Raw genomic sequence first — 288,358 nt, forward strand, 5'->3', positions numbered from 1 at the left:
CATCATAAACTTTTGTATTAATTTTCACTTGCTAAAATCTTACATTCAAATATTTTTTATGTTGATTCCAAAGTCTTGGGCTCCCTCTTAGCTCTGGTCCTGCTCTTCACAAATATCTGTCTGGATGACTTATGGCCTTCAAGGATCTGGCCTTTCTCCCTCCTCCAGAGGATGTCCCTGTATGTACCAAAGAGCTTCCTATCACAGTTCTTCCTACAAACTGCTTCTTAAAACAAAACTCGGAGGTCTTTTCATTTGCCAAGTGAATATGCCCATGTGATGCAGCCTCTGTTTCTGTGTTGAGGTTAGATAAGACATCATCCCTCATTCATTGCCAGGCTGACCTCCAGAAGCACTGGTGTGAGCCCACCCCTGTCTCCCAGCAGTGCTCGAACCTGGGAATCCAGAGAATTCCTCAGCCAGCTGAAAGACTTCTTCGTGTGTCCTTCCACAGGGCACCGGGCCATATGGTAGGTACAAATTAAACACAGTAGCAACCTGGATATCTAATTATTCCCTGAGGCAAATATGTAAATCGAGCATGCTGATAACCCTGGGTTATATACTTAAACACTTGATTTTAGGATATCTTCATGGAGAAAAAGGCATCTTTTTAAAAATTTTTATTGGTGCATAACTGCTTTACAATGCTGTGTTCGTTTCTGCTCTGCAGAAAGTGAGTCAACTGTCCGTGTGCATGTGCAGCCCTTCTTATCTGGACTGCTTTCCCACGCAGGTCACACGGAGCACTGAGGACAATTCCCTCTGCTGTACAGTCTGTTCTCGGTAGTTCTCTGTTTTATACATAGTTTCAGTAGCGCACATAAGTCAGTCCTAATGTAACCCTTAGGAAGGTGACTCTGGGATAAATAAAGCTGTGTGGTATAAAGACATAACAAGGATTTTGGAGCTAAAAAATCAAGCTTTTGTATCTTGGATCAATCAAGTAGCAGATTTAGAAAATTTCTCAACTTCTCTGAATCTCAATTTAGTAAGGACAATGATCTTCCTCTTTGCAGTAGAGGAATATTTATATATACACTCGTGGCACATAACAGAGCTTAAGAAATAACAGGTAAGAGGTACCTAAGTTTCTGACCTAGAAAGAAAATATTGTGGATTGAAGCATCAGAGCTTATAAACAGTGTAACCCTTTAGATAGAAATTCTTAAAACTTTATTACACAATGCACGTTCCCTCTTACCTAGGACAGACTGAGCTGACTTTATCTCAGAGTGCCAAGGCCAGTAATTGGCACAGCTGCTCCTCCTGAGCCTGATGAAAAGCAGAAGTGCCCCAGGACCTACTGACTCATGAAGGCCAGTGTGTCCTTGTGTCCATCGCGTAAAACGCCAGTGTGCCTGTCTGTCTTTTAGCTCCGTGTTTTTTTCCCTTGCTGTCACAAGTCTGCCGTCACTTCTCCATGCTACCCTGCTTGCCTCCTTTTATTCATGAGCCCTGATCTATGGTAGGTTGATAAACCAGATGGCTAGCTTAAGAAAGATTGTGGGCACATAAAAAGCATGACTAGGCTGTGGGCAAACACCCAGGGATTCCTGTATGTAATGTACGCATTTTGTGGCATCTATTTTACAATGAGTTTGCTTCTTGGCTAAGTCCTCGACAAAGTTGTGAAATATCTGGATTTTGGAAGAGTGAGGTGAAATTATAATACTTCACATTCTTTGAATAAAGGGAAGGGCTTAAATAGTTTCTTATCGAAGAGGTTTGCTTCATGACAGGTAGGACTCTGTTTTGTGTGACTTGATGTCTTTCACAACACCCAGCGTATTCAGTAGGCATCATTTGTTGTTGCTCAGTCGCTCAGTTGTGTCCGACTCTTTTCGACCCTATAGACTGCAGCATGCCAGGCTTCCCTGTCCATCACCAACTCCCGGAGCTTGCTCAAACTCATGTCTATTAAATCAGTGATGCCATCCGACTATCTCAACCTCTGTCATCCCCTTCTCCTCCTGCCTTCAAGCTTTCCCAGCATTAGGGTCTTTCCTTATGAGTCAGCTGTTCATATCACGTGACCAAAGTATTGGAGTTTCAGCTTCAGCATCAGTCCTTCCAATGAACACCCAGGATTGATTTCCTTTAGGATGGACTGGTTGGATCTCCTTGCAGTCCAAGGGGCTCTCAAGAGTCTTCTTCAACACCACAGTTCAAAAGCATCAATTCATCAGTGCTCAGCTTTCTTTACAGTCCAACTCTCATATCCATACATGACTATTGGAAAAACCATAGCTTTCACCAGATGGACCTTTGTTGACAAAGTAACGTCCCTGCTTTTTAATATGCTGTCTAGGTTGGTCATAGCTTTTCTCCCAAGGAGCAAGCACCTTTTAATTTCATGGCTGCAGTCACCATCTACAGTGATTTTGGAGCCCAAGAAAATAGTCTGTCACTGCATCATAGTCACTAAATAAAAATCTGCTGAATTTAACTAGATTTCATATAATACACCTGGCTAGAAAAAAGTAAATGTCCCCAAATCATATTAATAGTGGGTTAAAAAGAAAACCATAAGTGTTTGAAGGGGACTGACTTCTCCTTTGGAAAAATTTTTAAGAGAATTTTCTTTGAAAAATGTTTTAAGGGAAACTCTGCTTATGAAATGACATTTAAGGATGCAGAGATGCCATATTTTAACCAAGGGGCTCAGTTTGCCACTGACTGTGTTACTGATGTGGAAATGCCCCAGGCCCAGAAAATTTTGAGAGCAACAAGTTGATCAAATATCTCGGCCTTAAATTACCTCCTACTTATATAGGTGAAGTGAAAGTTTTTTAGTCGTGTCTGACTCTTTGCACCCCCGTGAGTAAAAGTGAAATGAGCTGTTGAGTTAGCTTGGAACTCAGGTGAAATTCTGTGACTAAATTTACACTAAATATACTAAATTCTATCACTAAATGTACTCTTACTCCTAGAAAAGAAACTTAGCTATGAGTCATCCCAAATGTAACTACCTAAATGTCTATCTGTTGTGAAATGACTAAATCATACTATGTTTGTGCTATGGATTGCTATTTAGTTATGAATGTTACCTATGACATGATTGATTTTTAAAATAAAATATTGAAGAGTTGCAATAGACAATATTTGCTGTGTTTGCATTCATGTCAAGATAACAGATAGGATTATGGAAACTCTTTGCATGCTCTGACGCTGATAGCTCAGTTGGTAAAGAATCCACCTGCAATGCAGGAGACCCCTGTTCAATTCCTGGGTTGGGAAGATTCCCTGGAGAAGGGATAGGCTACCCCTTCCAGTAATCTTGGGCTTCCCTTGTGGCTCAGGTGGTAAAGAATCCACCTGCAATGTGAGAGACCTGGGTTCTATCCCTGGGTTGGGAAGATCCCCTGGAGAAGGGAAAGGCTACCCACTCCAGTATTCTGGCCTGGAAAATTCCATGGATGATATGGTCCATGGGGTCACAAAGAGTTGGACACGACTGAGCAACTTTCAGTTTTTTTTTCTTTTCCAGAAGTTATTCAAAACACATCAGTTCAGTTCAGTTGCTCAGTCATGTCTGACTCTTTGCGGCCCCATGAGTCACAGCACGCCAGGCCTCCCTGTCCATCACCAACTCCCGGAGTTTAACTCAAATTCATGCCTATTGAGTCGGTGATGCCATCCAGCCATCTCGTCCTCTGTTGTCCCCTTCTCCTCCTGCCCCCAACCCCTCCCAGCATCAGGGTCTTTTCCAATGAGTCAACTCTTCGCATGAGGTGGCCAAAGTACTGGAGTTTCAGTTTCAGCATCAGTCCTTCCAGTGAATACCCAGGACTGATCTCCTTTAGGATGGACTGGTTGGATCTCCTATTCAAGACACATAGTAGGTACTAAAGCATCACTTGTTTAATATAAGCTTTCTGGTCAACCTCCTCCCTCCCTATATTAAAGAGCAATTTAGAGATGACCATGTAGCCATTATAAAAGACTGCCTACACATTTTAACTGCATTTTGTCTTTGATACCTACTTGGGGGAAAAAAGAAGGAAAAATGTCCTTTAATTTTTCCAGCTTATGGGTCATGAGCAACCTGATTCAATTGGAATTATTCTCTACTCATTGCCATTCATTATTTTTCCTTTTTTTTTTTTTTTTTTTTATGGTGCCATGGCTCTGTTGTTGTTTTTCCTCTCCAGGCAGAGGAGCTGTACTGAAATATGTTTATTAGTTGTCACACATATATCTTGCAGGTTGCTTATTCCTGTTTCCACTTCCATCCTGATTAAATTCAACAAGGACTTTGGCCTTGGGTGAAAAGAGAAGCAGATTTAGAAGTGCTCCTTGAATTTATGAGACTGAAGACATGATATGTTGGTACCAGAGACTGGACATTGCTGGACATTGGAGAGTGGGGCTGATGAAGGAAGAAGAACTTTGCCTCTGATGTTGGCAATCACATGGAATTCACAGGCAGGACTGGCCGGGCTTCTTTTAAAGAGGCTGTGTGATGTTCCTTGGGGGTCAGAAGGTTCCACTCATGTGGCATCTGCTCTTGGAGCACTGGGATGGAAAAGGAAGTGAATCTACATGGCCTGCCATCTGTCAGTGTGGTCACCAGACTAAACACTGAACCGTTTACCTCATTCATACTGAGCATGGTGAATAGGTTTCCTTTCATTGGAATACAGTTACTTACAATGAGTGTTAGTTCCTGCTGTGCAGCGAAGTGAATCAGCTACATGTAGACATGAACCCCTTCCTATTCCCCGACCCCGACTCTTCTAGGTCATCACAGTGCGCTGCGCTGGGCTCCCTGTGCTACACGGCAGCCCCCCACTGGCTGTCTGCATCACACGGGGTCGCGCACATACATCAATGCTACTGTCTCAGTCTGTCCCACACTTCCCTTCCTCCCACCCTGCGTCCCCAAGTCTCTGCTCTACATCTGCACCTCTGTTCCTGCCCTGCAGACAGGCTCATCAATGCCTTTTTCCTGGGTTCCACATACACGCTGTATGTGTGTGGCAGGCACTAATACACAATGTCGTTTTCTGTTTCTGACGTACCTCACTCTGTGTGACAGACCCTGGGTTCATCCACGTCACTCCAAATGACCCAGTTTCATTCCTTTCATGGCTGAGTAATATTCCACTGTATATATGTACCACATTTTCTTTATCCATTCATTTGTCAGTGGGCATCTAGGTTGCTTTCATGTCCTAGCTCTTGTAAATAGTGCTGCAATGAACACTGGGGACATGTATCTTTTCAAATTAGAGTTTTCCCAGGCTATATGCCCAAGAGTCGGTTTGCTGGGTCATATGGTAGTTCTATTTATAGTTTTTTAAGGACTATAGTTCTCTACTGTTCTCCATAGTGGGTGCATCAATTTACATTCCCATCAACAGTGCAAGGGGGTTTGTTTTGGAGATAAGGAAACAGATGCTCAGGGAAGCTAAATAACATGGCGAAGACCACCAGCTATGAGCAAAGAAGCAGGGTGAGATCTGGAAACCACAGCTGTGATTTCAAAGCATGGGTTATTTCTCTGTAGCTACTAAGAAACCTAAAGAAGAGAAATGTGTTAAGTAATGAAATAAAGTTTGGATAAAAGGGCAGTGGTCCAGCTAACAAAGTTGTACCATCAGTGGGGGGTGGGGGCAGATCTCACAGCCAATCAGCAAGGTTATGAGATTTTCTTCAGTGCGTCTCAGAAACCACAGCCAGGATGGAGAAATGACCCTTTTGCTCAAGAGCTGGGGTCTGCATCATGGGTGCGGCTGAAGTTTACAAGGTGACAAATCCGGCACAGACATGAAGACCATGATGTCCAGGCTGTGTGCAGAGCTGACCCCAGAAGGGAGGGGGACAGACGGGGCCATGGGGAAGGGTCTGAAGTCGGAGGAATGGTGACTTGGTGGAGATGGGGAGACAGGGAAAAGAATATCAGAGATACTCAAGGGAAAGAGTAGATGATGTCATTAAAGAAGCCAGTTTCAGGGTTGGATACAGTACAGACAGAACCCAGTACATATCTTATTGTCCGACAAGTTGCTGCCCTCCAGCTGCTTGGGAGGTTATCTGTACTTGAGCTAGCCCACCAGGGTTATCTGTACTTAAACAGGAGCTTCTTCCCAGACATTATACTTAAAAGATAAAGGATGCTTCACTGATTGAATGGCAGCCTCTACAAACAGATGCTAGCAACTATGAAAGCTAGATTTCTGGGGGGGACATCCCTCAGTACTTCCCTCAAATCTTACTACACAAGCGAAGTCTAATCTGTCCTTGCTCTGCCTGAAGCTCATCCTTAGACTGGGTTTTGTCAAAGGGGTTATAGTCCCCAGTTTGGGATTTTCTTGCCACAGCCATTGGTTTCCGAGCATCCTCTCCTGCTTTTCTCTCCAACTTCACTCAGCACTACTGCCCTGGTTTCTTCTTCATTCCTAGAACATTCCTTTCATGCTGAAAGACTTTGCATTTACCAAGAGGTTTCCTCCATCTGGAAACCTCTTCCATCAACTTTTAACTTTTCAGGAGGAAGCTCCTTCTCATGCATGGCTCAGGTCTGCCTAAACATCACCGCTTTAAGAAACCATGTCCAACCACAGACCTCAAACACATCGTCCACCCACCCAGCTACAGTGCTTAGCCAGTAGGTAATTACTGTGTCCCTTACCTTCTGAAAGAGATGGGCATACCAGACCACCTGACCTGCCTCTTGAGAAACTTGTATGCAGGTGAGGAGCAACAGTTAGAACTGGACATGGAACAACAGACAGGTTCCAAATAAGAAAAGGAGTACGTCAAGGCTGTATATTGTCACCCTGCTTATTTAACTTATATGCAGAGTACATCATGAGAAATGCTGGGCTGGAGGAAACACAAGCTGCAATCAAGATTGCCAGGAGAAATATCAATAACCTCAGATACGCAGATGACACCACCCTTATGGCAGAAAGTGAAGAGGAACTAAAGAGCCTCTTGATGAGGATGAAAGAGGAGAGTGAAAAAGTTGGCTTAAAGCCCAAAATTCAGAAAACTAAGATCATGGTATCCAGTCCCATCACTTCATGGGAAATAGATGGGCAACAGCGGAAACTGGCTGACTTTATTTTTCTGGGCTCCAAAATCACTGCAGATGGTGATTGCAGCCATGAAATTAAAAGACACTTACTCCTTGGAAGGAAAGTTATGACCAACCTAGACAGCATATTAAAAAGCAGAGACATTACTTTGCCAACAAAGGTCCGTCTAGTCAAGGGTACGGTTTTTCCAGTGGTCATGTATGGACGTGAGAGTTGAACTATAAAGAAAGCTGAGCACCAAAGAATTGATGCTTCTGAACTGTGGTGTTGGGAAGACTCTTGAGAGTCCCTTGGACTGCAAGGAAATCCAACCAGTCCATCCTAAAGGAGATCAGTCCTGGGTGTTCATTGGAAGGACTGATGTTGAAGTTGAAACTCCAATACTTTGGCCACCGGATGCGAAGGCCTGACTCATTGGAAAAGATCCTGATGCTGGGAGGGATTGGGGGCAGGAGGAGAAGGGGACAACAGAGGATGAGATGGTTAGATGGCATCACTGACTCAATGGACATGGGTTTGGGTGGACTCTGGGAGTTGGTGATGGACAGGGAGGCCTGGCATGCTGCGGTTCATGGGGTCACAAAGAGTCGAACATGACTGAGTGACTGAACTGAACTGAAGGTGCAGATGACAAAGGAATTCTTACTTTTAATTTTTGTGTTTTTTCCAGATTTCATTCATCCTGACATCAATGGGAAAAAATCATCTTTCAGTTTACAACTGCAGGAATTGCTTTCCATGGGTAATTTCATATTTCTAAATGTCACTGCATTTTAATTTTTGTAAACCTGTACATTTGCTGTCTTGGAGTTCTCCCCTGTGGCCTCAATTGAGCCCACATTACTAATGGTAGGTGATGTACTTTTACATTTACAGCCTTAAGTTGTTACAGTTGATTTGAGTGAGGGAAACAGAGAGGAAGAGTCTTAAATGACCATTGGCATCTACAATAGACCTGGTGTGAGCAGTCTATACCCACATGTAATGAGTAAACCCCTCAGATAAACACGAGCATAATTTTACTCATTTCTCTTTAAGGAAAATCAGTTTGGCTCCTGAAAGCTCAAGTCTCTTTGGCAGTTGAAACACCTACTCTTGCCACTCAAGGTGAACTCTATCACTGCCATTTTTAAATGCAGCAATTCAAGAGTTAAACTTGGTCATACCAAGCCTTTTCTCCAGCCCCTTTCTCCCTTGGAATGATTTATGAGAGTGGGTGGGGTTCATTGCCTTGCCTGGTGGAAGAGGCAGCTAAAGTCAGCCTCCGTGGCTGACTTCCTCTAGACCCAACTCAGGTCTCTAGGTCCACGAGCTCTGCCCCAGAATGCCCCAGTCCACCTTGGACAGAGGCAGGAGGCAGACAGGAAAGTAGCAGACAGCTCTCGGTGGCTTTTTCCTACCCCACACATGGGAGCTCTTGACTCCTCTCTCTCAGCGCATCCCCTGAACACTTCAGCAGGTGCCTTGTTGGACATTATTGGAGTACGAGAAATAAAATATAGTGAACGAGGCTACAGAGCAGTATCTCCAGCACCCACCAGCATCCAGATCATATCTACTTTCTCTCTGACTCTCCTCTTCACACCAGCTGGGTGAACTTTTTTCTCATTTTATTAAAATATACTTTACATGTAGTGCAGTTTAATTAGTTTTGACAAATGCATACACCTGTGTGACCTGTACACTTAACATGAGAATACCCAATCACCCAGAAATTTTTCTTATGCCCCTTCGCAGTCAACCCCCACCCCCAAAAAAACGCTCTGGTGATTTCTATCATCAAAGATTACTTTGGTGTGTTTTAGAATTCCATGTAAGTGAAATCATGTAGTACATACTCTTTGGGGTCTGGTTTCATTCACTCAGCATTGTGTTGTTTTGTGGATTCATAGTTTGTTCCATTTTGTTGTATTTTATGAATATTGTGCCCTTTGTTGGACCAGCTAGAATGGGAAGAGGAAGAAGAAAATTGTAAACACCAATCAGGCCCACCTGAGTTGTGATATAAATACAATAATTTGAGCACTGCTTTTCTTACTGTGGTATAAATGTCTGTGCATATATTAACCAATTATTTTCCCCTTCTCTCATTACTTTAATGTCTATCAACAGACATTCAATAGTTGGTTACCCTTTTATCTCAGTATTTAGCTTACAGTATATCAAAGTAAGAGCATGATGCAGCTTGAAAAGGCATAACATCACCTGGAGATGGATTAAGTGACCAGCGAGAATTTGTATCCTTTTGGGGGATAATAACATGGGTGGGCCTCATCCAATCAGTTGAAGGCCTGAGTGGAACAAAAAGACTGGCCTCTTTTGTTGAGGAACTTTTGAAAAGAGGAAATTCTCCAGAAGATTGCCTTAGGACTGGGATGGTACCATCGGCTCCCCTGGGTCTCAAGCCTGCTGACAAGCCTGCTTGAAGATTTTAGACTTTCCAGTATCCATAATCATGTGAACCAATTCCTTATAATAAATCTTTATGTATATATAAACATATACATGTATATATAAACCTATATAGGTTTATATAGGATTATATAAACCTATATAGGTTTATATAGGATTGATGTTGAAGCTGAAGTTCCAATACTTTGGCCACCTCCTGCGAAGAGTTGACTCACTGGAAAAGACCCTGATGCAGGGAGGGATTGGGGGCAGGAGGAGAAGGGGATGACAGAGGATGAGATGGTTGGATGGCATCACCAACTCGATGGACTTGGACACGAGTTTGAGCAGGCTCCAGGAGTTGATGATGGACAGGAAAACCTGGCTTGCTGCAGTCCTTGGAGTCACAAAGAGTTGGATCCAACTGAGCAACTGAACTGAACTAATAAAATTCAATGATGTTACTTTCCTTATTGTACCATGAATTATACCATATAATTTAATGCAAAAGAAAGCATGCTAACATTCCCCAAATAGGTGGTAAAGCATGAAGACTGTAAAATGGCTCTCATTTCTTGTCTCATTCACTCATTCACTTGTTCACTCAGCGAATATTCAATACAGGCCAGGTGCCATTCTATGAGAGCAGACCTGAAATGCACCAAGGGCTCGTCAGGGTCTGGAACTCTGGCTCAGTTCAGTTCAGTTCAGTCACTCAGTCGTGTCTGACTCTTTGCAACCCCATGGATCACAGCACACCAGGCCTGTCTGTCCGTCATCAACTCCTGGAGTTTACTCAAACTCATGTCCATCGAGTCATTGATGCCATCTAGCCATCTCATCCTCTGTCGTCCCCTTCTCCTCCTGCCCCCAATCCCTCCCAGCATCAGGGTATTTTCCAATGAGTCAACTCTTCACATGAGGTGGCCAAAGTACTGGAGTTTCAGCTTCAGCACCAGTCTTTCCAATGAACACCCAGGACTGATCTCCTTCAGGATGGACTGGTTGGATATCCTTGCAGTCCAAGGGACTCTCAAGAGTCTTCCCAACACCACAGTTCAGAAGCACCAATTTTTCAGTGCTCAGCTTTCTTCACAGTCCAACTCTCACATCTATACATGACCACTGGAAAAACCATAGCCTTGACCAGATAGACCTTTGTTGGCAAAGTAATGTCTCTGCTTTTTAATATGCTATCTAGGTTGGTCATAACTTTCCTTCCAAGGAGTGTCTTTTAATTTCATGGCTGCAATCATCATCTGCAGTGATTTTGGAGCCCAAAAAAATAAAGTCTAACACTGTTTCCACTGTCTCCCCATCTATTTCCCATGAGGTGATGGGAACAGATGCCATGATCTTAGTTTTATGAATGTTGAGCCTTAAGCCAACTTTTTCACTCTCCTCTTTCACTTTCACCAAGAGGCTTTTTAGTTCCTCTTCACTTTCTGCCATAAGGGTGGTGTCATCTACATATCCGAGGTTATTGGTATTTCTCCTGGCAATCTTAGATAATTCCAGCTTGTGCTTCTTCCAACCTGGCATTTCTCATGATGTACTCTGCATATATGTTTAAAAAAAAAAAAAAAAAAGCAGGGTGACAATATACAGCCTTGACGTACTCCTTTTCCTATTTGGAACCAGTCTGTTGTCCCATGTCCAGTTCTAACTGTTGCTTCCTGACCTGCATACAGGTTTCTCAAGAGGCAGGTCAGGTGGTCTGGTATGCCCATCTCCTTCAGAATTTTCCAGTTTATTGTGATCCACACAGTCAAAGGTTTTAGCGTAGTCAATAAAGCAGAAATAGATGCTTTTCTGGAACTCTCTTACTTTTTTGATGATCCAGCGGATATTGGCAATTTGATCTCTGGTTCCTCTGCCTTTTCTAAAACCAGCTTGAACATTTGGAAGTTCTCGGTTCACGTATTGCTGAAGCCTAGCTTGGAGAATTTTAAGCATTACTTTACTAGCATGTGAGATGAGTGCAATTGTGTGGTAGTTTGAGCATTCTTTGGTGCTCAAATCCTTTCTTAGGGATTGGAATGAAAACTGACCTTTTCCAGTCCTGTGGCCATTGCTGAGTTTTCCAAATTTGCTGGCATATTGAGTGCAACACTTTCACAGCATCATCTTTCAGGATTTGATATAGCTCAACTGGAATTCCATCACATCCACTAACTTTGTTTGTAGTGATGCTTTCTAAGGTCCACTTGACTTCACATTCCAGGATGTCTGGCTCTAGGTGAGTGATCACACCATTGTGATTATCTGGGTCATGAAGATCTTTTTTGCACAGTTCTTCTGTGTATTCTTGCAACCTCTTCTTAATATCTTCTGCTTCTGTTAGGTCCATATCATTTTTGCCCTTTATTGAGCCCATTTTTGCATGAAATGTTCCCTTGGTATCTCTAATTTTCGAACTCTGGCTAGCGAGGGAAAATTGCCAAGAGGAGGTTTCGGTTCAACACAGAGAACTTTCTGACAATTAAAGCTGCCTGTAAATGAACAGCCTCTCCTTTCCAAGGTAATGGGGGTCTAGCTACCAGAGAAATTAACAACTTACTTAACCAGGATGCTTCAAAATGTATTGACACATCAATCCATGATGTTTACATTTTCACCAGATTTACTTTTAAATTTTATCTTCTACGATTGTCTTGTATGCCATTTGTAAGATTCTATATGCTGTCCATATTCTGAGGTGATTAAGAGATATAACAGGATTATGATAGTCTCTGAATAATACCACAGGAGAAAAGAACTAGTGTTTATTGCATACTCCATACACTCAGACAATTTGCATTGATTATTTCATAATCATCCCAAAACTCTAAATTTTTTATCCCCTTTGAGATTCAGCAAGCTATAGTGACTTGCCCAAACCTCTTAGTTCCCAAACAGAAGAGGCTGAAATCTATCTGCCTCCAAGAGTCCTTGTTTTTTCTTTTATGTTATATCACATTAAGGTTCAGCATTAGTATCTGGAAAATTAATAAGATTATCAATTATATGCAATTGCATCATTTTCAAGTACATTCTTAATGAATGCATATTTTGTATCCTAGAACACGTATCTTATTTGATGTGTTAAATTAGTTCCATGACATCAGTTATCAATGTTTTGCCTCAAACAGAAAAAGAGACACAGATGTACAGAACAGAATTTTGGACTCTGTGGGAGAAGGCAAGGGTGGGATGTTTTGAGAGAACAGCATCGAAACATGTATATTATCTAGGATGAAACAGATCACCAGCTCAGGCTGGATGCATGAGACAAGTGCTCGGGCCTGGTGCACTGGGAAGACCCAGAGGAATCGGGTGGAGAGGGAGGTGGGAGGGGGGATCGGGATGGGGAATACATGTAAATCCATGGCTGATTCATGTCAATGTATGACAAAAACCACTACAAAAAAAAGTAGAGTGCCCTATCTCTCACCATCATGTATGATGTTGCTATAGGATTTTTTTCAGCTGTCATTTATCATGATCATGTTCTCCTCTATTCCTAATGTTCAGAGAGGTTTACATTTTTTTTTATCATGAATGAGTACTGGATTTTTAAAATGCTTTTTTGATGTCATCTGATATGATCCTATGCCTTTTCTTTTGTCCATTCATATGACTGATACATATAAATCACACATTGATTTCAAATGTTAAAAAAAAAATGTTTTGCCTCTTCTGATCACTCTAGTCCCTTACCTTCCCACTTAATCCTCACAATAACCCTGTAAATACAGTTATTATTCACATTTAGCCTCATTTTACAGATGAGAACAATGAAAGTCAGAGAAGCTGAGAAATATATCCAGAGCCAATGTGTCAAGTCTAGAATTCAAATTCTATTATATTCCGATGTTGAAGGGCATTCTCCATGCTCTGAGTCCCCTGGGGTTAATTTCTGCCGTGGGCAGGGGCTGAGGGGTGAATTCTGTTTATTGTATTTTCCAAGATGACTCATTCTTCCAACTACATGTCCCAATGCTATTTCTTCCTCCTTCTCCCTCCAGAGGCTTCTGTAAACAGCTTCTTATTTATTTTTATGCCAATTTCTACTTTCAGCCTCATTTAAACATTTGGAAGACTCACCTCAACAAGGCACTGGTTGAGCAAATAAAAAGAAATCTTTTAGTATACTTAAATTGTGATGAATGACACAAAATTCCATTCAGTGCAGTTTAGGTCTTCTAAGACATTTCTTTTATTTTGCCCAAGCATGCGCTCATAACTAGATGATTTTGCTTCTAGCTATGATAAAAAATCCACAGAGGGTTTCATTTTGCCTTTAAACTATAGCTGGTCATTGCTATTTGAGATGTTTAAGGCAATCAAGTATATAAATAGCCTCATCTACAATTAAGGGAAAGATGGTTGTATCTTTGTAATATGAATCTTGGGACAGACACGGCCTCATCTGCTATTTGCACCAGTTACCAACAATAACTGAGTCCAAGCAGAAAAATAAAATGGAAGAGAATTGCTTTCCAGCTCATTACAGGAAAAGGAAAGCTACATTAGTACCTATGATTCATATAAAAACAGATGCATACACAAACACAGTGGGAGAGAAGGAAGCTAATATTTATTAAAAGTTTAATATATACCAAGAGCTTCACATATCTTGCAAAGCCCCTATGAAATATCATTTCCTATTCTTAATTTCATATTATAAAGGAGAGAATTGATCCCCAAAAACAAACTCAGCTTGATAAATACCTTCACCCCAAAAGTCCAGGCTTTTCTCACTATAATACGTTGACTCTGTGTACAATCTGATGCAAATTTCTCTTAGAAACTTGGAACTTATTATATAAGATGTCATTTACCTTCCTGTGCTTCAGAATGAAAATAAAGTCATGAATTGGAGTCATCACAGCCTCTGCTCTAGTGTTTATTAGCCAGTTTTCAAACATTCTCATGCTTTAGCCTTGACAAATTTGTTCAGAAACCCTGAAGTTTATGATGAAAGTGAGTAGACAAAACTGCCCTCCCATGTGAAACAGTAGAGGACTTCCAGCTATCTGGAGATGGTGTCTGTCATCTCGCCGATTTGGGGAGCAATGCCTTGCCTTCCCTCCTCCCTTGGGATAGAAGTTGTCTAGGGCTGATGTTTTTGACAAAGATGTTTATCATTCAAGGTCCCATTCCCTCCCTGGACCAAGGTGAGCTACACCAAAGCCAGATTCTCCCCGCTCCTACTCAAGACTCAGATTTTGTACAGAAAGATTCAAAGAGGGAAAACAATTGAAACAATAGAGCCAACCCAAAGATGCCCCCATAGACACTGCCTATCACTTCTCCAACTCTGCTCAGGGTTTGTCCTGCTTATGACTTATTTTATTCTTTCCTTTAGCTCTGTGGACATCCCATATCTTTCCAATATATTTCCCCTTTATTAGCTACAGTCAGTTTCTGCTGCCAGCCACCTAAGTCCCTGAACTGATAAGCCATCCAAGCCCTGAACTATGATGTAGGCCGCAGTCACGTTCTCCTGTCACGGCCAACATGGAGCTCTCGGCTCCCTCTCTCCCGGATGCCCGACGCCGTCCACCTGTGTCTGCAGGCTGTGCTTTTCCCTTACCGATTTGCCATCATCAGCTGAGCCCACTGAAAAAATGGTCATGACTCACAGTAGCTCAGATTGTATCCCCTACTGAAAGAGCTGTTCATTCAGTAGGAAACCCAAGAAGCTAGACTATGTTGTGGACAAGGAAGAGTGAGATCCTAAAAGTGGGATCACACATACACTAAGGAAAAGAAGGGAAAAAACCTGCAGTAGACTGTTCTATAAACATCGGTTCTAGCACAATCTATAACAATTACTGTCTGTCATGTGAACAATGTCATCCCGGACAATCTGCCTCAGAATATTTCCCTAGTTTATGAAATCTCACACCCAGGGAATCTATGTAGATTGTTAATTACCACACTCAGATGTGCCATGCGTGTGTATGCTCAGTTGTGTCCGACTCTTGGCGACCCCATGGACTGTAGCCCACCAGGTTCCTCTGTCTGTGGCATTTCCCAGGCAAGAATATTGAAGTGGGCTGCTATTTCCTCCTCCAGGGGATCTTCCTGATTCAGGGATCAAACCTGAATCTCCTGCATCTCCTGTATTGACAGGCATATTCTTTACCACTGATCCACCTGGAAATCCACACTCAGATGTACTGGGGTTTAATTCAAAATTTTTAAAAGAAAAATCTACTAATATTAAAAATGTATACATCATCTACCCTTTCACTACTAGGAGCAGGTGTTATTGCAGACTACTCAGAGAATAAATTTTTGGGATCTGAGTCCATCTGCTTTATCTCCTGCTGCTGGTTGTCATCTTAGCCCGCAGATAGTGAAATTATAGCAAACCACTGCAACCCTCACCACCTTGCAGATGTTTCATTATTCAATTAATATCTGTCCCTTTAATGTGCAGGTGAATAAAGGACCGGAGACAGCTGTATTCCCTCAGGGGCTTCCAATTAAAAAGGATTAAGAGCATATCTATACCCTAATTGTCCCCGATTTCTCTGCATAATCATGTTTTATTCCATCTAAATATGTCAGCTACAGAACTATCCTATAAATAGTCATGTTTTCAGAAAGACTCAAATCAGGTAAGAAAATATGCATTTGCAGAGTCAGATAAAAATAGTTTAGGATCAGGACACTAAATGATAGAGATTCTCACTTTCGTACCTGTGAACACACACCCCCTCATCTCTGCTCCCCTCGTCCCTCTCCTTTGAGCACAGGTCACTCACTTCCTCCATGAAAGCTTCAGGGGCCCACCGACCTCCTGCTATATCCCCACTCCAGGGGTCCATTCATCCTCTGAAATTTCAGGAGTCTCTCAAGGCACTTAGCATAATTGGCCATACACATTCTGACCTCTAGGGGGAGCCCAAGGCTCCTCTCCTCGCATTCGGACTCTGGTAAAGTACAATTCAGTTGAGTTGCTCAAACGTGTCTGACTCTTTGCGACCCCATGGACAGCAGCCTGCCATGTCTCCCTGTCCATTGCCAACTCCCAGAGTTTACTCAGACTCATGCCCATTGAGTCGGTGATGCCATCCAACCATCTCATCCTCTGTCATCCCCTTCTCCTTCTGCCTTCAATCTTTCCCAGCATCAGGATCTTTCCCAATGAGTCAGCTCTTCGCATCAGGTGGCCAAAGTATTGAACTTTCAGCTTCAGCATCAGTTCTTCCAATGAATGTTCAGGGCTGATCTCCTTGCAGTCCAAGGGACTCTCAATAGTCTTCTCCAACACCACAGTTCAAAAGCATCAATTCTTCGCTGCTCAACTTTCTTTATAGTCCCAACTCTCACAACCATACATGACTACTGGAAAAACCATAGCTTTGACTAGACAGACCTTTGCCAGCAAAGTAATGTCTCTGCTTTTTAATATGCTGTCTAGGTTGGTCATAGCTTTTCTTCCAAGGAGCAAGCGTCTTTTAATTTCATGGCTGCCGTCACCATCTGCAGTGATTTTGGAACCCCAAAAAATAAAGTCCAAGGATGTAATAAGGCACTGAAGCACAGTTGGGCCACAGACCTGATTAGGGCACAGAGAGTGATGCTTTGCTGGAGGAATAGAAATGAGGTGAGTGGGCTGCTTTGAGAAGGATGTCCTTCCCACATGTGTGGTGGGAGCCAGTGAGCGTTTGGAGCCATCCTGACCTACCTCTCGTCTGTGCCCACATTTATAAGGTGCAGGGAGTTCTTGAAGCTGGGTATATTCATTCCGGACACTCAGGGGAAGTCCTGTTTTCTTGCCTTTCCCAACTTAGAAGTTGCCTGCCTTTGTGAACTCACGACCCATTCCTCCATATTCACAGTCAGCAGCATAGCACCATCAAATCTCTCTCACTCTGATACTCCTGACTCCCTCTCAGGAGGACACCTGTGATTGCATTTAGGGCTCACCTGAGCAATCCAAGACAGCCTTCCCATCATAGGGTCCTTAACTCAACCACAACTACAAAGCCCCATGTGCAGTGTAAGCTTACCTAGTCACAGGTTTCAGGGATTCAGACATAGATATTTTGGAAGGCCATTATTCTACCTACCACACTGCCTCCCCCACCCCCTTGCTGTCACACACACACACACACACACACACACACACACACACATGTGGCTATGTAGCCACATCAGACATTTGCAAAGGGCCCCAGTGCTGAGACGGGAGGTTTTTTTTTTTTTTTTTAGAGTATTTAGCACTGCTCCCACTACAGAGGCACTGAGAGAGCAAATGAAAGCCAGCACCCCCCACGCCTTCAGGGAGCAGTAGGAAGAGCATCTCTGCCTTATTTTCAGGGCAGCAGTCCTCAGGCAGCAGCAGCCTCCTCCTGGTCTCTTATACTAGGGTTACGGCTGCAAAGCTCACTGCCAGTTGAAAATGTTTAAATCAAATCATCATACGTGATAGAAGTTTGCGTGGACTCATTTGTAAAGAAAAAAATGATTCTCAACTATTCTTTGGTGCCAATATGAACTTTTATACAAAGGATTGCTTCAAGTTGAGTGCACTCACATTATTTTATTAAGGCCGGCATCCTGCACCCCACTCAGAAAGCTACTGCCCCCACCTTGACTCGTTAGGATACCAGTCCCAAAGATGAAGAAGCACTGGGACTCCTCTCCAGATTTCTTGTTTAAAATAAAGGGGTTGAGGCGAACAGAGGAGACACAAAGAACAGAGGAGAGAAGAGTCCAGGAAAAAAGAGAAATATGATAAGAGTAAAATTTTCCGATAGGGTTCCCTAGGAGACAAATGGGCAAAATTTGCACCATGTTTACCTGGGGAATGAAATGCATTGAAAGTCAGAGGGAGGGGGAAAGGAGAGTGGAATAGAAAATATGCCAAGTAGAAAGTGGACCTTTACTTATAAAGTCCATTCTGCCCACTGGCATGGACTGTCTCCTGATGCTGCATGGAAACTGGGACCAAGAACCAGAGATGAAGGAGGGAAGGAGAACAATTTATCTGCCGGCTCATTCCTGTCTCCTGCCTCTTGTTGGTCAAAGTTTACCCACGTTGTGCGACCTGGCCCCTCTGGGCAGCAAATCTCATGTCATGAGTCCCTCCTCTTAGTTCTGAAGCAACAGACCCAGAATAGGGCAGTACCCAGCGAATCTGGGTAGCCTTTCCCTTCTCCAGGGGATCTTCCCGACCCAGGGATCAAACCCAGGTCTCCAGCTGAGCCACAAGGGCACCCCATCAGCCCCAAGAGAACACCATCTGAAAAGAAACAGTTCTCAGGCTGAGCCATGAAGGAGAGACTATAATAACAATGACCATTATTTTGCTATCACATGAATGTGCCAGGCACTGTACTAGACTCTCTCTATAAGCTATTCCATTTACCCAACCGCTTTTTCCAGGTGAGATAAGTATTGTTACCTTATTACACAGCAAGGAAAGTGACACAGAGTTAGTGAAAGGTCATTCAAAGTAGCCAAAAGAGCCTAATCAGGTAGGAAAGTAGAGAGTTCATTAAGGAGAAAAGGAAAAGATACTTTTAAGAGAACGGTAACTCCCAGACTCTGGAGGGCCTTCAGACCAAGACTGTGGAGTCAGGCTGTTATTTGGTAGCTCCGGGGCCAGCAGGGGAGGGCTATCTGCTGAGGACTGACCTACGTGCACGTTTTCAGAAGATAATCCTTCTGTGGCCAGGACTTCCCCGGTGGTCCAGTGGCTCACAGTCTGCGCCCCCAGTGCAAGGGGACCCAGGTTCCACCCCTCATCAGGGAACTAGATCCCACATGCCACAACTAAGACTCAGCACAGCCACATAAATAATAATAATAAAAGAACACAATCCTTCTGTGGTAATAAGAAGGGTGGTCGGTGCTCAGTCGTTTCAGTCATGTCCAACTCTTCGGGACCCTCTAGACTGTAGCCTTCCAAGTTCCCCTGTCCATGGGATTCTCCAGGCAAGAATACTGGAGTGGGTTGCCCTGCCCTCCTCCAGGGCATCTTCCTGACCCAGGGATCAAATCTGGGTCTCCTACATTGCAGGCGGAGGCTTTACCCACTGAGCCACCAGGGAAGCCCCAATAAGAAGGGAGGCAGAGACAACAAAGAGACTGTGAGACTTCTACAGGCCATGTGGAAGAAACCAGGGTGCTGGCAGGTTTAATTCCTTGATCGTGGGTGACAAGACGGCAGAAAGAGTGAACCACAGCCCTGAGCTTCTTCTGGGAGCAAACAGACAGGTCAGGGCCGCTGAGGAGGACTTCACTCCTCAGTCACTCATCTGAGCTGACGGTGCACACACAGCACCCCGCAAAGCTCCTACCCCGAGACCTTACTCAACCAAATGCTGCAGACAAAGGCGAAACTCTCCATCAGCTGTGAGGAAGGGGCCCATTCCCAGAGGCGGATGGTGCGTGAGGCATCAAGAGGAGCCCCACCTTGCTATCCGCCTTCCTTTCAAGTCACAGAGTGATGCCACTTGGCACTTGAATTTTCAAGGAGCACTTAGAGCTTTCCAGGTGCTCTTGCTAATTACCGCAGAAGCACAGGGCGCTGGGAGAAGCAGCAAGAGTGAGGATGCCAAAGTCAGTGCAGGTGGGCGCAGCAGCAAGTGGTTGAATGAAGATAAAATGCACGTGACCTGCACTCAACCCTGTCGGCCTCACCTGCCCCCATGCAAGCAGGTGAGCTGCGGGTTCTCCTTCATTTCATCTTAGGAAATGGTGACCAGCCTGGGATGGGAGGAAATTTAAATTTATGATAAATGAAGCATGCAACTCTATATGCAGATACTTACAGGAACAGCAGGCGTCTGAGCGTTGTGTCATTGTGTGCTAAGTCCCTTCAGTCATGTGCAACTCTCTGTGATCCCATGGACTGCAGCCCTTCAGGCTCCTCCATCCACGGGATTCTCCAGGCAAGAATACTGGAGTGGGGTGCCCTGCCCTCCCCCAGGGGATCTTCCCGACCCAGGGATCGAACCAGCATCTCTTACATCTCCTGCATTGGCAGGCGGGTTCTTTAGCACTAGTATCACATGGGAAGACCTTTGCGTCATTGTAGGGACCTAAATTTTCCCGGAGACCCGGACAAGGTTATCACATGTGCTTTCTCCTTATTTGTCTGTAAGGAATGGTGTCAGGCGATGTCTAAGGCATTTGTCTTTCAGTGCAACGGGTGACTGGATGGGGGTGCTGGTAGCCTCCTTGGGACCTCAGAGGGACATGAAAAGAGATGATCCAGGCAGTGAGGGAACTGGGTCAAGCCCTGAGACATCCTTGGAGCCCCTGAATCCTGCTTATCTACCCTCGAGCTTTCCAGTTAAGTGTGGGAAACATGTTCTCCTTTCTTTGAGCTGATCAACTTTCATTTGCAACTGACGAATTCTGGACACTAAACATTCCAGATCTGGGACTTCCTTGGTGGTCCAGTGGCTACAACTCTGCGCTCCCAATACAGGGGGGCCTGGGTTCTATTCCTGGTCAGGGAACTAGATCCCACATGCTGCAGCTAAGAGTTCACATGCTGAAACTAAAGGTCTCACGGGACGCAACTAAGACCCAGTGCAGCCAAAAAAATAAAATGCTTCCAAAAACCCAAATCCCAAGAATATAAGTAACTGAAGCTCTCTGTGAGAACAGCCTGAAAGCCAATATTCATTTGATTAAGAATACCTATCATTTTGTGGTTTTAAAATTAGACACAGAAAAAGTGAGAGAACAAAGCCTTCATTCTACTTGTGGTACAGTTTTCTGTGACTTCACATCCCAGTTCTGGCTACTAAGGCATTGAGCTGTCCCATCTTTGTGGCTCAAAGTCAGTGATTAAATCTGACTCCTATCAGCATCTCTAGGCCATTCCTCTAGCCTTCAGGGAAATGCTGTAGAAAATAACAGTTTTGTTGACATGAAAGAGCAGAGTGTACGGAACATCGAGTTAACTAGGCAAGAACATTGCCTCATGTCCTGCTGGAAACAGCGACCAAGTCACATTCATCTTTCCTAGACGAAGTATCTGACCAGGCTGCAGATAAAGGTATAATGATTTTTTGAGGTTTATACAGCACTTTATGGGCTTCCCAGGTGGCTCAGTGGTAGAGAATCTGCCTGCCAATGCAGAAGATGCAGGAGACACAGGTTCGATCCCTGGGTCAGAGAGATCCCCTGGAGGAGGAAATGGCAACCCACTCCAGTATTCTTGTCTGGGAGAATCCCACGGACAGAGGAGCCTGGTGGTCTACAGTGCACAGGGTCGCAAAGAGTCAGACACGACTGAGCATGCATGCATGCTTATAGTTCATAAATGCTTTCTCATCTACTTTGTCATTCCACATCCCTAGCGGTAGGCTGGGACAGAGTGGCATCCTGCCTTGTTACAGATGAGGAAACTATGGCTTCAAAAAGTCGAGAGACCAAGCAGCTCTCCTTCCAAAACAGGACTCGTACCTTTAAAGCACAACTGGTGAATCTCACTTCTGCATGTTTGGCCTCAAAAAGAGAACAGTGAAGCTTTGCCTCTACTCAGATATCTCCCAAATCAATTTATAAAGGCCTGGGTAGGCTTCTCCTTTTTCCGATGGGATCAACTAAATATATAGATGACAAGGGCAGGAGGAGAAGGGAGCAACAGAGGATGAGATGGTCGGATGACACCATCGACTCAACGGATGTGAGTCTGAGCAAACCCTGGGAGACAGTGAAGGACAGGGAAGCCTGGAGTGCTGCATTTCAGGGGATCGCAAAGAGCTGGACACGACTCAGCGACTGAACAACAACAACGACAGATGACAAGGGAATCAGGTTAGGCTGTGAGTCCATAGCAGGAAAGCCCTCTGTCCCCAACACCCACCACCCCAGAAACTGAAGCAAGAGAGCCTCTGATTCCATGATTAGAGATTAGCTTCCATAAAACCTGGGCAACTGGGTACCCCCAAGCAGTAATTCACCGTGACCACGACAGATCCGCACCCCCTCCTCCCCCACCATGGACACCGACCTCCCTGCAGCCTCCAGCCTCACTCCTCACTTTCCTCCTCCCACGTGCTCCCAGTTAAAACCCTCCTACTAGCCAGTTTGGGTGAGCGAGGAAGAGAATAAAAACTACAGGGCCCCAGGGAGTTGGAATGTCTGTGCTTTGGGGAGGGTTGGGGAAAAGGAGGAACGGCCTGCATAGAGCAGGGGCCGCCTTCTCGCCATCATCTTATTTATTGCTGACCCAGCTTCTTGACGGAGGGCATCCCCCCACACTTGCATCTACCCAAAGCCCGCAGACGTAAAGTCAGTTACCCAAAGCCACACAACCGAGATCAAAAGCAGGTCTAACTGCAGAGCTCACGTCCGATCTGCTAGACCACATTGCCCCCCCCACACACACAGCTCCCTCACCTCACACTAGGAGCTGGGGAACACGGGTCAAGAGAATTCCCAAATATAAATGCCCCTTTTTCAGATTTGCCTCCTCCAGCTGGAAACTCTGTGGTCAATTCATATCCATTTCCAATCATTCTAAAGCCAGAATCTCTAAGTTATAATAGCTCAAGAAATGCACTCCAGTCAGTCCTTTCTGCTTGGTTGGGAGAACTGCTATGTCTAACCCAATTCAAAGGAAGGCAGAGGGTAGATTTTGTTACACCAGAAAAGTGAAAGTGAAAGTCAATCAGTCGTATCCGACTCTTTGTCACCCATGAACTATATAATCCATGGGATTCTCCAGGCCAGAATACTGGAGTGGGTAGCCTTTCCCTTCTCCAGGGGATCTTCCCAACCCAGGGGTCGAACCCAGGTCTTCCACAATGCAGGAGGATTCTTTATGAACTGAGCTATGTGGGAAGCTCAAGCAACATGAAAAGGGTTATCTCTGGAAGAAGTTACTGTGTTTAAGCAACATCTTAGAGTTTTGCAGATGCCTCATCAGCTATACTTGCCTTTTGAATGGAAGCCCCTGAGTTCAGTCCCTCCCTCCAAAGCCTCAGGCTTTCAAGTGGAGTCATAAATGTTACGTGTGTAATGTCCATCAGATGGAGGTCAGCCCGTGGGCCGCAGAGCCTCCCAGGTAAGATGCCAACAAAAGACACCACTTGCTTTCCAGGCATGTCTGCCAAGGCTGGGCTGAGGAGGAGAGGTTGACACTTCAAATTAATGAAGACCATTGTGATAACCAATGTTCTGGAGTCACCTGTAATGATGTGCCAAGTTCAAGGACAGCACCATCAGATAATTGGTGTCTCTGAGTGGGGCAGGAAGGTAGAGAGGCACACCCAGAGGTTGAAGAGCTGAAAAAATGGCATTCCAGCCTCATCCTCAGGGTGATTCCTGCAAAGGGAAACAGGCTGTGACCCGAGAGGCAGGCGGTAGTGAGGGCAGAAGGGGCAGAGTTTTCCTGCAGGGCACGCAGACTGGTTGCACAGAGACCAGTGAACACTGATCTGTAGCTCATAATCTTGTTTATGTTGATTTTATTTAATTTACATTGTAAAATAGTTCCAGTAGAATAGAATAGAACATCATACTGAACATCTGGGACCAACCACTGGGTCAGTCAAATCTTAACAGTCTTCCATACTTGCTCCCCATCTTTTTTAAGACCCAAGCCATGAGGTTGAGGCTCCCTCCCACTCTCTCCCTCTCTTCTCTCCTTCCCCAGAAATAACCAGTATTCTGAACGTTGATGGTCATTCCCACACATGCTCCCAACTATTATTACATGTAAATATAGCATTGTTTTTATTTCAAATTTTACGTGTGGCATTGTCTTTGCTGTTTCCCTAAACTTTAGGTTTCTGAGCTGTGTCCACTCTTCACTCCTGTATTCTACTGGATAATAGACCAATATGTATTTGTTCACTCTTGTTTCTGGACAGCTAGATTGCTTTATGATCTTTTTTCTAGTGTTGCAATCTCTCTCTTTAGTCGCTAAGCCATGTTTGACTCTTGCAAACCCCATGGACCGTAGGCTGCCAGGCTCCTCGGTCAATGGGATTCTCCAGGCAAAATACTGGAGTGGGTTGCCATTTCCTTCTCCATTCTTATACATTTATCTCTCTGTGTATCCAATGTGTGAAGTTTCTAGGGAATATTCCTAGAAGCAGGGCTGATATTCATATCTTCAGCAAGAAATATACACCCACTGGGGACAGGAAGCCTCCATTCTGATTGGAGAAGGTGGTGGCTTGCCCTCTGGGATGTTAAGTATGTAGAGTATCATCCCTGCCTAGAAGTGGAATGACTTGGTTGAAGAGCATGAGACCTTAACTTTGCTAAATCATTTCAAATATCTCTCTGAAGTTACTAATGACACAGTCTTATCAGTCATGACTGATAACCCCCATTTGTCCAGATCCTTGTCCACACTTGGTATTATCAGCCTTTATTTTTTGTTCAACTGATGGCATGAAGTATTATCTCACTGTGCAAATAATTTGTGTATCCCTCATTCCTAGCGAGGTTGAAGATCCTTTCATGTTAACCAGACATTTAGCTTTCATCTTTAGTGAATCACCAATTTGAAATTTTGTCCATTTTTTAGTTTGAGTTTTTCCCTCATATTGATTTGATAATTTTTTATCAGATACACATTAATATATTGTTATATAAGATGTGTATTATGACTATATATCAATACAACATACTGTATAAATATCTTTTCCTGTCTTATTGTGTGTTTTTCAGCCTTTCATACCTGGTGCTTTGATTCACTCCCACTCCCCTTCACCCTGGGCTTCTTGCTTTCTGAAGGGGTATCAGCAAAATAGCCACCACGGGAGACCCTCAAGTGTGACCTGTGACCCCTGAAACACAGTCCTGCAGCAGCCTCCTCTCAGACTGTTTAGAATTACTAATATATTGAGCTTACCTTTCACCTTGATGATAAAATTTTATGAAGGCAAGAACCTGGGCCTAGGACAGTGTTTTTCACAGAAATTAATGCCCTTACTACTGATGACTCATAAGTGAGCAGGAAGAAGCTGATCTCCTAAAAAGCATAGTTAAAAGTTGGCAAGCATAACAATTATTGTGGTGAGAGCTGCCATCACTTATTAAACACAGACATACAAATTGAAATAATCTACCCTTCCCCACAACCCCACAAAGCAGGTGATCTTTTTACCCAATTTTTTGAGAGGAGAAAAAATTTTTAAAGCTTGCCCTGTTAGAGCATAAATGGGAGAATTGGCACTGAAACCCTGGAAGTTGGGCCTCAAGGGTCTGCTCTTGTTCTTTCATTTTATTGATTCACTTTCTTTTTTTGTCCATTCCTGCCCAAATAAAATCTTGGCATAACTGGCAACGGTTTCCAAAACCAAGAGAAAAGCAAAGACAGATACTGTGATCACTGCTAGTCTGATACCCATCTCATCTCACCCCAGGTTTGCCTCTTCGTGGTTGCCTCCAAAAGCCCTTTCTCTGACAGGGCAGCAAGCCTGGGGAAGCTGTCGGCTCTAAGCATCATGGGCCAGGTGCTCCATTCGCCCTTGGGATTCAGAGAGAAAAGAATGGTGAATGTTCCTGATAGAGAAGGTAGATGGCAGACAGACTGAAATATGTTGCACTGCTTTTATATGAAGTTACCTGCCTTTCACTGGTTTAAGCGTTAGGGTTGTGTTAAGTTATAACATGATACATTCAGTTGGCGGGCTTCCCAGGTGACTCACTGGGTACAGAATCCACCTGCAACGCAGGAGACCCAGGCAGAGGTGAGTTCAGTCCCCAGGGCGGGAAGATCCCCTGGAGGAGGGCAGGCAACCCACTCCAGTATCCTTGCCTGGAGAATCTCATGGACGGAGGAGCCTGGTGGGCTACAGTCCACAGGGTCGCAAAGAGTCGGACATGACTGAAGTGACTGAGCACGCACTCATGCACCTTCATTGGTTAGCTCTCAAGGGCAAGTATTGTGCCTCTTTTCATGTTCTCTCTTTACAGGTGTTTCACAGATGAGTAAATGCACACTGATTCATCTGAAGTATTCACACACCTTCATCTCCTTCAGAGCAGGTTCTATTCCTGTTTTGTGTGGGGACATCTGGTCAACACGGATTCTCCAATCTTATTTGCCAGCAAAAGTCCATCTAGTCAAAGCCATGGTTTTTCCAGTGGTCATGTATGAATGTGAGAGTAGGACTATAAAGAAAGCTGAGCACTGAAGAATTGATGCTTTTGAACTGTGGTGTTGGAGAAGACTCTTGAGAGTCCCTTGGGCTGCAAGGAGATCCAACCAGTCCATCCTGAAGGAAATCAGTCCTGGGTATTCATTGGAAGGACTGATGCTGAAACTGAAACTCCAGTACTTTGGCCACCTCATGCGAAGAGTTGATTCATTGGAAATGACCCTGATGCTGGGAGGGATTGAGGGCAGGAGGAGAAGGGGATGACAGAGGATGAGATGGCTGGATGGCATCACCGACTCGATGGACAGGAGTTTGAATAAACTCCGGGAGTTGGTGATGAACAGGGAGGCCTGGGGTCGCAAAGAGTCGGATACAACTGAGCAACTGAATGGAACTGATAGGCATAAGAGTATATAGGAACAAGTAAAAAAAAAATAGTAATGCCTTCCTTTCCGCTGCCTGTTTGAAGTTGTATTTTTTATTGTAATAATTGTGTTGCTGCCCTATTTCAAGTGGGAGAGTCCTATACAGAGTTTGCAATCAGATTATAAAGAAATACAGAGAGCCTGCCATGCTGCTGCCCGCGGGGTCACAGAGAGTCAGATGAGACTTAGCCACTGAAAATCAACAAAACGGGGCGCGTTTCAGGATGAAGGATTCTAAGTAAATGTAAATTACTGCATGTGTTCACAGAGGAAAATTGTAATAACTGATTGTTATCTCCATCTTTAATGTGAGACAGCTGCTTGGTGTGATGGTTAATTTTATGTATCAGTCTCACTGGCCTACACAGTGTCCAGATATAGCTGGTAAAACATTATTTCGGGGTGCAGCTGTGTGTTTCTAGAAGAGATTTGAATAGGTGAACTGAGTAAGCAGATGGTCCTCCCCAGTGTGCGCGGGCATCATCCAATCCTCAGGGGGCCTGAATAGAACAAAAAGACAAAGGAAGTGCGTGTTCACCCTCTCTGCTTGAGCTGGACATCCATCCTCTCCTGCCCTTGGACATCAGTGCTGCTGGTCCTCTGTCTTTGAACTTGAACTGAATTTTGTCACCAGCTTTCCTGGGTCTCCAGGTTAAAAACTGTGTATCAAACAACTTCTCACCTTCCATAATTGTGTGGGAAATATACTCACATAATATTATATATGTGCTTTCTCCGTTCACTCAGTCACATCCGATGCTTTGCAACCCCATGGACTGTAGCCCGCCAGGATCCTCTGTCCATGAGGTTCTCCAGGCAAGAATACTAGATGGGTTGCCATTCACCTCTCCAGGGGATCTTCCCATCTTGTGTTTCCTGCATTGGCAGGCGGATTCTTTACCTTTCAGCCACCTGGGAAGCCCCCGTTTTATATATATATGTATACATTCTTGACCATGTGAGCAACCAGAGAAGCCCATATGATATATATATAATATATATTATTTATATAATATTTATATTTATTTTTATATTTATTTTATTTTTTATATTTTTTATTTTTTATATTTTTATTTTTTATATTTTTTATTTTATTATTTCTTTTTAAATAAAAATATTTTATTTATTTATTTATTTTTATTTATAAAAATAAAAAATATTTTTATAATAATTATATATAATATATATTATATAATGTAATATATAATATAAATATAATAAATAAATGAATAAAATAAATATAATAAAATAATGAATATAAATAAATATTAAATGTAATATTTATTAAATATAATAAAATAAAAAATATAATATATATATTTATCTGTGTACATGATATATTTACATATAACATTTATATGTGTGTAATATATTGATATACAACATAATATATAGAATATATAGAATTATTTATAAATATATATAAAATTCCTATTCGTTCCATTTCTCTGGAGAACCCCAACTAATACAATTGGGATAGTAGATCAGATGCCAGATCGTGGCGCCACGAAGATTAGGACAGTGAGATTCCTCAGACGGCATTTGAAAGCCCTATCAGATGACATAACTCCACACGGTCCTTCGTGCCTGGGGCAGCTGAAACCTGGGCAGGGGAGGAGACTGGCTGCAGGTCACACAGGCAGCGGACAGTTCAGCTGAGACCCGCTTGGCGGGCAGGATAGAACTGACTAGAACAGGGAAGCCTGTCTCCCTCCTGACCCCCACGCCCAGGACATTCCGCGTCCTTAGAATCCATGGAGTCCAGGACCTTCTCTGTGGTCCAGGGGCCAAGACTCTGAGACGCTCCCAAAGCAGGGGCCTGGGTTTGATCCCTGGTGCCCCAACTGGAGCCCACACGCCCCAGCTGAAGATCCCGTGTGCTGCAGCTAAGACCTGGCACAACCAAATGAGTAAGCAAGTACTTAAAAAACAACTGTGGAGTCCAGGACACAGGGCCAAGTCCGCGAAGTTCTCACTAACAAGCAGTGGATGAGGCACCTCACAGACAAACAGCACTCCCTTGGAACTCCGATCACCTCACACGTAACTAATCGCTTTTCCTCACACCAAGGTAATTTAGAGGACGGAAGACCTCTGTATTCACAACACACCTCTCCCACCCCCTACCACCACACACATCTGCCCCCTTGTTTCTCAGGCTCCAAAGTTCTTTTTATTTTAGTTTTCAATCATGTTCTTCTGGGCTTCCCTGGTGGCTCAGCCGGTAAAGAATCCGCCTACAATACGGGAGACCTGGGTTCGATCCCTGGGCTGGGAAGATCCCCTGGAGAAGGGAAAGGCTCCCCACTCCACTGTTCTGGCCTGGAGAATTCCATGGACAGTCCATGGGGTTGCAAAGAGTCAGACACGACTGAGCGACTTTTACTCACGTTCTTCTAGTTGATCAAATTAATTTGATTGATAAAGCTCCCAATTGAAACCGTAAGTGGATATGTCTCTTGAATAACTCAGGTGTAGATATGGATAAAGACAGAAGCCTGAGTGGGGAAAAAAAACTGAAAAATATTTTTTCTAAAATGATTAATTAGTGATTAGTTTAAAAAAAAAAAAAAAAAAAGACTAATTTTCCTGTGAATTGCCTAACAAAGGAACTTCTGAAAAGCTAGTCTCCAGGCAGAAAAATGAGTTTTACCCATCAAATGTCAAAATCTCAGGCTTCCGAGATTTGGCAGGGGATTTTTCTAAATAGCTCCACCGTTGCCCTCTCTGGGGCCAGGACAGTGAGAAAAAGAAGCGCCGAACCTCAGCTCCGTGGCCGGTCCACTGTTCATACACAAAAACGAAAATGCATTTCCATCCTTAGAGTCAGCAAAGGGGGCGGTCCAGCTCCGCCCGCGGCCTTCCCTCGGGTCTGTCTCTAGGCGATTGTACCCGCTCAGCAAGAGGGGAGCGTTCGGAGAATGTGACGCACGGGCACATCCTGCTATCACGTCTGATACTGACTGACATAATGGAGGTGAGGGATTAAAAAAGGGGGAGAGATGGTTGGAAGAAGGGCTGGAGGAAAGGAGAGAGAGAGAAGGAGAATAGAAGGATAACTTTTGGTCAGAACACTCTTCTTGAGTTTGTCGTGGACCGTCAAAATATACATGGTGAAACAGCGACCTCTTCTGGTCAATAAAGGAAAATTCAAGAACTTTTCTCCCCAAAAAGGTCTAACTTCAAAGATGGATGAATTACTACACTGAAAAAGAACTGCAGTCAAAGTCTAATAAATCTGTTGTTGCGCTCTAAAATAAGCTCCATAAACTAGCAAGCTGAGTTCACATCAGTGCCCGGAGGGTGATGGGGTGCAACAAATCCAATAAGAAAGCAGGCTTAGATATGATCTTGTTCACAATCTAACCCTCTTCATAGTGATCTTCCCCCTGTTAAATTACAGAAGGCCAGATCAAATTGATCGTCTTACAGTAACGCAACTTTTCCAAAATAGAATTCAGGAGTGAAGACTACACTTACTGTTCCAAGTGGCCGAACATCTGAGGTCGCCAGGAGGTCACGATTTAAGAGCTATGTTTATATAAATAGGAAACTTGAGGCCAAGGTTTAACAGTCTGTTTCCCCAGCTATAATATGGGCAGAGTAACCTATTTAGGGTTTTTCTGAGGACTTCATGAAAGAGTTTGTGAAGCATTAGGCAGGTAGGAAAAGCTTGGTGAGCTGAGGGGCCCCTCCTGTGTGGGTGGCTATCACTGAGTACAATACAGCTATAATTAATTAAATTGTACAGTCGACATTTGTGTATTAGCTCCTCTGCTTTTACATTTAATCTTTTTTTAAAAAGAAAGTGAAGATAAACGTCTCTTTTACGTTTCTTCTTTTGTGGTAGAGTATGGGCCTCTGGTCCCATCACTTCATGGCAAGTAGATGGGGAAACAATGGAAACAGTGAGAGACTTTATTTTCTTGGGCTCCAAAATCACTGCAGATGCTGACTGCAGCCATGAAATTAAAAGACACCTGCTCCTTGGAAGAAAAGCTATGACCAACCTAGACAGCATATTCAAAAGCAGAGACATGACTTTGCCAACAAAGGTCCATCTAGTCAAGGCTATGGTTTTCCAGTAGTCATGTATGGATGTGAGAGTTGAACCATAAAGAAGGCTGCATGCTGAAGAATTGATGCTTTTGAGCTGTGATATTGGAGAAGACTCTTGAGAGTCCCTTGGACTGCCAAGAGATCAAACCAGTCAATTTTAAAGGAAATCAGTCCTGAACATTCATTCATTGGAAGGACTGATGCTGAAGCTCCAACACTTTGGCCACCTAATGCGAAGAACTGTCTCATTGGAAAAGACCCTGATGTTGGGAAAGATTGGAGACAGGACGAGAAGGGGACGACAGAGGACAAGATGGTTGGATGGCATCATTGACTCGATGGACAGGAACTTGAGCAAACTCCAGGAGATGGTGAGGGACAGGGAAGACTTGCATGCTGCAGTCCATGGGCTCGCAAAGAGTCAGACACAACTTTACTGAACAACAATGGCACTACTATGTTTAACTTTTTGAGAAACTGACTATTTTTCACAGCATCTGCACCATTTTACATTCTTATGTGAGAGTTGGATTACAAAGAAAACTGAGCGCCGAAGAATTGATGCTTTTGAACTGTGGTGTTGGAGAAGACTCTTGAGAGTCCCTTGATTGCAAGGAGATCCAACCAGTCCATCCTAAAGGAGGTAAGTCCTGAGTGGTCATTGAAAGGACTGATGTTGAAGCTGAAACTCCAATACTTTGGCCACCTGATCCAAAGAGCTGACTCATTTGAAAAGACCCTGATGCTGGGAAAGATTGAAGGTGGAAGGAGAAGGGGACGACAGAGGATGAGATGGTTGGATGGCATCACTGACTCGATGGACATGAGTTTGAGTAAACTGCGGGAGTTGGTGATGGACAGGGAGGCCTGGTGTGCTGCAGTCCATGGGGTCGCAAAGAGTCGGACACGACTGAGCGACTGACCTGAACCGAACTGATCCACAACATACAACTGTTTCACTCTGCCCACCCTCTTGCCTGTCATTTTCTGTCTGTAAGTATCACCACCCGAGAATAACTAAAGATGCTAAGCATCTTTTCATGTGCTGGTTGGCCATTCATGTGAGTTTTTTGGAGAAATGTCTCTTCAAGTCCTTTGTCTATTTTTTAAGTGAGATTTGTCTTTTGTTGTGGAGTTGTAGGTGTTTTTATATTCTGGATATGAAACAGTTAATGATTTGCAAATATTTTCTCTCATTCTCTAGTTTGTCTTTTCACTCTCTTAATTTGCAAAAACAACTACTTTGTTGTAAATCAAGCAAAGACTCCGAGTAGAACTGATGAGCTGGCAAGGCCAGCACAGGAGTTTTGGACTGGAGGGGCTGGCCTGGGCCGATTTTGCTTGGAAGCAGAGCCCCACGTATAAAACGAGAAAGCTGATATAGGACGTGGTAACTAAGACACTAAATTGATTTTTTTTTTTTTCAAAGTTCAAGCAACTTCCCCAGCAGTCCAGTGGTTAAGACTTGACCTTCCAGTACAGGAGATGCAGGTTCAGTATCTGGTTGGGAAACTAAGATCCCATGCCCCTCACAGCCAAAAAACCAAAACATAAGAGAGAAGTGTTATTGTAACCAATTCAGTAAAGACTTCCCAAAACATATGTGTTTTACAAAAACCGAAGTTCACGAGAAGCGCTCAGTAATGGAGTGGATGACAGAGCCATGAGGGTTGTCCAGCCTGATCAGCCCAATAGAAGGTGATGCCATCTACTAAGAGGATACACGGTGGAGGAAGACAAAGTGAGGGTGGAAATAATGAATCAATTCGGGGAACAGTTTGAGGGACTCGCAGGTCTATAGCTCTAAACGTTTTCAGACGTTCAGGCTCAATGAGTGGCACCCAGCATCACCGGGGGGCTTGTGTGTGACCCCCAGAAACTGTTCTAACTCACCATCACCCCCTGACTCTCGTCTCCAAGGCTCTGGTCCCCGGAAGGCCTGAGTCACGGTCTCCTACCCATGAACAATGCACCCCAGCTAAACCCACACTTGACTCAGTCACCACGTGTGTGGGCCTGGGAAATCCACACCACCATTCACAGCCTCAGCTCCTCATCCGTAAAATGAGAGTGGGCTAGAAGAGACGGCCTGCGAGCCTCGGTCAGTTCACTGAGCTGTTTCCAGAGTAACACAGGGCACTTCACTAATCCGTCGCCAGGCGGCGCCAGATGCCACTGAGTCTAGGCTTATACGGCTCCCTGCACAACAGGTAAATAAATGCAGAACCGAGCTGCTGGGGACAAGAAATGTATGCTGTGCTTAGTCATTCAGTCGTGTCCGACTCTCTGTGACCCCACGGACTGCAGCCCACCAGGCTCCTCTATCCGTGGGATTTCCCAGGCAAGAATACTGGAGTGGGTGGCCATGCCCGCCTCCAGGGGATCTTCCCAACCCAGGAGTCAAACCAGGGTCTCCTGCATTGCAGGCAGATTCTTTACCAGCTGAGCTACCAGACTTTATTTGGAAAGTCAACAGAGTGAGAAGGTGGTGGACTAGCGTCCCAAAGAACCATCTTCTCCAAGTAAGAATTCACACTCTTTTATACTAACAGGGGAGGGTGTTAAGTCCTGTCTCCCCTCAGCCTCCGGAGGAGATGTGTTAATTTTTATTTTCCGCAGCCATGAGGAGGTGGGCCTGGTCAGGTTATTTCCTGTGAGATAAACAAAGGTATTTTAGCTTAGCACTTATTACATGGGAGGCACAGTTTCCAGAGATGGGCCATTAGGTATAATTTAAGTTTATAGGCAACATCCTTGTCATCATTAACCTGTAGCCAAAGCAGTAGAATACAAAGGTTATACTTCCCTGGTGGTGCAGTGGATAAGAATCCGCCTGCCAATACTGGGAACACAGGTTCGATCCCTGGTCCAGGAAGATTCCACATGCCTCAGAGCAGCTAAGCCCATGCATCACAACTACTCAGCCTGAGTTCTAGAGCCCATGAGTGGCGACTACTGAAGCCCATGCACCTACAGCCCGTGCGCCACAGTGAGAGAAACCACCACAATGAGAATCTGCACACCGCAACTAGAGAGAGCCCCCTCACAATAAAGAAGGCTCAGTGCAGCGAAAAATAAATAAAATTACTTTTAAAAGAAAGAAATTCAATACAGTTTCAATTTTTTTTAAGGGGGGAACAGATCCCATGTGGACTCAGGTTTGTCCTTCCCTATTATACAGAGAGGTGCCCTCACGCGGGGCTACGACGGAAGCGCCCTCTTCCAGCCGGAAGGCACACAGGATGCTGTGGTGGAGATAAAAAGAGAATCGGGGACTTCCCTGGTGGTCTAGTGGTTAAGATTTTGCACTCCCAGTGGAAGGGGCCTGGGTTCAATCCCTGGTCAGGGAACTAGATCCCACATGGTGCAATTAAAGCATTGCAGGTGAATTCTTTATCAGCTGAGCCACAAGGGAAGCCCAAGAATACTGGAGTGGGTAGCTTATCCCTTCTCCAGGGGATCTTCCCGACCCAGGAATTGAACTGGGGTCACTTGCATTACAGGCGAATTCTTTACCAACTGAGCCACCAGGGAAGCCTCAACTAAGACCTGGCACAGCCAAATAAATAAATATTTTAAAAAGAGAGAACTGGAATGTGGTCCTCCCACACCCTCCTTACTCAGGCAAATCCTTAGCTCTGGGGAAAAAAAAAAAGTTCAATAAACAGCACCAGCAGCCAACTTTCTATTACCTTTACCAGTTTATTACGGTGGAAATCGTCGTCCTGCTCTTCACTGCCAGAGTTTGTCAGGTGTGTGCTCAGTCGTGTCCGACTCCTCGTGACCCCGTGGGCTGTAACCCGCCAGGCCCCTCTGTCCATGGGAGTCTCCGGGCAAGAAGACGAGTGGGTCACCCTTTCCCTCTCCAGGGGATCTTTCCGATCCAGGGATTGGACTCGTCTCTGTGTCTGTTGCATGGCAGGTGGACTTACACTAGCACCACCTGGGAAGCCCTTGAATCAGTTAGATGTGTGCACTTTCAAAGTAAATTAGATCCAGTAATTTTCAGTCCAATTGTTTAACAGGCAAGGAGAAAGGTTAGCTTTCCTGTCTGTAGTTGATACAGAAATCCAGTTCACAGCCCTACTGATACATTAGAATCACTCTGCATTTGTGCTAAGTCACTTCGACTTAGCATCCGGCTCTTAGAAACCCTATGTACTATAGCCCACCAGGCTCCTCTGTCCATAGGATTGCCCAGGTAAGAATACTGGAGTGGGTTGCCATTTCCTCCTCCAGGGGATCTTCCCGACCCAGGGATGGAGCCCGTGTCTCTTAGGTCTCCTGCACCGGCAAGGCAGGCTCTTTACCGCTAGTGTCACCTGGAAAGCCCAAGGATGCTTTTAAATATATTGATGCCCTAATCCCAACCCAGAGCAACAGCAACCCCTTCTAAAGACACAGCTCTCCCTTCAGCTGAAAGATGAACTTGGGATACATTCCAGCTCTCTCCATCACCTCTCACTCCCCCACCCACACGTTACTCCTTCAAACTCTGTCTAGTTGCTGAATCAAGTTTAGCTCCTCCCTTTGCTAATCCTACTGAAGAAAAATTTGAGGCCATTCTGCAGGTCTCCAGCAGGGGGCAGTGGTGTATATATAGGACATCCAAAGCTGCTTGGGCTAAAAAGCTTTTAACAAGTGGGTTAATACAGACCCTGTCCTGTAATCATCCTTATTAACAAGGTAAACCCATAGAGAAAATGCCATTGGAGGCTTTTAGAGGCTAAAACATTCTGTTTGTTCTTTTTCAAAAAGCAAGAACAGTGGCTTTGATCGCTGTAATTCTATCATTGTTATTACAGCCAGTCAATGAATTTTCTGGCTGGAAATCCATGGATTTGCCAATCTGTCCTTCTTTGTGGGGTTCTAATCCTGGTCATTAACACCTAAAAGAACAGCTGCTACAGTGCAAGTCACAATTCCTTTGAGCTTTCTTTTTCACTTCTTATAAAGCGGTAAAGATATCTGCCCAAACCATCTCACAGGATTTTTTGCAAAGGTCAGGCAGAATAGCAAGTAACAAGATGCTCTGAAACATATAAAAGGAATGCAAATGCCAGATGAAATGACTTTAGAGGTGAGGGTCACCTCACAATATTTTATTTACGATTAGCCAAGACAGAAACAACTCAAACATACAAAATTATTTAATCAGAGACTCATTTTTTCAGCAAGTATTCGAGGGCACTAGTGGTGTGACCATCCAAAAGAGATTTTTATAACCACGAAAAAGTACATGATGTGTATGCTTTTATTGAAGTGTAGTTGATGTACAATGTTAATTTCTGCTGTAAGGCATAATGACTCAGTTATACATACAGACGTATACTTTCTTTTTCACATTCTTTCCCACTATGGCTTATCACAGAATATTGAATGTAGTTCTCTGGTTCTCTGTGTATACAGTAGGATCTTGTTTACACATTCTGTATATACCAGTCTGCATCTGCTAGCCGCAGACTCCCGACTCATCCTTGCCCCGAGTCCTCTTCCCCTTGGCAAACCAAGTCTGTTGTCTGCGTCTCTGATTCTGCTTCTGTTGCACGCATGCTTAGTAGCTTCTTTGTGACCCCATGGACTGTAGCCCTCCAGGCTCCTGTGTCCATGGCAAGAATCTCCCAGGCAAATTTCCTGGGAAAGAAAAGTCCCCTAGAATACTAGAGTGGATCGCCATTTGTTTCATACATAGGTTCACTACTCATAGTTTAGATGCCATGTGTAAGTTATACTTTATGGTCTTTCTCTGATTTACTTCACTTCAGTTCAATTCAGTCCTCCAACTCTTTGCAACCCCATGGAGTACAGCATGCCAGGCTTCCCTGTCCATCGCCAGCTCCTGGAGTTTACTCAAACTCATGTCCATCAAGTCAGTGATGCCATCCAACCATCTCATCCTGTCTTCAATCTTTCCCAGCATCAGGGTCTTTTCCAATGAGCCAGCTCTTCGCATCAGGTGGCCAAAGGATTGGAGTTTCAGCTTCAGCATCAGTCCTTCCAATGAATATTCAGGACTGATTTCCTTTAGGTTGACTGGTTTGATCTCCTTGCAGTCCAAGGGACTCTCAAGAGTCTTCTCCAACACCACAGTACAAAAGCATCAATTCTTCAGCACTCAGATTTCTTTGTAGTCCAACTCTCACATCCATACATGACCACTGGAAAAACCATAGCCTTGACTAGATGGACCTTTGTCAGCAAAGTAATGTCTCTCCTTTTTTATATGCTATATAGGTTGGTCATAGTGTTTCTTCCAAGGAGAAAGCATCTTTTAATTTCATGCCTGCAGTTACCATCTGCAATGATTTTGGAGCCCAACAAATAAAGTCTCTCACTTTCCTTTTTTTCCCCCATCTATTTGCCATGAAGTGATGGGACCAGAAGCCATGATCTTAGTTTTCTGAATGTTGAGTTTTAAGACAACTTGTTCACTCTCCTCCTTCACTTTCATCAAGAAGCTCTTTAGTTCCTCTTCACTTTCTGCCATAAGGGTAGTGTCATCTGCATATCTGAGATTGTTGATATTTCTCCCAGCAGTCTTGATTCCAGCTTGTGCTTCATCCAGCTCAGCATTTCTCATGATGTACTCTGCATATAAGTTAAATAAGCAGGGTGACAAAATACAGCCTTGACGTACTCCTTTCCCTATTTGGAACCAGTCTGTTGTTCCATGTCCAGTTCTAACTGTTGCTTCTTGACCTGCATACAGATTTCTCAGAAGGCAGGTCAGTTGGTAGGGTATTCCCATCTCTTTAAGAATTTGCCACAGTTTGTGGTGATCCACACGGTCAAAGGCTTTGGCATAGTCAATAAAGCAGATTTTTTTTTGGAACTCTCTTGCTTTTTTGATGATCCAACGGATGTTGGCAATTTGATCTCTGGTGCCTCTGCCTTTTCTTAATCCAGCTTAACATCTGGAAGTTCATGTTTCACTTACTGTTGAAGCCTGACTTGGAGAATTTTGAGGATTACTTTGCTAGCGTGTGAGATGAATGCAATTGTGTGGTAGTTTGAGCATTCTTTGGGATTGCCTTTCTTTGGGGTTGGAAAGAAAACTGACCTTTTCCAGTCCTGTGGTCACTGTTGAGTTTTGCAAATTTGCTGGCATATTGAGTGCAGCACTTTAATAGCATCATCATTTTGGATTTGAAATAGCTCAACTGGAATTTCATTACCTCCATTAGCTTTGTTCATGGTGGTACTTCCTAAGGCCCACTTGACTTCGCATTCCAGGATGTCTGGCTCTAGGTGAGAGATCACACCATCGTGGTTATCTGGGTCATGAAGATCTTTTTTGTATAGTTCTTCTGTGTATTCTTGCCACTTCTTCTAAATATCTTTTGCTTCTGTTAGGTCCATACCATTTTTGTCCTTTATTTAGCCCATCTTTGCATGAAATGTTCCCTTGGTATCTCTACTTTTCTTGAAGTGATCTCTAGTCTTTCCCATTCTATTGTTTTTCTCTATTTCTTTGCATTGATTACTGAGGAAGGCTTTCTTATCCTTCCTTGCTGTTCTCTGGAACATTCAAATGGGTTTATCTTTCCTTTTCTCCTTTGCCTTTAGCTTTTCTTCTATTCTCAGCTATTTGTAAGGCCTCCTTAGACAACTGTTTTGCCTTTTTGCATTTCTTTTTCTTGCATTTCTTGAATTTCATTTCTTACTTCACTTAGTATAATAATCTCTAATTGCATCCATGTTGCTGCAAATGGCATTATTTCATTCTTTTTCATGACTGAGTAATATTCCATTGTATCTGTGTACCATATATGTGCGCCATTCATCTGTCCATGGACATACAGGCTGTTTCCATGTCTTAGCTATTGCTAATAGTGCCACATGAACATAGGGGTGCATGTATCTTTCAGAATTACAGTTTTGTCTGGATATATGCCCAGGCGTGGGATTGATGGATCATAGGGTAATTTTATTTTCAGATTTTAGAAGAACCTCCATATTGTTTTCTACCTTGGCTGCTCCAACTTACATTCCCACCAACAGTGTAGGAGAGTTTCCTTAAAAAGTATATTAGAAGATGTACCCCAAAGTTCATTGCAGCACAATAGCCAAGACATGGAAACACCCTAAACATCAATTAACAGAGGAATGGATAAAGAAGATGGGGTGTGTGTGTGTGTGTTTCATATACTTATATAAGGGAATTATGTATGGTTAACTAATATTCCATTATATTACTCAGCCATAAAAAAGGATAAAATATTGTCATTTTGAGCAGCCTGGATGGCCCTAGAGATTATCATACAAAGTGAAGTAAGTCAGGCAGAGAAAGACAAATATTATATGATATCATTTATATGTGGAATCTAAAAATAATGTAAGTGAATCTTTACAAAACAGAAAAAGAGTCACAGACTTAGAAAACAAACTATGGTCACCAAAGAGGAAAGGCAGTGGGATAAATTAGGAGTATGGGATTAACAGATACAAATTACTCTCTGTATAAAATGGATAAACAACAGGATTGACTGTATAGCACAATGAATTATATTCAATATCTTGTAACAACCTATAGTGGAAAATAATCTTTTTAAAATGTAAATATATGTACACACACACATATATTTAACCAAATTACTTCACTGTGTACCTGAAACTAACACAATATTTTAAATCAACTCTACTTCAGTTTTAAAAACTCAATAAACATTTGCCAGATAAATGAATTACATCTGTGAGGCAGGCAGTGAACTCTAGTCCCATGAGTCACTCTGTACTCTTGATGGTGGGTGTCGTCCATTCACTCAGGCAGCCTAAGACCCATCAACTGATGGATGGACAAGTTTGGGGTTATTCACACCATGAGATCCAGCAACAAATGTACAGAATGTATGACTAGGACACACAGATGAATTTCACCAACTCCAGATGAGTCAAGGAAGTCAGCCAGCAAAGAAGGCACACTCTCTGCTCCCATTTTTGTTATGTTCAAAAGCAAGCAGAACTGATTGACAATGACAATCTTAGTCTGTGAGAGCTTCTATAACAAAAGATCAGAGACCAGGAGGTTTAAGCAATAAAAACTTATTTCTCACAGTTCTGGAGGCTGAGCCCAAGATCAAGGTGCCAGCAGACTTGATGTCTAGTGAGGGCTCCCTTCTGTTTGCAGATGGCTATTTCCCTACATTGGCTTATGGACTCTTTACCACTGATCCACCAGGGAAGCCCCTGCACATCTGCAGTGAAGTCCTGTGTCCATTCTTTTGGCCAGACCCCAGGAGATGGCGAAGGACAGGGAATCCTGGCAAGCTGCAATCCATGGGATCACAGAGAGTCAGACATGACTTAAGTGACTTAGCATGCACACACATCTTCTTGCTAGGTTCTCAAGTGGTGGAAATGATCTAGTTCATGCCTTGTGGTGCTAATAAGGGCACTAATTGCATTCGTGAGGGCCCCACCCCTATGACCTAATCACCTCCCAAAGACCCCACCTCCTAAGACCATCCCTTTGGGAACTGGGGTTTCGACATATGATTGGGCAGAGGGGGAGACACAAACATTCAGTCCCCGCAATGATGGAAGTCATAATATTGGTGACCTGAGGAAGGAGGTGGGTTTGACTGAAAGAGATAAAGGGACCTTTATGAGGTGTAGGAAATGTTCTATATCTTGCTCTGAGTAGTGGTGAAAGAAAGTGAAAGTCACTCAGTCATGTCTGACTCTTTGCGACCCCCATGGACTCTAGCCCACCAGGCTCCTCTGTCCATGGAATTCTCCAGGCAAGAATACTGGAGTGGGTTGCCATTCCCTTCTGCACATGATCGTCCCAACCCAGGGGTCGAACCCAGGTCTCTGAGCAGTGATAATGCAGCATAAATATAAGAAAATCAATGGCCAAAGGATTCACTTATGTAGTGCAATTGACTGTATATCTGCTATAGCTCAATTTTAAAATTCACTTTTAAGAACATCCCTCTCCCTCTCAGAAACTCCCTCTAAGTGTATGTCTCTTATCTAGTTCTCAGATAATTAGTAAAGCAAAACTGTTCGTCACTCCAGAACCTAACAAAAATTTGGCCTTTTCTAGCCTGATACACCAGCTTTCTTTCCACCTCCCTAAGGGAACTTTATTTTTGTAATGTCAAGATTTCTTACATATAATATCCATCCAAGTAGAGCAGGGACATTTCCTAGAGGAAAGGCATTACCGTTTACTTACTTATGAAAACAAGATTCAAGGCAGAGGGTGCCAGGCACACACAAAATTCCACTCCCAGAAAAGTGTCAGTAGTTCAGTTGTGTCTGACTCTTTACTACTCTATGGACTGTAGCCTGCCTGGTTCCTCTGTCCATTGAATTCTCCAAGTAAGAATACTGGAGTGGGATGCCATTCCCTTCGCCAGAGGATCTTCCCAACCCAGGGATTGAACCCAGTTCTCCTGCATTGCAGGCGATTCTTTACCATCTCTGAGCCACTCGGGAAGATACTGCTGGAGGGTGTAAGTCTTCAGAAGACAGCTCTCCATAAACAAAACCACATCACCTTTTTCAGGTTATGAAGAATAATGAGCAGAAGAAAAGTCAACTGCAATTTTTAAAACTCAAATATCAATTAAAAAGTAATAATTTTAAGAACCATCAACTGATTGAAGATTTGGGGGGAAAAAAATGGGGAAGCAAAGTATCAATAAAACTATGGTAGAATTCCTAAATGTGTTTCTTATAAAAATTGAGTCAAGGACATGATTTTAACTGAGGGAAATTACATATGCCCTGGATAAGATTTAGTGAGAAAAAGAAGGAAAAACATTAGTGTGGAATTCTATGTGTATTTGTGTTTTAGATTTCTTCATATGTGCAGAGTTATCTGAGTAATATAAAAGTCAAGCAGAAAAGGGATTTTAATAAGTTTTTTCCTATCCTAGATAAGGCAGATTGTGCAATGGGTTTTCATTCCCTTTTAATCTTAAAATCAGGGTGTATCAGACTCAGCCACACAAATATGTATTACCGAGTAATATGGTAAGTGGCATAGGACTTTTTTGTTGTTTCGTCTCTAAGTTATTTCCTTCTCCAGGGGATCTTCCCATAGGTTACATCCACTAATTGCTATTTTGATCAAAGCTACTGTGTTTGTTTCAAAAATCAAGTACATAAATTAAATGCACTTTCAAGGTAGCTTTTCCATTTAAGTTCTATATAAAAACTTTCCTGTCCTAATCATTTGTATCACTAGTTGGTCTAAGTTTACTTTCACATATTAAACGGGATGATGAACAACTTTGCAAGTGAATACAAATCCCTAATAAAAACATTTTCCAGATGCTTCTCTACAAAGATCATTTTTCACTTGAAGGTTTCTAAGCATACTTGGTACAAGGTCATCACCTCATTGATAAATTGATATGTACATGATGCCGACTGAGGTCCTGGCTAAGGAGTAGGAGGAAGTAGAAAGTGACCATTAACGGAGTCACAGGATAAAGCAGGCATTGTTAACCCACAACACATTAGAGTGTCTCACCCAGGATGATGCAGGTGGTAGACGAAAATATCAGGGTTCAGCACACAGGCATCTGTGCCAAAATCCATCACTTTCCATCCTTCCAGCTTCCCTGGTGCTCAGTGGAGAGGGGAGAGTGAGAAAGCATGGAGTGCCCTCTAAAATAATCCCAATTTCTCAGGCAACTGCTTTCGATTTTTTTCACAGCAGCTTCCCAAGACAATTTTCAAAATTCACGTAACCTATTTGACATCTAAATGTTTTCCATTATTAAATCATTTCAAAGGATGTCATTTCCAGCTATGCAGACTGCTTCAGCAATGGTCCCTAACGAGTCTCACTTCCCTGGATCGAAGCTTTTGGGCAGATCCTTCCTGACCTGCCTCTGGATTTGGTGACATGACTTGTTTTAGCCAATGGGATAGAAGCAAACGAGTCAGGAAGGGGCTTGCAAGTGGGGCTTGGCCCCATGTACTTTGGAACCCTGAGGCCACCACCATATGTTATAGACTGAATGTCTACGTCCCACCCTCACCCCACCCCCCTGAAACTCATATGCTGAAGCCCTAACACTCAAAGTCATGGTATTAGGAGGTGGGGCCTTTGAAAAGTGATCAGGTTTAGATTAGTTCATGGGGTGGGACGCTTTGAGAGAATCAGTGCCTATTAAGGGCACTAGTAGACAAGAAACGGAGCTTGCTTCGCACATGCTTGGAGGAAAGGCCGTATTCATCGCTCTGTTGCATCTGACTCATCTTTCTCTCTCTCATGGTGAGAAACTCCCTGAGACTTGAAATCCACCAGTTATTGTCCCTTCCCCTGTTCTAAAAAACACACACACACACATACACACAAACACACACAACTTTCTTTTTCCACAGTGGCTTTTAAAAAGACATCATGATTTGGTGCTAGTGAAAAAAAACTTCATCCAGCCACCCATACCCACCATGATTTCCTATTCATCCCCCAAACTTCAGTAATCCTGTTCCTGGAGTTGTAACCACTTTTCCATCTGCTAGATTTCATTAATGAGTTGTTGGATTCTTGTCCACTTGAGCCAGAGCTTGATCCTGTGACATCTCTGTTTCAACTATTAAGTCTTATTTAAACCTAAGAAAAGGTCTATAAGCCCTTATTTCTTTTGTCATTTCATCCATTAGGGTGTGCTGGGAAGAATGGATTGCCCAAGCATGTCTGTGATATAAAATTGATTTTATCACCATATAAAAGCTCAACTTTCATTTAAATCTGGAGGCAAAACAAGAAGCAGCATGTATGGGGTGAAGCATATTTACAATTCCTGGGGTTTTGAAAGGGACAGTGCTTTGATGTTCAACTCACGTTATCATAAATACCCCAAATCCTATAGACTAATGACCAAATATTCCAGTAAAACTGCATGTGGGCTGGAGGAAGGAGGATGGAACAGAGAGAAGGTCCAGCTCACCAGGCATATCCAGCCCCAGAATCTAAATACATGCTCAGGTGAAAAAGCCAGTTTCCCATGACAAAGCCATAGGCATTTCTGTGACAAAGCCAAGACACCACATAGGAATTAGAATCTTGACCAGAAGATTCACCAGAAGCCAAAGAGGTGTACAGTGTCCTACGATTCAGAAACGTGCATCAAAACTTTTCAAATGCATATAAATGCACACAAAGCTATTTCTATGACTGCACTCTATGGACATAACTGGACTCTTCCACAAAGAACATGCAACATGAATGTCCATGGTACTTTTACAGTGATAAAAACTAGAATTCTTACTGTCCTTCAGCAGGGAATTGGGTATATAAATTATAGTAAATGACAGTCCATCCATTAAGATGAATTACTATGTAGTTATGACTCAGAGTGATACAGATCTATTTATGATGTGATAGGAAAATGGCCACAAATTGTACCATAAGAGCTAAAAATCTGATTAATAAAACAGTATGAATTAATAAAATAGTATGAACCCATTCGTATGTGTGTCTGCATACATGCGTATATTTAAGAAACCAGTCAGAAGTTCACGAGCCAAAATGCTAACATCGTAATTGAAAGTAAGAGTGTAAGAATTAACCAATGTCTAAAGCTCAAGGCAAGGATACCAGACAGCGAGCAGAGAGCGGAACACAACACTGGATGTTCTGTTTAAGAAGACGACACTGAAATTAGCAATGAAGGTGCTCTTAGGAACAGCCCAGGAAACCCCAAATGGCTCTCAGAAAAAGAGATTAAGTCCTGAAGCTAAAGAGGATGCAGCAACTCTGTTAGGATCCCACTGGATTAAAAAACCCAACTTTGGTCTGGTCTGAGTGTAGAGCACATTGAAACTACATGAAAAGTCAGGGTTATGTTCTACAGTGGTTCCTGATTTTAAAATAGGAAGAATCCTGGATTTAGGTTTTTAAACACGTGCCATGCCTCCCCCGTGCTGTGCTTACTTGCTCAGTCGTGTCTGACTCTTTGCGATCCCATGGGCTGTAGTCTGCCAGGCTCCTCTGTCCATGGGCATTCTCCAGGCAAGAATGCTGGAGAGGGTTCCCATGTTCTCCTCCAGGGGATCTTCCCAACCCAGGGATCAAACCCAGGTCTCCCACATTGCAGGTGGGCTCTTTACCACCTGAGCAACCAGGGAAGCCCAACCTGAGAGTAACTGGCTAAAGAGATGAATGCTATGTGAGCACGTGGAGACTTGAGATGCTGAGGAACGGCAATGTTTTTTGTTGTTGTCAAAGCTTCAGACTCCACAAACAAATATCATATGATATCCCTCATATGTGGAATCTAATTAAAAAAAATAACACAAATGAACTTATTTACAAAGCAGACTCACAGATTTCAAAAATAAATGTATGGTTACTTAAGGGGAAATGTGACGGGGGGATAAATTAGAAGCTTGGGATTAACATAAACAAGCTAAGTGTTAGTCACTCAGTCGGGCCCGACTCTTCGCAACCCCATGGACTGCAGCCCATCAGGCTCCCCTGTCCATGAGATTTTCCTGGCAAGGATACTTGAGTGGGTTGCCATGCCCGTCTCCAGGGGAATCTTCCAGACCCAGGGATCAAACCTGGGTCTCTGCATTGCAGGCAGATTCTTTACCGACTGAGCTACCAGGGAAGCCCATAATCATAGATAATCAACAAGGACCTAATGGAGCACTGGGAACTCCACTCAGTATTCTGTAATAACCTGTAAGGGAAAAGAATGTTAAAACAATGAACATGTGGATGCCTGAGTCAAGTTGTTGTATGCTGGAAACTAACACAACATTGTACACCAACTGTACACCAACAGAATTTTTTTAAGTCTCAAGCTCTTATTTCCAATATTCTGGGAGGTGGGTCATAGAGGATCCTGCTGAGATTTATGTCAGAGAGTGTTTTGTCTATGTTCTCCTCTAGGAGTTTTATAGTTTCTGGTCTTACATTTACATCTTTAATCCATTCTGAGTTTATTTTTGTGTATGGTATTAGAAAGTGTTCTAGTTTCATTCTTTTACAAGTGGTTGACCAGTTTTCCCAGCACCACTTGTTAAAGACCAGAATATTGGAAATAAAAGCAAAAATAAACAAATGGAACCTAATGAAACTTAAAAGCTTTTGCACAACAAAGGAAACTGTAAGCAAGGTGAAAAGACAGCCCTCAGACTGGGAGAAAATAATAGCAAATGAAGCAACAGACAAAGGATTAATCTCAAAAATATACAAGCAACTCCTGCAGCTCAATTCCAGAAAAATAAATGACCCAATCAAAAAATGGGCCAAAGAACTAAACAGATATTTCTCCAAAGAAGACATACAGAGGGCTAACAAACACACGAAATAAAGCTCAACATCACTCATTATCAGAGAAATGCAAATCAAAACCACAATGAGGTACCATTACACGCCAGTCAGGATGGCTGCTATCCAAAAGTCTACAAGCAATAATTGCTGGAGAGGGTGTGGAGAAAAGGGAACGCTCTTACACTGTTGGTGGGAATGCAAACTAGTACAGCCGCTATGGAGAACAGTGTGGAGATTTCTTAAAAAACTGGAAATAGAACTGCCATATGACCCAGCAATCCCACTCCTGGGCATACACACTGAGGAAACCAGATCTGAAAGAGACACGTGCACCCCAATGTTCATCACAGCACTGTTTATAATAGCCAGGACATGGGAGCAACCTAGATGCTCATCAGCAGACGAATGGATAAGGAAGCTGTGGTACATATACACCATGGAATATTACTCAGTCATTAAAAAGAATTCATTTGAATCGGTTCTAATAAGATGGATGAAACTGGAGCCCATTATACAGAGTGAAGTAAGCCAGAAAGATAAGACCAATACAGTATACTAACGCATATATATGGAATTTAGAAAGATGGTAACGATACCCCTATATGCAAAACAGAAAAAGAGACACAGATGTACAGAACAGACTTTTGGACTCTGTGGGAGAAGGCGAGAGTGGGATGTTTTGAGAGAACAGCATCAAAACATGTATATTATCAAGGGTGAAACAGATCACCAGCCCAGGCTGGATGCATGAGACAAGTGCTCGGGCCTGGTGCACTGGGAAGACCCAGAGGGATCGGGTGGAGAGGGAGGTGGGAGGGGGGATCAGGATGGGGAATACATGTAAATCCATGGCTGATTCATGTCAATGTATGGCAAAAACCACTACAATATTGTAAAGTAATTAGCCTCCAACTAATAAAAAAATAAATGGGAAAAAAAAGAAAAAAAAAATCTCAAGCTCTATCAACAGCAAAAGATAAATGCCATTATCATCTCACGGGTATACGGAATCTAAAAAACAAACAAACAATAAGCCAAGCTCATAGATACAGAGAACAGACTGGTGGTTGCCTGAGGTTGGGTGGAAGATGGGCAAAACAGATAAAGGACATCGAAAAGTACAACTTCCAGTTGCAAAATAAGTCACGGGGATGCAATGTACAACATGGTAACCACAGTTGATGATATTATATTCCTATCTGGAAGTAGCTAGGAGAGTGGATCTTGAAGGTTCCCATCAGAAGAAAAAAAATTTTATAACTATAGATGGTGATGATGTTAACTAGGCTTACTGTAGTGATCACTTTGCAATATACATATTATGTTCTGTACCTAAAATTAACATAAAGTTATATGTCAATTACACCTCAATTAAAAACACACTAAAAAACTTAAAGGACCACCAAGTCAGCGTTCCCTTGTTGGTCTTGATAATTATTTAGAAAAACAAAAAGGCATCCTCAGGTATTTTCACCCACAAACTCTACAGTACATATCCATCCTTCCATCCAAAAAAAGCACAGGACTGTCCACTTTTCAATATTTTTTATTGTTTGACAGGCATTTACAACGTTCCATTCATAGACCTAAAAACATAAAAATAGACCTTCTTTCAGCTTATAAAAGAAATATATAAGAACTTTTGACATAGACACGTCATGACCTTATGTACAAGAGACAATGGCACCCTCTCCAAGCACCAGACTTTCCAGCATTTTCAGACAAACCCGTTGCACTGGGACTGGTCAGTGGGACTATTAGAAGCCTCCGCTTCAGTTTTCCACCCAGACACAATCGAATTAGAGATGATATGGAACAATGCAGTGATACAAAGGGTATAGAAACCATTCTAAAGCTCTTTAAGAAAATCAGAAGATATAGCAAAAATTTAATAGAATAAAACTCTCAAAAGATCAAGCTCAAAGCCCTGGAAACCCGAAAGGGAAGGGATACAGGGTGGGGAAGCAGGAAAAGCAAGCAGGGGCACAAGAGCGTGATGTTCTGAACTCTCTATTGTCTGGAAATATAAATTCATAACTGATTTTTATAAAATATAACTCCTAAAACTACTATAAAATTCAGGTCTTTAAAGTACCTACTGATGTGTCAAACACCAAATAGATATTTTCCCCAAAAAGAAAGTCTTCATATTATTTAAATCTTTTTTAGGAAGTGGACATTGTGAAATGGGGGGGAAAAAAAAGCTATAAACCTTTTAAAAAAAAATTGAAAGTGCTTTAAATTGTTTTTGTTCATCCTGTTTGGAAATCTGTTTAGTAGAACATTAGTTGTTTTCTCTTTTTTAGCATGTTTACCCTGTTTGTTGGCATGAAGAAAGTGTTAAATACAAGACATGTTTTTGAAAAGATTGTTTTGTTAAGAGGTTTGGTTATGGACTATCAGGGAAGGGGTTGGTCATCTACGGATGGAGATGTAACTATGGTGGGAAAACCAATGATCACCATGGCAACCCCGTGAGAAGGAGTCTCCCCTCCCCCGCCATGTGCAACAGACACACACACTGCCCATTCCGGTGTCACGTTTAATCCAACCAAGCTCCCATCTCAAATAGAGATTCAAACATTAAAAAGAAAAAGAAAAACTGCTTCTTGGGAAAAAAGCTTCTCCTAAGCATCTTGTTGGCCTTTCATATATAAATATAAAATCACCACACCTCACTCTCTCTGTAAAAGGTAAAATCCTCATTCTTTAAACTCAGAGTTACACTAACACTGTAAAAGTCTCATCTGTTTGTGCCCCCCTGCATCTCAGATAAAATACAAAAAATAGTGTTTTTTTAAAGTGATAAATTTGGATCTCTTTTCAAGGAGTTTGGCATCTTTATAATTCTATGCAAAACTAGAACTTCCGAACACCGACATTGAGTAAGACCAGCCATAGACTAAAACAGAAGAGGAAAAATGGAAAAATAAAAAAAGGCTCATCAAAACATAAATCTTCACCCTCTCCTCACACATTCTTAAAATACACAGAAATTCTCGGACATTTAGGAGGGAAAGGAGAAAGAACACTGCCAGCTTTACAGTTGCTTTGATTTCCCAACTAGCAAGTGGCTCCTGGATTAATTTCAGATAGAGTCCTTATTAATTTTTCATGTGCTATCCCTTAAGCTAATCTGTTGTACATAGTTCAACTCCTGGGGTAATTTGCCTTCCAGTGCTGTAGAATTTTTCTTTTTTTTTTTTCTTTAATTCTTTTAGGCCCTGATTAATTGAGAATAAATAAAAGCCCTTAGTAACAACATACAGAGGCTCAAGCTGATTTGGGATTCTTGAACAATTCTTTCCGATGTGGTTAAAAAGGATCAAGTTGGGTGGCTACATGGCTTCAGAACAAAGTCAGCTGCCAAAACTGTTTGTGTGCAAGAGTGCGACTTACGGGGAGCTTTTTCCCCCCTCGCGGGTCCCGTGGGGGGCGTGGAGGGGGCGGTGGAGTGGGGTGGGGGGCGGCAGACGTATCTACACCGACTCGCTACGGATGGGGGGGACATGACGCAGTCAGATCTCAGTGTTCAGCTTGCGGGAGGGGGCGAAGTCTTCGCGCCTAACCCAGATGACCTCCTCGCTCGTACTCTCCGGGCCGCCGTTGATGCCCGACAGGGCGGCCTGCTTCTTGAGCTGCGCCATGCGGGATGCGTGACTGTCCAGGGGCTTCCGGCCGCGCTCCCGCTGGGTGATGGAGGCGGCCTGAAGCCGCTCCTGCAGGTCTCTGTCCGCCGCGGCGCCCTTGGCCGACTCACAGAACTCGTCATCGTCACTGAGGATGTCTGTCTCCTTGATGTCATCCTGCTCTTCATACTGAGCAAGATCAAACTGTTCCTCCACCCAGCGGTCAGTGTCCCCGCCACCGGGGGGCTGCTGGGGGTCCTTCTCCGGGCTGCTGGCGGAGATGGCATCGGAATCAATGGTAAACCTGTTTCGGGCCAGTCGCCGCCTCCTCCTCCCAAGAGACTTGCTTGGGGCGGACACTGCACACACACACAAAAATATAACAATAAAACCCCCACATGCTTTACGTGTGATGAAAATCCAGAAAGCAAACACAAGCTAAAGGAAAGGAAAAGACTATGAGATATGCATTTAGGGCCTAGGTATCATTTGGGGCTTAGAGTCCAGTCTGTCTCCCGGGCGCAGGGACGGGGGCTTTACCTGGCACAGACGTCTGGGCTTAAGAGGATATTCTAGTCACTGATGGAAGGCCAAGGAGGTGGGGGGTGGTGATAGGGACGTGGGTGGGTTGTAGGTTATGGGGAAAAGGGGATTTGACTCCTTCTGAAATAATCCATTTCTCTACCTGTGTACCTGGGAGGCAGGTAATACAGATTCCTGCTGTTGTCAAGTCCACCACTGCCGCTGGGATTAATTAGCGCTCTCCTTCCTGACCATGGCCTGTGGCACAGTGCTCTGAGGATCCCCCAGGGGCTGTCCTAGAGTCATTTAGCTGGAATAGGCCTTTAGTAAGGATGGACATGCTTTCAGAGTTTCACTGTCTTTAGAGGAAATCACCATGATGTACCAAGGAGGGAAAAATACTGGTCCAAGTTATATTGCTTTCTGAATGTAACATTTCTTGAGGATCTTCAGGTACCTTAAGGGTGCACCGTTGTTTTCTTAGAGGCTCAAGAAAAGACTGGGTCTCAGAGATGTCATGTCCTCTTTCTGACAAAGCCTCAGGTGAAACGGAGGCTAAAGCAACTTTGAGCCTTAGTCCCTTCCTGACTCTGTTCTATGTAACCCCAATTTCTCTTCCACAGAGCAATTAAACTACTAGTGCCTGAGTGGAATGAGAAAGGAATAGTACAACACTCAAGCAGCTGATGAGCAAAGTGCAAAATAAACTGACTAACAGTTAAGAAAAACAAATCTCTGTTTTCTGTGTTTTCACCTCACTGCTCTCTAGGAAGTCAGTATTACTAAAAACAAATAAAATATGCCACCCAGTCAAGCAATCACACAGACACACACAGACACACACACGCACTAAAGACACATGGAAACACTGCCACTTCTCCAGTGAAATGTACCACGTGCTGTCCCATGGGGGGCGGGGGGGGGGGGGGAGCCTAGACACCAATAAGGAGCTGCTTTCTTGAAATCTGTACCCGGAAATTCATTAAACTGCTTCAGGGCTGCAAGAAGTATTCCTACTTCCTGCCAAATATAGCCTTGACTTCAAATATAGCAGGTGCAAGGTCGGTAAGCCAGACAACAGTCTAAATTAGCTCCCATTCTGACCATCCTCTATCTCAGATCCCTGTGTTTCCATCATCATCCTTCTCATTCAAGTCGGGGAATGAAAATCACTCCCGGAAAAATACAAAACAGAAAGAATAAAAAAATAGTACTCCTCCATTGGAAAGAAGCAAAAATTATTGTTCAATATTACCTCAATATCATCACAGTAGAACCTGACTCTCCAATCACTATATTAGAACTACCTTAATTCCAAACTGGAATACTGGAAATGTTTGTCAAGGATGTGCTGGCTGAAGTATTTAGGGGTAAGGAGTGCTAATATCTGTATTCTGAACACGTGTCAAAAGCAAGATGAGTTGATGGATGATGGATGGATATGTGGTAATGAAAATATATAAAAATGTTAATTACAGACAGTAGGTAGGAATGTGTATAATTCTTTCATTTGTTCTATATGTCTAAGAATTTCCATAAGAAAATGTTGAAACAACAAAAAAATGTGTAGTTCGATCACTGGCAGACATTTGGTGAAGGGAGGCAGAATATTGGCCTTTACTGTTCTATTCAAACAAGAGCAAAAGGAAAAATAAACTAGCCAGGTGTCGTGAATCACGACAATGAGTAATGAAGCCTAAGAATCTGTCCTTTACTAAAAGAATACATAATAACCTAGCCAGCCTTATGGGGTTCCAAGAGACGATCTTTAACTTGAGTGCTGCCATTACTCACTATTAAGACTGATTAGCTAATACAGTGCTGACCCACTCAAACAGCATTTTTAAATCATCTAATGTGAATGATGAGAGTGAGGAACTTCAAAAGCAAAGTGATAAAGACTTTCTTCAGCCAAAAATGAGCCATTAGGCTCTGACATCAAGGCTTTCTCTCTTGATATTCAAGATAATAGGGTAGGTTGTAGCAACTTTGTCTTCTTTCCAAAGGGATCTCAGTGGGAAAACTTCTGAGTGTCCTACAGACTACAAATGCTTAGTTTCAAAGTGAATGGAGCTCTAACTTTAGGTTCATCAATTAACAACTAAAACCTGGCCAATGACAAGTGGGTTTTCCTGAGGTTGGGACACACAGTCCCAATCCTGATTAAATACATCTGGAAAGTAAAAGAAACAAATGAGGTAATTCCAAGGTGAAATTCTCTACTATAAGCGCTAAAGAGATGAGCAGAGCCATTTAATACATGAGGACTCCAGGAGAAATCATGGATGGGGAAGTATGGATACTGGCAAGCCCAGAAGAGTGCTAGGTGTTCACTGTACCAGGTTCCCAATAAATACTTAGCAACTGATTGAAGAAGAGATGTAACTAGTCCCTTTAACATTAGCTGAACTTAAGGTACTTAAGAGTGTAATATACCCTGTCAAGCTAGGCAGGTTCTGTCTATGAAAACCTTCAACCAATCACAGTGCTGTACCTGCCTCTTCAACACAATTGAGAACAAGCAGAAAATTCACCAGAACATAAGGCGTTTTGGCGAATGCAAAGGAAGCCTCTTTTATTAGAATGTTCCCTGCAAAATTTTGGATTGCTTCTTAAGAAAGAAGTGATAAAAGTGTTAAATCTTGATGTCTTTAATACCCAAGTGTTATGAAAATATCTTTCTTCCTAGATAGACTTTAATGCCATTTACAGGTGGGAGTATTGATCTTTACTGCTTCAAGGTGATAGAATAAGTCCTAAAAGAGTATTTACTCTGGGACCATTAAAATTCCAGATTCTTCTTTTCTAATAGCAGCTCAAGGCTTCCCCAAATCAACACAGAAGCTAAAATTAACATTGCAGGCACAGGTGAGGGTAACATCTGATGGGTCATCTGGTCTACCAAACATGGCCTCCCTACTGAGAACAGGCCTGGCTGTGTTTCTGGAGGATAAAGCCACCACCATGTTCTCAGAATGGTGGGCTGTGACCTTGCTGAGACATCACACACTGCTTTTTTTTTTTTTTTTTTTTTTTTTTTTTGCTGGACAAAGCTGGCTGTCATGCAAAGCAGCAGCTCTCATTCGGCAAGCAGGCTAAGACAGCCCCTCCAAGTAGGAGAAGGCGTTCACTTCCTGGCTTGGCAAATGAGAGGGGGAGCTCACCAGCCAGGAGGAGGGCAGCCAAGGGAGAGCTTGAGGGAGGGCGAGAGGCTTAAATCAACGGGGGGAGGCAAAGGCGGGGAACCTCACACCAGGAAAGAATGTACTCCAACATTAGCCGCCACAAGGCCACATCTAAGTCTTGCTCAACGAGGACATCAGTTCTACAGTGGAGTGGGGGTGACGGGGATTTTGAACGTCTGAATCCCCACAGTACCTGCCCTGCTCATGGCCGGCCGGGCCCCTTTCAGCGCACACAACCGCTTTCCTCCGAAAGGGACATACTGCTGGGACGAGGGAAGGCTCTCGGTCTTCAGGAGCTGTCTTCTGTGCTTATCTCGCAGGATGGAATGCACAGCCTTCAGGAAATCCTTTCGGCTCTCTGGGGAGCTGTGAAAAGAAGATTTACATGTGTTGGGGAAACAGCACTTAACACATGGTGAACTTCTGATGCTATCAGGTACAGGCAAACAAATATCCCTGAGGACCAAAGTTAAAGATGGGAGGTCACCACTCCAATTTCACTGCCGAGGAGCATTTTCATCGCTGGAGATAAAAAACACGTATTCCTTTCCCTTTATGCTTTGTGACTCATCTCCTGCAGCCAATCTGGGACAGAGCACCCCATTACTGAATAGATTGATGGAGAGATGGATTTTACAGACAGAGTTGCCAGATTCTGCTCTCAGTACTTAAGGCTGAGCCACAGACAAAGGAACCAAGAGATTCTTACAGTTCTGCAGCGCCCCTGAAATAATGCCCCAACACCCTGAGCTTCCTTTAATTTGACCTCCTTGTTAACACATTACTGAACGGGGAATTTCTGCGGAACCTAACATCTGTGGCCAGTGATTTACTAGGTTGGCCAAAAAGTTCATTCAGGTTTTTCATTGTCTCTTACAGAAAACTTGAATAAACATTTTGGCCAACTCAATATTATGTAAGTGAAAATTGAAACGACTCCGGTCAATAACATTTGGGCAACAAAAAAGACATATTAATACATCTCTGGTCAGTAATGTTTTAAATATATCAGTGCCTCCCATGGCACATGTCAACATTAAAATATTAAAGCTACATTGTTAAGAACTGAAAAATCTTCCCAAGTCCCAATTCCCAAAGTACATCCTAGGTCAGTTATTTTTCTTGCTAAGATCTCAATATTTCTACCCAGGTAAGTTTTACCTGGTATTCCCTATTAACCTATTGTTAATGAATATGGCATCTCTGGGGCAGGCTTATGGATTTAACAACAACAACAACAAAACCACACGTATATTAGCCTAAATAGATAATGTGGTAAAGGTAGTGCCACATGTGGTAAGGGTGGTGCTAAACCACACATAGATTATTTGAAAAAAATTTCTTTTCTAGTTCCAACAGGTTCCCAGGATTTGGATTTATTGTTCCCTGTCATCCAACACAGACAGGTGAAGCAGAAATACAGAATACAGGCTTTGAAGTCAAACCCACTGAGTTTGAACTCAGAGTTCATTTGATATAAGGTTTTAGTAAAGTAGCCTCTATGAGCCTTGGCACCTCATTTGTAAAAATGGAATAAATACCTCCGGCTGATTAACTGAAATAATGCATGAAAGGCGCTTAGCCTAGCTGATGTTTGGTAAATGCGTCTTCTTACTACACCAGCAGTCACACTGTAAAATATTATTAGCAACCATATAATATTCATTCTGTTGAAAGTATGGGCTGCACTTGAGAAAAGTGCAATTCTCAAATTCTCAAGAGCCCAAAGAGAAGGAGGTGAAGGAGGAGCAGAGGGGAATGGGGAGGGGAGGGTAAGAATAAGAAGAAATAAGTAGAAGCCCACATCGTAAGTTCAGCTTCCACTCCAGATCTGCAGGTGAACCTGAGTCACCTGCGTTAGCCTCCCCAGGCTGAACTTTCTCTGCATGATGATGAATCCCTGCAACAGGGCACCATGCCCACCTCCTCCGCACTGACTCTCCCATCTGTTGCATCTCAGGGATGTTACAGTACAAACAGTGCACCCAAACCCCAAAACCAAGCATTGTAAGACAACCACGTCCTTCTAACCACCAAATGTACACTGGGGAAAAACGCCCTCGTTCGAATGTTAGGTATGTATGAAAATTCCAATTTCCTTTTAGAAAGATACTAAATTGACCAGGTTACTGTCTGCATTCTAATAAAATTAATTGATCCGATGACTCTTACTCAATTAAGTGTTAAGTACTTTCTCAAATGTATAGGAAAAAGAATATAGCTTCTAAGGACGCATGGGCTAGTCCAGAGAATGCAGAGGGGTTGGGGGTGCCACGCACAGTCACACCCGACCCTGGGCAGCACAGCCCGCGCTGCGCGGCCCCAGCCTCACCTGCAGCACAGGTGGAAGACCCTCTCCGGCCTCCCTTCAGACTCCGACTTGACATGGACGATTTCACACACAGCGTTTGCTTCCGCATCTAGGTAAATCAAAACAAGGATGAATGAGAGTATGTTTCGAAGAAATTTATTTGCATTTTTATAAAAGCATCTTGCATGCTTTGGTGTCAAGATTAAATAGTGCAGAGCCGCCTAAGACCAAAGCAACTTCATTTCTGTCCCATGATCTCAAGAGGCTAAGTGATTGAGAGCTTAATGGATACAAAAGAAAAAAACGCTTGGAAAATTTCCAGTTGCTAAAATCTCCCTCTGGATGGTCTAAAAGGACAATCGGTCAATCATACTGATGAAAGAACTGACCCTTTTAGCTTCACCGCCCATTTAGCTGAACTATTTTAATTAAGTAATTCGTTGTTTTGGCAACAGTTGGACGAGGTGGAGCCCAAGATTCCAATGTAGGCCAGTGATAAAGAGAGGCAGGCCCTTTCCACCAGCAGGACAGCTTCCCCCTGTGACCAGGCCTGGTGCCCTGGACAAGAACCTTCTGGGAATAAATGGGGCTCTTCTTTCTCAGTCCACCATAGAGCCCAATCTGAGTGAAGCAAAGATGGTATCCGAGAAGGTAAGAATAAACTATATTTAGAAGTAATTTCTAAGTCTCTCAGTGCCTGAAGATCATGTTATTTTACCATGTTATTCATTATTAGTGTTTATAAAGGAGACAGTTGATGGCAGGCACGCTGAACTCTGCACATTGTGAAGTCTCACGCTTACCCAGTGGCTCCACACCCTGGTCACAGCAAACCCTCATCACACAAACCCAACCAGGACCCACACAAAGTAAGTTTCACAAGTTCTCCCAAATGCAGACAAAAATCTAGAAATTTCCATCTTCTGATTCTCAAATTCATTGGCATATACTTCATAAGGAGACGTGCTGGCTAGTCTTTACAACTCCATGAAAATAAGCTTCCGTCTTGATGATTTTAAACTTGATTTGAATGAAAACATATTGAGGGTGAGAATGGAATGTCACATTCACAAAGATGGCTTTGTTTTCCAAACTTAAGTTCTTCACGTATTCCGTCCTCAAGGAAGGCAAAATTCCTGCCTGAGAAGCCTTTACAGTGTGCTGTAAACACGGGCTTTTCCGGATATAAACCAGGCACAAGGAAACACAGGAACTAGATAACTCACAACCTAAGACTGTAAAGTAAGACAATGCAGTATTTAAGAGCCCAAACTTCAAAATACTATTAGACCTGTTTGTAGACCTAAGATTTTTAGGTTCCTGAAAATTCATCTGTAAATCAATTTTACTAATCAATCAGAGTCAAACAACAACAGGGTAAATCTCTGGGCCAGAAGGTTTGCCAGACAAATATCTGAAGGCAAATAGTCACCCCCAATGCATTTACCAGCCGTGGTTTTTGCATTTTGAAGGAAGTGATTTCTAGTTTAACTTGGGTGAGTAACTGAAGGTTTACCAAATACTGCAGAAGGTTTGTCCTCATGACACTGGATTAGGAAAAGAGTTGGTTCTACAATGACTAGAACCAATTTTATGGCTGATGGAGAGGACAAGTGCAAATGGGGAGAAGATGAGTAATGCCAATCAGACACAGAGAATTGTGCGCTCATGTTAGACGTCAGTGTGAAATGAAAATATCTCCTGTCATGTTAATAAACTAGAAATGTCACAGCCATCAGTGATTTCTGGCCTCCAAAGGTGAATGAGGGCTCCCAAAACTGCATTCCAGAGGATGCTGCCAGCCCCTACAGTGACTGCTGAGGAGATGGGGGAATGCAAGAAGCAATGTGAACAGGAAAACCGGACTGGCCCCAGATGGCTGAGGTGCATATGAAAGGAGTGAATTCAGTGAGCCCAGCGGCTTGCATCTAACCATACATAGAATGCTGAATTCCTTAATACCTGATCTTTGATGTTCAGACTGCCTACTCCCTTTGTGGCAAACTTGTATATAGCCTGACATCCCCTCTTGCCTCCTTGGAACAGGTTTCTCAGAGTTACTGAGATGCCGTCTCCTGGGCTCGGAGTCCTAAACTTTCCCACCAAATAAAATAACTCTCTACTTTCAGGTTGTGACTGTATTTTTTAGTTGACACTAGAAACACAAACAGAAGTACAGATGACTGTGCACCTCCAGAGGCCCCCTTTCTCAGCCTCTCTTTTCTACCAGAAGGCTGCACCTGCTGTCCAGGTAGGGTAGGGCTTAGCGTGTTCCAAGAGTTTCCACTTGACCCCAAAGCTGCTCCTCCCAGGGTGTGCCTGGGAGAACCATCGCTAATTGCTCCTTCCTATCAGACTTTATTTTTTGGGGCTCCAAAATCACTGCAGATGGTGACTGCAGCCATGAAATTAAAAGACGCTTACTCCTTGGAAGGAAAGTTATGACCAACCTAGGTAGCATATTAAAAAGCAGAGACATAACTTTGCCAGCAAAGGTCCATCTGGTCAAGGCTATGGTTTTTCCAGTGGTCATGTATAGATGTGAGAGTTGGACTGTGAAGAAAGCTGAGCACCGAAAAATTGATGCTTCTGACTGTGGTGTTGGAGAAGACTCTTGAGAGTCCCTTGGACTGCAAGGAGATGCAACCAGTCCATCCTGAAGGAGATCAGTCCTGGGTGTTCATTGGAAGGACTGATGCTGAAGCTGAAACTCCAGTACTTTGGCCACCTCATGCGAAGAGTTGACTCATTGGAAAAGACCCTGATGCTGGGAGGGATTGGGGGCAGGAGGAGAAGGGGACGACAGAGGATGAGATGGTTGGATGGCATCACTGACTCGATGGGCATGAGTTTGAGTAAATTCCGGGAGTTGATGATGGACAGGGAGGCCTGGCGTGCTGTGATTCATGGGGTCACAAAGAGTCGGACACGTGTGAGTGACTGGACTGGACTGAACTGAACTGAATACAGCCTCAAATGAAGCCCTGGATGGGCCCCAAGTCACAGAAACACTGCTATTCTAAGTCGATACCATGCTGACATTCGTTTCTCTTCTCATGCACTAGAGCACCATCTAATCAAGGACTAAGTTGGCCAAAAAGTTCAAGACTGTCCGTAGCATCTTACTGAAAAACCTGAACAAACTATTTGGCCAACCCAATACATTCATCACTACCTGACAACTGGCTTCACGGATATTTGGGTAACAGAAGAAGAAGTGACATTTCATGCTTATACAAAGATAAAGATTTGTAATGCTTCAGGAAAAAAAAAAGTATTCAATGGCTTTTTTGTGCTTTGGAGGCCTTTTGCGGTCTCTCAGTTAAAAGTCCAGTAAGTTATTTACATGGGCTTTGTCTGCTCATGGTCTCAAAGATTCTTTCCAGAAGTACAAGACTCACTGCCCCTTAGATGTGTCACTGTAAAGTTATTAATATATATAACAGAATGAATAGAATTCCTTGGAACAGTAGTAAAGGCATGACGTCCACCCACTTAGATCGTTTAACAAATCGTTGGGCAAATAAGAGGCAATGAAAAGTTTGCGGGAAGGGAGACATAAGCAGAGAAGAAAAAAGACGGTGGAGTGGTTGGAGCCAAGAGTGTGGATTCAGAGAGACAGCTCATACACAGAAAGATGTACCCAACTCGTTTCAGAGTTTACCTGCACTTGCCAAAGCGCGAACCTGCAGAGCTTCGGTAGGAATCATGTGTCGAAATCGGAAGGGGTCCCAGTCCTCATAAATTGAAAGCCTATGCGATCCTACCTGTAGGGAGAGAAGGAACCAGGTGCATGAGATCTACGTCTCAGTCTGGACCAGACCCTCAACTTTCTAAACCAGTGACACTACAGACACAGAACAGCCCTGCGGTTGCCAAGGGGCAGAGGGGGTGAGGGACCAGGAGTCTAGGATTAGCAGAGGCAAACTATTACACACAAGATGGGTAAACAACAAGGTCCCAGTGTATAGTCCAGGGAGCTGTAGTCAACAGCCTGTGATAAACCATCATGCAATAGAATAAGAAAAAGGAATGTCTGTCTACACGCATATAACTGAGTCACTTTGCGGTACAGCAGACACTGGCACAATACTGTAAATCAACTGAACTCAATTTCTTTTAATTTAAAAAATTAAATTGTTTTAATTTTCAAAATAAAAACAGCAACACTGGAATCCTGGGCTGCCCCCTACCAACCCCATGAGCCCTTCTGTTCGCCCAGTAGCAAGCCAGAGGCCAGGTGACAGATCTGCTGAGGGTGCGCAAATGAGCTTGCTAACCAAATTCAGGCAACAGAGAGACAAAAGTAAAAGGAGAGAAGGGACCCCAAAACAAGAACAGAGGGGGGACAGGAAGAGCAGGGAGGGGATAAAACTAGTGGTGCAAAGTTCTGGCCATGGTAGGTTCAATAGTTATTTATTGGCTGGCCAAAAAGTTCACTCAGGTTTCCCCATGTTATGGAAAAACCCCAACGAACTTTCTGGCTAACCCAGTAATTTTATGCTGTAAATGTGAGCCGCCTACAGGATGGGCAATTTCCTCAAATGCTCAGTGAACACCTCAAAAAAGAAAAAAAAATTCATAAAACATTCATGCCTGACAAAGGTTCAGAATTATAATTACACAGAGCCAGCGGAGAAGCAGAGAGAGAGGGGAGATACTCTGAAACTGTGGGGTGAAAGAAAAAGTCTTACAAGTTTCTTCTTCTGTTTGGCGCCATCTTTATAGACAAGGACCACGGCAGTTTTGAAGACTGGAAGAACATAAAACGAAGACGGTTATGGCACGTCAGGCGCTGGGTTTTCCCCTTCACTTCAATAAGTTGTGGTAACGAACACTACGGTTATGAAGAGGATAGAGCTCCTTCCACCCTCCACTCCCTCAGCACATCTGAGAGACACAGAAGCCTGCTCAGACAAAAATTTCCAGGTCCCAGATAAGTACAGGAAGCCTGAACAGATGGAAATAAACCCTCCTGCCCCACTGGAAACTTTGGGGTAAATATATCTTTCAACTACGCGCTCTCTTCAAGGTTCAAACTTCAGTTTATACACATGTAACAAAAACGTACTAGTCTAGCAGCTGGAGGAACACTGCAAACATCAATAATAATCATCATAATACTTAAGGTAATTTCTATTTCGGTAAATCAAGCTGATTACACAGTGCTCACAATTCAGAAAATATAATTCATCTTTTTGACCTGAATAAATAAACACTGGTTTACTGAGAAGAATGCAATTCTACTTCTTCCAAACAGGATGAATCATCAGCCATTTCAGGACTTCTCTAGGAGTCCAGTGGTGGAGACTTTGCCTTCCAATGCTAAGTGCAGCTTCGACCCCTGGTAGGGGAGCTAAGATTCCACATGCCTCTATGGCCAAAAAACCACAACGCAAAACAGGAACAGCACTGTAACAAATTTACAGTGTCCTCCTACGGAGGACAGAAGGTAGGTCAGACTGAGAGCCTAGCATTGAAATATACACATTACCATATGTAAAACAGCTAATGGGAAGCTGCTACATGACACAGGGGGCTCAACCTCCGGCTCTGTGACAACCCAGAGGGGTGGCATGGGGTGGGAGGGGACCCATGTACACCTGCGGCTGATTCATGTTGACGTATGGCAGAAATCAACAAAACATTGTAAAGCAACTATCCTCCTTTAAAAATAAACTTTTAAAAACGGTTTTAAAAGTGGTCCACATTAAAAAAAAAAAATTCTTAAAAAAAATAAGCTGTTTTTAGAAGCTAGGAGTGTGCTGTTTTATTCTTATATTCTTTGGGGGCGAGGTGGAGGGGAGGCGGTAGAATGGTGCTATGCATAATCTTCCATAGAATACCTTAAGCAATGCCAAGCATATTTAACACTCAGTGATTCTAACTCCTCCTGGAAGAAGAACCGATGCCCAGACAACAGGGGTGACCCCAGTCCATCGCTGGCTCTCTGTCTCCCTTCACACAGTGACCCCGAGTCACACTAGGGACCCCGTCAGTCACACGGAGGGGGACCCCTGGGTACCAGACGCAGAGAATTCTCAGGGACAGGCCCCCAGGCTGTCTACAGACCAACCCACTGTGTCTGGTTCCCTCTTCATCCTACCCAGGTAGGACGAGTCAGGCTCCCTATGTTTAAGACTGCTCTCATCTCCACTGTGGGAAAAGAGGTGATGGGGAGAAAGGGACCCAGCCATTGAGTCTGTGCTAAGCACCTGACTTCATAAAAACCCCAGAGGCTAGACCGTGAGGTTCCCACTGACCCCAGGAGGCCACAGCAGCTGACGGAGGATGTGCCCTACTGCCTGAGGAGGCCCTCAGCCCTGACCATGAAACCTGCAGAAATCGCAGTGGCCAGGACAGCAGGTCCCTTTAAAAGTGAGGGAGATCCCCTCCAGGAGAGGGTGAGGGTGCCAGTGACCTTCACCTCCAAAGACCCACTACCTCCTTGGGACCAGAGCTCAGTGAAACTGTTGCCATCCCACTGGCCTGCCTCGGTTTACTGGACCATCTAGGATCATGGTGGGAGGACCAGAGTGGACCTCAGCCCGACCTGTGAACACCTCTGCCATGATCCCTCCCTGATCCATGGGGTGACTCTCACTCAACCAACTCCAAGTGTTGCCCATCCCTTCGGACACGGCCTTGACCTTCAAAACTCCTGGCTGCCCTGGCCAGCCTAAAATACTCGCTCCATTTCCCAAAGGATGAGCATCTAACGCCCTTCTAGGGTGAAGCCTGAACAGACGATGTCTGTGCCTCTTTTAAAGGTGATGACCATCAACCCTGAGCACAGACTAGCCTTCCTGGGAGGAAAACATCAAGGTGCTATGTTGGCAGCCGGTCAACTTCAGTTTCAGAAGAAAAGCGGCACCATTTCCTGAGATCAGAGGTTCCAACGGAAACAAGACAACCATGCTTTAACCCCAAAGCTGCCTGCTCAGAGCTGACTACTTCCCTCCAAGCAACTCTTCCTTGTTTCAAAATGCATTTCTAAGGCTCTGCTAGTTCTGCCTTGCTACTTAAAAATCACACCGAAACTGCCAACATGTCACCTTTTAAGGACTGGGAATCGTAAGAAAATAGCTCATTATGATGACAATAGTCTGTTCATGCCTGCTCAGTCACTTCAGTCACGTCTGACTCATTGTGACCATATGGACTGTAGCCCGCCAGGCTCCTCTGTCCATGGGATTCTCCAGGCAAGAACACTGGAGTGGGTTGCCATGCCCTCCTCCAGAGACACACACACACACACACACACACACACACACACACACTGCCCCTGACCTGGGCTTGCGTCACAAAAGCCCCAAACCTTAAAACTGCCATTTTCCTGGGCCTTTTCTATCACAGATTGGCAAGCTAGGGCCCACCCGCGTCTGCTCAACCCGCCAATATGATGCCCATTTGTTTACATGCTGTCTATGGCGCATCTGGCTACATACAGCCTCTGGGTTTGCGAAGCCTAAAATATTTACTCTGTGGCCTTTCACAGAGTAAGCTGCCAACCTCCTGGTTTCTCCCACTCATATGATTTTCTTATTCTAAATCTGTCTATTTGTAACTGCAGGGAATCTGTAAAATATAGGAGATAGGTATGAAAAATTCTAATGCTAACCTCTGGTATGGTTCATCTGTGCCCAGAAGCAGAAACAGGGAGAGAGATGGTTTGGGTCATTTCCTTCAGAATCCTACATCCCATAAATGACCTACGAAGAAGTATCAGAAAGCTCCCAGATCTCTCCGCGCAGTGGATAAGAATCTGCCTGCCAATGCGGGGGACACAGGTTCAATCTCCAGTCCAGGAAGATTCCACATGTCAAGGAGCTCCTAAGCCCATGTGCCACAAGGATTGAGCCTCTGCTCCAGAGCCTGTGCTCTGCAACAAGAGAAGCCACCGCAATGAGAAGCCCATGCACTGCAACCAGAGAGTAGCCCCTGCTCTCCACAACTAGAGAAAAAGCCTGCATGGCAACAAAGACCCAGCGCAGTCAAAAATCAATAATTTTAAAAAAGAAAGAAATTGCAACATTAGAAACAGAACTATTATGGATGGGAAATGAAACAAATAGTATCCCTCCCCCTGCCAAAAATATCCACTCCTATCAAAAACCACTAGCATGTAAAACTACCCCACTAACTCCTTTGAATATCACACTTGGTAACATGTTTTTCCTTTACACTTACATGCTTATTACTTTTAATTAGATGGCATCAACAGCTACAATAATGGCTCTTTGGAATTTTTAGGGATATCACTAAGGGATATCAATGAAGGCTGAGGGATCTAATTAGGAAACCCTATGAACCTTTGTATTAAACGCTCTAATTTTAATACCACTGGGATGTTCCACTTGGGTATGAACTGTTCACATCATACAAGAGAAGGAGAGTTCAGTTTAAAAAGCAGTAAACAGAGAGAAGAAGACGGCAGAGGAGCTGGTGGATGTGAAGCTCATCTCTCCCTACGGATACATCAGGGACACACCTTCAGACACAGGAGCGCATGCAGAGCACCAGCTGAGAAGACAGGAAGACCTGACCAGAAGAGAATACACAGAACCACACAAAACTCGGCAGGATGAAGGAACTAGGGGGGAAAGCAGGAGTGTTAGAAGGACTGAACCTGCCCTCAACAGGTGGAGGAACTGAACCAGGGGTCTGATCCCCACATCAGAGCAACTGTCTGAGTCAGAGGAGGAGCATTTAAGGCTGAGAGTGAAACAGCTGATCTGTGGCGGCCTGAACAGAATGAGAATCAGACAGTCCTTGCATAGCCATTCATACCCCAGACAGGGACACAGGTCCCCTGGAAGGCACAGCGGCTGGGAGCTGGAGTTTAGGGATTGTGGAGCAATCCCAGGGCGAGACTGCTGTTGACTGCAGAGAGACAGACTGAGGGGATGTGAGGGAGGAGATTGTGGTGGGAAATGCCTGTGGAGGAAAGCCAGGCAGCCATGGAAGCAAGGCGGTGCTGGTGAGTCACACGTAGAGGGTGGAGCCATCACCATAGCCTCTTTCCTCCCACAGGCCAGCAGCTGAATAGAAAGGCTGGCCCATCAAACGCCTGAGGCACTGAACTACAGAGTAGGACCCCACCCAGGGGGGCCCCTTTAAGTGCTTGACACGTGGAACAACAGAGAAGGACCCCACACAAGGGAGCCCTCTAAGTGCCTGGACTGGTGGAGCTACGGAGATAGATGGCAAAGAGGCCTTCTGATCACCAGTTACAAGAGGCTTGGGAAAAGACTGACAGCGCCGTAACTCCTGTGGCAGAGGCCATCCGTGTCCCTGCACACTCGGCCGCCAGAGGCCCCGCAAGCCAAGCAGCCGCACCACCTTCACACTCAGCTCTCACGGGGGCAGGGCTGCCACAGGCAAGAAAAGTCTTGCGTCTATGCGCGCAGGGTCGCTTCCATCGTGTCCGACTCTTTGCACCCCTGTAGACTGTGGCCTGCCAGGCTTCTCTGTCAGGGGGTTCTCCTGGCAAGAATACTGGAGCATATTGGCCAATACAGGTTGCCACACCCTTCTAGAGCACTGTCTGTCCTGCTGCCCTAGCCGCCAACCCCCCTGAGTACCCGGTGCTGCCAGGACCCCTGCGACCCAGGCAGTTGCACCACCTCCACCCCTGGCCCTCATGGGACAAACCCAAGTCCTCCAGGGCAGCCTCAGGAGCAATCCCCAGTGGAGGATCCACATGCAGAGATGGAAATAAAACCACAATTGAAGCCCAGGGGCAGTGTGGCTAAGGAAGAAGACCCAAACCTTCCCACCAGCTTTACAAGCTGTAGATTAACTCCACAGGACCAACGAGGCAGACTCTGTGTCTGTGGAATATACAAAGGGTCATCGAGAGCTCCCACAAAAGAAAACACACTAGTGCTGCTGCCTGTGGGCACTGGAGGCTAGAACACACAGGAGGAGGACCAGGTTAGAGTCTGAGCTGCCCAGACTCTAGAGAGGTCCAGAGATCAGCAGGTCCAGGTCCAGAGATCAGCACTGTGTTGGAGGGCGTCCTGGGGAGGTGAGGGGGACTGTGACTCCCAGCGAGGGAAAGCACTCTGCCAGCAGTGACAAAAAACATTTATTATTCTTCTGTTTTGACTTGTTCTATTGATTCTTTAGGATGTTTTTTTTTTCTTTTATTCCCCCTCTGTTGTAGCTGTCGATTTTATTGGCACTATGAATCTAACTAAGGTTTGAGCTTTTTTTTTTTTTCTGTCACATTTTTTATTGTTTTTATAAACCTCTGCCTCTACTTTGGGCTTTTGCAGTTCTGTGGAGTTTTCTTTTTTCTCTTTTTTTTAATTCTTAATTTTTTAAACCAATTATTTTTTCTACATTTATTCCCTTGTTTGCTTTTCCTACTGTGCTTTTCACTTTGCAGTTAATCTTTAATATATAGTCAGTTCAGTTCAGTTACTCAGTCATGTCCGACTCTGCGATTCCATGAACTGCAGCACGCCAGGTCTCCCTGTCCATCACCAACTCCCAGAGTTTACTCAAACCCATGACCATCGAGTCAGAGATGCCATCCAACTATATCATCCTCTGTTGTCCCCTTCTCCTCCTGCCCTCAATCTTTCCCAGCATCAGGATCTTTTCCAATGAGTCAGCTCTTCGCGTCAGGTGGCCACAGGACTAGAGTTTCAGCTTCAACATCAGTCCTTCCAATGAACGCCCAGGACTGATCTCCTTTAGGATGGACTGGATGGATCTCCTTGCAGTCCAAGGGACTCTCAAGAGCCTTCTCCAACACCACAGTTCAAAAGCAACAATTCTTTGGTGCTCGGCTTTCTTTATAGTCCAACTCTCACATCCATACATGACCACTGGAAAAACCATAGCCTTGACTAGACGGACCTTTGTTGACAAAGTAATGTCTCTGCTTTTTAATATGCTGTCTAGGTTGGTCATAACTTTCCTTCCAAGGAGTAAGTGTCTTTTAATTTCATGGCTACAATCACCATCTCTAGTGATTTTGGAGCCCAGAAAAATAAAGTCTGACACTATTTTCCCATCTATTTGCTGTGAAGTGATGGAACCGGATGCCATGATCTATGCTGTCTAGGTTGCTGTCTAGGTTGCTCATAACCTTCCATTAATCTTCTTTATCTACTTCTATTTAACTTTGCATATCTATTCTTTCTTTTCCTTCTTTCCTTTCCTCTTGACATATTTGTGAGCTTTATTTTCATTGCTTTATTCCCCAATTGGCACCATGCTTCAGGTTTTTTTTTCCAGTTTGTGCTTTGGTTAGTTTTGTTCTTAACTGGTACTTATAATTTTTGGTATCCTTTGTTCTCCAGGTCAATATATTGCACTTTACTTTTGTTGGACTGTTTTGACTTTGCTCATGGGTGTATATGTATATCTGTATATTCATTATTTTAATTATTATTTGCCTGATTTTGTAACTACCATTTGTTTGGGGTTCATCTTTGGTTTCTCATTTTTGGGTATCTGTTTTATCTCACTTAATGCCATAAGAAACCACTTGTGGAATCTTCATTCCTGACCAGAAATCAAGCCCTGAGCTTTTGGAGTGGAAGCACTGACTCCAAGACCCTAGATTACAAGAAAACTAATTGTAGGGAGCATCAAACAGTGAGAACTCACACAAAACATCACCCAACCACCAGCAGCACCCTGTGCAGGATGCCTCATCTAAACAATAAACAAAACAAAAATACAAACCCAATCATTAGCAGACAGGATCACCACCTCACTCAGCCTTGCCCATCAGAGGAAAAGCAAACAAACAAAAAACGCAGCACAAATCTCACCATACAGGAAGCTTACATAAACCACTGGACCAACCTTAGGAGGGCATAAGTCAAAAGGAAGAAAGAATTCAACCTTGAAGCCTGGGAAAAGGAGACCTCAAACACACGTTCAAAAAAAAAAAATCAAAAAGGCAGATAAATACTACACAATGAAGGAACAAACTAGAAACACAGAAGTCCAAATAAATAGAGGAAATAGGCAAGCTACCTGAAAAAGAATCCAGAAAAATGATAGTAAAGATGATCAAAAACCTTGAAGACAAAATGGAGAAAATGAAAGAATCAATTAACAAAGACCTAGAAGAATTAAAGAATAAACATACAGAGACAAACAAAACAAGTACTGAAATTAAAAATAAAAGGAATCTGTAGCAGAATATCTGAAGCAGAAGAACAAATCAGTGAGCTGGAAGATAAAATGGTGGAAATAACTTCTGAAAAGCAGAATAAAGTAAAAAGAATGAAAAGAACTGAGGATGGTCCAGAGACCTCTGGGACAATGTCAAACGCACTAACATCCAAATGCAGAAGAATACACCTTCTTCTCAAGTGCACATGGAACATTCTCAATGATAGACTGCATCTTGGGTCACAAATCAAACTTCAGTAATTTTAAGAAAATTGAATTCGTATGAAGCATCATTTCTGACCACGATGCTATGAAACCAGATATCAGTTACAAGAAAAAAAACTGTAAAAAACATAAACACATGAAGATTAAACAACATGTTTCTAAATAACCAACAGATTACTGAAGAAATCAAAAGGAAAATCAAAAAATTTCTGGAAACAAATAATGAAAACATGACAACTCAAAACCTATGCAATGCAGCAAAAGCAATCCTAAGAGAGAAGTTAATAGCAATACAATCCTACATCAAGAAATAAGAAAAACATCGAATAGACAATCTAACTTTACACCTAAAACAACTGGAAAAAGAAGACCAAAAAATCTCCAAAATTAGTAAAAAGAAAGAAATCATAATGATCTGAGCAGGAATAAATGAAAAAGAAATGAAAGAAACAATAGTAAAGATTAATAAAACTAAAAGCTGGTTCTTTGAGAAGATAAACAAAAACTGACAAACCTTTAGCCAGACTCATCCAGAAAAAGAGAGAGAAGAGTCAAATCAACAAAATTAGAAATGAAAAAGGAGAGGTTACAACAGACAATGTAGAAATACAAAGGATTATAAGAGACTATTATGAACAACTATATGGCAATAAAATGGATATCCTGGAAGAAATGGACAGATTCTTAGAAAAACAAAAGCCCAGGACCAGATGGCCTCACAGGAGAATTCTATTAAAGATTTATAGAAGAGCTAATACCTATTCTTCTAAAACTCTTTCAAAAAATTGCAGAGAAAGGGATACTTCCAAACTCATCTTATGAAACTACCATCACCCTGATACCAAAACCAGACAAAGACAACACAAAAAAAGAAAACTACAGGCCAATATCACTGATGAACATAGTGAAAAAACCCTCAACAAAATGTTAGCAAACAGAATTCAGCAACACATCAAAAAGCTCATACACCATGATCAAGCTGGGTTTATTCCAGGGATGCAAGGATTCTTCAATATACGCAAATCAGTGTGATACAACATATTAACAAATTGAAAGATAAAAACCATATGATAATTTCAATAGATGCAGAAAAAGCCTTTGACAAAATTCAGCACCCTTTTATGATTAAAACTCTGCAAAAATTGGGCATAGAAGGAACCTACCTCAACATAGTAAAGGCCATCTATGATTAACCTACAGCAAACATTATTCTCAATGGTGAAAAACTGAAAGCATTTGCCCTAAGATCAGGAACAAGACAAGGGTGTCCACTTTCACCACTATTATTCAACATAGTTCTGGAAGTCCTAGCTACAGCAATCAGAGAAGAAAAATAAATAAAAGGAATGCAGATTGGAAAAGAAGAAGTAGCACTCACTGTTTGCAGATGACATGATACTGTACACAGAAAGCCCTAAAGATAGTATCAGAAAATTACTAGAGCTAATTAGTGAATTCAGCAAAGCTGCAGGATACAAAATCCATACACAGAAATCACTTGCATTTCTATATACTGACAATGAAAAATCAGAGAAACTAAGGAATCCCATTCACCATTGCAACAAGAAGAATTAAATATCTAGGAATAAACTTACCTAAGGAGACAAAAGAACTGTACACAGAAAATTATAAGACTCTGATGAAAGAAATCAAAAACGACATAAACAGATGGAGAGATATTCCAAGTTCCTGGGTAGGAAGAATCAATATTGTGAAAATGATATTACCAAATGTAATCTACAGATTCAATGCAATCCCTATCAAATTACCAGTGACATTTTTCACAGATTGAGAACAAAAAATTTCACAATTCATATGGGAACACAAAAGACCCAGAATGGCCAAAGGAATCTTGAGAAAGAAGAAAGAAGCTGGAAGAATCAACCTTCCTGACTTCAGATTATACTACAAAGCTACAGTCATCAAGACAGTATGGTACTGGCACAAAAACAGAAATATAGACCAATGGAACAAGATAAAAAGCCCAGAAATAAACCCATGCACTCATGGGTACCTTATTTTTGACAAAGGAGGCAAGAATATACAATGGAGTAAAGACAGCCTCTTCAGTAAATGGTGCTGGGAACACTGGACAGCTACATGTCAAAGAATGAAATTAGAATACTTCCTAACACCATACACAAAGATAAACTCAAAATGGATTAAAGACCTAAATGGAAGACGGAAACTATAACACTCTTAGAGGAAAACACAGGCAGAACATTCGATGACATAAATCAAAGCAAGATCCTCTATGACCCCCCCCTCCTAGAGTAAGGGAAATAAAAACAAAAGTAAACAACTGGGACCTAATTAAATTTAAAAGCTTTTGCACAGCAAAGGAAACTACAAGCAAGGTGAAAAGACAGCCCTCAGAATGGGAGAAAATAATAGCAAATGAAACAACTGAAAAAGGCTTAATTTCCAAAATATATAAGCAGCTCATACAACTTAATGTTAGAAAAACAAACAACCCAATCAAAAAGTGGGGAAAAGACCTAAACAGACATTTCTTCAACGAAGACATACAGATGGCTAACAAACACATGAAAAGATGCTCAACATCGCTCACTATTGGAGAAATGCAAATCAAAACTACAATGAGAAATAACCTCACACCAGTGAGAATGGCCATCATCAAAAAGTCTACAAACATTAAATGCTGGAGAGGGTGTGGAGAAAAGGGAACACTCTTACACTTTGGTGGGAATGTAAACTGATACAGTCACTATGGAAGACAGTATGGAGATTCCTTAAAAAACCAGGAATAAAACCACCATACGACCCAGCAATCCCACTCCTAGGCATATACCCTGAGGAAACCAAAATTGAAAAAGTCACATGTATCCCACTGTTCATTGCAGCACTTTTTACAACAGCTAGAACATGGAAGCAATCTAGATGCCCATCAACAGATGAATGGATAAAGAAGTTGTGGTACATATACACCATGGATTATTACTCAGCCATAAAAAGGAACACACTTGAGTCAGTTCTGATGAGGTGGATGAACCTAGAACCTATTATGCAGAGCGAAGTGAGTCAGAAAGAGAAAGAGAAACACTGCATTCTAAAACATATGTACGAATCTAGAAGAATGGTACTGAAGAACTTATTTTCAGGGCAGCAGTGGAGAAACAGACATAGAGAATAGACTTATGGACGTGGGGAGAGGGGAGGAGAGGGTGAGATGTGTGGAAAGAGTACCATGGAAACTCACATTACCGTATGTAAAATAGAAAGCCAACTGGAATTTGCCATATGACTCAGGAAACTTAAACAGGGGCTCTGTATCAACCTAGAGGGGTGGGATGGGGGGGAGATGGGAGGGAGTTTCAGAAGGACGGGGACATATGTATACCTATGGCTGATTCATGTTGAGGTTTGACAGAAAACAACGAAATTCTGTAAAACAATTATCTTTTAATTAAAAAATAAATAAATATTAAAAAACAAAATTAAAAAAAAATAGTAAACCGCAAAACTTTCCCTCTTCCATCCAAAGAAAGATAAGAGAAGGAAGGTGAATGGAAATATTCATATTAGATTTCATTTATACTGTTACTCGCCTATGAATCTTCTAGGCAGAGGCTAGGAAATGACACAGCCTAAAACAAAAGCAAGAATGCTGGTCACTGATCATGGTTGATCATTTTATACTCAGGAACAACACACATGCTATACAAGTATTACACACAACAATGAGTCATATTTCCTGAATTACGCACAGTGGGCTAGCTAACTCACAGTTTTTCTCTTTCAAAAAAGCATTTTCCAGTAAAATAACATAAGATTTCTAATTGTGGCAACTACATCCATCAGAACTAGTTTGTTGAAAAAATAATCTTTGACTCAGGGAACTCAAACCGGGACTCTGTGACAACCTAGAGAGGAGGAATGTGGGAGGGAGGTTCAGGAGGGAGGGGACGTTTGTATACCGATGGCTGATTCATATTGATGGATGCAATGGACATGAACTTGGGCAAACTTTGGGATGGTGACGGACAGGGAGGCCTGGCGTGCTGCAGTCCATAGGGGCGCAAAGAGTTGGACACGACTGGGCAACAGTCACGAACAGCAACTTGGCAGAAACCAACACAACATCATAAAGCAATCATCCTTCAATTCAAAATAAATAAATAAGAAAATAACCCTTCATAAACATCTTAAAATTTGCTAGTATTACCAGTGTGATTGACAAGCACCTTGTAACTGATCAAGGCACCCAGTGGCTCCAAAATAGATGAGCTGAGAATTATGCCCTGAACTCTAGCATCACCAACAAAAACACAGAGTCAGGGAGAGAACAAAAGATCTCGGACTGGGGGGCTCAGATACAGAGACAATTTTGATGTGTTGATTTTTCCTTGGTTAATTATTAACTCATCACTTGCAAATGATATTCAGAGCAGCAGCTTAAAAAACATCTTTTCCTGCCTATGTGTCTACACCTGGGTGAGACCTAAACAGCCATTCCCTCCCTCTCAGTAGTAGGGGGGCCACGTTGGTCATACTTAGCTGGAAGGTATAATTTAGTATCAGTGACATGTTAGTGGCTACAGCAAGAAGACAACGCAGATAACTCCTGTAACTATACTTTAATAAACTATGTCTTGGAAAAGAAATGTTAACTTATTTAAAAAAATAAGCCAGCCTCCCTCTGCCCCTCCAAACCCTTTGGTGACACATACCAAACGCTGCCAATTCAGGTTCCTTTTTCCACTTGCCCAGTGAGGCGGGCGGGTTTGGCCAGATGACGGTGGTATGCAACAGCAGGTCTCCCATGCTCAGATCTGCAACCTGAAATCCAGGGCAAAGTTTACTGGGTAATGTCATAAACACTCAAGACATGCATGACATTTCAAAATTCGACAGGCTGGTGTCAATTTGACTTCATGAAAAAATGCCTCTAAATAATGTCTTCCATCTGGTCATCTTTTTCCCCTTTATCCTGTGTTTGCATACCAGAATTCCAAGAATATGGTGGCCAAAAGATACAAATAGGGTTTCTGAAATTCTTATGCAGTAAAGCTATCAAAGGGCTTCCCTAGTGGCTCAACGATGAAGAATCCGCCGGCAATGCAGGAGGTTCGGGTTGGATCCCTGGAGAACAATGTGGCAACCCACTCCAGTATTCTTGCCTGGGAAATCCCATGGACAGAGAGGCCTGGCAGATACAGTCCATGGGGTCGCAAGAGTCGAATATGACTTAGCAGCTCAACAACAAAAGACCTGTCAAAACTGATGAATGAAATCACAGAGGCTTGGTGTTCAAATAGATAGTCACCCAAGCGGAACCAACGGTCACCCAGGACAAAGATCCAGGAAACCACAGACACTGCCCCCTGTGAATTTAAGTCCCTTTGGAGCAAGGGTCTTCTGGGAAGCAGTGCAATCTTTTCATGTCTTCTTCTTCTGACTCATCTTAACAAAGATTTCATTTCACTTTAGAGGAGGAAAAAGAAGCCAACCGAGGTGCTGGGAGATTGTTCTTTAAGCTTGTACAGTGCGAGCTCTGGGGTCCTTAGAAACCGCAAGGTCTACGCTTGCAGCCTCAAAGGTCAAATGCTAAGCCCTCTCAGATGGACAAGGTCCTCTTGTCCTTACAGAGACATGATAATCTTCAGATTCCACCAGTGCCCAACAACTGTCATGTGTGTCTTTTTCACTGGAGCTGCTGACCACTTCCACGTCTATCAAAATCACATCCTCCCACCCACTGAGCAACCTAATCACAGGTGTGAGGATCATCTGGTCCCTCCATGTGGCTCCCTGAGCAAACATGTCAGAGGATGCAGCTTTGCAACAACCAGAGTCCAAGGTCCATCCCACTGGGCAACCCCATCGATTGTGAGGAGGGTCTTCTTCCAATATGCCCCCCCTGGAGCCCTCGCCCACCAGCCTCTCACTTTTATTCTGTGTCCATAGAAAGCAAGCCTGATCCTTCTCCCTCAAAGCAGCAATGTGAATATTTGAAAACTTGATGTTGCATTTCTCAAGGACAGATGGCTCTGGTTTACTTTGCTGCTTTTGATCTGAGTTTCTAGATATGCCAGCCACCAAGCAGCCCTCCATAGAGCATGTTGCCATTTAATCACCACTCTAGGCTGCAGGGCTGGAAATGGGGCGCCGGCAGTACACAGCACAGTTGGTACTATTGCCGCTATAATGATCAAGATCATTACCATAATAATAATTACTCTAATTACTATTGAGCTCTATTATTAGTCACATGGTCAGCCGTTAAAAACATTAAGCAATTATATTCCTTTGTTCATATTAAGTAACTAGTCAACCACACCCCCAGGGCAGTATCTAGGAAGGGAACAGTACTGCGTGCTCTAAGTATTGCCTAGACTTATCACTGATCTTGGCCCAGTACACACTATTTCCCCAGGACCGTTCTCCCTAGGGTTTTACATTTGTGGATTCAAGACCACTCCATCCTTTCCAGTTTGAAGACCATTCTTTTCAATGGAGGGAAAAAAAAGACATCAAGTGGATTTGAGTGGTTTTCTTTGGGTCATCAGCTGTCTTTGGTTACGATACTTCTAGCCCCTGGTGATGGTCTTCTTCTTTCTTATTCTTCCTATAGGGCTAAGACAAAATCTTCTGTTGCTCTCTTTGGCATCTTCTCCAAGCTTTCCTTTTTGTGATCTTCAGACACCCTACTACTGATATAGGACTTTCCTACCCTGTAATACTGGTATGTGGTCAAAGGTCCCTCCTTCCATCTTGTGCACATTTTTACCCTAAAAAATTTCTGCTCACAAGAGACTGTTTTGCAGAGCACTACATCTCTTTGTTCCTTGCTGGAAAGATTTCTTACTGGTTGACAAAATTTTATTTTGGAGGTTGGGCAGTTCCACCAAAGCCATATGCCCTTTTATAGTCTGACTTGTGAATCATGTCAGCTTTTTTCCTAAAGTCTTTGCAATCTGCTATCCATATTACCTTCTAGTCTTTGGCATAATAGTCCTTTGCTCTCAAGATCATTAAAATTCAGAAATCAATTTGGAATATAATGAAATGCACTGAAATTGTTCACTTCCATGACTCAATAAAATTCACTTTTGTCAAAATGAAATAAACTAAAATACAGGATAGAAGCCTTATAATTCTGAAGTATTATTCACAGTCGTCAAATGAAGCCAAGAGAAGTACTTGACAATAGGAATTAAGCAAGTCTTTGTTCAATCACACAGTATAATATTACACAATCATTTCAATGATCCTTTTGAATCATGTAAAGTAATGTGAAAATTAAATAATTCTTTGTTCAACATAAAAAAACTCAAGGTACAAAATAACTTCCAAAATATTCACGAATACATATGGAATTACATTCAGTATTCAAGTATATAATAAACGTATTTTTAAAAAAATAAACCCAAACATCAAGAGGTAAGTTTTGTGTTCTGAGATTGTAGGTAATTTTAATTCTTGCCTTTTTCTGTAGCTTGTTCTTTTCTTTAATGAACATAGTGCATTTTTCTTACTATAAAATTTTACAAGAAAATGAGAACAAAATCCAGAGAGGCACGTCTGTCTTCTACATTCTGATAGATTAAAGTGTCTGCCTGATAGACAGAGAACATTCACATACTCTTCCTGCAATAACATGGTAAATAAAATTGTGTTTCAGCAGAAAACTGAGCAGCCTGTTCAGCGCACCCTCTCGGGCTATCAGAGCCCAGCCCCGCATCCACGTGTCTCTGAGCCCCTCTGTCAGTCTCGGTGAGGTGCAGGTAACAGATACATGTGCACATTCTCTCCAGCCTGGTAGTGACTTATAACTGATTCCTCCTGCTGTGGAGAAACCCATTTGTCTGCATTTACAAACCATCTCACCGTTTCTTCGCTTCATACACACACCTGCTATTTTGACTGTCAGGCTCCCTCACATCATGTGAGTAAAATACATTTCTTCATATTTGTTCGCTTTACATCTCTATGAGATGTCATTTTACCTTTTTCTGAAAATTATCTTCTTACAGTCCAAAACTTCTTTTGTTTCACCAAGGACATAAATGGGAACCTGTTAGACAATAACCCTTTATCCCTTCAAAGCGAAGTCTGTTTTCTTTTCTAGACTAAACAACCAGGTCTTATCCCCACCACCCCTCTGCCTTTCCCTCCTTTCAATCACAGCAAGAGTTTCTCTTCATAGTTCCCTCCTGGCTTGTCTCCATCTTTGATGCAGAAAGCGAAATGAGGACAACATTCCAATCAAATCAGGAGGTATAGCGGCATTGGTGAATATCATTCCATATCATATCCATCTGATTCATCTCAGTATTATCAGAATCGTATTCACATAAGCGCTCCTCAATGACTCAGACACAACTTAGAGTTAATTTTACAGTTTTCTCAAGCATATCTGTTCCTGTGACTCTTTATTCTAAGTAGGGTTTCAGGCAGACTTAAAAAACAAAGATTCAGAGTAATTTGAAACTTTCACTCATTCAATAAATACTCACTGAGCTCCTATTACATGTCAACTATTATTCTAGTCTCTGGAGATACAGCCATGATCTTTAACAGTGTTTAGAGAAACAGTCCAAGTTATGGTCATGGAAATTCACTCTCACATTTAAGAGAGAACAAAACCAGAGGTCTAGAGGGTGAAGAGAAAGAATCAGGATAGGTTTTCTATACTAAGAAATAATTCAGCTGAGAAAGAAGATTCACAGTGTAGCCTTGGGTAAAAGAAGTTCTACCAACGTGGGAACGTACACTGGTACAGCCACTATGAAAATAGTTTGTAGGTTCCTTAAAGAACTAAAAATAGAACTGCCATATGGTCCAGCAAGTCCACTCCAGGCACACACCTGGAGAAAACTCTAATTTGAAAGGATACATGCACACCAATATTCATAGCAGCACTGTTTACAAAACTCAAGACATGGAAGCAACCTAAGTGTCTACTGACAGATGAATGGATAAGAAGATGTGTGTGTATATATATACATATACATATATAGAGACACACATATATACACTCATATAATATATATAATATTCCAGTGTGATATTACTTAGCCATAATAAAGAATGAAATAATGCCATTTCCAGCAAAATGGATGGACCTGAGAGTATCATACTAATTGAAGTAAATCAGAGAAAGACAAAAATATCATATGATATCACTTACATGTAGTATCTAAAGTATGATACAAATAAACTTATCTATGAAAGAAAAAGAGACTCAGAGACATAGAAAACAAACTTACAGTTATCAAAGGGAAAGGGGGAAGGATAAAGTAGGAGTCCGAAACTAGCAGATACAAGCTACTATATATGAAATAGATGAATGACAAGACCTTACTGTATAGCACAGGGCAATATATTCAATATCTTGTAACAATCTATAATGGAAGAGAATCTGTAAAAGATTATTTTATATATATTTATATTTATTATATATATATATTTATATATATATATACTGAATTACTTTACTGTACATGAGAAACACAATACTATAAATAAACTATGCTTCAATTAAAAAAAAATGCCACCAACAAAAATACTATCATTGTTACTATTTTACTTACAAATAACACCTTAAAAAGAAACAAACCAACCCAGCTCTACAGACAAGCATGCTGGGCAGAAGAGGGGTCCTTACCTCTTTTTTCTCGCCAGTCTGTTCAGCGATCAGCTGGTCAAACACAGCCCCAAATTCCTCATGGATTTTCTGCATTTCATTGATATGACTTGCAACCTTGTTCATAGTCTTGATGGCCACTGGAGGAAAACAGGTGGTGAAATAAACGAAAAGACTAGTTAAAGGCTCTGGAGAGGCGTGAACAAGGGGCAGGTCTCAGGCGCTCATGGCTCACCATCCAGGTGGTAGTGTTCCTCGCTCTCCGCGTCCGTCAGAGCAAAAAGCTCCTTCAGCAGAAGCGGATACTTCAGGATCCTCTGGATGGGCTTGATGAGGTAAGACTCCAGGGTGGACGAGTGCTGCTGCTTTGGGTTCTGGGCGTCCAGGAACGCCTTGAAAGCTGCATCTGTCTTGGCTGGAAGAGTTTAAATAGAGACTGTCTGGGCGGAACATCCAAATGACTCCCTTCTCACAATTTCACTAATTCCAAGGTGCCTTTTCACAGGATTGAGAGTACAGTGAATGGTCAGAGAAGGCCTGCCCATCAGATTTATTTGCTTATTTAGGGGGAGTGAGCAGAGGTCCATTGAGTTAGCAGTGGTCACCAACCTTTTTTGGCACCAGGGACTGATTTTGAGGAAGACAACTTTTCCCTAGATTGGGGAGGAGGGGATGGTTTGGGGATGATTCAAGTATTTACATTTACTGTGCACTTTGTTTCTATTATTATTACATCAGTTCCACCTCAGATAACCAGGCATTAGATCCCAGAGGTTGATGACTCCTGAGTCGAGTGATAACAGAGTCTGTAAGTCCTATGCACAGAGATTTTCAAGGGTTGCTGTTGAATGTCTTCTTAATCTGATATTTCGACATCAAAAGCCTGATAGACCCGGGAGAGACTGCCTGTCCTAGTGCTAGTCAGTCCCTTCAGGTAGCCTAGGAACCACCTGGAAGCATGCCTTTCACACACAAGCCAACCAATCCAGAGCCCCTGCCTCCATCTCTCTTCTATGAGGCTTTTACAACTCTAGGCCAATATTCTCCCTGCGCTAAGCATCCCAGAGCCAGGCTCCAGAGAACTCAGGACAGCCCTCCCACCCCAGAGCCTGCCGAGATTATTCAAATTAGCCAATCCTAAGCCTGTTTGCCCTGCTTCACTCATTCCTTCCTGCAGACGCCACAACAGAGCATCTTGCCTATGTCTTCCCCTCACTCATTCTGCCTCCTGGTGGACCCTGGTGCTTCCTCTCATGGCTCTGCACTATGTGACCCTCTCCCCTCCTTTTGGGAACCATGAAGAACACACAATCTTTCTTTTAAATAAAAAAAATTATTTATTTGACTGTGCTGGGATTTTTAGTTGTAGCATGAGGACTCAGCTGTGGCATGTAGGATCTAGATCGCTGACCAGGGATTGAACCTGGTTCCCTGCATTGGAAGCGCAGTGTCGTAGCCACTGGACCACTAGGGAAGTCCCACAAACTTCTGATGGTAATTGTCTCCTGATCTGTTGGCCTAGCCACATCTGAATAATACAAAAGCCTGCATCTTCAAACACTGCTTACCCCAGTTTTTCTAATTTTTCAAGCATTTCATTGATGATGGAACCTCTTTTGAGAAGAGGAAGGAAAAAAAGCAGCAGCAGCAGTACCTTGCAGCTGGGTAAGTGGAGCAGAGCTGGTCTCCTGCAGGGAACGCCTTTTAAGACCTGTTCTGTGTTAATGCAGTGCTACCAGCTATCAGGATTTATCTCAGAGGGAAACATACAACTGACCTCAGGTAACACCGGCAGCAGTATCCTCACGGGTTGGGCTTTTATCTGTGTCCCAGGTAGGCTGAAAAATCAGCCCTGGGGAGTTGCGGGCACCCAGACAATCAGAACGGTATCTGCCAGTGGACAGTCTGGAAGACACAACGTGTCTTTCCAAAGAAATGGTGGAAAGAGAGGCTGAACTGAGGGCAAAAATGGGTAGAAGAATGGACAATATATTAAAATGACTAACTGCAGGCATATACTTTTTTAAGCTTCTGATAAAATATATTGCCATCTCCAAAAATTAGGAATGTGAGCTAAGAACAAAAGATAGGGCTTCCCTGGCGGGCCAATGGTTAAGAATCCACCCTGCAATGCAAGGTACATGGGTTCAGCCCCTGGTAAGGAAGATCCCACATGCAGAGGGGCAGCTAACCCCATGGGCCACAACTTCCGAGCCCACGCACTGCAACTACTGAAGCCCTCTCACCTACAGCCTGAGCTCTGCAACTAACGAAGCCACTGCAATGAGCGGTCTGCCCACTACAGTGAGAGAAAGTGCTCACACACCAAGGAAGGCCCAGCACAGCCGAAGGAAAAACAAGAACAGATGAGACTGCAAAAGGACATCGTGGAATCAGAGAATGAGTCTTCTCACTCTCTACATTCAATTAAGAAAAACAGCAGTCATGGGGAAAGGCCTTGTAAAGACCACCATCTTCTCAGCCATTTTAAGGCCCATCAAGCGGAATCAGATTCCATGGATCCAGCCACCAAATCCATGACGAGAAAGGAGACTGGGAATGAAGTGGTTGCAAAGCAGCCCAGGCGGGTACTTCCTATTCTCTTTATCGTATCTGCACATTGGGCCATCAGAAAAATGTGGGTCATACCCTAACGGTTTAAGGGATGATTCTGAAAGACTCTAATATTTTCCAGGTGCAAAACATAATGATTTTGAATTTTTGAAAATCTACAGGGGCAGAACTTAATCAAGTGAGTAAAAATAACACAAATTGCTTTAAGGACTGTGATGAGCATATAATTTTACCAGAGAGCAAAGTGCTCTGAAACTGTTAACACTCTCATAACACAGCATTCAGTTAGAGTTTAAAAAGAAATGCATACACAGAACCATATGACCAGTGCAGCCTATCTAAAACCACACAGCAGGGCAACTTCCTTGCCATACAGTTGGACAAGGAAATTCCCAGGTTCCCTTTAAGCTTTTATGCTGAAGTAGGACTCTTTTGCCTGGACTGAAACTATCATTAAGTATGTCATTAAGTATGTCATTATCTGGGGCAGGATCTTTTGCTATACAGAGACCTGTGTTGTATTCATCTTTATTATAATAAGATATTTAAATTTAAATATATATATAATATTTAAATTAAATCAAGCTAGCTCTCTTTGGCAGCAAACACAAATGTTAAGTACATTACTTACATATTCAGCAGGTGTTTACATGGCAGCCACATGATAAGGTGTAAAAGAGCAGGCTGATTTCCAGAGACCCTTTGAAATTGAACTTTCTGTAGATCCTACTGTTTACCAAGGGCATATTTCTCTAGTCCCTTAACCTATCAAAGTCACATGCAGAACTACGGAAGAGAAACAGCTTTTTAGTGACTCTCAGAACACCCGCCACCTTCTTAGAACACAGGAACAGGAGCTTGCCAATACAAAACTTCTACTCTTCTCTGTGCAAAATGGAATTACAGCTGGACTTTTGTAAATAATTGAAAAAACTTTAGTAGTTTTGGTGGTGACTATTATCACACACAAGAGAACAAAAATAGGTGAGGGAAAGATGAAATGACACAAAAAGGTGTATGAACTGTGGTAGCTTATTATGAAATTAATGAAAATACAAATAAAGTAGGGAATTTCTAAGTCCCCTATGTTTTTGCATAATTGCAAAATGACTTATCAATTCTGGCCCCAAAGAACTGAGTCAAAACTTTCATGATAAGAAAACTGACAACACTATTAACTCAAGATATTAATGCATTTAATTTCTTAGTATAGTCAGCATTCCATATCTAAGGATTCTATATCCATAGGTTCTGCATCGTGGATTCAACCAATGATGAAGAGGAAATAGTTGGGAGAAAAATTCCAGAAAGTTCCAAAAAGCAAAACTTCAATTCGCTGCATACTGACAACTATTCACATGGCACTTATAATGTACAGGGCATTCCTGGTGACTCAGATGGTAAAGAACCCTCCTGCAATGCTGGGAACCTGGGTTCGATCCCTAGGTTGGGAAGACCCCCTGGAGGAGGGCATGGCAACCCACTCCAGTATTCTTGCCTGGAGAATCACTAGGGACAGACGAGGCTGGCAGGTTACAGTCCGTGGGGTTGCAGAGAGTCGGACACAGCTGAGCGACTCAGCACAGCAGACTGTACTATATTAGGGCTTCCCAGGTGGCACTAGTGGAGAAGAACCCACCTGCCAATGTGGGTGGAGAGGGAAATGGCAACCCACTCCAGTACTCTTGCCTGGAGAATCCCGTGGACAGAGGAGCCTGGTGGGCTATAGTCCATGGGGTCGCATAGAGTCGGATATGGCTGAAGTGACTCAGCCTGCATGCATGCGCTGGAGAAGGAAATGGCAACCCACTCCAGTGTTCTTGCCTGGAGAATCCCGTGGACAGAGGAGCCTGGTGGGCTGCCGTCTGTGGGGTTGCACAGAGTCGGACACGACTGAAGTGACTTAGTATCAGCAGCAGCCAGTGCAGGAGATATAAGTTCGATCCTTGGGTTGGGAAGATCCCTTGGAGGAGGACGTGGCAACCACTCCAGTATTCTTGCCTAGAGAATCCCATGGACAGAGGAGCCTGGCAGGCTATGGTCCATAGGTTCTCAAAGAGTCGGACATGACTGAAGTGACTTGGCATGCATGCATATACTGTATTAGGTATTTCAAGTAACCTAGCGATGTTTGGTGGTACTAGTGATAAACAGACTTGGGTTCGATCCCTGGGTTGGGAAGATCCCCTACAGAAGAAAATGGCTACCCACTCCAGTCTTCTTGCCTGAAAACATCCCTGGACAGAGGAGCCTGGCGGGCTATGGTTCAGGGGTTTACAGAAGAGTTGGACCTGACTGAACAACTGAGCACACACACATATGGGAAAATATGCATAGGTTACGTGCACACAGTATGCATTTTATATAGGAGACTTGAGCATCCCGGACATTTGGTGTCTGTGGGGGATCCTAAAACCAATACCCCACAGACACGGAGAGACAAGTGTACCCTCACTTGTAGCTTGCTGAAATATCTATCTGGCACAACAGTGACTCTTAGATTTCCATCCAGAAGCCCCCGCCCACGGTCAGCCACACAAATGTGAATTGACAATTAACACGCCCACCTGCTGCCCAGGCCTCCTGGGCTTACCTTTCACCAGGACCTTGGGGACCTTCGTGTGGCTGGCGCAGAAGGCACTGTAGAGCTTGAAGCGGTCAGCGTAATACAGAAAGGATCCCCCCAGAGAGAACAGCACTTTCTGGATACAATCAGAAACAGTGCAGTTAGCTTGCAGTCCTCCTCACCCAGAAACATCAGCAGGATGGAGCCGGGAGCTCACACCTGCCAGAGTCTCCCCACAAACCGGCACCATTCCCACCTATCTCTGCCTGTCTTTGCTCACTGATGGCCTATTGGAAAGCCTATGGACTCACCTTTTTGTGTAATAGATGCTGTATTTGGCTCTCTCAGTAATTACAGCCAGTGTCACTGGTTTTGCTGGCTTATGTCTTTCAATGACCTAGCTGGGATGTCTGACTATTAATGAGAAAGTAGATATGGTATTTTGGAAAAAACAGAAATCTCCTAAATTCCCTCATTAGATTCTGTTGGGATGTAGAAGTGACAAACCAAATAAAGGCAAGAAATGCATAAATCCCCCAAAATAGAAAACACCTTTCGGTGACCACTAATTCCACCCTCTCCAGCACCATACTCTTCTCTAGCAGGAGTTGATATGAACGGAAGGAACAGACTCACCTATGGGAATCAGGTAACCTCTCCCAGCCCACAGCCTCTGCCCAAACCGGATCAAACCTAGGGGGAGGCCTTCTCTGTTAGAGCTTCCCTGACAGCTCAGCTGGTAAAGAATCTGCCTGCAATGCAGGAGACCCTGGTTCAATTCCTGAGTCAGGAAGATCCACTGGAGAAGGGATAGGCTACCCACTCCAGTGTTGGGCTTCCCTTGTGGCTCAGCTGGAAAAGAATATGCCTGCAATGCAGGAGACCTGGGTTCAATCCCTGGGTCCAGAAGATCCCCTGGAGAAGGGAAAGGCTACCCACTCTGGCCTGGAGAATTCCATGGACTATATAGTCCATGGGGTCGCAAAGAGTAGGACACAAGTGAGTGACTTTCACTTTCTTCCCTATTAGAATTTAATATAGCTCAGCTGGATACTTTTTATCCTACACATTTTCTATAAATATATGAAACAGGCCTCAGAAAAATATCTTCTATAGGTTTCACACTGATCTAGTCTAGTTTAGAAAGAAGTATGGCTTATTTAGGTTTAGAATTTAAAAGTTGGATTCCAAGTCAAAAAAAAAATAATAATAATAATAATAATAAGGCTGTGGATTCAAGTGATAAATTGGGTTCCACAAAATGCAATTTATTTTAATTAACAATGCAGAGAATTCTGATAGTCTAATTAAAAGAAAACAAAGGTTTATTATGAACCATACATAATTGGTAATTAGAGGCCTAAACTCATTTCCTACATGTTCTACTTTTCCTCCTTTACTTTTTCAGCTACACGCCTCCCCAAATCTCATCCCCCTGACCCTATATAGACAGTCATCCTTTGAACCAAATCCAATAATTAAACGAGCAAAGTTGTGTAAGAAAAAGCTCTAAATGTAACCCCTCACTTCAGCCACATCAAGTTATCCATTTGTTTAACTTAATATAAATTCACTAGGCATTTACCATATAGGAAACACAGATAGAACATCAACATGCTCATTTCTTCTTCCAGCCTTAAGAAATAATCTCAGAGCACAAACATGGCGGGTAGACACACAAAGACTGCATTTACCCCGTGTTTCTATTCAGGACTTCACAGAGCCTCTCACTGGCTGACAGACACTGCAAATTCCCAAGAGGAAATTTTATCAAAACTTATTTGATCTCAGAACCGATTTTTTTTTGCTAATCCTGTTGCAGGGCTAGTGTTCTATGCAACACAATTTGCACCTTTTTAACAAGCTTTTTAATTTTTGGCAAATATATAATCAGGATTTAAACAAAACAGCAATCACAGAAACCAAGAGCAGCAGGCTTAGGAAACCAGCAACTGAGAAACCAACCCAGAAGTGCCCGAGAGCAGCCCCAGGGCCAGGAGTGTTCAGGGGGCATCAGCTGTCACGTCTCACAGATGGGATGGAGACGGTCAGGTTATGCGGGAAAACAGTGAAATGAAGGTCAGAGAAGAAGGTTCCACTTAAATGGTATTTACAGCAGTGACTGCTCTAGAGTGAACTTGCTCAAAGGATCATGCACTAATCCCTCCCTAGAATAATACCTCTGCTTGTAACACCATCATGTTTGTATCACAGTTCTGATAACTAAACACTCCTAAAGTGATCAACAGAATCTAAACACAAAGAACTGTTGCCATAGTAAAAGCATGCTAAATGAAGATCATGAATGTTCGGTATTTTAGATTAAAACCAAGCATTTTCAGGTCCGTATGCATTTTTGTTATGTTCCACAGTAAGCAACTTTTTTGATTAACTGACAAACTACTAGCCCTTATCATGGTGTTCTAATAGTGTCCTATTAATAATTAATTTACCAATGAGCCAAACTGTATTTGAAATGGACAGTATGCCCAATCACCCTGAGGAGAGGAAAACTGAGCTAACCCAAGCAATTCCGAAAAAAAATAAAAAACTATATTCGGTAGTTAAAGGGGTATTATACCTGTCATTTATTCAAATGGTTCAGGAGAAAAAATTATACGTTTTGTACACATAGACACACACAACATACACATACACACACACATATTAGGGAGCCAGAGAGAGGATAAAGCAAATGTGGTCAAATGCTAACATTTGGAAAATATGGGAGAAGGATAGCTTAGAATTCTTTGTGCTATTCTTGTAACCTTTCTGTAAGTCTGAAATTACATCCAAACAAAAATAGAGAACTATATATAAATAAAGGCCCATAAGCTTATGTGTATGAAAGTATGTGTGCATTCTAAATGACTCCTGCTGCAGAGAAAGACTGTAGAGAGATGACACACAGAAAAATACATCAAAGGATAGTCTTCATCTCACCCTACAAACCTACCAGGGGTACTAACACGACAGCCAGATTCCCGCACCGTTAGAAGACAGTCACACAGTGCAAGGGCCACACCTGTAGGGACAACTGAACCCAAGTTCAACACAAGTGCAAAAGTTACCCCATGGAAAGAGATCGAAAGATAGTCATCTCAAAAACCAGTGCTGGAAAAACTAAATATTCATATACAAAAAATTGACTTTGAGTCACCCATCACACCAGGTAAGAGATTAATATGTAAGCCCCCAAGTCACAAAACTTCTAGGAGAAAACCTTTATGGCCCTGCTTTAGGTAAAGATTTCATAGGTAAGACGCCAAAAGAATGACCCAGAAAAGAGAAAATTTGAAAAATTGGATTTCATTAAAAAGCAAAAATTTCTGGGGACATCCCTGGAGATCGAGTGGTTAAGAATCCAGGCTTCCACTGCAGGGGGTGCAGATTTGATCCCTAATCAGGGAACTAAGAGACTGCATGCCATGCGGCGTAGCCAAAAAAAAAAACCTTTTTTTAAATAAAATCTCTCTGGGGAGGAATAAATTAAGAGCTTGAGATGAACATATATATACTACTATACATAAAATAATAGCCAACAAGGACCTACTACATAGCACAGGGAACTATACTCAATATTTGGTAATAACCTATAAGGGAAAAGAATCTGATAACGATTATATGTCTATATGTAAACTAAATCTGGAGAAGGAAATGACAACCCACTGCAGTATTCTTGCCTGGAGAATTCCATCGACAGAGGAGTCTGGCAGGTTGCAGTCCATGGGGTCACAAAGAGTTGGACACGACTGAGCGATTTTCACTTATAAACTAAACCACTTTGTCATATACCCAAAACTAACATACTGTAAATCAACTATACTCAATTTAAAAAAAGAAATCAACTTGAAAAAAAAATTCTGCTCTTTGAGATACTGTATGACAAAAGAAAATATTTACAAATCATATATATGGTAATAGACTTCTACACAAAATTTTCAAAGAACTCTCAAGACCCAATAATAAGATAACAATCCAATATAATAAATGGGCAAATGATCTGAACAGACATTTCACCAATGAGGCTATAATGAAAGCTAATTAGCACATAGAAAGATACTCATCATCATATCATTAGAGAAATTAAAATAAAGCCATAATGAAGTGCCACCACATGTTTGCTAAACTGGCTAAGTTTAAAAAGAGTGACCTAACCCTGCTGAAACAAAGAGGAGGAACAGCAGATGGAACTGCACACTGGCACAATCATTCTGGAAAACAGTTCAGCAGTTTCTTAAAAAGTTAAACATACACTTTCCACATGATCCAACCCTGCCATTCCAAAGTATTTATCCACGGGAAATAAAAGCATATATTCATGGCTCAGTTGGTAAAGAATCCGCCTGCAATGTGCCAAGTCCTGGGTTCGATCCCTGGGTTGGGAAGATCCCCTGGAGAAGGGAAAGGCTACCCACTCCAGTATTCTGGCCTGGAGAATTCCATGGATCTCTTAATGCATTCATACTAAAACTTGCACACAAATGTTCACAGCAGCTTTACTTGTAATTACCAAAAGCTGGAAACAACCCAATGCCCAAGAAAGGAGAAAGGATCACAAAGTCTATCAATAGTACTGATACATCCACACAATGCAATTACTACTCTGCAACTAAAAAGTATGAATCATGGGTATATGAAACAACATGGGTGGAACTCAATACAATTATGCAGTAAAAGATGCCACATAAAAAAAGTCTGTGTCAAAAAAAAAAGAAAAAAGTCTGTGCTGTATGATTTCATTTATATAAAATTCCAGAATGCAAACTCGTCTATGGTAACAGAAAGCAGACACAGTTGCTTGTGGCTGAGAGGCCAGAAGAAAAAGAAGAGAGGAATCACAAAAGAACAGGAAAAATAACTGAGGGTGATAATTATGCCCATTATCCTGATTGAGGTGATGGCTTCAGAGGTGTACACATATGTTAGATTTCATCAAACTGTACATTTTAAATATAAGCAGTGTGTTGTATGTCAATTATACCTCCATTAACCTTTTTAAACGTCCATGAGGGTGACACATAAGCCAAAACCATTGTGCATGAATCAATGAGCTTCGTTGGTTGGAAACACAAGGCAGGAAATCTCTGCAAGGGTAAGCCAACCAAGGAGGAGGAAGCCAGCTGTAACCACCCTCACTGAGCACTCCAGTCATAAATCCTCATTAAGGCTTCGAGGACACTGTGTGCTGGGACCATCTTCCTCCTGATAACAATAAGCATTTCTATTAACCAGTTCCCCAGAACAAGATAAATTAATTTGTTTATCGGAAAACCAAGACTGCTAGTCGAATTTTGCTAATAGCAAGTGTGGAAGGCCCCCACATAAACAGAAGAAAAGGTAGGTGCATCTTCCTAAATAGAAGTCAGCAGATACTCCAGTTAAACGGAAGTCAATAGCACTGGTTCTACCTTAGCCAGACCAGCAAGACATAGTTCATTTCCCTCTCTGACTCCCTTTAGGAACTGACCCCACTGGATATCCAATGAAGACTCAACACCACAGCAACAAAGTCTCCTGTGATGTGTTATCAGGAGATTCGACTGGATCTACAGGTTACCTCATTCCTGACATTAGGAGGCAGCTTGACACTATTTGAAGTTGAGACTTACCTTAAATTGGTCAACTTTCTCAAGCTTTTCCAGATCAGGTACCAATCTCACTCCATCTTCCAGAGTTTTAAGGAATTCTACTTGAAACTCTACCATTTCGGTTAAATTTCCAAAGAGCACATCAAGCTGGAAAATGCAAAAGAATTTCATCAACCGCCTATTTCATTAGTGTGTGGGTCCTTCATTTGCTTCTGATTTCAAAGTTTTTCTACCCATATGGTAACGCTCCCACCATCAGCAGGTGGGCCAACTCTTTCCTCTTGGAGTGCATGCCAAGAGCTTGCCAGGCAATAACTTGACCTATTTATTACAATTAAATGAACTCAAAATGCTCCCAGGATTGTGTGAGGTCCTCAGTTCTTCCCCATCACCAGGTCAAGCTAAAGGTCAGACGATAGCCACCATACCTCATCCTGGGTGAGAAAAGTTTCTTTTTGAAGAGGTTTTAGATATCTCTCCATGAGACAGTTTAAGTCCTAAGGGTTGAAAGAATATCAGATTAGCACATCTGAAAGTCTATAAAGAATCTAAAAGGAAAAAAAATTACCTCCCAAAGGCTAACATTTCAGTCTTTAGGTCACTGAGGTTCACTGAAGCAGAAGCGAGCCAACCTCTTCTCAAAATATTTCAGGCTTTGTAGCCATATGGTCTCTGTCACAACTATTTAATTCTGCTGCTGCAGCAGGAAAGCAGTATAAATGATACTGGGTTGGCCAAAAAAATGGCCGTGAGATGTTACAGAAAAACCCAAATGAACTTTTTGGCCAACCCAATACATAAATGAATGCATGTGACTGTGTTTCAATAAAACTTTATTTGTAAAAGCAGGCAGAGAGCCAGATTTGGTCCAAGGGCCATACTTGCTGACCTCTGACTTAAAGACTAAGATAGATCATTAAAAACAGATCACACAGTTGTAACATAGACTCAACATAACTAAATTATAGAGAGGCATATGTATAATTATACAGAGGCATATGTATATGATCATACAATGATCATAGTTAGGTTAATTATATCATTATAGGAATATATTGCAGACTATAGAGTGTTGAAATAACTTTCTAAGCCCCAGATGGAGCCTTTCTTGCCTGGGGTGCCATGTCAGTAAACCAAAATTTAAATGATTTTTATGTCCCTGTCAATACACCACTTGACCAGAAGTGTCGTATGTATCTAGTCAACCAATATCCAAACGCCAAGCCAATTCTGGGCCTTCTCACCCCAACCAAGGCTGACTTTGTGGCCCTAGCCAATTAGACATTTTCTACTTTTCTCTTCCTTGTTCTTGATTCTTTGTTATGAAAGCGTCTTGCCTTCTGCCCCATCTTGCAACTCTACAAAAGAAGACTATCCACTTCATGAATAAAGTTTTAAATAAAGTTTGTTTGGATCACTTACAAGTTGTCTTCTTTAATCATTTTTAAACAATCATTGTGTATATTATAAATGATATAGGAACACAAGATCTAGTTCCGAGAATATAACTAAATGTCAGAACAAATTATAAACAGACCTGATACCCTTCTGCCTCGACTCAAAGTAGATTGTGAAGATACCACTACTTAAACTTGTCAAAACTGAATTCGATTTTAGTATGCGCTCAACAGCCTATTTAGAAAGGTCAGAAGGTTCATTAATATTCACCATCATGTCCTTTCGGAGTCAATCGATCAGCTATTTCCATCAATGAATTGCTACAAGAACAGGCATGCTTCCCTAAAACATAGAAGGGGACTGTAACATTCAGAATCAAGGCCAAGTTCCATAGGAGAGACAAGACACTCTTCGTGACCATGATCTGGTTTTGTCATCAGCCAACATCCATGTATAAACACCCAGCATACATCCTTCAGAGTGAGGGCGGGAAGAGCGCAGGAGGGAGAACCGGAGAAGACGTACCTTCACGTAGGTGCGCTCTGTCTCCAGGAGCTCGCAGATGACCTTGCGCAGCTTATCAGCATCCGTGAGCTGTCTCATGGTGGCCAGCTGAGGCGCAGTGGAGTCCTGGGGGGACGGGCTCGGGTCAGAGGGGTTCATCTCGTGCAGACTGCGGCAGAACGTGGCCACCTGGTCCGTGCTCTTCAGCGCACAGTTGGAAAGGCAAGACAGACGAAGTTACCCCTCGCTGGAGAGACTGGCCTGACACCTGTCCTTCTGACGACATTCAGTCTGGCCAATGAACTGCCACTCGTGAATCACAGCGTCCCTTTCCCCAGATGGCACCACACATCTGAGCACTCACTGAATGCTCCAAACAACCCTAGTAACAACTCCTGGCCCAGACTGAGCGATCACTGCCTGTTAGGCGCTGGTTTGATGCATTTAACCCACTCACGTGATAAATAAGGACTGTGATCATTCCCACTTAACAGTTGAGACAAGGGAAGTCCAGAGTAGTTAAGTAACTCATCCAAGATTGTACAGCTCAGACTTGAACCAGGTAGCACAGCTCAAAGCCTGTGTTCTTAACTACTCTGCAAGAAGCTCACCAACCAGAGGAAGATACGGCCAAAGGCATTTCACCCAAAATACAACGCTAATTCATTACTGGACTCCCAGTTCAGTGCACCACATATATTTACTTTGCAAAGCTGGAGGATGATTTGATAAGCTTGGTGTCTCCCTGTCTCTATTAAAATCTGACATGGAGGCAACTTTCTAAATGACCACAGATACTTGTATATATGTATTTTAAAGTTTCCATCTCTCCAGCTTTTCCAAGGCAGAAAGATTCCATGACCAACCCCACTACTGCCAAAAGCACCCCCTGCCTCCCCACTCCTCCAGCTAAAACTAAGGGGCATTGGGCCCTGAACAAGTCCTCAATAGCTCAGTCCCCACCCAACTGTTCAGGATGGGTCAAGCGGAAGTCTGGGATTCTAGAATTTGAAAATTCCAAGTCTCCAAGTTAGGCAAAACAGTTCTTCAAAGCAAGGGCTGAAGATGGAGCACTGAAAACCCCAGGGCATCAGAGGCTCTCCACCTTGGCTGCATGGGGGAATCACCCGGGGAGCTCTTAAACCTCTCCCGACGCCCAGCACACCCTCCAGATCAAACCAGTCAGAGTCTCTGGGGACTTCTCTGGTGGTCCAGTGGTTAAGAATTCCGCCTGCCAAGGCAAGGGACACAGGTTTGTGCCCTGGTCTGGAAAGAGCCCACACTCCATGAGGTAACTAAGCCTGTGCGTTGCAACTACTGAATCCTGAATACTGAATCCTAGAGTCCGTGCTCCACAACGAGAGAAGCCACTGCAGTGAGAAGGCCCAAGATCGCAACTAGAGAGTAGCCCCTGCTCATTGCAACTAGAGAAAGTCCGTGTGTAGCAGCAAAGACCGAGCGCAGCCAAAAATAAATCAATTTTGTTAAAAATCAGAATTTCTAGGATGGGATGTGCAAGTGTTCGTATCTTTTAAAGATCTGCATGGTATTACTCTACAGGCTATTATTTTGTAGCATAGAATCTATTGATAGTTTATTAACATTTGTTCAAAATGTACCACTCTAGAGATGTTTGATGCATATCTCTTTGAAACTGATGGTTGCCTTCTTGGACTTCTCTTTCCTGTTTCTCTTGTCCAGTTTACCCCCAGGTTATACAAAATATTTCCGATAGAGCAAATAAAGAATTACTTTTTGTATCACCCATCTACCCACTCCTAAGAGTGAACATTCTTAGAAGAACATCCTTCCAAGAACATCTATGGGTGCGCAGAGCTGAAAGTCAAGGTTGGCATTTGGTGGAGAGCACGGGAGTCAAACCAAGTGTATCCCATGGGGGCAACATCACTCATTATCAGAGAAATGCAAATCAAAACCACAATGAGGTACCATCTCACACCAATCAGAATGGCTGCCATCCAAAAGTCTACAAACAATAAATGCTGGAGAGGGTGCAGAGAAAAGGAACCCTCTTACACTGTTGGTTGGAATGCAAACTAGTACAGCCTCTATGGAGAACAGTGTGGAGATTCCTTAAAAATCTAGGAATAGAACTGCCATATGACCCAGCAATCCCACTGCTGGGCATACACACTGAGGAAACCAGAATTGAAAGAGACACGTGCACCCCAATGTTCATCGCAGCACTGTTTATTGGACAGGACATGGAAGCAACCTAGATGTCCATCAGCAGACAAATGGATAAGGAAGGTGTGGTACATATACACAATTGTTAAACACAGAGAAAGGCTACAGCAGCTAACATTAACCTGCCTTCCCTTCATTAGCATACTGCCTTTGTCTCGTTAGCATACTGCCTTCCTCTTATTAGCATACCCCAACGGGAAGAAAGCCCGAAATAAACACAGGACAAGGACACGGGAAATCAGAACCTAACAAGGATGCTTTAGCAGCAATGTCATGACAAGAAAGGGCAGAGCCAGGACCCAAATCCACATGATTACTGATCCAAATCTCTTAAGGTTACACAGCTTATTTATTGATAGCACAAACTCTGGTCTTCCATGCCAGGATGTATCAGTTACCTGGTCAATGGCACTATTAAATGCTTCCTATGGAATCAATGTTTCCAACACTGAATATTCCCCAAAGAACTCTCCCTTTGGTGACTGATGAAAAGCTCATCAAAATGGGCCAAACTCTATGACATGTGAATTAGATTCTAATAAGGCTGTTAAAAAAGAAAGACTACTGGTTTTTCATCAAAGCCTGTTTCAGTAGAAATAAAGTTTTATCTAGTTATGCTAGGATTTTACAAATTCAATGTCATCATTAAATATTAACAGTAAAATATGGATTTGTCTTAATAATTAAAAAGAAACGAGTAGATCCATTTTGACAAAAACGTCCACGTCTGTGAGATAATCTTATGGTAACTGTAATAGGCAATTATAATAGGCATTGTAACACAGATGTTATGGAAGGGGGGAGGGTGTGCCTCACCAAAATGAAAATTCCATGGAAAGAGAACGACCACAGCTGACAGTTCCTCCAGCCGATCCCAGACTCTCCGGTGTCACTTTGATTTGTCACTCGCCAACACAACAAATGTACAACTGGCACCTTCGCTTACACAACGCTTCTCCAACTGTCCCAGCTCTAACCGCCGCTGCCTGCCATTTACGTGCAAATTAATATCCTAGCTATTATTCACGACGTGTAAATCCATCACCCATCACCGTATTCCCATCAGAGACACAGTAGACCTTTCTGCAGTTTAATCATTTAGACAAGTTGCCATGCAAAATCCAATGTCCTCATCAATTATACCAAGGATGCCCCAGGCCTTAAGATGCCCCATGCCAAGTTATAACCTGGGGACTCTGACACACATCAAAAGCAGGACACTTCCCTTGGTACCCCTGATTCACACGATGCAGACTTGCCATTCTCAGCAATGTTTGGTTATAATAACGAAAGGCATGACATGGCGTTTCTGGGTTTTCATTCCCTCCGCTTCTTCACAAACACTCGGAGGTTTCCATTGTTAAGAGAGTGAGTTTCAAGAAGGGTCATCCAGGTGACGACTGCTTTTCAGAGGGCGGAACAGCACACTTTGTCCTCAGCATCTGAGCTCTGTGGGGCCCCAGGTTGCTGGAATTCCTGCCTCTGCTGCTAGGAGATGGGTTGGCTTGCTCATGCCCAGACGGGAACTGAGAAGCTGAGAGCAGAGTGATGAGCCTGCTGCAGTTTGCTGGTTGGTGGTAGAGTCGGCTGAGCCGTGTCCACGGCCTGCAGGCCCACCGTCCGCAGATCATAAGACACGAGTGTCACCATTAGACTCTGCGGCCTGCAACTTGTCTCTCCTCAGTTCCTCCTCCCTCCTCAATCCCGTGGTCCCTACTCTCGGGATAATCTTTTTTTCACGAAAGTTTAATTGACTTTTTTTTGTGTGAAGTTGCTCAGTCGTGTCTGACTCTTCGCAATCCCACGGACTGTAGCCTACCAGGCAGCTCCGTCCATGGGATTTTCCAGGCAAGAGTACTGGAGTGGGTTGCCATTTCCTTCTCCAGGGGATCTTCCTGACCCAGGGATCAAACCCAGGTCTCCTGCTTTGCAGGCAGACGCTTTACCGTCTGAGCCACCAGGGAATTATATTGTTTGTTTCAGGTATAGAGCAAAGTGATTTAATTATACATATATATGTGCATGCATGCTAGGTCACTTCAGTTATGTCTTACGCTTTGCAACCCTACGGACTGTAGCCCGCCAGGCTCCTCTGTCCATGGGATTCTCCAGGCAAGAACACTGGGGTGCATTGCCATTTCCTCCTCCGGGGGATCTTCCTGACCCAGGGATCAAACCTGCATCTTGTGTGGCTCCTGCATCGCAGGCAGATTCTTTACCGCTGAGCCACCTGGGAATCCCATAGTTCCCTGTGCTATACAATAAATTCTTGCTGTTTATTTATTTTATGTTAAAAAAAAAAAAAAAAGAGTGTGAGTAGAATTCTTGACTTGGCCTATGTCAAGTCCACCACCTCTAAGACTTGGTACCCTGAGTCTTAATCAAGCCTGTCGGGGAAGCTCAGGTCATGTGGGCCAGGGCTTTGGGGCTCTACACCTAGTCATCTCCAACCAACATCACCTCAAACAGCCAGCTTCTTTACCTTCCTCCTGACACACCCCTCCTGAGCCAGATCCTGGATTATAATAGGAAATACCTTTAGCATCCCAGGAGACACCTCCAATTTCCTTGAGTTCTCTTCTGAGAGTTCAGAGCCTTAGGCATCCCTTCCTTACAAGAGACCTTCTTTCTGTTCTAAGATTTATCCAGTGGAGTCTCTGAAGTTGACGGGGGGGCAAAACAGTTTCTCTACTGGCAACCCTGTTCTCTGATTCAAGATATAAACTCTTAGGTCTATTACAAGGAAATGGGTCAACAAAGCCATAATCTTTCTACTGTCAATTCCATGTTATCTAACTAAATAATAAATTTAATAAAATGAACTTAAATAAGAACACACAGACTAGCCAGTTACATAGTACATATGGGCTTCCCAGGTGGCACTAGTGAGATATTGCCAAGGGGTGTTACTTATAATGCTCTTAGTGAAATTTTTGCTTGGAAACAATTACTTTCAAAGGGTGTCATCGAGTTTGAGAATTCTGTTTTACTAAAATATTACCCACCCCCAAAAAAAGCCTTAGAAGGAAGTACGAAACACAGGTTGTCTTTGAAAGTGAAAGTTGCTCAGTTGTGTCTGACTCTTTGCAACCCCATGGATTATACAGTCTATGGAATTCTCCAGGCCAGAATACCGGAATGGGTAGCCTTTCCCTTCTCAAGGGATCTCCCCAACCCAGGGATCAAACCCAGGTCTCCCACCTTGCAGGCGGGCAGATTCTTTACCAGCTGAGCCATCAGGGAAGCCCAAGAATACTGGAGTCAGTAGCCTATCCCTTCTCCAGCGGATCTTCCCAACCCAGGAATTGAAGCGGGGTCTCCTGCATTGCAGGTCATCTTGAGAATACCTCTAATCTAGGGATTTTCCATGTGGTAGCCCAGTTCTTAAGTCTCCCTGTCCCCACACTGGGGTCACACTTCTTTGCATCAAACTCTGACAGGACCTTCTCCAGAAGGTAGCTCAGCCAGGACGGAGGATGCAGGAGGAGTCGAATGCTGTGTTTTCCCCGCTCCATGGCTAAGCGCTGTGTGGCATCCTCATCATTTATACATCAAGCACTACAACCCAGAAAGAAAGCTGCCATGAGAGGTCCTCAACACACCCTCAAATGCAAGTTTCCCAGAACCGGGACAAGTAGTGAAACGATGCTGCAAAGGAGAAGACAGACACAGTTTCTCTGAACCAAACAAGCCTCTCTCCTCTGCTCGAGGACCGCCATCAGTCACCTTAGAAACAGAAAGCTCTTATGGGCATTTCCAAGCTGCCCGTTTAAACCTGCTAAAGGGCGGCAGGGCCATTCCCACTGTCAGGACCAAGAGTTATCCACCCAAGGCACGAAGATGAACAGGACAATGGCAGGAAGAAACGGGCTACTTTCCTGAGGTCTGCCTGAAGTGCAGTGTTTATCATATCGCTTTCTTCCTGTGGGAGATGAAAAGAAAGTACAAAAAGAGGGGGTAGGCTTTTAAGTGCACACTATCAACTCAGGCTACCCAGCTGTTAAAGCTCTTCCTGTTATGCAACCACTGAAGGCAATTTCTATCTCAGGATGAGTTCAGAGTTCTAAAACTGTCCTTTGAGTCCGCCTGATTTAACACTCCCCACAGGTTTAAAAGGGGCCAGGGTGGCCTAAAATCTTACAGCCTTTATTTAAGCTTTTCTGAGAAACAAACACCAAAGTGACATACTCCGTAATTTCAGAGACCGTCATATACAGTGATGGCCCCTCGAGTTCTGTTACCTCTTCCGTCCCCTTCTGAACAAACTTTGAAGAAGAAAAATTCAAGAAGGTGAAGGCTTATTTGAGTAAAGCAGGTGTACTCACTGTCCAAGTTCAAATTTCAGTGCATGACACAAAATCTAACAGTCAGTAGGCTCTGATACTAATAGCAAACTATTATAATGCTTGATTTGATTTTAAGTTATTCCTCCCCATTAATGCACCAAAAATATTTATTAAAGAGGTAAGAAAAAAAAGAGGTAAGGAAGGGTGGCATAAATTGGGAGACTGGGATTGGCATATATACACTACTATGCATATAGCAGATAACTAAAGAGAACCTACTATATAACACAGGAATCTGCTCTGAGCTGTCTTGACCTAAATGGAAGGAAATGTGAAAAAGAGGGTGGATATATATATACGTGTATGTGTGAGTGTGTGTATAAAACTGATTCACTTTCCTATACAACAGAACTAACATAACGTTATAAACCAACAATACTCCAATATAAATTATATTTAGAAAAGAGGCAACAATTACCATAGGAATTGGCATACACAATATAGGTCAGTTGATGTTAAATCATTAACACATACCCCGAGCCAACACTAATAAATCCACCTCCTTCTCAAGGAAGCAGAAATAGTCAAAATCACTTAAAATTTTATAGGAGACAAATTGAACATCCATCTTCCAGAAACGCTTGCTGAATACTTAGGCTAACTTACGGGGGGCAAGGAGGGGAAAGAGAGACAAACATCTTCAAACTCTCAGCATCCAAAAGAAAGAGGGAGCAATTCAGATAATTACGAATAATAACAACCATCTTTCCATCATTTAAAAATGAAAAACCAGACACACATAAAGATTCCAGGCAAACTTGACTTCACACCAACTACTAAGGCCCCACCCCCATGTTAAAATAGATAATTCTCTCTCAACAAAGGGATCTAAAGTGCAGAAGGATGAAGGATGCAGACATGGGACAAGCATATCGCTGTCATTTGAACTGGGAAACAGACCCGCTAGAAAGTCGTAACATAAACAAAGGCTGGCCAGAAAGCCAGAATTCAAACAGTGCTCACCAGATGAAGCGTGCGGTATACAGAATCGCTGGACTTGCCATTGTTTTCAATCCTGGGCTTGCGCTTTATTTTCCACAATGCAGACATCATTAGGAATGTATTCTCATGGTAATTCTACCTCCTGACACGTTCAGCACAGAGACAGAAGTTTCTTAAAATACTTGGAGAGCACCGAGTGCCTTCAGGCTCCCGAGCAAGCATCCTTCATCCAGACAGCCCATGCCGGCTCTGCCATGAGGACCTACCTACATCTGCATCTCTTTACAGAGAGCGCAGCAGCAGCGCGCCCCCTGAGAGCAGCTCCCGCTGCCCGGCAGTGCCTCTGGGAGGGTGGCAAAGACTGCCCAACAGACGAGAAAGCTTTGATTTCACCTGGCTAAACAGCAGAAGTTCCAGAAATGGAGAGCCAAGAGGCGAGAAAACAATGCAAAAAAAAAAAAAAAAGCCTCTCTGACATGTGAGCATCTCTACTCTGCGGACTGAGATCAGCTGATTGGCTAGCAGCCTGCACTGCACAGGAATACTAAACCCGCCCAGTTCAAACAACTTCGAAGACACCCCTCGAAGAGTCGAGTTGGGAGCAGGCACTAAAACCCCAATTTATTATTAAAAAAAAAAAAATTTGATGTTTTTCACATTTTCCCTGAACGCTTTGTTACAAAAGCAAACATTTCCAAGATAATCACACTGTCAGTTAAAAAGATAAAAGAAGGCTTTCCCATCGGAAATGCTCTCAAAATGAATGACTCTCACATATCTGCTACTACGTGGAAAACAAAATCACAGCTCCTAGGGGTCTGGAATGCAGGACGGGACTGCCTGGAGTGAATTAGCATTCATGTCAAGGGACAACAGTTTTTTATTAGAAGCAGGGAAACAAGTGGGGGGCAGAGGTGGTGGCGAGGAGATCCTTTGAGGTTGTCACCCACAGTCACAAGAGCAAGCAGGCGGCTTACGAAGAGAAAGGCCATCAGGCTGCCCCTGCGGTGTGAAAGTCCCAGCCCCCTCCCCATGGATGTGACATTCCCCTGCCACCACCGCTCAGCCACAAAACTCACGATTATCTATTTGCTCAACCCCAAAAGACCACATGTAGCAAGAACTGAGATCAGAAATTTGTAAAAACAAAACTCCAACATGCATTCTCCTTACCCTGCCCACTGTTTCATTAAGACAATTCACTTAGGAAGAGCAGCAAAAATATTAAACAAAAATCAACAACCTTCATGTATTCAGCCAGAATTTTTAAAAATGATTACTTGTTTCATTTCATTTGTTCATCTGTTTGTTTCTCTTTACTTTTATATTCTACACCCAGTATGGATCATTCAAATTAAGGCGAAATTATCCTTCCACTTTTAGGCAGCTTACAACTTAAATTTTGATGTTTTTGAATTGTGGTGTTGGAGAAGACTTGAAAGTCCCTTGGACTGCAAGGAGGTCAAACCAGTTCATCCTAAAGGAAATCAGTTCTGAACATTCATTGGAAGGATGATGCTAAAGGTGAAACTCCAATACTTTGGCCACCTGATGCGAAGAGCTGACTCATTGGAAAAGACCTTGATGCTGGGAAAGATTGAAGGTGGGAGGAGAAGGGGACGACAGAGGATGAGATGTTTGGATGGCATCACCGACTCAATGGACATGAGTTTGAGTAAACTCCGGGAGACAGTGAAAGGGAGGGGAGCCTGGCGCGCTGCAGTCCATGGGGTCGCAAAGAGTCAGACACGACTGAGCGACTGAGCAACAACTTAGAAATGAATGTTCGCTTTTTTCTCAAGAAAAATCACACAATGATGCAGGAGCTATATTAAAAGAATATTTAACCTTAATCGAGAAACTTAAAATATACACTTTCCATTACTTTAAATCATGACAAAAGATGCTCACAAAGCTTAATAAGCATTAGAGAAATACTTAAGTGGCTAATGAGTATATAGTTGACTCTTGAACAATTGAGGGGTTAGAGGTGCCAAACATCTTCGAAGTCAAAAATCGACATATAACTTACATTTCCCATCACCCCTATAACATAGTTCTTATGTGCCTATGTTTTTCCTCCACATCCATAGTTCTGCATCCGTAGATCAAACCCAGATTGGTAGTGCTATGGACTATTGGAAAATTATCCACCTATAAACAGACTCTCCCAATTCAACCCCGTGTTGTTCAAGGCTCAACTGTATCTAAACTAGCTTATTAATTAATTAATTACTTCAGTCATTACCTACTTCCTCATTTTTTGAAACTTGGTATTTACTACCAGACCATACCCATCTGGCCAGAAGGTCATTTTCAGAAAGCAGTAAATAGCACAGAGCTGTGTTCTGCCATCTCAGAGCTGTGTGACCTTCAGTAAGCTGCTTAACCTCTCTGATCCAACAGCGTCATCTATAAAATACAGGGAATAACAGTATCTCTTTCTCAGGGGTATTCTGAGGGTGAGATTGGTTACTATATATTGGTTACTCAATATATACAAGATACTACAGACGGGAGAGAATTTGCCCACAATGCAGGAGACCTGGATTCGATCCCTGGGTTGGGAAGATCCCCTGGAGGAGGGCATGGCAACCCACTCCAGTATTCTTGCCTGGAGAATCCCATGGGCAGAGGAGCCTGGCGGGCTACAGCCCATGGGGTCGCACAGAGTCAGACACCTCTGAAGAGCTAACACTAACACACATAAGTACTGTGTGTTAGCCACTCAGTTGTGTCCGACTCCTTGCGACCCCATGGATTAGCTCTCATTTATTACTAATAATAAAATTGTTCAAATAAAGATAAAATCTGAAATCTACTCAACACTAGGAAGTAGTATTTTCAAGTACAGAATCATGGTGCTTCCTACATGCAACCTGGAAAAAAAGGACTATGATCCTAACCTATGGTGTCAATGAGGCCACTGTATGATCTTTAAAAATACTCAGATCATCACCCAAACTTGTCAATAACTTTGAAGAAATTCTCCTTTATGAGAGCTGACTATGCATTTCTACAGTGAACTCTGGAAGTAGTATCTCCTGCTCCTATATTGGACCCTGGCTGTTCCAGGCAGGGTTCAGGGCCTTGTTCTCAGGAGAAAGAGCCATGACATCAGAGGCACCTGGGATGAGGCGACAAAACCCCGGCCCCTTCCTTCCTCCTTGCTGCCAGAACCGCAGGTCACAGAGGGCCCTGCTAAGCACTCCATGACTCACTCCATTTAAGACGGAAACAGTCTCTTAAAATCCACAAAGGGAGGGAACACGGGGCTACTGGAGCGAGGTAAAAATGATCCAAGTTAACAAGTACTCACAAATGAATGTCTCAGATACAGGAGAAATAACTGTATTCCCAAATCAAATCAGAGACTGAAAATAACAGTTTTAGCTTAACAACAGAATGATTTAATAAACAGCCTTCAAAATATCTTATCTCGCATGGAAATATCTATTTCTCTCAAAGGCCATCACCCTCCCCCACCTTCCCAAGAAAGTAGGTAAAAGGCCACATAAATGAAAAGGAACTATAAACAATCCTCTGTCTGTGTTTTTGGCTTTAAATGAAACATATTTCCGTTTAGTGGCTTTTAAATTAATAACTGACAACATAAAGCCTTTCAGTCTATAAATATTAAATTTATAAATGCTATAGAATTTATAAATTCTAAAATTCACAGTGTTCAACTTAGACAACAAGAATGATGATCCTATGATGGCAAAAGAGAAACATACAGGTAAAAAAAGATACTGAAGAGAGTCAAACACAGGAACTCAAGAAAGTCCTACATATGGATGTGGGACTTATGTATACCTATGGGGACATATGTATACCTATGGCTGATTCATGTTGAGGTTTGACAGAAAACAAGAAAATTCTGTAAAGCAATTATCCTTCAATTAAAAAATAAATTAATTTTTAAAAAAAGAAAATCCTACAAAGATATATGAAGACAAAAAGAGACACAAACATATGCACACAGAAATGCAGGTTTCTGAAACAATCAATCATATTTGAACTCTAATTCCATTAACAATATCAGTTATATTCTTTGACCCACTGCATCATCCAATCACTGGACAAGGCAAGAATCACCCTGATATTGTAGATGAGAAAACAAAGGTATAATTTAAAGTTATATGATTTGTTCAGGTTAAATGACTGGAAAACATCAAGCAATATTAGACAAGCAAGGGAACCAACACAAATATGTCAAAAATATTCTCAAAAATAAATAAATAAATAAATACGGACATAATCGCACACATTTTCTTTGCTGCAGAGTCTTTAGACTATAGGTAATAGAGGTTTTAAATTGCTATACTGTGATGAAAAGAGGTTATTGACACAAGGAACTCTTTAGGAAGTGGCAATAAAGCATGATGAATTATGGAAAACAAATTCACAGCAGCACCCAAGAATCAAAATAAGAACTTTGTCACAGTGCTCAACCAGCTGAGCACACTGTTTGGATGGACCCATCGATGGTCTCTTTCCCTTTAATGTAAAAGATGCTCGCCCTTCACAAGAGCTAAACAGAGATCATGCAAATTCGGTTCCTTATAGAAACCATGAGTAGCAGGAAAGTATAACTGATCCAGTTATACTCATTTTGGATGCCTTTTCCTCATACAGAAACGGAGGGCATAAGAAGGAAACAGGATGGACACAGACTTTAATTCACTAAGGGTGAGCTCTGCCTTATATTGCCACATGTGGGTTTGTTCTCACGGCTATCCTTAGGATGGCGTATCCTATTTAGTGACCTCTCAGAAGTAAACACACTTCCGTCCCGTGGAGGGGCCTTCCCACCACACACAGCTGCAGAGGTGATGTGTCAGCTGTGACTCTTTGCTGGTTCGAGACATGGGATGTGAAAATGGAACTCTCTCACCTTGCTGCTGTGATCAGTATCATCTGAGGATTCCAAGTCCGGCCCTTCAGCCTCCTCCGGAGCAGCCTCTGCACTGCTGCCCTGCTCGCTGCAGAGGCTGTGGCCTGCAGGATGAAATCAGAAGGACACACGGGTCAGCACACACAGTCACCGCTGCAAGGGCAAGGGGGCAGGGCGTCCAGCTCACGTGCCCGGGCATGTCCCCGTCTGTGCGACCCCATGGGCTGCGGCTCACCAGGCTCCTCTGTCCATGGGATTTCCTGGGCAAGAATACGGGAGCAGGTTGCCATTTGCTGCTCCAGGGGATCTTCTGGACCCACGGATTGAACCCGCATCTCCCTGGCACCAAGCCAGCTGGAGAGCCTCAAGCTTATGATGTGTCCATATGTTGTTAAACCCTCCAAGTATGGGCGCCATGATCTTGGTTCAATACATGCTAGTTTAACTGTCTTTGTCATTATCACTACTATTATTACTTTATAATATATTCTTATTATAGTATATATTTTATAACATGTAATATTTGCTATTGACTGAATGTTTATCAATCCTGAACATTCATTGGAAGGACTGAGGCTGAAGCTGAAATTACAATACTTTGGCCACCTGATGTGAAGAACTGACTCATTGGAAAAGACCCTGATGCTGGGAAAGATTGAGAACAGAAGGGAATGACAGAGGATGAGGTGGTTGGATGGCATTACCGACTCAATAGCCATGAGTTTGGGTAAACTCTGGGAGTTGGTGATGGACAGGTAGGCCTGGCATGCTGTAGTCCATGGGGTCACAAAGAGTCGGACACAACTGAGCGACTGAATTGAACTGAACTGAATGTTTACCACACCACTGCCCCCCCCCCAAACCAAAATCATGTGTAAAGTGCTAACCCCCAGTGGGACTGTATTTGGAGATGAGGCATTTGGGAGCTAAGGAGGCTTAGACGAGGTCTTGAGAGTGGACCTTCATGATGGGATTGGTGTCATGAATGTCACTGGAAGAGAAACCAGAACTCCCCTCCTCTCCTGTGAGGACACTGGAAACAGCCACCTGCAAGCCAGGAAGGGAGCCCTCAGCAACAAGCCTGGCCTTGGACTTCCCAGCTCCAAAACTACGAGAAATAAATGTCTGTTATTCAAGCTACTCAGTCCGAGGTCTGTCACCACAGGCCCAACCAAGACAATAATATAACATACATGTGTGCATGCTAAGCTGCTTCAGTCATGTCCGACTCTTGGCAACCCCATGGACTGTAGCCCACCAGGCTCCTCTGTCCATGTGATTCTCCAGGTAAGAATACTGGAGTGGGCTGCCATTCCCTTCTCCAGGGATCTTCCTAAGCCCAGGGACAGAACCCAGGTCTCCTGGAGCTCCCACATTGCAGGCAGGTTCTTTACCGCTGAGCCACCGGGAAAGCCCATAATACGTATAATAAAAGTTAAATAAAATTAAATTGGGTGATTTGATTGATTTATAATCAACAAATTAATTGCTGGATCAATTTATTGCTGCTACTGCTAAGTCACTTCAGTCGTACCCAACTCTGTGCGACCCCATAGACAGCAGCCCACCAGACTCCCCCCGTCCCTGGGATTCTCCAGGCAAGAACACTGGAGTGGGTTGCCATTTCCTTCTCCAATGCATGAAAGTGAAAAATAAAAGTGAAGTCGCTCAGTTGTGTCTGACTCTTAGCGACCCCATGGACTGTAGCCCACCAGGCTCCTCCGTCCATGGGATTTTCCAGGCAAGAGTACTGGAGTGGGGTGCCATTGCCTTCTCCGCAATTCACTGCTAGGACAACTGAATAAAGCATTCTGAGAAGAACATTTTAAAAATAACTGTTTTGGGGCATCCCTGGTGGCTCAGGGGTTAAGAATCCGCCTGCCAATGCAGGAGATACAGGTTCGGTCCCTGGGATGGGAGGATCCCACATGCTGTGGAGCAATGAAGGCCACGCATCACAGCCACGGAACCTGCGCTCTCTAGTCCTGGAGGGGCAACTACTGAGCCCACGTGCCATAACTACTGAAGCCTGCTCGCCCTCGAGCCCATGTTCTGCAACGAGAGAAGCCTGTGTCCCATAGTGAAGGGCAGCCCCCAGGGACTGCGACTACAGAAAAAGCCCATACAGCAATGAAGATCCAGCACAGCCAAAGCTAAATAAATCAAATTGGTTTTAAAAAACTAATAACTGTCTCGTAGACATTATCTGTCAAACTTCAAACATCTTATAACACCCACTCTTTCCACCATATTCCATGCGAAAGTGCAGGCAACTTTCTTTCCTATTTGAACGAGTCCCAACTCCAGTGTTCTTGCCTGGAGAATCCCATAGACAGAGGAGCCTGGCGGGCTATAGTCTACAGTCGCAAGAGCTGGACACGACTTAGTGGCTAAACCGTCGACTGCAATGGTTGGCTACGGCAAGCCCTGTGCTGGGGAAGAGAACATTAAGATCACTTTCCTCTGGGAGGCTTCTCAAATTTAAAGAGCATCTGAGCCGCCTGGGGATTTCTGTCAGGCAGATTCAAGCAGAATAGGGTCAGAACTATGGTTCTGCATTTCTTACATACTCCATAATACCAATCAACACTGCAGGTCCATGGACCACACCGGGAGCAGCAAGTCTCTCGGATATTTAGAAACCTCTAGCTAGTCTGATAAGACATTGGTTTGATGACTATTAGAATATTCCAGGCACTAGGTCAGGGACTACAGCACCATCCTGTAACCAGATAAGAGAGAAGGGAAGAAAGAGAAGAAACCTGGGTAGAAGGAGCCACTTTCTGACTCCTGCGATGAAAGCATCAGTCTGAAAAGAGGCTACCTTAGTCCAATGGCACCATCACAGTCATAAGCCCGCGTCTGGCATCACATTCAGATTCTAGGTTGACTGGGACACTAAGGGAAGAAGCCAATTCCTGAGCAAACCTTGCTCCAGAACTGCATCCTGTGGTCCCCTTCCCTCCTCTGGAAGGAAGCACCAAGGAGGCGAAGCTTGCATGGTTTGTAAGTTTCTATCTGTGCCCACCCTTCCTGAGCCCTTGCTCTGGCTCTACGATTTTCCTGCACTTCTTTTAATTACTAGCTCACTATACATCCCATGGACAGAGGAGCCAGGGGGCTACAGTCCATTGGATCCCAAGAGTCGGACACGACTTAATGACTAAACCACCACCACTCAATAATATGGTGGAAGCTGCCAAAGAAAACTTGGTGGACATCAGCTATGTCACACTGTCACCGCCAGAGGGGGACAAAAAATAGTGACTGAATGCTTGAAATGGGGGCAATGACCTAGATGCCGGGGCTAGAGAGAAGGGGAAGATGTGAACAGCGTTAAGCGCTGAAATGGCAGGATCCATGGCTCTCTCACCAGTAAGCTGACAGCCAGGCTGTAAGACACACGAGGTCACCTTCATGCTGCAGTCTGCACAATGGCAACCCCCATTCTGTACAGCCAGATGACGCGACCCTGCATATTTCCACTGCACGTTATAATGCCTGGGATCTAGAGGATGCTCACAGAACAGTGGGAAAACGAATGAAAGGATTTTCATCGCTAACATGGGCCAGGTATCCTGAAAAGGAAGCAACGCCGCCACCCTCCCCCCACCAATTCTACAAAAACACTGACAAATGCTAAGTAAAATAGAACAGAATCCTTTTTATTTAATTTTTATTATTATTATGTTTTGCTTACACTGCAAAACACGTGGGCAGTTCCCCAACCAGGGATCGAACCTGCACTCCCTGCAGCGGAAGCAGGGAGTGGTAACTACTGGACCAGCAGGGAAGGCCCCCTGAATCCTTTTTAAACATAAAGCTGAGCTCTAAGAAATCCCAGAGTCCAAAATGAAGACAAAGGAAGCTGAAGCAGTGAGCCAGTCCCAAAGCCATGGCAGGGCTAGATAATTCATCATCTGCCTCCAAACTGCATATCCCAGCGGTGTTTCCTAAAGGGAGTGGGACCCTGTTGGTGCCAGGAGGGGACAATGTTTGGGAAGAAAACTCTACACAAGGCAGGTACACAGGGTGCTAACCTCCCTGGGCCTGAGCACAGAACACCTTCTGCATTCCCCAGGCACTGTCACAATCAAGAAGACCCCTAATCACAGCCCAAAGCAGAATCAGCACCACCTGGGAACACAGCCCTGGAGCCCTCGGTTTTAACTGAAGTCATAAGACAGAAAACAGGGGCTGGGTCAGTACAGCTCGGGGAGTTAGAACCAAATCGCCCACGTTCATAGGGTTCTCCTGAAAGGCTATAATCTCACCCCAAAAAGACAGAAAAAGACTTTTTTTTTTTAAGTACTGTGTACTCCATTGGAAGGACTGATGCTGAAGCTCCAATACTCTGGCCACCTGATGTGAAGAGCCGACTCACTGGAAAAGACCCTGGTGCTGGGAAAGACTGGGGGCAGGAGGAGAAGGGGACGACAGAGGATGAGAAGGTTGGATGGCATCACCGACTCAATGGACATCAGTTTGAGTAAACTCCGGGAGACAGTGAAGGACAGGGAAGCCTGGCATGCTGCAGTCCACGGGGTCGCAGAGAGTCAGACACGACTGAGCGACTGAACAACAAATGCATAAAATAGGTGCCACTAATGAGAACATACTGGATAGCACAGGAAACTCTGCTTAATGCACTGCTGTGGCCTGACTGGGAAGGAAATACACACGGGAAGGGATATGTTAACATGTTTATGGACGGCTGCTTCACTGTGCTATCCATACAGGAGAAACTAACACAACTTCGTAAAGCAACCATATTCCAACAAAAAATTTTAAATAAATAAATAAAGTACTCACATGTGAAAGAGAAAAAAGAAAGGAAAAGAAGCTGATCTAACTCTGCCTATCCTCTGGGATACAAGATCGGGGAGAGAGAGAGGGGTGCTTCTTCTTGGAGACGAGAACCACAGGCTGGCCCCACGGGTGCTGGAGATTCAAATTCACACTGTGCCCTCCGTTCTGGAGACTCCGATGACTTCGCCTGCTCGGGCTGGTGTAACTAAGACCTCAGACTGGGTGGCTTAAACAACAGTTACTTATCTCGGTTCTGGAGACCAGAAGTCAAAGATCAAGGTGCCAGTGGGTCCCTTCCACGGTGAGGCCCCTCCCCTGGCTGGCAGATGGCTGCCACCTCCCTGGTACCCACACAAGCTCTCCTTGAGTGTGCAAGGTGAGAGGGTGAGCCCGGGTCTCTCTTCCTCTTCTTACAGGGACACTAATCCCATTACGGGAGTCCCAGCCGGTAACTTCATCTAAACCTAATTACCTCCCAGTGGCCCCCAACGCCTAATAACCCTCCCACTGGGGGTTAGGACTTCAATGTAGGAACTCTGGCAGAACACACACATTCAGTACATGATGCTCGGGCTGAAAACTTGCCTTAAGGTTGTTCTAAATTTGTATTCCAAGGGCATCTGGCAGAAGGCAAAAAACAAGTCTGTTCTGGAGGGAATCACCCTTAATGATGGTTTCGTATTAATGGTCAGGCATAAGCTTGGTCCAACAAGAACCACAATCCATCATTATACAACACAAGGAGAACCAGCTCCCCATGATGGAGAAGCAGCACCCACAACAAGCAGAAGGAGATTTCCTAGGAATAATACCATAATTATCGGACTGCCAAATGAGTATGCTTCAAAAAAAGAAAAAGAAAAAGGAACAACAAAAGAGAGACTTTCCTGAAATGTTGTGAAGTGATTAGCCTCCAACTAATAAATAAATTTAAAAAAAAAAAAAAAAGAGACTTTCAAAAAAGGTTAGTAAATTTGTAAAACTTTTAGAAATGAGAGCTATAAACACTGAAATTAAGTACTCAATGGATAAGAATAAAAGTTGAAGAAAGAAGCTTGAAAGGCCTATTTGAAGACATTACCGCACTAAAGCACAGACATCCTCAAATTCTCAAACTGTCAACATAAAATTGACATAATTTCAAGTCAAAATAGCATTCAAGAAGAAAAGTTCATAATAAGAAACATTTGACAAAGAGTGGGAAAGCTTACTAAAACATAACTTTCCTAAAAAAAAGTCTCTAAAGGATGTATTTAGGGTGGGAAAATATGTATACACACACACACACACATGCATAATCTGGTATACAAGGTGAAATGATAAATAAGAGCTGATATACACACAGGCCAAGTTCCAGGAGATGCTGAAGCATACGGAAGCCTAGCGTGCTGCTGTTCACGGGGTCTCAAAGAGCTGGACACAACTGAGTGGCTGAACAATAACAACACAAAGAGGCAAGTCACAGCACCCCACACACACGCCCAGAAGGCATCTGTTCCAAAACACAAGATGAGACTAAAGCAACGGTGGGTGATTGTACTTACATCATTTCATGATCCTTTTACACTTTAAGAGAAGTAAAAAGAATTCGGTCTTATTTTGTTAGAAACCATGTTAAAATGTTAAGGGCAAAAAAAAAAAAAAAAATTAAGGGCAACCACTGAATAGAATAGAATTAGATTGTATAAGTTGAAAGAGAAAGTGGAATTTAGAAATTCAACCCAAAAAAGGACTAGGAAGGGCAGGAAGAATAAACAAGATCAAGACAGCAAAATATGATGAGAGAAACGAGCCAAGATACATGGATCTTCTAAATAAATGTGATGTAGACTAAACTCAATATTATACTTCATGTTTAGATAAAAACCAAAATAATGTCACACAAAGCCTCACCTACATGCTACACGTAAGAAATAGACTAAACAAAACGACAAAGAACACTGAAAGTATCAGCGTAGAAAGTTAGGCAAATGTAAAGAATGCTCTTCAAATGCCAGACAAAATAGATTTAGTCAGACTACAGAAGAGGTAAACATCAAGAATCATGAAGCTTGATCCGCGAGTGTATTTTAAACCCTATTCACAAGAATTTGCGAATGTATGTTTTTTCCAAGGATTAGCAATGTAGGCAAACAGGCCACATGTGACGCTATAATATAAATCTCAACAAATAGCAAGGAATCTGAAGTCAGACAGACCACACCAGCAGCGTTATTTCTGGAACAGAATTTGCTATGAAAGAGCAAAAGGCCAGTATGCCAAAGACAATTTTAGAGCGGGGGGCTGGGGGCGGGGCGGGGGGGTTGGGGAAAAAAAAAAAAAGCAAGACTGGGATACTTTCCCTACCAGATATCAGAATGTATTTAAAGTTAACAGTAATAGAAAGCAGTGCAGAGTTAGCAAGAAGACAGGCTAACAGAACAGACAGTCCCAGAAACAGCCCCACCCATGTGTAGAAGTGTGATGCACAGCAGATGTGGCACTGAAGATCCGGGGGAAAAGGAAGGAACATTTGATAATGTAGCTAAGACAGCAGATTACCCACATGGGGAAACAAAAAGCTGGACCCAAACTCCCATCATCCACAAGAATCAGTGCCAGGGAGGTATTAACCCAAAAGGGAAAAGTTCAAAATATAAATCTTTCAGCAGAAAATAACAGAAGAAAATGTTTGTTACCCAGGGGAGAGAGAAGGAGTTCTTACAGAAGATAGAAAAAAGCACAAATCCTAGGAAACAGAAAATCAGATTTTACTAAAGTTAAAAACTTTTCTTTGTCAAAAGGCAACACGAAGGCAACAGGATACACTATAGACTGAGAAAAGTTATCTTCAACACATATAACTGGAAAAAACACGAATATCTAGAATATAAAAGAAGCCCTATGGATCAATAACCATGGGTCTATCTGATTCTAAACCATACATCCTTTTTCACCCCGCTGGCTCTGCTTCTGCCCTTACCTGAAGATTAAAAACGAATAAAAGAGGAGAGACCGAGAAAAATCAATGCAGCTGTGGTTAGACAGTCAGCAAAGATGACAGTGATGATTCCTCCTGTTCCTGTAAGATCTCTGTGTCTGTCTCCACGCCCCATGAATTTGGGTTGGTCTTGTGACTTGATCTGAACAGCAGCGTGTGACCCAAGTGGTGATACGTGAATTCTGAGCTAAGGCCTCAAGTGGCTTTACAGTTTCGGGTCTGATCCCCCAGGAATGCTGGACCATCGTTCGATGAAACCCCCAAGGTAGCTTCTTGAGAATGAAAGACCTCAAAGAACGAGGGGTCAGGCCAGCCGATCACCAAATACGTGAGTGAGGCTAGCTTAACCCGGCCCCGATCCAGCCCAAACGGCACAGCCAACGAGAGTGACTGAGGCAAGGGGAGCAGAACAGTCACCCGGCTGAGCCCAGCCCAGAGAGCTGAGCGCAGTAAGCGAACTAGACGGGGCTTTCCCACGATCTGCAACAAGGCAGTAGATGGCCAGTGCGTGGTCAGGGGACTTAAGTCATCAAAGAAAGCCAAAGAGGCAGGAATTGACAGCGGGGCCCTTTACGAGAGCTGAAGAGAGATACCAGCAAGGCAGGAACAGGGATTCAAACCCGGCAAAGCCACGTTCTTGCTCCCACACTTCAAGGTCTCCTCTGCACACCTCCTGAAGAGGTTTATAGAACACCACTGCTGAGATTCTATGCAACCCCACACAAACAGAATGTTGCAACTTCCTACTGGAGCTTCCTTCACCACAAGAGACTTTTCCTCTAACAACAGACACGGAAGGAATTGTTGTCTTTGTCCAGCGCACATGCAGCCAGCTCCAGAGAACTGGAGACAGGCTAGGAGCGGGCTGAGGAGGCAAGGAGAGGAAACTGCGGGTCCCACCTCCACCCTTCCCAGCAAGCAGCACATCGCCATGTGTCATAAAGCAGGTGCCGGGGATACCTGGCGCCTCAGGGACGGAGCAGGGCCAAAGCCAGAGACACAGAATGAGCAGGGCAGACAAGGAAGGATTATTCAGCTACAAAACCAGAGGGCGACAGAGGACGAGGCGGCTGGACGGCATCACCGACTCGATGGGCATGTTCCAGCAAGCTTCGGGAGTTGGTGGTGGACAGGGAAGCCTGGCGTGCTATAGTCCATGGGGTCACAAAGAGTCGGACACGACTGAGCGACTGACCTGAACTGAACTGAACTGAAAACCAAAGGAAATCTACTATTAGTAACAACATGGATGAACCTTGAGGATATTATGCTAATTGAAGTAAGTCAGAGAAAGAAAATACTGTACGATCCTACTTATATGTGGAATCCAAAAGCAAAGCAAAAAGCCTCACAGACACAGAGAACAGATTGGAGATTGCCAGAGGGAGGGGGTGGTGGGGCAGGTAGCTTAAATGGGTAAAAAGGGTAAAAACATATAGTTATAAAATAAATAAGTCATGGAGATGTACAACATTTGTTGTTATCTAGTCGCAAAGTCATGTACAACTCTTTGTGAACCCAAGGACTGTAGCCCGCCAGGCTCCTCTGTCCATGGGATTTCTCAGGCAAGAATACTGGAGTGGGTTGCCATTTCCTTCTCCAGGGGATCTTCTGAACCCAGGAATGGAGCCTGCGTCTCCCGTGTCTCCTGTGTTGCAGGCGAATTCTTTACTGCTGAGCCACCTGGGAAGCCATACACACACACACATTAATTAATAATACTGTATTGTTTTTTAAGGAAGTAAATCTCAAGAGTTCTCATCATCAGAAAAAAAAAGGAACTATGTATCCTGGTGGATTTTAACTAGACACAGTGCAGATCATATAGCAATGTATACAAATATAGAATCATTATGTTATACTCCTGAAACTAATGTTATACGTCAATCACACCCCAATTTTTAAAAACAGGATAAACAGGGTGGGTGGTTCGGTAAAGAATCTGCCTGCAATGCAGGAGATCTGGGTTGGGAAGATCCCCCGGAGGACGGCATGGCAACCCACTCCAGTATTCTTGCCTGGAGAATCCCACGGACAGAGGAGCCTGGTGGGCTATAAGAGTTGGTCACAACTGAGTGACTAAGAACAGGGCAGCCTCAGAGAAGGGGGAACCTCAGGGCAGAGCAGAGCCCAGCAGGACAGAACCGCAGGTCATCACAAAAACTGCTATAAATAACATTCAGTGTTGTGAACAGGTGTGATCATTTCTCTGCTTCTTAAAATTATTTTCACATCATAATGGAACTGTTTCTGTAACCAAGGAAACCTTTGCTGCTAGCACGTCCCACTCACCATTATCAGGATAGAAAACAATGAGGTTAGAAGAAGTACAAACACAAGCACGTAAGCTTACATTTCAATTAATCTTTGATTTACGTGGATGAGGTACATTCACTCAGGTTCCATTCAAGCCCATTAGAGACCTACATTTAACAGAGGAAGGAAAAACAGATCTTTGCCTTATGAGATATATTAACAATGTTTGTTAAACTAGCAGATATGCCAAACATTTCCAAAGAGGAACTAATCATAACTGACTTTTTAAAGGCCTTTATTAACACCTGTGTTTCATTCTCAGAGTGAAAAATGGCTAGGAGGAAGGGAACAAGGGAAGGTTAGACACGGCCAGTAAAGACACTGGGGCTTCCCAGTGCAGGAGACATGGGTTCTATCCCTGGGCTGGGAAGATCCCCTGGAGGGGGAAATGGCGACATACTCCAGTATTCTTGTCTGGATATTTCCACGGATGGAGAAGCCTGGCGGGCTACAGTCCATGGGGTCACAGAGTCAGATGTGACTAAACGCACATGTGTGCATGGGTGTACACACACACACACACACACACACACACACACACACACACACACACACACACACACAGTAAAGACACTGAGCTGGAATCCAATCCTTAGGCTATGATTTTGCTTTGCTTTTCAGCCATTTTACTGTCATATAAGAATTCCATAAAAACACTCATAATATATAAGATCAACATAAACACTCACCCCCTCCCCCAAGCTAAGAAAATAAAAACAAAACAATTATAAAGGGAGGGGAAAAAAAAAAAAAAACCTAGGGAGAGCTATATATACTCTGTAGGGGGCAGGGGAGGAAAAACACTACAGTTTTAACTTGAAAGACAATTTCTTTCCAACCACATTTCACAAAATCCCAGAGTCTGTTTCTCTACACAGAACAGTTTTTTAATCCTAAAAAACTGTACATATAGTTCTTCCCAATCCTATCAGCTTGTTGTGAAAGTCAAACTATAATCCACTAATGTTCTTTAAAATTATACAAATGGAGGCTCTTAATCTCCGAGGCAACACTGTTTTTCCACACACAGGACTCGATGGTGTCATTAATCAAAACCAGCAGGAAGTCAGGACTAGGCGTTGGGGTTTCCCCAGCGGGGCCCTCGGGAGCGGGCCCTGAGCCAGGTGACAGTAAGCATCGCACACGGCTCCACGTTTTCCCAACAGGCGCCTAGAAGGCCATGTGCTGCTGGCTAGCTGGGAGTCTGCAGCGAATCTGGAGAAGGCAACCCTGCCTGTCTGCAGGAAGGCAAGTCTAAGCGGCTCCTCTCTCTCTGTATCGCCCCTCCCTGCTGTCTGCAGAATGCAGCTGCAGACCATGTGCGTGGACCGTCACCCAGAAACAGAACCTTGCATTTCACGGGCACAACAGGGAAGCCTGCACTGCTGAGCAAATCAAAGGAGGCTTAAAGGCTTCCCCCACTCTGACCAAGATGCCTGGGCTCTCCTGCCTATCACTGAAGCCTTTCCCGTTGCAGCAAAGGCTGCTTAATCTACTTCCTGCAGGTGGGCTATTGGTGCCCGCCACAGATGCCATCTTTCCACTCAGCAGCGGATCCAGGGGGCTGACTCTCCAAACCCAAGGCTCACCCTAATTGCCAGGGCGGGCCACAGCCACTTAACCCGCCCAGCTCAACTTCTGGAAAGGCCATTTTTCAAATTAGAAGCAATGGCAGCCCACTCCAATATTCTTGCCTGGAGAATCCCATGGACAGAGGAGCCTGGCAGGCTTCAGTCCACGGGGTCACAAAGGGTCAGACACGAATGTGTGACCAACATCTTTAGTTCACTGAGTTTTCATCATAACTGTTGATTAGCCGCTGAGTAGTGTCTGACGCTTTCTGATCCCACAGACTTTAGCCCGCCAGGCCCCTCTGTGCATGGGATTCTCCAGGCAAGAATACTGGAGTGGGTTGCCATTCCCTTTCTCCAGGAGATCTTCCTGACCCAGGGATTGAACCCATGTCTTTTGCTTTGGCAGACAGATTCTTTATAACTGAGCCCCCAAGGAAGCCCCTCATTGTAATATCATAAACTATTTGCTGATCTAAGCAAGGGCACCTGCTTTATCCCAACTGGTCAAGTGAATTTTAGGGACGATAAAGCCAAGCTGCCTCCATCACAAAAGTCAAATGTACTTGAATGTTAAGGACAGAACTTAAAGTGAGAGAGACAGACAGATGTTTTGAAGTCCTGGAAAGATATCACGGATGCCCTCTGAATTATGATTCTTGTAGCTGGCATGATATCAGGGGCTTTTATCAAATTTATTTCAAAAATTATTTTTTATTAGATTTGCTTTCCTATATTGATGTTCATATAATACTTTGCTAACTGAGGAGTGAAGTATGCATTCTAATAAACCAGGCCAGTGGTTTCACCTGGAAAGATTTCACCCTGGGGGAACATTTAGCAAAGTCTGAAGATAATTTTTGATTTACACAATTTTGCGAAGAGGGTTATGAGGACTAGTTGAGAGTGGTTTGTTGGAAAACTGCTAACATCAAGGCTGAGAACAGCCCCCCACAACAAAGAATTTTCGGGTCCGAAATGGCAGTAGCACCAGATGAGATCATAATTCAAAATAAATCACACAGGAGCATGAGAGAGGCTTTCTGGGAAGCTCAAAGAAACTAAAGTTTTGCAACTTCCTATGCCAGCTTCCCCTTCACTTCAAGGCTCTTTCTAAAACAAGATCCACTGAAGCAATAAGCTTTCTCTCTGGACCTCCTTCCCCCATTTCCTTACCAGTATGGACCTAAACAACTGTTGGGGAAAAAAAAAGAAAAAGATGAAGAATAGCCCCAGGCAGATTTCCACAAGGACACACGGATGGTCAATGACCAAGAATGGAAACTGAAACTTAGAGAAAGCCCTGAGGATGGAATCTAATTTCCAGTCCCTGACATTCCAAGCCAACACAGCAACCCATACTGGGAAGTGTCCTTCCCATACTGAGGAAGAGGAGGATAAAGGTCACCTAACAGGTTGTCATTACAAAAATCTCAGTGAAGCAGACAACAGAAAGTTATCCACAAACACCCCAGTTATGGTCTGCAAGGGACTGCAACATTCCAATCATCTTACCATTTCACCCAGACAAAAAACAGGGCCCATAACCAAGGAGAGAACTGGTGACCTAAGAGGGTGACCTCCCATTTTGATTGCATATTAGAATCACCTAAAGGTTTTTAAGCAACCACGCACCCTAACAAATGCATACCCAAGCCCTGCCCCAGACCAAGGGAATCACTATTTCTGAAAAGGGGCCCAGTGGTCTCAGCATCTAGACAGTAGAATCAACATCTTTCTACCCAGGGAAGGAAACTGCTTTAAGTATACTGCATAAACTTGGTTCTCAGACAACACTCCTGGTGCAGACAGAAGTGGAGTAGAGTAGTAAGGAGAATAACAACCAGCAGTCCCTGGTTACAAGTCAGAGAACCTTCCCGTCACCATTAAGACTCTGTGTCGAATGCGTATTCACTGAGCACCTCCTAGGACTCATTCTGAACACTTCAATTACTCACTCATTCCTCACAACAGCCTCATGTGACAGTAGCGTGGTATGATCCCCACTGTAGGCACGAGGTCACAGGCACAGATTAAGCATCATCTGCTCAAGTCATGAAGCTAATAAGGATAAACATGGGACTCATCCCCAAGGAGCCTGGTTCCACAGCCCGCTTAAGCCATTAGGCACTGAGGTTTCCACATCAAGGAAACAAACCTCTCCATGAAAAAGGCTTCAGAAAGAATCCAGCCCTGAAAGTTAATCACAACTTTCCATCAGAATTCCCAGGGCAGGATCAGGGCCAAGCTTGCAGACTTGGACTTGCTACAAGGGGCAATTCACCGGGAAAAACCTCCTGTAGGCAGGAACCAGCCGGGGAGCCCGTGGACACGGCCAGGCCCTCTGTCCAGGTGACCTCACACTCACCATGACCACCCCAAAACGGTCTCCGCATCAAACCTCAAACCTGTCACTCAGGATGCTTCTTATTTTTAGTTACTTCTAAATTTAGACGGAGGCTATAGTCCAGCCTGCCCATTGTATACAGCTTCTCCGTTGTTTTCCATCGTCACTGCAGCTGTCTGTGGACACTGCTTTATCTCTGCTTCATTGTGCACCATCTTTCAGGTTGTTTTATCCTGTTTACTCGCCCCCTCTTTTATCTTCCACTGTTAAACATGAACCAGGAAATGGCAACAACCAGAAAGCAAACAGGCTGGGACCCAGGTGGGGGGCCTGAGTGTCTTGCTTCCCTCTGGCCAAGGGGATGGAGCTGCAGCTGCTGAGAGCATTTGAGAATGCTTCTGGAACTTATTAATGTTGAAACCAACTTAGAAAACACCCAGAAAACCCACACTGTGACTTTACCTTCACGCTGTTATTTCTGAACCAGGTTGATTATCTAACTTAACCAAGCACACTTGACTGTGAAGGGTTTTTGATCACTACAAAATAGTAAAAGGTGAAGCGATTAAAACAACAAAGAACTACACTAGAATGTTAAAGCAGAAGGACAGAACCATGTCACAGTCAGCAATATAACTTTCAGCATCCAGCTTCATTATTAAGAGCAAATACCTAAATGTCGATTCCAAGACGTGGTGTGTGTGTGTGTGTGTGTGTGTGTGTGTGTGTGTGTGTGTGTTAGTCACTCAGTCGTGTTCGATTCTTTGCTACCCCATGAACTGCAGCCCTCCGTGCTCCTCTGTCCATGGGATTCTCCAGGAAAGAAGACTGGAATGGATTGTCATTCCCTTTTCCAGTGAATCTTCTCAGCCCAGGGATCGGACCTGGATCTCTTGCATTGTAGCCAGATTCTTTACTGTCTGAGCTGGCAGAGAAGCCCAGTTATGATTTGGAAACAAACAAATAAATAAGTCAGTCATCTAAGGATGATTCCAAAACAAAAAAGTTTTAATGGGGAGAAGGAAATGGCAACCCACTCCAGTGCTCTTGCCTAGAAAATTCCATGGATGGAGGAGACTGGTGGGCTACAGTCCATGGGGTCACAAAGAGTTGGACACAACTGAGCGACTTTTCACTTTTCACTTCACAATGGGGTTTAAACAATAGTAGGTTCAGTACATTTAGCACACAGATTTCAAAGGCGTCTGGTCTGAAGGAGGATGTACAGGCAGCTATGGACAGCGTAGGGCTGTGTACACAGAATACACCCAGATATTCTCAAAATAGGCACCTATGTACAAACACATCTTTAAAATAAAAAATTTTTAATAAAAAGTCTTAAAACTTCACAAACTGTGTATATGCACATACACAGAGACACACACACATCTCTTCTCTAAAGAAAGAAATACATCAAAACAGTGATTGTGTTTAAAGGAACAAATCATGAGCAATGTCAATCACACTTTATATGAGAGGTCTGTAAAGGGCCAGATAGTATTTTCAGCTGTGCAGACCATGCATCCCAGTTATAGCTACTCAAATCTGCCGCTGAAATGGGAGAGCAGCCAGAGACAAACATCAATGAATGGGCGTGACTGTGTTCCAATAAAGCTTTATTTGTAAAAAGAGGCCACAGCCTGGATTTGGCCAGTGCGTCTTGATTTGCCAACCCTTGCTTTATGCCCATGACCTACAGGCAGAACTGAGACAGAAGATATCCAAAAGTGGCTGAGCACACACCGTGGTTTGTGGTGTGTGCACACAGACCCTATAAAATCCTCTCAACAACCTGATGTCACCCACACGCCTCGCTCGGTCATGTTACAGAAACCACCGTGAACCGACTTTTATGGGGTGGAGCCTGCCCCCTTGTGGTCACGTAAAAGAACAGCCTTCGTGCTACTCATTCCCTATCACGTAAGCGTACACAGCTCCCCGGTCAGAAAGAGAAGAACACACACCACTTGATGTCACCTATATGTGGAATCTAAAATACGAGACAAACGAGCCTCTCTACGAAACAGAGAGAAACGCAGGGACAGAGGAGAGACTGGTGGCCATCATCCCCCAGGGGAGGAGGGGGAGAGGGCAGGAGTGGGTGCTCCGGATTAGCAGATGCAAACTGGCACACGCAGAACGGATAAACATGAGGTCCTACTGTAGCGCCCAGGGCAGTGTGCGCCATGCCCTGTGATAAGCCACAGCGGAAGAGAGCATGAAAAAGAATATATATATGTACGTATGTATGTATGTTGTTCAGCCACCCAGTCACATCCGACTCTTTCTGACCCCATGGACTGCCGCACACCAGGCCTCCTATATATAAATATATATATAGCTTCCCAAGTGGCCCCAGTGGCAAAGAATCTGCCTGCCAATGCAGGCGACATGGGTTCAATCCCTGAGTTGGGAAGATCCCCGGAAGTAGAAAATGGCAACCCACTCTAGTATTCTTGCCAGGAAAATTCCATGGACAGAGGAGCCTGGCGGGCTATATAGTTCACGGGGTCGCAAAGAGTCGGACACAAGTAAGCACTCACACTATGTGTGTGTATATATATAACTGGGTCACTTTGCTGTGTAGTGGGAAGTAATGCAACACTGTAATTCAACTATGCTTCAACTACACAAACAAACAAAAAAGTAACAGCTCCCTGGAATGCTTTCCTAAAGATATGATGGGCGCATGGGCACTACAATTGATTGGGATCAACTCTCAAGACTCAACTTGTCGAGTTCTCCCAGGGAACCAACAATGAAAGGATGAACTATCAGCAGGCATCTGTTGTGATCTATTCTTACCGAGCCGAGCTTCAGAAGGGACTTTGCAAAACAAGAATCTCAAAGTACCTACACTCAGAGGTGGGAAAGGAAGACCTTTTTTAACCCAACTTTTAAAAATAAGTCCCCAAACCCAGCTTACTAAAAGCCACCCCAGCTCTAGAACAGGTCACAGCAAGATTAAGCGAGAGCCCTTATCTCTTCACCTGTGGTCTTGTTCCAGATTCTCCTGCTGAACAAGAACAGGCACCTGAAAGTGAAGAAACTCTAAGCCCAGTCCCAGGGAACAAACTCAGGAGATGGAGAGACGCAGGCAAGAACAGTACTGCAGAAAGAGAGTCCCCATGGAAGACGTCTGGGGGGCCAGAGGGTGGAGCTCAGTGGGGGTCCCAGAAGCCTTTCTGGGGCAGGCAGCACCCAAGCTGCTCCTTCTAGAGTGAGCATAAGGTTGTCAGAGGGAGTGGAAGGCAAGATATAAACAGGAAAAACAGCAGATGGCGCAGGGGAGGGGGTTTCTGCCAACGGCTCATCTCCAGACTGGAGGTCAGAAGAGCCCCAGGGAAAAGCAGACCAAACTCCAGCTCGGGGCATATTTCCACCCCAGGCTTCTCAGTCCACACCCTCTCCCCCTTCCACACAAGGAACCACAGGATGGGGGGCGACACAGGAGATGGAGCCGTGAAAGCAGGGGCACGACCAAAGTCCCAGCATCTTCAGTGCCTGCTGGCGTCTCTACATCTCCACCCACAGTCAAGAGACAGCAGCCTCTACCTACTTATCTTTCCCCTAAAGGACAAGCAGCAGCACCACAGAGATTTCCATTGCAGCCAAGCGGCAATTCCACCCGGACGTGGGAGCTCAGGAACCTGTTCATCTCCCTCACGCATCCCCCAGGACCTGCCAGGTGCAGGAAACCCAACGAAAGACGCAAGCCGCGAGGGGCACCCAGGGCACGGCCTTACCTGCGTCGCTGCTGAGAAAGGCGAGGGGGCTCTCGCCGAGGTCGGCCGGGCCGTCCAGCCGATGGGGCGGGTTCTCCAGCAGTTCTGCTCCTCCCTCCAGCTCGGGGCAGGTCCTCACCAGGAGGCCCAGGGACGGCTGTGTGAGGAAATCTCTGAGCACAGAGGAGTTCAGGGTGCCCGCAGCCCGCTTATTGATCTCGAGAATCTCATCTCCCGCCTTCAGGCCTGCCAACGCGAGATGGAAAAATGTTTAATCTCAGACACACACACACACACACACATAAAAGCAGCAGCAGCATTGAATCAGATGGCAGCAGCAGAAGAGCCCTGCTTCTAAAGGGCATGCCGAGCTCGCCTGTTAGAGGTGCCGCTGCTGCACACAGCCCGGCGTGCGCCAAGGGGCTCCTCGGGGGACCACGTGGGCTTGGGTTCTGGAAGGTTCTACACTGGGATGTCACAGCAGGCCTGAGCTGCCCTGGATACACCGACCAAACAACCAAAGAACCGTACCACTCCTTGAATCTATGTGCTCTGCTCTTAGCCACTTAGTCCTGTGACCCCTCTTTGTGACCCCATGGTCTGTGGCCCGTCAGGATCCTCTGTCCATGGGATTCTTTGGGTAAGAATACTGGAGTGGGTTGCCATGCCCTTCTCCAGGGGATCTTCCCAACCCAGAGATCGAACCTGGGTCTCCTGCACGGCAGGCAGGTTCTTTACCATCTGAGACCCCGGGGAAGCCCATGTGTTCTACCCTAGGTATTGTCGCACCATTTGGAGGGCTCCCTGATTTCACCAATGTGTGTGTCATGTACATGCTTGTCTACCGTGGACACGTGTGCACAGTCAGCTAAAGCCTAAAAATCGTTGCTATGGAAACAAAATGCAGGCGTCTCCTCGGCTACAATCACTGAAGGTCATCTCATTCCAAACACATCCAGGGATGAGAATTTACAGAACCAAATGCAATCATATTTGCTCCCCACACCCTGTCCACCTCCCCCCACCACCACCACCTTTTATATGGGCTTCCCAGGTGGTGCTAGTGGTAAAGAATCCACCTGCCAATGCAGGAGATGCAAGAGACTCAGGTTCGATTCCTGGGTCGGGCAGATCCCCTGGAAGAGGAAATGGCAACCCACTCCAGTGTTCTTGCCGGGAGAACTCCATGGGCAGAGGCACCTGGCGGGCTACCGTCCACGGGTTCGCAAGAGTCGGACACGACTGAGAGACTGAAGCGCCACCATCACCTTTTATATAAAACTGCATCAGGACCTTGGGGTGAGTGGCCTTTGGAAGGTCCCCAAAGGTTCTGCTACTTTTGCAAAGCTTCTGGGGAGCCGCCAAAGCTTGGGACCCAGAGGAGTAGCCGTGAACCAGCCCAGTCTTGGAGGACAGGAACTTGCAACTGACTTGGGGCAGGTCTGCCTGATATTTACAAAACACGGCAGCAGTGAGAAGGGGAGGGGCTAGGGGAGAACAGGAGAAAAACACGGGTTCCTTTCGGCTAAAAAGAAAAAGAGGGTGATGCCTGTTTTCTAGACTAACATGGAGAAACAAATGTGTAAAAAGGGAGTGACTGAGGGGCAAAGGATGATCTTCACCCAACGCGAAGCCGCACAGCCCCTCAGGCACCCGCAAGTCTCTCTGATTCCGCAGAGAAGGTCTCACTTCCCAGCTTCGCTGGGTCCCACCTCTAGGCCAGCTTTACTAAGGTCTCCCCAACACTTGAAATCAACTCTCTGTCATAAAAATACTCGAAGAAACGTCACGGGTGAGGAGGCAAACAGGAGAGTTTCTCTCCATGCCAGAGGAGGAATTCTAGGAGACTAACCATTCCACCTCTGGGTGAAAGATTTTGGCATTACGTTTGAATTGAAAACACAAAATTTCCACATGTGAAAGGCCACTGTCACCTTTGAAGTCTTCTTTTGGAGACAACTCCTTTGATTAGGCATCAGAGGCCGTAATATAAGGAAAAAAAGAGGAAAAGACAAAAACTAAAAACATTGCCAAGTTTGGTTTTGTTTTTTAAAATGAATCGCTAGGTTGGCTGGAATTCCCTGGCGGTCCAGTGGTTAGGATGCCACGCGCTCACTGCCAAGGGCCTGGGTTCAATCCCTGGTTGGGGAACTAAAGCCCACAAGCCATGCAGCCAAAAAATAAATTGATTTCTTTAAATAATTTTAAAAAAGAATTTCTAGGTTTGTATGACTGTTTGAATACGAGTGTATAGTGGGTTAAAGGGTAACCCCTGAAAAGACATGTCCGTGTTCCAGAACCTAGGAGTGGGACCTTATTTGGGAACAGGATATCTGCAGCTGTAATTCAGTAGAAGCTCTTGAGATCAGACCATGCCGGGTTACCTGATGGGTCCTAAACCCAGTGACAACCATCCTATGGGACAGGCACAAAAGAGAGACCCAGAAGGCAGCTGAGAAAGGCAGGGGAGGACGGAGAGTGAGGCTGGGGGACGCTGCCACAAGCCAGCAAACGCCAGCTGAAGGGAGAGGCAAGGATGGACCCTACCCACCGACCCCAGCCCCCGAGCCTCCCAGGGGCCCCAGGCCTGCAGACACCCTGGCTTCAGACCATCCTCCAGAACTGTGGCAGCAAACAGCTCTGTTTCTTGAAGAAGGTGTGTTAGTCGCTCAGCCGTGTCTGACTCTTTTCAACCCCATGACTGTAGCCCGCCAGGCTCCTCTGTCCATGGGGATTCTCCAGGCAAGAATACTGGTAATGGTTTAAATGAGATTAAACACAATAATCCACGTAGAACTCCTCATGTTGCACTTGGCATGTTGAAGATATTCAACAGACACTAACTCTCATTATTAATGTTCGGTAGCAGAAAGAGGAAAAAACTTTGTTTTTCATTTTAAGCCTACTCAAAAATACTCCCCACTTGCCCAGTAAAAGGTGTGAAATATCCCATCTGTCTAGAGAGTTCTAGCCCATGGCCACCTCAGCCAGGCTCTGTCCTGCGGAGCTATCAGGAAGACACTTAGATGGCAGCAAAGAAGATGCCTGATCCCAACCTCAAAAGATTGCAAGAGCAGAACAACAGGCCCAAGATGAACAGAAACACGTGTAAACATGCTTTGGTTTCAAAAGTCAGTTCTACAAGGACAGTCAACGTGAGATCCAACACACAACAGAGGGTGAGAGAGAGGCAGAGAGAAAGCAGGAATACGGGAACTAATAGTCAGCCCATTCCAGGCCAAAAGCCCATGGCGACTAACAACAATAAAGTGTAGGCTCAGTGAATGACAGAATATCCGGTTCTAATTAGGCTGCATGCCACCAAACTCCCACTGGTGTGCACCACATTCTGGTCATTTTAAGAAACACTGGCATCTGGATGCTGTCCAGGGGGCAATGACCAGAGTCCATCCTACCTTCTAACGAATTGTTGAAGGATCTGCAAGGGTCAAATGTGGGAAAGAGTCAGCAGCTGTAACACAAAGAATATCATGAACTGCTCTGGCTGGCCATAAAGAAGGAGGCTAAATGGAGAAGGGCAGCTGAAGGATTTTTATCGGCAGCGTCTGTATGATCCAGTGGGAGCTCTCCAACATTGGCTAGCTTTCCATCACCTTCACATAGAGGCTACGCTTTAACATCAAATACTCCAAGTACCGCAATAGCATCACGGACTCACGGGACACGAATCTGAGCAAACTCCAGGAGACAGTGAAGGACAGAGGAGCCTGGCGTGCTGCAGTCCCTGGGCTCACAAAGAGTGGGACACGACTTCGCAACTGAATCACCACCACAACCCCAGGTCTCTCTCCCGACACAGCCCTCCGCAGGCCGGGTACTGGGATGGTTTGCTGCCCACGTGGACGAATGGACATCCCTCCTGCATCTGTAGAGAAGAGCGTCATAGGGGGCGAGGGGGTTGCAGCACTCAACCGTTTGTTTTCATCTAACACCAGGGTTCTTGGATTCAAAGGACTAACACAGGATGTGACTAAAACCAGGGCAGTGTATTTCCCCACCCCCGCACCCAGCAGTCATTGCAGGGCTGCAAGAGATAAAAATCAGCTTGGGGTTCAAAGGGGAATAAACCCCGCCACCTCTGCTCTTAGCTGAGACACCCTCAGTGAAGGCACCAAACTCTGACTGCCTCTGGTCTCAAAAACACAGAAGGAAAATGAAGGAACAGTCACACCCGTGGCAGTTAGCAGCAGATGCATCAGTTGGACTTTATCTCCCATAGGTCACACCTTTGTCACCCCTGTGCAGAGCCAAACTGCAGGGAGCACTTCTCTGATGCTGACAACACAGGGCTAGGTCAGCAGCAGAGGGGCCCTGCCAGATGAACACCCAGAACTAAGCTGCCCCAGCCAGTGGAAGGAGGGAGATGGGTCAGTCTGCCTTCCATCCGTCCCCAGCTGCCCCATTCAGCCAGCCTTGAGCAGAACTAGACACAGGCACCATGTCCAAGCAGGACTGACCGAAACACACTGAACTTGTACATTCAGTGGGTGTGAATTTGCCTGAATGAAGCCAAAATTCCACAGCAAGAAGAATGAAATGAAGGTGGAGTTTGAGCCCTACCTACCTGCCCGATTCATTTACAATGAGTATAGTGACTTGAAGAAAAAGCGAGAAGAAAGTTAGTCACTCTGTCGCTTCTGACTCTTTGCAATACCAGGGACTGTAGCCTGCCAGGTTCCTCTGTCCAAGGAATCCTCCAGGCAAGAATCCTGGAGTGGGTTGCCATTTCCTTCTCCAGGGGATCTTCCTGATACAGGGATTGAACCCAGGTCTCCTGCACTGCAGGCAGATTCTTTACCATCTGATCCACCAGGGGAGCTCAAGAATGTCCCCCCAAAAGTCATGTCCACTCAGAATATGACCTTATCGGAAAATAGGGTCTCTACAGGTATAATGAGGTCAGGATGAACCCATACTAGAGTAGGGTGCGTCCTAAACCCAATGACTGGTGAATGTCATGTGAAGACGGGGAGACACACATGCTTTCCTGCAAGGACACCCTGTAAGGACAGAGGAGGAAATCAGAGTGATGCAGCTATAGGCCAAGGATGCCCTGGGCTATTAGCAGCCAGCAGCATCTAGAGAGAACCATGGAAGAGATTCTTCCTGCAGGGGCTCAGAAGGAAATGACCCTGCCAATACCTTGAATTCAAACTTCTAGCCTCCTGATCTGTCTGAGAATACACTTCTGTTGTTTTGAATCACCCAGTTTGTGGTAATTTATTCCTGCAGCCCTAGGAAACTAACACAGGAAGCCAAAAAAAAAAAAAGAAAATCTAGGATGAAAAGATCTTCCCATTAGAAAGAGAATGGAGTGCTGGGATTCCACAAGTAGCCTAGACAAACAGTGCTAGGAGCTCTTGTAGAGGGGCAGGCAGGTGTAGCAGACAAGAGCTCTCTACGGAGGGCAAGCAGTCTGGATCCTGAACCCCGAGGTTCTCAACTTCTACAAAGATCCCTCCATGAATGGCGGCAACAGAACATGAAGGAGCTTCACAAGCTCAGGTGAAGGTCAGTGTCAGCTTTGAGCAGTGTGCACCAAAGCACAAAGGGGTCTTCCCGAGCAGCTCCAACCAGACCCCCCAGACCTTCATTCCACCCCGGATGGTAGGGAAAGACAACCCCTTCTGATTCAAAGTGAATTTCCCACCAACCCCATGGAAATAGGCTCAGAATTAGATTTAAAATCCAAGAAGGATTCTTTGCACAATTGAGCTGATGGAAAAAATACTCATATTCCCTGGAAGCGTTTGCCCTCAGACAACATTTAAACACTCTTCAAAGATAAACATTTGGGGCTGATCTTTCTCAGTCACCAACTAGAGAAATCCAAAAGGGAACTGAAGACAGACAAGTCAAGACAAGACGGTGAGTAACTTACCTTTCTTGGAAGCTAAGCCAGTTTCCTTTACACTATTCACGTAGAGCCTTCGAACACCATCTTCTTCCACAGAAGAAAGTGAAAACCCTGGGAAGCAGAGACAGAGGGTTAAGACAGCAGATGACGCCCATACCCTCCGAGTGCTGAGCAGACAGCAGGAAGGATCCGGGTGAACTTGGCATGCTCACTGTTTGGGTTATGGTCCTTCCCTATTTGTACTGTGTCACAAAGCAGAAAAATGTCTTTTTAAACAGCTCTAAATGAAGCCACAATAAAAATTAATATCACCGAGCACATCTATCTCCATATAATCAACTATCAACTCAAGTGGGAAAAAAATGACCTTGTTCATTACCTTGCTTGATAGTTAATGCCACAGTTTTGCTTTTTTTCACTGTTCTCTCCGTCACACAAAAGAGAAACAGCTTATCTACTTGGGTCCTTTTGACCTTTTTTTTCAGTCAATCTATGTCCTAGGACATGTCAGAACACAACACCTGCACAGTATGTATTCACCTATATAGTGCTGTGTGGACACTGCTTTAATTTAGTAAAATTCTGCAAACAGGGATAAGTAACAACACATTTTACAAATCCTCTTCATATTGAAACTGATGGATCGCACATTCTCCTAGTGTCAGATCATAAGATTATCTTATACTCACCTAGGCTTCCAGAGCTCCGTTAGTTAACGAACCTTGGGCTTTGCCACATCCTTCAGAAAATAAGGCAGAACAAGGTTCTGAGGTTCTAAGTGCTCCCGATCCCATGTCTACAAGCTTTGGTCACTTCTGTTTCACATATAAAACTCTTCTGATCAATCAATGGAAAGCCCACAACCACAACCTACTTTCCCTCAGGATAAAATACTTTGGCAGATAATCCTAAAAGGGCAATGGAAATTAATGCAACTGTAAATATAGGACATGTTTTCTGCTCTGGGAGAAAAATAAGGCTTAGGCAGAGAAAAATATAGTGGTTAAAAAAAAAAGCAAAGAACAAAATAGAATAATTAATTAATGGGCTGGGGCCCAGGGATTCACTGAGACTTCTCAGACTGTGTCATAATGAACACATGTTTTTTTTGCACCATTCACAGAACCAGGAAACAGATACCCACAGGTAGGCAAAACTGCCAAATGCCATCACCCACTAGGGGACCATAACTCCCTCAGAAAGAGAACAAGACAAGCTCACCCCTGAGGACTTTCCAGTCTTTATTTTATTCTCTTATTTTAAATTCCATTCTCACAGCAACTTCTAACTTTCAGAAGACTCTTCAGGAAGTCCCACTCGGGGCTCCCGGTGGTCCGGTGGTTACGAATCCACCATGCAATGCAGGGTACACAGGTTCAGTCTCGTGTCTGGGAAGACCCCACAGGCCCCAAGGAACTGAACCTGGGAGCCACCAGTGTGGAAAGCTGCTTGCGTAGACCTGTGCTCCGCAACAAGAGAAGCCACCCAATGAGAAGCCTGCATGTCACAGCTAGAAAGGAGCCCCGATCTCCAAAACTAGAGGAAGCACCCGAACACCAGCAAAGACCCAACACAGCCAAAACGAAAGACAGGAATGTTAAAAAACTCAGTTCCACTCAAATAAAAATAATTTTAGACATGAGCCATTTAAATGACATTAGCCTTAACACAGTGGTATTTTTCTGCATTTCAACAGAGGTTTTCTTTTTCTTTTATCTGTTAGAATAGATACAGAATCAAGGACTATATCAGGGAAAGGATGAATAGAATCCATTAAAATACAGGCATTTCCTTTCTAAAATGTTATCACTTTATAAAATGCTGAGACCAAATTTTTTAATTATACTTCTAATTCACATTTTCTCCTATTAAATATAAAATGAACACACTGTCCGGAGAGGCGATGTGTTGTGAGCCTACCGCAAGTCACCTTAAACCAGAGTCACAGCAGGTGGCTGAGGTATTCATTTGTTGATTTCTTTACCACTAAGGTTGCCTCTATTTCAAGATGTCAACAGTCTCCACACTGGAGGGTAGGTGGGAATTTTAACCATTTCTTACAATAACAAATATGTATTCATTTGTATTAGTTTTTAGATTCCACATATAAGTGATATCATATTGTATTTGTCTTTCTCTGTCTGACATTTCACTAAGCATAATATTCTCTAGGCCCATCCATGTTGCTACAAACGGCAACATTTTGTTCTTTTTCGGGGCTGAATGTTATTTCATTGTATCTATATCCTGACTACTGTAAATACTGCTGCTGTGAACACTGCAGTGCATGTATCTTTTTGAATTACAGTTTTCATTTTTTCCAGATATATACAACCAGGAGTGAGACTGCTGCATCCCTGGTAGTTCAGTTGGTAAAGAATCCATGTGCAATGCAGGAGAACCTGGCTTGATTCCTGGGTTGGGAAGATCTCCTGGAGAAGGGAGAGGCCACCTACTCCAGTATTCTTGGACTGCCCTGATGGTTCAAACAGAAAAGAATCTGCCTGCAAGGTGGGACAGCAGGTTTGATTCCTGGGTTGGGAAGATACCGCAGAGGAAGACATGGCAACCCACTCCAGTATTCCTGCCTGGAGAATTTCCACGGACAGAGGAGCCTGGCGGGCTGCAGTCCATGAGGTCACAAAAGAGTCCAGCACAACTGAGCAATGGAGCCCAGCATCAGGGAGTTCTGGCTTTAGCTTTTTAAGGATAGCAACAATCTAATTCCAAGAAAAGACACGTAGTTCAGTCCAAAATGACTGCCACAGGAAATAGAAGGAGTTAGTCCATATACAGCCAAAGCATCCACCCCACCAAAAGGCTTAGAGACCAGGAGGCACCATGAATGACGTGTGATTGTGAAAATGCAGGGAGTGATTAAAACTCAGTGAAGAAACCAAAAAGACAGACTCATTTCTTGAATAACCAGAAGCTTCTTCATACTGAAACTGAGGACCAAAGAAAAATCATGACAACACAGTAAACAAAACAGACGGACTCAAAACCAGAGTCCAGGACACAGTGAAACGGAGAAAGTGAGAAAAACATAGACACCACGGACAGAGAAGGGGGCTTCCCGGGTGGCTCAGCGGTAAAAGAATCTGCCAGACAATGCAGGGGATGTGGGTCTGACCTCTGGTTGTGAAGATCTCCGGGAGGAGGAAATGGCACTCCAGTATTGTCACCTGGAAAACCCCGTGGACAGAGGGGCCTGGTGTGCGCTAGTCCACGGGGTCGCAAAGAGCTGGACGTGACTTAGCAACTGAGCAGGCATGCCTGCTGACATAGAGGGGATGCAAGACCAAAAATCCAATGGTCGAAGAAGTCCCCAGAGAAAAACAAATACTCAGTTGCTGAAATGATGCATTGTTCCACTTCAAGGCTGCCTAGATGGTCATGCTTAGTCTATTACAAAACTATGTGAACTAACTTCAACAACAAGGCCTGAGAGAGTCCTGAGGGCTGAGGTGGAGGGAAGGATGAGAAATCAGGCAAGTGCTAAATCTTTCCATTTGTTTCGTCAGTGGGATTATTAAGTCATATTTTCCTCCCTGAAGTTCTACAATAGAAAGCAGTATCTGGTCTGTATGCTGATGTGTGCTAGTAACTTACATACACTGAAACTGATGTATAGCAGGAAGCTGCTCTTAGATGCAAGTGTCGGAGAAAGATGGGCTGACTTTAGGCTCCTTAGCACCGTTGAGGTCAGAGACTCTCAGATCTCTTAGGACTGGGGGACTCTAACGTCTGTGGAAACACCTCTGCCAACATGAACTGGACACTGAGAATAAATGGCTTAGCTGAGCTTATTAGCTATGCATCCTGAGAGTCCCTTGGACTGCAAGGAGATCAGTCCTGAATATTCATTGGAAGGATTGATGCTGAAGCTGAAACTCCAATCCTTTGGCCACTCTGATGTGAATAACTGACTCATTTGAAAAGACCCTAATGCTTGGAAAGACTGAAGGTGGGAGGAGAGGGGGATGACAGAGGATGAGATGCTTGGATGGCATCACTGACTCGATGGACGTGAGTTTGAGTAAGCTCTGGGAGTTGGTGATGGACAGGGAGGGCTGGTGTGCTGCAGTCCATGGGGTCACAAAGAGTCGGACACAACTGAGCGACTGAACTAAACTGAACTGGAGGCTGTTCAAGGTGAAGTCCAGGAACTAGTACAGACAGGATGCAACTGATGGATGGAAAGCAATACAAGGATGGAAAGCAAGACTAAGCATCCTGAAATTCATCGTTTGATACTGCCACACCCTCCAAGCATGGGACTCTGTCATTCACAAAAGCAGGGGAGGTCCAGGACAGGATCCCTGCTTCTTTATGTCAGGTCATCTGAGACGCACAGCTGACAATACCTTCTGGGTTGATTTCTGATGCCCTGGAACCCCTTCATTGTGGAAATGGAAACAGGTTCTGTAACTACTTCAGTCACTTTAATAAAAAGTATAGGTGCTGCCCTGGAGAAGACAATGGCACCCCACTCCAGTACTCTTGCCTGGAGAATCCCGTGGACGGAGGAGCCTGCAGTCCATGGGGTAACAAAGAGTCGGACACGACTGAGCGACTTCACTTTCCCTTTTCACTTTCACGCATTGGAGAGGGAAATGGCAACCCACTCCAGTGTTCTTGCCTGGAGAATCCCAGGGACGGCGGAGCCTGGTGGGCTGCCGTCTATGGGGTCGCACAGAGTCGGACACAACTGAAGCGACTTAGCAGCAGCAGCGGCAGCATAGATACTCCCCAGGCAATCCAGTGGTTAAGACCCTGCACTCTGGCAACAAAGGGGCATGGGTTCGACCTCTGGTCGGGGAACTGAGATCCAACATGCTGTGTGACACAGCCAAAAAAAAAAAGAAATAACTGTAGAGAACTAAAATTTTTTAAAGTATAAAAATATGGGCTTCCCTGGTGGTTCACTGGTGAAGAATCTGTCTGACAGCACAAGAGACATGGGTTTGATCCCTGTTATGGGAAGATGCCCTGGAGAAGGAAATGGCAACCCACTCCAGTACTCTTGCCTCGGAAATCACAAAGACAGAGGAGCCTCATGGGCTATATAGTCCATGGGATAGCAAAGAGTCAGACATGACTTAGCAACTGAACAATAACTCAAAAATATAGCAGTTTTAGGCTCCGTGTCTGTTTCAGAGGCCCCCAAACCAGTCCATCTTGGAGTTTGATTCCAAGAACTTTGAAACCAGAGAGAAAAGAGTAACTGACATGGTGCATTTCATTTCAGTTCGGAGGACCAGACACTCATTTGGTTCGGAGGACCAGACACTCATTTGTAGCATTGCTACCAATAACTGCTTTTATTACTAAGGTCACACTTCTGCTACAATAATAAGCCTTTTGGACACATTTATCCCTTGCCATCAAAAACATCTGGTCGCTTGATGATGTCTTTCATTTTAAGGTCAAGAAGTAAAATGGCATGAACGTATAACTCAAGTGGCCAGGGGTCGGAAGGCAGGTTTTCTTCATTAGGACAAAGCACGCCAGTGAAAGCAGTCTGAGAGGTTCAAATAAGCCTCTGCCTGCGGGAGAGGCTACAGATGGAATATTGAAGGTGCTGCTGCCTAGTAAAGGATCTGTAGATTTTCAAATGCTAAAAAGCCCAATCAATTAATTCAGAGAAAAATGGTAAGCAAGCATATGCAGTAAACTTTGTATCTTTTCACCAGGTATTCTGCTCTTCTTCAGTTGCTAAGTGTATCCGACTCTTTGAGACCCCATGGATGGCAGCACGCCAGGCCCTTCTGCCCTCCACCATCTCCCAGAGCTTGCTCAAATTCATGTCCCCCGAGTCAGTGATGCCATCCAACCATCTCATCCTCTGTCACCCCCTTCTCCTCCTGCCCTCAATCTTTCCCAGCATCAGGGTCTTTTCCCTGAGTCAACTTTTCGCATCATGTGACCAAAAGTATTGGAGCTTCAGCATCAATCCTTCCAATGAATATTCAGGGTTGATCTCCTTTAGGATTGACTGGTTTGATCTCCCTGCTGTCCAAGAGACTCTCAAGAGTCTTTTCCAGCACCACAATTTGAAAGCATCAATTCTTCATTACTCAGCCTTCTTTATGGTTTTCTAGTTCTTCTCTTTTTTAAAAAAATATGTGTATATTTATTTGGCCGCATTGGGTCTTCGTTGCAGCAGGTGGGCTCCTAGTGGCACACAGGTTTGATTGCCCTGCATGTGTGGGATCTTAGTTCCCCAACCAAGGATCAGACCAGGGTACCCTGCATTGCAAGGAGAATTTCTAACCGCTGGACCACAGCCCCTAGCTCTCCGTCTTTCCAGCACCCGGTAGGCCTACACTTCTCTGCCCACCCACCCTCCCACCACTCCAGTCACTTGCTCTGAAGAGTATACTGGGAGTGAGTCAGTGACTGGTTCACCACCTCTGCTCTTTGCCTTCTGCCAAGAAACAGACAACGCCCCAGGTGGCAGCTGCTCCAGGACCTAGGCCTGGAGTGAGGACAACAGAAAGGGTTGCGGCCAACCCACAGAGGAGGCAGGGTGAACAGGAGAAAGGATTCCACTGTTCGCAGCCAGGGCGCTTTGGTGACTGCCCTGCCTCAGCTGACCTCGGCCCACCTGACTGATCTGCCCCGATAGAGTACGCGTTTCCCTACGTGTTGTACCCAAACAGCAATTATTCCGCTGCCCAAGTCACCAAGGGTAATGCTAAGCAGACCGCTGCTGAACCCATGGAAAATGCTGCATCTTTAACAACACCAGAATCAGACAACTGCGTAGGAAAGCCCTAACGGATCGGGCCTGACTGCTGCTCTTTGGAAAAAGGCCTGCTTACAAGTTTGGCTCCTGCCTGGCATCTGGGAACTTGGATTTTGGGAGGGTTCCCAACACCCTGGTGGAGCTCATTGTGTCTAAAAGTCTGTGCAGACAGCATGGGGTACGCCAAACACCTGATTTCCTCCCGGAAGGCTGGAGTCCTGGTACATGCGAGGCAGAGGGCCCCTGTGTGACCAGCCTCCTAACCAAAACCCTGGGCACGGAATCCTAACAAACCTCCTACAAGACAACGTGGTTCCCATGCGCTGTTGCTGAGGGAACTGTGGACTTCCCGTGTGACTAGGCTGGACTTTCGGGAGTCTGCATCTGGTGGCCAAGCACCTCAGCCCGCGTGCTTCCCCCTTTTACTGATGTTATTTCGTATAGTTTTGCTGCGACAAATCGTGGCCATGAACACTACCATAAGCGCAGTGAGTCTTCTTAGTGAATCGGCAAACCTAGGGGTGGTCTAGGGTACCCCAATTCACATCAGAATGAGTTCCTTTAACATCACCTCTGAGGGATGGAGAATAATTCATATATTGGGGGGCACAGGTGCGAAAGGATAATTTCTTTATTATGTGTTACTGTTGCCCAGTCACTCCGTGTGGCTGACTCTTTGCCACCCCATGGACTGTTGCCCACGAGGCTCCTCTGTCCATGGGATTTTCCAGGCAAGAATGCTGGAGTGGGTTGCCATTTCCAACTCCAGGGGTCTTCCTGACCCAGGGATCAAATTCATGTCTCCTGTACTGGCAGGTGGATTCTTTTACCACTGAGCCACCTAGGAAGCCCTTCTTCATTACTAGGCGACGCTATAATATAAAATAATCTATTCTCAATAAATCCACTCCTTTTTATGACAGGAAAACCAAGAAGGTTAAAGTTACAAAATATAAAGCTAAAGTCTTCATCATACGGAGGGTAAGTATCTTTCCACCCCCCCCTCAGATTGGCTGAGGCGCAAAGCACAGAAGCCAGATGGGTTGTCTGTTTTAAATGGTCCCCAAAGGTTTTATTGAATTGTAAATAAGTGCATGTTTATGCAGGAATTGTTTTCACGTGAAGAACACCAAAGATCAAAGAAAAATAAACATACCATAATTATCACCAGCTGTATCTGACTTCTCAATCTGGATGTTCTGAGTGACTTTTGGACAAATTTCAATTTCTTTGTACAGCTGAAAATGACAAAGAGAAACCTAATTAGAACTACATTATAAATAACTTGTTAGAAACCGTCATCAATTTGTAAATCTATTTTTTCACAACTGACACGACATCAAATTCTCATCACATCCCAGTATTTTTCTTGAACTGACCCCATTAAGACTTAACGTGGTAAACTTTTAAAAAACTTATATTCCCAAACTTAGCTATAGTTCCAGTTTCTAAATGATTCCTTGACATACTTTGTATATACAATTTTTTCACACCCTATGTCTATCACAGACCTGAAAAATAATGCTAAGGTTATCAAAAATTTCCAGTACTAGAGAAAAACATTAACATCAAGAAGAGGTTTATAAAGATCTTGATATGGAGTCCACAGAAAAAGGAGAAATCCCTGTGCTTCTGTTCATATGCCATTTTGGCTCAAAAAGTCCACAATATGCAGAGAAAAATTACAGCACTGAAACAGACAAAAAAATCATATAAATGACAATATTCTCTTTTAGTCACAGAATTATACAAAACTATTGAGAAAACTTAAGTACATAAATCAATCAAATCTCAGAAATCCAAGAAAAAATGGGGAAAGAGATAAGAGAAATTGGTGGTTTATTAAGAAATTTTATTTCAATTAATTTAATTGATACTTCACATTTCGATGGGCTTCCCTTGTGGCTCAGCTGGTAAAGAATCCACCTGCAATGTGGGAGACCTGGGTTTGATTCCTGGGTTGGGAAGATTCCCTGGAGAAGGGAAAGGCTGCCCACTCCAGTATTCTGACTTGGAGAATTCCATGGACTATATAGTCCATGGGGTCACAGAGTTGCATGACTGAGCGACTTTCACTGTCATTTCTTTTAAGATTGACTGGTTTGATCTCCTTGCTGTCCAAGGGACTCTCAGGAGTCTTCTCCAGCACCACAGTTTGAAGGCATCAATTCTTTGACTCTCTGCCTTCTTTAGGGTAATCTAAATCATAAATGTATGGATGTGAGAGTTGAACTGTGAAGAAAGCTGAGCGCCGAAAAATTGATGCATTTGAACTGTGGTGTTGGAGAAAACTCTTGAGAGTCCCTTGGACAGCAAGGAGATCCAACCAGTCCATCCTAAAGGAGATCAGTCCTGGGTGTTCATTGGAAGGACTGATGCTGAGGTTGAAACTCCAGTACTTTGGCCATTTCATGCGAAGAGTTGACTCACTGGAATAGACCCTGATGCTGGTAGGGATTGGGGGCAGGAAGAGAAGGGGATGACAGAGGATGAGATAGCTGGATGGCATCACCGATTCGATGGGCATGAGTTTAAGTAAACTCTGGGAGCTTGTGATGGACAGGGAGGCCTGGCGTGCTGTGATTCATGGGGTCGCAAAGAGTCGAACACGACTGAGCGAATGAACTGAACTGAAAATCATAAATGGCTTTCCTGGTGGCTCAGATGGTAAAGAATCCACTTGCAAGGTGGAAGACCTGGGTTTGATCCCTGGCTTGGGAAGACTCCTGGGGAAGGGAACAGCGGCCCACTCCAGTATTCTGGCCTGGAGAATTCTATGGACTGTACAGTCCATGGGGTCGCAAAGAGTCACATGACTGAGTGACTTCCACGTTTTGATGTCCGGACTTAGCATCACCATGGACCATAACTTACGAAGGTTTTATTTACCATGTGTTCTAACCCTTCACATGTTCTCTATGAGACAAATGTGATCCCTATTTTACAAAGGAAGAGAAAAAGGCTGCAGAGAAAGTACTTTCCTAAGATCAGAAAGCCAGCCTGGGCAGAGCTGGGATTTGAATCCAGGTTTCACTGGTTCTAGCACGGAAGTGCTCCCCACTATACAATAATGCCTCCCAGACTGCCTCCTGGTGGAACTCAGGGGTACCACGGTCAAGGGTACAAGCCTTACTTTCATGGAACGAATCGGGAGTGTCCACACCACTGTGTGTAAAACCGACAGCTGGTGGGAAGCTGCTGACAGCACAGGGAACTCAGCTCAGCGCTCCATGATGACCAGTGGGGTGGGATGGGGAGGGGTGGAGATGTATGTATACATATGGCTGATTCGCTCTGTTGTAGAGCAGAAACCAACATAACATTGTAAACCAATTATATTCCCCCACACCTCCCCCCCAAAAATCTTATTTCTTAGGTAAACAAGTAGTAGCAGTGTTAGTCGCTCAGTCGTGTCCGGCTCTCTGTGACCCCATGGACTGTAGCCCACCAGGCTCCTCTGTTCACGGAACTCTCCAGGCAAAGATACTGGAGGGGGTTGCCATTTCCTACCCCAGGATATCTTCCTGACCCAGGGATCGAACCTGGGTCTCCCACACTGCAGGCAGATTCTTTACCATCTGAGCCACCAGGGAATCCCGAGGTAAGTAAGCCAAAGGCCATCTCCGAGAATTTATGATAGAAGTTCCAAAAGAAATAAATGTGTCAGGGGCTCATATGGAATTTTTAAAACTGTCATTTAATTTCAAAACGAAAATCTCTTTTGAGCCAAAGTCAATAGTAGAAAGCTCTTCTTGAGCACTGAATAGAAGTCTCAGTGACTATTTAAACTAGTTCCCATCTTAGTCATTTGTCCAGGAATAATTTCATTCATGCCAAGTATGAAAAAAAAACAGGTTTCTTTCTGTTCACTTTCTTAGGGCAGTTGACAGGTAGGAGAGGTGAGCTGAATGCTTAGGAATCAGGAGCCAAGAAACAGGCTAAGCCAAGAGGCCGGGGTGGGAGAGGGGCTGGAAATGTTCACCCTAAAGCCCAGAGCCTCTAGAACACCCGAATTTAATGCAACTTCTACCAAATTCAAAGTGCTAAGGGCATAACTTAATATCATTTTCTGTCTGTATACTTCAGAAAAAGTTCCATACCAATGCATTCTACATTTAGAAGACATCAGTTCTAACACTGATCTTTAGTTCAGAAAATACAGTCACCAAAATTATACATTACTAAATCTAATCAATGCTATGATATATTTCACAATGTCATGGAATGCTCAATAAAATGTTATGAAATGTACTTATTACTTCAACTTCTTTGGAACCTTAGTTGGATTTTTTTCCATTTCCTTGAAAGCCAAACTCTCTCCCCTAGGTGGCAGTATATCACCATTTGTTTTGGTCATCTCCGGAAAATCCAAATGGCTTTCTACAGATCCAGTGGGAATATAGCTTCGTAAATAAGCTTTCCTATTCTTTCACAATATTGCCTCCTACTCTTCTTTGTAATTGGTGTGAAAGTCTTTGTGTTTTTTCTCCAGTCTCAGACAGTAACTTCGTATAATACTGGACCCTTGACTGTGTGGTCCTTAGGCCAGGTGAACAAAAACTGGATTTTTTAAATCTCTGAAGTATGTAAAATTTCAAGAAGGATCTGCACTTTAAAAATACATTTTTAATGCGACCAGAATATCTGACACCAGAAATTTTGAAATTCCACAGTTTTAAACATATCTTTAGTAAAAAGTATCATACACATTCCCTATGCTATTAAATCAACGATGATGCATATTATTCTTCTTTTCAAAAACCAGATTAAAGACCATCAGATGTTAAAAAATGATCTGATTACCCCGGAACTTGGGTTGTCAAGTGAATGCCACATTTGTCTCTTACCAGGTCTTCTTGGGGCGCCCGGTCCAAGCCACTATCACACGCTGCCTGAACGACAGCTCACCAGCCTGAACCGTGCGTGGACCTGCGTGAATCATGCTCACCAGCCTCCTGCCTGCTCTCCCGGCCCCTTCCCCAAGGCTCATGGGCCACACGTTAGCCACAGTGAGCCTATTAAGACAGGAGTCAAATAAAGCCCTTCTCTCTGGGGGTTGCACCTCTCACTTGGGCCTGACAAGCCCTCCTGCTCCCCTTCTCCTCACCTCCTGAATTCAACACCGCTCACCACCCCCCACTCACCCTCCCTGCTGATCCTCCTCAAACACGCGTAAACCACCACCATCACCACCCCCTTCCCCGGCCAGGCCTTCCCCGGCTTTGTTCCCTGACCCTAGAACACATTCCTCCAAAACACCTCTATCCCTGTTCAAACATCACGTCTAAAAGGAGCAGCATGATCACTTTCAGATGCCCATTTTTCTCTATCCATTTATATCCTAACCTTTTCTTTCCCAGCACTTAGCATCCCCGGAAATACTAGCCATTTACCTGTTTTTGTTAAGAATATTTACATGTTCTTATATCTGTCTTCACAAACCTGGATGTATTTTCCATAGAGAGTAAAAATTTTTGTGTGCATCTCAATGCCTAGAATGGCTAGCATGGTGCCAGGCACATAACGAATGCAAAATAAATATTTGCTGAATGAATCAATCGATTGCTCGATCAGGGTTGTTGCAAACTCTATTCCTATTTGTCTTTTTAAGAAAAACATATTTAGTTATGGGTTTTCAAAAAAGCCAGTGCTTTTTTGAAAGCATTATCAGTCTACAGACTGGACCCAATAACCAACTAATTATGAAAACCAAGCAGGTATTGCTTATATTAAAGCATAATTAGCAAGTGAAAGTGAAAAGTCGCTCCGTCCTGTTCGACTTTACACAGCCCATGAATTCTCCAGGCCAGAATACTGGAGTGGGTAGGGAGTTCTCCAGGTCATCTTCCCGACCCAGCAATTGAACTGGGGTCTCCTGCATTGCAGGTGGATTCTTTACCAACTGAACTGCCAGGGAAGCCCATAATTAGCAAAGCAGGTTAAGTACAATACATAAGTAGAAGACTGACTATTCTTGGCTTTTCATAAGCAAAGGAATCCAGAGTCCCACAAAATAAATCTACTAGATGCCCCCTCCAAGATTTTTAAAATACAGTACACACTTTTGCTAATAACTATTGATCTTCTAACTCAAGAATTTTTGACAAAACAATGGCAGAGAATAAGATGTTTTGGGACAGTCATCTATGAATGAGTCACTTTTCAGGATAGGACTTTAAACGTCTGTGAGTTTCGCTCATCCATCAGAAATATAATGGAGGTGGGTTACGGAAACCAATTAGCCATGGGTGGTCTGATGCCTATTCAGTAAGGGTCAATAAATAAAATATCTGTAAAATCCCAAAAAGCACCCAGAACACTGTGTGTTCAGAAACCCTCTGCCCTAGAATGACATCTCCCCCAACTTAATGGCCAAAAGCAGAGACTGGAAACCATGGATGTATGGATATAATTCGAGGGGTCTGTGAACTGGGATGCTGAAAAAGCCTGAAATTTATATATTCACTAACCTGTAACTGAAACGTAGCATTTCCTTCAATTATTAATGAACGGAAGCAACAAACACGGCAACGTGAGCAGTGTGTTTGTGACCTTCTCACAACTAGAATTCACAGTGACTTTTACACCACATTCTAGTTGCTGCTAATATCTCAAAATATTATTTATGCTCATCACTACTTCAGAACAATGGCAGGTGTCAGATCAACCACTGTCTGATTATTTAATGAGCTATTAAGTAAGCATGTGTATTATCTACAATTTTTTAAGTATCTTTCATAACTAATTCAACACCATTAGGCCATGGGTAATCCTATGTATTCTATTTCATGGAATTGAAAACATTATTCTGAAATGGGATCTGCAGACTGTACCAAGCTGCCAAAGATATCCTAAAAACAAAAAGTTTAAAATCTTGGTAAAAACAGAGGTGCCCATTAGCAGCACTCATTCACAGTCTGAACAACAGAGTGAGTAAGAGTTTGACATTTCCTCCCCAAGGCATCTCAGAGCTGGAGACCTGCTGCAACTGGCAAGAAAGAGCACCATGGTCTCCCTGTATTTCAGGGTTTTGTTTTTAAATGGCAATTGTAATATGTACATAGCAGTTGTAGATAACAAACAGAGTAAGCTTGTCAGTCTCCTATACTGGATGAAACCACACTATGGTCAAGACTTAAAAGTAATAAAGAAATCAATATAACTTCAAAAGATATGTCTTAAACATTCTCCTGTGTCTAAGATATGAAGAACATGGAAATTTCTTAGGCTAGATCCCTGTCATTTAGGATATAAAAGGTTCACTAACTCCGAGATACAAACTACATGCTCTAATAGCTATCTCAGTGTGTTAACAGCAAAGCACTATCCCTTCTTAAGTAAGAAAATGGGTTTTCTTTCTTCTACTCACAGAGCACAGAGTCAGGGCTTTCCCCATGCCAGAGAAAAAAATAAATCAGCCACTGTTAAAAGTACCTTTCTCTGCATTAAACTTTATGATTTAAGTGATGGTTGAAAAATGGTCATTTTGTTCTTCTATTTCATGACATGATAAGAATGCTATAAAAAGCACATCCTCTCTTATATTTCATTAAAAACACTTAAAGGAAAAAAAAAAAACACTTAAAGGGACACAAGGGAAGTTTTTAAGAAGACAGAAATGTAAATTGTGACTCTAGTGGTGGAAACACCACAGTCTGTACACATTTGCCAACACTCAACAAACCATGTGCTCAGAATTGATGTTTTATTGTAGAGAAAGCAAACCTCAAGAAAAGTTGATTAGAAACACAATTCCCTACTAAACGGACTACATTTTAAATCACGCTTCCCTTTTTCAAAAGGAGACTTTTCAGGTTTAAGTTTTCAGTTCTGTTTTCCATGGTGAAAGGCTGTCTGAAGTCATACTGTTATCATTCACAGATCCATGGCAAGCAGTTCGGTGACCCCCAGAGAAATGACTAAGTACAGGAAAGAACAAACTCCAAGAGAAGGGGCCTGGCTCCCAAAATGTTTCTTTTCTGGAACTGAAAAAAGCACCCCTTGGCTAACAAAAAAGGAACTGGTCATCATTTTACCGTATTACCATGATCACCATTTATTGAGCATCTACTATGTGAACCATGATCTTTAATCTTTGCAAAATCCTACAAAGTATTAATCACCACATTTTTGTTGTTGTTGTTGGGTTTGGCAAAGCCCACCTAATTACTAAGCAGCAGAGCCAGATTCAGTTCAGAACCCAAATCCCATCATGAAACTCAAACCTAGATAACTATGCCCAAGAATCTATACAAATACAATTCCAGAAGGCCAGGACATATAATTAGTTAGCAGCTTTTTTCACCTAACAGGATTTTACCCATCAATTTCAACATGCAGGGGGAAGTTATACAAAGTTGGAGCTAGTACTTTTTCTCTGACAACAGCCAACTTATCTTTGAGTCACCCATTTAAAACAAAAGACTGTCAACACGGCAAGGAAAGCTAGGAATAACTAAAATTCTATCTGAGAGTCAGTTCTGGATTTCAATTTTTCATGATAGCACAGAACTGTTCCCTGTATAAACTAAGGTGGCATTTCCATCCTGCAAAAAATATTGTGATAGGTAAGGCCATCTCCACAAATATAAGAGCGTGGAATGAGGCTCATTTATTTTAGAATTTGTTCCACTCCACCAACCACAATTAGCATGAGCATACATATAATTTAAAAATAATCTCCTACATAATGTACGTGGACAACAGTCATAAACATTACCAGCTCATAAATGTCCTCCTCAGGCTTCGGCACGTAATGTTGCATTTTGTTTTCTATTAGAAATTTCAGGCGCAGGTAATGAGCAGAATGATCCAGTTTATGTGCCTAGGACCGGGAAAAAAAAAAGAAAAGAAGAGAAAAGAAAATGTTTGTTCAATAGTAAATAGATATAATTAGTTCTCCACTGACATACTGTCATGTATCCCTGAGAATAACAGGGATTGATTGCTGGAGGGGGAAGTGACATTTCTGTATTTATTAAAATGTTTATATCCCAAACCCAAATTATATTCATTGAACATATTAATAACATCTCATGAGTATCTCACAATCACTGGAAACAAATAAGTCACATATTCACTTCTGCTTATCTGATTCATTCCCTTCTTCAACACCAGGTTTGCAAGAAAGCTTATCAGATCCAAAATGCTTTTAAACATAATTTCTAACACACATAGGTGATTAGAGAAGAAAAGGAACAAGAAAGGCCAGAGAGGATTTACAGTGACAGAAGGAAGCTGTGCCCAGGCAAAGTTGTTTTCTTAGCCACATGGGGACCCTGGGGACAGTTGTTAACAGTTCATTTGCAAACGAGTCAGTGGATAGACAAGGCATTTGGATTCAGTCTTATTTATATACACCCCAAGTGAGACTCCCTCCAGGCACTGCAGACAGGCGTGTGTCCAACTCTAGAAACACCCTGAACGACTGGCCCAAAGAAAACAATTCTAAAACAGAACGAATTTTCCAAGATTGAAATTTCCAGGCCTGCTGCACTGGTCAGAATGGGTCAAATAATTCTTTTCTACCTAGAAAGTCATTTGTGAATGAACTTTGTGAAAAAAGCAACAGTAGCCTCCTGGTTTTATAAATAACATCCTCAATTCACATTCAAGAAGATGCGAAGGAAAAAGGAGGAAAAAAAAACCTTCAAAAGTTACAAGGCAACATGAAAGTGTATTGTTAGAGAGGCTTCCCTCAAGTCTTTCTTTTTTAAAGGATCCTTATCTTTTAGAGATTTATCTGAAAGTACTACTAGTAGATAAAGATATGAATTCTAGAATTTGCTTCCCACCATCCAGGATTCAAGTCAGTGAGTAAATGGATGAAACATAATTTGATATTCTAGAACCCAGGTGTTAATTACATGACTGGCTACTCTTTTGTAAGTCTGAAATTTTTCATAAACACAACATCATCACTTCACAACAGAAACTCAACTGAGGAGAATTCTTTCAAAGTAAGTGAAATTAATTTTTCACTGGCTTAATACTCTATTTACCTTCTCCCTCAACCAAAATTTGCTGGGAAAGATTGAGGGTAGGAGGAGAAGGGGAGGAGAGAGGATGAGATGGTTGGATGGCCTCACCGACTTGAAAGACCTGAGTCTGAGCAAGCTCCAGGAGTTGGTGATGGACAGGGAGGCTTGGCCTGCAGCAGTCCATGGGGTTGCAAAGAGTCAGACACAACTGAGAGACTGAACGGAACTCAATCAAAATTTTAAGGCTAAAGTAAGAACATTTCTGATATTTATTCCAGTAAATATTCAATTACACCCAACAAACCCTGATGAAGTGTGCCAGACACTGTGAGAAGCAATGCCAATAGGGAAATTAATAAAACATATGTGCGGTCATCAGGAGTGTGGGAAGGGGCAAGCAGAACATAGGAGGTGGGGACACTGGTAACTTTGCTTCGTAAATGAGTATACATGCAAGACAGCGATCCTGCGTTGTCAAGAAAGTACAGTTACAGACAGTAGAAGGGACTTTGTTCTAAACACCTAGCCAAACGATAAAGATGTTTTCTACAGTGATTCTTGGGAACCTCCAACGTGCATCCTCTTCCTAGTAATATGATGGTCTGAAGTCACAGCCTGGACACAGCACCACGGAGCCAGCATCTTCCACGCACAGGCTTCGGGCTTTTGCTGTGGGTTGTTGTTGTTTAGTCGCTCAGTTGTGCCTGACTCTTCTGCAACCCCCTGGACTGTCACCCACCCGGCTCCTCTGTCCCTGGGATTTCCCAGGCAAGAATACTGGAGCGGGTTATGCCGCTTCCTTTTCCATTGCTGTGGGTGCTGAAAACCAGAGGCTCAATGACTCCCAGACCCAAACTGTTCTTGCAAAATAGCTAGGGTGGATGGATAAACCTGGGAAACAAAGGCAGGGGAGCTTCGAAGTGTGTTAGTTACTACTTCTCAGAGAGCCACAGAGACAAACAACGAAGTCATAATACTTAAGAGTGCTGTGATATGCAAGAAAAGTTTACCTCACAGAGACAGAAGCTGCAAATGTTTCCCATGGACCAAGACACCCACGGAAATCTTTAATTATTAATAGAAGCAAAATATTTTGTTTCACATCTGTTTCCAACTGAGGTGGGAGGGAAAGGGAAATGAAACGTCATGGGGTCTTGGTCAACAGGAACAAATCCACTGGGAAATCTTATCATCATCATCAATAAATATTTTGTGGACATTCCCAACAGAGCTGCCACTTAGAGAGTCTTCTGGAACCAGACTCGAACAGAAACCTCATCCAAGACTCCTGAAACCTCAGCGTGAGAGACAGTTCACTGGCAGACACCAAAGGTCTTAAGGTGGTTTCATGGAGACACCATCCCTTAAATGCCACCATGCTGAAAACATTGATACAGATGCACAGAGAACAGTAAACAAGAGCCTACACTTTGAAGTGTTTAACAAAGAAAGAGAACAGAACTATGGTGAAAGAGTGGTTCTTACCACCTTCCCTCCACCACCTTATTTTCAAACTTCGTTAAGTTACAAAAACATCTTGATAACTTAAAAAGATAAAAGTGACCACACACAACAAACACAAAAATGATAAGGGTCTTACTTGCAACCCAGGAGTCTGTGGTTTGATCAGTAAATAGTTACCCTAAAACTGGGACTCTGAGTCCCATTACCAGTGAGTCTTCTCATTTTGGGAAATGTTTCTCAATTATTAGCCCTAGTGAGTCATGGCTGGTCTAACATAAAGAGAAAACTCCTAATGAACTAAGATTATCAGAACTCTCAAGAATTTCAAGATTCTCCACTATTTGCAAGTCAATATCAAGCTGCTTTAAAAAAAAAAAAAAAACTTACCGTGTTTGTAACACATCTATGTGCAAGAATTCCAAATATTAATGAATATTTTAAGACAATAATTCTAAGATGTGGCCTGCATTATTCTTTGTTGTTGCTGTTCAGTCACTAAGCTGTGTCCTGTATCATACTTGTAAAATTTTCAAGAGAAAATCTCCTAACTCAAGAGAAATTCAGACAGGAAAAAACTTAAACAGTCCAAATTTGTTTTCCAACATTTACTTACTTAAGTTACTTAGCATTTGATTCATTTTGAGACAATGAAGCCACAAATTATACCATAAAACAAATGTTATTTAGTTTAGTTGGCATACTTCTTAAAAATTTACATGTTTCTGTGACTCCTCCAAAGGATGAAATATAAAACATAAGGCAGGTATTTTCAATAAGTAATCTGAGCCCATTAAAACAGATACTATACTCTTCAAATCCATCAACATTTTGCTCTTTTCTGCTCATATTCTTCCATTTCAGTCAAACTTCCTCAGAAAACATAAATGCATGCACTTAGGACATACAGAGATCCATGCGTGTGCACGCACACACACATACACACAGTGCTACTGCAGAATTTCCAAAGGTATTTATTCTGCCCTTCAAGATGATCTTTTTATTTTTTTTAATGCCCACGTTCATTAAGAAAAAGTCACAGGTCTACACGGTAAAGGCATGGAAAAGATGCCCACGGTCACACGTGAATAATAACAGTTTAGTATGAATGAATGAATTTCTTTGTAATTATTTTAGTGATTGCAATGATCAGAATATATTCACAACCCACAGGCCAACATGCTTCCTGCTATATTTAGTAACAATCACTTTCATAACATTCAAAGCATGAATTGCACATGAAATGTAGATCTTGAAACAGTTACTATACCAGAACTGGACTGGTGCTCGGATGGCAGATGACAGACTGATGTGAAATGATGTGGATCAGACAGAATAGGAAAGAGAATGAGCTGAATGCAAGAGACAGAAGAAAAAGATTGATTATTAAATATTAGTGAGAGTACCCATCACCAACATTGAGAACAGCAATAAAGAAATAAAAGACAGACAATTCTGACAATCACCGTTGTTTTTTGGTCCCTCCTCTAAGGGGGAAAAAAAAAATCACCCCATGTTAATTAGATCATTAATAACATGTGGCACTGTTTTCCCTATTATCTCTTTCCCTCTGAAGAATAAAATCGGCTCCACTAATTACAATAAAGTGTTTCCTAAAGAAGCAGTCAGCTTCAGAAGGCACCTGGCCCTGGGCACACTATAATTTACCCTACACAAATGCTTTTCTGGGGACCACCAATTTCTTACAGTACACACCAAAGTTTTCTCTTTTTAAACTCAAGAGATGTAAGCGTGTTCCATACCATATCGCTTTCGTCTCTAGTTCTATGTTTTGGGGGTGGGGGGGTGGAATCTGAGGATTCAAGAAAAACAATAAAAACCTTTTATTGTTAGAGAAAGGGATGTATGTCACAATGACACCATTAAAATTCCATCAAGTGATAAAACCCTTTATGGGGCAGCTGGTCTAACTCATTATTTAAAGATGGTCTCTAAGTTGCCCTGACCTTAGAGATGGTCTCTGAGTTGCCTCCTTCATTCCCTTAGTTTCTATCAAAGCAAAAGCTTGAAAAGGACCTAAAATCACTATTTCCCCCGCTCACTGTTTAACCTTCCACCAATGTTTATTGCTAAACTCTGACGCACCCTCCAATTCCTGATAGAGTCTAATGCCAGTGTATACAGGAGGCACCAGAGCAATGCTACTCTTTGGAAGGCCCCTCCAGAGTTCAGCTTATGTGAAAAACCCAGAGCCCTACTTCTGACACCTTCAGCTGCAGTTCTGAGAATAACTCCCACAGCTTGGCAGAATATTAATGGGTCTCTAAAGAATCGTGCTAATCTATAAATAAAAGGATGCAGAAATCCTCAATAGACTAATTTCGTTAAGTAATTAAAATAAAAAATGTGAACAGAAATACCATTATCTTTAAAAAGCTAGAATTCGTGTACATGAAGGAGTCAAAGCATGCAATGGTGTATCATTTATTTTTAACACCCATGTGGGGGCTGATTTTCAGCTTTGCCCTGAAACAAATGGTCCTTCTACTTTTCCTCCGGAGAGATGATCTGATTGATAGGCTTATTTGAGCCAGAGTGTTCTAGTTCTCCTTCACGTGAAGCCAGATTTTTCCCTTACCAAGTCCTAGTGATTTGTACTTTTTGTTAAGTATAAAAATTGCTGACGGCAGAAGAACTGAGTTACTAGTTGAGATAGTGAGTTATTCCATATTTATAAACCACTTGTATTGAACGAGGGCTTCCCAGGTGGTGCTAGTGGTAAAGAATCCGCCTGCAAATGCAGGAGACATAAGATAGTTGGGTTTAATCCCTGGATCGGGAAGATCCCTTGGAGGAGGGCATCGCAACCCACTCCAGTGTTCTTGCCCGGAGAATCCCATGGACAGAGGAGCCTGGCGGGTCACAGCCCGAAGATCTCTAGAGTCCACAGAGTTGGACATGACTGAAGCAACTTAGCACACACATGTTGAATGAGAAGTTTCAAAAACATCATTGGATTCATCCGGCTTCTTCTAGGGTGAAATTATGACAAGGTTTCCACTTTCCCTTTAGTGATCTCAGAGAAGACCATTTCACTCCCCTAAGAAGATATTCTAGGCTCTTCCAACCTTCATGGACCATCCTTCCAGATGACTGACAGCTCTTGCAACCATTTACTTGGAACAAAGGAAGCCATCCAAGTTTGGAGCAGCCAGATAGAGATTCAAAACCTCCTTTGCAGGCCTTCCTGGTGACTCAGTGCTAAAGAGCCCACCTGCCGAAGCAGGAGACAGAAGTTCGATCCCTGATCTGGGATGAGACCACAGGCTCCGGAGCAACAAAGCTGAGGCCCCCAACTACTGAGCCTGTGCTACGGAGCCTCGGGCACAACTGCTGACCCGAGTGCCCTGGAGCCCGAGCTCCGCAACGAGAAGCCACGGCAACGAGAAGCCACGGCAACGAGAAGCCTGCACGCTGCAACCAGACAGAAGCCTCCGCTTGCCGCAACGAGAGAAAAGCCCAACGAGCAACGACGACCCAGCCCAGCCATAAAAGTATTAAAAATAAAAGTAAATAAATACATAAAAGGATTGAAAGGGGAAAAAACCAAAAAACCTCCGTCACAAGTGACTGACCGTGATGTGAGCTCAGGCAAGGAACCAGGGCTTTCTGAGCCTCACCTTCTCATCTGTACAATGGGGACGTACCATTTCTTCTCAGACTCCATACGACTACCAAATAAGGCTATTAATGCTACTAATTAGGTAAAAGAAAACCCCGACATGTAAGAAAAGTCCCGTTCTTTCCTCTTTCCCTTCTCTCACTCAAGGCAATCCAGTTCATCTAGCTGTCACTCAAGGAGGATCAAAAAATGAACCTGGGCTTACCGTGAAAACGATCACAAAGTTTCCATAACTTAAGGTGTAAGTAGAGGAAGGGAGTTCAATCACTTGCCACTTCAAAGGAAGAGGCTAACTGTGTGTTCACAGGAAGGAGAATTTCTCATCATGGACTGCAAATTTGACATTTATTTCAATGTTTCCCTACCCTAACAATGCCCATGGTGTATTAGAAACTGCCAAAGAGCAGATTACAAATAGTGCACACAATAAAGTGTTGTGTTCATTGCTCAGTCGTGTCCAACTCTTTGTAACCTCATGGACTACAGGGCACCAGGGTCCTCTGTCCATGGGATTCTCCAGGCAAAAATAATGGAGATGGTAGCCATTCCCTCCTCCAAGGGATCTTCCTGACCCAGGGATTGAACCGGCGTCTCCCGCACCGCAGGCAGATTTTTTACCATCTGAGACACCTGGGAAGCTCTGTGCACATAATATGATGCCACTGAATACATGTATGTGTGCGTGTAGCAAACAGAAAGCAGGGACAAACAGCAAAATGTTCACCAAGGTGATTTTTGAATTTTGTGAGCAGGAGTGCCTTAATTTTCGGCTTTGTTTTTTACCTAAATTCTCTAAAACTTGTGCAATGAGCACGTAATAGGCTTTTCACAAGTCTATCAAGAACACACGGTGCAAGAAGCTACTAAGAGAATTCCTCTCCTCCTAGTGCAGAAGAATTCATGTCCATCCATTATGCATATTATCACAAGGGGATCCAATACTGCTCTGGAATGAAATGAAGGTGTTCTTTAAGAACCCTCCTCTGCCACCTGTTCTGAGTGTCCGTGGAGTCCTCCAACGCAAACAGCCCAAGTGGCCTCATACCTTGCAGATCAGCTCCAGGGTGTCCCGGGCCGTGTCCCCCGGCCGGACGACCGTCAGGGCTGGCTGATTGTTCGGTAGACAGAACCAGGATGGGGTGAAATACTCGTGGACCCAGATGTCACAGTCGGGATTGTGCTGGTGGACAGCAGGTAAGACCATTTCTTTCTCCCTCTAAGATAAGAAATAAAGTTAGCAGAGCAGCAAGTCAGTCTCTGAGGGTCTCAGATCCCCTGATAGCACATGGGGATTATCCAAGAAAAGGGCCTAGGGGCAAAAGTGTGGTGGCAGTGGTGAAGGACAGAGGGGACTCTCAGAGAGAGCAAGAAGTTATAGAGAAAGGAGCTTTCTGGGGATGCATGAGATGTCTCAGGTGAGATGTAGACCTCACACCTGACCCATGGCATCCACAGGTGGGCACTGCATGACTGAGTGGATATCAAACTTTGGCAGAAAGAAAGAAACGGGCCATCCAATCAGTTCAGCTTTCTTGCTATGATTTCTTCCACAAACCCATTTCAAATTTAGAGCTGAGAGTCCTCTGGCAAGATGATATACCCTGATGAGCTGTAAGTTTCAAAGGTGAACAGGAGGCTCCAAGGAAATTCTTAAAGATGGGGTTCCAACACAAGCTATTGACAACCAGCATCATTTCTGTGCTCACATTTAACCTCTGGCACAGCTCTATGAGAGACAGAGAGCTACATTTACTTTATGAGGTGCAGAGAACTCCACAGATGAGCCTTCTGCCTTTTCTCAGGCTGTTGCCATCAGTCCATCCTCTGAATCAGGGAATAGTACCAAATTTCTAAGAGTGGGAGGAGCCATGTCCTACCTACGTAGTCAGCAGCTGGGTTATATCTAAGCCAGTTAAACATCTAAAGCAGAAAACACTCCACAGGTTGATGAAATATTAGGAACCTCGTCTCTCTGGAGTAAGCAAAGAAATAATTTCTTTAGATTTTAGCAAGGTAACAGTAATGCTGATGCTCAACAGGTGGTAAGAAATAAGCCTTGATTATTGGTTTATATCCAGGGATTGGTAAATATGTACCCGTAGATTACTGAAAATGTGCTGCCATCAGCAGATGATAAGAACAAACAAGGTTCCCAACGGCAGCCTGAGAGTTGGTACTGTAACACCTTCTGTGTGTAAGATCAGATCCCAGAATGGGGGACATGTTTCTGTAAAGGCTACTAAACTAAATTCTTCAATGGAGAAGACAATTTCAGCTCTGCCTTTGAATGGCTTGGCTTTCACAGATAAACTGAACCCCAGGGAAGGCACTGTCAAAACACAATCAACTTGCCCAAACCCCATTAACTATAATTGGAAACGTCCCACTCTGTCCCCACGTGCTACCTCAAAGTGCTCTTAGCATTACACCAGCCCAAATTTTGCATCTAAACTGTTCTTTGAGCACAAGGCATTCCAGCCAAGGAGTAAAAATAAAGTGGTATCTCAGAAAAATGAAAAGAGTGACAGAAATCCAATGGAACAATTTTTGCAGTTTCCACGATCTGTGTGCCTAGGGAAAACATCCCTACATTAAAAGTGCACTAATTATGGTATTCAAGATGAATTATCTAACTTCAGACGTGAACACAGAAACTGCTTGGATTGCACATAAGGACAATGATTTAACTTCAAGAGATTTCATCAGAAAGAGACAGTGGTTATTGATGAGTATTTCCACGGACAGCCACCTTGATATCCACAATGACATAATCCAGGAGGAGTTAGGTATCAAAGGGAGAAAAAGGTCCCTCCGTGACCACACTTCTCCCCACTCCCCCCCCAGTAGCCAGAACCCTGATTTCAGAGGCTCAGTTCTATCTAGAACATGGGACAACCCACTGCTTGGTTGCATGGCAACTGAAAGCTGAACTCTGTCATATTGATTCTGAGTCAGCGAATAGAAGGATCATACCAAGGTCACATTATCAGCATCAGAACCCCCACCCCTTCCCCCCAAGAAAGAGCCTGTTGGTATCACCATTAGGGTCTTTCAAATGAGGGATGTCCATTCATTTAGAGGCTGAAAATAGCAGCCTAGAAAAAAAAAATCAATATTCTTTATGGGCTTTCAATCAGAGCAGTTTGAAAGACCCTTTTAAATCTGAGCACAAGGTTAAACCACGTCTGGAGATTTATAACTGGATGCTTGTCTTGGGAGGCAACTGCATGTTTTATTTTTAAAACCATTAGAACAGTTCTTTGAAATTAATCGAAGCAAAATAGCATGTGTGGGTAGAGAGGGAGACCAGTACCAACTCACCTCTTGAGAAGGAAGTTGTTTACGAGAGGAATTGACAATGGCATAAAATATTCTGCTACCCAGAACCCCAATTTCCTCCCATATTCTAGATGGAAACAAACATTCAAATGATAATTACTGAAAATGTTATGTCAGCAGGTGAATGTCTTACTGTAATCGTGTTCCATCTTTTCTCGACCAGTTATATAATTTTAAAGGACTGATTATTTCAGTGTCTAATACTGAGTCTACTTAATTTTAGGATCCCAAGAAACCATTGCACTGTGTAATGTTGATATATTTGTGGTACTTTTAGAAAAGGAACATGTGTTTATTTTTACCTTGCCATCTGGAAGAGTGTCATCAAATATTCCTTCTAAAGATTTCTTTACAGCCTCAGTTCCCTCACCGAACACCTGCATATACAAAAGCATCATCTTAAAAAGGAATTTGGGCAAAAGGGCAGATGAAGCATGAGAAGAAGATGGAAATGCACATGGCTATTAGAAAACATTACAAAAGTTTCACATACTCTTACATCAAACCCTCAAGTAGGTAAAGTAATTTACAAGCTAGCAGACCATGAAAACCATTCCTTTGTCAGGATCACTCCCCAAACCTGGACAATTTTTTAAAATTGGCTTATTAGAGCTAGATTTTTCTTTAAATTTAGATGAATTAGCTTACAAATAGAATGGACTGGATTCTTTCACAATGAAGAGTTTCAGCTACAGTGCCACACACCTAATCAGATATTTACCAAGAATAACTAGTTTACATTTTAATCCTCAGAACTACGGGGAATTCCCTGACCGATCCAGCAGTTAAGCCTCCACATTTCCAATTCAGGGGGCACGGGTTCTATCCTCAGTTTGGGAACTGAAGTCCCAAATGCCACGAGGTGTGGCCAAAGAATTTAAAAATAAACAAATACATAAATAAAACATTTAAAAATTCTCAAAATCTGAGAACATACATTTAGAATTATATTACTGCAACACTGTGGAAAAGTTTCTTAATTAAAAAATAGAAACCTGTCTACCCTTGGAAATTCAATGAACCCTACAAACTTAAAGATATGACTGTGAATTGGAAGATTAGGTTTGACATATATATAGTACCATGTGTGAAAATAAACAGCTAGTGGGAAGCTGGTGTATAGTGCAGGGAACTCAGTTCGGTGCTCTGTAATGACCTAGATGGGTGGGATGAGAGATGGGTGGGAAGGAGGTCCAAAAGGAGACATGTGTATGTATATAGCTGATTCACTTCATTGTATAGCGGTCACTAATACACCATTGCACAGCAATTATAATTCAATTTAAAAAAGACATGACTAAAATCACATCACGGTACCAATGCCACTAGGTAGTCAAAACCTGAACATGTGAACGTGAGAAATTTTATATACTGGCTCTCAACTGATGGTGCACTGTTGGTATAAAGTATGTAATTAGGAAAAAGTTTTTGCTCCAAAGCAAGTGAGATATCTAGAAACATACAATTTGTATCTGTTTCAAAGTATGAAATTAACAAGCAAATTTCTATTGGTATGCTTATGGCCAAGAGGTTTTTTAAAACTCTTACTACAAGACAGAATAACAAGATTTGGTTATATAACATTACATGATCCTTTGCTAGAGGAAATAGCTAAAACTTCTTTTGGCAGGCATATATTTCAGCAGCAATGGACTATAACATAAGTGGGCACCCACAAAGCAGAAGCATATGAATGAACTAAGGCTCCTTTTTTAAGATATTTTTTATTACATTTTATTTATTTATTTATTGGCTGCTCCATGTGGCACGTGGGATTTTGGTTCCCAAATCAAGGGTCGAACCCACGCCCTCTGCAGCGAAAGCACAGAGTCTTCACCACTGGACTGCGGGGCAAGTCTCTGAAATGAGGCTTTTAATAGACGAGAAATGCAACTCGAGTTGCCACCTACAAATCCTGGCATGTGTTTAAAGTGATGGTCTGAGTCACCTGTAAGGCCAACGGATGCACACAAAACAACACCGGCACCTCCCAAATCAAGGGGAGAAATGCTGGCTGCTAATGCCACCTTTTTGCATGTTTAATCAGGAGTCATCAGGTCTTGTGTGTGAATTTTTCCACTGAAATACTGACTTTCCTCCAGTTTGTTCTTCGAATTTACACAGAAGCAAAACCCCAGGCAGCCAACTTGACCCACTTCTCTCCCCAAAGACCAGAGAACACCCAGTGTGACCACTCAGGCGCTCCTCATGTGCTCACTGTTTCTACATCCCAGGTAGACACGATGAGCGTGATGGGCAGCTAAGGACTTAGCACCTCAGCTTTCAGACCTAATTTCTCTCTTAAATGTCATTCCTAGGTAAACTAATGGCTGAACTAGCCAAATACACAAGATCTTTTTGTAATGAGTCAGTCAATGGACCTGTCTCACTTTGCATTAGGGCTCAGGGTGAACAGGTCAAATTGGCAATCCTAATCATGACCTCAAAATGCTCAGTGCCTCTGCAGCTCATGGACTGGACATTCTCCCCCTCTCCTATGTTCTTTCCAGGCCTATCATCAAAGCAGCTCTGGGGCCACTTGTTTTTCAAAGCCAAAGGAGGAGGATAACAATGACAATGGAAAGAGAGTTCCCCAGAAGTAACTCCGGCAGCAAAGTAGTCTTCACTTATAAAAGTCAAAGTGATGAGGCCAGAGCATTTGGGTATTAGAGACCCAACGATGCAGCACCCGAGGGGGTACCACTCATGACACTCTGAGATAGGTCCTCTTCAAGCCCTGCTACCTTGGGAGACAGAAGTCACCGTGGTGAGTGACTGCTCTCAGACTCCTGGTTCCTCGTATTGGTAGGCACCCATTTTAATGTCAACCCCAAATAGTGAAGGGCAAAGAAATCATCAGATTGCCCTGGAGGTGGCCTTTGATCCAATGCCAGAGGAAGCATAAAAAGACTGCTCAGGTGCCCACTTGGCTTCATCATCAAGCCCTGCTTTTTTCTGGAAGTCTCAGGAAGAAGTGCACTTTCAGTCCGTCTATAATTAACCAGGGTTTGGAAAGGATGCAGGTGGGGGACGGGAGCTTGGTGATAGACTAATAGCAGAGTTCAGTGTTATGGGTGTACATTATCTATTTAAAGCATCTAGCACAACTAACTTCTTTGCTTCAGCTAGCTGAAGTGGTATAACACTGGGTATGAATCAAGGAATAATGCATGAATGCATGCACATCCCAAAGTGATGCATCCGTGCAAATAACCTACGCTTGCTTTCTCATCCACCCTGGAACCTACCTGATTGATGCTTGGGCGTCCCTGCTTCTTTTTAGAGGTAGTGTCCAGACCCCAAAGAGAAGAAAACCTGCTCCTTCTCTTGCTTGCGGATCGGGACATGGCCTGAGTACGTCTTCTGACTCCAGTCTCACCAGTGCGGGCGGCCACCTGAGGACGGCAAGAGGGAACATCAACAAGATGTAGTCAGGACCACTGACTCCAAAGTCCCCACTAAGTCCCACCCCCAAAAGTCTCATGTCAGCCCACACTGAGCCCACCACCCAAAGCCTTCCATCCACATATACGATTCACATATACAGGAATTTTGATTCACATATACAGGAACTTTGAGGGTCCTTTCTAGATTCGAAATACGAATGAAAGCTTGGCAAACTCAATCGCTGTCTGAAATAATCAGTTGCTGTTGTTCAGTTACTCAGGCATGCCTGACTCTTTGCAACCCCATGGACTGCAGCACACCAGGTTTCCCTGTCCTCCACTACCTTCCGGAGTTTGCTCAGACTTTCGTCCATTGAGCCAGTGATATCCAACCGCCTCATCCTCTGTCACTCCCTTCTCCTCCTGCCTTCAATCTTTCCCAGCACTAGGGTCTTTTCCAATGAGTCGGCTCAGTAAAAATACATAATAACAGGAACAGAATGTATGGCAGGTTTCCAAGAAATTAGATGTCCTTCTGGTCACAGTCCCAAACTCTAGCATCAAGTTAAACTAACCATACTTTTTTGAGATTCTCTCTAAGTGATGCAGAGTTGTTCCTACCTCCTAACAAAAAACAGTGACTGAGTGTCAGCAAAAACAGTGAAAACAGCGCATCTGGGTGCCTGTGATTTCGTACTGAATCTAAATTTACCCATCTCTTCTATTTCTTTTCTCAGAATTACATAAAATTACTTTCCTCATTAAGCAAGCGATGGTCGTTCCCCAATATTAATTACTCCTTGGCCTTAGTCAGAGAAATCTCAAAAAAAGTCGAGCATCTGGCTGCCCCAAGTGGACTTATTTTCCTTGTAGCAGGGCGTGGGATAGTGATGAAGTTCTGGTCAAGGGGAAGTAAAAAGGTTATTTATAATTTCCAGGAAGGATCCTCAAAAGGAGGGGGTTTTCCATTATCCTTCACTCCCCTCTTTCCTAAAAAGTCATGTTAGCTAGTTCAGGACATTTGGATAGAAGCATTTTCAAGGATTACAGAATAAAACAGAAGGGATTCAGGTCCATGAAAGATGGTGAAACTACGCCTTGTATGTCCTATGCTTAGGTGAAACAGGAATAAGAGTTGTATTTCCTCAATCAAGATTTTGTAAAATATTTAATTTCAAATATGCATAGAAAAGGCTAGAAGACGTTTTCCTCCTTATTTTTATGGGATATATTTTACACAGCAAAAGAAAGCAAAAAGATGTTTCCAAAAACATGAAAACTACCACCATTAATATTTGGTTACATCCTTTCAGACTTTATTTCCAAGCAAATATGTATATAATCTTTTCACAAAATGAAAATGTACTAAACGCATTTGGCAATTCTGTCATCTACACTTAAAATGTGATACTCATCTTTTTATTGATACTCAAATTTTAACTTTGGAGGGGAAAACTTTTTTTTTTAAAGGAAGCTAACCTCCACTGAGATATCTGCAAGGCGCCAGCGTGCATGCTCAGCAATTCAGCTGTGCTCCACTGTCTGCGACCCCTACGGACTGTAGCCCACCAGGCTCCTCTGTTCATGGGACTTTTCCAAGCAAGAAAACTGGAGTGGCTTGCCATTTTATCCTCCAAGGGGATCTTCCTGACCCAGGAATTGAACCCGCATCTCCTGCATTACAGGCGGATTCTCTACACTTGAGCTACCAGCCAGGAATCCAGACAAATACTTAAATGTTCAGGAAGGGACCACACCAAACCTACATCTGCTGCTGCGATCGCCCGCATCAAGCAATAGGGGCAGGAGCTCTGAGACTTTATGGATTTTCAAATCCATAAAGTCTTTGCAGGCAATCCTTCAGGCTTGAACTTTGTCCCACAGGTGGCAGGCAGAGTCCCAGGAACCTAAGGGAACTTCTGCCAGGAGGTCTCAGCAGGCCACCCACGGACTCTCCTTTCAAACGAGGGAGTGCCAGGAGGTACAGCGAGTTGGGCTTGAAATGAAACTTCCCCACCCACTCTTTGTTGCCGGAGGTAAATATCTCAGAACCTACTTGTCATAGATTCCCACACGGGCAACTCCCCACGTGATGGCTGCCAACTGGCCGCCTTCTCGAGGATGAACACCGTTGGGTAACACCCGGGGGCCCCCTCAGCGACGGGTACACTGGTTACAAGGCACACCTTCCTGAGGTTTTCAGCATTGACAGGATAGACACCCTGGAAGCCCCAGTGAGTAGACTGGCAAAGACCCCCACGTCCATCATAAATAGGAATCAAAACAGCTTCTCTGCGAGGGTATTAGGGGGAAAGTTTTGGTCCCAAACAAAAAGAAGAGGAAAGAGCTTGAAAGATCTTGCATTTTCTCAGCTTAGGACATAGGCAAACCCAGACGGGGGCAGAATGTGGCACTCAAGACAATGGTGGGAAAACTCTCCCAGAGAGAGCTCTTACCAGAAATATACTCAAGGTGTTAGGGGAGCAAACATCACACAACAAAGGACACAAAGGCGTGTCCAGTGCTTGTGACCCCATAAACCGTAGCCCACCAGGCTCCTCTGTCCATGAATTTCCCAGGCCAAAAATAACTAGAGTGGGTTGCCATTTCCTTCTCCAGAGGATCTTCCTGACCCAGGGATGGAACCCATGACTCTTGGGTCGCCTGCACTGCAGGCAGACCCTTTACCACTGAGCCATCTGGGAAGCCCTTGTGTTTATCTAAGTGCTTATTTGTCATCCATCTCTCCCACAAAAATATAAGCTCCAATGGGACAAGAGCTCTGGATCCATTCACTGCTATAGCCCTAATCAGAGGACAGTATGGACACATGCCAGGCACTCACATTTATCTGTTTGATTGAATGAATAAATAAACAACAAACAAACAAGGAAAAGCAGAAGCAGAGATCCTACAGAACACGGTTACAGCAACTAAACAATAACTCTAGTTTCTAAGTTTGGAAAAACAGAGTCCAGAAGAGAAACTCAAACAACCAGAAATGTGCTCAGTTCCCAGCTGACCAGTTGGTTTAGTTCTGTTTAACAAATGGACTGTTTTATTTAAGGTTCTGAGAGTAACTACGCTAAACTGTTGGGGACCTCATAAACTGTGAAAGTTACTGCTACTCCCAAGACAATAATGACTCAAAATGAGCAAAGAGATTTAGATGGAAGAAAAAAAAAAAGCTGGCAAAAGAACTGTCGGACAAGAGCTCAAGAGTTTCTCAATGATCTTTGCTCAGACAATGCCTCTCTTTGTGGCCCGTACCTGATTACTCTATCACTCTGTTCATCTGTGCAAACAAGAACAATGATAACCTTCTCTCAAAGAGTACAGTGGGGACCCTTCAGCTAATTACCGAAAATCACTGAGCATGAGGAGAAGTCGTCCTAGTCAATGGAACTTAAATTGTGCTCGAATCTCCTCCCCTAGCCCTGTTGCCCTGATACCTCCTCCTTCCATGCTCCCCACTTAAAAGAAGAGGAAAAAAAAAGAAATGTCTGGACAAAGGCTAAATTGAAGAATGTTTCAACCCCAAGGGAAAAAAACATTCTCTGGGGTCAAATGACAAGGAGAGAAGGAAAAAAATAAGTATCCAATAAATGAGACAGTAAAAACTCCCTGCCCAGAATCTTCTGTAGAATGTACAGCAACAAATAGGAACAGATACCCAACAGGCTTGCTTAACTGGGCCGGTCTCACTGAAACCCCTCATGGAAAAGAGAAGTTTGCAATGACACATAAACACCCAGATACACATCACAGATGTAGCTAGCAAAAAAACAAGAACAAAGGAACAGAGACTGGCACATGTGGAATGAAACATTCTCCTTTAAAATCATGGACTGAATAAAGCTAAAAGTTACTAAGCCTTCCACTCCCATTGTTAGCTGGTCAGATTTTAAAAGCCTGCCCGTCAAAAGAAAAGCACACACAAATCATAGATATTGAGAGAGAGGAGATTAGAAGGTCTGGAGATAAATTATGGAAGGATAATTCAGTGGCTTTTATTACATCATCTCACCTTAAAGGGACTTCCCAAGTGGCGCTAGTGGTAAAGAATCTGCCTGACCAAAGCAAGAGATACAGGTTTGAACCCTGAGCTGGGAAGATCCCCTGGAGGAGGAAATGGCAACCTGCTCCAGTATTTCTGCCTGAAAAATTCCAAGGACAAGAGGAGTCTGACGGGTTATAGCCCATGGAGTTGCCAAGAGTCAGACACAGCTGGGCAGCTAAGCGCACACAGGAGAGGTTAGCTTCAGTGGCTTTGAAGAAAATATAGAAGCACAGAAGTTTTAGATAGACAGCAAGATTATTTTCCCCAAAGTTTATCAAGCCCAGGAGAAGGAAACAGCCATTTGGATGGCTTGAGATTTAGTATTGGGTTGGCTGAAAAGTTTGTTCAGGCTTTTCCATAAGAACCCAAACAAACTTTTTGGCCAACCCAGTAATAACATTGATGCACCATCATGGGTACCAAACTTCCTACATAAGAAAGTGAAATAAAGTGTTAGTTACTCAGTCATGTCCCAGTCTTTGCGACCCCATGACTGTAACTTGCCAGGCTCCTCTGTCCATGGAATTCTCCAGGCAGGAATACTGGAGTGGGTAACCATTTCCTATTCCAGAGGATCTTCCTGACACAGGGATCGAACCAAGGTCTCTGGCATGCAGGCAGATTCTTTAGCATCTGAACCACCAGGGAAGCCCTTTCAATAGTAAGACTGCTACTTCAACTGATGACATTCTCACAGCGTGATAAAAAAGAATTTTTCTTGCAATTATTTTGCAGAACAGACAAACTAAGATTTGGTTAAGTTGCAAAGCAGTGTCCAGGTCTCACAGAAAGAGACCAAGAGCCACAAACTGAAGACCGTTTACAAGATTAATTGATCACAGCACTTGGAACCATTGTCACTAAAAAAATAAGACTTAATAGGGAGAGGTGGTAGTCAGGGAGACCAAGAGCTGAGCTGTAATTAGTAGAACAAATCAGGATGCCAGTTCTAATAACTCCAGAAATTGGTTTAAGACTTCTTTAAAAATGTAAATCTACCCTAATTATCTGAATGATGATGCTAATCTATTTATAAAGAACACAAACGCCTCTGAGTGGATTACAGCTCTGAATCCAATTGAAGGGTGCAGCTGACACAGCGAGCCCAGAGCCCCACAGCAAAGGTTCTCCAAGGCGGTTTCTGGAACCTGGGACTTAACATTCAATTTCACAGCAAATGTGCTATGGTGCAGTACATTTTCAGTGGGTGTTCATTTGGATAGGCGAAAACCGTGTTGCTCGAATAGCAATTTTTGAGAAGAAAGGAACTCAAAGTACATAAAGCTGTTTGCAATTTAGCAAGTACATGAAATTACAGATTGCAAACATACAACTACACAATCTGCCGCTCTGGAGGTCAGATGAAAATTCTCTTCTCCAAGCAACTACCTATGTCGGGCTGAGAGATACAGAAGGTCTTGACCTTCTTCAAATGAATCTGGTATATATGGTCACCCAAAACTATGATGGGGGCTTCCCTGGTAGCTCAGACAGTAAAGAATCTGCCTGCAATGTACAAGACCCAGGTTCGATCCCTGAGTTGGGAAGATCCCCTAAAGGAGGGCATGGCAACCCACTCCAGTATTCTTGCCTGGAGAATTCCAAGGACAGAGGAGCCTGGTGGGCCACAGTACACGGGGTCGCAAATAGTCAGACATGATTGAGGGACTAACACTTTCACTTCCAAAACTATGATGAAAAAGTGAAAAGGAAGATTTCTAAAGAAATCTATTCAATATATGGCATGTGTTTTCATGTGCGAAAGTGAGAGAAACACATTTATGTTTGAGAGAACAGCTCTCCACTTATTATATCCACAAGGAGAAAAGAAAAAAATACGTATTGGGGTTGAAAGCATGACACCACCTAAAAATAACATGTGTTATCCACCAGTACCCCATTCGAAGATCTCTTAAGGTAATACCTTTCATATTTTCTTTGCACAATAATTTAGGGCCCATCAAGACCAGCTTAAGTAATAAATGTCAAAAGAGATTCAAACGAAGACTTGCATCCATGGCTGAGAGAGGACGGATCAGAAAGCCACACGGAGCAGTGAAGCTGGAAAACCACTTCAGAGACTCTTGTCAAGTCATGCTCAAGATTAAGAGTCAAGATGAATATTTATCAAAAACACATTAACTTCTACTCACCAGGGCATGAAAAGATGATACGGAAAAAATTCCAAGGCGGCCCATTGCCACTTTGGTTGGTCGGCTTGCAAAGGCAAGTAACCTTTTAGGGTTGGGCAGCTCCCCACCTTGGAGGCTGGCTAGGTAACAGCGGTAGCGAAACAGGTCCATTTGGAACTGCTCGAGATTCTGCTCCCAGACAAAGATCTACAGTGGTGAAAACATGGAAAAAGTGAAAGAAGAAAAAGAGAAGGCAAATGTTAACAATTTTATCCCACATAAGTGTTACAAATCCACATGCTGCAAAGGTATTAATTTTGATCCTAAAAGGTAAACAACCGGTACCCTAAATTTCTTAGGCAATAACAAGTCCAATTTTACTGTTTCCATAGCTTACATGTTTTTCTGAGAAGATCTAGAGTCATACATTCAGTATGATGCATAAAACATATAGCCTTAGTTGCTCTGCTCCCTCCCATCACAGATTCCATGTTTGTAACCATGACAGGCCATTGGCTCCCAGTTCGGAACCACAAACCTGCGGCAGAAGAAGTAAAAAAGCAGAGGAATTCCAGCCCTGGAGAATTATATGACTTACCTAGGGGTGGTTTTTCAGAGGAAGACAGAGAAGAAGAAAAGCAAGGTGATTTCAAAATCAGAGACAAATAGGCCAAGAGTTTTGGAAGCAGGTCAGCGGTTGAAAATATAGGATAAGACCACAAAAAATACTAAAGGTGAAGATCTACATTCTGGAATGCATAGTTTCAACCACAGAATAGATCCAAGATGTTTCCACATTTTTCAAAGTGGCAAAATAATACCCACCTCCTGAGGCTGATGTGATGGCTAAACAAAGTAATGCAAGAGTAAGAGCTGGAACAGGTATGTTGTGAAGGCCCAGGGATCCTGGCTGTGCTGTGGGTATTAATCAGTGGCTGACAGCTACCTTTTTACTCCAGCTTAAAATACGGTGTTAGTATAAACACATACTCATAACACTATTCACAACAGCCAAATAATGGAAATAGCCCAAATATCTATCAAAAGATGAACGGGTAAACAAATTGTGGTGTAAATACACAATGGAATAATATTCAGCCATAAAAGGAATGGAGTGTGCATACCACAACGTGGCCCAGTCTATAAAACATTACACTAAGTCAGACATTGACACATTATTAGGCTACTCCACTGATGGGGAATACATGTAACTCATTGGCTGATTCATGTCAATGTATGACAAAACCCACTGCAATGTTGTGAAGGAATTAGCCTCCAGCTAATAAAAATAAGTGAAAAAAAAAAAAATAAAAATAAAAAAAATAAAAAGATTAAAAAAGAAAAAAAAAAAAAACCATCCGAAACTGGCAAACCCAGAGACAGAATGCCAGGGGCAGAGAGGAGCAACCACTTAAAAGATACGGAGTTTACTTTTGAGGCAGACAGTACTTGGGACTAGACAGAGATAATGGTTACTCAACATTGTACATGTACTCGCTGCCACTGAATATGCACTTTAAAGTGGTTAAGTCTGTGTTATGTGAATTTCACCTCTGGTTAAAGAATACATAGAACAGGGTAATAGAGGGAAAGAACAGATAGGAATATGGAAGATCACACGCTGATCAATCATTTAAATAGCACTTATTCACATACTTATTTCCTACATATTAAGCAAAGTTTCAAACTGCTGCTAAACGGCTATCACTGAGTTTTTGTTTTTGTTTTCTTTCTGGCAACACCACATGGCATGTGGGGTCTTAGTTCCCTACCAGGAATTGAACCAGCGCCCTCTGCACTGGAAGGGCAGAGTCTTAACATCTGGACCCCCAGGGAAGGCTCTATCACTGACTTTAAAGCAACTGAATAAAAGGCAAAAATGTCCTCTGTTATCTCACTAAATCTTGCCTTTTCAGCATGAAATTCACTTACCTGCATATACTAGCAATTACCCACACATTTTTAAAGCACACTCCGCCTTTACTAAATGTAGGAATTTAACTTCATTGAGGAGTCAGGGATGAAGTCAGAGCCATCACAGCTGGGCACCAAGGGACCCTGATAGCCGGGGAATGAGATCGCAGAAGCGCGGGCTACCCAGATCCCCGGGCACAGCTTGCTGGCGGGAGCAGAAGGGCCCTCCATGACATTTCTGCTTTTCCTCCAGTGTAATGCTGTTCCCTTCAGTTCATAACAATCAACTGTGAACAACGGGTGAGGAGAACTGAGAGTCGGAATACAGAGTCTGGCGGCCTGGGTGACAGGCCGACAAGGAGGAGATAACCCAGGATATTTCTCGATTCCAAGGCAGCAGAAACGCCGCTTTCAAGAGCTAAGGACCGGCCCCGTCTGCACACGGGCGGACAATTACCTGATCCAGGATGGTCTTCTTTTTCTTTGAGTCCGTGACGGAAGACAGCTGCATCTCGCCCATCTTCTTCATCTTCTCGTCCATGTCGATCTTCTGCTCCAGCTTTTTGATCTCCGACTTCAGCAGCCGCAGCGTGTCCTCCTTGTGGTGGTGTCTGGCGACAGCGGCGGCGCAAGCGGAATGGATGGCGGTGATCCAGTTCTCCAGCTCCGTCTGGCTGGTGGTCTGCGAGGGGCGGGCCGGGGCCGGGAAGAAACGCCCACCGCGCGGGTCAGCGGAGGAGAGCCAGGGCGCTCCCGGCGAGCCCTGGCTGGGGGGTCCAGACACCCGGCGGGGAAGGCCAACCTCTCCGGCCGCCTTGCTCAGAGAGCAGACAGACAGAAGGACGGCGCCGCAGGGCAGACAGCACTCCGCCCAGCCCTCGCTCCCAGGGGCTGGGGATGAGGCCGCCATGTCCACCCGCTCATGCACTTACTGAGCGCACTCGGTGCAGCGGTCTGAATGTCCAGCCCCCGCCCCGGATTCAAGCACTGAAATCCTCACCCCCAGTGTGCTGGGACTGTGTGCTCAGTCATGTCTGACTCCTGGCGACCCCATGGACTGAAGCCCACCATGGAGTTTCCCAGGCAAGAATACTGGAGTGGATTGCCATTTCCTTCTCCAGGTGTGATGGCCTTAGGAGGTAATGAGGTCATGGGAGAGGCGGATTCATACAGGGGACTGGTGCCCTTGTAGAAAGAAGTCAGAGAGCTAGCTAGTCCCCTTCCACCACGTGCGTCCACAAGACTGCCCTCTATGAACCAGGCAACAGGCCGGACCAGAACCCAGTCACATCCCCACCCTCATCTCACACTTCCAGCCTCCAGAATGTTTATAAAGTCACCCAGTCTTGGGTAGTTTGTGACAGCAGCCCAAACCAAAACACCAGCATATGTCACAATTCTATCTGCCATTGTTGTTTACTAAGTGTCCACCTCTTTGTGACCCCACAGGCCCCAGCCTGCCAGGCTCCTCTGTCTTCCACTGTCTCCTGAAATTTGTTCAAGTTCATGCCCATTGAGTCTGTGGACAATGCTATACAGATAGCTTAGTTTTGGTTTCTTTTTTAACTTCTAATTTTCTTAAATAATGAAAGTATGACAACACATTTACAGGAGACTGGGAAAATACAGAACAAAGAAAATACAAAAAAAAAATACAAATACGAAACAAAAACAAAACAAACATACAGAAAAATTATATAGTTCCACTATATAATTATTTTTATAAGTAGATAAATTAAGGTTTTTAGTAGGTGTTTCAGATAGCTTGGTTTCTTATTGACAGTTGCTATGAAACAAAGGTCAGTGTCCAGAAGGGACAGGTCAGTTCAGAGGGGACAGTGAAGCCAAGGGATATTATGGCCAAGGAAAATGCGATAACCCTTTCCTCACTGAACCGCTGTGACCCCAATCCTCAGGTCCCCTGTCTGAGCCAAGTAGCGATAACACAACTAGGGCTGGGATGGGAGATCCAGGAGCTAGAAGTATTACTGACTTAGGAACACAGGGAAGAGTCTAGAAATAGCGACCACTCAGGAGAACTCCAGCCACTAAGAACAACCAGGTCAAAGGGGCTTTAAAGACAACTAACATTGGCGGGAGACACCTGCCAGTGAGCAGATAACTTCAAAGTGGGCTTGCTGTAACTCTAGGGGCTCTGAAATGCAAAAGCTGGAGGGACAGCTCATGTGTCATCATATGCTATGATTAATCCTCTAGGAACTCAATAATGAGTATCTCCTTAGAGAAGTTTAGTAAACGCTCAGAAGTTAGCTCAGAGCCTGAACAGAGGATCTACTTCAATATTAAACTGGCTGACAGCAGCATTTTTCAGTCACAAAACATTGTTACTTTTTGATTTTTTCTCTGATGCATCTTCTTTTCTCACTCATTTGAGCCATGGTTTGAAAATATATTCTACTAACAGGACTCCACCCACAAAACTGAAGTTTAAGTGAAGGCACCACGGCTGCGGTCTATGTTATTTCTGAATGTCATCAGATTCATATCCCACAAGAGAAACAGCATCAAATATTACAAACGGTGTCTGCCAGCAGACACCACACGCCAGACAAACCTAGGCAATCTGGCAGTTGTTATGTTTACAACAAAACACTTGGCTGTATCTAAGGAAGACTTCAATAAGCTAGACATTCTCCTAAAGAAACTGCACCTGATAAAGCAAATGGAATCATCCCGTGAGGACTTGGTGGGAAAAGAAGAGATAAAGATACTGGAAGTCAAAGGTAAATACTTATAGGTAGGGAAAGGGAAAAATGCAATGTGTGTATATGAAATTCATCTTTTCATTACATACCTAGGACTTAACCATCTTATAATTAGAAGCTTATAACTGACTACCTTTATTCATTTTACTCCCCACTCCCCCCTTTAATTCTTCAAGAGTTAAAGACTCAGCTGCAAATTTTCAATCTTTCATCTCCTCTTGGAAAGTAATTACCTTCCATTTGGTCTTTATGTATCACTTTAAAGTTATTCCAGAAAAACAGAGCTTAAGATCCTCCCACATATAAACCCACCACACTTCCTCACTCCCAGTGCAACTGAAACGTTTGCTCTCGTTTTCTCAACCTCAGTGGGTCATTTGCCAGGTGCAGTTATCCCCCACCCCCCCACAACTCCCACCCCTTTAAAAAATTTTACTAGAGAAGCAATCAGTTCAGATGGGAAAACAATCAAGTAAGGATGCTTTTCTAAAAGAAAAACTTCCACAAAGAAAATACCAAGTATTGGGGAAGACATGGAGCAACCAGAATATTCTTAGAAGCTGCTGGAGAGTAAAGTGGTGTAACTGGCTCGGAAGACGATTTGGCAGTACCTCCTAAAGTAGAAAGTCTATACACCTTGTGACCCCCAAAATCCACTCGTGGGTATGTTCCCAAGAGAAATGCATTCCTGTCTTCACCAAAACGCATGTCCTGAAATGGTTACAGCAGTACAGTTTGCAACGGACAAAACTAGAAGCTATCCCAACACCTGTCAACAGGAGAATGAATGAAAAACATGGATAATCCCACGGTGACACATGACCCCGCAACGAGAATGAAAGGCCAGTCACTACACACTACAGCATGGGTAAAGTTCCACACGTGCTGTGTGCTCAGTCGTGTCCAGACCTCTGCGACCCCGTGGACTGCAGCCCACCAGGCTCCTGTGTCCATGGGATTCTCCAGTCAAGAGTACTGGAGTGGGTTGCCGTGCCCTCCTCCAGGGGATCTTCCCGACCCAGGGATCACACCCAGGTCTCCCGCATTGCAGGTGGATTCTTTACCGTCTGAGCCACCAGGGAAGCCCCACATAACATCGAGGAAAAGAAGCCAAACACGAAAGAGCTGAAAGACTCTATTTATATAAAGTACAAACGCAGGAAAACTAATGTACACTGTCAGAAGTCAGAAGAGTTGTCTGATGGGAATTGGAGGGGAGGGGAGGCATCTCGAAGGAAGCACAGGGCTGTCTCGTGGGTGCTGGCCATATTCTGCTTCTTGATCTGGGTGCCAGTTATGTGAGTGCATGTCACGGGTATGCCCATGAAACATCATCAAGATGCGTACTCTTCTGTGTATATGTTATACTTTAACAGAGAGTTTTTAAAAGATCCTTCCAAGATATATCACTCTAACATTGGAGCCTAATTTTTCTATAACTATCCTAAAAACGTTACACTTCAGACTCTTATTTTTCAGGAAAAAGGGTCGCTGGAGGGTTGTAGTGGAAGTCCCAAACAGCATGACCTTTTCCAGCATCACCTTCTTTGTCCTCCAAAGTGCCTGGCAGCATCTGATGAACAGCGAGTCCTTGAGCCAAAACATGCTTTCCCCTTTGTGTGCGCAGTTCAGTGGGAACAAGGCGCTTTCAGATGTGAAGGGAGCTGGTGTTTTCACCCACATGAAAAGGACATTGTGGGGCTGTTTCAGATGGAATCCAGGCAGAGGTAGCACGTGTCACTAAGGAGGACAGGACGTTGTCTCCAGTAAAAACAGCTGGTGCATCAGTGCTCTGTGAAAGGTCAGCATCTGTTCCCCCAAGACCATCCTCATTCATCTCTGCCTCCCTTCCCCCACGCCAGGGGAAGAAAAGCAAGTATCTACAACCCTGACATAACACCTAAGGAATAAAGAAGAGAAAAACCTAAGGAACAGTTGAAAAGAGCTTAAAATTCCTGATACAAACTCTGCTAAATCCAGCTCCAAACCTTACTTTTTAAATAAATATATTCATCAAGTAGGGGGTCCATGGGATGATTTTACAGATGAAGAAACTACAGCCTGGTCAACCTGGTCAAAGCAGGGATGACAGTCATTTATCATAAACCCTGATCTCTTTCCATCCTTTTTTTTTTTTTAATTTTAACATGCTACATACACCACTCCAGACCCCTTCAGCTCTCACCAACTGCTCTAAAAGCCTTGCTGTGGGGTCTTTAGTGTTGCCCACTCATTCTGAGCTCTCCCTAGGGACACGGGGGGATGGGATTTTCCTGCTGCCTTTGAAGTTAGGTGTGGTCACATCACTTGGATGCAGTCAATGAATCCAATAGAAAAGTGAAACCAGGTACAGGCCCCTGTGCCCTTGTCTGTCTGTCCTTCTTTAACTGGAGGATAATCGCTTCACAACGCTATGCTGGTTTCTGCCATACATCATCATGCGTCAGCCACAGGTGCACACACGCCCCGCCCTCCTGGACCCCCCCCCCCAATCCCACCGCTCTAGGTGGTCACAGAGCGCCAAGCTGAGCTCCCTGCATCCCACAGCACACTCCCACTGGCTGTGTATTTCACATATGGTAACACGTATGTTCCCATGCTACTCCCTCGATTCGCCCCACCCTCTCCAGAGGAAAGTCAGAAAGAGAAAGAGAAAGACGGCATATTACCCCACGTGTATGGAATCTAGAAAGACGGTACCGATGAATCTATCTGCAGGGCAGCAATGGAGATGAAGGGGCTTCCCAGGTGGCACTGGTGGTAAAGAATCTGCCTGCCAATGCAGGAGACACAGGTTCGATGCCTGGGTGGGGAAGATCCCCTGGAGGAGGGCATGGCAACCCACTCTAGTATTCTTGCCTGGAGAATCCCATGGACAGAGGAGCCTGGAGGGCTAAAGTTCAAAGGGTCACAAGGCGTCAGACACGATGGAACTGACTTAGCACTGTAATGGAGACCCAGAAATAGACTTGTGCCCTTGCCTTTTGAAGTAAAATGCTGACTCAAGAGTTGATGATTGGGAAAGATGAAAATGTAGAAACAAAGAATAGCTGCTGGGCTGGGGAACTGGTAACAATTTAGACCAAAATTCTGCCACAGGACAGAATCACCCAAACTCCCAGTTCCCTGAAATATCCAGATAAAGGCCTGATACACATTCCAAGTTGTTTTTACAGGAAGCAGCCCCCTCTCCTCCAGATGAAAATTGCTGACACAAAAACACAAACCCAAGACTGGTTGAAACCAGAAGACTGATGATGCCTGAAACTTCACCTTGATCATCAACCAATCTGAGAACCGTCCACGAGCTAATCACACCCTACTCCTTGAACACTACAAATCTCCTCTTCACTATGCCCCCCAGGGTGAGTCACACAGTCTCGAGGCAATTAGCCCCTGTGGCCCCCTTTGCCTGGCAAAGCAGTAAAAGCTACTCTCTTGTCCTTCACCCAAAACTTTGTCTCCCATGTTTCTATTCGGCAACAGTGAGCAGAGGCTGAGTTTCGGCAACATAAGCAACGTTACTAGTAAACGTGTTACTAGTAAACAAAAGCCTGCTTCACCCTATTCGGTCCCTTGGCCTACAGTCCTGGAAGTCCTGGAGGAACAGACACGGCTTCTGTCCACCTGGGTGCCTAAGTGTGAGGATGAGAACAGCGTCATAGCCAATGTCTTATCAGACACATGGCAGGAACAAAAATTTATGTTAAGCCACAGAGATGTGAGGGTTTCTCCTTACTGCAGCATAACCTAGCCTGTCCTGACTGATGCACTAGCAAAGTAAGAAATTCATTCTGAAATAAGCAATGCATTTTGTTTTTAATTTCTTCTTGGAGTTCAGTTGTTTACAGTGCTGTGTTATTTCCCACCATACAGCAAAGTGACTCAGCTACATATCCCCTCTTTTCTGGATTTTCTTCACGTTTAGGTTACTACGGAGCACTGGGCAGGGCTCCCAGAGCTATACGGCGTGTTCTCATTAGTTATCTATTCTTTACATAGTATCAGGAGTGTATGCATGTCAATTCCAAAGCTTTTTTAACAGTCTATACAATATACTCCAAGAGGAGCCATAGCCTGAGAGGTTCTGCAGAACAACAGCTTTTCACTCTCTTCACTTAATGAAAAGAGAATCCCATCTTCTTTCCACATGTGAGATATTCCAACGAGCTCAGTCAAGGGCAACACCTCCATTCTCCTGTCAGAGGGTATATTTGCCTCCCAGTTAAGAGGTGGAAATGGAGGAAACTGATACCAATTGATGAAGCCAAACATCCTTTGAAAGGTGTATATTTAATTTTGACAAGGAGCCATCCTGGAATTAATTTATTTAAAAGAAAGAAGATGGTGGTTGCCAGGGGTTCAGGAAAGCAGAGTATTGAGAGTTCAGCGGGTACAGAGTTTCAGTTCTGCAAGATGAAACGAGTTCTGGAAATGGATGGTGGTAACGGTTGCAAAACACTATGAATTACCTAATGCTGCTGAACTGGGCACTTGGAAACGGTTGGTATGTTCTGTTATTCTATCACAACTGAAGTGCTTTTCTAAAAAAGACAAAATAAAAAGGGGGGAAACCTACCAAGTCTCATAATCTAGAGAAAGATGTTTAGAAAATGCAATCACAGCTTTATGAAAAATTTAACAAGCAGTCCTTTTAACTATTAAAGATGCTCAAGCCACCAACCACTTTTGAAAGCTGTCAGAGATGTAAGGCAGCTCCGTTAGAGAGAATTTTTGCTCCTGCTGTCCTGTCTAAATAAAACAGTGGTCTTTGCCATTCTCCATCATTAGGACAAATCAATTTCTAAGAAAGACAACCACCCAATGAGCTTTTCAGCAGAGTCTGTCCCTTAGCTGCAACATACACAGGGTTATGTGTGTAAGAGACGGTGGGTACAGACCTCGCTGACTGCTGTCAACAGCAAGTTGAGTAGAGACGATTCTTGACAAGCTTTCTGGCCACATTACAGGCTGAACACTTCTGACTTGATCACAGCAGACCACTCACTTGACACAAGGTTTTCCAGTGTGGCCATGCCAGGATCTAAGCTCTGACATGCTAGAAAAAGCTTTTCAAAGCTGCTCACCTTGCATCACCTTTGTGAACCAGACAAGTTTAATCAGGGTCACCAGGTCCGCTCAACAGCCCACCATCAGAATCTGGTGGTCAAAAAGGCAGGAAGGAGACCCTCTCAACTTCTGCCACGCCCATCGCCTCTCATTAAACAGACAGCAGCAGGCAGGTAGGGAGAGGGAATCCTGTGCTTTCTCCTTCGCCTGCTGGGGACGCTATAAATACTGTATAAAGTTCAGTGAAGGAAATAGTAGAGTTCTTGCCAAAAGAGGAATATAATCAACAAAAAAATGCATTCTGCATAAGAGCCCTGTTTGAGCACAGAGTTCCCCTTTGAGCACAGTTAAGATGAAGCTCAGGGCTTCATTATTTAAATAGATCCAGCTTCAATTATCCAACTGAATGGAGGATACTTTGTGATTTCAGATAATCAATGGTTTTACGTGAGTGGCAGGAAAAGGGAAATTCATTCTAAACAAGAGGACTAGAGAATATATACCAGGTCTAGGAAACTAACATTTTGCATCATTTGAGTGTATAGGAGTGCAGAAAAGATTGTAAAGTAGGTTGAACTTTTGTCCACTTTAAAAGAACAAAAAGGAAAAAGAATAAAGTTATGTATTTTTTAAGATGCTAATTGGGAACGAAGTTCCTGCAAGAGTTCCTAAAAAAATCTTTTTTCTCACTGATTTTTCTGTTTAACACATTTTAGAGTTTTATTATATAAGGGTCCATTAAACTATCATTGTTAACACTTATAAAAGAAAATTATAGATATAACCCCATATTTGTAACCTGAGGCTCATCTCATCTACTGGAGAAAAGTCATGTAACTGGGCAACCCTCTACCCAAGATGAACTCTTTAAAGAAGAGAGGCTTCAGGCCCCAGGAAACCAGACCCGAAAGATGAAGGAACTGTTTACTGCAAACAGGATCCATCTCTGGCCAGTTGAGTAACCCCCAGGAAAGGTCAACAAATATTGTCTGCTGGGGCCCCCTTCACCAAAGGCCTCCAGTAGGTGTCAACGTGCACCAGTGAGACCCAAGTACTTCTTTGGTACCTCGTATTCAAATGTGATTAGACAACTAAGGATCACCAGATACGTGCTGAAAGCCTCCAGCATGAAAGGCAGACACGGAAGCACACGGAAGAGTTCACACGGTGAGTGTGATGCACGGGGCCTTGAAAGAGGCAAGACTAGAGCGAAAGGATCCAGGGCAGACTCCAGGGAGAACCACAGTGCACATCAACTACCCAATAAACCCGAGAATTTTAAAAACACTGTGAAGTAACCAAAGAACAAGCAAATTAAGCAGAAAAAAAAAGATAGTCATTAACTACGGGCAAAAAAATAAATAAAATGACAGTCCACTGCTCGGCTCAGCAGCTAATGCTATCTATACGATCACACAGCATGGGGACGTCAGAAGAGTGTAACGGGGACTGCTGACCGAACCCCGAATTTTCATGAAACCACACAGAAGATGAAGAAAGGAGAATTTATACGTAACACGGCTAAGTATTCACCTATCATCAACTAAACCAGTTGCTGTTGTTCAGTCACTAAGTCACGTCCAACAAAATCAGTAGCTAATCTAAGGTCAGTTAAGAAACAGAATTGAGACAGGCTGAGACCTAGGACCCGGGACTGTTTGCTGTGATGCTGGCACTCGGACAAACACCAGCTTCAGCAACAGAATACAAACTCTAAGGGACTAAAAATAACTGCATATATGTGCAGTTGGGGCAAATTATGAACAAGATACAGAAAGACCAAAAACACAACTGCCACCTCTGAGGTGTCAGGAGCAAAAGCAAGGTCCTGCGCGTGGCCGCTGAACATGGCACCAAAAAGGGGGTGGGCAGACCACCTAAGCCACCCCTCTGGCCTGACCCACCTTCACCCCATTTAAGGGACCAGCTTGCCGCCATCAAAGAGCAAGCAAAGGAACCTGTTACTTGCTTTCACTCACTCCTGCTGCAGCAGGAGTCCCAATAAAGCCTTGCCTGAACTTCTCGCCTGGTCTCTATCAATTTCTACTGATGAAGGGGTCCAAGAACCCTGGTCAGTAACAGTATAAGCATATTGATGAGAAATGAAGGTAAATGCAGGAAAAATTGAGCAAACACACATGCCAAAACACCCAGTTAAAACAGCTGAGTAGAGTTGCTTTAAGGCAGTGGGTAAGGAAGGATAAGAAGAGAGGTTCACTGTAGGTAGGTCTTTTAAGGTTAACTGAATTCTTCAAAACTATGCACTCAGAACAGAAACAGACCCACAGACAGAGAAAACAAACTCATGGATATCAAAGGGGAAAGGTAGGGTGGAGGGGGAGAATAAATTAGGAGTTTGGGATACAGACTATTAAATACACAAACCATCTATAAAAAATAAACAACAAGGTCCTACCGTGTAGAACAGAGAACTGTAGTCAATATCTTATAATAAACTATAATGGAAAAGGACCTGAAAAAGAATACATATATATACATATACCTGAATCACTTTGCTGGCACTCAAAAAAGGCAATATTTTAAATTAACTATACTCAATAAAATTATCTGTTTGTATTAACTTAATACAAATTTAAAATATTGTAAAAAGGAAGAGGAACACTGGTCAGTAACACATTATTTGAACAATATGTAACAGTATACTATGCCACAATCGAGTGCAGTCACAATTGTACCTCTCCACTGTACTGTTAACATATGTGGAGAAACCTCTGAACAAGCAGCAGGGCCTGCCCCTCCACACCCATACTCTCCAACAAGACGCTCCTCAGAGCTGGGCCAATGGGTCCTCATGCTTTGAAAAGGCCCCCTCTGGTGCATAAAAAGGGCAGGGTCCAGCAGGCACCCCTTCAGGGAGCTCTATGATCCTCCATCCCAAAGGGGGCATTGATAAGAGGCCCTAAGGAGCTCTTGGACATACACCTGTGAGTCTATGGCTCACAGGTCATACCTGCTATTTCTTTTCACCAGATTGCATGACATTGAGCCACCAGAATAGTACTGACAAGCTTATCTGGGTGGAGTTCAATCCTTCACAGAGATTAAAAAAATTTGGCCTGGGGTTCCACACATGCTGGAAGTGACCCTTCGTCACAGCTAACCTATGCCAAAACCGAAGGGAAGTATTGCTAAAGTGACTGGCTAGAGGCAGGAAAATGATCTACAGTGGGGGGAAAACAAGACTTAGCTAGAAACGAAGCCAACACTTAACGAAGACCAAACTTGGAGTCTGTCATATCTGCATATTTTAACTCAAAGTTAAGAAGGATATAAACACCACGGAAGATCAAATTAGCATCCTAGATGATTTCATTAGAAGGACAAAACCCACAAAGATAAAATTTCGAAGAGCTAAGTTTAAGTTCTGCAATTTGGAGTTTTCAGAAATCTATTAAAATAAGATGACAAGGATCTTGACATGGAGGGTTTACAGACCACAAGCTGAGCATGAGTCAACGGTTTGTTGCGGTTTCTAATAAATTAAGGAATTGACACCAGCATCATGGAAGAAATGAGCAAGCAGGAACTGAAATGCAGGAGGACAGGGTGTGGGGTCCTGGGTCACAGTTACGAGGAAGAACATTCAGGAAAGGAGCTGGACCACAGGGAGCCTGGCTTGGACACCTCGGGTAGGGAGACCTAAACAGGAGACGTGGCGGAGGGAAATGAGAGTGGTTTTCAAGTAGTTAGAAGGTTATGAGGATGAATAAGCATGAAAGGCTTACTTGAAACTCTGGGGGAAAATATGGAAGCAAACGGAAATGGCAAATGCCGCCAGAAAGATCGTATCATCGCAACGTGACGAAGAACTTTCTAGAACGTGGAGCCAACTAACCAAGTAGATGGACACTTCCCAGGGATGGGAGCCGTCCAGACTGGCCAGACTGACCACCTGTCAGGAGCCCTGTAGGGACGCTACCAGCCTTGAGAAGGAGGCTTGATGCTAACCTACTCAAGTCCAAATACGAAATCCCTTCTAAAGGCTTTTCTAACAAGTCCACTTGATGCTCCTGGTGAAAGATGATTTCCAGATCATTTTCTAACTTGGCTGTCCTTGTCCAGGGCATATGACACTGACCTTCACTGAATCTGATACACAGAGCCAAATGGGGCGCTTGAAGGTAATTCCCCAGAAGCTGATAAAACTCAAAGTTTTAGTCTTTCCTCAGAGAAGCCACACTCAAGTTCTGTAAAGATACTTATTTTAGAGAAGCACAGGGAACTAATCTCTTTTTCTTCCAGTTAAAATGCTAATTATAACACTTAGAGTGCGTTTGCTGTCTATCAGACACTTGACTTGCATTACCACATCTAATACCCAATTCAACATAAAGGTGTAAATTTTTTTTCAAGTCTTTTATAAATGCTCATGCTTTATAGGTTAGGAGTTTGGGATTAAAAAAAAAAATATATATATATATATATATTTATGCATGCTATACAAATGACACTATAAATGACAAGAAACTTTCTACGGAAAGGCAACGACCCCTTATAGATAATATTTTCTACACTTCCTTTTCTGCTCCTTTGGTTTTTGTTTGTTTGCTTTTGACTGCGGTGGGTCTCCGTCACAGTACACAGGCTTCTGCGGTTGGGGCGCATGGGATTAGTTGCCCCATGGCACATGGGATCTTAGTTCCCCATAAAAGATTGAACCCACGCCCCCTGCATCAGGAAGATCCCCCCTGGAAAAGGAAATGGCAACCCACTCCAGTATTCTTGCCTGGGAAATCCCATGGACAGAGGAGCCTGGCGGTCTACAGTTCCTAGGATCACAAAGAATCAGACACAACCGAGCAAATGAGCACGCCTGCATCGGAAGGCAGATTCTTACCCACTGGACCACTTCTTCAGATATATGATTCTAAATGATTTTCTACCCAATCAAGCATCATTCTTACTCTGTCTACTAACCATGTTCCCAAGGCACTGAATACAGAAGTTGAAAACTAATATTAGGATATGTTACCATAAAAGTCACCAAGATTTTTGAAACGGTATACAATATCCTCCAGTGATGGATGAAGAAAGGGGCAAGAGGAAACTGTGCTTTGTAGGTGATGGCGCCAATTCTGGCTTCCAGTTGGAGGGAAGAACACTAATTAAAATATTAATAGTTGAAATGCAGAAGCTCTAGCTTCCCCTTTGTGAACAGCATAGCACTTCTCCTATATAAACTCTCTAACATTCATGCCCATTCCCACCCCCATCTTGGACACAAAACCCCTTTTCTACTTCTGTTGGTAACACGAATCTCTTTTCCATGGGCAGCAAATCTGAATAACAGCATCAGATCAGCAGCACACAGACTCTGGAAAGTGTGCACTGAATTGAGCCCCGGGGCTGAAATAAGCTACAAATTATTCCATAATCATGCTCGCTCTCCCTCACTTTCGCCTCACCCCCTGCACACACAGGTTCCTTTCAAATTCAGCCCCTCCAGAGTCATGTGGATTACAATAAGTAGAAGGTAGAAAATGCCCTCATGGATCCCAAAGAGCAGTAATTTCCTCTGAAAAGGTTCATTTTGTGCTCTGTCCCACGTAAGCAGCATAAAAATTTCACCAAAACAAGAGGACACAGTGGTTTTCATGAATAAGGTCCTATGCTGCCACAAAAGAATTTTATTCAATGTGACCTATTGAGTATTCAGATTCTAATAGCAATTTTACGGCCAGGAAAGTCCTTTCAAAGGGAATTCACATGAGGAGTGTGTAGGTAAAAAAGAAGAACATCCTGAAATCAACCAAATCATCATCTAACTTGTACAGTGAGGCAAGGATAGCCAAAATCAAGTTACAAATTTTCAAATATTCCAAGTAAGTGGCTTAATTATAAGAAAGAGAAAAAGTCACTTTTTCCCATATCACTGATTCTCGCCCATGATCTTCTGAGGGTAAAAAGTAATAGTAATGGGATAAGTAATATGCTTAGACAATAAGAGGCTTTGGAAAACAAGAGGCTTGGTTTGAATCCAGCCCCAACACTCAGTAACTGTGACCTGGTATCCAATTATCAGCCTTTGTAAGCCTTAGCTTCCACAGAGGGGGTACACAATCCATATTAACTGGTTAAAATGTGGATACCGCTATAAGAATTAAGTGAACTCACACTGTAAAACATGTTCAATGTGGTGGCATACAGTAAGGGTTCAGTAAATATTTGTTTATTGTTGTTATCATGAGAGTAGTTAAGCATTTATCATTTGCAAGATATCCAATTAATCAATAAAAAGCTATTCCAGATTTGGAAACACAATGGTTTATAAGTTATATGGAAGAATATGTTCATGAGACAGAGCATGGAGATTTTTCAATAGGATACATAAAGAACTATCCATTAGTTCCCTTCCAACTTGAGAAATGAGACTACATTAAAATTAAAGTTTTGGTTTAACAAATACCTTTAAGAGAGTAGAAAGCAAGCCACAGGGAGGAAAAAAGACATTTGAATGCATATAATTAACGAAGAGATGATGTACAAAACAAACTGCTGTGAATCATCACGAGAAGATCAACAACTCAATGGAGAAGTAGGCAAGAGACTTAAAAACTTCACAAAAGATGATACTGAAATGGTCATTAAACCCAGAAAAATGTGCTCAACTTCACACTGATAGCTTAAAAAAAGAAAAAGATCTGACACGTGTGGACAAGGATGTAAAAAACTGGCGTTCTCCTGGGCTGCTGATGTGAGGAGGATAAATTACTTCATTCATTCTGGAAACTGACAGTATCTAGTACACCTGAAGGTGTGCGTATATCCTATGATCCAGCATGGACACTTCTGGGTATACACCACAAGAAGTGCAGACAAATGTATCATGAACACAGATACAAGAGACAGATACGAGTTCGATCCCTTGGTCAGGAAAATCCCCTGGAGTAGAAAACGGCAACTGACTCCAGTATTCTTGCCTAGAAAATTCCATGGACAGAGGAGCCTGGTGGACCACAGGTGGAATAACCTATTACTCTCTCTTCCATGCCTTTATTTCAACTCTTTCTTCACATGGCATATCCTCACCATCAATTTCACTCAAATCATCCCTGTTCTTCCTTTAACATTCACTGCCAAGGTTTACCACATCAAAAAGATCCATTTATTCCAATGTCTGCCTCCAATATTATATGTGAAAACTTTCAAGCATAGGAACTATGTCAAAATCTTCTTGGTATTCTCAATATCAATATGCATAGCATGCAGGAAACATGGAATAAAGGCTTGAGGACTTCCTATATTATTCCTATATTAAAAATGGAGAAAGCTTACTAACACACTAACACCCCAAAAAGTGCATCACAACGGACCTAATTCAAAGGATTCCCTATAAAAGCTAATGTTAACCATGAAGTGATACGCAGGTTAGTATTTTTTAACACACTTAACAGTCAGAATTCGGTAACTTTAAGCACAAGGTTCTGAGAAGATGAGGAAGAGAAACTAGTTGGGAAGAGTCAGTCATTTCCAGGATGTCATGATTTTACTTTATGAGTAATATTAGAAGAGAACACATTATGATAAAAAATTTTGACAGCACAAATCAGGTCTAAATTAAGGAATTCATGATCCGTGCTCTCAAGTGCCACACAAATCATATGAGATTTCAGTGAAAAATCCTTCAACCTACACCCCTCCTTCAGGCTTCACCAAGGTAAGTTCAATCTTTCCTGCAACTCAGCAGAGATGTTTATTTTGTCATTCATTATGGCAACTCAACGGACATGAGCAAACTCTGGGAGATGGTGAAGGACAGGGAGGCCTGGCATGCTGCAACCCGTGGGGTGGCCAAGAGTCGGACAGGACTGAGCGACTAAACAACAGTCACAGCATTATTGCTTCTCTAATGTGCAAAAGCTAGGCCCGCCCACCCAGCGGGAAACAGGATGAAACCCATAGGCAAGAGGGGAAGGTATCTGATCAGCGACGCGAAGCGCTCTGCAAAGGAGGCCCACACACCTGGAAGAGGAAGGCGTCGCCCAAGGAGTTGCTGAGGCAGAAGACGAAGTCCTTCTTGGGGTGCTCAGGGACCGCCTGCACGATGCTGTTCTCCACCCAGACGGCGTGCTTCGGGACGCTGTTGTGGTCGATCCCGGACCTGCCGTCACCCTCGTAGAAGAAGAGTGTGCACCCTGGGAAAACAAACCGGCATCTGCGTGAGTACTTGAACGTCTGCAGTGAAGACTCCGGCTTGTGTGCTGTCACTAGGAAAGGGCTGGAACTTAGCACAAACAGAGGGCGTAGGAGAAGGGCGCTACGCGTGCTCTAAGTCTTGGAAGGGCTTGTGTTAAGAGAGGATCTTTCTTTTTCTCCCCCTAATTGAAGCATAGTTGATATACAATGTTAAGACTTTTTTTTTTCCCCCAAGTCTTCATGGAATTTGTTACCATATTGCTTCTGCTTTATGTTTTGGTTTTTGGCCCAGAGGTACCATGGGATTCTTAGTTCTCTGACCAGGGATGGAACGCACACCGCCTGCAATGGAAGGCAAAGTCTTAACCACTGCACCACCAGGGAAGTCCCCTGTTAAGACTTAAATCTCAATGCCATCACGCGTGCCCTCCAGTTCTTCGAGATCTTACTTTCCACTTCAGAAGGTTTTGTCCCAGGTATCCTCAGAAGCATGTGGCGGGCTGAAGGCTCCTCTGACCAGTACCATGTACATGTACTCGGTCGCTCAGTAGTGTCTGACTCTTTGTGGTCCCAGGAGTGGCTGTAAATTCAGCTCCACGGGTCCGAAGAGCAAACAGTGCTGAGTGAGACCTGGCAGTCGGGACTGTCCCCCCTACAGCCTCCTCCGATTGTATCTCACAGGAAATGCAACCAGGAAACACCATCTATTGAGTTTCTTGACTGTGCCCTTGGTGAAAACAAAATATAACACTGACGTCAGGTGCTTTCAGGATAAGGAAAGAAATGATGGATTTTTGAGTCTCAGATTTTCTCTATAAAATGTCTTGCTAGAAATCAACCAAGGGCATGTTCTTCCTGGAAGAACAAACAACGGGACACCTGTATGAAGGTCTAGGGGAAGCTGGAGGCCTGGGCCACACTTAATTAAACCACGAAACGAGACAGACAGCCGCAGTAGAAGCCTGGCCTAGATTTGTGGCCAGCTGGGTTCCACAGATACCCTCCAACCACGGCCTGCATGTGAGGTGCGCTTTATTCGCAATTACTCACTGAGGACTTACTCTCAAGTCATCAAATTCAATTTCAGGGGAGGCCTGGGCCCAACTTTCTAATTCTTTTAATTTCAACATAAGCCACTTGGTCAGTTTTCAACATCTTCCTTACCACAAGCAAGGGCCACCGCTGATGGGAATCACAAAGTCCTTCCAAGGACCACCTCTTTGGCTGCAATATGAACTTCCACAAAGCAAGTTTCTAACTGACAGTGTACAACGATGGGGAGAAATGGAAAAGTCACAAAGGCCATTTTCTCCTAGCCCTTAACACTTCACAGGACAGCTTTCTCGGTGGCTCAGCAGTAAAGAAATCTGCCTGCCAATGCAGGAGATGCAGGTTTCATCCCTGGGTTGAGAAGATGCCCTGGAGGAGGAAATAGCAACCCACTCCAGTATTCTTGCCTGGAAAATTCCATGGACAGAGGAGCATGGCGGAATACAGTCCATGGGGTTGTCAAAGAGTCAGACACAACTGAGAAAATTAACCTAATATCTCACAGGAGCACGGAACAGCTGCTGAGGGCAGCGCCTCCAGCACAAATGCACACCACACACGGGCTGGCAAGTCCTGCTGCCTTCCCGCTGCTCCCCGTGATACCGCCTGACCACCAACTCAGCCAAAAAGTCTCCTGCGCGGTGCTCCTGAACGTCACGATTTTATAACTGTTGTCCTTGTATCCGCAAGTCAGGAGTTTCAATTCTCCCTCCAACCCATTCAAGTTATATTCACGTTTATTTCCCCCCCGAGGGTAAAGCCCTATGTTTTCTGTGACACTTATTGTTGGAAATGTACAGTGTTATGTAATTTTAGTAGGGTTTTATTTTGTTTTTATGTTTTGTGGGTATAAGTTACATACATATAATTAAACTATAGACCTATTACCCCAACACTATTTTTTTTTTTTAATAATCCCTCTTATTTTGAAGAGCTCAAGTTTCCACAGGAACACAGAGGTTACATTCAGAAACATCTGAATCTCGTCTTTTCATGTCTTAAGCTAGCATAGATTCAGAGATAGAAAAAGAAAAGAAATGGAAAGAAGAGGGTATCTTCCTTGAAATCTGAGGTTCCCGAGGTGGGGCACTTTTGATGAATGAGGGACATTAGGTGAAGTCTGGAGACATTTCTGGTTGTCACAACTTGGGGGTGAGGAACAGAAGTAGGTGGGTAATACAGGGGTCCCCAACCTCCAGGATCTAAAAGATGATCTGAGGTGGGGCTGATACAATAAAAGAAATAAAGTGCACCATAAATGTAATAAATTTGAATCATCCCCAAACCATCCCTCCCACCTCCCCATAGAAAAACCCGTCTTCCACGAAACCTGGTCCCTGGTGCCAAACAGGTTGGGTACCACTGACTGGACAAGGATACTGCTAAACATCCTACAATGCCCGGGACAAGCCTCATGACAAAGAACTATCCAGAAAATGTCAGCAGTCCCGCTGCTGAGAAACCTTCCTCTAAATAATCCTTAGGACTAATTATGAACAGATTCTTAACAGAAAGTGAAGAATGCAGCTTTATATAGTTAGAACAGAAACCGAAGCCTGTGGATAATGGATACGCAATGTCCACACACTGAACACCTGATGTCTCCCCAGTGCTGTTTCTATCATTTTTCAACGTTAGTTTACAGTCGCCCATGACAGTGGGTGGTTGAAAATCAGCTTCTCCTCAATTATTGACATGTTCCAACTTTAAGACTAACGTGAAACAGCAAGTCTGGGTACCACGCGCTCCCAGGTAACAGCTTCTTTACCTTCATCTTGAACATAATCTGTTTGCTGTTCAGTCATGGATGGAGACACTCCAGAGTTTAATTCTAAATAAAACTTTTGAAAAATTAATTATTCTATCAAAAGTGAAAGAATCTTTGAAGAATTCTCTAGCCCACAGTTTCCAGGGGCCCTGTTTGTTACTTCTCCATCTCCAAGCCCAAGTCAGCAGTGAGCCCTGCCTGTGAGTGGCAGGGACAAGCCCCGAGTTTGTCGATCTATAACGGGACCCGTCAGGAGCCAGAAGGAAAAGACTCGGCAGCTGTGTGTTCCAGGCTGGATCCTGACAGACTGTGTCATTCAGATCTGGGTCACCAAGGAAGTGCAGGCTTCTTCCTCTAATGGGCGTGTGGGCTGGGCTCCTGAGTGCCCACATCCTGCCTTCCTTGATCATTTATTCTCTAAAGGGACAGCAGAAACAAAACAGCCCTCCTTCCATGTCCCAGGTAAAAAAAATCACCTAATTATTTTTATCCTTGTGCCATTAACAGTGCTATTCTCAAATTTAGTCTAAGCATCACCTGGGAACTTTGTTTAAACCACAGATTCAGGGCCTGTCATGGGCTGAATCCTATCCCCCCAGGTTCCTAGGCTGAAGTCATAGTCCAGGGCCTCAGAATTTCACTCTATTGGGAGATAAGGGCTTTACCGAGGTAATTAAAATAAATGGAGGTTGTTCCAGTGGGTGCTAAGCCACTGTGACCGCTGTCTGTATAAGAAGGAGGAATTTGGACATAGACAGGTACAGACAGAGGACATGAAAGAACACCAAACCTACTGACACCCTGACCTCAGACGTCTAGGCTCCAGACTGTGAGACAATCCATTTCTTTTGTTGAAGCCACCCAGTCTGTGGTACTTGGTTATAGCAGGTCCAATACAGGGATTAATACAGGGCCCCAACTCCAATACTCTGGCCACCTGATGCAAAGAACCAACTCATTAGAAAACACCCTGATGCTGGGAAAGATTGAAGGCGGGAGGAGAGAGGAATGACAGAGGTTGAGATGGTTGGATGGCATCACTGACTCGATGGACATGAGTTTGAGTGCACTCTGGGAGTTGGTGATGGACAAGGAGGCCTGGCATGCTGCGGTCCATGGGGTCGCAAAGAGTCAGACACGACTGAGCAACTGAACTGAACTGGACCACCCTCAGACTTTGAGATTCAGCAGGTATGGATATAACCCAGGAAGTGACTCAGGCGACTGTGATGCAGGTGGACTTCTAATCATGTTGTTAAAAACTCAACATTAAGTAATAAAATGAAAAATAGGACAGGCTGCTAAAGGGAACAGAGGCTGTGGGGTCCAGGGCTGGGGCCCTTTGGGGAGGAGCAGGAGGTGGAAGAAGGGGTCTTTCTCCCTCAAGTCATCTCATCCCACCCCCCACGGCAGGACAGTGGATATGATCCAGGGCCCCTTCAGACACGACCCAATGGTGCCTTCAAACTAAGCTGAGGCAGGTCTCACGTGAGAAAGAATGGTAGCAGGTCTCCAAAAGTCTCCCACAGGAAGAATAACTGTGTTTCACAAGCAGAACCACGACATCAAATGGCCTTTTCACAATTCACAAGGGAAAATGAAAAGCAAAGTGTGCTCTGCATATGCATGTGTGTTAATCGACAAAATTAGCTCAAATCCAATGTTCCTGTATTTTGAACACAGATACTTCACACCTGCATTCAAAATTCTATATGCACTTTATGTAGACTATAGTACGGTATCCGATTTTGCATAGACAACAAAATTTAAAGTTTAATATCAATATTTTCTCAGGTTTTCCACAGGAGATACTATGGGTACCAGAATTCCACCTCTGTTCAAACTTTGAAACCACTAAGGCAGACTTTCAGAACGAGAAGAGGATATGAGAAAAGAACCCGTGGCTGACTCACGTTGGTGTATGGCAAAAACCACCACAATATTGTAAAGTAATTATCCTCCAATTAAAATAAATTAATCAAAAAAAAAAAAAAAAGGAAGAAGAAGACCCTGACTCTTTCCAAGACATCCTTAGAAGTGGAGCAACAAGATGTAATAACCCAACAAGTCTTAAAAACTAAAGACAGCATCCTATGCTAAACATGCAGGAACATTAGACACACAGCTCTTGGCAGAAAGGAGGGGAACCTGCCCTGCGCTGGCTGACAAGTGTAAAGACACCTCTACGGGACAGCTGGTTGCTCCCCAACACGCCCGACCTCCTTTCCTCTGCAGCAACAGCAACCCCAGTGCTCGGCTGGGCCCATTCCTGCCTCCCTTGCAGCTAGGTCGGACTCATTTCTGGCCCACGCGGTGGAAGCAGAAGAGATTCAGCCAACTTCCAGACTGCACTCTCAGTGCAGAGGGATTCACCCTCCACACCGCCATATTTCCACTGGAACTGGACCTGCTGGAGAGCTCTCCTGATCGTTCAGATGAAAACAGTGCTCTAGGGACAGTTAAGCAGTAAGACAAAAGGAACCCTGGCTTCTGGATGACTTCACAGCAGAGTCGCCCCATCACCCTTAGATGGCCTACCTCTGCTAGGTGGGAGGGAACTCAAGTCCTGTCTTGCTTGAGGCATTGTCACTATAGATCTCTGTGACACGCATCAAGACCTACAGCCGAATTAACACGCTCCCTCCCTGTTTCGCCAGGTATTGAAGCAATAGCAGGCACCACGAGTAATGCAACCCAGCCAAACCCTGCACAAGGGTTGACCTGCCCATCACTGAACAGAGCTCTAGGCTGCTGTGTGCCTCCAGGACTGGTTATTCCACACCAGCCACAGGTGATAAAACCCAGTATCAGATGGTGTAATGGGTGCACCACACCAGGTGAGCCCAGGCTTCTTTCTCTGGGACCCATCCTTCATGTTAGTAACCTCTCTAACCTCTCCTGCCATACATTAACCTGCTTCAAACCCAGCTTCTGTGAAGGATTCTAAGTGGGCTTGAGAAGTGTTTTTTCTTTTAAGACACAGAGCTCACAAATATGTTACAACTTATACACCATCAAGACATGCAGAGACATAGGCAAAAACATACGCACATACTTCTAAAATGTATGCAAAACAATAATGAATAGCAACACATCAAAGCATCGTGCTTATCAATGAAAAGGCAGTGCATATATATATATATATGTGCATGTATATATGTATATACACACACTCAAATATTCAAAGTGTGACTGCAAAACAGTGACTTTTTCACAAACATAGATGGCTCAGACATCCCATTAAACACTGGGTTAAATTCTATGAAATTAACAATATTCTATCATTCTTTATGAAAAAAAAAAAAAGGCAATTTCATAAGATTCAAACTACTGATTTTTCCCTCCAAAAGAGTTACCCTGGGAGGCACATTTTTTGGGATGATTTCAAAAAAATATTTTTTGGAACTCAAGGCACTGAAACTGTCATCAGAACCAGCTGTACATAAGAAAACAAGGCATGAGAGGCTCTAATAGCTTCAATGTGAAAAAGTAAAGACTATAAAACATTGGCGGGAAAAGGAAATGGGGAGTGACCATCAAGGGACACACAGTTTCAGCTCAATAAGATGATTCTGTTCTAGAGATGTGTTATACGGCTGTGTGCCCTAGTCACCTACACTGTAACATACACCTAAAAACGTGCTAAGAGGGTAATGTGTGTGTGCACGCTCAGTCACGTCTGACTCTTCGCGACCCCATGGACTACAGCCCGCCAGGCTCCTCTCTCCATGGGATTCTCCAGGCAAGAACACCGGAGTGGGTTGACACTTTCTCCTCCAGGGCCTCTTCCCCACCCAGGGATCACACCCGTGTCTCCCGCGTCTCCTGTACTGGCAGGAAGATTCTTTACCACTGTGCCACCTGGGAAGCCCGGGAGAGCAGGTCTCACGTTAGGTACTCTCACCACCATAAAACAACAATTCTGAAATGAGCATGCAGTGGAAATCGCGTGTAATTAAAAACCATCCCGTGTAAGGGGTACCACGGAGCAGAGGTTACCCAGCCCGGCAGGAAGGATGCGCTCCCTCTCTCTCTCACCTTTCAAGGACACCCAGTAGTGTTTCCACTTCCTCCGCGTGGCGGACTCCACCTTCTTGTTCTTCTTGTGCACCAGGAAGTTCTTGACGGCAAGGGCGCCGGCCTTGCGCACCGTGCCCTGGGCGGCCGAGAGCAGGATGTCGGACTGGCCCGGGGAGCTCAGCGTGCCGCTGCTCTGCTCGTCGCTGTGCGCGGAGCCCGCCTCCTCCAGGCTCTCGCTGTTCGTGGTGCTCATCTCCAGCTCCCGGCGAAAATTCTCATACACCCCCTGGCGGGCCGCGTCCCCGGTGGAGCTGCTGCCGCTGTCGCTGCCCACAAAGGCGCGGCCGGCGGGGGGCGAGTAGCTGGAGTTCGTGGCATTGGATCGCCGGGACAGGAGGTCTGTGTCCGTGGTGGCCCCTTCGATCCCGCTGTCGGCAAACTCGCTACCCTCGCCCGCGTTAACATCCTTGGGGGCCGAAAGAGAGAAGAGAGAAGACATGCATCACGCAGAGAAGTAACCCAGGGGCTCCTGTCACTCCAGCCGGTGGCTGCAGAGCTGCGGTGACCTGCAGAATGTCACTTCTCCCCACCTCCCCGGGACCAATTACCCCTCAACCCCCAACCCCCTCAAACCCAACTTGCCTGCTGAGCAGCTCAGGAAAACCATGAAGCCACCCCAGTATGAATGTCAACAACTCGGAACATTCAAAACACACACACACACACAAAAAGCAAAGAACTTATCGATGATCTGACTCAGATAATTAAGTAATGGGCAAATCAGCTATTCAGAGTCCCCCCCACTGCCCTGCTGAGCAAACTCAGCACCCTGGCCCTCATCAGCCAGCTTGGCGCTCCAGGAAATTCTGCTGGCTGATTAGGTAGTTTATTCCAGAGGGAGGGGCTTCCAAGGGAAAAATGAGGTCTGTATAGCGCATACTTAAAAAAAAAGAAACAAATAAATAAAAGGCTGAGTTAGGAGTCTAATTTATGATCTGGTGACTAGAAAGATAACTAGCGCACCACCCCACCCACTCACCCAGCAAGGACCCATAGCCCAGGAGCAGGGGAGAGCCCTCATGCTCCAATCAGCTTTGTTTCTTGAAAACAAGCAGCTTCTCACTCTGCACACGGCTCCAGTGCAGACTCTCCAATTACCCCTGCCCTTTCAAAGCTGGGATGCGAGGAGCCTGAACAAGCTACTCACTGCCCCGGGGGCCAAATGGCAGCTCAGGGCAACTGCCAAGATGTGGGGGGTATCCATCCCTCGGTTAAAAACATTTGGAACTTTCAAAGTGCTGGCCCTGCTCTCAGGCTCGACGGGACACAGACAGGTCTGTTCTTAAATCAGAATCTGGATTGCTCTGAAGTGCTAAAGGCATTTCCACAAACAATAATTAAAGAAGGGTAGTCCTCCACGGAGAATAATGACAGCAGGATTCAACAGGACAGTTCGACAGTCTCAGGAATAAGAGATGGGACTGGTTTTTCTCCAAGGGAAAGGCTGGGAACATGAAACTGACATGCAAGTAATACGTGGTCTGGAGACTTAACCGTGTTTTAAGACTTTAGTCTCATAAATAGTTCATTACAGTTTGAAAATGTAAAAGCTAACAGGATATTCCAATTGCCATATAAATGATTTGAATGCTGTGCTTTCAAATCTCTGCTGCCAGCTAATGGGGCAGAGTGAACCAAGCCACAAACTAATGTGTTGGCCAAAAAGTTAATTCGGGGTTTTCATATGATGCTACAGAAACACCAGAACAAACTTTTCAGCCAACCAACCCAAAAATATTGTCCTGCATGAGGCCCAAACAGGTGTTGTGCCCACATCTCTGCACATCTCACGTGGTCAATTCTAAGTTAAGGCCCTCAGAGTTCACTTTCATCACGAATAGATCCTAAGTTAGCAATTAAAAGACGGGCAGAGCCAGACATGAAAACCATCATGGGGTGCACAGACAAACAGATACTGTAGGATTCACTTCTATGTGGAATGCAAAAATGTCAAACCCATAGAATCAGAGAGTAGAATGGTAGCTGACAGACTAGGGGGCTAGGGGGAATGGGGAGAGACTGGTCAAGGTTACACACTTTCAGTTACAAGACCAATTAAGTTCTGGGGAATCTGATATACAGCCAGATGACTCTAGTTAATGATACTGTATTGCATCCTTGAAATTTGCTAGGAGGATAGACCTATAAGTGTTCTCACCACAAAAAAAAAAAAAAAAAAAAGGAAGGAAGGAAGGGAGGGAGGAAGGAAGAGAGGAGTAATTACGTAAGTGATGGATGTGTTAATTAACTTGATTGTGGCAATCATTTCACAATACATACATACATTAAGCTCCGGGAGTTGGTGATGGACAGGGAAGCCTGGCATGCTGCAGTCCATGGGATCACAAAGAGCCTGACACAATAGAGTAACTGAACTGAACCGAAACCAGCACAGTGAACATCTTCAAAACCACAAAAACACACAAGGAAATAGAGTGTGCAAAGTGCGGAAACTTGGCAGTGGAGACAGTGGCCAGAACCACCTCGACCAAGTGTTCAAGGTGAACTGAGTGCAGGTTGCATGGAACCCCGCGTACTATGCTTGCAGCATTTCCTTGATTCTAACACTGTTCTAAAATAAAATGTTTATTTTTTAAAAAAAAGAAGAAACAAGGGGGAGGTAAGACGGGAAGACAGTAGCAGGAAGTGCTGAAGCAAATTTCTAAGGACCAATGACGCTTGCAACAGAGTGTAGGTTCCTGGGATATAGAGGGACTTAAGAGGGTCAAAGAAACCATGCATACAGCTAAGGTGCAGACCCTGTAACTGTCGGTCCTGTCATTTTCCTATCTGCTGTCCTGCCTGTTACCCACTACCAACGGTCATCAAGGACGCAGATTTGGAAGGTATGTGATATATATATATTGTGCCATTGAGTGAGCAAGCATACTCAGTCGCTTCAGTCATGTCCCGCTCTTTGTGACCCCATGGAGCCCACACGGCTCCTCCGCCCATGGGATTTTTTTTTGCAAGAATACTGGAGTGTGTCACCATGCCCTCCTCCAGGGGATCTTCCCAACCCAGGGATCCAGTAGGTTAAAAAACTCCCCGATACAAACAGGAGAGCGCTGTTACCAACCCACGTTTTTCCCTGGCAGGACGGTTTACCATATGTCCCTCTAGATAACAATAAGTAAAGTCAGTCATCACCGATTATTCAAGATAACCACGGGTGGCGGGAGATGAGGAGTTTGTATGAATCTCCCCAGTATCTGGACTCGTTTTCACATCTCAGTCCTTCTCTGGGAGAAGGGACAAAAATCAGCTACAAATTTGCCTCAAAATTGAAAAATGATGAGCTGCTTCTCTGTAAGAAGGGAATGATCAGCTGCACAGGGATATGACCCCCTGGGTCATAAGAGTTCAGAACAAAAAAAGGAGAAATTGATAGCAGGCACCTGATAATTGCCAGAGCTGGGGAACAGGAAGGAACCTTGCAAAACCATCCCCTTGGCGAATGCCAAGAAAGTTACAGGCCAGTCTACAGCCATACCACCCTGAACGCGCCCAATCTCGTCTGATCTCGGAAGCTAAGCAGGGTCGGGCCTGGTTAGTACTTGGATGGGAGAAAGTTACAGGCCTGGTGGGTGGCAGATTGGAGGTGAGAGTCCATGCCTCCGATGTCCTCTACTCCAACAAGCTGGCCGCATGGCTCAGCTGCAGGGAGCACCTGACTGGGTCCTGTCTCAATAGTCAACACCACGCCTTCCCCGCTGTTTGCCAACAGTGCCTCTTCCAGGCTTTCCCAACAAAACTGAGTCACTGCGCATCTGTATGCCGTGACTTTCTGGCAAAGAGTTCAAACTCAAAAGTGACGGGAAGGGGAAGGAGGAGATGAAAGAATCTGAGTGAAACAAGCAGAGAATGGACAGGCATGTCTCCTAACATCCCTTAACATCTATTGGGCTTAGCTGCTCAATCGTGTCTTTGCGACTCTTTGCGACCCCATGGACTGCAGCCCACCAGGCTCCTCTGTCCAAGGGATTCTCCAGGCAAGAATACTGGAGTGGGTTGTCACTCCCCTCTCCACTTAACATCTGCTACATCCCCACAAACCATGAACCCCACTGGAACTAAGAGTTAAGGACTCGATAGACACTCCCCTCTTTTTCATACTTACACATGTGCTCATGCCAACTCATGCTGCAACTCTGCAACGGCTCAGGCTGTGCGTGTCCAACTCTGGGACAGTCACTGAACTGAGCAGTGATTTCTCCAGGTAACAGGCCTGCTGGCCCCAGATGAGCTGGCATACTTTGAGAGAGTAACCATAGGGGAACGCTCCCCATCTGTGACCCAAGCCAGCTCTATCTTGTCTCCACAAGTAGTTAAGCAGGCTCAGTGGTACACATCCCCCTTCTGATATGTGACTCAGCCTGCCCAAAAAGAAACAAAAGCTGCCTGCCCAGCCCCAGCCTCTATTTGACCATGAAGCATGGGATGCTCCCAAATACCCAGAAACCCTTGCTCCAGGACCATGGGAAATGATGTCCACCCAGCTAGAGGCATTACTCAAGACCTGAATGGTCAATAGGACTCCACATCCCCTACATCAGCCATCTCCAACTTCAGTACAGGAGTCATCTACCATGGGGCTGTTTTATCCAGCTTGCTCATTGGAAGAAGAGCGATGACAAAACTAAACAGCATATTAAAAAGCAGAGACATCACTTTGCTTTTCCAGTAGTCATGTTTGGATTTGAGAGTTGAACCATAAAGAAGGCTGAGTGCCAAAGGATTGATGCTTTCAAACTGTGGTGCTGAAGAAGACTCCTGAGAGTCCCTTGGACTGCAAGGAGCTCAAACCAGTGAGTGTTCATTGGAAGAACTGATGCTGAAGCTAAAGCTCCAATACTTGGGCCACCAGATGCAAAGAATCAACTCACTGGAAAAAACCCTGATGCTGAGAAAGATTAAAGGCAGGAGGAGAAGGGGAGGGCAGACGATGATGAGACGATTGGATGGCATCACCGACTCAATGGACATGAGTTTGAGCAAGCTCCGGGAGATGGTGAAGGACAGGGAAGCCAGGAATGCTGCAGTCCATAGGGTTGGACACCACTTAGAGATTGAACAATGAACAACGAAGTGCCACACAACAGTTAGAGGCCTACAGGTCACAGAATCTCTAGAAGAAACCGAAGTCAGATAAACGGATGTAGAGGCTCTAGGGTCACACACTGAAAGACTGCTCTGAGGCTGCATCCCAAATGCCCAACCTTCTCAAATGCCAGGTGCATACCACTGCCACGCAGTTTCCAATAGCTCAGAAGAAAGATAGCATCACTGCGATGAAAACAATCCCAGTGCATTTTTCCAAAGGGCTCCTCCTCCTACTACCTCCCTCTCAAGGACACTTCAGACCTGAGAAACCTGATTCTCCCCACACTCAAAAGTGCCTATGAATCACCCCCACTCTTTTAGGGGTCAACCTCAGGGAAAAGTTCCGTGGGAGCCCAACAGCCTTTATTGCCAATGCAAGGTATGTCCCTTCTTATTTAGTTAGACACCTTAGCATACAATCAGTCCTAGAATATCAAACCAAATATACTGAAATTTAAAGCAAAACTCAGAGGAGATCAAGGGAAATAGTAAGACCCTAGCTAAGCAGAGAAGTAACTCCCAGCATGATGCATGATCTGGCCAGAGACGTCCTGAAAATAGCTCAAAATAAACTCCCCGTGTTAGAACCACTCCACTGAAGAGGCTTCCAATTATAAATAACATTCATGGAATATAGAGGCTCTTAAGCCCTGTTCTTCCCGGATGAATCCTCCCAAGCCGGATTTTTCAAACACTCACCAGCTTCCATTCCACCGGCCGAAATCAACGCACGCAATTTCCCACTGGATGTACAAGTGGCCAGCTGTCGCCCAAAACATTCAACAGCGCGAGTTTTCTTAGTCATTTCAGCTGGGCAACAAAGCTTAAATGAGCTCTGGTACTAAAGCAGAGGCGGCAAGAGGCAAATTCAAAGCGTGTTTGCACGGCCTTGAAAATTGGAGGGTCCCCCAGCATGAACATGGGCTAATGACACATTGTGGCAAAGCTCACGTCGTTTCCTCCAGGGGACTCAGAAATACCCCAAGGAACAGGTCTGCTGTGCTAATCATGGGTGGACACAATTCTGGAGAGGTCATTAACCACAAAGTTCAAGGGCCCTGGGACAAGTCAGGCGACTTGTTTTAAGTCGAATGCAATTAGAAACTGTTATGTTGTCACTTTCTTTAATTTCCCTGATAAATCCAGCTTTGCGTCAATACACCTATATAGAGATGGTAAACGCAGCAGAGGAGAGTTCACGGAATTTCAGTGACGGGAGGAGATTCTGATCTGTGGTGGTGGTGGTTTAGTCACCAGGTCATGTCCAACTCTGGTGACCCCATGGATTGTAGCCCGCCAGGCTCCTCTCTCCTCTGTCCAAGATTTCCCAGGCAAGAGTACTGGAGTGGGTTGCCATTTCCTTCTCCAGGGGATTTTCCCAACCCAGGGATCGAACCCAGGTCTCCAGCATTGGCAGGCAGATTCTTTCCTGACCATATGATCTATGATCAAGCAATCCCATTTCTGGGCATATATCTGTGGACCTGTGGAAACCTTGAACTAGAACAATTTATGACTTACTAAACTCTAAACTATTCCTCCTGTGGTTTACCATCTTCTCCCCAAAATCTGAGTACCCCCATCCCCCTTCCATGCATACACATGCACACTGTCTGTGGTTTCCAACGCCCTCTCCATGGTATGTCTCAGTACAGCAAATGTCAAGTCCAGGCATGTCATTCTGAACCAATCCATGCCTCAGTTTCCTCACCTGTATAACGGGAATGGCAATAATACCTACTTTGTAAGGCACACTGTAAGACGTGAGAGAGAGTTAACTACCTTTTCTACAACTCTGCCCAGCACACAGAGCACTTGCCCAAGAGTGTTAACTGTCATCATGGTTGTATCCATCTCAGCCCAAGGAGGGAAGTCACTGCCTGACCTCACTTGCTAGCTTTCTGCACTAACACAGAAAAAAGTGTGTTGCTGAGGAATGTGGGAAAAACACGGCCTCATGGGGGAAAAGACAGGCAGACCAAGGTTGGTGTGAGCCGATGCAATCCCTCTGAATCATGTTCACATTCATAACACTGCACAATAAACTAAGAAAATGATGCTTCCTATGCTGTAAGTAATTGCTAGGCACTGTTACAATAATCGCCTTTCTTGATCTACAGAAATACTGCAGTCTCTGTTTTCCATTATGGAAAGATCTTTATTCCCCCTCTCTATAAACAATGTCCAATGCCTTTCTGAGTTCCTGATTCTGAAGTTTGTCAATTTCAGCCCCTGGGCCTCCTACTCTTCGCCCCTTTACACATGTCCCAGCCCGTCTGAGACATTTCTAAACACCAGCTCCATTTCCCACTTCTTCCTTTCCCAAGGCAGAGACTCCATGCCCTTCCAAGCTTCCAGCCCTCAGTCCCATCCTCGCTAATGATTCCCCACAGGGGTGACTCAAAATTTCTCTCAATTACAATTGCTGGAAGTGAAGTTCTTACTGCTGCTCACAAGGGACTCAGAAGTTGTCTAAAGCTTGAAATGTTGCTCCAGGTAACTTCAGATTGGAGTCAGCACTGTGCTGAGGTCAGTGAATCATCTCTCCTTTCATCTGTTCTTCTATGTGTGTGTCTCAGAGCCTGTTGTCGCTCCCCACCCACCCCTCATCTCAGGACATATCGCATCTCCAGTCATCAACTCTCTTTTCTAACTACCTTCCTCCCAACAAGCCATCTTGTAGAGTAAGTCTCCCACGAGCAAGGTGGAGGGCGCCTGAGGCTGTCAATCAAGGTCCGTTACTAACGTCCAGCCTTAGCACCGGACCTTTGGAGGCCCCCTGCCACCAGTGAAACTGAAGAACTCCTGCCCGTGGATGCTCCCAGCCCTTCATGGGTCTAGGAATTCCAGGAATACTGATCCTTCAAGGCTCAGCTAGAAGCCTTCTTTTAATCTCCTTAGATCCCCATGAAACTTCTCAACACCCACCCCACCACCACCCCAGCCACACTGGCCTCTTTGCTCTTTCTCAAAAGCTCAGGGCATGACCCCAGCTTCCAAATCCATGGTTGACTCCCATCTCCCCTCCCAATCCCTACCCAAGCCTGCCCTTCCTGGGGGCCTGACTTGACCACGTGTTCCGGAGTTGTCACCAGATCCACCACCGCCCACTCCTCCCCATCTCGCTCTCTTTTCCCACAGCACGCCCTGTACTCGTTATGCCAATCGTTTGATGCGGACGCACCCGCACCTCACCCCTGAGCTCAGAGATCTTTTCTTGACACTCCCAAGAGTCAAGAACAGTGCCTGGCCTGGCATAGGCAGTAAAAAAAAAAAAACACATTGTTGAACAACTTCACTGCTGTTCATTTTCTACCCGCCTCTCACAACAAGAAAATCATTCCTCATGGAATACACTTGAGTTTGATTTAAAGATCTAGTCATTTGCAGGCTCAGCTCACGCTCGACTCCAGCTGAAGTCACAACCAGGAAGCCTGACTTCCCACCTTCCAGCGAAGATCCAGGTTTATGATGTCTTTCATGGAGACAACCAGAGCTCATTTACATGTCTTTTCCTTTCATCTTTTTAAAAGGAGAGAAAGTGAGAAGGACATATTGGGCTGTTTTATGGCCCACACTAGATATTCTGTCAATGGGAGGTTCAAAGCAAACCGGGCCCCAACCGCAGTGAAAAGCTGGTGGGTGTTCCCCGCCCCGGGCTCTGCAGAGACGCTCCCAGAGCTGCAGGCAGGCCCGTTGGGAGGCTCCAGGCTCTCATCGCAGCGCTTTATCCTTCCCAGTTACGCAGAAAAACCAGTAATTAATTACACAGCATTGCAGGACACGATTTATGTCGAGGGACACTGACTCGCCTCTCCTCACAGACTAAATGGAGAGTGTGGTTTTCAAAGCTTTGGACCTCCCCAAGCTATATTAGCATAAATGAGCCACTCCCTGAGTAGGGGCCAGGGTTCCTTAAATCATTTCAGGGGGCCCCAAAGCCCTCCCTTTTCCAACTACCTATTCGAAGCAAAGGTTTCCAAAACAGTCCAGCAAAAGAGCATATCACAAAAGAGTGAAAGCAGAGCAACTACAAGACTCGATAGGTTAGAAAATGTAGAGAGCTGCAAACACACAAAATGGAACTTCCCTGGAGGTACAGTGGATAAGAATCTGCCTGCCAATGCAGGGAACAGGGGTTCGATTCCTGGTCTGGAAAGATTCCACATGCCAGGGAGCAACTGAGCTCACGTACCACAGCTACCAAGCCCAGGGACTGCAACAAGTAAGGCCACTGTAGAGAGAAGCCGTCACTCAACAGAGAGGACGAGTCCAGCGATGAGAAGCCATCACCCAACAAAGAGGATAAGCCCAGCAATGAGAAGCCATCACCCAACAGAGAGGATGAGCCCAGCGATGAGAAGCTCTGGCTCAACAGAGAGGATGAGCCCAGCAATGAGACACCCTCACCCAACAGAGAGGATGAGCTCAGCAATGAGACGCTGTCACCCAACAGAGAGGATGAGCCCAGCAATGAGAAGCCGTCACCCAACAGTGAGGATAAGCCCAGCAATGAGAAGCCATCACCCAACAGAGAGGATGAGCCCAGCGATAAGAAGCCCTCACCCAACAGAGAGGATGAGCCCAGCGATGAGAAGCTCTCACTCAACAGAGAGGATGAGCCCAGCGATGAGAAGCCCTCACCCAACAGAGAGGATGAGCTCAGCAATGAGACGCCGTCACCCAACAGAGAGGATGAGCCCAGTGATAAGAAGTCCTCACCCAACAGAGAGGATGAGCCCAGCGATGAGAAGCCATCACCCAACAGAGAGGATGAGCCCAGCGATGAGAAGCCATCACCCAACAGAGAGGATGAGCCCAGCGATAAGAAGTCCTCACCCAACAGAGAGGATGAGAGAGAGAGCCTGTGCACAGTGACACAGACCCAATGCCACCAAAACAAATTCACAGCAAAGAAACAATGACCTTCTCGACCTTTTCTTAATTTTAGAAGATAAAATTTAACAATTAAAGATATTTATTTTAAAAAAAGAAATTAAAAAAAAGAAGAAAAAAATATTAAGATATTTATGTGAACATGTAATGGTTTATTGCTGCTATTTTAAGATGAATTAACAAGTATTTTTTACATTTCTGGTTCAATTCGTAGTGTGATAAATATTTACAGATATAACCCACATGAATAGAAGCTCCTTGGAGGCTGTGATACTTTTTAAGAGTAGAAAGGAGTCTGAGAACTGTGGATACAAGCCATCTTTTGGCCACCAACTCCCACTCCTCAAAAGAAGATCTTGGCAAAGGAGATGGATATTCATGTTGAAAATGGATGGGCTGTTTTTCAAAATAAATATCTCACTGCTTAACTTACATGCCAGAAAAAGAAAGATAAAAGAAAAAAGAAGCATCAAAAAGGAGAATTGAAGAAGAGGTTGTTTTAAGTGGACTGTATATAAAAATATTTTGTTTCATGAAGAATTAACCTGAGGTTCTTAACCAGAAGCTTCTCGATGGATGCTGGAGGACCCATGTCCCCTGAAATGATACACAGCAGGGTGGTCCCTGTATTTGATCCAAAAAAATCTAATTTTTTCATCTGATTCTCAAAGGAATCTGTGACCAAAGGTTAGGAATCTCTTGGAGGCTGATGCCAATTCTCAGCTCAGGAAACATATTATCCTTGAACCATTTAAGCTAAGTATAAAACAAAACAAAATTTTAAGCACCAAGACAGTTTTTTACAGGAACTCAAGATCTTTCTCTGACCACCCTCTATCTGGCTGAAATCACCAATCCTATTACCTGTTTATCCAAGCAAGAAAGTTTTATCAAGGACAGAGCCTTCTAAAGTCATCTTTGGCACCTCTCCAAAAAGAGACATACAGATGGTCAACAGGTACGTGAAAAGATGCTCAACACCACTAATTACGAGAGAAACGCAGATCAAAACTATCATGCGGTAGGACCTCACACCAGTCAGAATGGCCATCATCAAAACGTCTAAAAAAGAAAACATGCTGGAGAGGGTGTGGAGAAAACAGAACCCTCTTACTCTATTGGTGGGAAGTAAGTTCATGGAAAAGAGTATGGAGGTGCCTCAAAAAACTAAAAATAAAGCTACCATATGATCCAGCAGTCCCTCTCCTGGCCGTGTATCCAAAAAAACTGTAATTTGAAAAGGTACATGCACCTCTGTGTTCACAGCAGCCAAGACATGGAAAACAACCTGAATATCCAGTGACAGATGAATGGATATAGAGAATGCTATGTGTGTACAATGAAACGCTCCTCAGCCACGGCAGAGAACAAAATAATGCTATTTGCAGCAACAGGGACGGAACTAGAGATTATCAGACTACGTGAAGTGAGGAAGAGGAGGACAGATGCTGTGTGATACACGGGGAATCTAACATGTGGCACAAACGAACTATCTGCAAAACAGAGCTAGACTCAGGACACAGAACAGACCTGTAGTTGCGGGGGCGGGGGCGGGGCAGGGGCGGGGCTAAGGCCTGGAGTGGGAATTTGGAGTTAGCAGTCTACATGATAAACAAAAGGTCCTACTATATAGCATAGGGAACTATATTCAACATCTTGTACTAAATTATAATGGAAAGAATTTGAAAAGGATTGTGTGTGTATATATATATATATTATGTATATATATACAATATTATGTATATATTATGTGATATAATAATATATAACTGAATGTGTATATATAACTGAATTACTCTGTCACACAGTAGCAGAAATTAACACTATAAACCAACTAAACTTCAATTTATGTATATATATAGTATATATTATATATACATATATGTATACATATATTATGTATATATTATGTAATATAATATATAACTGAATGTGTGTGGATATATATATATATAAAACTATACAAGTGAGTGAAGTTGCTCAGTCGTGTTGGACTCTTAGCGACCCCATGGACTGCAGCCTATAGGGCTCCTCAGTCCACGGAATTTTCCAGGTAAGAGTACTGGAGTGGGTTGTCATTTCCTTCTCCAGGGGATCTTCCCAACCCAGGGGTTGAAGCTGGGTCTCCCGCTTTCCAGGCAGATGCTTTACCATCTGAGCCACCAGGGAAGCCCATATATATATAACTATATATATATAAAACTTTGCTGCACAGTAGCAGAAATTAACACAACACTGTAAACCAACTAAACTTCAATTAAAAAAATAAAAATGAAGTCATCTTTGGTCATCTCTCTCAGGAACCACTCTTTTGGCTCATGGTAGTAGACAGTTACTGTTTTCTTTTCAGCCCACCACCCCTTTGGGCTTCAACAAAACTGAGGGTTTTGATGTTAAACTCTGAAGGCACAGGAGCTGAATCCTATTTGCACATGGGAAGACAGTGTGGTGTCTACTGTCTACTCTGGATGCCATGGGGCAAATTTACACTGAGATGTGACTTCCGCTCCTGCACATTCATGTCACAAATTCTGGGCAAATTGAAAGAGTAGATGGGAGAGAATTCCTGGAAGCCATCACCATACAAGTAAGGCTAAAAACAGCCTAATTAGACACAAAATCTATCCCCCATATCCAAACTCCACTGGATGTCAGACTAGATGAAGCACAAGCTGGAATCAAGATTGCCAGGAGAAATATAAATAATCTCAGATACGCAGACAACACCACCCTTATGGCAGAAATTGAAGAACTAAAGAGCCTCTTGACGAAAGTGAAAGAGGAGAGTGAAAAAGCTGGCTTAAAACTCAACACTCAGAAAACTAAGATCGGCATCCGGTCCCATCACTTCATGACAAATAGATGGGGAAACAATGGAAACAGTGACAGATTTTATTTTGGGGGGCTCCAAAATCACTGCAGATGGTGACTGCAGCCATGAAATTAAAAGACACTTGCTCCTTGGAAGAAAAGCTATGACAAACCTAGACAGCATATTAAAAAGCAGAGACATTGCCAACAAAGGTCCGTCTAGTCAGGGCTATCGTTTTTCCAGTAGTAATGTATACATGTGAGAGTTGGACTATAAAGAAAGTTGAATGCCAAAGAATTGATGCTTTTGAACAATGGTGTTGGAGAAGACTCTCAAGAGACCCTTGGACTGCAAGGAGATCCAACCAGTCCATCCTAAAGGAAATCAGTCCTGAATATTCATTGGAAGGACTGATGTTGAAGCTGCAACTCCAATACTTTGGCAACCTGATGGGAAGAACTGGCTCACTGGAAAAGACCCCGATGCTGGGAAAGATTGAAGGCAGGAGGAGAAGGGGAGGACAGAGGATGAGATGGTTGGATGGCATCACTGACTCAATGGATGAGTCTGAGTAAACTCTGGGAGCTGGTGATGGACAGGGAAGCCTGGCGTGCTGCAGTCCACGAGTCGCAAAGAGTCAGGACATGGAGCGACTGAACTGAACCGATCACATGCAAGACATTGTGCCAGGAGTTCCGTCTACCTCCACTCCTGTGTGCAGCCCTCACACTGGCCTCATTCAAGACGCACTGAGATCCTTCTGGGTTACACAGCCACCAGCGAACAGGGTTCAAACTCGCAAGCTCAGACCTGCTGCTTCAGAATCTCTTCTTTGCAGGACAGCGGCTGCCCCCTCTCTATCCATTAACCATAGGAACACCAAGACAGTAAAGTTTAGGCCAAGAAACCAAAGAGGCATCCATTAAATCAAGAGGCAATCTATTGGGATTTCACAGCAGTCAATACAAATAAGCTCTGTTTAACATAGTCTGGGTAAATCCCCCCAACAAATGAGCAGCAGACTGATTCTCAAGATGCAGTCTTATGCACACAGCACACACACATATTCACATGTACTGAATTCAACAAATAGAATTCCTCAGCACTTACTGGGTAGCAGACCCATGAAATGTGTCATTTTTAAAAACCAAAATATGAACTCCACTGACTTCAGATTCATAGCTCAGTAACATGTCCAACTACTACTCAAATACAAAAATAGGAAGAATGGTTCCAAACTCTGTTTTGATCATTTGCAAATAAAAAGATGTTCTCCATGTTTGTTCAGATAAAACATTGTCCCCCAGGCTCGGAGGCCAGACCCTTGGGCCAAATGCCTGCCAGGAACTCTTTTCTGAGGAATAAAACTGCTGACAAGACTATTACAGATTCGACTACATCACCAGGGCAAACGAGGAGACTGTTAATATCTATGATCCGAACTCATGGGAGAGGGCCCCTGGGTCAGAAACGTTCACCAACAAAAGAAAAGGAAAAAAGAACTACTTTCAAAGAAGCCTCCACACCCACTGTCTCTTAAAATACACTGTTTGGAACATAGTGGGTTCTCAAAAAATCACGTTGGATGAACACGCCAAACTTAAGAAGAGGAAGCGTGGGTGGGTGGATAGTGTTGTGCATAATTCTGGGGTTTGTTTCAAGTCATTAAAGATCCTCACTCAACACGTTAACATTGAGACCAAAATAAGACTTCCGTTCATTTTATAGACTCTGCAGAAGGATTCTATGTATGGAATCCCACTTGGTTCTCCTACTGGCCCCATCGGAGCCTGGTGTCACTCACCCTGGACAGACAAGGAGCCAGTGATGAAGTGACTCGCCCAAGGTCACTGGTCCATAAGGACTGAGCCAGAAGCGGATGTACTTATCAGGAATCCCGGCCCCCTGTACTCTGGGCTACATTAAGCTACCGGAGTGCTTTATAAGACAGAACTCTGAGATGATCTCACTTCCATATATTAACAATTTTAGAAGGCAACAAGCCAAAGAATGGAAGTGGCATACAATAAGTACACGTGAAAATTTCCCGTGATACCAGCTCTGGCCCACTCCTGGGGGCGGCCAGGACTCAAAGGCTCACAGTCCCATCAGTGAGGGGTGGGGGGAAGCAGGGGTCCACCTGCCCCCCAGGGTCGGAGCCAGAGAGCCAGAACACCACCCAGCACCCCCCACAAATCTCACATAGAATGGATGCTAACTTAGCGTTGTTCCAGGTAGAAACGAGAGAGGCGAGGTTTCTTTTAAAAGATTCTGGATCAATGGACCCTGATGGAGCTGACAAGACCATTCTCTGCCAATCAGGCCTGCAGTGTCAATCTGGTGATGTCTAAAGGACAAAACCTGCAATGCCTTTCAGGGGATCCTTTAATAGGACCTCCATCCCACCTGTGTCCTGACTCCTCAAGTTGCCAGTGCAAGCAGAGTCCTGCCCGGGGCAGGCAGAGGGACCACATGGCGTCATTTCTATCATTATAATAATGCTTCAGAAAAGAGACAGGTCAGGACTTCCCCTCTAGTGGTCCAATGCTAAAGAATTCGCCTGCCAATGCAGGGGACATGGGTTCGATCCCTATATCGCCAGGAAGATCCCACAGGTCTTGGAGTTACTAAATCCCATGTGTCACAACTACTGAAGCCTCCCCTCACTGCAAAAATAAATTAATTAAAAATACTTTTTAAAAAGAAAAGAGATGGGTCAACATTCAAGGAGAGCATCTGAATGCAATATCCACGCTCACCTTCTCACACCTCCGAATTAGCCTTTTTTTATCATTTTGTTTCCAAGATGCAAAGTTTGATATAAACACCAAACTACCTGGGGTCCTCAACTCATAGAACACCATTCAGGATACTGAAAATTACAACTAACATACTGTCCCTTACTGGTGGCTTCTAAAGTACCAAGCACTAGCCTTTACCGTCCATTTTCTCAAAAAATCTTATTACTTTGTCCATTTGACAGATGAAGAAATTAAGGCTTCGAGAGACTTAAAAACTGTGCTCAAAGTTACTCAGGTAAAAAGAGGTGGAGCCAGGATACCTGGCTTGGACATCAGCCAAACTTGTCATTCAACAAATGAATGGCTGGGGTGCGGCGGGGGCTGTTTCGGGAGGGTGAAGCGTTAGTGGAATATTATTCAGCCTGAAAAAGGAAGGAAATTCTGACACTTGCTGCTATGTGTGAACCCTGAGGATATTAGCCTACGAGAAATAAGTGAAAGTGAAATCGCTTAGTCGTGTCCAATTCTTCGAAACCCCATGGACTGTAACATACCAGGCTCCTCCGCCCATGGGATTTTCCAGGCAAGAATACTGGAGTGGGCTGCCATTCCCTTCTCCAGGGGATCTTCCTGACCCAGGGATCGAACCACAGTCTCCCGCATTGCAGGCAGACGCTTTACCATCTGAGCACCCTTGGAAGCCCAGGAAATAAGCCTGTCACAAAAAGACAAATACTCTATGACTCACTTTAGATGAGGTATCTAGAGTCAAATTCATTGAGACAGAAAGTAGAATGGCAGTTGCCAGGGGCTGAGGAGAGGGTAAAAGGGGAACAACTGTTTAAGGGGGATGAAGTTTCAGTTCCACAAGATGAAGAGTTCTGAAGATGAAGCATAGTGATGGCTACACGACCATATGAATGCATTTAATACCCCTCAACCACGCAGTGAAAAATGGTCACGATGACCATCTACCCATTATACTTAGACACCCTTCCCAAGACAACTGAACTTCACAATACCCCCCTGACCTGCACTGAAGCAAGCCCAGAGGTGCAGCATCACCCTGCTGGCCAGGTCAGAGCACACTTGCTGATTTCCAGCTGACCTCAGTGGTATTCACTGCTCACTGTGGGCGCCAATACACCTTTCAGGGCAAAGGAGACCCACCTGGATTCCGGATCTGAAATGCCATCTTGTAAGCTACCGACCCATCCTCAGCACAAGCCAGGACTCCTGGAACCCTGCTCCAGGGAACAGCAGGACCAGAAAAGGACTGACGCAGGCAGGATTACTTGACATGTCATTATCCTCATGATCCTGGGTTGGTCACAAATTTTGTACAGGGGTGACCAGACCCCCGAACGAACTTTTTGGCTCGCCCAATAATTATCAGTAATGATTAAGGGAATGTGGGAGCAGTCTTCCTTTCACTGGCAAGACACATTTTAAATCTCTGAAAACACTTTCACATGCACACCATCATGCCCCAGACCCAGAAGCAGGTGAGTCAAGCATCTTCACCCCAGTGGTCAGAAGAGCACCTGGATGGAAGTCAGCGTTTTGCCCAAGGTCAGAAGCCAGTTGGCTGCGGAACAGACCTGGAACCCACCCACATTATTCCTCCTGCAACAACTCCCTCCAGAGAGAGAGGGCTGGCCAGCATCGCAAAGGAACAGGAAATTGAAATGGCTCCCGGGAAGGCAGTCAGCCTGCCAACCTCGGACAGAAGCTGACAAGTGACCACAGCCGGCCCCGAATCAAAAAAGGCTTCCTCCAAGGAGCCGCCTGCCGACTAACCTCTTCCCACCTGCGGCTCGGAAGAAATAAGCTCCAAGAGTTCACAGCCCACCATCCCCATCTGTCCACGGAGAGAAAACCACGTTAGGAAGGAAGCGCAGACCCAGTGAGGTGCTGCTGAGAGCTGAACTGGGGAGGCAGTTTCCCGATACGAACTTATCAGCTTCATTCCCACTCCTGTCACCTCACCCACACACACACACTTCTTCCTGAATTCCCACCCCTTCAGCAACAGAACTGCCAGAGGGGCGAAGCAGCAGACAGACGAATCTTCAGAGAGGCAGCACCCACCAGGGAAAAACTGTTTAACACGCAGCTACAAGATGGGAACCTCCTAAGAGCCCAATCATGCACTTGGAGTCATGCACCAGTTTCCAAAACACCGCAACAGATTCCAGGCACTTTACCTGAGTGGTTTTTGCTCTTCTGCCTTGCATGCTGCTGCTATGGCTAATCTGTGGGTTGGTGGCACCTTCAGAGAGACAGTGAGATTTCCTACAGGGGAGTGTATTGTAATTACTGTAGGGGAGAGCCTCTTCAGCGGCAGCTGGTGGCATCTTATGGTTCGCGAGATCGGGGATGTCAGACACCAAATTCCGACAGTAGCCTGCAAGTTTGCTCCTGGGCCCCCCGTTTGCCGTCACCCCAGAGTTCTTCTGAGCGTACAAGTCCCCCAGCGAATTGGCCCGTTGACAGGCACTGAGCTGCCGCGGACTCGCCCGGGTTTCCATCGCCCGAGCCTCCTCGCAGTCTTTCTCCTCGGCGGAACCCAAGATCTCTTCGTTGCTTGTTAAATGTTCTTGGCTCAGATCAGAGAGTGAGAATTCCAGGCTGTCCTCCCGCCAGATGTCTGCAGATTTGGAGCGCTTCTTCTTAAAGCTCGCTGTCTCCATGAACGCGGGCCCGTTGGAGGCATAGGGGCGCTGCCGCCTGCCGCCCTCCGCCAAGTACGCCGCGTCATCCCCGTAAAGCCGGCTGTCCTCCGAGTCTGGCATGCTCTGCACGGAGGCTGCAGTGAGGACGATGCTGCTGTCCACGCTGGGAGCGACGGAGGAATCGGTGTAGGACACGGGTCTCAAGCCCATATCCACTCGGTCCACCCAGATGGGGCTCCCGAAGTCCTCGAGGGTGCCTTCCTGGGAGAAGGGCTCCAGGCCATTTTCGGCCAGGGACTGGGGGATGCTGGGGGTGCTGCTGGAGCGGGTGCTGACTTCGGAGCTCCGGTGGGTCGCCTTGCCGGAGGAGGCGTGCCTGCTCCGCCGCGCCTTGTGCGACAGGCGCAGGGAGCGCGACGTGGCCTTGCGCCCCAGGACGGCGTGCTTCTCGCCGTAGAACTCGTGCACGACGTTCTGACTTTCTGCGTTTCCCATGGTGTTATGGTCTGTAGCAAGGGGGAAAAAAAAAAGGAGAGGATCACTGAGTCACCCATGGGTACGGGCGGTCAACGGGAAGAGCTCAGTACCTACGGAGGGAGGCAGCTTGGCAGGTAACAGCAGCGCCTATATGCATCTGGCAGGTACCTGGACTCCTAACGCGGCAGCAGGTGAGAACTAACATCACCTACTGAGCCGACTCCTGCGGAGACGTGAAATAAGAACATAAATAAGATCGTTGGGGGCTGACCCGGATCTCTGCCTGGGGACGGGAGCAGAACACCAAGCAAGGCACAGAGTTGCCTTCATAAAGCTGGCAACACCTGCTCTCCTCTCCCTAAACTCTAGGGCTGCCTATTTAAAGCTCCACGCCTCTCCATCAACTAGAAACTCTAAAAAGTACAAACCAAGGTGCCTGCTCCAAATGAGTAACGTTCTGTCTGAAATGACATATTTCAAAAAACCAGGCGAAACTCCGAGATGCACTGAATAAAGGCACTTCCTCCCCTTTTCCGTTTCATCCTGACTTCATCTACCCTTCAAAATCAATAAAAAACGGGAAGGCTCAAGACGTGAAGTCCAATCAACTCTTCCTGATAAAGTCAAAAAGAAAGGGGGCTTTTTACCTTTAATGCCACAGCTTTCTGAAAACCTTAAGAGGGGAGAGGGGGGCAAAGTGGGAGGGAGAGAGAGAGATGCGCAACAGCAAACTAATGGGTTTATTTCTGGGAGCAAATCCAACCCGAGAACATTAATCTGGTACAGAGTGCCCTGCACAAAGAAATTCACATGATGAAATCACTAAATGTGGTTCAGCCTTTTGGAGCTACCCAGGTTAATTCAAGTCCTTTCCTTAACATTTTTCCTGTCTCTCTCATTGGTCTGAGGGCTATTACCCACAGTGAGAAATGAAAACATCCTCAGCACTCAACAAGTATGACTCTATTTAGCCTTATTCTCCTTGCTCTGCAGTGAGGTTTCTCTAGACCATTTCAACTGTATACACTTAGGATACACACATGAAAATGGTCAGAAAGGAGAGAAGAAAAGCAGAGTAGCCGAGTGCATCCCTGAGTTGATGCGGACAATCATCTACACGGTCACTCATTCAGAAAATATACATACTGGGACTTCCCTGGTGGTCCAGTGGCTAAGATTCCATGCTTCCAATGCAGGGGGCCCGGGTCTGATCCCAGGTCAGGGAACTCGGTGGCTCAGATGGTAGAGAATCCACCTGGTGATGCAGGAGACACAGGGTAGATCCCTAGGTGAGGAAGACCCCTGGGAGGAGGGAATGGTTACCTACTGCAGTATTCTTGCCTGGAGGATCCCCAGGGACAGAGGAGCCTGGAGGGCTACAGTTCATAGATGGGTCACAGGACTGAACAACTAACACTTTCACTTTCACAGGGAACTAGATCCCACAGGTGGCAACTAAGATCCCAGTATGCCAGCAACTAAAAGATTCAGAGTGCCACAACTGAAGACCTGATGTAGCCAAATAAGTAATTTTTTTTTTTCTTTTTTTTTAAACAAAGAGGTGGGGATGGAGTCCCAATGCTCATGCCAGCTTCTGCCCTGACTGGCTGAGCAATCTTGAAAACTGTTTAAAAGGAGAAAAAAGAAAGAAAGAAAGAAAGAAAATAAACACTGCATAGCTACCATGTTCCAGAATCCAGAGATACAGCAGAGAAAAAAAGATACACATTCTCCACTCTCATGAAACTGATATTCCAAGCCAGGGAAGGGATATAATAAACAAAAAAGTAAAAGGTACAGAGGGAAACAGGAACAAATTTATTGTACCCATTACAGTTTGAAACCCCCTGCAATGTAATATATTCGTTCCCAATGCTCCAGAACCACGCTACAATCCTACTCTTCAGTCTCAAAGGTTGCTTAAATTCCTACAAGCACATCTTTACTGAAATGAAATTTGTGGCAACAAAAAGGGAAAAACCTCCATTGAATGTTCCGATGAGTTCAGAGGTAACTCATACAGACACCAGATGTGAGGCTATTCCCATACTGGAATATTCCCTACCAGGTCACACATCATATGATTCTGAGAGCGAAGTTTCCAAGAAAGAGAATCATCCTTTTACTAGTAGCAAATATACTTCAAAGCAATAAGTTCACGCCTCTCTGGCTGGCACCTTGAAGAAGCAAGAAAAAAATACAGAGACTCAACTCAGTGCAGGGAAAATGAAAAGACTCAGGGTCCATGTGTGACCATTTATGTGATCTATATTCCTAAGAATATCATGTGCTACATTTTTACAAGTAAAATATTTTAACAAGCATCTAAAGTAAGGCTAAAAGCCATGACCAATGTCTCAGGGTTCTTGATTTTTTAAGGGTACAGCTTCCCGGATAGCTCAGTTGGTAAGGAATCTGCTTGCAATGCAGGAGACCCTGGTTCAATTCCATGGTCGGGAAGAACCCCTGCAGAAGGGAAAGGCTCCACTCCAGTATTCTTGCCTGGGAAATCCCATGGACAGAGGGGCCTGGCGGGCTACAGACCATGGGGTCACAAAGAATCGGACACGACTGAGCAATTTCACTTGAAGATACATAGATGGGGACTTCTCTGGTGATCCAGTGGTTAAGAATCTGCCAGCTAATGCAGGAGACACGGTTCCAGCCCTGGTCCAGGAACTAAGATTCTACATGCAGCAGGGCAACTAAGCCTGCATACCACGACTACCGAAGCATGCGGGCCCTAGAGTCCACAACAAGAGAAGCGCACCCCAACAGAGGTCCCCACTCAATGCAACTCGAGAAAGCCTGAACACAGTCTAAAGAAGACCCAGCACAGCTAAAAAGAAAAAAAAAAAAAAAAAAAAGATACCTGGATGTGTCTGTGTATCTATATGTTTTGCCAAGGAGCAATTAAAAGTTCAGAAAAAGTGTTGTTAGCCACAGTCCCATTTTAAGAATCACATAGATTTAAACTGAAAAGAGGGAAAGAATGAAGGTGACCAAAACTGCGGTATAGAAAGGCAAAGCTGTCACCCCAAATATGCTCGAATGGAGCCCCCCAATATGCTCAGATGGAGCCCCCTTCTGCTGTATACAAAAGTTTGCAAATATAAATTGACAGACATATTCTTAACAACAAATTTCTGGTTAGGCTTGTTTCTGCCAACAGAAAACTAATCAAGTTAAAAGCCTCAGGAGTGTTTTCCTAAAGCAAATGGCCCCAACCTTCAAGAATTACAGTGTTCCCTGCATCACTCTGACGGGTCTGTTATATTAATAGCATTTTTAGTAGCAAGATTCTTTTCAGCAAGCCAAGGTAGGAAAGAAGCCATTTTTATCTTCAGAACTAGAATTTAGAGATGAACGCCAAATCTCTTAAATCCTATCAAGAGCGATTCTCAGGGGATGATCTAAGTCAAGTCAGCAGGAAGTTTGAAGCAACTCAAGTTAGGAGAAAAATGTTCCTAGGGACTGCCGAAACACCCCTTCCTTTAAGAGCTTTCCCCCAAAGGTCAGCGAGACTCATGAGGCCCATGTGGGGATCAGTGGGAGACCCTGAAACAACACAAGCATGAAAAATGAAAATTGCTCACTGCATACAAGAGACACAATCTCCCCTTGCAGGGACAACCCCATCCCATAGGCAACCCCCAGAACAGTGGTGACTTGAAAGTCCTAATCCTCTCCACATACAAATGGCAAATGCCAGCTACTTTCACCATCTTCACATTCCCCCGCTCTCTCCTATTTATCCCTTATCATTTACTTATAACAAACCAAAACAAACCTGGCTTATACTTTACATTTACACAGTCTTCATTTGTTTCTCTGAGTCTGAAAGCAACTTTGGGCAGAAAGTGGCTTACACTTCTTTTTTGAAGCCTCTACCGAGAGGGCTTCCCTGGTAGCTCAGAAGGTAAAAGAATCTGCCTGCAATGCAGGAGACCTGGATTCAATCACTGGGTTGGGAAGACCCCCTGGAGAAGGAAATGACAACCCACTCCAATTATTCTTCCCTGGGAAAATTCCATGGACAGAAGAGCCTGGCTGGGCTACAGCGGGGTTGCAAAGAGTCAGACATGTCTGAGTGACGAACACTCACACTCATAGAGACTACAAGTGTTCCACGCGTGATAAGGAGTCAAAAAATGCTCATGCATTTTAGAAACAAAAGTAAAAGGTAGTGATGAGTACTGAGCCAACATAATCACCACACAGTCACTAGGAAAGAGGGGAGAGATGAAGGGGGGAGAGATGAAGGGGGGAGAAGACAGGCTGAAATGCACAAACTGGACTAGAAACTGAAAAGCAGGGGCTTGCCCTGGCGGTCTGGTGGTGAAGACTTCGCCTTCCAACACAGGGGGTGGGGTTTTGATCCTTGGTCAGGGAGCTAGGATCCCACCTGCCTCTGAAGCCAAAAAACCAAAAGGTAAAACAGAAGAAATATTTTAACAAATTCAAGATTGTAATAAACTCAATTTGTAACAACTTGAAAAGCAGAGCATCAGAATACAAGTACTTGATGGCAAGCTAGAAAATGTTACCATTTTTAAGCTCACTCAACTCCCCATTGACTTCCTTACCGAAAAGATTAGTGGCCCCAAACAGCTTGCACTTGCAGAGGGTAGTTAGTGGGAGGCATGTTAAGCAGGAGGTGGTGGTAAAGCAGGAGGTTAAAGCAAGACTTTAACACAGGAACAACTGTCCGAATTTGAACCTCAAATCTTAAACTTTCTTTCCAGTCCTCTAGGATACAGCTTCCAGCTTCCCCGCAGCCTTTGTTCATGCTCTTTCCGTGGCCTCCAACTCTCCAGCCTTAGGCACCTACACCTGGCTTGCTCTCTCCAGATCTTAACTCCAGTGAGAGAGAGATCTAAAAGATCTAAAAGAGATCTTTCCTGGTATCTCTATCCAAAATGACCCCTCAGAGCTCAACACTTCTCACCCCTCTTCTTTGCTTCCCGCTCCCTTTAACATTTGTCAGAATTGTCTCAAAAAATGCTTTTCATTTACTCATATTTTTCATTCTCTATCTTTCCCCACTAGAACCTAAGCATCAGGGAGGCTGAAAGTTTGTCTCGTGTATTGCTGTATTCTCAGTGCCTAAAACACTGCCTGAAAGGTAGTAGGTGCCCAGTAGAATGAATGAGTGACAAAATTTAATCTAGAATGTAAAAACACACACTCACACAACTGCAAGAGAAAAGAGATGAGGGTGTTGGCATAATGTGAACTAGAGAAAAGATACGCTGGCCTTAAAAATGCCAGCTCTTCTACATCAGAGTGCCTAGAAAACTCAGTCTGTGCGCCGTTCTCTAGGTCCCTTCCACCTGCACACCAGCATAGGTCCCTCATCCCAGGCCCCTGGGTTTGGGATCACCCTGATTCTGTGAACTGAGCTGATGAGTTCAGCCTGCCCTGCTCCACTGTTCTCCCCAACCTTCAATCACCTAGACAGAGACTCAAGGCCTTGCCTTTTGTCTCATTTCACTCAGTCCCTACATCCCTCCTCCTTTTGGAGGTTTAGGAAAGGGGGTTGGAGTTGAGAGAGTACCTCTCCTCCTTGTCGGGGACACAGCTCAGGACTGAGCAGCCTGAGATGATCAGAGAAAATGCAGGCAAAGGAGACAACGCAACATGATGGGGAGGTGTCACTTAAAGTAGAAGGGGTCAAAAAAAATCGAGAGATTCTTAGGGTCAGAGACCAAGGACACTAGAGAGAGGATGAATTCTCCATTCTTCCCAACACCATGATCTTGCTCCTTAAGTCATGAGTTAAACTTTTCATAGTAACTTCCTTTAAATCCCATCAAAGTAAATGCACAGCAAAAGAGTAAAAAAGTACTCCCATCAAAATAAATGCACAGTGAAAATACTTAAAGGAACTTTATCAATCAGTACAGGCAGCACTACATACAGCAGACAAGACATGGAAGCAGCCTAAAGGTGCATTGCCAGATGAATGGATAAAGATGTGGCAGATATGTACAATGGAATACTACTCAGCCATAATAAGAATGACATAATGCCATTTGCAGCAACATGGATAGACCTAGAGATTATTATACTAAAGGAAGTAAGCCAGACAAAGACAAATATTATATATTATTGCTAATATGTTGAATCTGAAAAAAAAAAAAGAATATACAAATGAACTTAATTACAAAACAGAAATAGACACAGAAAATAAACCTATGGTTACAAAGGGGAAAGGAGGGAAGAGATAAATTAGGAGTTTTGGATGAATATAGACACGCTACTATAGATAAAAAAGTTAACCAACAAGGACCTGCTGAATAGCACAGGGAACTATCTTCAATATTTTGATACAACCTTTAAGAGGAAAGAATCTGAAAAGTAATATAACTGTACCACTATGCTGTACACCTTAAACTAACACAATTTAAAAAAAAAAGTGCAGTCATTAGGGTGGTTCATAGATACATCAGATAGGTGGTTCTTTTTCAGGGACTGCTTTTATTGATTTATTACCCTTACTAAGCCTTATGTGATAAAATGATATAAAACTATTTACACCTTTTGAAAAACAGTGTCAAATCCCTGGCTTTGGTAGTTTGCGGAAATTAAGTAAGATGCAACCGTTAAGGGAAGCTAGATGAAGAATGTGTTTACTGTGTTCAATTCCCTGTGGATCTATAATTATTTCAAAATAAAAAGTTAAAGCCATCACTCACTGGGAGGTTCTGGTTAAGGGAAATTTTTGTTCAAAAGTGACGATGCTGCCAAATGAAGCTTTTTTGAATCCTCTTTTTCAATGAATTATGCAATAAGAAAATAAGCACATACTGGGCATTATCTAGCACAATGTCATCGGGAAACAGACAGCAAACACAAAACAAGGGTCCAAAGTGAGACTCAACAGAGAGGAAGGGTGGATTAAGTAGGGACAGAGCTTCTGTCTTTAATACAGCAGTGAACAAAACTGAAATACTATTTATAGTACCTGGTGCCAGCCAAGATGAAGTCAGACACAGTGGCTGGTCTTTCTTTCAATGATAAAGATTAAAAAAAACTCTGAACCAAAGTCAAAAGCAACTACCTGAGGATTCCAAAGAGTAAGCAAAAGCAGGTAAGTTTGGGATGGGAATCAAACCCGGAAGAAAAATAAGGACTAACCTGGTGCTTCAGTGGTGAAGAATCCACCCGCCAATGCAGGGAACACGGGTTCAACAGCTGCTCTGGGACGATCCCATGTGCAGAGGGGCAACAAAGCCAGCAGAGCACACCTAGAGAGCAAGCCCCCACTTGTGGGAACGGGCAGTGAGGACCCCATGCAGCCAAAAATAAACAAACAACCAAACAAAACTGGAGGAGCCACTCTAACAAGAGTGAGTTTCCCATTCGGCTTTTATTATGCTCATTTCCCTTCCAGCCTTGCATGGAGGGTGAGCACACAGTCCGTGCATGCACGCTGGGTCACTTCAGTCGTGTCCAGCTCTTGGCGACCCCAAGGACTATAGCCCGCCATGACCCCGTGGACTGTAGCCTACCAGGCTCCTCTGCCCGCGGGATACTGGAGTGGGTGGCCACACCCTCCTCCAGGGGATCTTCCTGACCCAGGGATTGAACCCTCAGCTCTTACGTCTCCTGCACTGGCAGGCAAGATGTTTACCACCGGTGCCACCTGGGAAGCCTGAGCACATATCTAGCCGTTGAGAAAAGCAGCGAAACTCACAAGACATGCCCTGTCGTTCTGGCCAAAGAAATCGAGCCTGGTGGTCCCTGCAAGCCAAAGAGTGAGGGCAATCTCAGAGAAGACAGAGCCGGAGGAAACACACCAGCTAATGTCGTGTGTCAATCTACTCAGGTCCCAGGCTCACCCCTCAGGTACATGTGCCTGGGACTGACACAAACAGAGACAGCTAAGGCTTGAGGAACTGAGCTATCACATAAAACACAGCTCACCTCCCAGTCTAACTCCCAACTGGCGCATGTGTGGGACAAAGCCACAACTTTGGAGCAGAGGCTTTGAAAACTGAACTGATATCAGACCTACCACCCACAGGAGGTCAGACAGAACTTGCCACCTGAACCTAGCCAGGTTGATTGCTTACTAAAATAGGGGAAAAAAAGAAAATTCAACATTCTCCAGATGATTTTAACAGGACCTAGATTCTCCCAATGTAATATTCGAAAGTGTCCACAATGCACCCCAAAGAACCAGGAAAATCTAACCGTTCTCAGGGGAAATGACAATCAATAGATGTCAACCCCAAAGTGACCCAGATGTTAGAATTATCAAGCTTTTAAAGCAGCTAGTATAACTGTGTTGTCTGAGTAATGGTAAACACTCCTGAAATAAATGAAAATTTTAACTGCTTGGAATGTCTATGCAAGATCACCGTGAACACCAATTACTGTGTATGAGTGGAGAAAGAGAATATAAATTAAAAAGAAAGGTAAAATATTTTTAATTTGATCCAAAATACAAAACGTAAGCTGCATTTTTTAATCATCGGATGTGACATTTTCTTGGTATGGCATGAGAACACATTCCCGTTAACAGAAACTCACCCATGGTCAAGGTCTCTGGGTAGAAAGAACAAAGAAAAATACTCCTGTAACTACAGATTGTTCAGAGGAAAAAAAGGGGGAAAGAAAGAAGATACAAGGGAAACAAGAAAGAACCTCATCACCTTGCAGATAAGGAGGTTATAACAATGCTATTAGAGTTTAGGATGTCTAATTCCCTAGAGAGACCAGAAGTTCAAGCAGCACTCCAGACAGCAAAATGCCCCACCCTTTGGCTGAGCAGGAAAGCTCCACATGATTAAAGCCCAGCCTTGTGGGTCAGCTTGCTGGGGCTTGCCCTGTTCAGAAGCAGATACTCAAAAAGATAATTACATTATTAGGGTCAATCACCTCTGGAGCAAAACTCTTATTCTCAGGAAGGAAAAACTTATATTTGAGATACACATCCAAGATGCTGGCTTCAAGGAGATTAAAATTCTAGGATGTTAATATTTTACCTTCTTTCTCTCTCATAAACACACACACATGAAGAGGGAGGGCGGGAGAGAGTCACACACAGAGAATGTACAGACCTTTAAAAATGTAAAAATTTTTAAGTTAGCATCCTAGACAGAGATTATGAGGTAATTTAATTTCCAAAAGTATACTTTGCTTTTCGTATTTTCCAAAGCCACTACACTAAAGCTATAATTCACTCTTCTGGCCATGCAGCACGTGAGGTCTTAGTTCTCTGATCAGGGACAGAACCTGCACACCCTGCAGAGGAAGCAGAGCCTTGATTAACTGCCAGGCAGGTCCCTTACCTAGAACTCAGTTACGGGAAAGAAAAAAAGAAATGCGTTAAGTCCCTAGGTTTCTTAGATAACTCTTGGAGAGTGAAGATGGGGACACCAGGCTGACAGCAACAGCAAACTTAGAGCAGATGACTTGGGAAAATTGCCTACTATAAAGAAGAAAATACTACCGAGCTTGGACTTAACCGTTCTTTCTCAACACCCCAACGGCACTCTGCTTCATCTCCTCCCATCCCGTCTGCAGCGTGGTTGTTATTCACACACATGTCTTTCTTTGCATGTACCCCTTCTTATTTTATTACAATCTCCCGATGGCAGGGACCATGACTTACTCATTATTACATTGGCCATCTGAATGAACTAAAGTTTTAGTACTGCTTATTTCAATGGGATGTTCATCTCTCAGATTGTCTATAACAAGAATATTTCAAAAATATACAACATTAGAGCCCATAAGTGGGCAGAAGGTGACCCAACTTAAATTCAAGTCAAAGTTAACTATTAAAGCAAGGCTTCTCTTGTTGGTAAGGGTTCTGTGGAATATGAACATAAGGCATCTAATGATGTATACAAATTATAATTGTTAATAATAAAATTTTTCACTCCCTCCCAAGGTATTTAAGAACTTATTAAAATAAACGTAATGATTACCCTTCTATGATTTGAAAACAGACCTCCAAAATTGCAGGAGAAAGGATGAAATGTATTTATTTCAAAGTTAAATTTGAAGCAAAAATCACAAGACAACAGATTGCAAATTTAAAATTAGATTCTAGTGGGAGGGCTTGGTTTCAAGCCTGTTTTTTCCCTACTGGAGGCTGAGCCTGAAGACAGGGTAACGGGGTTTGGGGAGGGGGGGGTGCTGGTGAGGAAGAGAGCTAAGATTAAACTGAGACAAAGTTCTGAAAGTTTTAGCTAAATCTTTACAAACCCATGAAAAGCACTTTGCCAAGTCACACACAAATACCCCTAACACAGGAGACTAAACAGGAAAGTTTTGCAACAAATAAAAGATGATCTTTGATTTAGAAAGATTATTATTTTGACTGCATTTATTTTGCTTTTTAAAAGATTATCCAAACCAGAAACAAAACATATCATTGTTCTGAAGTAAGATTTTTGAAGCCAGGTTTGACTTTTTCAAACATAATCTCATCTAAAGATGGTAAAGCTTGAGAATAAATTTCAAAGACCCCTGAGGGCAATTCACAGGGGGGAAAAGATAGCTACCTGCTTTTTCTTTCTTTCTTTTTTTTTTTTTTAAAGTTTTAATGCTAATACTTTTGCATTGCTAGATGGGCGTAACCTTAATCCAAAAAAGTGAGTCCAAATTCTTTTTCTCACAAGCTACACACACCAGGGCAATGCTATGGTATCTGCCTCACCACCTCTGAAGCATTACGTTTAATTCATGGAGGCATACACAGGCTCAAGCACACATTCACAAACTTACCTTACAAGGCAACAACGGTTCCCAGCCCCACTTGCCCCAAGAGCACTGTGGCATTTAGCTATGGGGCCTGGTGATGGTGCCAGGATGAGCAGTGACAGTGGCTGGGAAGCGTCTCAGCACCTGCTCCTGGAGGTGGCCATCACAGTCCCATCTGCGTCTACGCAGCTGTACCGAAAACCTGGAGAGGGCAGAAAAAGGAAAGCGCTATTCAGCCAGAACACAGGAAACGGGAATTTTCCAACAAACCCATTTACATAAACTCTCCAACATCCATTTGGTGTGAAATAGCACACCCCAGATCAAACAATGCAACATTTAGCTACAGGTCTAAAATGATAGGCATAAATCCATAAATACAAGCATATTTACATTTACTGTAATAAATCACTCTACAAACTCAGTAACGTTTTACCATTTTATTCTGTCTCTACAGATGAAGGTATCACGTAGCAGAAATCCATCCCAGTGGAATGATTTCATGGTTCCTCTTCTTTTTAAAGGGTTATTGGAGGACAGGTGCTTTACAATGTTGCGTTAATCTCTGCTGTGGAGCCATGATCAAAAACATACCAAACTACATGCTGGACAAGGCAGGGAGAAAAGGGGTGTTGGTGGGTGGAAATGTAGACTGGGGCAGCCACTGTGGATAACAGCATGGAGTTTCCTTAAAAAACTAAAACCAGAACTACCATACAACCCAGCAATCCCACTCCTGGGCATAGACTTGGAGAAAACCGTAATTCCAAAAGGTACCTGCACCCCTACACTCCTGATTCCCTCTGAATCTTTCAAACGTCTCAACAAACAGATACGAGTGACAGGAAATCAGGGAGTCTCGTTACTCTCAAAGCAGAGCTATAGCTATCACAGAAGTTGAAGAAAATGCTAAAAGACAGTAAAACAAAAGACCAAATTCAATATGATAGACCTTCTCATCATACACACGAGGTATTTCTTTTCAAAATAAGCTCCACGAACAAAGACTGTGAGTGGTCTTTGTTTTCTAAACCCCGGCTTCTGGTGAGACTGGAGATGCTAAGACAGGACAGAGGCTTCTAATGGCTCAGTGGCAAAGAACCCACCTGCCAAGGCAGGAGATGCAGGTTCAATCACTGGCTCAGGAAGATCTCCTGGAGAAGCAAATGGCAACCCACTCCAGTATTCTTGCCTAGAAAATTCCATGGACAGAGGAGCCTGATGAGCTACAGTCACGGTGTCGCAAAAGAGTCGGACACAACTCAGCGACTAAACTACAAGACAGGAGAAAGCCCCGAGGGCTTTCTGGGGGCGGCTGCCTCTCATTCCTCTCCTACAGATCACTCCCGTGAGGCTGCCCACGACTAGCACCTATAACTGGCAGCCTCATTAAGGTGGAACTCAAGATGACAAACAGCTTGCAGAGCAACACAGAGAAACTCGCTGACTGTTGTGGAAGGTGGTCACATCAAGATAGTAAATAAATATCCATATCCATAGAAGATAGCATAGTAAGTGAAGTTACCGTTCACCCTATCTCGGAAAGTATGCTCCTTCGCCGTGAACCTGGTGACTCACGCTTGCCAGGAGAGGAACACGAGTTCTCAGCAATGCACCATTATTACCCTACAGTACATGTCCTTGCCCTCCCTCCCCCACTGCCGGTCTGTTCCTCTCTTTTCCCAGGCATCCTCCTTAAGCTGCTCTCTGCGAAGTTTTACATTTTCAAAGCGGTTCCTGAATTGCTTAGGAACTGGCAGAAATTAATAAGCAACAGCCCATTTATATTGAAATGGACTCATTACAGTGCCAGCTGCCAATAATTTGCAAGGGCTGGATTCTTGCTGGCAAACCGGGCCTGCAGGCGGCTGTCCTCCACCTGCACATGTAGGCTGATAATGCATTTTTTATACTTTAAAAAAAAAGTACATATTCTGCTACCAGAACTGAAATGTTTCTCTATTACAGTCTTCTATTTCCTGAGCAGAAAAATGCTATGGGGAAGAAAGTGAAAGTTATCAGGCATTGTTTAAAAAATATGTAGGAAGACAAAACCCAGTCCATCTGGGATCTGGGATCTATTTTTCCCCCCTGATTCTGTTTTTTTAGTATATGTGCTGCCGAAGCAAACACGTCCCCCCTGATTCTGACGGAGAAAGTATTTTGACCTGTGACCCGTGGAACTGACCCCATGATGTAAACAGATGAAGAAAACATATTTGTTCTTTGTGATCAGCAGATATGCTAAGGTTGCAACAAGTCACCAAGGATTCAATCTGTATCAAGTACTTGTGGATTGATTAATTCCACCATGGGCTTGTGAATATACGCCACAATCACCTGAGAACCACCAGGAGTTCAGGTTTTCTTTAAGAGCCATGAAGAATCCACCTTCAACAGGAGGTAGACAGGCTTCCCTGTTGGCTCAGTGGTAAAGAATCTGCCTGCCAATGCAGGAGACACAGGTTTGAGCCCAGGTCTGGGAAGATTCCACAAGCAACTGAGTCCGTGTATCACCTAGGGAGCCCACGAGCTGCAGCTACTGAAGCCCGCACGCCCTAGAAGCCACGCTCCACAGTAAGGGAAGCCCCTGCAAGGAGAAACCCGCACACTGCAGGTAGGAAGCAGCCCCCGCTCACTGCAACTGGAGAGAAGTCGGCGCCGCAACAAGGCCCCAGCACAGCCAAAATCAAGTACAAGCAAGCGGCAGGAAAGCAGCTAACTCAGTGATGGGAGTTTGAGCCTGGAGTCCCTGCATGCATCAATCACGTCAAAACTCAGCTCTGTCACTTACTTGCAAGGTGATTTGCGGCAAACACTAATTATCAGTTTACCCCTCTACAAATAGGGACAAGAATTCCTAAACCATTCTATCGAAATAAGCATTAAATGAAACCATCTATGTGCATGATTATTTCAGTGCCTACTCCTTGGTCAGCTCTCAATAAAAATACCAGATTCTTTTCACTGTTATGCAACATTTGTAAACCATAAGGAAGATGCTACAAGAAGGGCCACTATTAAGGGGAATTCCTTAAAACATGGTACCTAACTCACTGAAACTGGGTCTACAGTCTAAGTTGGATGAAAACGATCACCTCAAATGTGTCATGAGACCAAAGGGGAATTCATTAACCCAGCTGGAAGACGTGATTGACTCAATTTGCCACAGTGCACGCACACACGCAAACCACGCTGACAAAACCTGGCAGGACCAGTTGGACAGCTTGCATTGCATTAAGATGACCCCCACTGAAGTGAACAATAAATGTGCCAAGTTTTACAGTCTCATTCTGATTCATCTCAACTCATAAAGTCAATTTCTGCATCAGGTGTCAAATAACCAGTTTTCACAGGGAAGTGACGGTGCTGGAGAAGAGAAGGGAATTAACCAAGCTAATCCCAGGCTTCAAACACCTCAAAAATACACAGGGCTCAGAAGTGTCATCACTCCAACCCAAGACGAAATATGACAATGTCAGAAATACTGTGTCCATGGCAGTTAATCCATGGCTTTCCCTAAAACGTCTGCCACACCAGAACTTTCTTTTTCACCTCAGAAAACACTCATGAGAGGCATCCTGTCACTTTTAAGTTCTTGCAAGTTCCAGGAATCAAATGTACAGAGAAAAGGATATTGTACTTGCCATCAAAATACCCACATCTACACCCCAAGCTCTATTATTTACTAACTTATGTGAGCTTGGGCAAGCAAACTACCCACTCCAAAACTTAATAGGAAAAATAAGGATGCATAATATTATCTGCTTTACATAACATCTACCTGAAAAGGTTGTTTTAAAACAGAAAATAGAGATTCAACATGAAACAGTACAAACTATAGAAGACTACAGAAGTAAGTTCATTCTTACTCTGTTCATGAATAAGTGCCCCCAAAGTGTTTCATAATTACTAAATGAATGAGAGTCAGAACATTTCCCTTCAACCTGAAACTTAAAGTGGGATGGAGTAGTAGTTTTGGGTCAAAATCCTAAATGAATCAGAAATCTTGAATATTTTTTATATGCAATAAGCACCAAAAGAACAGAGATTTTAGCATTCACATTTAGTCCAAAAATCAGCCTGGGGGAATAGATGGACAGATGAATCTAGGACACTGAAATTTTTTTTATTGGTTCAGAAATTAAAGAAAATTCATCAGTCATTTTGTTTGCTGACGTTTTTAACTATTATTATATTCGAGCAAGGACTTAGTAGTGACTTCCAAAGATGCATGATCTAAAATTGAATAGGAGAAATTATCGCTGGAAAAACAAAAAGGGCCCAAAGATTAAGACAAAGTGCAACGGAACAGAATAAGGGTAATGAATTTACCTGGGTATCAGTCTACCCAGCTGGCTCAATTGGACTGTAAAGCTTTGGTAACAGCCAATCAGATGGGGAAGACAGAGTAGTTCTAAGACTCACAAGGTCCTAATCAAGTGTTCAGAAGAAGGATGAGCATCTGGGCGCTGAGATCAGACAGGACCTCCCAGCCACGGTCCTCTGAGGCCGCCGTGGTAGAGTGAGCCTCGGTTTCGGTGTTGGTTCTGGCGGTGCTGGGGCCTCACTGCGGCGCGTGGGCTTTCTCCGGTTGCAGCGCATGGGGACTCCTCCCGAGTTGCACAGGCTTCTGCTGCTCTAGAGCGCGCAGGCTCAGAGTTCTGGCCTGTGGGTTTAGTTGCCCGTGCACCAAGTGGGATCTTAATTCTGCAACCAGGGATCAAACCCTGGTCCCCTGCATCGGAAGGCAGATTCTTAATCACTGGACCACCAGCGAAGTGCCTGAGTCATATTTTTAGAACCACATCCTTTCAAAGACAAACTTCATATGACTGTTTCTTGTCTTGATAACTGATTCAAGAAAAAAAAAAAAATTACAGTTCAGGGACAGAAAGGCTGAAGAGGTATGACCCTGCTGAATTGCAGCGGCTGCTTACCAGGAAAATCTCTCGGGACGCATGCTTGTTCTCCAGAGTACTGGGGCTGAGGAGGGGTAACTCGAGTGAGATGGGGCCCCATGCCCAAGGCTGGCTCGTTCCTACTGTCACCTGGCCACCCCTCTTCTGGCATAAAGGGACAGTCCCATCGGGGGTGAGCTGGTCCGCCTTGTGTGAGAACTGAGACAAGCACTCCTGAACAGAGACGGGGAACCCACCTTTCCTGTCCGCTGCACCGGGGGAGTGCTGGGGGCCCTGGGGCAGGGCCAGGATTCTCCGTGAAAAACCAATCCCTCCACACAGAAGGGGGCTTCCCAGGTGACACAGTGGTAAAGAATCTGCCTGCCGATGCAGGAGACCAGGGTTCAATCCCTGGATCGGGAAGATCCCCTGTAGTAGGAAATGGCCACCCCCTCAGTATTCTTGCCTAGAGAATTCCATGGACAGAGGAGCCTGGCGGGCTACAGTCCATGGGGTCACCAAGAGTCAGACACGGCTGAGCACACGTCTCCCCCCTCATCTCAACAGAGATGAATGAATCGTGACAGGGTTTCCAAATTCCTCCTCCCTAAAACTTGGATGGAATGGTTTTAGCCCAACCATGTTTTCCAAGGCGAGTAAAAAATAGACATCCAAATCAGCCAAACAAAATTCCTGAAAGTTCCCCTATCCAAAGACTGCCCTGATTTTGAGCAACTTCTCAGCATATCCAAATGCATCCCAAGGTAACTGGGAAAAAACATGTTCATAGAATTGATATTCTTAAGCCAGCGAAGTCAGTTGGGAAATTTCCCCTAAAATGATAACTTTAATTTTAGAACAGTGAATCTTTGGCAATACTTAACCAACAGGTTCAGCTGGAACAGACATGACTGTGGTTTCCTAGGAGTCAAGGCAGTGCATTGCAAAGTGAAGTAATATATTCTCCCCCGGCTCAGGGAGATCTACCATTTATGGAATGCTTACTATCTGGCTGGCACCGTGTAAGTGACTTTAGACCAAAATACTACTCTCTAAGTTTCCCTCAGTTCTTGGTATTTATCATCTTGAAACTATACTTGGATACGGACAAGTGCCAATGCGTACAACTCAACTCCAGCATTGCATCACCCACTACGAAGTGTTTGGAAACCGCCAGTCCCAAAGGGCAGAGTTACACAGCTGGTCATCAGATCTTTCCAAACACCCCCACACAGCCTGGCTCTGAAAGGGGCTCCAGTGAAGTCCCGGCTTACTGAAATGGATCGGCTTGTTCAGGACAGACCCCAAGAATCATGTAATTTTTCAAGATTCTAAGCAGCAGCATCCTTACTCTGAAGGCATGAAGCTACTGAACCCTTGAGAATTCCACCCAACATTCCAAGAGGAGTGACCACACGACGTGAGAGAGCTCAACTCTGGGCTCCCAGCTCAATTTCAAGTCTAAGTCACATCCAAAATGCACGCCCATGTCATTGTAAGAAAGCACAGAAAAAGCTGATCTCAAAAGAAAAGGGGAATGGAGCTAGCTGACTGCAGCTAACTTCTAATGCTGAAACCCTTCTTTCACAGCTTCACCATGTCATGGCTTAAGAGCTCCTAGTGAGAGAAGAGGTCATCCAGGTTCCCACAGAAGACAGTGAGAGGGGATGATACTGTTGAAACTGTTTCTGTAGCTCCTGTGAAATGTATCAGACTGTTTCACCTTACCCTGCACTTCCAAACAATCTTCTTGAAAATACATCAATGCCTGAGTTTGGAAGAGATTGCAACATACAATCACATCAACCAACAACATCTTTTCCAAGCCACTCAGCAGACATGACCCCATCTCCCCATCAGCCTCTCCAGGCACATCTCCTGAGACCCCCCATGCAGAATGGGTAGGGCAGCTGCTCTTTCACCATCCAAGACGAAAGCTCAAGGGGAGAGAATCTGGTTTTCAAGGCAGAAGTTGAACCTTGAACAGAGCCAGGGGTGTCTCCATCCTAAAGGACACAGCCTTGGCCTTGAGTGAGCCCTGCAAAGGAAGAGCACCTGGATGTTTGCACCCAGCAGCGGCTGCCTGCCTCCAAAGACCCTTCCCCAGGCTCATCCAAGAGGACCCAAACGTAGGAAAACTGCCATTTCCGTGATGCTCTCCAGCCCCTAACAACCTGGCCTCTCCCTTCACCTGTTCTCCAGCAGCCAAGAAGGACATCTTTCAGACCAAAAGATGGTCAGGACATCAAGCAGTCCTTTTTTTCTTCATCAGGAAGCAGAGGATCATCCCGGCGATTTCATCCCTTCGCCGCCGCACAAGCCACCGTTGTGCGTCCGGGAGCTGCCTCCCCACTAAGAATGGGAGGATCACTCTGTGAGTCAGGCAATAGCTCCCTGGACTGAGGCCACGCATGCAGGTGGCTGGTGGGGCAACTCTGCCTGCCAGCAGGAGGGCTGGGACCGTCTTTGTCAGAGGACAGGGGAGAGGCCACCAGGCTGGGGTGCGCCCGACTCGTGCGGCTGATCCCTGGCTCTGAGGCTAAAGGGTCCCCGAGAGGGCATCACGCCCCCTTTCCCCGGGATACCTGCTCCATCCTCCCTGGGTTCTGTGCCTGCCACTGTGGGATCGGTGTTGGTGGAAGGTGTATGCGAGGTGGCAAAGTTCTCCAGGAGAAAAGGTTCCAGAGAGAACTGGTAGACTGGAGGGAGAGGAAGGAAGAAGAGCTAGAAAGGTTAAGTTTGTGCATACATGTGCCTCTTTGATAGCAAGTGGATTTAATAACTAAAAGTCAAGGAGCAAGTAAGACAGCTGGGAAACAGAGCCGCCGGACACAAAAACGGAAGCTGTGATGGGGTCCCACGTAACACTGCTGCTAGGGGCACACCAGGAACTCCCATTTCGGATGTGTTTAGGTGGGAAGATAGGATTTGCGGTGGGGGGGTGGCAGCGGGTGGCGTGGATAACTGCTTACAGTCTGGTGTTACTTTTTGCTATATGACAAAGTGAATCAGCTCTGCATTTACACACATTCCCGCCCTCAAGGGCCTCCCTCAACCCCCACCCGCCTTCCTGCCCACCTAGGTGATCACAGAGCACCCAGCTGAGCTCCCATAGCTTTAGAGAAGGTTCCCTTTAGCTAGCTATTTCACACAAGAGGTCAGTTCAGCACGGTCGCTCGGTCATGTCCAACTCACATGCCAGCGTACACACGTCAATACTAATCTCCCCATTCATCCCACCCTCCCCGTCCCCCTCTGTACCCACGTGGAATAGATGAACCTATTTGTTGGGCAGGAGAGACACAGACATAAAGAACACGCATCGGAAGATGGGGTTTTAATCAAATCTCCATCTTCCACTGAGAGAATCTTCCACTTGAAAGTCAAATAAAATAATTTTTACAAAAATGTTAAAGAAATTCCTCCCAAAGATTTTCAAAATAGGGATGATTCTATCTGTAAGTCCTCATCTTACCCCAGAAAAGAGACTGAGTCCCAGTCATAAGACAGAAGGACAGCACACTGGCACCCAAGTCAATCCCTGGGTACTTAGCCCAAAACACTCCTTTACGCTCTCCTCATTTTATAACGAAAAACATCTTTTAAAGGGATCTCAGCTTTATATTTTCAAATCAATTGAAACTGTTTTGCAGTTAGGCCTTTAAGACTATAGGTCTAACAGGAATAACGTGTGTCACTGACTCTAACAAATACATTTTTCATGTTGAATGTCTCTGAAGTTGACTATATCTTACAATCACAAAGGTGTGATGAAAATTAGCACCATTTTCTTTCTTGGTTGGTGGTACGTAAGAGTGGTGTGTCTTAGAATGGTTAGCAACTCATGAAAGAGGGGAATATAAAAATAGGTTTTTAAACAGATAGATAGTCATAACTGCTTGGTGGATTATTGGGGTAAAGCAGAGTGTCTACATAAGAACCTACTGATTGTCCACAATTCAGTTCAACTCAACTATTATTTATTGAGCACCCACTTTGTTTGGGATGAGGAAACTAGACAGTTTCTTTATATCCCCACAACCTAAGAAAATGGTGGACACTTCTCCACTCTAGATAGGGCTGGAAAGACTAATCAGACCTTATTAATAGTGAATGACAGGGGAGGGGATAAATCAGACATCTGAGATTAACAGATACACCCTACTATACATAAAATAAATGAGAACCTACTATATAAGCACAGGTAACTATATTCAATATCTTATAGTAACCTATGATGGAAAAGAATCTGAAAAAGAGTGTGTGTGTGTGTGTGTGTGTGTGTGTGTGTGTGTGTGTGTGTGTGTGTGTGTAACTTAATCAACAGCTGTACGCCTGAAATGTTGTAAATCAACTATGTGCTCTGCCCAGTCGTGGCCCACACTTTGCAACCCCATGCACTAGAGCCCACCAGGCTCCTCTGTCCATGGGATTTTCCCAGCAAGAATACTGGAATGGGTTGCCATTTCCTCCTCCATATAAATCAACTATATGTCAATTTAAAAAATAAATAATTTTTAAAAGTAGCAAATGATGGAAAGAAACAGACGCATTCTGCAAGGGGAGCTCTGGGCCCAGTCTGGTTCTGAAGGTTCATCGGATTTGGCTTGGCTTGTGAGGATGGGAGGAAATGAGCAGGGATAGGAGAGAGCTTGCCAAAAAAGAAGAGCAGAACATTCCAGGAAAAGAGCAAAGATTCAGGCATGAAAGCATTAGTCCAGCGTTGTACAGAAGTACGTGGAAAAGAGCTGGAGGTGGTGGGGCTTTTAGAAAGATAGGTTGGGGTTGGATGCAACACAGAGAAATTAGATGTTATTAAGTGTAATAGACTCTGTGATAGGATTTGATTAGGGGAGTTACATGATCAAACATGTTCTCCCCCAGCCCCTCCCTACCCTCTGGGATAAATGAAAGAAAAGGTGGAGGCTTGCTGCACCCAAGGTATCAGGCAGTGCCTGGAGGAAATAAGGAGTTGTTGTTCAGTCCCTAAATCGTGTCTGACCCTTTGTGACCCCATGGACTGCAGCATGCCAGGCTTCCCTATCCTTCACCATCTCCCAGAATTTGTTCAGATTCATGTCCACTGAATCAGTGATGTTATGTAACCATCTCATCCTCTGTTGTCCCCTTCCCCTCCTGCCTTCAATCTTTTCCAGCATCAGGGTCTTTTCTAAAGAGTCCGTTCTTCGCATCAGGTGGCCAAAATATTGGAGCTTCAGCATCAGTCCTTCCAATGAATATTCAGGGTTTATTTCCTTTAGGATGGACTGGTGAGCCTTGGGATAATAAATAAGGCTGCCTCGTATCCCATGTTCAGTCATTCTCTTCTATGGATGGAGTCACCAGGACTTGGGTGACCGCATATGTACCTGTGAGAAATAAGAAGGGAAGAAGAAAAAGAAGGAAGAGACACTCGTGGCGTTTCTGGTCTGCTGCTGTTGCTGCTGCTAAATCGCTTCAGTTGTGTCCGACTCTGTGTGATCCCATAGACAGCAGCCCACCAGGCTCCCCGTCCCTGGGATTCTCCAGGCAAGAACACTGGAGTGGGTTGCCATTTCCTTCTCCAATGCAAGAAAGTGAAAAGTGAAAGTGAAGTCGCTCAGTCGTGTCCAACTCTTAGTGACCCCATGGACCGCAGTCTACCAGGCTCCTCCGTCCATGGGATTTTCCAGGCAAGAATACTGGAGTGGAGTGCCATTGCCTTCTCCGATTTCTGGTCTAGTAACTGACAAAAGAGAAGGTGACGATGACACCTTCCACTGCGAGGACAAATGGAGCATCCAGTTCAGAAGCTGCACGCTTGAGAGGCCGAAACTCCCTGCCAGCAATCCTGCTGAAGTTTGGTGTCCAATCCACACAAGGCCTCAAGCCCAAAGGAACTGAGTTTGGAACACACCAGCTCAACCATAAAAGAAAGAAAGAAAAATATCCTCCCAGAATGCTTAGAGCAGGAAGGATACCAAAACAGACACACAAACATTGGCCAATACTACAAAGACCTTAAAATAACAACAACAACAAAAAAAGCCCACACATCTCATAACCTATGAGAGGCCACAGGTTAAAAACACTGTCTCACTACACTTTTATTGACCAAGCCAGGACCTGTAGTAATAAATGGGTTCAATACCATAGACAATTTCATACAAAAGTAAATAAAAGCTTGATGCTTCAGGTTTGGTACCACAAAATTAAAATGTAAATCAGGTTTGAGTGCAGCCCCCAAAACTCCCTAGGGCTGCAGGAACACCCAGTATGCTCCTGACTCACACCTTGGGATTGGGGTTATAATTTAAATAAGATCACTGACTGCAAGGCGGATATTCCAAAACTGTACAAACCACAGTGGAATGAGCCTGGGCTGAATACAAAAGTGTGACTGAGCACCACTTCCAAGGTAGCATTTAAGGACAATCACTTCACCTTTCTGTGAGTGAGTGAGTGAAATGAGAAGCTGACAGCTAAGAGCATCAGGGAGATTTCAGGTGAGGCTCCTAGTCAGTTACGCTCTGCCAGTGACCGTGATAAAGATGGTGGGAGTCGGGTACATGGCCAAGGGGACAGAGAGATGGCAGGAAAGACAGACACTGACTTGTTGTTGTTGTTCAGTCATGAAGTCATGTCCTTTTTTTTGAGACCCCGTGGACTGCAACATGCCAGGCTTCCCTATCCTTCACTGTCTCCTGGAGTTGGCTCAAACTCATGTATATTGAATTGATGATGCCATCCAACCATCTCATCCTCTGTCTCCCCTTCTCCTCCTGCCTTCAGTCTTTTCCAGCAACAAATTCTCTTCCAGTGAGTCAGCTCTTTGCATCAGGTGGCCAAAGTACTGGAGCTTCAGCTTCAGCATCAATCCTTCCAATGAACTATGAGGCCACTAACTTTGGAACTCAATCCAACTTTACCAAGAGGATGGTCCAGAAGTTTCTATGGTCCCTACACTTATAAAGAACTGCACGAGTCTTTAAGTTGCTTAAGTCAAAATCCATAAATATCATAATGGGAACCATCAAGAGATTTTCTCTGCTGGGCATTCTTTTTACAGTAAATAGGTGATTCAATCAAGGCAACAAGTACCCCTGAGATAAACTGCAGAAATTCAAGATGGAAAACAAATCCTTACTTTATTTTTTTTTTAAGATTTATTTATTTTTTTGGCTACGGTGGCTCTTCATTGCTGCACACAGGCTTTCCCTAGTCTTGAGAAGCAAGGGCTACTCTCCAGTTGCAGTACGTGGGCTTCTCATTGCAGTGGTTTCTCTGCTTGCGGAGCACTAGCTCTAGGCCTTGAGGGCTTCAGTAGTTGTGGCTCGTGGGCTCTAGAGCACTGGCTCAGTAGTTGTGGTACAGAAGCTTAGCTGCCCTGCAGCAAACGGGGTCTTCCCAGACCAGGGATCGAACCTATGTCCCTTGCATTGACAGGCGGTCTTAGCCACTGGACAAGCAGGGAGGTCCCCTAACTCTGACTTTAAAGGCTGACTCAAGATCTTTTTGGCTGAATAATGACCAATATTCATCCCAGCCAAATAACAAATTGGAAGAGAAATAAAAAGCAGCCAAAGTCACTGCACACTGGATTTTTGAAAGCAGAAGAAAAAGAATTAAACAAAGCACATACGCCCCGCCCTGAAGTCAGAAGAGGATAATCAACCTCTTTCAACATAAAGACGGTTCCTGGGAGGTCATGAGAACATTTCTAAAACAATGATACATCAAAGTCCCCAGAAAAACCGATACACACAATCACAAAGTAAATCTGTTCCCTGTATGACAGCAACAAGCTTAAAAAGCTTGACATTCACTGCCAAGTAATATCTATGAGACCACACACAAGGCGAGTGAGGCAGACGCCAGGCCATGCCTTCTAAGAATTAATGAGGACGCTCCTACCCAGGGCACTAATGTGCTAAAGGTTTAATGGGAATCCTCATACAGTGAAACCATTCTGAGCATGCCCACCCAAAACAGAGTGAGTGTGTGCCGTCACTGATTTAATCAATGGATAAATTACATGTATATGCTTTTCTGCAAATACATTATGCACATTTTAAATTTCTGTGTATGTTTATAATTTTCCTCATTTATTTGAACTGAACAGAAACACATAGAAATTTAAATGCATAACAGAGAAATTCTGAAATTCCCTTCCTATGCCCTCATGAAGTCATCTTGCACATATATACAGTATTGAAGACCACTGTTCTGGGACAGGGAAAGCCGATCTAGAAACTAAGAAAAAATAAGGAAAGACAGTGGAAAACGCATACAGATGCCTCCTTAACTTTACCGACATCTCAGGCTTATTGTGAAGCAGCAATGTCAAAACCTCCCAGAATCTTCAAGAAGGGAATGCAGCCATTCAGAAGACCAAGTCAGCAGACACGGAAAACTGATGCCTGCTCTGAAAGTGTCTGCTGACAGCACCAGCTCTAGAGGGGCCATTAAACTGTGTTTTTGCAATCAAGACAGTTAACAATATCCCTTCACCAGTCATCAATAAACCAAGGTCATGTGCAGATGAAGAGAATGATATAAAAAGGAAGGACTCATTTTTGCAACTTCCTCATCCCCAATCCCTGGAAGACAATATAACGACAGGCCAAGAAGCAGTAAAAGCAAAAACACATCTGCAGCCATCACTGCCTTGTTCAGTGTGGGTATCTCAGACACTGCCAGGGTAAGTGGCCAAGCAATTTCAGTTATATGGCCTGGAAGAATGAAAGCTAGCAGTAACACATGCAAAGGGAAATTATTTTTAAAGAGGTTTCTGTGAGTCTGTTTCTATTTTGTAAATAAATTCATATGCACCACTTCTTTTCAGATTCTGCAGGAAAGGGAAGATCAGATGATACTTCTCCTTCTCTGCCTGACACACTCCACTCAGTATGACAACCTCTAGGCCAATCCATGCAATTGGCATCGTTCCATTCTTTCTAATGGCTGAGTAATATTCCTTTGTATATGGAACGTGCGGTTGCCAGGGAGAGAAGGGATACATGGACTGGCAGTTCAGATCAACAGGCAGACACTGCCGTGTTTAAAGTGGGTAACCATCAAGGCCCCACTGTATAGGGCAGGGAACTCTGCTCAGCATTATAAGGCAGCCTGGATGGGAGAGGAGTGTGGGGGGAGAATGGATACATGTACACGCATGGCTGAGTCCCTCTGCGGTCCACCTGAAACTATCACAACATTGTTCATCTGTTGTACTCCACTACAAAGAGTTTAAAAAAGAAATGAATGAATGAATCAATTTTTGAAAATGTTTTTAAACAAAATTTTCATCCTGAAGTGGGAAATAAAGTTTTCCTCTTCTGGGAGAAATACTCTCTCTCTCTAGCTTCCAATCCGAGTAACAAAAGGAGTTCTCACCGGGGGCCCTTCATCAGCATTTGACCTTGCTGATCTCTCCCCCTCAAAAAAAAAAAAAAGGCTCTCTCCCCGTGGATTGCCTTATAGGGTTCTCATATGCCCTCCTCACTCCAAGTAGTTTCTGACCTCAGCCTTCTACCTCTCTCCAGACGGAGTAGCTTTCTCTTTAACAGACTTACTTACTTCCTTCCACACTGACATCTACCTTAATCTCCATCTTCAGTACGAATCCCTCTTCCTAAGCCCCTCTGGACACCTCCATAGGGTGAGCCTGATGAGTGAGCTCAAATATGACACACCATTTGGGGTCAAAACTTTCCACACTTACAATCCCTCCCAGAAGGCAGCACAATTTATAAACGTAACAGAGTTGGGATGCAGTCAGAACTAGAACAGAACTTCATCTGCTCATTAATGTCCCCATGACCTTGAGTGAGTCAATAAACACCCCCATGGACCACCGTCTCCATCTGCAAAATAGGAAATCTGCCTTGTAGGTTTCTGCTGGGGACAAAGTGGGGCAATGTGTGAGAAGACATTTTTCTGTCGTATTTACTTAGGGCTTCACAAATGTTCATCTCTGGACTTGCCTGGTGGCACAGTGGATAATAATCCACTTGCCAATGAAGGGGACATGGGTTCCATCCTGGGGATGTGGGTTTGATCCCTGGTCCAGGAAGCTTCCACATGCCATGGAGCAAGTGAGCCCATGAGTCACAACTACTGAGCCTGTGTACCCCAACTACTGAAGCCCACACTCAAGACACACTCAGCATCCCTCAGGGATGCCCCTACATCAGTCCTGCACTCTGCTAAATGATACGCAAACACCCCTGGCACACCCAGCAGACACAAATCAAAGGACTAAAGGAACAACATTCAGAAGAGTCAGTTGTACTCAAAGATTTACTCAGGAGCTTAGGGACAACAGGAGCGTTGGGATAGATTAATAATGGAATACAAACTTTTAATGTGTATGATTTTCTACAGGAAAAAAACAGACTGGGAAAGACTAGAGATCTCTTCAAGAAAATTAGAAATAGCAAGGGAACATTTCATGCAACAAAGTGCAAAATAAAGGACAGAAATGGCATGGACCTAACAAAAGCAGGAGATATTAAGAAGAGGCGACAAGAATATACAGAAGAACTATACAAAAAATGATCTTCATGACCCAGGTAACCACGAAAGTGTGATCACTCACCTAGAGCCAGACACCCTGGAATGTGAAGTCAAGTGGGTCTTAGGAAGCATCACTATGAACAAAGCTAGTGGAGGTGATGGAACTCCAGCTGAGCTATTTCAAATCCTCAAAGATGATGCTGTGAAAGTGCTGCACTCAATATGCCAGCAAATTTAGAAAACTCAGAGTAGCCACAGGACTGGAAAATGTCAGTTTTCATTCCAATCCCTAAGAAAGGCAGTAACAAAGAACGTTCAAACTACCACACAATGGCACTCATCTCACACGCTAGCAAAGTAATGCTCAAAATTCTCCAAGCCAGGCTTCAACAGTACGTGAACCGTGAACTTCCAAATGTTCCAGCTGGATTTAGAAAAGGCAGAGGAACCAGAGATCAAATTGCCAACATCCACTGGATCATCGAAAAAGCAAGAGAACTCCAGAAAAATATCTAAGTCTGCTTTATTGACTACACCAAAGCCTTTGACTGTGTAGATCACAACAAACTGTGGAAAATTCTTAAAGAGATGGGAATACCAGACCACCTGACCTGCCTCCTGTATGCAGGTCAAGAACCAACAGTTAGAACTGGACATGGCACAACAGACTGGTTCCAAATTGGTAAAGGAGTACATCAAGGCTGTATATTGTCACCCTGCTTATTTAACTTAAATGCAGAGTACATTATGCGAAATGCCAGGCTGGATGAAGCACAGGCTGGAATCAAGATTGCCGGGAGAGATATCAATAACCTCAGATACGCAGATGATACCACCTTTATGGCAGAAAGCAAAGAGGAACAAAAGAGCCTCTTGATGGAATTCAAAGAGGAGAGTGAAAAAGCTGGCTTAAAACTCAACATTCAAAAAATTAAGATTATGGCATCTGGTCCCATCACTTCATGGCAAATAGACAGAGAAACAATGGAAACAATGACAGACTTTATTTTCTTGGGCTCCAAAATCACCGCAGATGGTGACTGCAGCCATGAAATTAAAAGACGCTTGCTCCTTGGAAGAAAAGCTATGACCAACCTAGACAGCATATTAAGAAGCAGACATATTACTTTGTCAACAAAGGTCCGTCTAGTCAAAGCTATGGTTTTTCCAGTAGTCATGTATGGATGTGAAAGTTGGAATATAAAGAGAGCTGAGCACCGAAGGACTGATGCTTTTGAACTGTGGTGCTGGAGAAGACCCTTGAGAGTCCCTTGGACTGCAAGGAGATCCAACCAGTTCATCCTAAAGGAAATCAGTCCTGAATATTCAGGGGAGGGACTGATGCTGAAGCTGAAACTCCAATACTTTGGCCACCTGATGTGAAGAGCTGACTCATTTGAAAAAAACCCTGATGCTGGGAAAGATCGAAGGCAGGAGAAGGGGACAACAGAGGATGAGATGGTTGGATAGCATCACCAACTCGATGGACATGAGTTTGAGCAAACTCTGAGAGCTGGTGATGGACAGAGAAGCCTGGCATGCTGCAGTTCATGGGATAACAGAGTCAGACACAACTGAGTGACTGAACTAAACTGAACTGATGATTTTCTAAGATGAAATACCCATTTTCCTCCCAAAATAAAATGGCACATGGAGTGATTAGAAATTAATTCTCTTTTTGTGGAGCGTTTTGCTGAAAAATTTTGCAAAGCTCTGTTCTTTCAAGATATGCTTCATCACTCTTCTCCTCTGAATCCCTGTAGTAATCAGTTATTTGAAAACTCGTCTTAATCCTCTCCTCTATTAAGATGACAAGTTCCATGAGGGAAAAGACGACAGTGCATTACTCTTTTATCATATGGTTCCACAGCTCATGGCCCCTGCATTAGTCACGGTTCTCCAGAGAAACTAAACCAACAAGATATGGATGGATGGATGAATGACTATTTCAAAATACTGGCTCATGAGATTGTACAGTCTGGCAAATCTACAATCTGCAGGGCAAACCAGCAGTCCACAGACCCAGGAAGAGTTCATGCTGCTGTCTTGAGTTCAAAGGCCCCAGGAGAAGAATCCCTTCATTTAAGAGGATCTCAGTCTACTTTTAAGGTCTTCAAGTGATTGGATAAGGCTCACCCACATTATGGAGGATAACTTGCTTAACTCAATGTCTGATTTAAATGCTAAATACATTTTTTAAATGTCTGGTAAAAGAAAACAGTGAGCAAAGAAGGAAAAGAAAGAACAAACTACCAGATGATCCTAAAATCCCACCCCCGGGCAGAAGAAACTATACTTCAAAAAGACACATGCACCCAAAGCTCACCGCAGCACTGTTCACAACAGCCAAGACATGGAATCAACCTAAGAATCCATTGGACTACCCTGGAGGCTCAGAGGGTAGAGAACTGCCTGCAAGGCAGGAACTGTGGGTTCAATCTCTGCATTGGCAAGATCCCCTGGAGGAGGGAATGACTACCCGCTCCAGCATCTGCGCCTGGAGAATCCCACGGACAGAGGAGCCTGGCGAGCTACAGTTCATGGGGTCACAAAGAGTCGGACACAACTGAATGTCTACCACTTTCACTTCTTTCAAGTATTCATCAACATAAGAATGGATAAAGATGTGGTACATATATAAAATGGAATACTACTCAGTCATAAAAAATGAAAATAATGCCATCTGCAGCCTCATGAATAAACCTCGAGATCGTCATACTGAGTGAAGTTAGTCAGACTGAGAAAGACAAATATCATGTGGTATCAGTTACATGTGGAATCTAAAAAAATTTCAGATTAAAAAGTACACACGAGCTTATTCACCAAACAGAGAGTGACAGATGTAGAAAACAACATTACGGCTGCCAGTGGGGAAAGGAGGGGGAGGGATAAATTTAAAGATTGGGATTTACACATACACACTCCTATATATAAGATATGTAACTAATAAGGACCTACTATATAGCACAGAGTACTCAACTCAATACTCTGTAATGACTTATATGGGAAAAGCATCTAAAAAAGAACAGATGTATGTATATGTATCACTGATCCGCTTTGCTGTGTATCTGAAACTAACACAATATTATAACTCAACTATACGCCAATAAAAGTTGTTTTTAAAAAAAAAGCACATGAAGAATGCCTGACATAAAAAAAAAAAAAAAAGAATGCCTGACATACAAAACAGACCTCACAGCAACCCGCAAGGTATTTAACCAAATTAGTGGACACCACAGCCAAGTTCACATGTAATATTAACCATCCCATGCCCCAGGAGAGCTTTTCTCTAGTACCTAGTAATGGCACCAATACTGACCAAAGGGAAAAAAGGAATAAAACGTGTTGCCACACAGAATGTTTACAACAGAATATCCAGCAGATGTTTAGACAACCCAGTCCACAATTCCACCTGATTTCAGCTCTGGAAGAAAAAAAAAAAAAGGTCTTCTTGGGGTGCTAGTGGTAACTGCAGGCTTTGGGGCATCAAGGGGTCATGGAGAGAGTGGTCTGACATTCAAGATGTCACCTTTATCACTTATTTCTAGGGGAAACACCCTTCCAAGCTTAGGTCTCCTAGAATCCAACATGATCAAGAGTTGTGGCTGTCTTTTACATTATGGAAAACAGTGTCAAAATACATTTGAAGACTGAACAATACAAGTACAGCCGCCACCCGCCCCCAGTTCTCCCCTATCCCTCACACACATACACAAATAACGCATCCTAGGTACGCAAGCTCCCCTGTGGCGACATTTCTGCTCTAGCCCTGGATCTGCAATTACCACCCTCTCCCACCTCTGAGCCAAGATTTCAAGCGCACAGCAGGGTGGGGGTGGGGGTGTCCCCAGCAAGTTCTCAATTCCGATGCAGCTGGGCTTAAAATTGAGCTTGCAAGCCCAGGGATGGAGCGGGGAGTGCAGAGTGATTGTTCAACACCCTCCTACACTCGGCTCATGACTAATGCATCACATTGGGAAAGCAGTTCCTCCCAGCTAGCTGGAAACAAGTCCACATTTAAACCAAATCACCCCTCGGAAGGCTCAGCGCAGCCCTCCCAAGCCCAAAGTGTACCCCTTTCTCACCTCGACAGAAAACAAGCAGAGAAATTAGGCTTAGGAGTTCTAACTCTGAATGCTTCCCTTCAGGGCTTGTTGCTGTTCAGTCGCTAAGTCATGTCCGAGTCTGCAAACCCATGGACTGCAGCATACCAGACTTCCCTGTCCTTCACTGTCTCCCAGAGTTTACTCAAACTCATGTCCCTTGGATGCTATCTAACCATCTCATCTTCTGCCGCCCCCTTCTCCTTCTGCCAGGGAGCTTGAATTTTCAAGGACAAAACCAAAAAACATACCCGCGAGAGAAGCCACAGGTATTCCTCTTTGAGCACCATGAAAACCTGTTAACTCAAGGAGCAAATCACTTCATTCCTCTGTGGTTTCAGATTCCTCCTCAGTAAAATTCAGCACGCAGTCAGCGCTTTCAAAAGATAGGAAACAAGAGCCCAAAGTTAGGTGTGGTATGTCACAGGGAGAAAAAAGGTAGTGTGTACATCATCGATGCAGGGATTTGATATTCTATTCAAAATAGCATCCAGGAGAAGGAGGAGGAGGACTAATCAAGTGTATTCACTAAACAGAGCTCGGTGATCAAAATAACACCAGCCTTCTGCTTCTGCCGATGCCTCGCTCACAGAGCACAGCGTAAGTGTGGCCCGAGCTGATGCTGGCGCCAGCTCGAGGGCCACCTGTTTGTTCTGCTTCACTCCGTCCCCACACTCTCAGGAACAGGGGGCCATCTGTGCTGTACCAGCTCGGCCTGGTTCTCCACAAAGGTAAATAAGATCCTGACGTTGTTTCTCATCTAAAAAAAAATTCCCTTCAATTTTGGCTTCCAGATCTCAATCTCAATTTAACTCAACCAGGCTCAATTTCAATGTGTGCAGAGCGTCTTCTCGGTGGCTGGCTCCACCCAAGATTTCATGAGGATGCTAAGATAGGGAAGGCTCAAGGCACCTTAGAGAGTCTTAAGGATCTTGGAGGTGGGGACACAAGATGAGACAAGGACCCCAAAAAATGCACTAAAAGACCCAAGAGTAATCAGGCATCTATGATGAGCTCAGAGGGGTATGAAAAATGAAGGGTGCAATTCAATGAAGATTTAATGCTAAAGCCTGCTGATGCAGCTAATACTCTTTACAATGAAAAATATGCTCTTAACAGGGCAAAGGCAAAAAAATAAATTTAGATTAGAAGAATATGCATAGCAGGACAAGATGGCAGATTAATTTGACTGTGATTTTTTTAAGTCATGCTTACTCAGGAAAAAAATATAATGACCATTTCGGCACCATTTAATGGGGATTAATAATGGGTATTTGAAAATAATTTTGCTATAAAATCATGCTATAGAAGAGAATGTTCACTCTAACAAACTCATGCATTCCAAAGGCTTTATTTAAATAAGAATAGGTCATTTCAAATTTTAGGCTATTTAATTTTGAAATATATGCTATTTTTCATCCAAAAAGTTACAGAGGATTTCCCCAAAAGAGCCTCATATCAAGAGCCACCATTTTAAGACAAGCAAAAATGATGAAATATTAAGTTTAAAAATCCCTGTGCATAAATCTAGATAATGAAGATATAACACTTAGGTGTTGAAACTCATGCCTCTCGTATTTCAAACACTGATTTAAGACAAAACGAGGGGCTCTCTGCTTGTCAGGGAGAGCCCTGGGTCACTTTAGTACTTATTTGAGGACAGACTAGATTCTTTTCCTGAACTTTTAAAAATGTATTTATCTTCAAGTTTTATTAAGATATAATTGACATACGGCACTGTATCAGTTTAAGGTATACGGCATAAGATCTGACTTACATCCAGCATGAAATGATCACAGTAAATTTAGTGAACATCCATCATCTCATACAGACACAAAATTAAAGAAACAGAAAAAATGTTTTCCTCATGATGAGAACTCTGAGGATTTACTCTAAACAGTTTTCTTATATGTGCTGCAGTGTTAACTATATTCATGATGTTGTACATTACATCTTTAGTACTTATTGATCTTACAACTAGAAATTTGTACCTTTTGGTGCCTTCAAGGATGGAACAGACTCCTGATCAGCTTTTCTTAAAGGCACATCCTTAAAAGACCCTCTCCTAAAACTGTGGGTGCTGCCTATTCAGGCCTACTCTAGAGGAATGCTAGGACCATGTGCACCCTTCTACGACTGTGTTACTTGTTAAAAGAGTGGCACCAGGGGGGCCTCCCTGCCAGTCCAGTGGTTAAGACTCCATGCTTCCACCGCAGGGGTCACGGGTCCCATCCCAGGGCGGGGAACTAAGATCCCATGTGATGCATGGGCGGCCATGTGACTCATGTCATTCACGCTGACGTATGACAGAAACCAAGAGAATACTGTAAAGCGCTCATCCCCCAATTAAAACAAACAAACACACAAAAGAATGGCATCAAGGATGAATGAGTTAAGAAATAAAATCTCACATCTTAAAAAAATCAGAGGATATGCCTGAAGATATTATGCCAAATCAAATAGGACAATATTGTATGATTACACTTATATGAGGTACCTACAATCATCATTGACAGAGAAAGCAGCACGGAGGTTGCCAAGGGCTGGAGGAAAGGAGGAGGTGATGTTTCAGTTTGGAAAGAAACAACACAGAAGTTCTGAAGATGGACGTCGGCAATAAATGCAAAACAACATTAGCCATTAGCAATATACTTAATGGCATTGAACTGTACACCTAAAAATGGTTAAAATGATAAATTTTATGTGATATATAATATCACAATTTTAAAAGTAGAGGCTTTATTAATAACAAATATTTCCAGAGTGCTTCAAATTTGAAAAGCATCTCTGTATGCGTTAGATCATTTGAAGATCGCAGCACCTTGGAGGAAAGGAAAGTGTATAAACTCATACCTGTTTCTAAGTGACATGCCTATTGTCTAGTGGGTAGAACAGGGGCTTGATCCGAACCCATTTCTACATCCTTCACGTGTGAGTGCTAAGTCACTTCAGTAGCGTCCAATTCTTTGCGACCCTATAGACTGTAGCCCATCAGGCTCCTCTGTCCGTGGGGATTCTCCAGGCAAGAATACTGGAGTGGTTGCCATGCCCTCCAGGGGATCGTCCCGACCCAGGGATCGAACCCGTGTCTCTTAATCTCCTGTACTGGCAAGCGAGGTCTTTACCACTAGCGCCAGCACTTCCCCACATCCTTCATACATGTACTCAATTCTCAACCCCACGCTGTATTCCACTATTTGTACACATTCCGGAGATACACAGGGAATGTTTATAGATGCTTTAAGAGATACACATTCTAGGGTCAAACTTGGGAACTCCAACTCTTTCAGTCAAGAAGTGGATTTCACTTTATCAAACGCAGTGTTTCCCAAACTTTCTTAATCATGCAACTTTATTTTGCAGAATATCCGTAAGCAACCCATGAGAATTTGATGGGTTACTGCTATGTGAACTCATCTAATGAAATGTACTCATTTATATAGTATCCAGCCGCCTCACAGAAGAAAGAGCCAAGTAATCAAGCTGTTTACTTAATTGGCAATTCCAAGTATCAATATCACCACCAGCAGTATCCTCATCTCGTAATGCTCCTTGTCTAATTTTCTATCTTCCCTCATCCAGATCTTTCCATCAACCATAAAAGTACAACAAAGACCATGAGAACCAGAATAATGACTAATTGAGCATCATCCTTGGCTCTCAGACTTCTTACTCACTGGGCATGGATCAGAACAGCATGGATACATTTGAAGGTTCACGTATAAGTGTGTGAGGGATGTTGTGTATAAGCATACATGTCTATGTGTACACATGATAACTGGAATGCAAGCTTCAAAAAATTAAAACTATAATGATATACATATACCCTCCCCCAAATTCTTCTTTATAAGTTCTGGTATAAATGAGTCAGACAAAGAGACAAACAGCTACTTTATATGCAATACGGTTTTTTATTTTATACAGCAACAATACTTCAACTTGGAATTTAATGTACCACATGAGTGGTTTCTTCCCATTCATTAAACCAAAAACATCAACAACCACAAACCAAAATCTCCAATCATAGGTTTGGTGTTTCTATTGTGTTTTTAACACAGTACTTCCTCAAACCTTTAAGAAATAGTAATGAATTGTTCAAAATTAACTTGTAATATGCTATGCATATTTAATTCTCAGAAAGAGGTCACTATCTCCCTCTGGGATGCAATCAAAACTAAATCTCCTCCATGCCTTTCAAAATGAAGGAAAATACAGCCAGGTTCTTAGGAGTAAACCTGGACACGTGACCACAACACCGCCCTCCCCCACGTCCATGATATTTCTGAGAACATGATTAACCACGGACACTGGCCCAGGCTTCCACGGAGCAAACGCTTAGCCTGCCGACTGTTGGTTCTTGTTGGGGCTTGTGCAGTTTGCTTGTTACGTAGGTTCAATTTATAATAGGAGTTTGTCAGCTTCTTTTGGTTGAACTTGACACAATGGGAAAAGCCCTTAAGGGTTAATTAATTAATCTCAAAATGAAATCTGAAACAGATAATGAATAGGTCTTGAGCAACTGTGGACGTCAGGCACCAGCATGAGCCAAAATAAGGGCTGTTCCCAGATCAGACTCATCTCAAACTCAACTGCATTTCATTGTTTCATTAGCCATCAGATGGCTGGGACTCAGAGATTAGGGCTTAGAGAATGGGTGGCGGAGCCAGACAGCGCCGGGTGGGAATTTTGCTCCTGCTACTGAATGCCCAAATCACCAGGAAAGTTACTTCACATCACAAAGACTCAGTTTGCTCACTGGTAAAAATGGGGATGATATGAGTAAATGGAATGATCCATTGGAAACCAGGCAGGCCACTGTCTGAGCCAAGGAAATGATCAAGAAATTATACCCTCGGGGACAGACTTCAGACAACACTACAAAGCTACAGTAATCAAAACAGCATGCTACTGGCACAAAAACAGACATATGGGTCAGCAGAACAGAATAAAGAGCCCAGAAATAAACCCACACACCTACAGTCAATTACCCTTATCAAAGGAGACAAGATTATACAGTGGAAAAAAAAGACAGTCTCTTCAGCAAATGATGTTGAGAAAGCTGGACAGTGGAATGTAAACTGACAAAGTCAGAACACTCTCTCACATCCTCTACAAAAATAAACTCAAAATGGCTTAAAGACTTAAACAAGAGACATCACACCATAAATGACTCCCCCCGCCCTGAGGGGGGAGGGGGAAATATGGAATCTTTCATTACATATAAGTATTGATTAGTATTATAATCTCCAGGATTGTGTATCACTATTAGAAGCTTTCCCAAAAAAGTAAGGAAAATAAAATGAGTGAAATCAGTGCTTGAACTTATGAAAATTCTTTCCTTATTGATTACAGTGAAAACGTATGATGCCTTCACATGGAGGAGGAAGGCACAACTCGTAAGGGCAGTATCCCTGTTGGGGGCATTTGGTATCTTCCTTCAGTGATAAAGTATAAGGCTGAGAAGTGACAACTCAAAAGACCATCACTTTGTAAAATAATACACCCACTCTCTTCCTCTTGTATGCCTTTGCAAGCTTTTTGAAAAGATTATTGTTCACAGCAAATGCACCTTCTAAATATAAGTAACCATGTTGATTAAAGATAACCAGGGGTAAAACTTTCAATATCTGGGAAAGAACACCGCCAACGGTAAAACATTATTTATTACCCCAGAACCTGTCAGGAAGGCGCAAGCTAATCAGACTTACTAAATAAAGATACACTGAAGTATAGATATACTGTCTAGATTAAAGAGATCACAGTTTTGAGGGATAAAAACCAAATACCTGTTATCTCATGGTAGGAGGTGCCGAAAATAAAATGTGTTGGCTGCTAAACTGACTCAGAAAAGCCAGCCCCAAAGTATGACTCACATGTTTGAGTAGAAACTCCTTGAGTTATGGTTGGAAGTAACAGTAAGGTCAGATCTAAGTTGTGAATTTTAGAGCAGAGTTCATCTAGAGAGTGAGATTATACAGCAAGATCACTCTTTGTTAACAAGCGTAAACAAAAGCTATTACATCTGAGACACTCCATGCTTAGTACTTAGGGTTGGGAAGAGGTTGGGGTGTCCGATGAACTCTGACCCCCATGAGCCCAGGCCTGGAAACGAATGTCCTGTTTCCACAGGGCCTCAAGAGCTAGATTAATTCAGTGGAATTTAAAACTACATAACAAAAACCCTGCATTCAATTTCTTATTCTTCTCCAGACTCTTAACTATACAACCCTTAAAACTATGGAATACAGAAAAGGGCATTAACCCAGGACACTGTTAGAGCTGAGAAGCGTGAAAAGGAAGATCAGATGAGAATTATCCTCCAGGTAAAATCATCAAAGTATGCCAGACATATACAGTTGATCTGTTCCTGCTATCCAGGCAGGATAGTAGGCTCAGAGAACAAAAACACTGTCATTCAACGAACAGTTGAGATATGAAATATCTTGCAAAACTCTCCATACTCAATTTTAAGTAACTCCTGGATTATGGAGCAGCATGGCACTGTCATCCCAGTTATTAGCATCAAAATGATTTATAATTGTTACAATGAAAAACGGCTTAAAAAAAAAAAAACACTCTTTGAGGAAGAATGACTAAAATAAAGCCAAAAGCAAACGATACAGTGAATATATATGACACTCTATCCCAATGTACGACTCACCAACAGCAATGAAATGTAAGACTTTTGTATGGTGGGATTCCTGAGAGTTCTGACCTCTATTTGACTGTGAAAACTACAGATACGTTCGTGTACTCTATACACTCCTCTAAAGCAAAGAAAATGTCCTTTTCTCCATTTCCTTAGAAACTCTAAGCCAACCTAAAGGTCTCTTATCTAAGTTACTAGTACGAGAAATGGTAAAAAGCAACCATGGAAATAACAGCAGCCTGGGAGTGAAGGATAACAGAGAAGACAAGAAAAGAAGAAAAGAGAAATCTTGGAAACTTAGGGCCCAGAAGGAATCAGGATACACCGATTAAATCCCAGTCTCAGATTTAAATGTTCTTTGCTTCTGGGAAGCCATCAGGAGAATTTATTTTTAAGAAACTTACCTTACCAGCCTGAAAACTGGGTTGTAACTCAGCCAAACGATTACCATGGGTTAAAGGTAAGAATGATGTTCTAAAATGAGAATACGGAAATAATTTAGTGGGGGTGTGGTCACTGAAAATTCAAAAGGACCAAGACTTCTCCAGTCCTAGCAGATTTTAATAACAGATTAGAATATTATATCCAATAGTCCAATAATTAATATAAAGGATATCCCTGACATGTTGTGAATTTCAAAATTTACCCAACTCTTGCCACGGGTAAGTATCTTTCATCACACTGGGGTGTGTGTGTCTGTGTGTGTGCACGCATGCACTTGCATGTGCTTTAAATGGGGGGGACGGACAGAGAAGACATTTATAAAATAAACAGTATAAATTTTAAATATTTTACTTAACAAGGAGGTGCAGCTGAACATGTTCACACTAATCATCATTTCATAAAAATCTCACTTTAAAACAGGCTATTGTAAACAAGTTTTAAAAATTAAACTTGGGGCCAAGAATTTTAGTTGATTATTCTGAGAGTGGAAAATTCAAGGAAGTCATATAGAGAAGTGGTGACAAGTGAGCGAGTGGATCTACAGCTGAGCACAGGATTGGGCAGTGTGCTTGAGGATAGGAAAAGTCGAGGAGAGCGCAAGAAGGAAAGATGAGCAGACAATTAAAAAAAAAAAGAAGCTCTCATTCTTTCCCCTTCCTTCCAGAACGGTGCGTGCATGCATGCTCAGTCAATTCAGCCATGTTCCACTCTTTTCAAGTCCATGGACTGTAGCCCACCAGATTCCTCTGTCCATGGGATTCCCAAGGCAAGGACACTGGAGCGGGCTGCCATGCCCTCTTCCAGGAGGTCTTCCTGACCCTGGGATCAAACCAGCATCTCCTGCATTGCGGACGGATTCCTGACCCACTGAGCCACGTGGGAAGCCCCTCCACTACCACGTGCGAGCTGCCACAGATCTCCTTGAGAGGTTGTCCTTCTATCACCTTGGAAATCCTATCAACACTCAGTAGTGGAGAAAAAAAGGATAACAGTTTCAAACTTGGGTTTTTAACATGACTGAACTGCTCCTGCATCTCTCAGTAATCTGCCTAAGGATGTGCCTGGAGGGACGGAAGGTCCCCTTCCACGCCAGCTAAAATACTAAACAGGCCCCACTGGGATTTTTTGTAGTTTAGAAACAAAACCAATTCTCCCCTAAAACCTTCATCTAAATGAAAGATATGTGTTATCCCCTGATATTTGTCTTTTCTCTTATTTCATTTAGTACGATAATCTCTAGGCCCATCCATGTTGCTGCAGATGACATCATTTCATTCTTTTTAATGACTGAAGAGTATTCCATTGTACATATGTACCACATCTTCCTCATCCATGTCTCTGTCGATGAACATTTGGTTTGCTTCCATGGCCTGGCGGTTGTAAATAGTGTAAATGAACGTAGGGGTGCATGCAGCTTTTTGAAGCATAGTTCTGTCTGGGTAAATGCCCAAGAGTGGGACTGCTGGATCATATGGTAACTCTATTTTTAGTTCTTTTGAGGAACTTCCATTCTCTTTTCCATAGTGGTTGCTCCAATTTACATACCCACAAACAGTGTAGGAGGGTTCCCTTTTCTCCATACCCTCTTTGGAAATACACTTTTTTAAAAAATATGAATTAAAAAAAGAGAAGATATCGACTCGTGGGAGTGGCCTGGCACGGGGGTTTTAGAGACCATGCCGGTCAGGTTGGGGGGCAACAGCAGAGAGGAGTATCCAGGGTGTCTCAGAGTCCAGCCAGAGTGAGAAAGGGGTACAGAACATCACAGAAGAGCTCTTCTTGGAGGGACCCCTACTGATCCGACCAGGGAAGACTCTGTGAGCCCATGGACAGGCCCTCAGTCCATGGGATTCTCCAGGCCAGAACACTGGAATGGGTTGCCATTCCCTCCTCCAAGGGATATTCCCAACCCAGGAATCGAACCTGGGTCTCCCGCCTTGTAGGCAGATTCTTTACCATCTGAGCTACCAGGGAAGCCCAATGGATTATAACCACTGACTAATAGGAAACCATGAGTCCTTGCTGCTGCTGCTGCTAAGTCGCTTCAGTCGTGTCCGACTCTGTGTGATCCCATAGACGGCAGCCCACCAGGCTCCCCTGCCCCTGGGATTCTCCAGGCAAGAACAGTGGAGTGGGTTGCCATTTCCTTCTCCAATACAGGCAAGTGAAAAATGAAAGTGAAGTTGCTAAATCATGCCCGACTCTTAGCGACCCCATGAACTGCAGCCTACCAGGTTCCTCCGTCCATGGGATTTTCCAGGCAAGAGTACTGGAGTAGGCTGCCTTTGCCTTCTCCTTAGAGATATAATAAACTCAAAGATTGATAAGAAATGGGGACTCTACATCAAAGTACGTCTCTATAAAATGCTTACTAATTACAAAAGGGAAAAGGGGGAAAGAATCACTTCCCAGCAGGGAAGGCTGGCAGGAGCCATCTAAACCAAGGGACCAGATGAGTGAGCATCATCAGAAATGGGATGGGTTGGCATCAGGAGTTCTCAGCAAAGGCAGAGAGGGAGGGTCACGCCATCACCACTGAGGGTGCCTGCCGATGACTCGGAATATGGATCCGGTCGCAAGAATGCATCAAAAACAGCCACACTGAGGGACACAACCAAACAACTGCCCTCGGCTCTTCAAAAGAGTCAGGGTCATGACTCTTGACGGGCAGCTGTTTCTGACCGAAGAAATCTGAAGACACGTGACAACTCAGAGCAACACGTGCAGCTCGCTGGAAACATCTGTTATTTGAAATGGAGCTAGGGACAAGTGACAAGAGAGTGGGAGAGGGTGTGAGAAGGAGCTGGTGGTTAGGCATCGTGATTTGAGCCCTGTAGAGCAGTTTTGTAGAAGACTGTCTTTGTTTATGGGAAAAAAACACTCCTGCCTGAGGGTAATAGTAATTTACTCCCAAATGACTTAGAGAAAACAACCTTCTTTATACCGTAGGGCTGACTTATCCAGAAGTTTGTGACAATGTCAAATTAAAAACTAAATTTGTGGCCTGATCGTTTCTTTATTCTAAGTTACATACACAGATGCAGAACCATTATGGATAACGTGTACAAGGAGACAGATAAAATTCGCTAGTTTCAGCTTGGGGGTGGGGGGGGGATCGAACGAAACCCCTTGAGCCACACGTGTGCAAGTGTCCCTCTGGACTCACCAGAATACGTGAATCCTCAGTCAGCAGGCCGTGTAAACGCAGGCCCTGCTTGTCTTTTCACGCCAAGGCACTCCTACGGCTGTTGTCACCACTCCGAGTACACGGTTAAGTACACGGTACGCTCAGAAACACATCCTGCCAGCCAAAACCCTGCCAGGAACTAAGCAACCAGACCAAAATAACTGCACACGTGCTCTGCCTTCAAAGTCCACGTTGCCAGAGACTGGGAAAACAGCGGTTCTCATCCCAGATCCTCACTCAGACAGTTCCGTGATGCAACCTCACTGGGCCTCGGCTTTGCCGTCTGGAAAATGGGGAGATGGCACGATCATCTCTAACACTGAAGGATTCCACCAGCATTTAAGACAGGCCTCCCCAGCCCTGGCCCAGGCCTCAAGGGGCTCCCATAGAGGGGTGCAGGAAGGAGGGTGTTGGACAGATGGAAGGTGCAATGACCTCATTTCCGAGCACAGATTTCACTCTGTTCAGGAAAGGGAAAGTATGACAGAAGGGGCATGTCACAGGACGATACTGAGTCTCCACTGTACTCTAAGCAGAGAAATGAGGGGCTACCCCAAGTAGAATGAGTGGCTGGAGAGGGGATTTACACCCATGACAGTCTGGCTACTTGTCAACACTACACAAACATCCCCAAGCTGTGTGATGTTCGACAGCTTACATAACCTCTGCATTTCCCTTCCCCGTTTGTTAAAGGGAGAGGAGAATAATTACCCAGCCTGTCCTTGAGACGGTTACATGCTTTCATGTATCCATGCCCATAAAGTTATAGCTAATAATAATGATGATAATTAACTTAATTACACTTAAATACACTTGGGCTTCCCCGGTGGCTCAGACGGGAAAGACTCCGCCTGCAATGCAGGAGACCCCAGTTCGATTCCTGGGTCGGGAAGATCCGCTGGAGAAGAGACAGGCTACCCACTCCAGTATTCATGGGCCTCCCTTGTGGCTCAGCTGGTAAAGAATCCGCCTGCAATGCGGGAGTCCTGGGTTCGATCCCTGGGTTGGGAAGATCCCTTGGAGGAGGGCATGGCAACCCACTCCAGTATTCTTCCCTGGAGAATCGCCATGGACAGAGGAACCTAGCCGGCAACAGTCCACAGGGTCACAAAGAGTCAGACATGACTGAGCACGCACGATTATTAAGTCACTAACATGTGACACGTGATGTGCGTGTGCTCAGTCACGCCCAGCTCTCTGTGACCCCAGGGCTATAGCCCACAGGCTCCTCTGCCCATGGAATTTCCCAGAATACTGGACATTTCCAATATTTCCCAGAATACTGAATTTCCGGAGAATACTGGAGCAGGTTGCCATTTCCTACTCCAGGGATCTTCCTGATCCAGGAATCTAATCCACATCTCTTGCACCTCCTGCATTGACAGGTGGGTTCTTTACCACTGTGCCACTTAGAAAGCCCATGTGATATGTAATAGCATATATTAATAATAGCTATTTTAAATATTAAATATTTTTATCTATATCTATACTTAGCATACTCTAAATGCTTTGGTCTCTTGGAGGGTTTAACACTTTAATATCTTCTACAAAAGACCTGGGCACATAAGTACTCAATTAACTTTTACTGATATTTATTACGATTATATGATTTATGAAGATTATGACGTGGTGTGGCTCAGAAAGAGGGTGCAGTGTGCTGTGTGATGAGGGTGGGGTTGCTGCAATTTGTGCAACCAGCTAGGACCAGATGAGCCGGCTGCCAAAGGCTGTAGATGGCGAGATGAGGAGTTTGAACTTGACTCTGTCAATAGTGGGAGTCTCTCTGCGGTAGTCCTCATTAAGAATCTATTGATTCTCAATTTAACACGCTCAGTTATACGGCTTGACAGCCAATAGTAAACAAAAGGCAGAGAGTTTGTGGGGAGGAGGAAGGAGGGACAGAAAACCACACCAGAAGTGACAGGAGGAAATGAAGCGACTATGAGAAAAACAGTGAGGTTAGCTCCCTGACCTCACCTTTCTGGGCCTTCCAACCTCAATCAACTTCTAATTGACCAAATCCAGCATAGGAGAAAAAAAAAATTGACTAAAAAGATTCAAACATATTCAACATACTGTGTTGAAGATTTTGCGAAAAGTATGAAATGTTTTAAATGCTTCCAAAACTATTATTAAAGATGAAAGCTTTGGGGTTTATAGGGGGAAAGATCTCCTAGGAGGAAACACTGCATGACTGGAATTCTACACTCCTGGACAGGAAAGTCTGGCCGGAGTCCTCCTGAAACCCAAGAGACCTGCTTCTCAAAGGAGGAAACGTGCCAATGTGGCCTTCTAACCCTGAAAACTCAGGGCAAAGTGAGGTACAAACCTGGATGTCAGGGAATCCTGAAGTCAGCACAGATCCACAGAGGAACAATCTGAAAAACCCAAATCTGATTGTTACTAGATTGCATCATGCATGTTTTTGTTGTTTAGTTGCTCAGTCCCGTCCAACTCTTTGTGACCCCATGGACTATAGGCTCCTCTGTCCATGGGATTTCCCAGGCAAGAACACTGGAGTGGGGTGCCATGCCCTCTTCCAGGGGATCTTCCTAACCCAGGGATCGAACCCACATCTCCTACATTGCAGAAGATTTTTTTTTTTCACTAGCCACTGAGCCACCAGGGAGATATCATGCATGACCAGACACTAATTCTGGATCTTTAGGTAAGGTATAAATACATCATAAGGCAAAAAAGGAAAAGTACCCAGTGCAGCACTTTTTTTCAGTAAAAATTCCCTTCTTTGCCATTTGTGAGAAACTCATGAACCCTAAGGAAAAAAATGAACCTGGAATTCAGAACAAATACCTAGCTACCAATCCCCTGTCAAGGTTTTCCTAATAGACACACTCACCTTCAGAACCCTTAAGATTAAGTTTATAATATGCAACTGGGGCAGAGATGTTACATGGGTTCCTTTTTCACGTGGGAAGTTAGGAAATGTAGTTTTTTCAGCCCAGTCACACCTATATGGGGGCCACATACCTATGTCACAGCCAGTAGAATACAAATTCCGACAATGCTGGCCACTTCCAGAATCGAGCCCTGACACTTTCATGAGACCCTCGTGTCCTCCCCTTCTCTTCCCTACACACCAAGTGCAGAGCAGCCTGAAAACAAGCAGGTTGAGCAGCCTTGGGTCCTTGCACGATCTTGTAGAGAAAGAGAACCTACAGCAGACCGACAAGGACAATCGTAAACCCCCCAGTATACACAGCTGCTTCAATCTGGGGTTGTACATGAAAGGGGTCAGCCTATCTTGATGAAAAGCTGCATTGGGTTAAAGAACTTTGGGGAGAGCCATCTGGGTGTTCACAAAGCCACCAGCTCCAAAAAACCAAACATCTTGGAAATTTACCATCATGGAGGTTAAATTAATTCCACAGGCTTACAATCGAGACATACTGGATTCCTGAAGACCCAGACTCATCAGCTACCTTTCAGAATTAGAAGTTAATCACTTCTCCATGGAAACTCCAAGCGACTGCATTCTCTCCTTACAATGTCAGTTCAGTTCAGTTCAGCTGCTCAGCTGTGTCTGACATTTTGCGACCCCACGGACCGCAGCACGCCAGGCCTTCCTATCCATCACCAAACTCATGTCCATTGAGTCAGTGATACTATACAACCATCTCATCCTCTGTCGCCCCCTTCTCCTCCCACCTTCAGTCTTTCCCAGCATCAGGGTCTTTTCCAATGAGTCAGTTCTTCGCATCAGGTGGCCAAAGTATTGGAGTTTCAGGTTCAGCATCAGTCCTTCCAATGAATATTCAGGACTTTAGGATAGACTGGTTGGATCTCCTTGCAGTCCAAGGGACTCTCAAGTGTCTTCTCCAACACCACAATTCAAAAGCATCAATTCTTCAGCACTCAGCTTTCTTTATAGACAATTTAGTTGACACCAAAGTGACAAAGCCAAAGGAAGTAATATTGTGAGCACAGCCAACAACCTTAAAGCAAGGGCTACCCAACAGCGTGGGATGTGAGATGGAAGGAGAATGATATTCACTGGAAGAAAAACCTGCTAAAGGCAGCATGGCGAACTGTTTCACTTCTACAGCAAAGTGAGATCTGCATTTTTACACGCGGACATGTAACTCGGTGACTGGCACAGCTCGATCCCTCTGACAAAGGGCAGCATTCCAACCTTTCTTTAGAGCAAGAGTCAACGTGTCTTCACAAGTCAGCAACACCTGCATCGGCTTGGCAGGCCTCTCAGCATATGTAAATAATGAACCGCCATACGCTGAGGCTGGAACCAAGGAGGAAAACCTGGATGTTTGCACTGTTGGGAAATGTTTTCAGACACTGCTTTGTTGACAGAGTAAGAGGAATAGCATCAAAAATTGCTCACTCTCGGGAATTAATATCCTCCAACACGAGAGAGGAGGTACTGAATTGAGTTGCCAGTTTTTTTAAATGGGGAAGGACCCCGCCAAAAGAACCAACAATATTAGTAAGAAATATTTTCTCTGATTGTCTAACAACACCACCCAGTGAAAGCTTTAAACATCGAGATGACATCATTCTAAAAATGCCCACCAGGATTTCCTGGGGACTTGAGATAGCGATTTTGGCCCAAACAGCCACCGGAGGCGGTTGACCATGACCTTTGACCCAACTTACTGAGTAATTTCTTAAAAGACTCATCCTCCCACACCTGGGTCTATGCGCCTGTTTCAGAACAGGTCCATTTCCATTGCATTGGAATGTATCAGTATTTGAAGGGCAGTCCTTGACTGGGAAGGCAGGAGAGACCCTACTGTTGACCCAGCAGTCTGAAGATCTCTGTCTATCTCTTCATGCAGAAAGAGAGGACTGAAAAGTGATTGAGAAGCTAGGTTCAAGGGCCAGGAAGACTACGGACTGATTCTCATAACATCACGGAATTTCAAGTTTCCATCCGTGAATGAAGCTAAACCACCATCCCACCCCCAAGTGAGGGATGATGATTCAATGCAATAAACACAAAAGCACTTATTAGGCTTAGAACATAAAAAATGATCAATAAAAGTTATCATCACTAGCATCTACCACTCAACATGTAATGTCAGAGCCCTTGCAAATAGTAGGAAAACTGAGAAATTGCCAGGTGGTATAGGGGTAAATTGGAAAAGACCCTGATGCTGGTTGGGATTGGGGGCAGAAGGAGATGTGGACAACAGAGGATGAGATGGCTGGATGGCATCACCAACTCGATGGGCATGAGTTTGAGTAAACTCTGGGAGCTGGTGATGGACAGGGAGGCCTGGCGTGCTGCGATTCATGGGGTCGCAAAGAGTCAGATACGACTGAGCGACTGAACTGAACTGATAGGGGTAAATGGACGGGGGAGCCTGGTGGGCTGCCGTCTATGGGGTCGCACAGGGTCAGACACGACTGAAGTGACTTAGCACAGGGGTAAAGAATCTGCCTGCCAATGCAAAAGACACAAGAGACACGGATTCGATCCCTGGGTAGGAAGATTCCCCTGGAGGAAGAACTGGCAACCCACTCCAGTCTTCTTGCCTGGGAAATCCCATGGACAGAAGAGCCTGGCAGGCTACAGTTCATGCAGAGTCAAACACAGCTGAGCATGATGCGCACAGTGAGATTTCAGGGCTTCCAAGAAGACCCTCCTTGTTCACAAAATACATTTCCTACACAGCTGAATAATAACAACAACAAAAATCTACAATTAGTTGTTGATTTTTAATTATTTCTCTGAAACACATACCTTTCAGAGAAGTAAGCTTATCAGTATAAAGTGTTCACTGAAGCCACAGATCAGAGGCCCCTTTTACAAACAACAAACCAAAGCCCAGAGGGGTCAACGTTGTTGCCCAAATACCCGAAAGCAGCTGAGTGGCAATGCCAACGCAGGTCCATCTGACACTAGAGATGTCTTTTCCTATAGAATTCTGCCAGATACTAGTAACTGCATTCCTCCTGACAGCAAAGTTTTTATTGCTAGAGAGAGTGAAAGGAAGAAAAGAGAATGTGAAAACATTATGTAAATGGAAGGAATGAACAGGGCAGGGCATGGAAGAGAAAGCAGAGTCAGGAAGCATTTTAATGACGACAGGGCTGCCCTATAAGAGACAGCTCAGCAATCTTCACAAACCCACATCACGCACAACCTTTAAATTATAGCAGCTACTCACCGACCCGGTGCCAAAAAGAGTATTTATATGCATAGAGTACGTCCTATATATTATTTTAAAAGACACCACAAGGTTTAATTTAAATCTCCTCGCACTACTCTAAGAGTGGTAGAGAAGCAAGATTTTCATGCATGAATTATCTCTTCCAAGAATTTGAATACATTTATTTGCTTTGAGTATTGCTGATAATTCTGGAAATTCAATAAACTTCTTTAAGATTAACACAGTACCTACAAAAGTACTTCTGAGGGAGAAAAACACCAGGAAAATCACTTAGCTCTTCTTGTGAAATTTTTTTTTTACCACATTTACTTTATAACAGAATCTGGCAATTGAGTTTTAATAGTATTCTGAGTTTTCGTGGAGACTCCATCTGGGTTCCAAATAAATCAACATATGCAACATTTGTAAGTGAACAGAATGTTGATTCAAAATATAAAGAAAGAGGGATTGTTCTCTTAATGTCACTTATGATGAGAGGGGGCTAAATAACTTATACAAAAAAATGGAGTTAAATAGACTAGATTAAAAAAAATGATTAGACAGATGCTTCTGAAACAAGAGTATTACCACACCCAGAGCACTCTTCTGCTTAGTAAACGCAGCCTGAATGGACTGATTCTAAGAAGGTCTAAGGGAAGCATAAAACACAATTCCTTTACAGTATGCCAACAATTCAACAAGACTCTTGAGAGTCCCTTGGACTGCAAGGAGATCCAACCAGTCCATCCTAAAGCAGATCAGTCCTGGGTGTTCATTGGAAGAACTAATGTTGAAGCTGAAACTCCAATACTTTGGGTCACCTGATGCACAGAGCTGACTCATTTGAAAAAACCCTGATGCCAGGAAAGATTGAGGACAGGAGAAGAAGGGGACAACAGAGGATGAGATGGATGGATAGCACCAGCAACTCAATGGACATGGGTTTGGGTAGACTCCGGCAGTTAGCGATAGACAGGGAGGCCTGGCATGCTGTGGTTCATAGGGTCACAAAGAATCGTACACAACTGAGTGACTGAACTGAACTGAACCGAACGATTTAAGTTATGCATTCTATCTATGTAAACTCGTAATGTTCCCAACAATCCTAGAAGAAGGAAATTTTCATTATCAGGATCATTTCACAGATGAGAAAACCAAGTTTAGGAATGTTATCTAAAAGTGGAGAAGTGGTGGCCTGGTGGGGATCACACTGATTTTTACTTATCTGGAAAGGAGGAAAATTAAAGAAAAATCATGAGAGCCTTCAAGAGCCAGGTTTAAGCTTACTTTCACAACTGTGAGTAAGTGATGACTTAGGATAGGCTGTTAAGACATTAAAATGTTAGTGGAACCAGTGGACTCTTGGACCATTTTTTAATAAGGAAGAAAAAGGGCCAACAGTCAAAACAGACCATGAAAAGAAAGCATGAATTTCTTTAAATTGCTCCCACTGCCCTGAATATAAAGTAAAACAAGCAGAGCAGACATCAGTTTTCTCAAACAGGAACCCATATTTTTCATTTCAACTCAGTATATGGACATATAGCCTGGTTTCTTTTCCATTCCATTCCATTCCATTGATTTGATAATGCTGGCCCCAAACTACTAACATTATTTCACAAATCCCAAAAGGGTCTCAACCCTCAGTTAAAAATCACTGTCCAGATGGAAATTACAAGTTTCCACATGAAGTTATTTGTATATTTTTTAAACATTCATGCTTGTAAAGGGCAGGAGTCATACAGTCTTGCTCACTTTAGCAATTTCACATAGGCCCTGGGACTTGACCCAATACAAAGGTACTCAGCATAGGGTCCCTGGAGAACTTTCAAAGGTCTTTGAACCTCTGGAATTAGAGACAAAATTGTGTGCATAGGCACATCTGCATTTGTATAAAAAGCAGTTCTACAGCTTTTTACAATAGTCATGCATGGATGTGAGAGTTGGACCATAAAGAAGGCTGAGTGCCGAAGACCTGATGATTTCGAACTGTGGTGCTGGAGAAGATTCGAAAGCCCCTTGGACTGCAAGGAGATCCAACCAGTCCATCCTAAAGGAGATCAATCCTGAATATTCATTGGAAGGTGTGACGCTGAAGCTGAAGCTCCAATACTTTGACCACCTGATGCAAAGAACTGGCTCACTGGAAAACACCCTGATGCTGGGAAAGATTGAAGGCAGGAGGAGAAGGGGACGACAGAGGATGAGACAGTTGAATGATATCACCAACTCAATCGACATGAGTTTGAGCAAACTCCTGGTGAGCCTGAAGGACAGGGAAGTCTGATGTGCTGCAGTCCCTGGGGTCACAAAAAGTCAGACACAACTGAGCAACTGAACAACAATGGCTTTCTTACCAGCTTTTCAAATGAGTGGGATCCACAGAAGTTTGTATATGAATGCATTTATTCTCCGAAGGTCAGTAAACTTGTCAATAAAATCACATACAGTTTCTCCCATAAATAAATAAAACATATGTACCAGCAGAGCAGATCATCCCCACCAAGACAGCCACAAAATGACATCACAACAAACAGTAGCCACACAGCAGAATATATATTTCATTTATTTATTCCACAAGCTGAGTGCCTACCAAGGGAGATTAACCATATTAAGATTCTGAGTTTTAGTTTAGGAGAGGGGGTGAAACTAGAAGGGCTCTGATCCCCCTGGTGGTATCCTAGTGCTGAGACACTAGGATTCTAAAAATCTACAAAATTAAAGACTGTTACCTACATACTGTGGGAGACACAAGTTCGATCCCTGGGTCGGAAAGATCCCCTGGAGTAAGAAATGGCAACCCACGCAGTATTCTTGCCTGGAGAATCCCATGGACAGAGGAGTCTGGCATAGGGTCACAAAGAGTCAGAAACAACTGAGCGTGCACGAACACAGGCACTTACCTACATTTCCTGTCCAACAGACAACCAACCTAATGTTAAGCTAGTTACTTTTAAAATCACTGGCTTTATCATTGCTCATTCCTAGTTTAAAAGCCGAAATACTTTTAGAAAAGGCTTACACTGATTTAGACAACTGTGAAGTGTAGCCAAAGGGATGTCCACATTTCACAAAGGGGAGTATTTTATGGGGAGTAAACATCTAAATGCCTATTAAATAGACACAAGCATGGCCTTCTATTCACCCTATGGTAGGGGCAGAATTCACCACCTTGCTGAAAATGAATCAAGACTCTGAGTGGCTCACTTTTATCAGATCAAAGGCGATAAAAGAAATGTGTTTAGAAACAACAACAGCATTCAGCTTGATAGAGCATGTGGGCCATGTCCCTGGAGAGGACCCATGTACAGTAAGCCACAGAAAACCCACGGCTTTGCTGACCCCTTGGACTGCTCTGGCAGGGGCAGAGTCACTCACTTGGTTTGGGGGAATGAGCCCAGCAGGCCTAACCCAAGTCTGCCTCTGCCCTCTCTCTTGGGATCTTCCAGGCCCATGGAGAACCCAAGGTCTGACCCGCTCTGGACTATGTGGCAGGTAATTTTAGTAGAGAGGATGCCTACTGGTGTCAAGGGCTGGGTCTGCCTAGGTGGGCGAGTTGTGCCAACTTGATCAGACACTGTACCACATATTCCTGTTCTCAAGCAGTTCTCAACCAGCAGGAAAACCAAAACATGTAACCACTAACCCAGTTTAAGAGAGGACTTCAGAGAGAAGGCATGTTTCTTTAGGTCAATGCCCAGTCACAGAACAAATGAAAAGGCTGTAGAGTGGAGTTAAGCCAGAACTTGAGCTGTTAACAGCTCCTAGGTCTTTGCACAGAGCATATTTCATCCTATAATTCAAAGTGAATTTCCAGAACAACAAGTATTCAAGTGTGAGTATTCTGATACACCCACTAAGGCTTTAAGTTCAGGATGAATTATCAATGGTTAATAGGTGGTCAAGAGACTCAACCTTGGAATATGCAATAAATATCCATGAACTCAAATGTTCTAAGCAGATTTTCTGTTCTCAACTACGATTAGCAAGACCTATCAATTTTGTTATGGAACATTCAAAAAATTTTAACATTTGGGAAATAAATTTTGGGGGCTCTGTGGCTGGAAAGAAAAAGATTCTGTAGATGAATGTTCTTGACATTATTTTATCATGATCTTGACAATGTTTTTAGACAGAAGAAATCTGACTCAGGGTGGATTCTCCCTCAAACTGTCTCCTTTGTGTCTTGATGTTACAAGATGGCCTCTGCGGCTGAACCAAACTTTCTGTGTCTCTAGGGCTTCAGTTTCAACTAACATGGCTTTGCATTATGTGGGTGGGATTTTTTTTTCTGGAGTTCTAATTTCTGCTCTTTTACATGCTAAATGCCCAGACTGCAACATAAGTAAATCTTCCTTAGGAAAGATTAATTGATACACAATAGTAACAATGCATATTCAAAGGTAGCTCAGCTGGTATACAAGTATGTGTTTGTATGAGTCCCGATTTTCAAATTCTTGGGACACATACCTAGGAGGGGAATGGCAGAGTCATGACAATTTTATGTGTAACAATTTGAGGAAGCAGCAAATATTTTTCCACGGCAGGTGCACCATTTTGTATTCTCAAGAGCAATGTACAAGGTTCCAATGTTTCCACATGGTTCCGATTTCTCCATATACTCATTCTATTTTCCTTTTTTCTCTCCCCAGATATAGCTACTCTAGTGGGTGGGCAGTGATCTCACTGTGGTTTTGATATACATTTCCCAAATGACTAATGATGCTGAGTATCTTTTCATGAGCTTATTGGTCACATGTAAGTCTTCTTCAGGGAAATGTCTCTTTGTCTTTTTTTATCATTCGGTTTTTTGTTGTTGTCATTGAGTTGTACAATTCAATGCTCAAAGCAAGGCTATTCAAAACAGTCAAAGGTTGGGAATATAAATGTCCATTTGCAGATTAATGGACAAACAAACTGTAGCATGTATATATGCTGAAATACTACTCAGCAAAAATAAAATAAAATAAAAGAATGGCTGACGCATGCTACAACAGGAATGAACCTTTAAAACGTTATGCCAAGTAAAATATACCAGTCACAAAAGGACAAATATTTCACCTACATGAAAGACAGACTATCTGGAGTAAGCAAATTTATAGAGACACAATGTAAACTAGAATTTGGGGGTGGGGGTATTATTGCTTAATAGGTACAGAGTTTCTGTTTGGGATGATGAAAAAGCTTTGGGAAAAGATGGTGGTAAAGGTGGCACTTTCCCTGATAGCTCAGTTGGTAAAGAATCCGCCTGCAATGCAGGAAACCCTGGTTTGAATCCTCGGTGGGGAAGATCCACTGGAGAAGGGATAGGCTACCACTCCAGTGTTCTTGGGCTTCCCTTGTGACTCAGCTGGTAAAGAATCCACCTGCAATGTGGGAGACCTGGGTTTGATTCCTGGGTTGGGAGGATCCCCTGGAGAAGGGAAAGGCTACCCACTCCAGTATCCTGGCCTGGAGAATCCCATGGACTGTACAGTTCATGGGGTCGGAAAGCGTCGGAGCTGACTGAGCAACTTTCAGTTAAAGGTTATATAACATCGTAAATATACTTAACTTGGCTGAATTGTTCACTTTAAATAGTAACTCTTTTGTTATATCTATTTTACCACAGAAACACACACACACACAAAAAAAATCAGCTCAATTTTGTTCATCTCATGTGTCCAAGTATAATTTGGAGAAAAAAAAAAAAAAAAGAAATATTCAAGACATAAAAGAAAGGTGGTTTTAGCCGAGAATGCTGGAGCCAGGGGTTCCTGAGGCATTTGGGAAGAGGAGACAGCATTCAGGTTAGGTGGTATCAAGCTCGTAACACTTACAGCTCTACCCTGATCCATGTGCTATGCTGTGCAAATCCTTCAGCCTCTCTGAGCCTCCTTAGTTACACAATCAAAGGTGAGGGAGTAGTGGGAATTAACCTTAGATGGTTACTGTAGGATAGAGGAAGAGAGGTCACTAGTGGTGGGGGATCCACTTGCCGCTGCAGGAGATGCAAGAGACACAGGTTCCATCCCAGGGTCGGGAAGATCCCCTGGAGAAGGAAATGGCAACCCACTCCAGTATTCTTGCCTGGAGAATCCCATGGACCGAGGAGTCTGGAGGGCTACAGCCCCTGGGATCCCAAAGAGTCGAACAAGACTCAGCGACTAACACCCAGGAAACCATCTGCCTGAAGTGCCCAATGCAGGCACAGGCCTAGGGAACACTCAGTAAGTTTAGCAGGCCTGCACCCCCTTCCTGAGACCAGTCTTCCCCACGTGACTCGAGCCCAGTCTAGACACTGCCCTCTCCACGTTATTCTCTGTGCTCTTCTGTGTCTTTTAAATATTTCATGATGGAATTTTAAAAGCAAGTAAAAATTGCTCCTTATATAACACACTGATGTAACCAAATTGATGGAATTGAGTGTAGGAAAACATTAACCCTCCCTGACATCCTTCAAAAAATCCACTCAGCAGAAGAGGAAAAAAGAAGTCTCAAAGGAAATACCCTACATGTTAACCGTGGGTACCTCTGAAAGCAGGTCAAGGGGTAGGTTTTGATTGTTCCCTGTTTGACTGTCTATATATTACTATTTTTCTGTAATAAATGTGCAAGGAAAAGAGAACAAAAGCCTGGCTCAGAGTTCAACTTCTCTCAAGTCTTCCTTGCCCCTTCTTCCCCTCTGCCGCCAGAGCCCATCACTTACACCCTGTGTATCCCATCCACCTTACCGTGATACGGACTTCCCTGGCGCTCCGTCAGTTAAAGAATCTGCCTACAGTGGAGGAGATCTGGGTTCAATCTACAGGTCGGGAAGATCCCCTGGAGAAGGAACGGGCTACCACTCCAGTATTCTTGCCTGGAGACAGAGGAGCCTGGCAGGCTACAGTCCATGGGGTCGTAAAGAGTCAGACACGACTAAGCAATTAACACATCATGATATGGAAGACGGTCCTAGCTCACATCTGCAAGAATTGTCCCAGGGCTGGGCCCTCCTCTGAATCCTGACATGTTAACCCATCGACTACTCACAATAACTGAACGAGGTGGGTACCATTACCCCCCATCTTTCAGGGGAAGAAACTGAAGCACCAAGATCACAGGAGTTTGCCCACAGTCACTCCAGGTATCTGTGATGAAGCTGGTTCCGCACCCAGACAGTATGGGTCCTGAACCCACACTCTTCGCCTCGACACTGCCCTCTCCTAGATGCATTCCTAGGGCCGTCACTGCCTTTCTCATCCACATGCAATGACTTTCCCTGCTCCTCTGCCACACAAACAGGAGCTACGGCCAATGAATATCCATGCCCTACTCAGTTCTACTATTGAACCATGGGCTGAACTAGTCGGTGTTCAATGCCACAGCCTAAACCAAATGAAACTCTTAAGTTTCTTACAAATAACACATACACCACGACTCCTATTTCCATGAGGGTGGTGAGCAGTCACTGATAATAAGAGCAAAGGGTGACTCATCTGTCCCCCCAAATGATCCCCTCAGCCAGGAAGCAGTTAGCCAAATTTCTCTTCAGGAAACTTGGCTTCCCCAGTAAAGTTGATGTTAGATTACAAGGTGCACTTCTGACCCTCACAGCCAAAAGTAAGAAACATGAGACTAGTCACAGAGAAGACATGAAAGGTAGTGCTTTCAGACTACAGACGCATCATGAGAGGAGACGCAAAACAGGGACCCCACAGAAACTGCACCCCTCACGCCATCCACCTACTGCAGCTAATGAAGCTCCACGGACAGGAAACCGAGGGAACAGGCTTAGAAATGGTTAAATCCGACACAGGTTTAGTAGCAGAGAAAAACAGAAATCTTTTTAAAACCCCAACATTACTCATTTGGTTCCAGCCTCGGAACAGAGAAATGATGACAGCGATAAAGTTGATAATTTGGAGGGACCAACCATAACTCTGGGCTTCCCTTGTAGCTCAGTCGGTAAAGAATCTGCCTGCAATGCAGGAGACCCGGGTTCGATCCCCGGGTTGGGAAGATCCCCTGGAGACGGAAATGGCAAACCATTCAAGTATTCTTGCCTAGAGAATCCCAGAGACAGAGGAGCCTGGCAGCGTGCAGTCCATGGGGGTTGCAAGGTCGGACACAACTTAAGTGACTAAACCACCACCACCAACCTAACTCAGACGGTAAAGAATCTGCTGCAGTGAGGGAGACCATGTGTTCGATCATGGGTCAGGAATATCCCCTGAAGGAGGGATGTACTCTTGCCTGGAGAATTCCATGGACACAGGAGCGTGGCGGGCTACAGTCCGTGGGGTTGCAGAAGAGTCGGACACGACTGAGTCAGTAGGCACAACCATAACTCAGGGGTTTCCCAGGGGCGCTGATGGTAAAGAATCCGCCTGCCAATGCAGGAGACACAGGAGATGTGGGTTTGATCGCTGGGAAGATCCCCTGGAGGAGGAAATGGCAACCCACTCCAGTATTCCTGCCTGGGAAATCCCGTAGACAGAGGAGCCTGGTGGGCTCTGCAGTCCATAGGGGGCAAAGAGTTGGACATGGCTGAGCGTCTGAGCACAACCGTAACTCAGATACTGGAGAAATATGGTGGCTTAGTCGCTAAGTCGTGTCCAACTCCTGTGATCCCATGGACTGTAGCCTGCTAAGCTCCCCTGTCCAAGGGATTGTCCAGGCGACAGTACTGGAGTGGGCTGCCATTTCCCGCTCCAGGGAAATCTTCCCAAACCAGGAATTGAACCCAAGTTTCCCGCACTGCAGGCAGATTCCTTACCAACTGAGCTATGAGGGAAGCCTATTACTCCTCTTAACAGTTCTAGAAGGAAAGTACTTACCCCCAATGAAATGAAACACTCCAAGGCACAGAGATTTTAAGTGACTTATCCAAGGTCACAAGCTAGCAAATGGTAGAACTATGATTTTTATTCTCAGTGTAGCCTTCTTTTCTCTCTCTCTTTCAGACAGCTACCTCAGAATTCTAGGATTCCACCTATAGGGCCCTTGACATAGCCATGAGCAAAGAGATTAATGACCCAACTTGAAAGTGTGACGTTTAGACTGAAGGCGAAGATTTTTGCTTATTTTGACTTCTAAACAATCAAGTGGATTTTTAAGTCATGTCTCTGCTGAAATTACGTACGCATTTAAAAAACATTCCAGTAACGTGGACACCAACTAGGGCTCCCACAGCACAAGGAAATCCCAAAACCCCGTATTAAGTATGGATGATCTTTCCATTACTGTTCTGCCAAAGTAAACAAAGACTACACCAAGACTACAGCAACTAAAGGAAAGAACACAGGCCTTTCCGACAGTTCAAAAGGATTCAAAGACAATCATGGAAACACGTGTTCTTTAAAGGGCGTGCTTTTGGAATTTACTCCAAAGGACCTTCATCTACAATAACACAAACGTTTATCTCTTACCTATGGAAATATGGACCTTTCTACCTTTTTGGTCATAAAAATGGAAAGAAACCAGGAATCAGCAGATTGGAGGTATCACATGGAGGGGACGTTCAAAGAACCCACACTTCTCAATATTTTTCCATTATATTGTTTATTTCCACATCCAATTCTAAATAAGGAAAGAATACCAGAATGGGTAGCCATTCCCTTTTTCAGGGGATCGTCCCTGACCCAGGGATTGGACCCAGGTTTCCTACATTACAGGCAGATTCTTTACCATTTGAGCCATCAGGGAAGCCAAATAAGGCAAAATTACATTACAAAATCAATAACATATACTTTATATTTGCATTTTGGAGAAGGAAATGGCGACCCGCTCCAGTATTCTTGCCTGGAGAATCCCAGGGACTGAGGAGTCTGGTGGGCTGCCACCTATGGGGTCGCACAGAGTCGGACACGACTGAAGCGACTTAGCAGCAGCAGCAGCATATTGGCATTTGGGAATCTTTAAAAATAGAGCTAAAGTTTCTTTTTAAAATAAAAAGGACCAATATATCCAGACAAAACTCTAACCCAAAAAGACACATGTGTGCCTGTGCTCACAGCAGCACATTCATAAAAGCCAAGATACAGAAACAACCTAAAAGGCCACAGACAGACGGATGCACTAAAAGAGATGTGTGCAAGACACAGCGGAGCACCGCTCAGCCGCAGAGAACAAAACAGCGCCACGCGCAGCAGCGCGGACGCAGCTAGGGACCGTCACACCGAGTGGGATAACTCAGAGAGACAAATGCCACACAATCATCACTTACACACAGAATCTAAACACGACACAAATGGACCCATCCACGAAACGGACACAGAATCACAGAGAACAGACTGCTGGTTGCCAAGGGGAGGAGGCTGAAGTCAGCAGATGTAAGCTTTTATACAGAGTGGATAAGCAACAAGGTCCTACTGCGTAGCACGGAGAACTGTATCCAGTATTCTGTGAAAACCCATCATGGAAAGAACACACACAGACACATATGACAGCAGAAATTAATACAACATTGTTAACCAACTATACTTCAATTTTTTTAAATCAAAAAAATAAAGAGAAAAATAAAACAACGCCCATCTCTGTGCATCTGACGGCGCGTCTCACAGCGCTCTCCTGTGCTGCCAAGGCTTTGCCTTTTCCACCTGCCATGCAGCGTCCCCTCGTGGAATGGTCCCTTCTCTGGCCGTGCCTATGAACACCCTGACCTTGGCAAGAGCCAGATCTTTGCTTCCCTCCCGCAGGTCAGCAGCTAAACTCCCCACCCATCGATGACATGACCGTAACAGTCTCCCGTTTGTTTTGTTGTTGTTCTGTTCCATCTTTTAAACCAATGTCGTCATTTATCAGGAATGAACTGAAGCAGCTTTTTCTGGAGAAAGACATGGCTCTCTACTGCCTTTCTGCTGACCCAATTCACTTGGGAAACTTTCCGGAGGAAGAAGACAAAGGTGAGGGGGAATGTCCCAGGCTCCTAAATGAGAATTGCCCATTACCCAGCTGGAAGGCAGCTGACACTGAAAAAGGAAGTGAAGTGAAGTGAAAGTCACTCAGTTGTATCTCTTTGCGACCCCATGGACTATACATTTCATGGAATTCTCCAGGCCAGAATCCCAGAGTGGGTAGCCTTTCCCTTCTCCAGCCGATCTTCCCAACCCAGGGATCGAACCCAGGTCTCCCGCACTGCAGGCGGATTCTTTACCAGCTGAGCCATAAGGGAAGCCCAAGAATACTGGAGTCAGTAGCCTATCCCTTCTCCAGCAGATCTTCCCAACCCAGGAATTGAACCAGGGTCTCCTGCATCGCAAGCGGATTCTTTACCAACTGAGCTATCAGGGCATTGATAAAGAAACTCCCTATCAGAATACCAAACCAAAAAGATGCAAAGAAAAGCAGACAACATTATCAGTCAACTCTACCATGCTTCAGTCCACACTATGAGATTCCAGACAATCCATAATAGTCCATAAGGACACAGGAACTAGGATAAAAGTCCTCTGAAATGATAGCACTGAAAAGCTAGGGCAAGTTCTCCACAGCCCCCTGCCTGGAGAAGTGCATTACAATACTCTGTTCACCAGGTATAATACTTGCCAAGGACTTAAGATGCCAGAGGAAAGGCATTCATGAAATGCAAAATGACTGTGATTGTTTTGGGCCCAGAGGCTGTCCCTCTGAGTTCTCTGCAGAGGTGACTAAAGCCACGCCCTCCTCCCCTTCCCTACCTTCCAGTGATGGGAGGTTTAACTAAGGTGCACTTGGGGTTTTAAGGTCCCTAAATGAAAAAGGGACCAGATGTGAAAGTTATTATCATTCTGTTCAAAGTACATGAGTAAACTAACTGTGGACAAGTTCACCACATGCCACTTGAAATGGACTAACAAGGGCTCAATATAAAAAGATTTAGGGTGGGATTTTTGAAAGAGATCCTCCAATGTTTTGGGCCATGAAGAGGAAGGTAACACACACGACAAGTGGTTCACCTTTTTAAGACCCAAAACATGATCAGACGGAACCAAAAAGGGGTGTGTGAACTGGAAAGGCGAGTCGAACCTTACAGGCAAGAAAGGGGCTCTCAGAGCAAACAAGAGCTAAAGTAGGGAGGAGGAGTTTTCTGTTTTGAAGGTAAATGAAACATCAGACTGCAGAGAACCCTAAATGATCCTCGAACATTTCTCGGGCACTCTGGAACTCATCATGGAACTCATCAGCTAACTAGCCTGGCACAATGAATATCCTTCTTCTCGTCGACTATAAAGATATCTGAACCTAGAGAAGCAGAAAAAAAACTTATTAATAGAGACCCCACAGCACCGGTGGAATCAGGGACTGCGTGGGCCGTTACAAAGTCTTATCACTGTTCAGACATCAGGATTATTGGCCACAAGGGTGAAAAGAAGGCTCCAGGTGATTTTCCAGAACCAGGGATGCAACCCATGTCTCCTGCTTGGCAGGCAGATTCTTTGCCACTGAGCCACGTGAAATGTACACTGTCATGTAATTACCATTAAAACGATCATTCCGAACAGCTTCACTGCCCTTAAAATCCTATGCTTTACCAATCCGTCAATGCCTCCCTTCCCCAAGCTCCTAGCAACCAACAGTGATTTTACTGTCTCCATGGTTTTGCCTTTCTCAGCAAGTTATACAGTTGGACTCATACAGTATGGAACTTGTTTAGATTAGCTTCTTTCACTCGGTAAGTTTCCTCCATGTCCTTCATGGCTTGAAAGATAGTTTTTAGCCCTGAATAATATCCCATTGTCTAGATATTCCACGGTTTATTTACCCATTCACCTACTTGGTGAATTTATTTACCCATTCACCATCTTGGTGACTTCCAAGTTTTGGCAATTGTGAATAAAGCTGCCACAGACATCCACGCGCAGAGATTTTGTGTGGATGCTTGTATGGTTTTAATAGCATTTTACGAGGAGAGAAATGTAAAGTACAACCTTCATGAGCTGAAGACAAAATAGGCTTCACACTCTCTAAGGAAGTCCCTCTTTCTAAGAATATTTCTGAGAAGTTAAATTTGTCAAAGAAGGCTGGTTTTAGTTTTATACACACATGAATCCAATTCCAACACTACGGTTTTTTCATGCACTTCAAATGGATCATAAACTGAAACATCATACAGGTTTTAAATATTTTCTCTTGTTCCTATTAATAACGCTTCTCTGTGGGATTTTGTCATCAATTCCATTACACTTAGCCCATTTCCCGCAACTGGTACCACCAGCCCCTGAGTTCTGTCGGGGCATCTACCATACCCGCCACACCCATCCATGCCTGAATCCCATGAGCCTGTCACTAAGACACACACCAGGTGCTGAGAAGAACTGCTGACTGGAAAATGCATTTTGAACATTCAACCAAGCATTCAACCAAGATTGTGACAAATTTCAAGACAACGACTCATAAAAGTTCCTTGGGACTTCCCTGGCAGTCCGGTGGTTAAGACTGCACGCTTCCAACGTAGGGAACACGAGTTCAATCCCTGATTGGGGAACCAAGATCCCACACACTGAGTGGCGTGGCCAAAAAATGGAAGAGAAGAAAAAACTCATGAAAGTCCCCAGACCACAGAAGCAGAAAGAAATTACAAGAGCATTCACTCAATCAACCATGTCCAAATCTACGCACGAACTACCAAACAAAAACTAGAGAAAGGAGACATCTCAAGTCAGAGAGATCCATCTCTTTAGAAAAGGGGAGCTCACCACCTCCGGACAGACTGCATGCAGGCTCATGGCCCCTCAGGGCTCAAAGGCCCACCAGTCACAGCACGTGGAAGGGGAAACATGAGAAAAGATGATATCCAAGTGCCCAAACGTGTTTTAAGACATGAAACACTAGAAGAAACCATTTTTAAAGTCAAAATTCATTCTCAGCAATTTCTAAAATCAAAACGTCTCCCTAGTATGGAAAACCCCACACAACCATACTACTCAGGACTGAAATCCTGGACTGGGTCACATCAGGTAAAAGCTCAAACTGAAGGGCTTCCCAGGTCGTCCAGTGGCTAAGAGTCCAGGGTCCCAATGCAACAGGCCAAGATTCAATCCCTGGGGGTCAGGGAACTAGATCCCACAGGCCACAACTAAGACTTGGCACTGCCAAATAAATAAATATTTTAAAATTTATTTAAATAAATTTAACTAACTTAATTTAAAATTTTAAAAAATTCAAATGCAACTACAAGGCATTTCAGAAGGCCCTCCATCTTACAGTTGTAAATGCAGACGTTTACAAAATGTCTACTCAAGGCTGACATTTTGCAGACGAATTTCCCACATCCTGCATGTAAATTCCCACATTCAAAAGTATTCTTGGTCCTTCACACCCACTACCACGTGTGACTTAAAAAGAGAACCAGAGAAGAGGCCAGGTGGATAAACAGGCAGGGGTCACCTGAACCAAGGGGAAGAATTTCAGTCTGATTTCAAACTACAGCAGTAGAGGAGGCTGGCAGTTTGAGTTTAAATGCCAACTTGAGGTGTTCTTGAAAAGACAGAAATATTTAACATTCAGATATGCTTTTTCTGCTTTCTTTTAAACCATAAAGTCCCAATGAAAAAATAATCCATGTACAATGTATCCAATGACTTGGAAAAAGGAGGCAAGCACTCCCATGTTCCCTTGATCTAGCAACAAAATGGTGGGTTTTCCCATTGTGGTTAATTTATCCACTGCTGAAAATTATTTCCAGATCCAATCTCTTCTTTAGTTTCCATTTTCATCCTATATGAAATCCCCTATTCCTGGAGAGAAAAGAAAGAACAGAAAACACAACCAGAAGATAACACAATACTTTAAACACCAAAATCGTAAAATCCAGCTGTAGCATCTGAGTCTAAAAAAAAAAGTCTAAACAAATAATGCAGTAATATGAAGCTAAAAGTTGAACCTTGATACATAATACCTCTATTATAGGTGTGTATAGTCAAAGCTATGTTTTTTCCAGTAGTCATGCACGGATATGAGAGTTGGGCCATAAAGAAGGCTGAGTGCCGAAGAATTGATGTTTTCCAACTGTGGTGTTGAAGAAGACTCTTGAGACTCCCCTGGACTGCAAGGAGATCCAACCAGTCCATCCTAAAGGAAATCAACCCTGAATATTCTTTGGAAGGACTGATGCTGAAGCTCCAATACTTTGGCCACATGATGCAAAGAGCCGACTCATTAGAAAAGACCCGGATGCTGGGAAAGATTGAGGCCAGGAGGAGAAGAGGACTTAACAGAGGATGAGATGGTTGGATCGCATCACTGACTCTATGGATATGAGTTTGAGCAAGCTCTGGGAGATGGTGAAGGACAGGGAAGCCTGGTGTGCTGCAGTCCATAGGGTCGCAAAGAGTTGGACCTGACTGAGCAGTTGAACAACAATGTAGACAGAAACTTCTGTACATCACAAGGACCCCCAAGTGTGCTGCCCTAAGCAACTGGCTCGCCTAATGTTCAGATATAGGGAGCGCTCAGGTAAAGAAGATTTGGGTCTCTTCACTTCTAGCCCAGTGTTCTTTTCATATTTTACTGAATAAACACTAGCAAATAATAATGATAATCATTTTGCTTAAATACAAATGATTGAGCTTATTTACCTCTCTCATCTAATTTTTTTAAAAAATTAAAATGACCATTCATTTTTAAGGGCCCAAAGAGAAAACTCGCTAGACCCTAGCAGGAGATCATCTTTAGCAATGTCAACACTGACACTGGAACTATCCAGAGAAAACCTTCGAACCACGAGCAAGGAGCTGAGTAATGAAACTCCCACATTCACATTCACGCTATTTACACGATAATTAGCGTCACCCTCCAAAGGACCTAAAACATCAGTAGGGTAGATCTGCTCATGACTAAATGGACACAAAACTAGATTCCTCTAAATACTGAAAAGAGTGGAGCAGAAACTAAGTGACCATGTTGGCTGCTGGCCACTGACTCTTAGAAAGAAACACTGAAGACGTACTGACTGTCCAGAAACACAGGAAAATCAGAATTGGGAAGAAGCACAGAGGCTCGGGAAGAGGGGCATGCAGGCTAACCGCGCGTCCACCTGGACTTGCTGGGCACAGCTGGGTCCTTTTCTGTCTCTCTGCCTCATTTTCCTCACCTGTAAAACTGGACTTCCCTAGTAGCTCAGATAGTAAAGAATCTGCCTGCAATGCAGGAGACCCGGGTTCAGTCCCTGGGTCAGGAAGATCCCCTGAAGAAGGAAATGGCAACCCACTCCAGTATTCTTGCCTGGAAAATTCCACGGACAGAGAAGCCTTGCAGGGTACAGTCCGTGGGGTCGCAAAAGATTCGGACATGATTGAACAACACACACACACAAAACCGGAATGATAATAGTTCCCTGGGTTATTGGGCAGATTAAATGCAATAGTTCATGCTAAGCATTTAAAACAGAGCCAGGCACGTGACGTCCCTGGTGGTCCATAAGTTATGACTCCACACTCCCAGAGCAGGGGCACTGGTTTCATCCCTGGGTGGGGAATTAAGATCCGGATGCAACGTGGCATGGCCAAAAATAAAACTGTGCCAGGCAGAGAGTAAATACTTAATGTGCATGTGGGCCAAGTCACTTCAGCTGAGCCCACCTCCTCGTGACCCTATGGACTGCAGCCCACCAGGCTCCTCTGTCCATGGGATGAGTGGGTGGCCATTTCCTTCTCCAAGGGATCCTCCCAACCCAGGGATCAAACCCAGGTCTCCTGCATTACAAACAGATTCTTTTACCCTCTGAGCCAACAGGGAAGTTGGGAATTGTATAAATGCATTAGAAAAATAAATAACAACAGTTATAACCTAGAGGCTGGAACAGGAAAAGCTTTCAATCAACCCTTGTGGCTTTTGCCTTTTCCACTCGGATTGAACTCCATGTTTGGTTTTCATGTAGGCAACTGTAATTACCTCCAGCCTTCCTTCCAAAACTAAAACCACGAAGATCTGTCAACTCTTGATTTTTCTTCCAGGCGTGATTCTGCGGCCTCATGCCCTCCCTGTCTGGGGGGATCTTCGTTACCACGCTTCCCATTTCCATCAAAGCCTTCAGTCCTCATCACACCGATTGATGCTGTTTGACCAGCAAAGAGTCCCACAGATGACAGGGCCCCGACTGCTCCATCTGGACTCCCCTGGGATTTCAGAGACTTTCACCTGCACCTCTAGCAAAAGATAACCCAGGTCTCTGGAATGAGCTTTGTTTCTAGCTCTGAAAGTAATTAGCTGCAATCCTCTCTCTCTTGTCAGCACCGCATTCCCACCCCACTCCATTCCCATTCTCATAATAAAACGGAACTCCACTGAGCATCAATTAGGAGCAGAGGGGAAATCCTCTGCTTCACTGGTTTCTTCCCAAACTAAACACACTTAGGTAAACCTGCCTCGGCTGTGGGCCAGCCTGCACGTGGATCAGGCACCCAGCGCTTCCGGAGTTCAGCTTTTGTTTACCCACTGTGAAGTGGGTACTTCCCAGCCCGCCTCTCCTCCCATGGAGACTAGTGGCAACCACCCAGACCCCCCACCCAGGCAACCAAATGTGACATCAAAGGCGCCCCCGGAGTGGCCATCTGCCCCTGCCACGCCAATGTTTCTGCAATGTGGACAGCAGAGGGACAGGACGACCGCAGAGCCCAGGGCGTCCGGCTCCAACAAACCCACGGCAGGACACCCCAGGCCATGTGAGCTCCCCAACAGGACAGTGGGGAGAAGGCCCTCCGTCTGGCTGCAGAGGCTCGTTCTTCCTAAAAAGATGGCTGCAACTACCTTCTAAATGGTTGCCTTTTTTTTTTTAATTGGCAGATAATCACTTTATAATACTGTGTTGGTTTCTGCCATACATCAACATGAATCAGTCTGCAACTATTTGACTTTCTTTCCTGATGGTATGCAAGAAATGAGCTGGATATGTCTCACCTGCGGGCAGGCAGCTAAAAATAAAATCGGCTCCCTAATTTTGCAGTAATTTTGTGATATTTTTCAAGTATTACGCATCCTGCCAAAAAGTTCCAGTTCAGTATGGTATCTCACGCCGTGCTGTCGTTACCAGACTCATGAACGGTGAGGTGCTAAGGGGAATTGGCTAAGGCAGAAATGAAGAGATCGGACACGAACCCGGGAGTTTCAGAATTCTAGAATCCTCATCTAAACGCCTCTGCTTTTCTCGAGAATGGCAGGTCAAGATGCACAGGAGCGGCCATGGATGTAAAAGCTAGATAAAGCACAGTTCAAGTCCAGGGTCACCATGCCAGGGTGAGTTTGGTGAAGTCACGTGAGTGCCATCAGCAGGACTTGGTCAGGATGCCACGTCCGAGGAGGTGCTGAGGTTTGATCACGGACTGTGTTGACAGCACCGAGCAGAAGGCAGGACACACAGCAAGTGGTCGATGTATGCGGACCCTTCTCTGCAGCTTCTTCAGTTCCAGCCCCGCCACCTCTCCGGGACCTTGAGGTGAGACACACCCAGGAGGCAAAGCATGTCTGAGTCTCTTTGCCAAAGAGGAGAGGTCACCGTGAACAGTGGGGCTGACCACCAGCTCGAACTGAGCACACAAACTGCTGAAGCACGTCATTATTATCCTTCAAATGCGTGCTTTCACCTACCATTTTCATGAAGTCTGTCAAACCACATCCCAAGAATTGGAAGAGAGACCGCATTATTCATCACATAAATCTGCTTCCATTCCCCCAGGGGGGGAAGACGGCTAACCACCGTGCTTGAAGCCAAGAGATGATCCATCCACCCTGTGATTCAGCTTCAACAGCTGCAGCGAGAAAACGCAACACGAGCTCACCCAAAAGTGGGCTGACGAGTTTTAGATTTGCCCCCTCACTCATCTTATTTTTTTCAAGTCTGTTCCTTGACCTCGACTTCCTTCATCCATAGAACGGGGAAACAACCGTGGCATCTCTCTGACAGCATGGGCCAGGTTACGATGCATCCCGGAAGAATCAGATCACCAAACGCTTACTCTGTGCTTCCAGGCACCATCGCAACACTCAAGGATTTACAGTTGAGTTGGGAGGAAAAAAAGATTAAAAGGCAACATCTGACTAGTAATGTGGGGCTCTGAAGGGGGGGAAATGACTCGGGGCTGGAAGAGACCAGAAAGGCAGCAAGGAGGAGGTGGGCTGACACTGATTCCAAAAGACAGCTGGGGGGAAGGTCACTGGAGGGGGAGACGGAACAGACACGCGCCCGGAGGCAGGACTCGGTGAGGCTGCTCAGAGGTCGGCTGGGCCGATTAGCCACTCATCAAACAAGCATTTACACAACAGTCTGTGGCGGTCTGGAGAAGGCAATGGCACCCACTCCAGTACTCTTGCCTGGAAAATCCCATGGATGGAGGAGCCTGGCGGGCTGCATTCCATGGGGTCTCGAAGAGTCGGACAGGACTGAGCGACTTCACTTCCACTTTTCACTTTCCTGCACTGGAGAAGGCAATGGCAACCCACTCCAGTGTTCTTGCCTGGAGAATCCCATGGATGGAGGAGCCTGGTGGGCTGCCGTCTATGGGGTCGCACAGAGTCGGACACGACTGAAGCGACTTGGCAGCAGCTGTGGCAGTCACTATAACCCACGATGAGGCAAACATACAGAAGAGGACGACCAGCCCTACCTTGGAGAGACACACGGGAGCCTTCAGGGAATCAGGCAACTGCAACTGCAGTTCAAATCCTCACTCTTCCATTTCCTAACGCTGTCGCTTGGAACAAGTTCCTCAACCCAGAGATGAGAACTCACACTTAAGTTACTTAGTGGAAGCAGTTTCACAGAAAACCAGTTGGGGAGTGGGAGAAAGGGGCCTCCAGAGCTCTCTGGAGAAAGGACAGGGAAAACCTCAAGAGTCTGCCTGAAATACCCACACCCGGCTCTGGCTAAGGATGGCCTCAAGGGACAAGGCCTCCATGGTCAAAGGGGAATCGAGCCTCGAGGCCAGCTCACCAACAAAGAGAAGGGACTGCTGGCTTGTGGGGTGAAAGCACATGGGGGAAGCTGATATGCACAAAAGACAACGTGGATCCAAACAGACGGGACAGAGCACAAACAGCATGTGCTACAGGGGGCTCGATGTTGTTTTTATTATTGTTGTTTATATTATTTTACCCCTTAATAAAAAGCCAGCAACCCAATTATGACAATGCAATGGGATTCAAAAGAGAGCAAGAGGTCTGTAGGCTGCCCTGTGCGAAGGCTGCCAGTCTGGATTCAGGTGTGGCCAGGAGAACACGTAGGACAGGAAGAACAGGTCGTAGCAAGACCTGCAGAGGAGAGCTCGAGATGCTGGTGGGAAGTAAACTGCAGGGATCAGGAGGCAAAAGCGTGTAGCCATTACAAAAGAAGAGACAGAACGACCAGAGGATCCAGCAATCGCGCATCTGGGTGTTTACCCAAAATAAACGGGAGCAGGATCTCAGAGACAGGAGCCGTCCCATGTTCACTGCAGCATTACTCACAGTAGCCAAGATGGGGGCGCCGCCCAAAGGTCCAACAATGGACGAAGGGGTGGGGAAAGCAGCATACACCACTCACACAAATACCATTCAGCCTTAAAAAAGAAGGCAATCCTCATATGCAACAGCATGGATGAACCCTAAGAACACTGTGCTATGTGAGACAAGCCAGTCCCAGAAAAACAGATGCTGCATGCTTCCACTTACATGAGGTTATCTAAAATAGTGAAACTCATCATGAAAGCAAAGGCTAGAATGGGGGTTGCCAGGGGCAGGAGGGAGAGGGGATGAGGAGGTGCAAATCCACGGGTATTAAATTTCAGGTATGCCAGATGAGCAAGTTCTAGAGACTCGCTGTAAAATACCACACCTACTGCTAATACTGTACTGTACACTTAAAAATCTGATCAGAGGGTAGATTGCGTGCTATGTTCTTATTACAGTAAAAAAAAAAAAATTTTTTTTTTTTTAATCACAGGGCTCATGCCTCAGGAAGCATCGGTGCTTCAGCCTCTCCATCAAGCTGGAGACAGATCCTTTATTTGTTCAGATCCTGGATCAACTGGCATAGGACCCAAATCTGATCACTGTTAATAGTAGAGCATTATGTCACCTGCTAACCAGGCCTGAGCGGCCACACTGATGGGAGGAAAGCAAGCTGGTCTGCTTGTTGTTTCTTATGTTCCCCAACCCAGAATCGAACCCAAGCCCCTGCCATGGAAGCATGGAGTCTTAACCCCTGGACCACCAGGGAAGTCCCTGGAGTAAGGCAAGCGTGGAAAGAATAACTATTCGTGTATAGTTAGAAAGCCCCTTCTGGTCTAAACCACCCTCGCCCCGTGACATTAAGTGGGAGATGATGCTCAGGGCAGAGGATACTGTCCCCACACAGCAGAGGAACTTTAGAGCCACGAGTTCCCTTTTGCTGGATTTCCTAGAAGAGTCTCGGGCCACACATGGGAGGCAGGAAAGCTGTCTGCTCTGCAGATTTCTTTTCTCCAAGTGCCTGTAAACCAGACACTTTTCCCCCTGGATCCTTCCAGCAGGAAGCCCCTTGCCTCTCAAGCGACGATGGGACCCCAACTGGGCACAGCAGTGAAGGCCACATGAAGAACCCCACTGCAACCAAACCTACTTCCCAGTTCAGGAGAAGATTCAACCTCCCTGATCTCACATACAACAGTCCCAGAAAAAGCCCATCTGCTACCAAGCTTTCCCCACTGATCTCCAAATCAATTCTTTCTTCCTCTTTTCTGGTGTCACGAAGGCAGGCAAAGGAAAAGTCAGAAAAACAAAGGTAGGAAGGTTAACCCAGAAAGTTTCTAAAATGATGTAATCTGAAAATCAATGGGAACCTTCTTCCTAATGACTCAAGGTGGAAGGAATCAGTGCACATGTATGGAGGCTCCCAAAGGGCAGACCCACCCAGCTCACGGTGGCCCTGACTTGGGGTGCTCCCCCACCACCTCCTCATCAAGCCCGAAAGACTGGCCTGTCCATGTGGACGACCCAAGAAGAAAGGGCCCCTAAGTGGCCCAGACAGTAAAGAATCTGCCTGCAGTGCAGGAGACCCAGGTTCAACCCCTGGGTCAGGAAGATCCCTTGGAGAAGGGAATGGCAAACCACTCCAGGATTCTTGCCTGAAGAATCCCGTGGACAGAGGACCCTGGCGAGCTACATTCCAGGGGTCCTTGAGTCGCCAAGAGTAGGACACGACTGAGTGATTAACCCTTTCACTTTCAAGCATCAGAAAGTTCTCAGGAAATCTATTTCGAAGTCTCAGTTTCTGAGCAGGTAGAATCAGAACCCCTCTTCTCATCAAAACAGTCACAGGTAATGAAACTTCTATCGTCCTGAATAGGAGGATTTCGATGGATCTTAAGACAAGAAGGACTTTAAAAACTTACCTCCTCATGTCCCAGTCTTCTGCAAACACTCCACTTACCCCCATCCCAAACAGGAGAGGCTTCTCAAGATCTCCAAATGTGCCATCCACAGGGGCAGCTCACGTCCTAGGTGAGAGGCTAGGACCGAGAGCCATCACACCCCATGGGACCAGCCCTCCTGCTCCTGGCTTCGGGTCTAGAGGGGTGCGGCTCAGTCCACTGTGGTTCTACCCACAAGAGAAGACACAGGAAAGCAATGGGTTTTGTGCTCACCTTTCATATTCCTCTAGAGGTTACGCGATCCTCCTCGGAAACCTCACTGTGATAACTTAGGAAAAGTACTTCATATGCTGTAGACAGGCTTCCCCCATATCTCAGTCGGTAAAGAATCTTCCTGCAATGCAGGAGACCCGGGTTCAATTCCTGGGTTGGGAAGATCCCTTGGAGAAGGAAATAGCAACCCACTCCAGTATCCTTGCCTGAAGAGGAGCCTGGCAGGCTACAGTCCATGGGGTCGCAAGAGTCAGACACGACTTGGAGACTAAACCACCACCACCACCATGTTATAGGTACTCAATAAATCAGTATTTAGTATTCATAATCTAACAAGCAATTTGTATTTGAATAATGAAAGAAGCATTTGCGTGTATGCTAAGTCGCTTCAGTTGTGTCCAACTCTGTGCAACACTATGGACTGTAGCCCACCAGGCCCCTCTGTCCATGGAATTCTCCAGGCAAGAATACCAGAGTGGGTTGCCATGCCTTCCTCCAGATCTTCCCAACACAGGGGTTGAACCTTCATTTCATACGTCTCCTGCACTGGCAGCCAGATTCTTTACCACTAGCACCACCTTCGCTCACCAGGCCCTCATACCACTGTGGTTTCATACAAAGCACTCTGGCCATGGTTATTCTTGCCCACAAAAATCCCATAATTTATGAAAGCCCAAATTGTCAAACACTAGAGGAAATGAGTCCAAAGTACCGCATGAGGCGCTAGGACCTAGCTCAAGATCTTACAAATCCATCCAGAACCATTAAAAAAGACAGCTTTCCAAAAGTGATGATCTCTCACCCTCAAGTTTCACCAATGAATGGTATGCTAATACTTTGTTTTCAAGCAAAGGAATCAAAATAAACTAGGGAAGCAGAGCTGCAAAATACTTAGGAAGACTATGGGCCCTCTTGTTCTCCGTTCTCATAAAAACACCAGCTAAAACAAACAGCAGCTCCGGTGCTATTACTAAGCCCTCGGGGTCATAGCAGACAGGCCAGGTCAAGGGCAGCTGGTTAGTCAATCTGCCCACTTGGAAAATAACCCCATGGCGAAGGCCAATTCACTCCGCAAAATGTAAACCAAGACTCGCTCCTTGGGCAGTATAGCAAATGATGCTGGCACCACACCATAAAGCCTTTCTCCTGCTCACAATCCTTCCCCATGCCCAGCTCAGCCCCCATTGCAACACTGAATGCCTAAATAAATCTTAACTAATTATGCCATAGATTCTCCCAGGATCTATTCAGAGGAGAAACCCCAGGGAGAACAAACAGCTTGAGTTTGAAGATGTCAATAATGCTACAGTCCTCTGTGCAGGAATATTACCCAACCAACCTCCTCCACCCTTTGCTCTTCATTTCCCTTCTTGGTTAAGAGGTCACCAGTAGCATTCAACGATCCGTATCTCCCCGCAAAGCATGAACAAACTCCAAGCCCGGGAAGAAGACGCTCAGAAAATGCGGCGGAAATACGAAATCAACGTGGCTATCAACCCCAAGCATCTCCCAGCTAAATTCTGTAGTAACTAAAGTTAACAAACTTTGCCTTCAAAGGAGCAACCTCACTGTCTTACATCCCAAGTTTTGAGCTTTGTACCCTGTGTGTGCTCAGCCACTTCAGTCGTGTCCGACTCTTTGTGATCCCATGGACTGTGGCCCGCCAGGCTCCTCTGTCCATGAGATTCTCCAGGCAAGAATACTGGAGTGGGTTGCCATTTCCTTCTCCAGAGGATCTCCCCAACCCAAGGATCAAACCCAGGTCTCCTGCACTGCAGGCAGATTCTTTACCATCTGAGCCACCAGGGAAGCCCCGATGTGTACCCTGAAGACAGCGCAAAAAAAGAAAGAAAAAAAGGAAGGGAATTAGAGAGCAGTGAGACTCTCAAGGGGGTGAAATGAACTGAAGGAAAATATACAATAACCCCAGGAAGCTGTCGATGGTGAGAGTTGCACAACAATGCGTGTGTACTTACTGCCTCTGAACAGTGCGCGCATGCATGTATGTGTGTGTGTGTGTGTGTGTGTGTGTGTGTGTGTGTGTGTGTGCACACGCATGCTAAGTTGCTTCAGTCGTGTCTGACTCTTTGCGACCCTTAGGGATTATAGCTTGCCAGGTTCCCTTATCCGTGGGATTCTCCAGGGAACAATACTGGAGTGAGCTGCCATGTCCTCCTCCTGGGAATCTTCCTGACCTAACGATAGAACCAGAGTCTCTTCCATCTCCTGCATTGACAGGAGGGTTCTTTACCACTAGTGCCACCTTACAGTATTAATATCAGGAAATGTGGTGGAAATACAAAATCAATGTAGTGTTCATCAGCCCCAACCATCTCCCACCATATTAAAATAGTATGTTTTAGGCTATGCCACTTTTTCCACAACTAAAAAAAATTTTTTTCATTAAAAAAAAGTGGAGGGGGGGAAATGTACAGTCAGTTTACCATCAATTCACTGGGATAATTTGAAAATATGGAAAGGGACCCTGGTAATTCCACTTGCCCGGAATTAAAAAAAAAAAAAGCAAATGCTAGAAGCGGTTTTGTTTCATGCTATTGCAGTGCCCTTCCACATTTCTGGAGGGAGGCACTGAGAGAGCTGTGACCTTGGACGAGCGTAGCGGAGTCCACTCCATGGACTACAGTTTACTATCTACTTGTGCCAAACCACGAGGTAGGCACCTTACATGAAAACCAGAGAAAGGTCACTAAGGCCCCCCAGAGTAGTTTTCATTACCTGTCTCACAGTAGGGGACCCACAGGCTCAGAGAGGTTAGGCAACCTTCCCCGGGCCACACAGCTACTCCTGAGAGCAGAAATTCAAACCCAGCTCTTTCTGACTCCAAAGTCATTGTTCTTACACCACCACCACCACATACTCAGAAAGATTTTCTTAGGAAACTCTAAAATGCCAAGGCTCATGCATTAAATATGAACCAAACTGAAACTTTTCCTCAGTCATTACAACAAATTTGCTCTGTCTCAGTACAAAGTAAACTTGTATTGTTAAGTGGGTTGAAATCACCTTCAATTCACTTTAAATGATCAGTCAGTCTTGGGTGAATTCTAGTAAGACGTTTCCAAAAAATTTCACAGGGTGTGTCCCAGTGAATATGCAAAATCCCCGTTACAACAATTTGCTCCAACAGGTATGATACTCAAGAACACAAGGAAAACTGGAAAACATTACGTCAGAGACATAAATACACAGTATCTTCCTCCATACAACCAGGAGACTCATTTAGTTTCAAAGGCTCTTGAAATCTTTTTTGACAGAGTTCCACCGGGCACAATTTTTTAAATGCATGTAAACATACAAGAAGTTGTGTTTGTTTATACTTCATTTAAAATATAAACAAAAATAAAATAAAATAATATATAAACAAACCCAAAGTTAGGTCTTTCAAAAATGAATAAAACTGATAATACCTTAGCAAGGTTGATCAAAAAGAAAAAAGGCACAAATAACCAATTCCAGAAATGAAACAGGAAACGCTTCTACAGATGCTATACTCTTGAAAAATATTATGAAAGGATAGTATGTGTAACTTTATATCAATAAGTTTAAGATGAAATGGGAAAATCCCTATTAAAAAGAAGACAAAACTAGTTACTAAAAACAAGATTATCTTAATAGCCTTACTTCTACAGAATAAACTGAACTTGCAATAATAAAAAAATAAAATCCAAGAACTTTCTTGGCGGTCCAAGGGTTAAGACTCCACAATACCAATGAAAGAGGGGCAGGTTCAATCCCCGGTCAGATAACTGAGATCCCACATGCCCTGCAGCGCAGTCAAACAATATAAACAAATTAATAAATAAGATAAAACTCAAATATCCAAAGCCCATCCAGGTTATTTATGGGCGAGGTACAGAGACCACAGGAAAACAACCATACAGAAGTTGTAACGCCTGCAAGGTCATATAGCATAATTAACACAGGTTTCAAACAGCTTCATGATGATGTCCCCAGGCAGTCCCATGTGACAGTGTCGAGAAACCTTTCTGAATAATATACTCCCCCTTCCCTAGCTGAGGATGACTGTTCCATAAAACTCCATAAACCAGGGTCTATTAGTCAGTTTTAGCAGCACCATCACGAGATCGAGTCTGGTTGTCTTTCCTGCTGAGTAAGTCACTGAAGGCTCCTTGGCGGGGTAGGAGGAATCAGCGTCAAGTTCATCCCCACGTGCATGTCCTTTCTGGAACCCACAACAAGCTGGGATGCGGGGCTCCCGCAGCCCAGACCATGCCTCCTGTTGCTTCCATGGCACGTGTGTGTGCTCGTGCTCAGCAGCTAAGTCACGACTGACTTTCTGCGACTCCATGGACTGTAGCCCTCTGCTGCCAGGCTCCTCTGTCCCTGGGATTCTCCAGGCAAGAATACTGGAGTGGGTTGCCATTTCCTCCTGCAGGGGAATCTTCTCCACCCAGGGATTGAACCCCAGGTCTCCTGCATTAGCAGGCAGATTCTTTACCACGGAGCCACCTAGGAAGCCCAGCACATGTCTAGATTGGTTTAAAAGTAATTTCATTCTACTTCTGTATCATAAACTTCGAGCAAGCTAGAAGGCTAAGACTGTGGGCACAGCATCCCGTCCCCCAAGCCCCGAAGTTCAGATGGAAGGTGGGCTGGGGAAGTCAGGCTGGTCCATTCTGGCTTTAGAAGAACGACAGAATCGGCCACTAACATCGGCCAGTCACACCCCCCCCCAGAACTCGGAGAAGCCCTTACAAATTAAAACTCTGTTTTCTACAAATATAATAAGATCCACACATTCATTCGCCTTAGCTTCTGGCTCAGAGAGTAGGATAATTCTCTAAAAATTCTTAAAAAAGATCAGCTTACAACACACACACACCCCTCCCACTGGTCTGCACTAACCTGTTGATCAGATAGGAAATAGATGACACAGATAACAGTTAGCCCCCAGGCCTCCACCTAACCAACCCTGCAGTGAGGTCACACTGCACATGTCAAAAGAAAGCTCTTTGAGGGGTTCAAAATAAAACCTAAAGAATGCCCGCGTTTGTCCAAGTTTATCCTCTGCTGAGACAAGTGTCTCTTGCAATCAACCCAACCTCCATGCCACCCTCCACCCAAACTTCCTCTCCCCACCCCACCAGAAATCGACTTGGGCAATCAATCTAACGACAAGTCAGCTGCCACAGAAAACTAGCATTTTTCAAGAAAAAAAGTTCCACATAAATAAATAACACCTCAATAGCCAGAAACCCTGGAACTGTACTCACTCAATCAGACAGAATTAATGAGAAACGTAGACTTCCCAGGCTTCACTCCAGAATTCCCACCCAGGAGCCTGTTAGCACCACAGCTTCGGAATATTCCTTCGGAAGTTTTTGTCACTTAAAATCCCGAGACTTTCACGGGGTTCATTTTCAAAGACGTGGCCACTGAGCGCGCGGCAGGGCAGCCTGAGACACGGCGCATCTTTGGTGGATAACAGGATTCCACAGTCTCCTTCCAGAACCCAGATTCAGTGAGATCCTTGGTTACAGAAAGGGCGCACGCGGAAGGGGGTGGGGGATGAAGCGCTTTCAAAACCCCGAACCCCTTTCCCCAGGAACCAGAACCCGCTTGGGTGGTGTCCCCGGGCAGCCCCGGCGCAGCGCGGAGACGCGCCCCGCCGACCCCGGGCGCACAGGTCCCCGCGCGGCAGCTGCGGAGCCCGGGCTCCCATCCGGCCTCTCGCCGCCCCAGGGCTGGCCCACACCTCCCAACACAAAGAAATTTGCGGGTGAAAAGAACCGGGTTTGAAATTCAAGCTCACCGCCGCTCAGCGAGGCGCACATGCCGCTCGCGTCTTGCTTCCCATCTCTCGGAACTTCCAGTAACAGAAATGAGGAAGCAGCCAGCCTTCCCCGGGCTCCCGGCGGTGGGAGTGGGCGTTACCTTGAGAAGTTTCGTGCTGTGATGAGTCCGGTCAATCGCGTGTGTAGAAGAAGGCTTGTGGCTCCTCCCCGCACACCGTCGCCTCCCTCCTCTCCGCCTCCTCCGATTCAAGTCTGCCTTTAGCGTGCGCAACGCCGTGGACTCCCCAGCGCCCAGCTCCTGCATCCTTAGGGGAAATTTAATTCCTAACAGGTTTTACCCATTTTACAGACGAACCTGGTCGCCCTGCAAAAAGTCTATTTTTCGAAAGCAAGTGGCAAGAAAGCAGTGCCTCTTACCTGATTTAAGAGGCTATAAATCTTAAATAACTGCGCAGTACCCGCTCTTCCCCGGCAGGAACATGGGTAGCTCAGCAAGTGGAGACCTAATTTCCTGAATATCTAGTTTAAAAGAGTCGAGGACAGAAAAAAAAAAAAAAAACCACTTTCAGCTGCTTATTTTTCCTTTAAAGCCTATTACAAAATATTTCAGGTACACAAAAATATATTTGAAAATAATATAATGAACCAGACAACCTAAAAAAAATAAAATTACCAATCTTGTTGAAGCCATCTGTAAACTCCTCCCTGAAATGCATCCCCCTGCCCCTCCTCTTTGAAATATAACTGCTGTAATTTGATTTCCCATGAGCAATTTCTATATCACAGTTTCTAAAAATTCTAAAGGACACAAGCCAACAAATTTCACCTGAAAGCAGTCCAGTGGTATCTTTCAGCTGGGCTTGCACTTGGTTCCCAAACAGAAGTTCGCTTAAATAAAACTTAAAAGGACCACACATGAAATGAAGCCTCAGATGGCCAGTTAAAGAGAAGGAAAGAAACCACAGTATAAGAAAATAGGATATCTGGAATGACAAGCAAGAGGCCCTGTCTGAAAGAGTTGAAGCATTCATGGATGAAATTGATAGATTAATAGCGTATTATCATTTTACAAGGTTAATAGCTGTGTCAAAAGCCAAGGATATTCAAACAAACAGGCTACAGAAATAGAAACACAACATTGGTCATTAAAGAGGTCCTAATTGCTCAAGTACCTGCCAGAGACACAGGCTGGGAGCAATACTCAGAAAAGGGAACTTTCAAGATAATCATAAAAATCAAAACGGTAAAAACCACAATCCATTCAAAGCTGATTCAAAAATGAGGAAGAAGTAGATGCCTCGTCGGTTTTTATATTCCCAGTACCTTGCTGAGAAGCTATCGTTAAGTAAACATTTAAAGACTGTCTGATAAATGAATGAAACAAACAACCAAACGAATGTTCAGGAAGACTTCTGAAGGAGCAGAATGAAAAAGGAAGGCAGTGGTCCTGGATAGGGGATAGTGGTTTTGGTCCTGGATGTGGATAATGGTCCTTAACAAAAGGTGACTTTGCCCTGAGGGGATATTTAGCACTGGAGACACAACTTGGGGGTGCGATTACATTCAAACAGGTGACAGTCACGGATGCTGCTAAGCACCCCAAAATGCACAGGAAAGCCCCCTTCAACAAAGGGTTATCCAGCCCAAGAGACCAACAGTGCTGCTAGTGAGAGAGGGACAGAGGTCTTGCTATCAACTGTCGCTTAACGGACATTCCATCTATGATCACCAACATTATAAAGAGACTCTCCGGGGACTTATGAAAATACAGAATCGCATTTCTCCTTCATTTTCACTGTGCAGCATTTGATGACTGATAGCCATCCGTGTGAGCTCAGAAGAAGCTGGGCACTGGGGCCAGAATCAGGAAAAATGTTTACCGATTTGGGGCACAGCCTCAGGTTCATGCAACTCACAGAACCAAATTCTGTTGAACTTGGATGAAGATAATCAAGAGAGGGTTGAGAATCATTGTATGGTATCAGCTTGAGAATCATTGTATGGCTGGGCAAGGATCATCGGGTGCAAAATGAAAGAGTTGTGAAAGATACACAGGGTCGGGCTTATCCCAGTCACATCAGTCATCTCTCTGTAGACAGTCATTAGCTGGAGACACTTCACTGAGAACAGGAAGGATGTTTAATCTCATTACAGCTTATCGAAAAGCAAGTTACCAATCACTTACAGGAAAAAGAATGCAAGCATCACAAAGTCGACATCTTTTCTACAGGTTTTTCTGGTCTCATCATTACCTAAGAAGTATTGAATACTTCTTTTAACTAGGATGCCGTATTTTTTTTTCTTCTGTCTTGAATAAGAAAGAGATCTGTGGTTGTGGTTCAGAGGGGTGAGGAGTGTGTGCAAGGGGGCAGTGGGTTTGCTCATTTTGAATCCCCCTTAAAACCTACCGCATGGTAGGTTCTAAATAAATGGACGTGGGATTAAACTGAAGGAGTCCCCACTATACCACCCACCTCTCAGGCCAGAAAAGAGAGTCCCCTATAGTTGCTTCTGGCAGAAATCCACAGGGCACCAGGAGGTTCAAGAGTCTGCATGATCTGACAGCACGTAAAAGTCTGCTGACTGCATTCAGTAGCTGACAGATTGCCAAGGACCTGACGCGGGTGACAAGGGCCAGCCTAGACCAGGATCAGAACCCAAGGGTTCCCAAGCGGCGGCCACTGGCCTCACAGAGGGATGTCTCTTTGCACCAAAGCGTTTACTCCCATAACAAAAGGAAGAGTGCCAAGCTGTGGGTCCCCTCCACAAGTCACGTGACAAATTGACTAGGAGGACACTCGAACCCTCCTTAAGGCACCAGCTTCCTAACCGCAGCTTCTAAGGCCACTCCTTCTGCTTTTAAAAATTCACATGAATTTAGGAAAAGAACCAGCAAGCACAGTTATGAGCCCGACCACAAGCAATGAACTCAGGCATCCACATGCAGTACTTCTGTAGCAGAGAAATACAACCAGTAGAGGGCACACAACTGGCTTTTGTTTTCACCAGTCATCTGCGATCAGGGTAAACCTGGAGACGACATTAAATAAAACGAGTTACAAGAGTAACCCTCCACTACCACAAGTGGGAAAAAAGAAGGATTTACCTAAAAAACGGTTTGAAAAGAATCTCCAAGCCATCACACCCTTAAATGGTATTTATACTGCTTATGGATATTTTATAAAAGAGCTAGCTAAACAGGCAATTATAATTGATTAACTAAATAATCAATTAATACATGTTGGAAAACAACATTTGATATGTGGGGAAGAAAGCCACAAAGGGTTAAAGGTCTCTCTTCTTTGTCAGCTGAATTTACACTCAGAAAAAACTAATTTTTTTTTAATTTTCCCCAAAGATTTTACTAGGTCTTTATCTTGCTATTTTGTTTATTAGACCTATAATAGCTGGCTTTTAAAATTCCTTTGAAATTGTGTTCTCAACGACACAAATGCCCTTCTTAAACAAGATTCTTCTAGATGAGCTGTTCAAGTGTCTTCAAAACCAACTTGCTCAGGAAGCAAAGCAGTTTAACCCCAAATCATCGTAATCAGCTGAGCTGAAAAGATCTGCAGGGTTGATATCAGCGCCTGCAGTGAGCCCTCTGCCACTCTACCCAGTCTGCATCTGGAGCTAGGAAGGAGGGCTAAGGAATCAGAGCTCACACCAACCTGCCATCACCTTTGTCACCCTGAATCAGCAACAAAGATGGGGAGAAAGTGCTCCTTAAGGGAGGTGGAGCCCGACTGGGTGTTAATTAACACCGTCAAATATTCTGAATCCAAATAAAACGATTCCCCAGCATAGGTACGGATCTAAACACAGATCCAGTTAATCCTATGATGTCACTATGGAAATTCAGAAGCTTCTTCACAAATACATTTCACAGTTGACTGCCGTCTGATTGCCAAAATCAATTTTTTATGTTTGAAACTGACTGAAAGTCTAAATATGGATCCATGTCACCCAGCCTGCTCGGTGATCTGAGGATGCATTCAGGGACACCGACATGTCTGAAAACCCTTGACTCAGCCCTGGACGAGCGAGGCCTTCCTTCTCTCTGAGAAGAAACCAAAGCCCACCCTTTCAATGTCTCGTCTTGATGTGCAAGTGAAAGTGAAAGTGTTAGTCGCTCAGTTGACTCTGTGTGACCCCAGGGACTGTAGCCCCCCAGGCTCCTCCGTCCATGGGACTCTCCAGGCAAGAATACTGGGGTGGGTTGCCATGCCCTCCTCCAGGGGATCTTCCCAACCCAGGAGTGGAATCCGGGTCTCCTGCATTGCAGACGGATTCTTTACCATCTGAGCCACCAGGGGAGCCCATGATGTGCAAAGCTCTCATTAAATTTGATTTGATAAAAGAATGTTTTATGACTTTACACTTTGCACCAACCAAATTTTGAGAGTCTTTCTCTCCTTTTACTCTCGTGAAGTGCTTATATTGTTGTTGTTTAGCGGCTAAATCATGTCCAACTCTTTTACAACCCCATGGACCCACCAGGCTCCTCTGCCCATGGGGTTTCCCAGGCAAAAACACTCAAATGGGTTGCCATTTTCTTCCCCAGAGAAACTGTTAACATAGTTTTTACTATCTGAAAACCGAATGCAAAATCAATAAGCAGAAATAATCCTGAAAAATACAACATCTGCCTAAAGAGGCCGTGCAAACTCTAATAGCATTTAAAGGCCACCTCCAGAATACACCGCAGTGACTGTGTGCCAAGTTCCTTGAAATCCAAAGGCTTCAATTTCCTCAACCATATAAATGATGGTGTTCAAATTAATTTTCTCTGACTTCCCAGCTCTAGCTTCCAATTATATGTTTCCATGACTTTAAAATTCCCATTGGCTTTCATTGCCCCAAATTACATTTCTTTACAGACCACTTTTATCTCACATGCCAAGGCTAAGAGTTTCAGGACTCAGTGGTGATTGACGTAACTGAACCCGGACTTGTAACTGGAAGGGTGATGGGGAGAGGGGAGGAAGGGTAGCCAGCGGACAGAGGTAACAAGGAAGACAGAGGAAGAGTCCATGAACTCTCAGCCCCTATTAGCTTCACCCACATGGAGCCCAATGCTGTCCTGCCCCCCCACACATACTGTGAGGCAGTTGGTTCCAAGGTCTCCAAGCGCCTTGTACAAGAGATGCATGTGGTTCGTGGGGGTGAGAGCATCTGGGTTCTCACTGGTGTGGGATCTTTTAGGCATCTCTCTGCTCGACAGCAATAAACAATAACAGTTATTATTGGCACGAAGAGTCACATCACGGCTGAGTAACGAATGTACCAAGATAAGAAGTCAAGCTCTAATTTCAGTCCTGCTATCTTTCCAAAGAACATGCAGCCGTGATAACCTTACCATTCAGTATGACAGCCTCCTGCAAAAGCTGGGGCAGGGAGTGTTCTCACTGGGAAGGCCTCCTTTGCTCACAGGAGGTGCAAAAACAGGCAGTAAGAAGACCTAGTTCAAGTCCAGGCTCCATCAACAACCAGTAAGTGACTTAAAGCAAACCCTCCAGTCTCTTCAGTAAACTGGGAAGTTGACACAGATGCCTTTGACAATGGGTGGGGATAGGCTAATGGCTTTGTACAAGCGCATGCCTAATATTTTCCCTAAACGGTAAAGAGCAAAACACAGGCAAAGACACGTCAGTCAGGAAATAAGCCAAGCCTGCGTCTCAAGCTGTTTTAGGGTTTAGAACGTTTTTGATGTTTCTCTGTTGATAATGTTATTTTGGTCGTGGATATAGATAGTACAGTTGGGACATGAGCTTCCCTGGTGACTTAGCGGTAAAGAATCGATCTGCCAATGCAGGAGACACGGGTTCGATCCCTGGGCAGGGAAGATCCCCTGGAGAAGGGAATGGCAACCCACTCCAGTATTCCTGCCTGAGATATCCCACGGACAGAGGAGCCTGGTGGGCTGCAGTCCAGGGGGTTACAGAAGAATCAGACACGACTTAGTGACTAAACAACAACACAGCTGAGACTAGTCACATACTGAATGAGAGAGTGGGGGCCCTTCCAAGACCCCAGGTCCACAGAGACCCCTCTTGAGCCCTTCCTATAAGTCCCTATTGTGAGGAAGCAACACGTCCCCTCGTGAGGATCACCACAATGAGTCACAGCAGCCTTTGGTGTTCACCAAGGACAGTCAATAAAATAGTATTAGGTTTTGTTTTCCATGGGGAAGAGTAGGTTTTAACTTAATTTTATATTACAGTAGAGTGGTAAATGTCATTTCACATTTTCTGCATTACCCAGAACATATCCAGGTGAAGCTGGGTAGGAAGGACACACCTAGCACTTGAGTACAACGGGGAAGTGATGCATTTCAACACCTGACATCGACAGTTCTCTGTTAGTGAAAGGAACACAATCAATTCAAATCAGGGGACTTGTAATGCCAGGAACTTGCTAATGGGAATCCGCTTGTTTCACTTTCCCTTCCAAGCACACAAGTATTGGATTTTATGTCTCTAAGACCACACGGTGCCATTTTCCCTAGACACAGATCCGAAAGGCAAAGATTCCTTTCAATCAGGAAATGCAACAAGCTCATACATCAGAATAGTAAAAGGCCTGAGGTGAGGCAACAGATTCATGAAGAGTCACAGACCAGTGTATACAAGAGCCGAAACGAGGGTGGCGATCTTGCAGGTCAGAAAGGTGAAGTGACCCGCTCAGGCTCACAGAATAAAATGATGGCAGATTCAGCCTAGAAGCCAGATTGACTGAAACCTGCTGTACGTTCCACCAATTCAGGTATTCCCTCCTTAAAATAATTCCCTAAAATAAATATTAAAGGCAGCATAAAAGTGAAAGTTGCTCAGCTGTGTCCCACTTTGTGACCCCATGGACGGTAGCCTGCCAAGCCCCTCTGTCCATGGAATTCTCCAGGCAAGAATGCTGGAGTGAGTAGCCGTTCCCTTCTCCAGGGGCTCTTCCCAACCCAGGGATGGAACCCAGGTCTCCCTCATTGCAGGCGGATTCCTTACTGTCTGAGCCATCAGGGAAGCCCGAGAATACTGGAGTGGGTAGCCGTTCCCTTCTTGAAGGGATCTTCCTGACCAGGAATCGAACCAGGGTCTCCCGCATTGCAGGTGGACTCTTTACCAGCTGAGCCACCAGGGGAGGCCAAAGGCAGCATATACATAAATAACTCTGTGCCCCAACACAGTGCAGAAGACATGTATAAATTAAAAATGATATGCATTGATCCCATCTACAGCTAACAGCAAACATAATGACTGGATGAACAAGAAACTTCTTGGCCCAACTCCAGACAAGCAAACGAGAGACTCAGAGGCCTGGGATGGAAGGATGCAATCAAGCCAGGATGGCTGGAGGCAGGCTGACTCACCAGCAGCCAGCATCCTCCCAAACAAACCACAGCGGTAAGCTTGGCAAGAAAACGGGGAAGCCTGATAGAGACATGGGACACTCATACCTGCCCAAGGGTCAAGAGGGCACCCTGGTCAAAGACAAGGATCCCCCAATTTGAAAAGTCCTACACCTAGAGTTCCAAGAAATTAAAATATATCTCCACAGATGATACAAAATGGCATCATTCCTAACTTGCACATGAATGTTCAATGCAGTATTAGTCACAATAGGCAAAAAGTGAAACCAACCGAGGCGTCCATCAGCAAGTGAATGGATAAACAGGATGCCGTCTGATAAACACAGGGCAATATTACTCAGCCAATAAAAGGAATGGAGGATGATACTTGCTACAATACGGATGAACCTTGAAAATGTCATGGGACAGTGACAAGATCAAAGCCCACTCAGGTGAAATACCTAGACTAGGCAAACCCATGGATAGAAAGAGGAGATCAGAGGTTACCAGGCGCTGAAGAGCAGGGGATTTACTGCTGAATGGTTACAGTGTTTCTTAGAGGTGATGAAAAAGTGTGGGACATTGACAGTGTCATTGTACAAGCTTATCAATGTAATAACTGTTACTAAATTATAAACACAAAAATGGTTAAAATGACAAGTATTATGTTACATTTTTTTAACCACAATGTTTTTTTAAGATTCAAAATGAGAATTCGTTGCTTTCAAACTACTGGTTCAGGTACATGTAGCTTTTCACAATACGGCTGTTAAAAAGTCATCAAAACTTTAAGCACATTAACTAGCTTTAATATGTGCCTAAATCCTGAAAGATGATGCTGTGAAAGTGCTGCACTCAATATGCCAGTAAATTTGGAAAACTCAGTAGTGGCCACAGGACTGGAAAAGGTCCATTGTCATTTCATTCCCAAAGGCAATCCCAAAGAATGCTCAAACTACCGCACAATTGCACTCATCTCACACACTAGTGAAGTAATGCTAAAAATTCTCCAAGCCAGGCTTCAGCAATACGTGAACCGAGAACTTCCAGATTTTCAAGCTGGTTTTAGAAAAAGCAGAGGAATCAGAGATCAAATTGCCAATATCCGCTGGATCATCAAAAAAGCAAGAGAGTTCCAGAAAAACATCTATTTCTGCTTTATTGACTATGCCAAAGCCTTCGACTGTGTGGATCACAATAAACTGTGAAAAATTCTGAAAGAGATGGGAATACTAGACCACCTGACCTGCCTCTTGAGAAACCTGTATACAGGTCAGGAAGCAACAGTTAGAACTGGACATGGAACAACAGATTGGTTCCAAATA

General features: G+C 44.1%; 1 protein-coding gene and 1 non-coding gene across 2 annotated transcripts; one reads left to right on the top strand and one right to left on the bottom strand.

Moving 5' to 3' along the window:
* Positions 1-47,780: 47,780 nt before the first annotated feature.
* Positions 47,781-235,286, bottom strand: TIAM1 (TIAM Rac1 associated GEF 1). Its single transcript, XM_065913560.1, has 27 exons — positions 235,220-235,286; positions 215,492-215,669; positions 203,804-204,777; positions 186,003-186,450; positions 178,973-179,145; positions 163,651-163,875; positions 161,301-161,486; positions 154,950-155,096; positions 152,004-152,078; positions 149,408-149,578; positions 141,998-142,102; positions 134,435-134,516; positions 126,552-126,638; positions 120,671-120,895; positions 102,902-103,005; positions 90,530-90,709; positions 89,035-89,103; positions 88,628-88,753; positions 83,043-83,151; positions 78,111-78,290; positions 77,897-78,015; positions 72,957-73,065; positions 60,594-60,652; positions 59,564-59,666; positions 55,921-56,008; positions 53,782-53,954; positions 47,781-50,240 (listed from the first exon to the last, which is right to left on the bottom strand). Exons 3-27 carry the CDS (start codon positions 204,764-204,766, stop codon positions 49,771-49,773), a joined length of 4,776 nt encoding a protein of 1,591 aa, XP_065769632.1. The 5' UTR covers positions 204,767-204,777; positions 215,492-215,669; positions 235,220-235,286; the 3' UTR covers positions 47,781-49,770.
* A 24,001-nt stretch (positions 235,287-259,287) lies between these two features.
* TRNAC-GCA (transfer RNA cysteine (anticodon GCA)) lies at positions 259,288-259,359 on the top strand. Its single transcript has one exon. It is a non-coding gene; the product is annotated as a tRNA-Cys (tRNA).
* The last annotated feature ends 28,999 nt before the right edge of the window (positions 259,360-288,358 follow it).

The sequence above is a fragment of the Muntiacus reevesi genome, chromosome 21 (assembly GCF_963930625.1).
Source record: "Muntiacus reevesi chromosome 21, mMunRee1.1, whole genome shotgun sequence".
Lineage (NCBI taxonomy): Eukaryota > Metazoa > Chordata > Mammalia > Artiodactyla > Cervidae > Muntiacus > Muntiacus reevesi.

Bases quoted from the DNA above. Each gene is read 5' to 3' on its own strand.
- TIAM1 (XM_065913560.1), bottom strand. From the start codon at position 204,766: ATGGGAAACGCAGAAAGTCAGAACGTCGTGCACGAGTTCTACGGCGAG. The intron at 103,006-120,670 runs GTAAGGCCGTGC...TTCATCCTGCAG, and splicing joins CTTTCTCAGCAGCGACGCAG to GCCACAGCCTCTGCAGCGAG. The intron at 78,016-78,110 runs GTGAGCCATGAG...GTTTTCCTCCAG, and splicing joins GGAACACTACCACCTGGATG to TGGCCATCAAGACTATGAAC.